The sequence below is a fragment of the Notechis scutatus genome, chromosome 16 (assembly GCF_049901735.1).
Source record: "Notechis scutatus isolate UNSWTSFEM ecotype Mainland chromosome 16, rNotScu1.2, whole genome shotgun sequence".
In the NCBI taxonomy this organism is placed as follows: Eukaryota; Metazoa; Chordata; class Lepidosauria; order Squamata; family Elapidae; genus Notechis; species Notechis scutatus.
In genome coordinates, this window is record NC_142024.1 from 4,409,407 (window position 1) to 4,653,199 (window position 243,793).

At 45.7% G+C, this 243,793-nt stretch overlaps 5 protein-coding genes and 3 long non-coding RNA genes across 12 annotated transcripts; 5 read left to right on the forward strand and 3 right to left on the reverse strand.

Moving 5' to 3' along the window:
- The first annotated feature begins 10,249 nt into the window (after positions 1 to 10,249).
- Positions 10,250 to 25,970, forward strand: LOC148129398 (uncharacterized). Its single transcript, XR_015745501.1, has 4 exons — positions 10,250 to 10,332; positions 13,751 to 13,808; positions 16,608 to 16,684; positions 25,807 to 25,970. It is a non-coding gene; the product is annotated as an uncharacterized LOC148129398 (long non-coding RNA).
- A 2,354-nt stretch (positions 25,971 to 28,324) lies between these two features.
- Positions 28,325 to 38,060, forward strand: PERM1 (PPARGC1 and ESRR induced regulator, muscle 1). The gene is made up of 5 exons (XM_026681578.2): positions 28,325 to 28,621; positions 30,306 to 30,729; positions 31,573 to 32,940; positions 35,269 to 35,382; positions 36,724 to 38,060. The coding sequence occupies exons 2-5, from the start codon at positions 30,306 to 30,308 to the stop codon at positions 36,804 to 36,806; spliced, it is 1,989 nt and encodes a 662-aa protein (XP_026537363.2). The 5' UTR covers positions 28,325 to 28,621; the 3' UTR covers positions 36,807 to 38,060.
- A 5,220-nt stretch (positions 38,061 to 43,280) lies between these two features.
- On the reverse strand, positions 43,281 to 86,909 carry PLEKHN1 (pleckstrin homology domain containing N1). Its single transcript, XM_026681576.2, has 16 exons — positions 86,632 to 86,909; positions 81,736 to 81,835; positions 67,508 to 67,654; positions 67,239 to 67,319; positions 65,992 to 66,079; positions 61,378 to 61,502; positions 60,043 to 60,192; positions 58,838 to 58,918; positions 53,097 to 53,166; positions 52,240 to 52,394; positions 51,090 to 51,275; positions 49,418 to 49,678; positions 48,495 to 48,647; positions 47,811 to 48,032; positions 46,993 to 47,041; positions 43,281 to 45,774 (listed from the first exon to the last, which is right to left on the reverse strand). Exons 1-16 carry the CDS (start codon positions 86,862 to 86,864, stop codon positions 45,599 to 45,601), a joined length of 2,277 nt encoding a protein of 758 aa, XP_026537361.2. The 5' UTR covers positions 86,865 to 86,909; the 3' UTR covers positions 43,281 to 45,598.
- LOC148129399 (uncharacterized) lies at positions 47,077 to 205,200 on the forward strand. Its single transcript, XR_015745469.1, has 2 exons — positions 47,077 to 47,142; positions 205,084 to 205,200. It is a non-coding gene; the product is annotated as an uncharacterized LOC148129399 (long non-coding RNA).
- KLHL17 (kelch like family member 17) lies at positions 92,622 to 114,485 on the reverse strand. The gene is made up of 12 exons (XM_087944425.1): positions 114,362 to 114,485; positions 107,124 to 107,383; positions 105,389 to 105,510; positions 103,928 to 104,149; positions 102,954 to 103,070; positions 101,492 to 101,705; positions 100,426 to 100,570; positions 98,063 to 98,230; positions 97,296 to 97,384; positions 96,912 to 96,985; positions 95,955 to 96,136; positions 92,622 to 95,550 (listed from the first exon to the last, which is right to left on the reverse strand). Exons 2-12 carry the CDS (start codon positions 107,332 to 107,334, stop codon positions 95,322 to 95,324), a joined length of 1,773 nt encoding a protein of 590 aa, XP_087800551.1. The 5' UTR covers positions 107,335 to 107,383; positions 114,362 to 114,485; the 3' UTR covers positions 92,622 to 95,321.
- On the forward strand, positions 108,404 to 110,713 carry LOC148129400 (uncharacterized). Of its 2 annotated transcripts, XR_015745468.1 has the most exons (4): positions 108,404 to 108,701; positions 108,919 to 109,027; positions 109,135 to 109,401; positions 110,562 to 110,713. It is a non-coding gene; the product is annotated as an uncharacterized LOC148129400 (long non-coding RNA). The 2 variants fall into 2 exon arrangements; XR_015745467.1 differs by having other exon boundaries at positions 108,404 to 109,027.
- NOC2L (NOC2 like nucleolar associated transcriptional repressor) lies at positions 116,963 to 159,923 on the forward strand. The gene is made up of 19 exons (XM_087944704.1): positions 116,963 to 117,058; positions 119,438 to 119,614; positions 120,908 to 121,082; positions 121,281 to 121,406; positions 122,049 to 122,169; positions 123,331 to 123,421; positions 125,581 to 125,659; positions 127,286 to 127,396; positions 128,125 to 128,238; positions 129,355 to 129,543; positions 130,256 to 130,395; positions 132,259 to 132,370; positions 135,977 to 136,090; positions 136,502 to 136,603; positions 138,764 to 138,907; positions 140,858 to 140,971; positions 143,173 to 143,311; positions 154,822 to 154,971; positions 157,049 to 159,923. The coding sequence occupies exons 1-19, from the start codon at positions 117,036 to 117,038 to the stop codon at positions 157,174 to 157,176; spliced, it is 2,349 nt and encodes a 782-aa protein (XP_087800830.1). The 5' UTR covers positions 116,963 to 117,035; the 3' UTR covers positions 157,177 to 159,923.
- Positions 161,733 to 241,268, reverse strand: SAMD11 (sterile alpha motif domain containing 11). Of its 4 annotated transcripts, none has more exons than XM_026681572.2 (13): positions 240,609 to 241,268; positions 238,461 to 238,501; positions 215,552 to 215,730; positions 206,527 to 206,651; positions 193,760 to 193,852; positions 186,948 to 187,118; positions 185,782 to 185,920; positions 178,601 to 178,716; positions 177,103 to 177,181; positions 174,117 to 174,808; positions 172,484 to 172,617; positions 167,558 to 167,668; positions 161,733 to 163,552 (listed from the first exon to the last, which is right to left on the reverse strand). In XM_026681572.2, exons 1-13 carry the CDS (start codon positions 241,150 to 241,152, stop codon positions 163,310 to 163,312), a joined length of 2,667 nt encoding a protein of 888 aa, XP_026537357.2. In that variant the 5' UTR covers positions 241,153 to 241,268; the 3' UTR covers positions 161,733 to 163,309. The 4 variants fall into 4 exon arrangements, with proteins under 4 accessions (XP_026537357.2, XP_026537356.2, XP_087800550.1 ...); XM_026681571.2 differs by having other exon boundaries at positions 238,410 to 238,501; positions 240,609 to 241,261; XM_087944424.1 differs by having other exon boundaries at positions 206,527 to 206,618; positions 240,609 to 241,255.
- Positions 241,269 to 243,793: the final 2,525 nt, after the last annotated feature.

Here is a 243,793-nt window from a genome sequence, read left to right on the forward strand (position 1 = left end):
CAGGACTTCAGAGCTTGGAAGGAAAGAGAAGGGAGGCTGTGTGTCAACTCACAGGAAGGGAGGGAAGTATTTGGGAGGCGGCGTGTGGGTGGGGGGGACAGCTGGGAGGAGAAGAAGGGACACAGGGTTGGCAGGAAGGGATGGAGAAAGCTTGGGAAAAGCCAGCCACCCTCGGAAGCAGCCAGGTCTCAAGGCTTGGCTTTAAGCAACCAATCCCTCTAAACCCTTTTGGGCATCTCTCTGCCAGTAGGGACCTGGCAAAACAAATAATAATAATAATAATAATAATAATAATAATAATAATAATAATAATAATAATAATAATAATAATAATAATAATAATAATAATAAATAACAACAACAACAACTCTTTGCCATTTACTATCTCCAAAAGAACAACATGGATGTCTTAAGCAACTGACCCACAGAAAACCACCCCTTTGAAATGTTTAACTGGCTTTTCCTTCCAGAAAAAGTCCAGTTTCCCCCCTCCCCAAAGAAGACCCTCCTGGGCACAGCAGTGGCGGCAGGGGAAAGGTCACCCCCTACTTCTCTAAAATTCCTGAATTTACTTTTGGGGAGACTGGAGCTGAAAAACAGGCGAGGGTCTGGAAGCACCCCCCCCTCAAACTCTCTTGGGAGCCAGAATTACTCCCTGGGAGCCCGCTGGGGGGGGGGTGGAATCCCTATCCCCCCCCGCACACCCCCACCCCTCGCAACCCCTCCCTCCCCTCTTTCAGCATTGCCAACTTGGGACTTTCAGATCCTCTGTCTGTTCTGCCTTACCCCCCTGCCCCCGTTTCCAAAAAGTGTATTTAAAAGCTTTGCAAACACGGCACCAGAGGCTGCAAAAGTTGGCCATGCGGCCGCCCAAGACAACCGGGAGAGTGGGGGGAAGAAGGAAGAAGAAGAAGAAGAAGAAGAAGAAGGAAGAAGAAGAAGAAGAAGAAGAAGAAGAAGAAGAAGAAGAAGAAGAAGAAGAAGAAGAAGAAGAAGAAGAAGAAGAAGAAGTGAGAAGGAGAAAAAGGAGGAGGAGGAAAGAAAGAGAAAAAGAGAAAAGAAGGAATGGGGAGGAACAGAAGGGAAGTAGAAGGAGAAGAGGAAGAGGAGGAGGAAGAAGAAGAAGAAGAAGAAGGGGAAGGGGAAGGAGGAAGGAGGAGAAGAAGCCCAGCTGGCCGCCCTCCCCTCCCCTCCTTTCCCTTCCCTCCCCTACCCGCCCGCCTTCCGCTTCCCCTCCCTTCCTCTGCCGCGAGTCAACCACCCGTCAGCCTTCCAGCCGCCGCCCGGTCGCGTGGCCCTCAGAGGCACGTGCAGACAGCGCTCTGCCACCCCCCCCCAGCCCCACAGCTGGCTCCGGCTGCTGGTGGCTATGTGGGGAGAGGGGGGGGTCTCAAATAAAGGGGAAAGAGGAGGAGGAGGAGATGCCTTATTAGAGCATATGGAGGGTGGGCTGGTGCCCCTCATTCTCCGCAGACTAAATGAGCCACAGCTTGTTTCTGCTGCTTAAAAAAAGGGGTGTGTGGTGTGAGAGTGTGCCTGAGCATGCACAGAGTGCTATCTTTGAATAGCTTGACCCCTTACTCCTCTCTGTGGCAGCCCCTCAAATATTGGAAGATTGCTATCCTGTCTCCCTTGGTCCTTCTCTTCCCTAGACTAGCCAGGCCCAGTTCCTGCAACTGTTCTTCGTATGTTTTAGCCTCCAGTCCCGTCATCATCCTGGTTGCTCTTCTCTGCACTCTTTCCAGATTCTCAACATCTTTTTTTATAGTGGTGACCAAAACTGGATGCAGGACTCTAGGTGTGGCCTTACTAAGGCTTTACAGAGTGGCATTAGTACCTCCCTTGATCTCGATTGTATCCCTCTGTTAATGCAGTGTGGGATTGTGTTGGCTTTTTTGGCGGCTGCTGCACGCGGCTGGCTCCTATTTAGCTGGTTGTCCACTAAGACTCCAAGATCCTTCACACAGTGACTGCTGTTAAGCCTGGTTTCACCCAGGCTGTTTGTGCACTTTTGGTTTTTCTTGCCTAAGACTTTACTTCCCTCTACGTTGAATTCCATTTAAACAGGCCAGCTTGGTGGGTGGGTGGGTGGGAGGCGATGCCAAGGATAGCATCCTCTTGAAATGCTCTTACGTCCCTTTTTATTTTGGAAAAAAAAGGTTTCCCCCCACCCACCGGACAGCGACGTGTTTCCTTCCACATCTGTGATTGTTATTTTTAAGCGCCCCCACAGGGAAGAGGCATGCCTGGCCTCTGCAAACCCCTCACCCCTCCTGTCCCTCTTACAACCCAAGTACTGATTCCACCAGGCTGCGATGGGGCGAGCCGTATCTCCTCATCTCCTCCTGAGCTGTTAAGATGCTGACCTCCGGTTTCCCCTTCCTTTCAAGGCTCATGGCAGGAACAGCCTCCTTTCATTCTGGGAACCTATCCAGCTTCAACTCAGTGGAGGTCAAACATCTCCTGGCAAGGAAATCAGGCTCCACAGGAAGCTGGGAGGAGGGGGAGGGAGGAGGCTGGAGGGAGAGGGAGGGGTGTTTTTTTTGTTGCGGTTGTCAAGGGACCTCCAAAGTTTTATGTTTCTTAAAGTCTCAGCAGGCCTCTAGCTTTCTGCTCTGTTAATCCTTTTCCAAGTTCTCTCCTCGCTCCTTAAGTCGTGGGTTCTTATGAAACCAGGAGATTTCATCAGGGCCTCAAACCCTGAGCCTCATCTCTCTGTGACAGCGGTCCTCCAATATTTGAGGGGCTGTCACAGAAAAGAGGAGGTCAACCCATTCTCCAATTGCCTCCAGAAACAAACAAAAAAACCTCACTGGAGGTTTTAAAGAAGAGATTGGACAGCCACGTGTCCAGGATCTCCTGCTTGAGTAGGGGGTTGGACTAGACGACCTCTAAGGTCCCTTCCAATTCTCCTATTCTGTTACCAAACAACATTCCCCATATTCTGCATTCTACATTGTGTCTTTATGCTCTTTCAAACAACCAGGATCAGCAAACTCTCACCAGGAGCAAAGCAAACTATGCAGGTAATCCTCGGATTACGATCCCAATGGGAGCCACAATTCCCTTTGCTGTGAACGAGGAAGCTCTTAAACGAGTTGCGCCCGGTTACTTTTTTTTCCTCTGACACCTTTTCTCGGTCATATAATCTATATATATATATAAGGTGAAACTCCACTCACGCATCATCACAAAATCTCCAGGACGGTAAAGCCTACAAACTTGGAAATTTGGCATATATATTCCTCTTGCCTTCTAGGTGCTCACTACGAAAGGATTTTTCGACATAACCATCACAGCATTTATATCACGTATATTATTATTAACACGCTCTGATGCTAAGGAGTTCTACTCCCCCTCCCCACCGGAAAAAAAAAACTCTTCCAAATGCAAAACACAAGCAACGGGGAGGAGTTTCGGTTTCAGTTTCACACCACCAAGCAGCTTTAGTATAGAACAGTTGAGCTAAGCCACACCCAGGCTCCTTGCTGTCTCCTTCTTGCTGACACAGCAAATACTGTTTCCGTTTCCAAACAGGCCTCAACTCTAGCCAGAATATGAATATGATGGATGCTGGTAGGCAGAGGCAGAATTTTTTTATCTCTTATTTTCCTCCCCCAAAAACTAAGGCCGACACATAGTTTCATAGCGAAGCACGGGTATCGAGCTAGTTCTCTATAAAACTCCTGAATTGTTTTCTTTTGATTCTCCTTTTGATACCGGGAAGCTCCCTTCTCATCTTGCAATTTGCTTTATCGGTTTTCTTTTCTTTCTCCCTTTTTCAGTTTGTGAGCTAGCCATCTTCCCAGTTTATTGCCATTTTCAAAAAAAAAAAAAAAAAAAGTTTTGTTTCGTTCTTTTTAAACTCGTTGCTCCTTGAGCAGGGCTGGGTTCCTGGGCCTCTCTCGGTTCTTCCGGCTAGTTGCTTTCCCCCCAAAACACCGAAATATTGCGACGGTAGCTGCCGGTGCAGAGTGCAAATCCTGCCCCAGGCCAGGCGTTTTTTTGTTTTGTTTTTTCTTTCCTTTCCACCTTCCTATCTCAGTGCCCACTCCTCCCCCCCCCTCCGCCCAGGACCCTTCCCCTTCATTGGGGAGCATCGAAACGTGCTGCTGTTTCTTTCCCCATTTGGCCTGCTTCCTGCATGTGTGGCCCAGACAACGCTGTGTCGAAATTCTCCAAAAGCTCCCACCGCTTCTCTCTTCTTGTTCCAGCTTCTAACCAGGAGCCTGGCTGCCTTGGCAGGCTCCACGCCTGTCTGCGTCAAAGGAAGGCTTGGAAGTCATGTGGGATTTCTCAAAGGGTAATTCAGATTTCCAGCCAGCGATTCTTGTAATGGTGAAGGAGGAGAAGGAGGAGGAGGGAGAGGCAGGGGAAAAAAAAAAAAAACCTTTTCCCTACAGAAGCTACAGATTATTATTATTATTATTATTTTTAAAAAGAGAAGGAAGATAGCAGTGTTCCAATATTTGAGGGGTTGCCCCAAAGAAGAGGGAGTCAAGCTATTCTCCAAAGCAGTGGTCACCAACTGGTGGTCCACAAGAAAATTTTGGGGGTCCGCAGAGAAATGTCACCCCCAAAGCACTCCCCCCCCAAAGCAATTAATCCATGGCCCACAGGAACACAAGGCTTGTGTCACTTGCATTGCGAATAACACAAGGGGAGGGGGGAAAGGGTGGAGCGGGGAAACTTGCCCCATTCGCCCTACACACCTGGCCTGGCCACCTGGCTGCTTCTTTCCGCTTCTTTCTTCTTCTGCTTTTGGCTGCATGCAAGGAAAGCAGCAGAAGTCTTTCTTTCTCTCTCCCAAACTCCGCCAGAAATGAGTCTTTGGGACCCTGCAAGGCCTCCTGCTCCAAGAGGCTGTGCCAGCAAAGACTCATTTCTGGTGGAATTTGGGGGAGAGAAAGAAAGACTTCTGCTGCTTCTGCTGCTTTCCTTTCATAAAGCCAAAAGTCTCTCTCTTTCTCTCTCTCTCCAAGGAAGATGGATATGAGACTTTATGAGAGAGAACTTTCCCTCCAGGCTTTCTAAATTTCTCTTATCTTCCAGCAAGGACTTCTCTCTATGGAGACTTCCTACCTATTGTGTGGTTGAGAATAGCCCCCGAGGCCTGAAGCAAACAGGAGGGTGAAGATTTGTGGATTTAAAAAAAAAAAAAATCCCACAAATTTTTGATCAAGAAAGGGGAGAAATAGACTCCTTTTTAAAAAAATTATTCCCAACCCAGCCATTGTTAAATGAATAAAAGGCTGAATTGCACCTAATCTTTTCTTACCCGCAGCCTTGATGCAGAGAGAAGAAAATTTCACCAGTTTTTACAGGCAGCCCTCGAGTTATGACCGCTGTTGCTAAGCAAGACGGTTGTTCAGTGAGTTTCGGGCCCCCATTTTGTGACCTTCCTTGCCACCGTCGCTAAGCCGAACACTGCCGTTATGAAGATAGGAAACCCCCCCCCACCATGGATTGAAGGCTGCAAAAGGGTATCACGTGACCCTTTGACAGGGACCTAAATATGAGCCAGTTGCCAAGCTGCAAGGGTCATAAGTGTGAGAAACGGCCATAAGTCACTTTTTTTTTCAGTAGCTTTGAACTGTCCCAAAATAAATGGTGGTTTAAGGAGAGAAGCAACCCTGGAACTAAGGAGAAATTTCCTGACATTTAGAAAAATTAACCAGATAAAAAAACTTGATCGCTCCAAAAAAAAAAAAGAAAGAAAAATTAACCCGTGGAACGACTTGCCACCAGAAGTTGTGGGAGCTTCATCATTGGAGGCTTTTAAGAAGAGATTGGACAACCATTGGTCTGAAATGGAATAGGGGTTGGACTAGAAGATCTCCAGGGTCCCTTTCCAGCTCTATTCCGATTGGGGGAAAAAGCCGAGAATTATCGAGCAGGTAGTGCAAAGGGCAGAGTTTGGGGGAGGGGGTGGGAGATGGAGGAAGAGGATCTTTCTCCCAGGTGTCTTTGCAAGACCTTCAGGGTGGCCCACTCCCCACCCCTTTCAACCCCCCCCCCCCCCACCAAAAAAGACAAGCCAGAGTGGGTGACTTGCCCTGCACAGGTTGATGGTGGTAGCTGTGGACCAGTTAAGAGGGGTGAGGGGGAAAGCGTGTGTGTTGGGTGGGGGGTCCCACTTCCTGCAGGCCTGGCTCTGAAGAGCGAGCAGTGGAAGGTGTGCTGTTTGCTCTACGCTATCTAAACATTTGCGAAAGGTCTGGCAGCGCCCGGGAATGTGCCGAGGCGGTGTGTCTTAGGCGTGGGAAAATGCTGCTCTCTTCAACCTTTGCTGGCCTCCTTCCCCCTCCTCCACCTCCCCGCCCTCCGGGCAAGCCAGCAGTTCAATTAAAAAAAAAAACAGAGAGAGAGAGAGAGAAAGAAAGGAAGATCTCTGTGCCAAGAGATTTATTGAGCTGATAATGACAGCTTCAGTCAGCACCCAGCAGACATCAGGGGAAGAGAGAGAGAGAGAGAGAGATGGAGGGAGGGAGGGAGGGAGGGAGGGAGGGAGGGAAGGAGAGAAAGAGAGAAAGAGAGGGAGGGAAGGAAGGAGAGAAGAGAGAGAGGAAGGGAGAGAAAAGAGAGGGAGGGAGACAGAGAGGGAGGGAGGGAGAGAGAAAGAAAGAGACGAGAGAGAGAGAGAGAGAGAGAGAGAGAGAGAGAGAGAGAGAGAGAGGAAGGCAGAGAGGGAGATGAAGGGAGGGAGAAAGAGAGGAAGGGAGGGAGAGAGGGAGAGAGAGAGAGAGAGAAAGCTCAGAGGAGGCAGGCAGGGAAAGAGGAGAAGCTCCAGATTATAGAAGTGGGGGGAGAGGAAACGGAGGTATATTTCAGCCAGGAACGATTCGGGTGTCAGGGGAAGGTTGAGAAAACGGAGATGCAGACATGCTGTTCGCTGATTTAGGTGTGCTAAATCTCCAAGATGAAAAATGGGCAGGCCTGTGATTTTGGCTGCCCCCACTTCATTCCTCGCTCATGTTTTCCGGATTAGGTTTATTCCAGCGAGGGATGTGTCCCTCTTCTGGCTATTGAAATGATTTGCGTTGTGTCAAATGAAATTCGTACTGGGTTTTGTGGAGGAGGAGGAGGAGGAGGAGGAGGAGGAGGAGGAGGAGAGGAGGAGGAGGAGGAGGAGGAGGAGGAGGAGGAGGAGGAGGAGAGGAGGAGGAGGAGGAGGAAAAGAAGAGAGAGGACAACAAGAAGAGGAGGAGAAGGAGGAAGAAAAAGTAGGAAGAAGAGGAGGAAAGAAGAGGAGGAGGAGAGGAAGAGGACAAGGATGAGGAGGAAAAGAAGGAAGAAGAGGAGGAAAGAAGACAAGAGGAGGAGGAAAAGAAGAGGAGGAGGAGGAGGAGGAAAAGAAGGAAGAAGAGGAGGAGGAGGAAAAGAGGGGAAGGAGGAGAAGAAGAGGAGGAGGAGGAGAGGAGGAATAGAAGGAAGAAGAGGAAGAGGAGGAAAAGAGGGGAAGGAGGAGGAGAAGAGGAGCAGGAGGAAAAGAAGAAGAGGAGGAAGAAGAATTCTGTTCTGTTACAGAACAGAAGCTGAAGGGAAGAGGCCAACCTTGAACAGTGACTCATACAGAAGCTCAGCCGGCCTTGGGCTGCAAAGGCGCTGGAAACCCTGCCAATGGGGAGCGACTGGTGCTCTCCCCTCTGATTTATAGCCCAGTCACCTACCCAGTTTCTTACTGGAGGCTGATTCTGGAAGGGTGACCCAGGACGCTGACTCACGCAGAGGCATACCCTTCCTTTATCCAAGGAGTGGCTGATGCTCCTTTCGAAGGCAGGATAGAATCTAAACCAGGTCAAGGAGAGAAAACAACCTCCTAGAACGAAGCTGGTGTGTGTGTGTGTGTGTGTGGAATATTCCTAACCATGAGAACCACCTTCATTCCAAGTCAGTGTTTTTCAACCTCAGTGGATGGGTGGGCTTCCCCCACTTGGCTGGCTGGGGAACTCTGGGAGTTGAAGTCCACTCATCTTAAAGGTGTTGAAACACCTCTCTAGGCAAGGGGTACTTGTATCCTCTATTTGCAGCCTCATGAAATAACCTCAGGTTATTTTAGCTCTTGGATTTAGGTAAGAAAATTGGCCCAGGTTGCTTAGTTCTCCCTAGGATAGAGTTTTAGCCGCTAAAAACTGAACCCTCCTCTCTTTTACTCTGCTTTGTGCCTAGTCAGTTTCTCCAAAACTTTATTTCCAAATTACCGGCCCCTCTTTGCCCAAACATTACGCAGCACTGTGACCACAACGGAGCCCAAACTTTCTGTTGAGTTGTATAAGGGAGTTTGGGCTTTTGTTGTTAAGTTAGTTAAGTTAGTTAAGTTGAGTTAATCTGGTTTACCCCGTGGAGTTCGCTTGTCAGAAGGTCTCAAAAAGGAGATCACGTGAAACCCACCCCGACCATCATAAATACGAACGCTACCAGGCAGGAGCAGATCAACCCTCGGATTGAAATCCATTTTCAACTGCTAGCCTCCCAGTATCAATCCAGGCGTAGATAAATATTTACCGAGTGTGCTTAATATATAGTATTTGGCATTGTTGCCTTTTGTTTCTGCAGTTCTTTTGACAATGCCTTGTAACTTTATCTTTATTTTACGGTAAATAAATGTGCTATATATCTTATGGACAATGTAAACTTAATTAAGGGAATAGCATGAGGATGTGACAGAGGTGTGTGTGTGTGTGTATGATATATATGTGGGAAGATATTACGGTATATTCTCCAGGGGGGGCATGTGGAGGGAGGAATTAAATTTGTTTTCCTTGCACTGCCTCTCTTTGTCTATCTGCCTGCCTGCCTGCCTGCCTACCTACCTACCTACTTACCTATCTATCTTCCTTTATTCACTATTCTTCCTTCCTTCCTTCCTTCCTTCCTTCCTTCCTTCCTTCCTTCCCACATCTCTATTTTTTTTATAAATAACTCAATGCAGTGAACATATTTAACACCCCTTACTCCTCCTATTTCCCTCACAACAACCCTGTGAGGTGGGTTGGGCTGAGAGAGCGATTGGCCCAAAGTCACCCAACCAGATTTCATGCCTAAGGCAGGACTAGAACTCCCAGTCTCCTGGTGATTGGCCCCAAATCGCCCAACCAGAATTCATGCCTTAGGTGGGACTAGAACTCCCAGTCTCCTGGTGATTGGCCCAAAGTCGCCCAACCAGAATTCATGCCTTAGGTGGGACTAGAACTCCCAGTCTCCTGGTGATTGGCCCCAAATCGCCCAACCAGAATTCATGCCTTAGGTGGGACTAGAACTCCCAGTCTCCTGGTGATTGGCCCCAAATCGCCCAACCAGAATTCATGCCTTAGGTGGGACTAGAACTCCCAGTCTCCTGGTGATTGGCCCCAAATCGCCCAACCAGAATTCATGCCTTAGGTGGGACTAGAACTCCCAGTCTCCTGGTGATTGGCCCAAAATCACCCAGCCGGCTTTCATGCCTAAGGTGGGGCTAGAACTCCCAGTCTCCTGGTTCCAAGCCTGATGCCTTAACCATTAGACCAAACTGGCTCTCCTATAATCATTATTTTAGAAGAATTACAAATTATAAAAGCCGAAGAAGGGAAGGACAAGGGAATAACAGACAGAAGGATGTTAGTAATAACGCAGCCACTTCACCAGTTTACCCCATCTCCAGGAGAAAGCTGGTTTTGGGGGGGAGGGAATCCATTTTCCTTTACATCTGGGTTATTTCCTCCTGTTCATTTTTGAACACAGGCATTCTGATTCTTAAATGCAAGGGATGGCGTTGGAAACATCCGTACATATGCAAACGCCTTTTCTTGAAAAGGAACCCACAGATGCCTCCCTGTTTATGGAATGGAGAGAGAGAGAACTTTCTGTCCTCTGGAACATTCCCAATTTCAGAAAAAAAGCACGCTCTTAAAGAGGAGTGTGCAGAGGCTGTCACCTCTGTAAAAGAAGTTAAAACCCAGCCTTGTACTCTGTGGGAGATAAAAAAAAAAAAAAGATATAGGCCAATAAAGGGGATTATTTGTTGCTCAGGGTTGAAATGAGGGGTCTGTGGTGTTCTCTGAGCTTGATCGTTTTCTTGCAGGCACTTAAACCTCTGCAAGAAAATATCCCAAAGGATGTTTGGTTGTTTTTTTTCCAGAACTGAAGAAGCTTCTTGGATGAGAAGCGAAACGTCTTCAAAGAAAATCCAGAAATCCAGTTGCCTCTGGAGGACTGAGAATCTCCATCGTCACTCTTCAAGAAAATAACCAAGGATTCTCTCAGAGATAGGCCAAGATCCAAACATACCTGTCCCCAGGTCTATTGCTGGAGAATCTTACGATACATTATTCAGAATTTAAGCCTGGACTTAAGGTATGTGTGTGTGTGTATATGTGTGCTGTTTAATGTCTATGTGTTTTTACCCATACAGCATGGCTGTAGAATTATTACTGTGTTTCCCTGAAAATAAGACCAGGTTTTATGTTAATTTTTACTACAAAAGATGCATTAGGGCTTATTTTCCAGCTGGGTCTTATTTTTGGGGAAACAGGATAGAACATACAATGACTGAGTCGGAAGGGGCCTTGGAGTCGTCTAGTCCAACCCACTGCTCGAGCAAGAAAGTCTATATACCATTTCAATTATTATCCTCCTCCTTCTTTTCTTTACTCCCCCTCCAGTACGATCCAGTGTGGCAGAAAAAGGAGGTTTTCGAAGGCTTTGAACCTCCCCCGCCTAGCCTCAATTTTGCAGCTTTGGAGAAAGATCCCTTTCCAAAGTTAATTTTGCCCTGGTTTTTTGCCCGGAGGCTTTTTCTGTGGATGCCCCAGGGAACGTTTCAACCTTGGCCCGAAATGAAACTCATCGATAAATTAAATAAAACCAGAGAAGTCAATGGGGGTCTATTCTTGATGACGCAAGAGATCCTGTCTGGACATTTGCTAATCATTTAGCAAACACAGCTGCACTGATTGGGCCTCCCAAGGTCTCCATGACCCGATCATCATTTGTGTGTTTGTGTGACCCGACTTCCCCTAAAGTGCAGGCAGGTCCAAATCCTATCGCCTTCTCACAGCAGCCTCTGTTTGGCGCCACAACCCTTGGAGACCTCCAAAAGTAAGGCCTCTCTGACGTCCAGGTCTCGAAAAGCATATTCCTATCGCCCTCCACGCCACGATCCACGTTGGAGGTCTTAGACCCAGTTCCTTTATAAGAGAAAGTCACACTTAAAAAACAAAACAGGACACGTTTCTCCAGCAAGTGAGGGTTAAGGGAAGGACACAGAGGGGTCTTAGTGCCAACTGGAGGGGGGCCCCACTGGAGAAGGACTGGTCAGCCCACCTTCTTGGAAAACAGCAAAAGCTATTCCAGCATTGTGCTGGGTTTTGTAAAGAAGGAGGAAGGAGAAAGAAGGAGAAAGAAGGAGGAGGAGGAGGAGGAGGAGAAAAGAAGAAAGAAGAAGAAGAAGAAGAAGAAGAAGAAGAAGAAGAAGAAGAAGAAGAAGAAGAAGAAGAAGAAAGAAGAGAAGAGAAGGAGGAGGAGGAGGAGGAGGAGGAGGAGGAGGAGGAGGAGGAGGAGGAGGAGGAGGAGGAGGAGGAGGAATGGGGAAGAGGAAGAGGAAGAGGAAAGGGGAAGGAGGAGGAGGAAGGAGAAAGAAGGAGAAGGAGGAGGAGAAGAAAAAGAAGAAGAAGAAGAAGAAGAAGAAGAAGAAGAAGAAGAAGAAGAAGAAGAAGAAGAAGAAGAAGAAGAAGAAGAAGAAGAAGAAGAAGAAGAAGAAGAAGAAGAAGAAGAAGAAGAAGAAGAAGAAGAAGAAGAAGGTCTTTGTGTCTTTTTTCCTTTTTTCATGGAGCTTATAAACAGTTGGTTTCTCTGAAGAAGGAAGCCATTCATTGGTCAACCCTACCAGATTTACAGGCTGAGAAGTTTTGTGAGAGATAGTCGGGTGTTTTATCTATGTATATTTGTTATTTCTCTCTCACACACTGCTCCATGGGCATGTAGAGTTTTTCTTCCTTTTTGTTTCTCTTTGCTTTCAGTGTGTAAACTGTTAGAGCCAGACAAACAGTGTTTGTCCCACGCTTAAAGTTTAAACACCCCACTTCAGGCTGGGAAAGTTGATAGATTTATTTACAGTAAGCAGATCGCCAAGTTGCAGAGCCTGCGTGTGCTTGCTGGGAATACGGCTTAGGTATGTGCAGCCTTAAGAACCAGCACATGCTCTGGGAGCACATTCCCACAGATAGTTCCCTTCCTCTTGAAGCAAAATGGCCTTTTGTTTGATATTGTCTCAAATATTGGGATTCAAATGGAGAAAGATCTATATCGACCTAGCCTTCATCGCCTGGTGGTCTTCTTTCCAATCCAACCACTTACAATAACCTATAAACTGGGTGCAACATTTGGCTTGCCTCCTTGTGGGCTGGCTCCCCTTTGAATCTGAAATCAGCCGGTGAACTCTTCCACACAAATGGGCTTCCACAACGGGCTATCACTCCAATTTTCAGGTGGCAACTTTAGAGAATTGCCTGACTCCTTGCCAGCTTAGCCCTTGACTTAATACCAATTGCACGTCATTAAGCAGGTCACCATGTGACCATATCTATCTATCTATCTATCTATCTATCTATCTATCTATCTATCTATCTATCTATCTATCCATCCATCCATCCATCCATCCACCCATATCTATGTATGTATGTATCTATGTATGTATGTATGTATGTATGTATGTATGTATGTATGTATCTATCTATCTATCTATCTATCTATCTATCTATCTATCTATCTATCTATCTATCTATCTATCTATCTATCTATCTATACATCTATACATCTATACATCTACCTACTTATCTATGTATCTTTTCTATCTATCTATCTAGCTATCCCTGCATATCTATCTATCTATCTATCTATCTATCTATCTATCTATCTATCTATCTATCTATCTTTCTATCTATCTACATCTATCTATCTATCCATATCTATGTATCTATGTATCTATCTATGTATCTATCTATCTGTTTCTATCTATGTATCTATCTATCTATCTATCTATCTATCTATCTATCTATCTATCTATCTATCTATCTATCTATCTATCTAATAATCTAGCATCTCTGTGTCATTGTCTATCATCTCTATCTACCTACCTATCATTTCTCTCTCTCTCATCTATGTATTTGTTATTCTCTCTCTCATCTCTCATCTCTATCTTCATCTCTCTCTCACACTTTATCATCTGTCTTCTCTATATACTGTATATCTACCCACCTATCTACCTATCATTTCTTTCTCATCTCATCTCTCTCGCTCATTCTATCATCTCTCTCTTTCCACCTACCTACTTACCTATAATTTCTCTCTCTCATGGCCTATCTACTATGTATCTACGTGTCGGATCTACTTGGGCAGGGGGTTGGACTAAATGACCTACAAGTTCCCTTCCAACTCTTGTTAATCTGTATCTACCTACCTACCTACCTACCTATCTTTTTCCATAAGCTATGTAGCCCTCGAAGAACCAGCAAGCGAAGCTGAACTAAGGAGAAGAGTCTTTGATATCTTTGCAGCCGGAATCAATAGTTCCATTTACAACGTGCCCAGAAGAACCTGTTCTGTCTAGAAAACCACTGCAATTCATGGGAATTTCTTAGACAGAAGGGGGGAATGTGGGGAGGGAGAACACCGTGTGTGTGTGTGTGTGTGTGTGTGTGTGTGTGTGTGTGTGTGTGTACTTTCATGGCAGGTAACCAGGTGAACAAAGTCCCTTTTTTTCTTTTTCCAACAGGGAGACGGAAGGGAACAAAGACTTGAAAGAAGTTGAGAAATTGGCCAGTGAACAGGAGGTTGGTGGTTTCTGTGGGTCACACCTGATGGCTTAAACCCCCCCCCCTTCCTTCCCTCCCTCCCTCCCTCCCTCTGGCTGCTTAAGGACTTGCTTTGTGGTGCTGTGGAATGCGTTGAGCTTGCCAACCACCGAGGAGGCACAGTGTGGGAATTCTCCACCCTCTTTGACTCAAAGCCATAGGTTATGTATGCCCCGGGGCATAGCGCAAGCACTTGGGTTAATGAATTACGCAGAAGTGTGTGTGCATATAGGAGAGAGGGAGAGAGAGATCTGACAGGCAGGCAGGCACACACTCCAACACACACACACACACACACACACACACACACACACACACGGGCAGGGTGAGGTTGAGCTTCAGGAATCAAGTATGTGGGGCCTTTGACAAATTTTATGGCATGCGGTTTATCAGCCATCCGCCTGTCTCAGAAAGTCTTGCTCAACTGGGTATTTAGAAGTGTGGAGCTGAAAGAAGAAAAAAAATATAGAGATATTTCAAGGAGAAATTTAACTCTCTCCTGTCTGCCCCAGTTTGGTATTTTCCAAAGAGCTCCTGGTGATTTTTTTTTTTTAAAAGAAAGAAATAACTTATTATGAATTATACTTCCCCCCACTTCCCTTTGGCCCATAATGTTGCCAAGTTTTTCCAGAGTCCAACCTAGAATTTATTTATGTATTTATTTTGTCAAGCATGTATTAGATCACATGCATAAGTATAAACATGATTATGATTATGAGTACATGAAATGGATACGAATAAAAAAGGAACATTAGGACAGGGACGGTAGGCACGCTGGTGCGCTTATGCACGCCCCCTTACAGGCCTCTTAGGAATGGGGTGAGGTCAACAGTAGACAGTCTGAGGTTAAAGTTTTTGGGGGGTTTGGGGAAGAAACCACAGAGTCAGGTACTGCATTCCAGACCTTGACCACTTTGTTGCTGAATTCGTATTTCCTGCAGTCGAGTTTGGTGCGGTTTACCTCGAGTTTGTATCTATTGTGTGCTCTTGTACGGTTGTGGTTGAAGCTGAAGTAGTCATTGACGGGTAGGACATTGCAATAGATAATTTTATGTACTACGCTTAGATCGGACTGAATGCAGCGTAGTTCTAGGTTGTCTAAGCCTAAAATTTCAGGTCTGGTGGCATAAGGTATTCTGTTGCGAGTAGAGGAGTGGAGGACTCTTCTCCCTCGTGAATTAAATTAAAAGAGAAATTTCCCCGAGGGTGAAAAAGCCACACCCACTTAGTCACATGGCCACGCCCCCTAGCCACACCACAGAACCAGTAGTAAAAAAAAATTGAATCCCACCACTGAGCCAAAATGCATCTTGGTTTGACCACGAAAGGAAACCAGCATTCTCTACGCAGCCTGTGGCCTCTGTACACCATGGGTCTTTGCTCCACGGATTGACCTCACTCCTTTCCCACACTTATTTAACGCAGTAGTAGGGAATCGCAGCACATGGTTAAGTTAGTAACATGGTTGTTAAGTGAGTCTGGCTTCCCTAATGACTTTGCTTATCAGAGGGTCACAAAAGGGCCCAGGACATTGAGATTTGGGGCAATTTCATTCCCCAGACAGAGCCAGGTGTTCTTCCCAAGATGTCTTGGGAAGGTAAATTAATGTGGCATGCCTCAATCTCTTCCCCCACCCAAAAATATTCCACCCAAGACTAGACTCTTGCCTGGGTCATCACCCACAAGAAGGCATAGCTCATTATATTCTTAATTGCTGCTCTGGCTGGGGGCCAGAATGGTAGCTTCAAGCAAAGACAAGACATTGTCATAGGTTCTGGTGCAATGAGTTGTAATTGCGTGTTTCAGTGTACTGAGATTATGGCTTGGTTGATGACTGGAGTAGAGTTTCCCAAGCAGAACCCTCCTCCTTTTTCTTGCATAAGAAACTTATTGTTTTTTCCGGAATGGATCCTAAATTAAGCTGCAAAAATCCAGAGCATCTCTAGAGGGCAGCAAATAACCAGCTTTCTGAATCCCTTGGCTGCCCTCTAGTGGCCATTGGATTCTTTGCCGCCCAAATCCTGTCACCTTCGCTGAGTTAAGCACTAAATGCTCTGGGACTGGAATAAGAAGTGGAAAACGTCCAGCTCTCTACCTTTCCCCACCCTGAGATATCCAACGCTGACTACAGCACCCATAATTCCTGGCCAGATTTTTGACGTAGGAAAATGAAGGTGAAGGTGTGGGCAACATCCCTTCTAGCCACATCTTTCTGCTCTGGAGGACTTATTTTCTATGCTTTTCGCGGAGTCTCCTTATTTGCTTTTCTCTTCTATGCATCTGTTGTGGCCACAAGGAAAGAGCTGTCCAATCTCTCCGGGGAACTCCAGAGAGAAATTTTTCTCCCGAAACTTTTTGATTCAGGCTATGACTAACAGTGCTCTGTAATGCTGGCCTGTACTTCCTGCTTCCTTAAAGCATCTTCGTCACATCTGGTTGACCCATTGCAGGAAATGTGGGTTTTGGATAGTGGTGGGATTCAAAAAATTTTTTATTACTGGTTCTGTGCCTGGCTTGGTGGGCACTGGGCATGGCTTGGTGGGTGTGGTAGGGGAAGGTTATTGCAAAATCTCCATTCCCTCCCCACCCCACTAACCTGCTTTCCAGCTCCGTTCTCCTGTGCAGGACAACCAAAGAAGACCCAGCCAATCAGCTGGGACTCAATGGGAGGCAGAGAATAGATGGGGGCGGAGCCAGTCAGAGGTGGGATTTGCTGGTTCTCCAAACTACTCAAAATCTCTGCTACTGGTTCTCCGTTAACTTTTTTATTCTTTGCAGCTCATCGGAGATTGATCAAGTCGTTTGCAATTTATGGGATGCTTCCGTCTGGAAAGGCCACTCCGTCAAAGAACATGGTGAGCGTTTGACGGTTTTGCACCACCTTTTAAAACTCAACCTTTCTTGGGCTCTCAGGCACAATAGCAACCCCATTGTCTGTTGCTTTTTTTTAAGGGGTTAGTTTATGATGAGAGATTTTCAATCTGTGGAAAACTGGTACAAACTCACCGCTGGGAGAAATTAATGGACACTGAACCTCATCATGGCAGTCGCAAATGGAGGAGGAAAATTTTTCAATACTTGTTTTTGGTTGGGAAATTTAAACTAACGGGCCTTTCTTGGGCCTATCCTGCCATGAAAACGGAGAGCTTCAGACTCCCAGACACCTCTGGCATTTTCAGCCCTCTTGACATCAAAACCTGCCCCAACCACCTCTGACTGGCCCCCATCTATTCTCTGCCTCCCATTGAGTCCCAGTTGATCGGCTGGGCCTTCTTTGGTTGCTCTGCACAGGAGAACGGAGCTGGAAAGCAGGTTAGTGGGGTGGGGAGGGAAGAGGGATTTTGCAGTATCCTTCCCCTGCCATGCCCAACAAGCCACACCCACCAAGCCACGCCACGCCCACTAAGCCACATCCACAGAACTGGTAGTAAAAAAATTTGAATCCCACCATTGTGGTTTCCAGCATCTCCAAAATTGCCAGGAGACCCTTTAAAAAAAAAACAGATTTCAGAAGGACACCAAAAAGAAAACCACAACATCACAGATGTCGGATCGATCAACCCCAAATGACTCTCTTTGTTTACAAAAATCCTGGTTGCCTTAAACCAAGGGACTTCAAACTTGGCAACTTTGAAGACTTGTGAACTTCAAACTCCCAGAATCCCTGGACTAACATGACTGGAGGAAGGATTCTGGGAGTTGAAGTCCACAAGCCTTAAAGCTGTCGATTGCTCAAAGCAATTTATCCATCAATTACTCTGATAAATGGATTCGGGGTGTGCCTGCTTCCAAGCGCCTATAAGCTCAGAGAGAATCCGTGGGCACATGGCAGCCTTGGAAATGAATGAGCCGCCTTCAGTCTGGATGATTAACTGAAGTGCCAATTAACACGTCCTCAACTCCCAGCCTCTAATCTTCCTAGCATTATTCCAAAAAGCAAAAGACTTCCAGTGTATTTGCAAAGCTACTGGAAGGCCTGATGGGTTGGGAGGTGCATGGGTATAGAATGGGGGCACCTCAAGATTTATAGCTGGGAGTTTGTCTGAATGGACACTGGCTCCTAGATGAGGTGGGAAATGGGGACGTGGCTTCATTCATTGCATGTTGAGATCTAAATTTGAAGACAGGTTGACAGCCCGCATCGAAAAGTTTCCAGGAACTAGGGCTGGCTGTGCCAAAGTTGCCCAATCAATGAATCAGGCACCTCTGATTCACACAATATGCAATGTCTTGTTTTCATTAACTAGGATTAGGGTATGCAGCTGTTAGGCAAGCCACAGTAATTTCGCCCATGTCTGATTCAAATCAGGCTTATTGTTGAGTGTTTAAGTGTGGTCCGTGGTCCCTCATTAGGGGCCGAATGCTTAAACTGCATGAAGCCATGTTTGTTTTAACCAGGTTTCATGTTGGCTGGGTTCCAACAGCGTGTTCACCCCAAAACAGCTGAAACTTTTTTTGACTTACTGCGTTCTATGAATTCCCCAGAGTATTTTTCAAGGTAACTAGTAGATTAATAGAATAGAATAGAATTCTTCATTGGCCAAGTGTGATTGAACACACAAGGAATTTGCCTTGGTGCTCTCAGTGTAAATAGAATAGAATAGAATAGAATAGAATAGAATAGAATAGAATAGAATAGAATAGAATAGGAATAGGAATAGGAATAGGAATAGGAATAGGAATAGGAATAGAATGCAGAATAGAATAGAAAGAATAGAATGGAATGGAATGGAATGGAATGGAATAGAATAGAATAGAATAGAATAGAATAGAATAGAATTCTTTATTGGCCAAGTGTGATTAGACACACAAGGAATTTGTCTTTGGTGCAAATGCTCTCAGTGTACATAAAAGATACATTCATCAAGAACCAAGAATCATTAGGTACAACACTTAATAATAGTCGTAGGGTACCATAAGCAATCAAAAAATTATGTTAGAATTATGTTAAATTATGTTAACCAACATAATTGCCCCCTAAGAAATATTGGTAGCCTTCACACAACGGGCTTAGATAGCACTTAGACTTATATACTGCTTATATACTGCTTTACAGCCCTCTCTAAGTTTACAAATGTCAGCATATTGCCCCCAACAATCTGGATTCTTCATTTTACCGGCTTCAGAAGGACGGAAGGCTGAGACGGTCAGGATCGAACTCAGTGGGCAGTTAGCCTGCAGTACCACATTCCAACCACTGCGCCACCACGGCTCTCTAATGTGGATCCCGCTCTTCATTTTTGAACTGAACCAGCATATATCGACAGTCAGTTGCAGCCTTCTGAGGTCATGTGACTGTCCCAGTCAGCTTCCAACTTAACCAGCCTGGCCAAAAGGTTTATAAAACCAACCCTCATTCTCTTAACAAACAAGCAGCTTGCTTAACGATGGAAATTCTGGTCTCAATGGTGGACATAAGTCAAGGACTACTTGTAATTTATGGAAGAACCCCCAAAATCATGTTTCTACCCCACCTCCCCTAGTTCCCCATGGCCCCCAACACCGGCCTCCCCAACGTCACAGCTACAACCTTCACTCTTTCAAACTTTTCAACGGAAATCTTAGTATGCCTGACTTTTCTCCATGCCCCCACTCCTGCATCCCCACCCCTCCCCCTTATTTTGGAGCACTTAAAGGACCCCCCCCCGTGGCTTTTTTCCATTTATGGCCCCACTTTAATCTCGGTTAGAGCGGGTTTTAGTCTCCTTCCTCCCCCCTGAGCTCTTAAGACAAAAGAAGCGTTTAACTCTCGGAGCACCTGGGCCAGAGAGATGCCAAGGCAGGCGGCTTTGGAGAGAGAGAGAGAGAGAGAGAGAGAGAGAGAGAGCCGAGGTGGAGGTTGTCGTCCACCCCCCCTCCTCTGCCCAAACTCATATTGATCCGGAGACCCCTGCATGGGCAGCTTTTAGCCAGAAACTTCAACACACCACAAATAAATAAATAAACCCTGAACCTTGCAAAGCTTTGGCATGGTTTGGGTGGTGAGGGGGGAAGGTAGGTGAAAGCACCTTTTCTTGATGGAAATATCCCAGAAGACAGAAAATGAAGCACCTTCATTTTCTCAAGAAGCAAAAAAAAAGCTGCTTCTTCTTCTCCTTCTCCTTCTCCTTCTTCTTCTTCTCCTTCTCCTTCTTCTCCTTCTCCTTCTCCTCCTCCTCCTTCTCCTTTTTCTCCTTCTCCTTCTCCTTTTCCTTCTTCTTCTTTCCTTCTTCCTCCTCCTCCTCCTTCTTCCACTTCCTCCTCCCCACTCCTCTCCTCCTCCTCCTCTCCTCCTCCTCCTCCTTCCACTTTCTCTTCTTCTTCCCCTTCCTCCTCCTCCTCCTCCTCATAAAAATGAGACCCGCCCAGTTTATCCAGGAACGATAAGAAGAAGAATAGTTTATCCTTAAACCAGTGGTCAACGTAACCCCTTTCCCCGAGTTTAGGCAGCTTTAAGCTAAAAACCTTTCCATGAACAAACCAGGCTATCTTCCCAAATAAACTTTTCTTTTCTTTCCCCCCCCCCCTTTTTTTTTAAAACCAGAAGGAAAAGCCGCAGCACACTGAGATTACCACCAACTCAACATGCTTTTCCCAGCTGGTTGAGTGTGCTTCCATGTCTCCTCTGGAGCAGGCCCTCAACATAGAAAAGGGGGAGGGGGTTTAAAATTAGAGGGGTGTGTTTTTTTGTGTGTTTTTTTTTAAAGTGCAGGGGATTATGTTCAATTAAGAAGCACCACTTGGTCCAGTGGAGAGGAGGGTCACGGGGGAACAATGGCTTGTTGACATCCCTGCAAGAAGCGATTCATGAAGTGGGGAACCTCGGGGAATGGGAGGTGGGGTGGGGGGGGTGGGCTTTGCGCTGAAAGAGTTCCCCTTATCAAAGGAGCCTTCTGAACTCTTCTTGGGCCTTCCTTCCTTCCTCCTCCTCTGCTTTCGCCAAGCGCATCCTTAGAAACTTTGCCCCTTTTGTCGAGCCGGGAAGAAGAAGAAGAAGAAGAAGAAGAAGAAGAAGAAGAAGAGGAAGAGGAAGAGGAAGAGGAAGAGGAAGAGGAAGAAGAAGAAGAAGAAGAAGAAGAAGAAGAAGAAGAAGAAGAAGAAGAAGAAGAAGAAGAAGAAGAAGAAGAAGAAGAAGAAGAAGAAGAAGAAGAAGAAGAAGAAGAAGAAGAAGAAGAAGCCGTGAGAGATGAGGAGTGGGCTTATAAAGAGTTGGGGGAGCAGAAGGCGGCTGTTTTCTGGGGTTGGGGGGCAGCGGGATTGCATTAATCCTCCTCATTAGTTCTCACCTGACATCATTATCTCACATTAGCCACCCACTTGCTACAGTAATTGGGAAGTCCTGAATGACCCTTTAATTATCTTTGGATGGGGGGCTCTTTCGCCTTCTTTCACGGCCACTGGCCTTTCTTCCTTCTCCTCCCCCCCCCCCCGCCTTCTTCGCTTCGGTTCCAGGCCTTGTTAAGATGCCAACATGGTGGGCGGAGGGGGGGGAGAGAGAGAGAAGGGCCAAGCCCTTGCCGTGGGGCTCCCAAGAGGTGGGGTGGAAAAGAGAGAAAGGAGGGGAAAGCCTCTCCCAGAACCAGGCTTGAACCTTTGGCCACGAGGGGTTCCTGGCGGCTCTGCTCTTCGGGGGCCACTGACAGATTTTGGGGATCCCCTGCTGGACTTAATGGGGGGGAAGGGACGAAGGTGCTAGCTGAACTCTCTCTCCATAAAAGTGATGAGATACAGAGCATAAGGACTCTTGTATTCTTTCTTTCTTTCTTTCTTTCTTTCTTTCTTCTTTCTTTCTTTCTTTCTTTCTTTCTTTCTTTCTTTCTTTCTTTCTCTGTCTCTTTCCTTCCTTCCCTTCCTTTTTCATCTTCTTTTCTTCTCTCTCTTTCTTTCTTATGCTTTTTCTTTCTTTCTCATCTTCTTTTCTTCCTCTCTCTCTCTTTCTTATGTTCCTTCCTTCCCTCCTTTCCTCCCTCCATCTTTCTTTCTTTCTTTCTTTCTTTCTTTTTTCTTTCTTTCTTTCTTTCTTTCTTTGTCTCTTTCCTTCCTTCCCTTCCTTTTTCATCTTCTTTTCTTTCTCTCTCTTTTTTTTCTTATGTTCTTTTCTTTTTCTTTCTTTCTCTCTGTCTCCCTACCTTCCTCCTTCCTTCTTTCCTATATATTTTTTCTGTCTTTCTTTTTCTTTCTGTCTCTCTCTCTCTCTCCCTTTCTTCCTCCTTCCTTCCTTTTCTTTCTTTCTCATCTTCTTTTCTTTCCCTCTCTCTTTTTCTTTCTTGTTCTTTTCTTTCTTTCTCATCTTTTCTTCCTCTCTCTTTTTCTTTCTTATGTTCTTTTATTTATTTATTTCTCATCTTCTTTTCTGCCTCTCTTTCTTTCTTATGCTTTTTTCTTTCTTTCTTTCTCATCTTCTTTTCTTCCTCTCTCTCTCTTTCTTATGTTCCTTCCTTCCCTCCTTTCCTCCCTCTTTCTTTCTTTCTTTCTTTCTTTCTTTCTTTCTTTCTTTCTTTCTTTCTTCTTTCTTTCTTTCTTTCTTTCTTTCTTTCTTTCTTTCTTTCTTTCTTTCTTTCTTCTCTCCCTCCCTCCCCCGCCTTCCCCTTCCTCTTATTTAATGGAGTTACAGGGAATCATGGCAGATATTAAGTTAGTCAACACGATTGTTAAGTGAATCTGGCTTCTCCCATTGACTCGGTTTGTCCGAAGCTCGCCAAAGGGGATCACATGACCCCCTTTGGACACTGCAACCGTCATAAGTATATGCCAGTTGCCAAGCGTCCGAATTTTGATCACGTGATCATGGGGACACAGCAACAGATGACAGATAACAGATAATCAGAGTTGGAAGGGACCTAATAGGTCATCTAGTCCAACCCCCCACACAAGCAGGAGACCCTACACCATTTTTGACAAAGGGCAGTCCAATCTCTTCTTGGAAGCCTCCAGGGATGAAGCTCCCACAACTTCTGGATACGAGCTGGTTGATTGCTCTCCCTGTCAGAAAATTCCTCCTTATTTTCAGATTAAATCTCTCCTTGACCCGTTTCCATCCATTATTCCTTGTCTGGCCTTCGGTGCTTTGGAGAATAGCTTGATCCCTTCCTCCTGTCTGGGGCAGCCCCTCAAATATTGGAAGACTGCTCTCCTGTCTCCCCTGGTCCTTCTCTTCACTAGACTAGCCAGGCCCAGTTCCTGCAACTGTCCATCGTACGTTTCAGCCTCCAGTCCCCTCATCATCCTGCTTGCTCTTCTCTGCACTCTTTCCAGATTCTCAACCTCTTTTGTTATAGCGCGGTGACCAAAACTGGGTGCAGTACAACAAGGGGTCGAGGCGGGCTCTGGGAGTTGGTGTTGCAGGCACCAAAGCTCCCTTGTGGCAGCTAACACAATTTTGACATGCCCTTGTGCCAACCAGCTTTTCCAGGGTTGTCCCTGCCTGCCTGTCTCTGTGTGTCTGCTCCTCCTTTGCAAATGGCTGCTCTAATTCAGTCCAGATTGAGTGGGGAAGCCAGACCCTCCCTCCCTCCTCCTGCCCACAGGAGTGCAATATGTGGGGGTGATGGTGAGCAGCCCTCTCTTCCTTCTCTCCTTCCTCCGTCGCTCTTAGAAGCCGGGGTGGGCGAAAGAGGGGAAAAAAAACCAGCACTAGTCCCTCTGAGGCCCAGAAGGCCACTTGGGTGGGTGGGAGGAAGGGAGGGAGAAGAGAGGGAAGAGTGGGGGCGCGTGGGAGGAAGACAAATTGAAAGCCACAGACCTCAAGCCTGGCTTTGACGTTTTGCTCCCGGTGGAACCAGGCAGGGGATGTTGGTCTGCTGCCAGCACAATTTTCCATCGCCCCTGGAGGCTTCCAAGAAGAGGCTGGACAGTTATTTGTCTGGAGCGGCCTGGGATCTCCTGCTTGAGCGGGGGGGGGGTGGGGGGTGGACTAGAAGACCTCCAAAGGTCCCTCCCGTCCCTGTTATTCTGTGTTCTTCAACTAAAAGCTCAGCTGTTTGCAGGAGGAAGATGCAAGAAGAATGTCTGCCTCTCGTCTGTCTGTCTGTCCAATCTATCTGTCTTCTATCTTTATCTATCTATCTATCTATCTATCTATCTATCTATCTATCTATCTATCTATCTATCTATCTATCTATCTATCTCGGGGGCGCGCCTATCTCATCATCATATATCTATCTATCTATCTATCTATCTATCTATCTATCTTATTGTCTGTCTATCATTATCTCCCTCCCTCTCTCTCCCTGCCTGCCTGCCTATCTGTATGCCTGTCTGTCTGTCTATCTTCTATCATGTAGCTATCTATCATTTTCCATCATCTACTCTCTGTCTATCATTATCTCTCTCTCCCTATTTCCTATCTATCTATCTACCTACCTATCATCTATTGTCTATCTGTCTATCTAACATTCTCTCTCTTCGTCTGTCTGTCTGTCTATCATCTCTCTCTCTCTCTCCCCCTGTCTGTCTGTCTATCATTTATCTATCTATCTATCTATCTATCTATCTATCTATCTATCTATCTATCTATCTATCTATCTATCTATCTATCTATCTATCTCATTCCCTAACTGTCCATCTCTCTCTTCTTCCAACTCCAAATGGAAAAGAGATCTCAGGGCTCCCTGTGTGAGGAGAGATGATAAGAGACGGACTTGGTTGCTAATTCCAGAGACCTTCTGCTCATTTTGGATCGAGAAGAACCAGTTTGCTGAAAAGCTTTGCCTCTAACACCTGATCTTGTGGGAGAGGTCAAATGGCTTTTAGCCCAGAGAATAATAACATTTGCCCTTAATGGATTATCCTGAATTTTACTTCAGTCAGGTTCTCTGTCCTTGAGTGACATCTAGTGATAGAAAGAATCATTGTTCAAAGAAAACAGAGGCTTGTACATTATAATGCCTTGGTAAGGCCACACTTGAAGTACTGCATCCAGTTTTGGTTGCCACGACATAAAAAAGATGTGGAGACTCTAGAAAGAGTGCAGAGAAGAGCAACAAAGAGGATTAGGGGACTGGAGGCTAAAACATACAGAACAATTGCTGGAATTGGGTATGTCTAGTAACTAGACTCTAATTTAATGAAAAGAAGGACTGGGAAGGGAGGTGATATGATAGCAGTGTTCCAATATCTCAGGGGCTGCCCCAAAGAAGAGGGAGTCAAGACATTCTCCAAAGCACCTGAGGGCAGGACAAGAAGCAACGGGTGGAAACTAACCAAGGAGAGAAGCAACTTAGAACTACGGAGGAATTTCCTGACAGTTAGAACAATGAATCAGAGGAACAACTTGATTCCAGAAGTTGTAAATGCTCCAACACTGGACATTTTAAAGAAGAGATTGGATAACCATTTGTCTGAAGTGGTGTAGGGTTTCCTGCCTGAGCAAGGGGTTGGACTAGAAGACCTCCAAGGTCCCTTCCAACTCTGTTATTCTGTTAAGGGAGGTGATAAATCCCATATTATAACAATATCTTTCCTAGGTCAAAATAGTGTGCAAACTTTTGAGATCACAGCACTCTGTCAAAAAGGAAGGAAAAGAAAGAGAGAGAAAAGAGGAAAATGTTAGAAAAAAACCAAGCACTTTCCACTGTAAAGTTTCTGTCCTTTTTCGTTTTTTTTCAGTAGTTTCAAATCAGTGGCAATGGGGATTGTTGCTTTTCTGCTTTTTGGCCAGCAGGTGGCAGACCTCAGCCAAAATTGTTATTTCTCCTGTCTTGATCAAGTTTGACATTGTGCTATATTTAAAAATCGATCAATCGGTCAGTCAGTCAATCATGTCACAGCTTTCCAAATGCATGGATTTTCTTGAAAAAGATGGTTTTGTTTCAAAAGGAGCCAGAGCCCCAGAAATATTTCCAAGATTAGAAAAGTCACTTCATTCGCAGCTCTTAAATAAGATGCACACTTTTGGGGGTGATGTACTTTTAGCTCAAGACAAATGGACAGAGCCAGTCCCTTTGCAAAGAATACCCAATGGCTGTAAAAAAAAATGAAAACGTTTGTTTCTCTCCAGATTGCAACTTGGATGGCCAAATCTAAACAAAGGGGGAAAGATTACGAGGAGATAATCTGAAGTACTAAATATTTGAAAATGCATCATTTGGGTAAGATGAGAATGAAGAAGTGGAAAAGCAAATATTTTGTGTAAAAGATGACTTAGGTGACCTTGGCATGCTGTTATGTTTAAAAGGAGGCTGGTGAGAATCAGATAAAATTTCTGTCCTGAGCAAGGGGTTGATCTGGATGACCTCTAAGGATCCCTTTCAGATCTTGGTTCAAAACTCCCTCCTCGTTTTTCAGCCAGGACCAGCTCCTCTGCCATCAACACTGCGGCTCCCTCATTGCCTCACCTTTGTTCTACATAGGAAAAGTATCCACATTTGGTTTATTCTGTTTTCTTTCCAGCCGTTCATTTCCACAAGGCATAAAACCGCTCTCAGATAAACATACCAGGTCAGCCCAGGAACCTCAGACCTGAAAAAATAAATATTTGTCACCAACCCAGTTTTGAGATATTAACGGGACCTAAATAGAGGGTGTTGAAATCCTGTGTGATACGAAGCCTTGCGGCTTTTACTTGCAACCAAATTAATAGCTGTTCCCACTTTTAACTTCTGCATCAGCCTGTCTGGGAGATTTGTCTTTTGTCTGCCTCTGGTGTCCCAGATTTGTGGGTTGTCTGACTCAGCCTTTCTGGCTCAGCTTTCCATAAGAAGGAGGGGGAGGGGGAAGGAAGCGGATTAGAGGAACAAAGGACATTGGGCATCTTGGCATCTTGTGAAGGAGAGAGGAGAAATTTGTAACTCAGGGTTGACCTGTGGGGTCCTTGGTGCTCTTTCAGCTTGGTGGTTGTCTTGAAGACGTTTCATGACCCAACTAGGTAACCTCATCAGTGCCAGAAGGGATTGGGATTTGCAGGGAAGAGGAGGAGGAGGAGGAGAAGAGGAAGAGGAGGAGAATGACGACTTTGAGGTCCTTAGGGCTCTCTGAGCTTGATTGTTTTCTTGCAGACGTTTCACGACCCAACTAGGCAGCTTCATCAGTGCCAGAAGGGATTGGGATTTGCAGAGTGGAGGAGAAGGAGAAGTGGAAGAAGGAAGAGGAGGACTGTGGGGTCCTTCTTTGTCCTCCTCCTTCTCCTTTTCCTCTTCCTCCTCCTCCTTCTTTGTCCTCCTCCTCTTTCCTCTTCCTCTCTGAGCTTGGTTGTTTTCTTGCAGACATTTCATGACCCAACTAGGGAACATCACCAAGGCAGGGATGTGAGGCTACCAGGAAAACCAGAGGCTAGACTGGGAAGTCCTGAAAACATCTGGAAGGAAGGCTATTGAAAATCACCCCTGTGCAATAAAACTCCACCCCCCACCCCCCCGTCCATTAAGTCCCCAGGAGCCAAGTCTTTACGTAGGACAAAAAGTAATATTTTAAAACAGAGCCGAAGAAGCTTCCTGGATGAGAAGCGAAACATCTTCAAGGGAAAACCAAGAAAGTCCAGTTGCCTCTTGATAAAAGGCCCCTTTGGGACAACCATGCCTGGAAGACTGAGAATCTCCACAAGCATTTAGTAATATTTGAAAAGCGAATATTTAATCTCACACTGTGGCCCTCTCTCCCAGAGCCTGGCTATTATTATTATTATTATTATTATTATTATTATTATTGTTTAATTCCTATCACGGAGCACTCCAGCTGGCATCTGGACATTCGATCCCAGCTTCCACGCTCAAGGGCACCTCATCCCACACCCAGTCTGGAAGGCTACTGCACCCCTTTAACTCTCCAAGACAGAGCTTGGAAACAGTGTGAGAAGGAGAACACAAATAGATGGAATTCTTTATTGGCCAAGTGTGATTGGACATACAAGGAATTGGTCTTGGTGCAAATGCTCTCAGTGTCCCTAAGAGAAAAGAGACATTCATCAAGAGTCAAGAATCATCAGGTCCAACACTTAATAATAGTCATAGGGTACAATAAGCAATCCAATCATACTAGGAAACAGACGATATAAATAGTAAGGATACAAGCGACAAAGTTACAGTCATACAGTCACAGGTGGGAGGGGATGGGTGATAAGGAGTGATGAGAAGTTTAATAGTAGTGCAGACTTTGTAACTAGTTGGACAGTGTTGAGGGAATTATTTGTTTAGCAGAGTGATGGCATGGAGGAAAAAAATGTCCTTGTGTCTAGTTGTTCTGGTGTGCAGGGCTCCATAGTGTCATTTTGAGGGAAGAAGTTGAAACAGTTTATGTCCAGGATGTGAGGGGTCTGTAGATATTTTCACATCCCTCTTTTTGACTCATGCAGTATATAGGTTCCCCATGGAAGGCAGGTTGGTAGCCACTGGTTTTTCTGCAGTCCTAATTCTCCTCTGAAGTCTGTGTCTGTCCTGTTGGGTTGCACAACCAAACCAGACAGTTACAGAGGTGCAGAGGAGCACACATACACACACATGTTGTGTATCAACTACCACCACCCTGCTGCAAACCCGCATGCTGTTTTTCCCCTTGGCAGCAAATTAGCCAGCTGAGGCCAAGTTCTGAAAAAGAAACCGTCTTCCTGGTAAGCTGGGAGGAGTGGCATGACCGCATCGGAGCATCTTACTTGCTATTTTAGATCGGCCTTTTTCGCCTTTGCAGAGTTTCACGTGACTGGTCAGAGAGAGAGAGAGAGAAAGAGAACTATTTTGGGCCTGCAAAGCTGGCCTCTTCCGGGCAGGCGTTACCCCTGTTCCCAGTCTGAAGGGCACCGGGCACTGCATCATGCCTCCCTGGGAGAGACTTCATGGGCACTTCCCAGCATGGCCCCATCCCTGGCATAAGCTGTTTGCAAGGTAGGATCTACAAAATCTTTCCCTCTCTAAGGTGGTTTTTTTCCCCCCTTGGCACCTTTATTTGCTGTGGGAAGATACAAACAAAACTTCTTCAGACGCTGAAGGAACAATAGCGTTAAAACAGCCCTGTTGGATTGGGACACCCCAAGGACTTTTGAATCAGCCTGGAAGGTCAGAACAGAATAACAGAGTTGGAAGGGACCTTGGAGGTCTTCTAGTCCAACCCCCCGCTCTGCTCAAACAGGAGGCCCTACATTATTGTAGACAAATGGCTGTCCGGTCTCTTCTTAAAAGCCTCCAGTGATGGAAGCACACACAACTTTTGTTCCACCAGTTGATTGCTCTCACTGTCAGGGAATTTCTCCTAAGTTCTAAGTTGCTTTTCTCCTTGATTCACCTATTGAGGGGAATGACAGGACACTAGCCAGAATAATACCAATGGATGCTGGTAGGCAGAGGCACATTCCCCCCCTCCCCCGTTTATTTTCCTCTCCAAAAACTAAGCCCGAGAGTTGAGGGCTGTTTGAAAACTGAAACAGTATTTGCAGGGCGAGCAAGAAGGAGACAGCGAGGAGCCTAGGCGTGGCTTAGCTCAACTGTTCTGTACTAAAGCTGCTTGGTGCCCTGAAACTGAAACTGAAACTCCTCTCCTCTGCTTGTAGTTTTGCATTTGGAAGAGATTTCTTTTTTTTTCAGGTGGAGAGGGGGCATAAGACTCCTGAGCATCAGAGCGTTTTAATAATAATAATATAGGAAATACAAATGCTCTGAGGGTCATTTTGAAAAATCCTCTCTTGGTGAGCATCTATGAGCTAAGAGGAACATATGTACCAAATTTCAAGTTTGTAGGCTTTACAGTTCTGGAGATTTTGTGATGATGCGTGAGTGGTATTTCGCTTTTTAGATGATGATAGATAGATAGATAGATAGATAGATAGATAGATAGATAGATAGATAGATAGATAGATAGATAGATAGATAGATAGACAGATCAATAGATAGATAGATAGATAGATAGATAGATAGATAGATAGATAGATAGAGATAGATAGATAGATAGATAGATAGATAGATAGATATAGATATAGATATAGATATAGATACAAATACATAGATAGATAGATAGATAGATAGATAGATAGATAGATAGATACAGAGATACAGAGATACAGAGATACAGAGATACAGAGATACAGAGATAGATATAGATATAGAGATAGATACAGATAGATAGATAGATAGATAGATAGAGAGAGAGAGAGAGAGAGATAGAAGAATAGATAGATAGATAGATAGATAGATAGATACAGAGATACAGAGATAGATAGATACAGAGATATAGATAGATACAGATAGATAGATAGATACAGAGATAGATAGATAGAGAGATAGATACAGAGATACAGAGATACAGAGATAGATACAGAGATAGATATAGATACAGATACAGAGATAGATAGATAGATAGATAGATAGATAGATAGATAGATAGATAGATAGATAGATAGATAGATAGATAGATTGTCTGCCCTCCAGAGTTATGTTTTTATGACGGGTAGCCCTATATACATAAACACGTATTAAGATCTTCCGCTACCAAAAGGACCTTCCTTTTCTGTTCTCACTCTCCACCCCGTCCTTTCCCTCTTCCCCTCCAAACTCCACCAAACATTTGTCTCTCTAGATGGAAAATTTTGAATACAGCATCCAGCTGAACGACCGCGATTGGGCTGAATTTTATTTCGTCTCCGAAGAGTGCCGTTTGATCCCCCCAGCTTTGGCCACTGCTGAAGACCAGCTCCTGGGTGATCTCGAGGAAGGGGAGGCCGAAGGCAAGGAGGGCTCAGCAGCCCACCCCAAAGCTAGCCGTCTCCCCTGCGATGTCCCAGGTGGGCACCTGCTTGCGGAAGATGCTTTCTCTGGCAGTGAAGATGAAAGCGATTTAGGCTCCGTCAGTAGGTTTCTCTGCAGAAGTCAGCAAGCCTTCCGGCCTTCCCAGGCCTTCCCAAGCCCGCTCTCCAGCCTCCCTTTGAACCCTCATCTGCCAAGGCCGGCCACCAGCTCTATCCCTCTCCCTGTTGCCAACGAAGACAGCGCAGGAACAATAGGTAAGTTAGGTAACATCAGATACAGAAGGATCTTGACAGACTTGAACCTTGGGCGCTATCTAACGAAACGAAATTCAAGGGTGAAAAAAGTAAGGTTCTACATTCAGGCAAGAAAAACCAAATGCACAGGGACAATATAGGTGCTACCTTGCTCAATAGTAATTGTGAGAGGGATCTTGGGGTCCTAGTGGACAAATCACATCAATAGGAGCCAGCCGTGTGCTGCAGCAGCCAAAAAAGCCAACCCAGTTCTAGGCTGCATAAACAAAGGGATACAATCAAGATCACGTGAAGTGTTGATACCACTTTATAATGCCTTGGTAAGACCACACTTGGAATGCTGCATCCAGTTTTGGTCACCACGATGTAAAAAAAGATGTTGAGACTCTGGAAAGAGTGCAGAGAAGAGCCACAAAGAGGATTAGGGGACTGGAGGCTAAATCATAGGAAGTAAAGTTGCAGGAACTGAGTATGTCTAATGAAAAGAAGGACTAGGGGAGACATGATAGCAGTCTTCTAATATCTCAGGGGCTGCCCCAAAGAAGAGGGAGTCAAGCTATTCTCCAAAGCACCTGAGGGCAGGACAAGAAGAAATGGGTAGAAACTAACCAAGGAGAGAAGCACCTTAGAACTAAGGAGAAATTCCCTGACAGTTAGAACAATTAGTCAGTGGAACAACCTGCCTCCAGAAGTTGTGAATGCTGCAACACTGGATGTTTTAAAAAAGAGATTGGATAACTATTTGTCTGAAGTGGTGTAGGGTTTCCTGCCTAGGCAGGGGGTTGGACTAGAAGACCTCCAAGGTCCCTTCCAACTCTGTTGTTTTATTCTATTCTATTCTAGGTTGGCTCATGGATCCCAAAACTAAGACAGAAGCCCACATCACCCAAGAGAAAGATTCACAGGAACCACATCCGAGGCCAGAGACGGGAGAAAAATCTTTGGTGGTGCTGCCCCTCACTTCGACAACGGAGAGTCCAGAGGGAGCAAATGGCTTGAAAGTAAAGTATCCCCAAGACCATACTTCCCTGACTGCTTCTCCAGGGTCAACGAGCCACACCGCCGTTTCTGAAAAACTTGGATTTCCCAAGCTGAGAGACGTAGCTCTAGATCCCAGTTCTTTCGGGGTTTCTTCCGTTCTTTCTCCAACCTCTGGAGAAGCTGAGGATCCAGAGAAGGAAGTCAAGTGCCTCCAGGTTGCCTTGAGGGTCTCCTTCCAGGAAACACATTCCCCTTCTTCTCAAGAACATTCGGTCCAGCTAAGACCACTGTTGGTCAGCAGTAGGGCAAGGACTTCTGGGAAGAAAGAAGAGGATGTCCTGGAGACAGAGAAGGGAGCAGAAGACCACAGCAGGAACTTAATCCCTAAGACCTCTCAAGAGGGAGACCAAGCCAAGGACAACGGGGTAAAAGGATGCCCAGAAGCCCTGGAAGAAGATGGGTCTCCAGACGCATCTTTGGAGGTTGACCACAGAGGGCCTGCCGCTTCGTCAGGAAAGATGGAAAGGCAGAATAATGGAGAACCTTGTCTCCCTCTTGGCCTGGCCATCCCACCTGAAGGAGAGTCCCCAACTAGGACTCCAGAAAACCCGAGACTCGTTCCCTACCACCTGAAATCCCATGACTGTCCAGAAGAAGTTTCAACCAACGTGACGTGGCCCGAGGTGTACGACTACTTCTTCTTGGATGATCTCCACGAAGTAGAGAGGCCGCCGTTGCAGGGGGGAACTCCGCGGAAGACCAGCCACGGCCATCCATCAGAGCTACCAGCCATGTCAGGTCCTGAAATGTACGAATATTTCTTCCAGGATGTAGGTGAGCCTATGATTGAAGAGGAGACTCGGAGCAAATCTGGTCCTTCAGAGACAACCTTCAGCTCTGCCCATGGTTTGGTTCCATCCACTGACTTGGAAGAGCCACCATCCAACATGAGCACCGACCCCATGGGATTCCCAGAGGTGTATGAGCACTTCTTTGTGCACCAGCCACAAGTCAAGAGCCACCATAGGCCTAACCTCTTGGCTGTGCCAGCTTCAGAGTTAAAGAAGGCCGTGAGAACTTTAACATCCCTTGTAAGCAGGCCAGTTCGCTTTCTCAGATCGCGGCCAAAGAGGAGAGGATCTCAACCAAGAGTGATGCTCATATCTCCAACGCTTCTGGACAGAACATCCCCAAGACCAGAAAACCTTGGGGTAGCTGTCTTTAAACCAGGTATTCATTCTTTCCTATCCTTTTTAAAAAAAATAGTTTTTTAAAATTTTTTGCTATATAAAGAAAGAGCAACTGCTTCAATATCTATATCAACCAAGGGTCTTCAAACTTGGCAACTTTAGGACTTGTGGGCTTCAACTCCCAGAATTCCTGAGCTAACCTGACTGCAGGAGGAATTCTGGGAGTTGAAGTCCACAAGTCTTAAAGCTGTCAAGTTTGAAGACCCCTGATTATAAACAGTGTGTTGTCTGGTTACAGTTAATTTGAGCCATGGTCATCATCCTAACAGCGATAATGTTCATCAGTAGTGGTCATATAATAACAGTATTTTCTCGACATAATAGTAAGACTTATTAATTGTTAATACTAAATCATGTTAATAATAAACATACCAACATAAGCCCTCGTAGTAAAATGAATCCTCTTTTATCATTTTAAGTATTCTAACTTCTGTTTCTGTTAGTTAACCATTAATAAAACAAATCCCATATTTCAAAATATTCCTTATCTTCCTTCTCTTTAATTTCAAATGTTAATCTATCCATTTCTGCACATTCTACTATTTTTTTCTTATTATTTTCTCTTCTGTAGGGATCTCCACACCTTTCCAATGTTGTGCAAATTCAATTCTAGCTACTGTTAACACATGTAGTATTAGATACATAGTCCCTTTATTATATTTTTCGGGTATGATACCCAACAGAAATATTTCTGGTTTTAAATCTATATGTTCCTTTATCATTTTTTCCTACCCAAGTATGTATTTTTCTCCAGTATGCCCTGACCCTAACCCATCCTTAATTGAGGTTCTGCCTTAACCTGCATTCTCTGTTAATAACATTCCTAAGTATCATTGCTAAATCAGGCTTCGGAAATCTGTGGACTATCTTTCCTAGGGAACTTATAAATGCTGAAACGATGCCGTTTTTGTAGATATCTGAGAGGTTTTTCTGCTTCGTAACCCATTAAGAAGAAACGCGTCTGCTGTGGGGCTGAATGAATACACAGCTCTAGCAATCTTTTGTTTTTCGTTTTTGCAACCCCCAGTTGAAGGCTAAACACCCTTTTGCAGATTTGGCCAAGAGGTGTTGAGTTAGAGAACGTCTCCCTCTTTTTCTCTCTCTCTCCCCCTTTGAGTTATTTCCAACTCTAAATTGGGCTCCTGACCTTGGATAGAAAAGAGATCTGGGACACCAAAGGAAAATTTTGTACTTCAGGGGCACTTGAGACACACAAACAAACCCAGCAGATGAAAAGGGGCCTCTCTCTCTCTCTCTCTGGAACTTAAGCCAAGAATGACCTTTGAATGTTTTTTTTTTTAAACCCACGATGGTGGTTTATCTATCGCAGCCTCGACCTCTCGGCCAAGTGGAGATTAAGATTGAGGTCTTTGAGAAAAGGGGATTTTTATTTGGCTGGCTGTGATCATGAGGTCTGAAGATGGGCTGTGTTTTTCTTATTGTGGCAACAACATGGGGTTTTTTATCGCTAGGTGAAAAAGAAAAAAGAAAAATAGTCACAATTTCTCCAGCAGGCAGAATAAGTCCCAGAGCCCTGTTCCACAAATACATTGCACAAATTAAATAATGGAATGTTGGAATAGAATAGAATAGAATAGAATAGAATAGAATAGAATAGAATAGAATAGAATAGAATAGAATAGAATAGAATAGAATAGAATAGAATAGAATAGAATAGAATAGAATAGAATTCTTTATTGGCCAAGTGTGATTGGACACACAAGGAATTGGTCTTAGTGCAGATGCTCTCAGTGTCCATAAAAGAAAAGATACATTCATCAAGAGTCAAGAATCATAAGGTACAATACTTAATAATAGCCATAGGGTTATATAGTCATAGGGTATATAGTAAATAGAATATAGTCATAGGATACAGTAAGCAATCGAATCATACTAGGAAACAGTCGATATAAATCGTGAGGATGCAAACGACAAAGTTAGTCCTACAGTCACAAGTGGGAGGGGATGGGTAATAAGGAGTGATGAGAAGATTCATAGTAATAGTAGTGCAGACTTTGTAAATAGTTGGATAGTGTTGAGGGAATCCAGCTAGGACTTCCTTTCAAGGTAGGTCATATTTTTGGGGAAATAGGATATTATTTTTCAACCTAGGCTGGCAAATAATTTTGATTCCTGAACCCCTGTGGAGGGTTTTGAGGGAGATCGAAGGGTCCTAGGACCATACTTTTGGATGCCCGGATCCTGCGCTAAGGGAGGGGGGGGTCAGGCTAGATGTCCTCTGAGCACCACTGATTCCAAAGCTCCTCCTTTCTTAACCACCTTGGTTCTTCTTCTTCTTTTAATTCAGAGAGGCCTCTTCAGCTGGTCCTCACGCCCAGAGATCTGTGTCTGGGATTTGTGGCGTTGGCTTCTTGGGCTGTGAAAACCTCCGACCTCCACTCTCCGGATGCTTGGAAGATTGGTAATGCTTCCCAGGGCTCCTGTGTGGGGAGAAATGAGATTTGGGGTGGGGGGTGGGAGGGCCAAAGCTGAAAAGATTACCCAGGAATGCTGACCAACTCGTTCCCCTTGTCTGAAATGAGGCAGGAAGAGAGGCGCTTTTGATTTTCTCACCCTAGTTCATGCTCTCTCTTAACTTCCTTATCTTTTCTTTATTCCATTTTTCTTTTTCAAAGCAACATTTTGCGTGTTTCAAACCAGCAGCAGAGAGGGAGGCCTGTTTCTCCCTTTAGATCTTAAAAGAAAGTTTATTTTTAAAGAATGTAAGAACATAACTCCTAGGCCTGCCCACCCACTCCCATTTCTCCCATTCCTTCCTACTTTTTGAGAAAGAAGCAAATTTAGAGAGGCAATTCATACAAAGAGAAAATGGTCTTTCCTTTCCTTTCTTCCATTCATTTCCTCCTCTCTCTCTCTTTTCTTCCTTTCCTTTCTTCTTCCTTTCCTTTCCTCCTCTCTCTTTTCTTCCTTTCCTTTCCTCCTCTCTTTTTCTTCCTTTCCTTTTCCTCCTTTCTTTTCTTTTCTTCCTTTCCTTTCCTCCTCTTTCTTTTCTTCCTTTTCTTTCTTCCTTTCCTTTCCTCCTCTTTTCTTCCTTTCTTCCTCTCTCTTTTCTTCCTTTCCTTTCCTCCTCTTTTCTTCCTTTCCTTTCCTCCTCTTTCTTTTCTTCCTTTTCTTTCTTTCCTTTCCTTTCCTCCTCTCTTTTCTTCCTTTCTTCCTCTCTTTTCTTCCTTTCCTTTCCTCCTCTCTTTTCTTCCTTTCCTTTCCTCCTCTTTCTTTTCTTCCTTTTCTTTCTTCCTTTCCTTTCCTCCTCCTCCTTTCCTCCTCTCTTTCTTCTTCCTTTCCTTTCTTCCTTTCTTCCTTTCCTTTCCTTTCCTCTTCCTCCTTTCCTTCTTCTTTTATCTCCTTCCCTCCCCTCCCTCCCCGCCCTTCCCTATCTGTCCCCTCCCCTGTTTCAAAAATCCAACAGATTCCCAAGTGTGCCAGGAAGACGGTTTTAAACAGAATTCACTTTCCTTTTGTTTTTGTAAAACTCCTTGTCCTCATGGTTGGGATGCAGCGATGCTTGGGGAAACCTAGAAGGTTTAAAAAAAGTGGAAAGAAAAGACTTTGTTTTCTCCTCCCCTCCTTTAGCTAAAAACATAGTAAAAGACAGCAGAAAGCAGTTGCAGAAAGGAAGAACTTGGTGCAAATTGCAGGAAAGATTGGAATATTGAAAAGGGGCAAAGACACTGTGCAAAAAATGCTTCATCCTGGCTTGATCACATTCATTTATCTGGACATATTGTTTTTTCTTTTTCTCCAGTGCTGCTGGCAAATTTTGGTACCCTCTCGGCCATCCGTTGCTTCAGGAGGCAGGTTGTCATGGAAAGCTATCATGGCTCTTAAGGAGATGCAAGTCAGTCCCATTCACTTCCTGAAGGTTGTGCTTTCAAGATCGTTTCCTGCAGAGCAAGAAAGCAAGATTTGGGGCCTCTTGAATTGTCAAACTTTACTGGCAGGGAATGAGGTGAGAAAGATGATTAAACCGTCCCTAAAAATCAGTTTTAGTTACCATGCCTGTTGGGATCTACCCAACTCAAGCCTCAAATCCTTCCTTCCTTCCTTCTTTCTCTCTTTCTTTCACCCTCTCTCTTTCTTCCCCCACCCCTCTCTGTGTCTTTCTGTCTCTGTCTCTCTTTCTTTCTTTCACTCTCTTTCTTTCTCTCTTTCTCTCTCTGTCTTTCTGTCTGTCTCTGTCTCTCTTTCTTTCTTTCTTTCTTTCTTCTTTCACCCTCTCTCTTTCTCTCTTTCTCTCTCTCTCTTTCTCTCTCTCTCTCTCTGTCTTTCTGTCTCTGTCTCTTTCTTTCTTTCTTTCTTTCTTTTTTCACTCTCTCTTTCTCTCTCTCTCTTTCTTTCTTTATCTCCCAGTTGGGAATTTATCTTAAACTTACAAGGGGTGGTAAGCTATAAAATGAATTACTCAGCAGACACAGCAACCAAAGCACGCTTGAAGAAAGTTATCAGAAGAATTTAGAGAGGACTTTCACAGAGGAATCAATAAAAGGAACAAAAAGGCTCGTGTTTTTTTAAAAAACAAAAACAGCTAGGTTTAAGAAAAGGAATAACTGAAAGACAAGATCCTTCTATAAGGATGTTTAGACCTTTCAACTACAGAACGTGGGAGGAGAATTTGATATTTTAGGGTACAGGCAATCCTCAATTTAAAACATGATGAACTGATTTTGGGAAGTTGGCAGGAGGGTGTGTTCAGTGGGGAAATTTTCTAGGAACTGCTTCTATATCGAAGCCCATAAATCTTTGCTGATGAGAATCAAGTAATGAGTTTGTAGGATGCTGCAAACATTACAAAGCTATCCAGTGAGTCTTTCTATGTACTTTAGAAAGTTGTGTCAATTCTTACCCAACAGGTTGATTGCAAACACACACAAATACTTGACTTGTTTTTGTGCTTTTTCAACCCAGCCACCCATGGCTTAGAAAGAAACGTTACTCAACTCAGTCTTTTGGGCACAGGCATCTATCTATCTATCTATCATATCATATATTACTTTGCTGTGATGTTTATATTGTATACATAGATCAGTTTAACTTCCCCAACACTGGAAAACTCAGCCTGAAATTAAATGGAGATTCACATGACAGATTTTTCTTTTCTATTTTCTCATTCTTGTAGCCTCTGAACTAAACCAGCACTTTGACTTCATCTGTTGCTTCAAATCTCTTTTCCACTCCTGCTCTCTGTCTCCCTGATTCTCCAACATTCATTAGGAGAGTAGAAAATACTATTTCAGGCAAATGGGTAAAATAGAATAAAATACAGTAGAATAGAATAGAATAGGAATAGGAATAAGAATAGAGTAGAGTAAAATAGAATAGAATAGGAGAAAGAGAAGAGAAGAAAAGACAAGATAACAGAATAGAATAGGAATAGGAATAAGAATAGAGTAGAGTAAAATAGAATAGAATAGGAGAAAGAGAAGAGAAGAAAAGACAAGATAACAGAATAGAATAGGAATAGGAATAAGAATAGAATAGAACAGAACACAGAAAAGAATACAGAATAGAATAGAATAAACTAGGAATAGAATAGAATAAATGAAGAATAGAATAAAATTAGGAATGGAATGGAATAGAATAGAATAAATGAAGAATAGAATAGAATAACTTAGGAATAGAATAGAATAAATGTAGAATAGAATAAATTTGGAATGGAACGGAACGGAACAGAATAGAATAGAATAGCAGAGTTGGAAAGGACCTTGGAGGTCTTCTAGTCCAACCCCCTGCCTAGGCAGGAAAACCTGCCCTATACCAAATAGTTGTCCAATCTCTTCTTAAAATTTTCCAGTATTGGAGCATCCACAACTTCTGTAGGCAAATATAATTGCAATAAGTTAACAAAAGAATGTTTTCAGGCACTCAGAGGCACACGATCCTTGTAATTGCCTTTACAGTGCAGGAAACCCAGCAAAGAGACTCAATCCAGCTTCAAAAAAAAAACACCCCAACCAGATCTAAAGCTGGTTAAACCTGGATGCAGCACCGCTCGGAAATGCCTCTTTGAAGATTAAGCTACGAAGCTAAAATAAACTTTCCCAACAAGGCGGGGCAACGGCTTGCATAAAAGCTGCTGAAAACATGATCTAGATGTGTCCATCAAGTCACCGGAAATCTATTTCATCTTGAGAGATTTAGGGTTTTAGTGACAGGGCTTGCTTCTGTCTTTAAACTGCTTGGGCAGGGGGTTGGACTAGATGACCTACAAGGTCCCTTCCGACCCTGTTAATCTAAATTAAATTAAACATCTTGGAATAAGGGTTGGAAGTATGGTCCACACGGCCTCCCCTGATCTGAAGAAGGCGATGGAGGTATTTTAATGGACATCTTAGCAGGCCTGTCTCCTGTTTGCACAGCTGCTTTGCTCTCGAAAGGGGATGGCAGGCAGGTGAAATAAAACTCTATTAGGGACAACATGAGAGACCCAGGCAAACGGAGAGGAGGGGGACAAGGGGAGGGGAATTTCAGAAGCCACCACTAAGCTGTTTTTTAAGATAAACCTTCCTAGAGTTTCTACTGGCACAGTCCAAATCCATTTCTGACTTTCTTGGAAACAGTTGGTCTCTTGCCTTGACCTTTTGTGGCTGAGTCTGGACTTGATGCAGAATTGATGGGTCTTTGGCTCTGGGAAGGACCTGAAACACAAGCCAGAAAGTTAGCAGGAGGTTTTGTACAAATGCCCTCCGCTCTCTCCACTTTGGCCTGTGGGATTTAACTCCTTTTTTTTTTTTTTTTTTTTTTTTGCCTCTCTTCAAGGAAGAATAGAATGGAATTCTTTATTGGCCTAGTGTGATTGGACACACAAGGAATTTGTCTTGGTGCAAATGCTCTCAGTGTACATAGAATAGAATAGAAATAGAAATAGACTAGAAGAGGATAGAATAGGATAGGATAGGATAGAGGAATGAAGAACAGAATAGAAGAAAGAGAAGAGAAGGAAGAGAAGAATAGAATAGAATTCTTTATTGGCCGAGTGGGATTGGACACACAAGGAATGTGTCTTGGTGCATAACCTCTCAGTGTACATAGAATAGAATAGAAATAGAAATAGACTAGAAGAGGATAGAATAGGATAGGATAGGATAGAGGAATGAAGAACAGAATAGAAGAAAGAGAAGAGAAGGAAGAGAAGAGAACAGCATAGAATCGAATCAAATAGAAATAGAAATAGAACAGAACAGAACAGAATAGAATAGAATAGAATAGAATAGAATAGAATAGAATAGAATAGAATAGAATAGAATAGAATAGAATAGAATAGAATAGAATTCTTTATTGGCCAAGTGTGATTGGACACACAAGGAATTTGTCTTCAGTGCAGATGCTCTCGGTGTTTCTCCCTTTCTCTTCCTGCTCAGCTCCCCCTCGGCGAGGGCAGTTGGCTGGCCTTTTGGAAGACTGTCTCCCCCAGCTATTCCTTGCCGAGCGAGTGAAAAAGTCAGACAGGTGTCCCTTCTGTCCATTTACGCTCTCTCTAGGAACCTGGCGTTGAAAATGCCCCGCTTAGAAAACCAAATGTCAGGAGAACGTTTGCAGCCTCCTAACCCTTTCCATCTGCACCAGTCCTCTGACCAGCTAAAAGCAGGTAGAATCCAAATGTTTTCTTTAGTGACCAGCACTGGGGGGAAAAAAGGGGATATGTGACTATAACAGGTTAAGTTGCAACGGCACTGGAAAAAAAAAATTGGACTTTGGAACGTTTCCCCCCCGCTTACTGACTGTTGTAACATTCCCTGTGGTCACATGATGAACGTTCAGATGCTCGGCCACTGGCTTCATATTTATGACGGTCGCAGTGTCATTTCATACAGGTAGCCCTCCAGCGGTGGGGTTCGAAACTTTTTACCGCCGGTTCTGTGGGCGTGGATTGGTGGGCGTGGCAGGGTAAGAATACTGCAAAATCCCCCTTCCCTTCCCTGCCCCCCTAACCTGCTTTCCAGCTCCGTTCTCCTGTGCAGGGCAACCCAAGAAGAGCCAGCCAATCAGCTGGGACTCAGGAGGCGGAGAATAGATGGGGGTGGGGCCAGTCAGAGGCGGTATTTGCTGGTTCTCCGAACGACCCAAAATTTCCGCTACCGGTTCTCCAGAACTGGTCAGGACCGACTGAATACCACGTCTATAGCCCTTGGCTTTACAGTAATTTCTTTAGTGATGGTTTTAAAGTTACGACGACCCTGAAAAAAGTGGCCTATTGATGACCCTTCTTCACACTTATGAACAACTTCAGCATCCCATGGTCCCATGATCAAAACAGTTGGCAACTGGCGTGTACTCATGCCAGTTGTGATTCCCCTTTTGTGACCGTCGGACAAGCCAATTCAAACGGGGAGGCCCAATTCACTTAACAACCGTGGGACTTCACGATCGCAGGGATGCGCTTAACAAATGCGGCGAGAAAGGTCGGAAAAACGGGGGCCAAAATTCACTTAACAGCTGCCTCGCTTAGCAACAGAAATTTATTGGCCCGGTTGTGGTGGTAAGTTGAGGACCTCCTGCAGAAGAATTAATTCATTGGCCATTTTAAAATGGCTGATGAATTAAATCTAAAAGATACATGGAGAGAAAGAAATGCCAAAACTAAACAATACACCTTTTATTCAAATAGACATTTATCATGGTCCAGAATAGAAATGATATGGATGTCAACAGAATTACTATCTAATATTCAAGAAATAAATATTGAAACAAGAATTAATTCATTGGCAGCCTGAAGGGGACTCGTTCCAAAAAAATAAATGAAACAATCAGGATATTCCAGGAAAGGTGGAGAACACCTGTTATGGTTACACACACCCCTGTTCCCACCGCCACCTCCTTCGCCTAAGGAATTGTGTGCATAAAAAAAAGAACACAAGCGTGTGACTCAAAGAGGGGTGCACCTGACTAAGCAGAGCTCCCCAGTTGTCTTCACAACAGCAAAAAGAGAGAGAGAGACAGAAATTCAGGGTTCTCTTGGGTACGTGGATGTGTAAGTCGCCGCAAATTAAGTTGGACCCGAGGCAATTTTGCTGTCTTAGAGTGTCGCTTTTTTGCAGTTGCTCCAATGCAGTCCAGCTGCGACTTGTTATGCGTTCATGTATTTGCCATGCACTAAATAAATAAAACCAGTTGCTCCAGAGTGTTAACAAAACATTAGGAGCAGACTTGTAATTCATATTAGTGCTCATTTAAAGGCTTCCCTCCTTGTGCAATCATATTTAAAAGGGGAACCTTGTTTCCAAACAATTTGCTAGCTGCCTGTTATCCTTTCTTGCCCCTCCATTTACGGATCTGTTGCATCTGGTTGAAGAAGGACTGCACAATGGATTCCCCCCCCCCAAAAAAATAGGGGGTGTCTTTGCATGGGGATCACCACCTCCTGCCTTTGAAGGCTAAAGGGGATGGTTGCTCTGAAAAATTATTCATTACAGTCAATTTCTGAATTCCCTCCCTCTGTTTTCACAAGGTTCATTTCACAAAAGGGATGTGTTTGAATGAGGAGATTTTTTTGGGGGGGGGATCTCCCATAAGCTTTCCCCCCAAGATCCTGCCTATTTTTATTTTCTGCACCTTTGAAACTCGGAGGCCTCACCTGCTCACAGGTGGTCAGGAGTTCCTCACTGCAAATTTAGGAATCAGCTGCAAAAAAAAAAAAAAGCTGGGATACTCAACCTCGTTTGAAATGCTCCCCCACTCCGTCAGAACCAAGTTGACAAGATCCTGGCTTCTTCTAACAGCAAACCCTAATTTATCTTTCTCTGCTGTGTCCTTGGAGCTCTCTGAGCTTGGCAGATGTTGCATGATCAAACTAAGCAACATCTTCAGTGAAAACCTACTTCCTACTAGCACTGATGATGTTACTTAGTAGGGTAATGAAACGTCTGCAAGAAAACCACCAAGCTCGGAGGGCACCAAGGACCCCACAGTCCTCCTCCTCCTTTTCCTCTTCCTCCTCTTCTCCACACACACCACTCCTTTCTAGCACTGATTCTGTTAGCTAGTTGGGTAATGAAACGTCTGCAAGAAAACCACCAAGCTGTGGTTGGAAATTGCACATCTGTACACCTTTCTAGAGATGTACACTCCAAGGAAGGAGAAGCAGTAGCGCAAATGAGTGGAACTTTTATAACTTGGAAACCTTTTTCATACTAGCAGATCAGGAATCCTGAGAACATCTGGCTTAGAGCCCCCTTCCCCAGCTGCCTCTTCCTCAATTTGCTTCTTGTTTGAGTTCAGCTGACTTAGCTAGCCTGGGAAAAAAATAAAGTTTTGTTTTTCATTAAAGACAGACATATCTCTGTTAGAAAGCAAAAACAAGGCACACGTAATTATATTAACTTTATTAGAGGTCTTCCAAGAAATAGCCAAAGGAACAGTGTCAGTGCTGTACAACTCCCCCGCCACACTTACACACCGACCCACACTCCCATGCACACAAAATTTGCATCAAGTATCCTCTAGCATTGCTACAACACAATCGCAACCTGAACTGCAAGATTTGAGATCCAATATCACTTTACAGTTTGCACTCACATTAAAGCCAACAACACACCGACTCGGACACAAACACACACCTCAAAAGTACAAAAACAAACAACTGGAATTGAAATTACAGTCATAACCAACCAACCCCCCCTTTACTTCAACAGCCATCCAGAAGCAGCTGATGTCAAACAGTTGGGATCGTTTACTAAATTAAATAATTTCTTTAGAAAAATTACCTCTCCCCTTGCTGCAAGCAAACACATTTAATTGCTTATTAAATAGAATATCAGACAAGCCAACAAAGACCCTCCTGTAAACTTTACTAAACGTTGGCGGTTGAACAGTATATATTTTTATATTTTAAATTCAAGTAACAAAAGTAGACCATGGGTTATCCCGGCCCATAGCAACACCGAAAGTGTGAACTAGAATTGTGTCTGCTGCCATCCCATTGCCTGACTGACCAGATGAGTTTATTCGGAAGAGAAAAGGAAAGGAGGGAGGGAGGGAGGAAAGAAAGAAGGAAAAGAAAGAAAGAAAGAGAAAGAAAAAGAGAAAGAAAGAAAGAAAGAAAGAAAGAAAGAAAGAAAGAAAGAAAGAAAGAAAGAAAGAAAGAAAGAAAGAAAGAAAGAAAGAAAGAAAGAAAGAAAAGAAAGAAAGAAAGAAAGAAAGAAAGAAAGAAAGAAAGAAAGAAAGAAAGAAAGAAAGAAAGAAAGAAAGAAAGATAGAGGGAGGGAAAGAGGGAGGGAGGAAAGAAAGAAGGAAGGAAGGAAGATGAGGAAGGAAGGGAGATGGGGAAAGAAGGAAGGAAGGAAGGAAGGAAGGAAGGAAGGACGGGAAGGAAGGAGATGGAAGATGCTATCCAATTGGTTTCTTCAAAGAACAATGGGCTATAAAAGCGAAGAAGAATAAATAACAACAAACACAACATAATGCATATATACAACATAATGTGGGTCTTAGGGAATCTTCCCTTTGCAACATTCCCGATTCTTGAAACGATCTACCAGTTCTTCACTTCTCCTCTGTTCTTCTTACAGTCTTCTCTTCTAGCCCATGTGCCCAACAGGAAGCATTCTACTGCTGCCCCAAATAGTTTGCAAGCAGCTTTATTATTATTATTATTATTATTTAAATGGTAATCAACAAAGCAGCGTGTTTCAAAAAAAAAGGATAACTATCAACCGAGGAGAACACAACTGTCCCCAAGAGCAAGCAACAAGGTTGTGTTAGGCCCTGGGAATATCAGTTGCACACAGGAAGTAGCCCTAGCCAGCTTTCACAAAGCAAAATATTTCTACATCTGAGGGAGTGCAAAAAAAAGGTCCTTCTTTATGACATACACCAAAAGGCAGAGGATTAGCTGGGAAAAAATAAGTTCCTTTGAAACAGTGTACTGGGCGTAAAAACTGGCCGTCCTTCCTGTGCACATTTATGCGCACGCAATCACACTCTGTGTATTGATCGAGCCGTTTATTATATACTTGACTAAGGATACCCTCATTTTATCCCGGGGTCAGAATTGCCAGCAATGCTGTCTCTTTGCAAACCTTCATAACAGCTGTGCCTTTTTTTTGTTGTTGTTGTTGTTGTTGTTTTTACAGCCAGGGAAATATGTCTTATACTTGTTTGCTTTGGGGAGTGGGGTTGGTTTGTTGCTACAAGCCACCTCAAAATTCCTAATCCTGCAGGAGCGTCAAATCTATTTTTACAGCCCAGGTCTTCAACCGATTGAATGGCGACTTTGAAAAAAACCAGCGTTGCATTTGTTCCTTGGCGTAACGGTTAGCAGATAGGGTGTGGGTTTTTTTTTTGGTTTTTTTTGCTGTTTGGGGGTGAATTGCAAGATCTATCAATGGCACACAAAAATCCGGACTGGTTCTAACCCCACAGACACAGCTTTCTTCATAACAACCATCTAACCAGGGTCCACTGCTGTGTTGGTACCCAATGGATTAGTGGATGGGAAGAATTCCACATCCTTTTCTCAGAAGTTTTTTTTTTTTTTTCATAGCACCACAAGCCAAAGTAGAGGAACAGGAATGGGGCAAAGGGGTCCAAACGGAGCCAGAAGAATCCTGGCCTCCAGACGTCCACCATCCAATTTTGGCATTCCTCCCTTCCGTTCTTCCTGCTTCAGTGGATGGACGCCTCCCTTAGCAATCGTAGATCTCATGGTCGGAGGGGAGCGGCTTCTTCGCCTCTGTCTCCCAGATGTTGTCGTAACTATAGTCCTCGTGGAAGCTTTGCAGCTCAGCGTAGTCGTGATATGTTGTCGAGTCGAGCGATTCCCCTCCTGTTTCAGGCTGGTTGTAAGCCTGAAGGTTTTCGTCTAGAAGAGATCAAGGCAGAGAAGAGCAACCAAGAGGATTAGTGGGCTAGAAGACAAAACATACGAAGAATAATTACAGGAATTGTTATAGTCTAGTGAAAAGAAGGACCAGAGGTGACATGATAGCAGTGTCCCAATATCTCAGGGGCTGCTCCAAAGAAGAGGGAGTCAAGCTATTCTCCAAAGCACCAGAAGTGTTGTGGTTCACCAACAGCAGGTGCGGACGGCTGAGGTCTTGGAGAGCGAGGGCCTGCATGTGATGCAGGGATGGGGCCAGGACCATCAGGGAGTGGAGTGCTGCCTTCGGAGATTGTGGAGGCTGGCAGCAGCGATGAAGAGGTCCCCGAGGAGCCTGGGCCCAGTGCACATGTGTGCAGGGCTGCTTGAAGGAAAGAGCAGCTGCAGCAGCACAGGCGACTCAGGAGTAAGGCTGCAAGGTAATGGCCCCTCCCTTAAGAGATAAAAGCCAGCTGAGAAACCGGAGTTCTTTGCAGGAAGCAAAGATGCTTTTGAAACAGCCTTTTAACCGGGAAGGAACGGAATTCGTAAAGAATCATGAAAAGGTTTTGCTGTTACCTCTGTTTCGTATTTATTTCCTTGGAACAAGGTTTGGGTCAGAACAAGAAGGCAGGAGAAGAAGCAATGGATGGAAACTAATCAAGGAGAGAAGCAACCTAGAACTAAGGATGAATTTCCTGACAGGGAGGACAATTAATCAGTGGAAGCAAAGTTGTGAATGCTCCAACACTGGAGGCTCTTATGGAGAGATTGGACAGTCATTTGTCTGGAATGGCATAGGTTCCCTGCTTGAGAAGGGGGTTGGACTAGAAGACCTCCAAGGTCCCTTCCAACTCTGCTATTCTTTAAATTAAGGATTTGAAGCCTGGGGCAGCCAACCAGGCCACAATCCCTTCCCCGGTAAGGACCATTCCTTGAACGCTCCTTCTGGAGTTGCGTTGCTCATGATTCAATGAGTGCAATCATTGCAACCTGATAGTTGCTTTCGTTTGGATCCCCTCTGAATTGTCCAGTCTTCTTTATTTACTTGATTTTGTCAGTCGCTTGCAAGGAAATAGGTATAAGTAAGCCTGGAGGCTTAAGCTTTCCCAGTTAATAAGGGATGGTCCATATATTTGGCTGTTCTTCTCCTACGTGACTGTGAGTTCTAATCCAGAAGACTCATTCAAAGCCAAGAATCAAGGTTTCCCAAGCACTCACCTGAAGTCGGCAAGGAACGCATCCGAAGGCCATCTCCGGACGAGGTGCTCTGTTTGCAGGTGAGGAAAGACAAAAAAAAAAAGGAGTTGAGAGCTGTGAAGCCCACTGCGATGACCAAGGGCGTGGCACAAAAACAACAAAGTCACAAAAGTAGATAAATTCCCTTTAATGCCTCCAACTTGTCCCCTAACGTCCAGTTATCCTCGGCAGGAGATCAAACTCCTCCAAAAACAGTCTACAAAGGGAAGAAGTGCAATCCGAACCCAAAGTACAGATAAAGTAGAAATAAAAAAAAACCAACACAAACCACGCTGAGGTAATTAACACGACAGACCAGGATAATAAATTGCAAACTTCCAAAAGATAACGAGGCACACACAGTTGGGAGGACGCCAAAACCCAGATAAGCCTGACAAAGATAATGCATGCTTTGCTTCCAGCAATGTGCTGTGTGCAAACGCCGCACTTATATCCTGTTCTCCCAGCTGCAACTAATGAAAGGGATCAGGGCCCTTTTCTCTCCCATAAGCCATGTTGCTCCCTTCTCCATTTCTCCATGCGTGCCCTAGGATGAAGAGGGGATGGCCCTGGGTCTTCCTCTGAATGCCCAGCCAGACTGTGCCCTTCCCCCATTTTCCCCACAGCCACCGGATCTACACTCCCACTCCCTGTCAGTTGCTCAATCTCCCCCTCGGAATCAGACTCCAACAAGGGCATGACACCCACAGGACAGTTTTGTCTCCCGATTCCACCCCTACCCCACCCAGAAGTGGGTAAGGAGGATCAAATCTCTTCAGGAAATGTTGCACAGCACTTACCGTGGTCAAGTAATGGACATCTGGTGCAGGTTCTGTGGCAAAATGGAAGGCCGGGACCGAGGCATTGCCTCTCTGTGCAAGGCTGGGTTCTCGCCAGGGGTTTCCGCAGGAAGGTTGAAAACTCCTCCAGCCAAGAGGATGGTGGCAGATGGGAACCGACACTGGCATGGCCGGGTAGCCATTCTGGTGCTCCACAGTGGATGGCCCGTGACACCTCCCAAGCTGTGAAGGAGACGAAGAAGGAAGCGGGGAGGAAGAAGGAAGGAAGGAGAAAGAAGAAGAGGGAGAGAGAGTGGGAGAAGAAGAAGGAGGGAGGAGGGAAGAGGAGGAGAAAGGAGGAGAAAGAAGAGGAGAAATGGAGGGGGAAGAAGGAGGAGGAAGAGGAGGAGAAAGAAGAAGAAGAGAAAAGAGGAAGAGGGAGAGAAGAGGAAGAAGAAGAAAGGAGAAAGGAAGCGGAGGAGGAGAAAGAAGAGGAGGGAGAGAGGGAAGAAGAAGAGAAGCAAGAAGAGGAAGAGAAAGATGGAGAGAAAGGGGGAGAAGGAGGAGGAGGAGGAAGTGGAGGAAGAGAAAGAAGAGGAGGGAGAGAGAGGGGAAGAAGGAGAAGAAACTATTGTAAGTTGAAGACTACCTGTACAATCATTTTGAGATCCTCCTTGCACCCTCTGCTTACTTGGCCCCACTCACCTCGTCGAGGAAGTACGAGCCTGTGGCCCCGTGCGAGGAGGGGGAATTGGGCGTGTAGGGATCCGCATACATGGGGGAAGACGACAGAGAGATATTTTCCAAGGTTTGGGGAGCTGGGCAGGTCTGACTTCGTGGCACGTTCCACTGTTTCAGCTGCAGAGGAGACAAAAAAAAAGGCTCATTGCATGAGAAATCCAGATGCAGAGGGACGTTTGCAGGGCCATTCCAGATCCTCGTCCTCCCAAGCCCACAAAGGAGGGCTTTGATCCCTGTTGTGGCCCACTAGTGGCCAGCAGAGCTGGCGGCAGACTCGGACAGTGAGGAGGTTGTGGAGGAACATGGGCCAGTCCTGGAGTCTGGGGAAGGCTCGGACGAGGGCTCTGCATTGGAGGCAGAGACAGGGCCAGGGCCGTCTGACAGTTATCAGCTGCCTTCGAAGTCAGAGATCAGTAGGGAAGAAGAGCAGCTGGAGCCTGTCCCCGATATGTGCATGCACAGAGCTGCCAGGGGAAGGGAACAGCTAAGGAACAAGGGTCGACTCGGGAGTAAAGCCGCAGGTGAACGGTGAATGGCTCCTCCCACAGGGAATAAAGAGGAATGAAAGGGGAGTGGAGTTTGCAGGAGACAATTAGTTCCATTCATTAGAGTGAAGATCTGTTCCTGACTTCTTGCCAAGTAATTGCTGCTACAGCATGGCGTTTGGAAGATATCGGCCTGGCAACTCTCCAAGCCTGATAAAGGTCTGTGAAATCTTATGAAAGACTGTTGGCCCGGGACTTTGCTGGAGAGGAATTCACTTTAACCTAAATAAAAGGGGTTTTATCAGGACGAGGAGTCTGCTTCATGATCTTGGGAAGCCTAGGTCAGAACAATCCCAGAGCTCTGCCCCCTCCCTAAATTCTCTGATTATCGTCAACCCGTACATGGTTTAAGTCCAGGTGCAGCGGGCGGACATCAGGATGCTCCTGTTGGGCCAGGGCTGAGTACGGCTCATTGTACACAGCAGAGACGCCTTCTCCATGGGGATGCTTCGAGATGAGCGGGAAGGGGCTTTTCTTTTCGGAGTCCTCCCGGTGGCCCTGGGGGGGCTGAGGTGGCGGGACCCCCTTCCCTTTGGACTTTCGAGAACTCCCTTTTCTTTTCAGCTCGGCTTTCGGCATTCCTGCCCCTTGCTTTCCTGAGCACTGCAACAAGAGGAGACACCATTTATGTCTCTACACCATCCCTGAGCAGAAAAATTACATGGTGTGATATGTAAAATTATACCTGTGGAAATATGAAGCAATGGTAATGCCATTTTTAACTTCGGTGTTAACCTAAGATAATTTACTGGAATATTATGTAAGAATTCTCTATTGTTTTGTATGAAGGTCATATATTTGGCGGGTCACACTGTCCAGTAACATGTTAATGATGGAGATTACTGGAAATGGAAATGGGTAAACAGGTTAAGGAAACTGATGTTACACTACAATAATAGGGGTGTTGCATAAAGTGATGTGTAGCTGGATAGATTGTGAACCCGGAAAGGGGCAGAGACTGTATATTTGAAACGGTATATAAACCCCAGCCTTCCTAGGGGAAATGTCTTCTGTGTCTCCACCCGTGAGCACAGAATTCCCTTTTGCAAAAGCTCCATAATAAAGCTCCTATTTATTGTTAAAATAAATGCAAAAAAGGGAGACGGAGGCCCTGATGATGTTACCTAGTGTGGTCATGAAACGCCTGGAAGAAGAGCACCGAACTCAAGAGAGCACAAAGGACCACACAGTTCAACCCCAAGCTACAAATATTGTCTTCTAAGGAACATTCGTTCAAAAGTTTATGGAGATTCTCAGTCCTCCAGGTAATGGTTGTCCCAAAGGTGCTTTTTAAAATATTAAATATTTTTTATTGTTTTTTCAGCTTTAAAAACAAATCATATATATAGTTTTTGCAGTGAGTTGTGGCATCGACTTTTCCATTTTCATTTACATACACACACACACACACACACCATTTACATTTACATTTTGCATTATCTTTTATTCCTGTTATCTAACCAAACATACCATTTTTCCCAGACCGTATAATATTCTTTTTTTTTCTTTCTCCTGCGATTCCATTGTAAGTTTATTCATTTCTGCCCAATCCATAATTTTCTTTATAATCATATTATCTGTGGGGCTACTCTCTAAATTCCAATTTGGGGCATACATTATTCTAGCTGCTGTTAGTATATGTATTATTACTGTATATATTCAATGTCTTTCTTATATTCACCTCTGATTATCCCTAGTAAGAACATTTCAGGCTTAAGTTCTGTTTTTGAACCAATTACTTCTTGCAACCAGATCCTTATTTTATTCCAAAATTTCTTTGCTTTTAGGTGCTTTTTTTCTTTTTCCAAGAGGCAACTGGACTGTCTGGTTTTTCTTTGAAGGCTTTTCGTTTCTCCCAGAAGCTTCTTCAGCCCATAAAATCCTTCCGTTCTTTGCCACCCAGTCAGAGCTGAAGAAAAACCAGAAAGTCCAGTTGCCTCTTGGGGAAAAAAAAAAAAAACACCTTTGGGACATTCAAAAAACAAACCCAATGATTTTTGAACCTCCAACTTACGCAGACTGGTGGCGGCACAGAGTTTTCAGCTAACCAATTCTGGGGCAACGCGTCGACCGATGGTCTCTCGGACAGAGAGGCTGTGCTAGTTTGGGAGTGATGGGTGGACGTAGGCCCCTTCCCAGCAGAAGCCCAGGAATTCGTTCTGCCCTCCGAGGTGAGTGACCCTCTTCCGCTTCCTGAAAACTAAACCAAGCGAGAAATTAAAATGCATGGAATTTGGGCCGCGGGCAAAGAAGCTGATCGAATACACTTGAACGATTGGCATGGCGAAAGAAATGCAACCCTGGCCTTCAAAGAATGGGGAAGAAGAGTGAGACGTTAAGGGGGTAGTTCGTGAAGAGATTACAGTGGTCCTTGATTTACAACCATTCCTTTACTGACCAAAGTTACCATGGCATAGAAAAAAGTGAGTTATGACCAGAAGTGGTATCCAGCAGGTTCTGACCAGTTCTGGAGAACCGGTAGCAGAAATTTTGAATAGTTGGGAGAACCGGCAAATCCCACCTCTGACTGGCCCTGCCCCCATCTCTTCTCTGCCTCCCATTGAGTCCCAGCTGATCGGCTGGGTCTCCTTTGGTTGCCCTGCACAGGAGAATGGAGCTGGAAAGCAGGTTGGGGGGGATGGAGAGGGAATGGGGATTTTGTAGGAGCCTTCCCCTGCCACGCCCAACAAGCCACATCCAACGAGCCACGCCCAGCAATCCATGCCACTCCCATAAGGGAATAAATAGGAGTGAAAGTGGAGGGGTGTTTGCAGGAGACAATTCGTTCGTTTAATTAGTGTGAAGTTTTGTTCGTGACTCACAGAGACTCCTTGCCAAGTATTTTCTGGTACAGTGTTGCGCTTGGAAGCTATCGGCCTGGCAACTCTCCAAGCCTGATAAGATCTGTGGCTGCAATTCACCCTTGAAAGACTTTTTTTGCAGGGACTTTGCTGGATGTGAATGAGAGGAATTCACACCAGCCTAATAACAAGGGGGTTTTGTCGGGAGAAAGAGTCTGCTTTGTGATTTTGGGAAGCCTAGGTCAGAACAATTGGGCAGAGTTATGCCAGGAAGAGGATTTAAGCAAGGAAACAAAGAGCCGTTCTCCTGGTACGCATAATGCAGAATTGTGTTAATAAACCAGGCAGGAAACAGTGCCTTACCTGTGTCAGGTGAGAAGGCTTCAACCCGGAGAAACTCTCCGATCCAGAGAGGGAGGAATCTGCATGGCGGAACTGAGCGGTTTTAAGGCAATATAACCACTCTTGGTAATCTTCGTAGCTGGAGCAAATCACCCGGATGGAGTTGATTAGCCGACCTAGAAATAAATAGAGATCATGTCTAGTTCCTAACCAAACGGAGGTTTGTTTGTTTTTGATCCTGATCTTTGAACAGGAAGAGATCCTTCAGAGAATCTTCCCCACCCCTCGTCTCTTTTTAAGGGAGGAGATGTCCGTGGCTGGATTCTCTGTGACAGGACATGTTAAGGTAATGAAGATTTAAGAGCTGACCAGCTGCTGTAGGGGTGTAAGCCAAGATGATGAACTGGGGAATGAATCAGCTGGATACTGCCGCTTTAAGAAGCTGTGTATATAGGGGTGGCCATGAGAGGGCTTCTCTCTCTCTCTCTCTCCTCCTGTTCTATCTCCATTGTTCTCCATGTAGAGGAAAGAAGATTGATTGCTTGTCAGCTATTTGCCTGCCACTTATATGTATGTATACAACCACTGTTAAAAGACAACACCTGTTTGCTGTGTTTGGCGGCCTTCCCAGCTGGCTTCCGACAAGAAAAGTCAATAAGGGATTTGCTTTAATGACCCTGTGATTCACTTAGTGATTGCAACAACCATGGCGAAAAAAAGGGTAGTAAAACTGTGCCTTATTTTTAACCATCTCCTTGGTTAGCCATGGAAAGTGTGGTCCCAAATGTCCTGTAGTCTTTTCTTCTTGATAACACACACACACACACACACACACACACAAACAAGCCCCAAAGTTTACACGTAAGTAAGGGACCTACCTTCTATTAAAAATGCAGTCTTCTGGTTTTCCTCAAATTGTACTTGGATGGCATTCAAAGGCAATTCACCCTGTTTGTAGAGGGGGGAAAAAAATTCAGACATCATTTAAAATACCTAAAACCCACCCAGATGGATTTTACACGATTCTTCCTTGTCCAAGTGTAAACAAACACACTCAACTTTTCAAGCTAATATCAAATCCCATTTTGCAGCCTGATTAAGCAAGTATTGGACTTATCATATTAACAATAGTTGGAAGCAAAGGTAGTCTTCAGATGGTTCTGACCGGGTAGCGGAAATTTTGAGTCGTTCAGAGAACCGGCCAATCCCACCTCTGACTGGCCCTGCCAACCCCATCTCTTCTCTGCCTCCCAGTTGATCGGCTGGTTCTTCTTTGGTTGCCCTGCCCAGGAGAACGGAGCTGGAAAGCAGGTTAGTGGGGTGGGGAGGGAATGGGAATTGCGAGGTATCCTTCCCCTGCCACGCCCACCAAGCCATGTCCACCAAGCCACGCCCACAGAACCGGTACTAAAACATTTGAATTCCACCACTGATCGGAAGGGACCTTGTAGGTCATCTAGTCCAACCCCCTTGCCCAAGCAGGAGAACCTACACTATTTTTGACAGATGGCAGTTCAATCTCTTCTTGAAAGCCTCCAGGGATGAAGCTCCCACAACTTCCAAAGGCAACCTCTGTTCCATCGGTTGATTGTTCTCCCTGTCAGAAAATTTCTCCTTATTTCTAGGTTGAATCTCTCCTTGATCAGTTTCCATCCATTATTCCTTCTCTGACCTTCAGGTGCCTTGAAAATAGCTTGACCCCTTCCTCCTCTCTGTGGCAGCCCCTCAAATGTTGGAAGGCTGCTCTCCTGTCTCCCCTGGTCCTTCTCTTCCCTAGTCTAGCCAAGCCCAGTTCCTGCAACCGTTCATCGTATGTTTTAGCCTCCAATCCCCTTATTATCCTGGTTGCTCTTCTCTGTACTTTTTCTAGACTCTCAACTCTCAACATTTCTAAGTTGAATCTCTCCTTGTTCAGTTTCCATCCATTATTCCTTGCTTGGCCTTCAGGGGCTTTGGAAAATAGCTTGACCCCTTCCTCCTCTCTGTGGCAGCCCCTCAAATATTGGAAGGCTGCTCTCCTGTCTCCCCTGGTCCTTCTCTTCCCTAGACTAGCCAGGCCAATCAGTTCTAGACTGCAAAAGTGATTAAAAAAAAAAAGTTGGCCTGACAAACTTCCTAACTTAACAGAAGCCAGATGGCGAACATACAGATAGTTCTCAGCTTACAAGCATTTGTTTAATGACGTTCAACGGTGCTGAAAAAAGTGATGTGGGACCGTTTTTCTCACTTATGGCCCAGCATTGCCTCCCCCTTAGGGTCACGTGATCAAAATTTGGATGCTTGGCCACTGGCATGTACCGTACTTACGACACCCGCCGTGTCCCGGGGATCCCCTTTTGCGACCGTCTGACCAATGGTGGGGGGGGGGGGAAGCCTCATTCACTTAACAACCACATTACTAACTCAACGACCATGGTCATAAAGGTCATAAAAGGGGGGCAAAAGTCGCCTAGCTTGCTTAGCAATGGGAATTGCTAACGGCTAAATTTTAGGTCGTAGGTTGAGGATCACCTGTTTAGCGACTGTTCAGAATTACAACTGCACTTAAAAAAAAGAGATAGAGAAGTTGCTCCCAATCAGCCCTCATGTTTACAAATATTACAACATCCCCATGAGTTACACAATCAAAATTCGGGTGCTTAGTAGCCAGCATTTGTTATTTACAACTGGTTGTAGGTTTCTGGGTTCGTGTGATCCCCATATCGCTTTGCTTAGCAGTGGGAATTCTGTCCCCAGATGTGGCCGTAAGCTGAGGACTCAATAAAATGGTGCATCTACCGGAGGGATTGGGCAGGATCTAAAGAAAAAACTCATGTTGTGACGTTTTCTTCCACGACCCTCTTTTGTTTTTAAGTTAAAAACTGGTTACTCTCAAAAAATGCTCTGCAGAGATTCTTGTTTTTTTTTCTTTTTCTTTTTTTTTGATGATTGTTGGCTTAAAATCCTTGTGCCTGAAGTCAACCCTTTTAGAGTGAAGGCTCCGGTTTGAAAAAATTTCCATGACTTAAAGGACTTTATACCTGCAGGAGTTTACCAACCACAAAATCCTTTCAAAAGTCTGTTTTCCCCTTCTCCAGCAATTTGCAGAGGGGTTGAGGCTGATTTTCAGGTGTGTGTGTGTGTGTGTGTGAGAGAGAGAGAGAGAGAGAGATTTTCAGTTGGAAGGAGCAAAGTTCTCTTCCGCTCCCCCCAAAACTGAACAAATTATGTATGTGCAGAAGGGTGAAGAAGGGTTAATACAAGGGAAGAATCTAAAGCAGAGGGGCCCAACCTTGGCAACTTTAAGGAATAGAATAGAATAGAATAGAATAGAATAGAATAGAATAGAATAGAATATAGAATATAGAATATAGAATATAGAATATAGAATATAGAATAGAATAGAATAGAAAAAAGAAGAGAAATAGAAGAGAATATAGAATAGAAAATAGAATAGAATAGAATAGAATAGAATAGAATAGAATATAGAATAGAATAGAATATAGAATATAGAATATAGAATATAGAATATAGAATAGAATAGAATAGAAAAAAGAAGAGAAATAGAAGAGAATATAGAATAGAAAATAGAATAGAATAGAATAGAATAGAATAGAATAGAATAGAATAGAAAAAAGAAGAGAAATAGAAGAGAATATAGAATAGAAAATAGAATAGAATAGAATAGAATAGAATAGAATAGAGGAATGAAGAATAGAATAGGAATAGCAATAGCACTTAGACTTATATACCGCTTTACAATGTTTTTACAGCCCCCTCTAAGAGATTTACAGAGTCAGCCTCTTGCCCCCCCAACAATCTGGGTCCTTGTTTCACTGACCTCAGAAGGATGGAAGGCCGGGTCAACCTTGAGCCAGTCGGTCAGGATCGAACTGCTGGCAGTGGGCGGAGTTAGCCTGCAATACTGCATTCTAACCACTGGGTGGGAGGGAGGGAGGGAGGGACGATTCATTTGACCTGCCTCGGAAGGACAGAAGGCTGAGTTCAACTTTGAGCCTGGGTGAGATTTGAACCGCCAAATGGCAGTCAGCCGAAGTGGCCTGCAGGACCGCACTCTAACCACTGCGCCACCGCGGCTACCAGAGGCCAAATGTCCTTTGAAAAAGCCCCTATTCAGCCAGCTCTTGTCAACAGCTGGGTCCTAGCGCATACTCCCCAACCCCCTGCCAAAGCCACAGGCAGTTTCTGCAACACATGTTCGCCGACCCACACTCCTGTGCCTATTTTTAAAAGGCATCCCAAAACCGTCGCAGGGCAGAGTTGCTTCTGTGTCCTTGGCAGAATCAGAGCAATGGGGCTGGTCGGGAGAAAGAAACCCACAGGTTCGGGGGGGGGCGTTCTGATTGTCAGATCCAAAGCCCCCCCCCTCCCTTTGGGGAATTTTAAAACGTTCCTGAGCTATTTCTAACCAGGCACGGCTTCCCAACCTTCGGGGTGGCTTGATAGCAAACTCACAAAAGCTAGCAGAGGAGTACATTCATTTTGAGTCCCCAAAGGTGCTTTTCTGGGAGGCAGCTGGACTTTCTTGTTTGTTGTTGTTTTTTTTCTTTTGGAAGAAAAATGACCAGCACTCTGCAAGGAATATCAATCCTTCCGTTCCCAGCTCTCCTGTCAGAGCTGAAGAAGCTTCTTGGGTGAGAAGTGAAATGTCTTCAAAAGGAAAAAAAAACCCAGAAAGAAAGTCCAGTTGATTTTTGAAAACCCTCTTTGGGACACCTGGTATGACCGATAATCTCTCTACAGACTTTTTAGTCATACAATTTGGGATGAACACCCTTGGGAGTGTGGGAGTAAGGATGGATTTGCAGAGGGAAAAAATAAATTGCAGGCTACAGGAACCATTTACAACACTCAGGTGACCCCCGAGGACACAGAAAAACCTCCAAGTGGCCTCAAGGACCCTCTAAAAGGATGCAAATGACTAGTAGCCTGCAAGGAGTATCAATCCTTCCATTTCCCCCACCGTTCGGTCAGAGTTAAGAAGCTTCTTGGATGAGAAGCAAAACATCTTCAAAAGAAAAGAAAAAACACCACCAGAAAAAGAAAAAAAAAGCCCCTTTGGTTCAACCGTAACCCTGGATGACGGAGAATCTCTACAGACATCCATTTAAATGACAAGCATTGGATTGCTTCTAGTTTAGACAACAAGAGCTCACCTCCCACATCTGGGATGAGTCCAAATAGCACCAACGAAGCAGCAGGGAAGAAAAGCAAAACTGGCCCACTTTTTGGCCAAAACTGGCTGAGGAAGTAGCCATGTTTCCTCCCCACACACACAATTATCCATTGCTTCCTCAGAGATGCCTGCCTCGGTTCTGCCAGGACGCTGGGGGTTGGGGGGTGGGTGGGCTGCTGAGTCACCCAAAGGCCCCACTTGCAACCTTGCAACCTTGCAACTCTTTAAAATAGGTTGGCTGGCTCCGTGAGAACTCGGCTACCGTTCGGGCTTGGCCGTCTTGCGCCACCGCTCAAGGAATGTGGCTGCACCACCCTTGCTGACGGCGGCCGTAACCACAACTATTCAGACACCCGTCGGCTTTCTTAGGAGAAGGAAAGCCAAGCCGGGTGCTTCTTTTATTTTTCTCTTCTCCCCCCCCCTCCACCTTTTTTTTTCTTTTTAAAGGGACAGGGTGCCTCCTGCATCCCTTGGAGATCCTTTGTACCCCCTTGCCAGGGCACCCCGTGCCCGCTGGAGGAAGTGGCTGAGATGGGATCAGTGCAACAACGCTCCTGAAATTACGCTAGGCGAGGCAGAAAATGAAATAAGCCAGAACAAGCCGGTTTAGATTTCATCGCTTGTTATAGACTACAAAAGTCCAAGTGAACTTTTGAAGATTTATCTCTGTAACGTGCAATCTCATCTGCTTTTTGTCTTATATGAGGGGGTAAAGCTGCAAAAACCTCCATAGGGGTAGGACGAGAAGCGATGGGGTGGAAACTCATGAGGGAGAAAAGCAACTTAGAAACTAAGGAGGAATTTCCTGACAGTGAGAACAATGTCTAGTTTGATGAAAAGAAGAACTAGGGGAGACATGATAGCAGTCTTCCAATATTTGAGGGGCTGCCCCAAAGAAGAGGGAGTCAAGCTATTCTCCAAAGCACCTGAGGGCAGGACAAGAAGCAATAAATGGATGGAAACTAATCAAGGAGAGAAGCAACTTAGAACTAAGGAGGAATTTCCTGACAGTGAGAACAATTAACCAGTGGAACAAGTTGCCTCCAGAGGTTATAAATGCTCCAACCCTGGAAGTTTTTAAGCAGAGATTGGATAACCCTTTGTCTGAAATGATGTAGGGTTTCCTGCCTAAGCAGGGGGGAGGGGGCTATTCTATTCTATTCTATTCTATTCTATTCTATTCTATTCTATTCTATTCTATTCTATTCTATTCTTCTACTTCCTCTTCTTCTTCCTATTCTATACCATTCTATTCTATTTTGTTTTCTTCTTCTTCTTCTTCTTCTTCTTCTTCTTCTTCTTCTTCTTCTTCTTCTTCTTCTTCTTCTTCTTCTTTCTATTCTATTCTATTCTATTCTATTCTATTCTGAATTCTATATATACTTTTATCAACCCAAATGACCTCACGAGAAAAAGAAAACACCAGCAAGGAATTTGTCTTACCTTGAAGTAGAGGCCGTTACGTTCTTCAGATACAATAACCAGAGTGGAAGGATAAAGCACCAACAGACGATGATGTTGTTCCTGTTGGTACCCAAGAAGACCGTATTACATATAAATAAGAGATACACCATCTGCATACCTATTACTTGGTGAAACTTTATGCAAAAAGAAGCAAAAAAAGGGATTATTTACAGTTGGGTACACATAGCACTAGCCAGATTTTTAGACTCGGTTTGGCATTTTTGTCTAGCTATCGTGTCCTTCCAAAGGTCCTGGGATAGGCAGATGTTGATTAAATAAGAATATTATTATTACTATTGGCTGCACAATCATCTAGATTAGAAGATGTTTTGACTGGATTTGTTTATTTATGGATTTATGATTGTTATTATTTTCTTGTTCAGTGAAAACTTCAGAAATATTAGACTACTAGCTCGATACCCGTGCTCTACTATGAAACTATGTGGTCGGGCTTAGTTTTTGGGGAGGAAATATATATATATATATATATATATATATATATATATATATATATATATAGATATAGATAGATAGATAGATAGATAGATAGATAGATAGATAGATAGATAGATAGATATAGATATAGATATAGATATAGATATAGATATAGATATATAGATATAGATATAGATATAGATATAGATATAGATATAGATATAGATATAGATAGATAGATAGAATTGAATGGGATGGGATAGGATAGGATAGGATAGGATAGGATAGGATAGGATAGGATAGGATAGGATAGAATGCAAAATAAAATTAGCATAGGATAGAAATCAGAATAGAATAGAATAGAATAGAAATAGGAATAGAATGCAAAATAAAATTAGCATAGGATAGAAATCAGAATAGACTAGACTATAGACTAGACTAGAATAGGAATAGGAAAAGAATAGGAATAGAAATAGAATAAAATAGAATGCAAAATAAAATTAGGTTACGATAGGATAGGATAGAATAGAAATCAGAGTAGAATAGAATGCAAAATAAAATTAGGATAGGATATGATAGGATAGAAATCAGAATAGAAACAGAACAGAGCTATAGATACCTCAACTATTGTTTTTGTCCCAAAAGAAAATGGCATTTCTGTTCCTCCCCCTTGAGATTCATTCACTCCCTCCCAGGATGAGCCCCACCCATCCTCACTCCCCACCCTCCTCCTATCAAGGGTGCTGCACCTGGAAAGGTAAATGCTGCAACTTGACTTTGGAGACACAAAGGATGTCGCCCAGTGACTTGCGCTGGGTGCCCTTCCATTCCTGCACGTGGGCGTTTTGCATCGACCACCGCAGCTGCTCCTTGCCCAGCAGGCCCTGCGTCCAGGCTCTCTAAAAAAAAGCAGGTGGGGGGGGGGGAGAGCAAACCTCGTTCATCAGAGCATCCGTCCCACCACTTCCCTCCTCCGCTTAGACTTAGACTAACTTTACCGTCACTTTGGACGGACCGTACACTCATCGGCCAACAAGAAAACCGAAATTTCCGTGGCACGCAGCTCTCCAAGGGCCTCTACCCAGAGTGCCCGCCGGTGGATAAAGGCTGCCGGAAAAACCGGCCGTGCCAGTTTCCACCTCCAGCTGAACTTTTGGCAAAGGGATAGATGGGCCTTCCCTTGCATGGCATCCACTGAGCTCTCTCTCTCTCTCTCTCTCTCTCTCTCTCTCTCTCTAGCTGTCTCTAGCTCTCTTCCTCAACCCAGCAAAATGACTCATGCTGGGAGGCCTCAAGCCATAAAGGGGAGAGAGATCCCCATTGGCCTCTATGCGCTTTGACATGCTGTTCAACTTTCCCATCGATTCCTTCCCTCCTTCCTCTCCTTTCCTTCTATCCCCCTTCCCTCCCTTCCTTCTTCCCTTCCTTCCTCCCTCCCCATCCTTCTTTTATTTCTTCTTCTTCCTCCCTCCCTAACTCCTTCCTTCTTTCTGTCCTCCTTCCTCCCTCTCTTCCTCTCTCCTCCTTCTTCCCTTCCCTCCTTTCCCCTTTCCCCTTTCCATCTTTTCTTTCTTCTTCCTCCCTCCCTCTCTCCCTAACGCCTTCCTTCTTTCTGCCTTCCTTCCCTCCCTCTCTTCTCCTTCCCTTCCTTCCTTCCCGCTTTCCATCTTTTCTTTCTTCTTCCTCCCTCCCTCCCTCCCTCTCTCCCTCTCTTCCTCTCTCCCTAACTCCTTCCTTCTTTCTGCCCTCCTTCCCTCCCTCTCTTCACCTTCTTCCCTTCCTCATTTCCTCCCTCTTTCCCTTCCTTCTTCTCTCCCTTCTCATTCTTCCTCCCTCTCTCTCTCCCTTCTTCCCTTATATCCTTCTTCCCCCTCCCTCCTTCCCTCCCTCCCTCTCTTCTCCTTTTTCCCTTCCTCCCTCTTTCTCTTCCTTTTCCTTCCCTTCTCACTCTTCCTTCCTCCCTCCCTCCCTCTTTAACCTAGATTGAAGGCACACTGCATGGCCCAACCATCCCATCTTTTGCAGAGCTCTGGCATCGGCGCCACCATTTGGGCTGGTCTCCCATTCCCCTTCTAGATCTTCACCTGAGTCTCCAGAGTCACATCTGGCCATCCTCCACTCAAATTGATCTGTTTGTCCAGGTAGTAGAGCCAGTGCTTCAGTTCTGCTTGGCTAGGGCAGTAGAAGGTCAGCGGGGAGAGCAGGGGACCTTGGAGAGCAAGAGAGAGGCGTTGAGTTTATTTGCACCGGTGAGTTTTTACACAGTTGGTTTTTGGTTTTTTTTGCAAAGGAACAAACTGACTAGGAGCACATCCCGATAGCTGGAAAAGAAAATGAATTATCCTTAGGAAAGTCACAGAAAGGGAGTCCTTGTCCGTGCAACTGGAAGGCAAACACGACCAAAACTTTTCATCTTATCAATTTACTCGATACCCGTGCTTCGATATGAAACTATGTAATTGGGTTTAGTTTGGGGGGAGGAAAATATGGGGGGAAAAATTCTGCCTCTGCCTACCAGCATCCGTCGGTATCCATCTGGCTAGTGTCCTGTCAGTGTGTGAGAGAGTGGAGGGCTGTTTGAAAACTGAAAGAGTATTTGCTGCGTGAGCAAGAAGGAGACAGCAAGGAGCCTGGGTGTGGCTTAGCTCAACTCTTCTGTGCTAAAGCTGTTTGGTGCTCTGAAACTGAAACTGAAACTCCTCTGCTTGTGTTTTCAATTTGGAAGAGATTTCTTTTCAGGTGGGGAGCAGGAGTAGAACTCCTTAACATCAGAGCGTAATAATAATAATAATAATAATAATAATAATAATAATAATAATAATAATAATAATAATAATGCTCTGATGGTCATTTCAAAGAATCCTTTCTTAGTGAGCACCTAGAAGCCAAGAGGAATATACATGCCCAATTTCAAGTTTGTAGGCTTTACAGTTCTGGAGATTTTGTGATGATGCGTGAGTGGTATTTCGCTTTTATATGTATAGATTTCCCTGCATATAGAAAACTAGCCCCTCAGGACAAAATGGAATCGCTTTTCCAATTGAAATGCTATCCTTTTGTTTTCTTTTTTTAAGAGAAGGTCCTTTTTAAAGCTTCAGTGGACACGGTTTGAGAAAGACTCAACTTGAGATCAAAAGAATTTAGCAACGTTAAACAGACCTGTTATTCTATCACCCCTGAAATTGTTTCCCCTCCCAATCTCCAGCCTCTATGTGTTGACACAACTTTACCTTGTCTGAAACTCCATTTATTTTACTCACAGAGCCCAAAAGCCCTTTGGGCTCTGCTTGGTTCCTGTTATCCAGCAACTCAAACAAAGCTGAACATTTCTCATCCTATTCTGCATTTTTATTTCTTCCTCTGGGGTGCAGCTTAGCATTCCTTCCTAACCGTAAACAAGTCACCCAAGAGGAAAACAGGAATAAAAGCCCAGCATAGTGGGGGCGGTCCAAATTTATAGCCAATTTCTCTTCTCTACCTCCTGGCTGAATGATTAACCAATATGCAGAGATCCTTCCATACACTTACAAACCACAATCGAGCCCAAAATTGTTAAAAGGGAGATATTTGGTGTGTTGTGAGTTAATTTTGTGAGTTTGCTTGCTAGCAAGTCAATTTTATGTGACAGACTCAGGCAGCAGATTGCAGAAAGGTAGATCTGTGAATGACTCTGTGATTCTGTGAGCAACTCAATCTGCCTCCCTGCTTTGCCTGATCTGGGGTAAAAGTTGCTATTTTTTTTAATAAAAACATTCAATCTTTACATAAATATTTATAATATTTACATACAAGCCACGCCCAGCCAGTCACATGACCACCAAGCCACACCCACAAATTAGGCCACACCCACAGAACCAGTTGTTAAGAAATTTGAACCCCACCCCTGGTTAAACGGGGGTTTCGCTCCATTTTACAAGCTTTCTTGCCACTGTTGTTAAGTGAATCACTGCAGTCGTTAAGTGGGTCACACGGTTGTTAAGTGACTCTGGCTTTCTCCATGGACTTGGCTGGTCAGACGGTCGCAAAAGGGGAGCATGTGATCCCCGGGATGCTACAACCGTCGTAAGTCCGTGCCAGTGGCCAAGGCCCTAAATTTTGATCCTGTGACTATATAGAGATGCTACAACGGTCATATAAAGTCGTAACTCACATTTTTCAGTGCCGTCGTAACTTTGAACTGTTGCATGTCAAGGACTATCTGTATTTGAGTTTTCTTTCTTTCTTTCTTTTTTTTTTTTTGAGCTGCTGTTGGGGAAAGCTAGCGTTCTCCTTCAGGATTGAATCCTGGGCATCATCTCAAGGAGCCAGGTTGCCTATCAGTTCTGAATGGATGAAACAGCGTCAGCTTTTTTTCCTCCCCCAGCTGGATCACCTCTTGGTCCCCTTACCCGGCTCCGATGGTAAACAGAGAAACTCTGCTTAGTTGCGCGCACGCCAATTCCCGTCCAAACCTCAGCTCAGACCTGAATCATTTCCTGCCTTGCCTTCTTAATCAAACAAATTACGGGCCATAACTGGTGCTGCTTGGACTGCCAAGATAAGCCCAGACCCGCCACAAGCCGTCATAACAAGCCATTATCGGCAGAATGAGTACTTTGGCCTGGCATTGCCCCTTGGTGTTTGAAGACAAACGAGAGAATAATTAAACGCCTTCCCTGTTCTGCAACTTTTCCCCCCACACACATATTGTGCCAATTTGGGGAAACTGAGGCAGAGAACAGGGGGGAGGGTGAGATATATTTCCCACTCACTGACCGTTAGAGGCACCCACGCATAACAGGACAACATAGCATCCTGCTGTTCATTTTTCTGGCGAAGCTGTCAGGCTCTTTCCTTAGCAACCCCATTCAGTCCGTCTTTAATTTCCAGAAGAAAAAAAAACACCCTTATCAAACTACACCCTGATAAATATCATAGTAGTCATTCAGTTTATAAAGGAGGAAGAGGACTAGTAAAGACCAGAGCAGTCTGCCTGTGTTAGCACAACAACGGATTCAGTCTTACCAGGGAACAAATTGCATTTCAAAGTTATAGTACTAGCTATTTTATTCATTATAATACTATTAAGGGAAAGTGTTGGTTCAGTTTGTGCAGCCCTAACTCTGCTGTCTTTTAGACTTAAAAAACTGGAGGGAAAACGTTTAAAAACTTTGAAAGATTGTCGATTTGCAGTTTTACTATTGCCTTTTTGGTGTAGGTTTTCAACCCTCTTTGGAAGCTGTTTTGAGTTTACTTGTGAATGGGCAATGCTAATAGAATTTATAAAATCCACCAGGTGGAAAAAAAAAATACAGGTAAATCAAGCCAGGTCGTGGGTTGTTTTTTTTTTACCAGTTCTAGAAGGAATTTTGAAATTGACAAGCCCCAATGTGAAATTGACTAGAGAATGAGCAGATCTAAGGAAGGAAAAAAGATGCTTTGCATCTTTCCATCTTCTTCCCATCTAAATAAAGTGCAGAGCCAATTCAGAATTTAGTTACCTTTTTTCCATAAAAAGTTTCTCCCACAAGTCTGAGACTTGTTTCCAAACATGCTATTTATATGACAACTGAATTCAAGACCTCCATTCTTCTTTCCAAGAAAGAGTTCTGGACCCAATACATCTTTGAGCTATTGCTTGCAACTCAGCAGTTATTTTAGTCTGTCAAATTCCCCTCTTTTTTCTCTCTGTTCTGTGCTTCCCCTTGTTCTGAATCATGATCCTTAGCAGAAACTGTTTCCTGGGAGAATAAGACTGGTTCCTTAGTCATGCTGAGAGCAGTGTTTCTTATGGCGCTATGAATAATAGTTTAAAGGGCGTGACGTAGAAAAAGATTGTGGATTCTCTTGAACACCTATGAATGTGCTCGCCTATGCGCTCAGCCTACGTGCTTCTGGACCAGGTGAAAACTAAAACAACAGATTACACTCAAATATTTTGGGACCAACATGGAAACCAAGTCCTATGAGGAGTGGGTTGAAAGACCCAGGCGAGGTTAGAAGCAGAAGAGAAGGTTGCAAGAGGCATGATAGCTGTCTTCAAATATCAGTGGGCTGGTTGTGGCTCACCAGCGGCCAGCGAAGCTGGCAGGAGATTCGGACAGTGAGGAGGTTGGGGAGGAACCTGGGCCAGTTTTGTAGTCTGGGGAAAGCTCTAATGAATGCTCTGCGTCGGAGGCAGAGATGGAGCCAGGGCTGTCTGACAGTTAGCTGCCTTCGGAGTCGGACATCAGTGGGGCAGAAGAGCAGCTGGAGCCTGTTCCCAGTGTGCGCATACGCAGAGCTGCCAGAAGAAGGGAACAGCTAAGAAACAAGGGTCGACTCAGGAGTAAAGCCACAGGTAGACGGTGAATAGCCCTTTCCAAAGGGAATAAAAGAGGAGCGAAAGGGGAGTGGGGTTTTGCAGGAGACTATTAGTTCACTTGGGTGAAGATCTGTTCCTGCATTCTTGCCAAATATTGTCTGCTACACTGTGGCATCTGAAAGATATCGGCCTGGCAACTCTCCAAGCCTGATAAAGGTCTGCAATTGTGGAAAATCTTGAAAGACTGTTGACCAGGACTTTGCTGGAGAGGAATTTACTGTAAACTAAATAAAAGGGGTTTATCGGGACGAGGGGTCGGCTTCGTTCTGTTGGGGAAAGCCTAGGCCAGAACAGGCTGTGGAGGGCTTTCAAAGGATTCAGACTTATTCTGTCCTGACCTGTAATTTGTCCTCACCTGCAATCTGAAAAGCGTGGAGATCTTCCTGAATTCCGTTTTCGTTTTCAAGTTTGGTCAGCTGCAGTTCGGTCAGGGGTAGCAAACCCTGCAGGAGGATAAAAAGTCAGTAGTTGACCTCATCTCCATTGTCAAATTGTCTTTTATCAAGTTGATGAAGGCACTTTTCATGTCTGGATAGCAAAAGTGTAGTTTGTTGGCAACGAAAAGACCTCAGACTATAATCTCTAAGGATGGATCTGACTTTTGCCAAGAAGGTGTCCCAGAGGGGGACATTATTCAAAGCCAGGTCTATTTGGTCTAAAATTGGTGGATTGGGAACCCACTCCCTACATGGAACAGACACAGCAAAGAGGCTATGGAAGTGTTCAATTCTGACTTTCAAAAATACCCTTAAAATGCATCAACAAACAGAAGCATTTCGTTCTGCAGCCTGTGTCACTGAAATGAATCACAAATGTGAAACTTCAGTCAGTTTCCTGAAAGGTAGAGGCCAAAAAGAGGGGATGGATGAACCCTAAACCTATGGAAAAACAGGGTTGCTTTAAAGCATCAGAGATTGTCTCACAAAGGTTTGGGATGGCTTGTTTGAGCAACTTATGGTCCACCCTGACTGGCTTTGGGGCAGTGGTGGCTAACCTTTTTGGGCTCTTGTGCTAAAAATTGGGCGCGTGCTTGCACGCTCTTGCTCACGTGCCAGCACCCAGAAGGCAATGCGCGCCCCATCCCCCCTACGCATGCGCGCAATTCCCACCCACCCACTCCCCGTTACCTGCACTGCTCCTCACAGCTGATTTTCAGCCAGTTTGAGGCCTTTTTCAGCCTCCCAGAGGCTTGAGGAAGGCTTCTGCAGGCTTCTGCAGGTTTGCAGGCCAAAAACTAGGCCCGTTTCGTCACTTCCGGTATTTTTGGAAAAACAGGAAGTGATGAAACGGGGCTAGTTTTCGGCCTGAAAAGCCTGCAGAAGCCTTCCTCAAGCCTCTGGGAGGCTGAAAAAGGCCTCAAACCAGCCGAAAATCAGCTTTGAGGCGCGGTCATGCGCAGTGAGGTAAGTTTGCCTGCAGCTTGCGTGCCGGCACAAATGGCTTTGCGTGCCACCTGTGGCACATGTGCCATAGGTTCGCCATCATGGCTTTGGGGTTTTCTAATGGGAAGCTTCCCATGCTGTGCTCAGAAACGCTAAGAATGGAAGCAGGAACCAGAGGTAGTGGTTGTTTCTAATTATGGGTAACCAAATCCTCATTTACCTGATACTTGTGTCCGTTGGGGCCGAGTGCCTGAAAATAGAGGAACTCTTGAAAAAGCTCCAAATAGCAGTCATTGGCTTCCTGCCGAAGAAAAAAAGACATGGAGATCTTTTTTATTCATTTCAGTCAGTCTTCGGGATGCTGGCGCGCCGAATAAAGATGAAGAATTGAACGCTATGAAAAGCAGAAGAAACCAATGGGTCGCAAACGCACCGACCCAGAGGCCTTCCGAAGCTTCGAGCATCTGACATGGCATGGGGGAATCTCACCTGGCAGTGCTGAAACTTAAATTTGAGTTTGGAATAGTGGATTATTTTTCCCAGATTCCGCACCACCGTCTTCCTCCGTCCTTTCTTGAATAGGCTGGAGAAGCGCTGGTCAAAGTTTTCCTTTTCGTTCTCCTGGCTGGCAAAGTTCTGTACCAAAAATGAAAAACGCTCTTAGAAAAAGGAAAGGAAGGAAGGAAGGAATGGATGAATGGATGGATCAATGGATAGGAGAGATGTCAGGAAGGAAGGAGGGAAGGAAAGAGGGAGGGAGGAAAGAAAGATAGAAAGGAGGAAGGGAGAGAGGGATAAATGGAAGGAATGAATAGAGGGATAGATGATGGATGGGTGGAAGGGAGAGATGACAGAGAGGAAGGAAGCAAGGAACGAAGGAGGATGGGAGGGAAGGAGGAAAGAAAGAAATGAATGATAATGGAAGAAAGGGAAGAATAGATGATGGAAGGAAGAGATAAGAGGGAGGAAGGGAGGGAGGAAGGAAGGAGATGGAGGTAAGGAAGGGATAGATGGATGGAAGGAAGGAAGGTAGAAAGAAGCGATGGAGGGAGGGAAGGGAGAAATGAAATGAAGGAAGATATAGATAGATAGATAGATAGATAGATAGATAGATAGATAGATAGATAGATAGATAGACAGACACCCTCCCCTCTCCTCCCTCCTTCCCTCCCTCCCTCTCTCTCTGTCTCTCTCTCTCTCTAAATATAATGTACTTCTTATCATCAGCATTACCAAGATAACCAAAGGTAAATAAAACCCATCTTTACACAATTCCCATGGCTAAAAACACCATTTCTTTATCAAAAGACCAAAAGACAGAGATGCCTTCCCCCAAAACCAGAAGCTCTGGCAAAACTCTTTCTGGCAGAAACTCCCTCTGTGGCTCTTCTCATCCTGCCCACATTCACCGCCCCGAGGCAATTTTTCCCCAGATCAAAAAGTTGGCAACTCTAAATTCAGCCGAGATGCTGTTCCCCGAAGGTCAAATGCCATGGGAAAAGCATTTGTTGATGGATCGCTGTGCCAGCTGACGATTTTAAAGATTTTTTTTTAAAATAACGGCATCTTTACCATTTGCCCAACCGTTCAGTTGTTGACTTCTCAATAATAGCCTTAATCTCTTCTATATGGGGATTAATCGGTCTCGCTCTCTTAATTTCACCCAAAATGAAAAGTTACCAGTCCAGGAAGAGTCAAAATCAGAACCTTCAAATGCCCACTGGCCAATTTTCCAAATTCGGCTGCTTTTAATAGTGGACAGTTTTGATTCCCCCTCCATAAACATCATTACAAGCCTATAAACTTCACCTATTTATTTATACTTCTGTATCTCTGCAAAGACATTTTCTTCCAAACCTCTGTTGTTTTAATTTCCTCCCAATGCTTAATTCCTACAGCAATTTTACGCTCCAGATCAACATCGCTTGATATGAGCGAATTCTTTCTGAGCCTAAATTCTTTATTTCCTCATTAAGGTGTATCCTAATGTCCTGGGGCAAAGAAAAAAAAAACACTTTTTATTTTTATTTTCGGAGATAAGATAGGCTGAAGGGAGGTTGACTAAAACATCAAGCCTGCTACATTCTTGGCCAAAAGTTTTTAAACCTCAGCCTTCCCGATTAAACGGTGAAGCCCTCCAACCCACGCAGGTCTTATCTCAGCTGGGAAAGTTGAAATCCCACGAAAAATGAAAAAATGTAATGATATCACTTGGGACACTGAGTTCAGTTAATGGACTCTGGATCGCTGCCTATCTTGTTAAGCCTTTCCATTGATCTGAGGCCCAGCACAAATGAACCAAGAGCAACAAAGAGGATTAAGAGACTGGAGGCCAAAACATATGAAGAACGGTTGCTGGAACTGGATACGTCTAGTCGTATGAAGACACGATAGCACTGTTCCAATATCTCAGGGGCTCCCCCGAAGAAGAGGGAGTCAAGCTATTCTCCAAAGCACCTGAGGGCAGGACAAGAAGCAACGGGTGGAAACTAATCAAGGGGAGAAGCAACCTGGAACTAAGGAGAAATTTGACAGTGAGAACAATTAATCAGTGGAACAGCTTGCCACCAGAAGTTGTGGATGCTCCATCACTGGAGGTTTTTAAGAAGAGATTGGACAGCCATTTGTCTGAAATGGTACAGAGTTTCCTGCTTGAGCAGGGGGTGGACTAGAAGACCTCCAAGGGCCCTTCTAAGTCTTATTTTGTTAAGATACTTGTCCGCTCTTCCCCAGCTGCAACCCATGTATTTAGTAAGATTCAGTCAATTTCTCTCTTTTTTTTAAATGCAGGCACAACTTGCATAGCCCTCAAGTCCAGAGTCCCCCAAAACAGCTGACCATTACTGCGTGAAAACACACATTGCCAAACAGAAATGATGCCTCCAGCAAAAGCGTGGGTTTTAATTCGGTTTGGCACACAATGCTGCATATTAATCAGAGGTGGTAATTCAGCCGGTTCTGACCGGTTCTGGAGAACCGGTAGCGGAAATTTTGAGTAGTTCAGAGGACCGGCAGATGCCACCTCTGACTGGCCCCGCCAACCCCATCTCTTTTCTGCCCCCCCATTGAGTCCCAGCGGATTGGCTGGGTCTCCTTGGGTTGCCCTGCCCAGGAGAACGGAGCTGGAAAGCAGGTTCGTGGGGTGGGGAGGGAAGGGGGATTTTGCACTATATCCTTCCCCTGCCACGCCCACCAAGCCATGCCACGCCCACTAAGCCACTCCCACAGAACCGGTAGTAAAAAGTTTTGAATTCCACCACTGATATTAACTTTAAAAAAAAAAAAAGAAAGAAAGAAAATCCCTGCTTATAGAAATGCAGGCGTCAAGGGACATTCTAGCTAATCTGCTTTTTTTTTTTTTTTAATAAAATAATATGGGGGCGTGATAAGGAAACTCAGCCATTCTTTACAAAGTCCTACGCAGCTGAGAGTTTTATCTTCTGGAAAAAAAAATGTTTGCAGTGGTTTGCTTATGCTTGTGCAAGGGCAGAGATGATACAATTCACAGCTGTTCTATGATTTTCAACAGTTCATTTAGTGACCCTCTGAAGTTTACAGTGCGCGCTGGGAAAAGCGACTTCCGGCCGTTGTTCACACTTACGACCGTTGGCAGCATCCCCATAGTCACATGATCAAAATCCAGGCAACTGGCATGTACTTATGACGGTTGCAGTGATTCCCCTTTTGCAACCATCTGACAAACAGCCTCAATTGGGGAAGGTGCAACTAACTCAACAGCTGCAGTGATTCACTTCACAAATGTGGCAAGGAAGGTCATAAAACGGGGCAAAATGCACCTAACCGCTTTAGTCTCGCTTAGCAACAAGAGGTTTTGGGCTCAATTGTGGTTGTAATTCTTTTTTATTTGTACATATAGATATTTTGAAGACGGTGTATTGTCCAGGCACTTCATGTTACAAAAGAAAAAAAACCCAGATATACTGATAGTAATAATGATAATACACATAATAATCTTCTTGACGAATATATCTTTTCTTTTTATGTACACTGAGAGCATTTGCACCAAAGACAAATTCCTTGTGTGTCCAGTCACACTTGGCCAATAAAGAATTCTATTCTATTCTATTCTATTCTATTCTATTCTATTCTATTCTATTCTATTCTATTCTATTCTATTCTAATTCTTTTCCTTCTATTCTGTTCTCTTTTCTTTATTCTATTCTATTCTTTTTCTTCTACTCTTCTCTTCTCTTCTATCCTATCCTATCCCATTCTATTCTGTTCTGTTCTATTCTATTATTTCTCTTTTCTTCTCTTCTCTTCTCTTCTCTCTTCTCTTCTCTTCTCTTCTCTTTCTCTTCTCTTCTCTTCTCTTTTCTCTTTTCTCTTCTCTTCTCGCCAATAAAGAATTCTATCTATCTTGCTTTCACGCAGGTCCGCCACATATGATGATAAGTACCTGGGGTAATTGTGATCGTAATTCGAGGACTATCTGTACAGATCTATTTTTTGTCACTCATGTCTCATTGTCCTCTCCCCCACTCCTCCTCCTGCCCCCCCCCCCACTTTGATTCCAGGGAAACAGCCGTACCCAAAATAACCGAAAACAAAACCTCCCGTAATTAGCAAGGGAAGTGCCTCTCCCAGCTGTCTTCGCTCTTTTCCCATCACAAGGCCGACTAGTCCCAGGCGGGGGACTAAACAGGATCAGGTGGCAGGCTGAAAAAAAAACACCACCATCTGGGCAGCATCCACAGGTCCAAATTCATACAAGCCCGTTTTGAGACATGGCAGATATTCAGGAGATTAGTCATTCCCCACCAGTGAAATGGGTTTTATTCAGCAAAGCTGATTTCTTATTTTTTTCTCTCTCACTTCCCCTGGATTCATTCCACTAACCAGCCTTAAAAAAAGAGAGGGATCTTGGAGTCCTAGCGCACGACCATGTGCTGCAGCTGCCAAAAAAGCCAACGCAATCCTAGGCGGCATAAACGGAGGGAGAGAATCACGATGACGAGAAGTGTTAATGCCGCTTTAAAAGGCCACCCTTGGAAGACTGCATCCAATTGTGGTCATCACAATACAAAAAAGATGTTGAGACTCTAGAAAGAGTGCAGAGAAGAGCAACAAAGAGGATTAGGGAACTGGAGGATAAAGCATACGAAAAACGGTTGCAGGAACTGGGTATGTCTAGTCTGATGAAAAGAAGGACTAGGGGAGACATGATAGCAGTCTTCCAATATTTGAGGGGCTGCCCCAAAGAAGAGGGAGTCAAGCTATTCTCCAAACACCTGAAGGCAGGACAAGAAGCAACGGGTGGAAACTAATCAAGGAGAGAAGCAACCTGGAATTAAGGAGGAATTTCTTGACAGTTAGAACAATGAATCAGTGGAACAACCTGCCTCCAGAAGTTGTGAAGGCTCCAACACTGGAAGTTTTTAAAAAGATGTTGGATAACCCTTTGCCTGAAGTGGTGTAGGGTTTCCTGCCTAAGCAGGAGGTTGGACTAGAAGACCTCCAAGGTCCCTTCCGACTCGGTTATTCTATTCTATTCTAAATAGCATTTCATTAAACCGCAGGAAAAAGAGAGAAAGAGAGAAAAAAAAAGGAAGAAAACCACACAAATGACAGGGTTGTTTTAAAAGCGCAGCCTGGCATACAGGAAACATGTTGGCAAAGTGTGTCTGGCTACTGAACCTTAACCAAAATCTGAATACCACAAGGACACGTTTTCAGGACGCAATTAGATTTTTAGATGGCTGAAAGGAAGCAGATTTTGGAGCATGACAGAGTTCCTCATCTCTTCTGCAACGCCGGAACTCGAATGCAAGTGGTTAAATGCAGACTGATTTCATTGAAGAAGTTAAGTGTGAGAACCTGGCTGGTTTTGGGAAGCTAAGCCGGCTGGATCCTGGTGGGGGACCACCCAGGAATGCATTCCAAAAATTATTATTTACAGTTCAGGCTGTCTTCAACTCGCCACCTTTCATTTAATGATTGTTCGAAGTTACTGAAAAAAGTGACTTATGGCCAATTTTTCACACTTATGACCGTTGCATGGCCACCTGATCAAAACTCAGGTGCTTGGCAACTGACTCCTATTTACGTTGGCTACCGTATCCTGCAGTCACGTGATTTCCCCCTTTGCAACCTTCTGACAAGCAGAGACAAACAGTGCATTTGTGATTTAGTCCTATTATTATTATTATTTTAATTTTTAAATACTCTGTAGTGTGGTTGTGATGTGGTGTTTGGGGCACTGTGCTGGAGTTGCTTTCAAGTTTCATTGTATTCGTGGAATGCAATGACAATAAAGGTATTCTGTCCTATTCTATTTCCCTTAACAACTATGGCCAGACAGGCCATAAAAGGGGGCAAAACTCACTTAACGTCTTGCTCGGCGATAACCATTTTTAGGCTCCGTTGTGGTCTTAACTTGAGGACTGTTTCCTGGCAAGAAATAGCCAGGAGCGGAGTGAGATTGGACGGTGTCTTCCTGGCGAATTTTCCTCCCCCCTCACACACACAATTCAAAGGGGTGATTGAAGTCGGTTCATGTTGTGCATAAAGGAACAGAGATGCTCTCGAGGAAAAAGCCCTCTGCGCGTGCTCAGAGGTTATTTTATTATTGCCTCTGATCAGAGGGGGGGGGTTGGGCTGCTACCGGTTCACCCTGGTTGGGGCGAACTGGTTGCTAGTTTTATAGCCGGTTTGGTGAACTGGCAAATCCCACCGCCTGGCTGGCCATGCCCACCTGTCCCCTCCCGTCCCCGGAGTTTCCACGTGGCCCGTTTTGGATGCAGGTAAATGCCGGGCGCTTGTGGAGGCTCACGGAGGGCGAAAAACGGGCCTCCCAGAGGCTCCAGAGCCCAAGGGAGGCCGTTTTCACCCTCCCGGAGGCTCAAGGAAAGCCTCCGGAGCCCGGGGAAAAGGGTGAAACTGCCCCTCCATGGCGCAGGAGGCCGACTAGGTCACGCCCACCATGGCCATGCCCACCCCGCAACTGGGCACAGAACCGGTTGCACCCCTGCCTCTGATGCTTCGAGACCCGTTGCAAACTCCGCTCCTTCCCTTCTCCAGCGCTCAATTTAGCACAGCAGGCTGTCTGCCGCTGAAACAGGATACGGTAGCGGAGGGAAGGTTTCAATATTGAAAACTGCAAAAGGAGCGTCTGTTTTTAGCCGCGGGGCCGGTCCCCGCAAAAGCTGTGCAAAGTTTTCGAATGGCACAAAACGCGTCGTCGAGTTTCTCCCGTCTCCAGCCGGCCACTCAAAGCCTCAGCCCGCAGCCACCTTCCCTTTTTTTGGTCCACTGAATCTGTTGCACCGGGCAAGCGGTCATCTTTCCCACGACATCGGTAAATTCCCATCTCGGTGGAGATAGACGCTGCCAAAGCAGCCATTAAGCTGTTCCCCCCAAAAGGATAATTAAACTGCAATCCAAGAGCAGAGATTAAGTGGAGTTCTACTGATCAGCTGCCACTGTTGGGGAAGATAAAGTGAAATTACAGCCGGCAAGTCACAACACAACGTGGGGAAAATATTGGGTCTTTCTCCAGATCGGGTAAAAAGAAATCCCTGAATGCCGAAAACCAGCCTGTGTGGCACAAAGGCAACACAGTCACATAAGTAAGAAGAGTCCCTTTAATACCCCCAACTTTGCCCCCAATGTCCAGATTACCTTCGGCTGGAGAAAAAAAACTCTCCCAAGAACAGTCTTTAAGTGGAAGAAATTCAGTCCGAAAACAAAGTACGTACAAACTGTAAATAAAAATCCACACAAACCAAACTGCGGCAATTAACTGGACAGGGCAGGAGAAGGAATTGCAGACTTGAAAGGCCAGCAAAACACACACAGTTGGGAAGACACCAGGAACGCAGATAAGCCTCGACAATAACAGATAACTCACGGCTTGCTTCCAACAAGTTGCTGTGCGCAACCTCCCTTTTTAAACACTGTGTTTAAACACAGCTGCGGCTAATGAAGGGAATCAGGGCCCTTTCCTCCCCCGTAAGCCAGGCAACTCACGTTGCTCCCTTCTTCGTTCCTCCCTGCGTGGCCTAGGATGAAGAGGGGGTGGGCCTGGGTCTTCCTCCGAATTCCCTCTGCCTTGCTCTACCTCTCCCCTGCTCTGCCCAGCCGGACTTTGCCCTTCCCCAGTTTCTTCCACAGCCAACGGAGCCACACTCCCACTCCCTGTCAGCTACTCGGCCTCCCCCTCAGAATCAGATTCCGACAGGGTGAAAAAGGAACTAGCTTTCTACCTGCAGAGAATGGAAGAGACATCCTGTATAAGAGCAATTCCTGCTTGCATTTTGGAATATTAGAGCGTAGTTTTGTCAACCCAGGGTGACCGTGATCACAATTTATTGCCGTTCCTAATATTACAATCTCGGATAAAAATTCCAGAGGGGGAAAAATTTATTTCCGTCCTGCCCTCTTGTCTGATTTTCCTTGCGCTTTCAAAAGCATTCCCACCCCACCCCTGCAAAGACCGGCAGGTGCCTCGACTTACGACCACAATTGAGCCACAATGTTGCTAAGTGAAACACCATTGAATTTTGCTCCGTTTTACAACCTTTCTTGCCACTGTTGTGAAGTGAATCACTTGCAGTTGCTAAGTGAGTAACCTGGTCGTTAAACAAGTCTGGCTTCCCCCCCCATCTGATTTTGTTTGCTGGAAGGTCACAAAAGGGGATCACATAATTCTGGGACAACGGTCATAAATATAAGTCAGTGACCAAGCGCCTTGATTTTTGCTCATGTGACCGTGGGGATGCTGCAATGGTCATAAGTGTGAGAAATGGCCATAAGTCACTTTTTCCAGTGCCATTTGCAACTTCAAATGGTCACTAAATGAGCTAATAATTTGAGGACGACCTACACAGGCCCAGCTTATCTCCATGACAGCAAATTCACAAAAGTGTGGCAATAATATATTCCAATGCCTGGTGCTGTGTTCCTAGAATCCAAGGGTTGGAAGGTAACCTAGAGGTCATCAAGCCCAACCCCCTGGCTCAGTTCCGGCATCCAAATTAAAAGCGCGATGCGAGACCTGTGGACTTGCAAGGGAAGTCCTGATTGAAAGATCCCTGGGCTGACTTTCATCAATCAAAAATGCTTAGGATAGGGTGAGGATTACGCGCGACACTAAGCCAAGATTCATTTAGTGTCTGAAGCCAAACATTTCATTTTAGTTTTGGAGTCGTTTTAATGTGCTTTTTATATTACTTTTTAATTTTGGGGTTGGGAGCCGTCCCAAGTTTGTTATAAGATGGGCAGCGATATAAGTGCTTTAAAATAACCAAATACCAATTTTGGCTTCAGCCAGGGCTTTCCAAACTTTTAAAACAATCCTTTTTTACTTCGCTGCACAAGAAAAACATATGCCTTTGTGTGTCATGATGGAAAGAAAAACCACTTTTATACAATTTGGGGAGGCGGGATTTTACCCAGATTTGGAAGGAAGGCATGGGTTGAAATACTTGGCGGCTTAGCATGATAGGGGGAACCCAGCTGTTATTTGCACTTAGCAAATTGCTAAAAATAAGATTTTTCTTGACACCCCCCCCCCAAGATACTCAAGCAGTGGGAAATTGCTGTTCGTGGAACCTATTCCGTAGGCTAGCCACAGACACTAGAAACATTTCACCTTTTAAAAAGGGTTTTATTTTCTAATTAAGGAGGATAAGGCATTAATTATAACAGCAAGTGGCACTTTCTCCCGCTTGGTCTCCCGCTTGGGCAGGGGGTTGGACTAGATGACCTACAAGGTCCCTTCCAATTCTGAATATCTGTTATCCTCTCCCTCTTTAAGCCTTGCATCGACCAATCAATGCCATACCAAGACACCATAGCAGTCTTCCAATATCTGAGGGGCTACCCCAGAGAGGAAGAAGGGGTCAAGCTATTTTCTAAAGCACCCGAAGGCCAGACAAGAAACAATGGATGGAAACTGAACAAGGAGAGATTCAGATATGGAAAATAAGGAAGAATTTCCTGACAGTGAGAACAATCAACCAGCTTGTATTCAGAAGTTGTGGGAGCTCCATCATTGGAGGCTTTCAAGAAGAGACTGGGCTGCCATCTGTCAGAAACGGTGTAGGGTCTACTCGGGCGGGGGGGGTTGGACTAGATGACCTACAAGGTCCCTTTCCAACTCTGTTCATCTTCTCCATTCAATGTGGCATTTAGCAAGCTGCGTAATGCATTCGTGCCTCGTTCTGCGAATAACTCCAGATTTTGCTAGCTTGAAGGACCGTGGAAAGGAAGGCCTGGGAACTCTTTATTATTGTTATTTTTCCTCCTTTCCACTTTCTCTCACACCGCCCTTTTATACATCATCAAGGACAGCCGCATCTCCACCTCTAATTAGAGACACCCTTCCTTCTTTGAATGGCAACCAGGTTCCCAGGCTCTCGAGCAGGTAAAATTCAGCACAGACCTGCTTTGACTTAATCCATGAAGCCACGTCATCTCATTAGCTCATTAAACCTGGTTGGGCAGGATTGAAACGCAATGGATTATATCTGCCCCGATCCAAAAATCCAAGAATCCAATTAAGGAAGTGCCAAGGGAATGCTCGGTTTTGCATTTTGCGGTCGCCTACAAGTTTGAGGGTTTGCTGGAAAGAAATGGATTTTTTTTAAAAAATAATAATAATAATAATAATAACAAGCATCCCTTGGAGGTGTCTTTCGCCTTTAAACAATAGGCCTGCCCAAAAATTGAGCAGGGGCATGATACCCACACCCCAGCCGTCTTTCCATAGGATCATGAAGTCAGCATGACTCATTCTGGAAACTCAAAAAAAAACAAAAACCAAAAAACCCCTCACGTGTCGTGAGCTGAAACATTATTTTAGCCTGGAGTTTTATACGCCCGCAGAAGGGGAGGGAAACTTCTGACTCCTAGACAAACAGCAGCCCTGCGAGGTATGCCCTGGGGTACCTCAAAGGCCGTTTTTTTTTTCAACAGTAATTTAACGCTATTAAAGATTTCCTGAGAGAGAGAGGGAGGGAGGGAGAGACAGAGAGAGAGGGAGGAAGTGAGAGAGACACAGAGAGAGAGGGAGAGAGGAAGAGAGAGAGAGAGACAGAGACAGACTGGATGGAGAGGAAGACAGGGAGAGAGAGGGGGAGGGAGAAAAAGAGAGAGAGAAAGAAAGAGAGACAGACAGACAGACAGACAGACAGACAGACTCATCAACCTCTGGAAGATGAAAGAACAGAGAGAAATATTGCAAGTTTTCCTTCCAATCAAAACTGACTCCGGGCAATTCCCACCCCAATATAGGAGATTAGGAAAGTGGGGGTTTTTTGCCCCATTTTCCTTGCTTTTTTTAATCAATGCAGAGAGCCAAGAACAAAAGAGGGATTTTCCGGTATCGGTTCGGTCCATTTATCCACTCGGCTCGCTGAAAGTTTTAATGATGGCAAATCATTCACACACTATAGTGGTATCTTACTCAGGAATTCACATCTATGACCTCACCTGCGGCTAAGAGGGGAGGAGTGTGTTGAAGCAGGCACCCCACGCTCTCGATACAGCAATGCACCCCTGCAACTACAAATCCCATCCTCCCTCCCTGCTAAGGGGAATTGCGGCCCCCAAATTCCTGGCCTCTCTCTACCTGGGGTGGGGGTGGGGGCTCAAACTTTGCAAACAATCCTCCCTCCCTGCACCAAAAGCAAGAAGAAACAGAGAATAACAGACTGTTGGTTTTTACAACCACATTTAACCGGGATTTGTAGTGAAGTCAGCTCATCCTATTTGTACACTGCTAGGCCTTTTTCTTTCGAACACATCCCCCCCCCCCTTCTCAATATAAACGTTTTCCTTTTAAGTATGTTTATTTTACTATAAAAGGTAAAACACAAAACGAAACAAAAACAGCTTTATAAAAGACTGGAAACCGTTTGTGGACTTTCTACAAGCAAAATACAATAACAGATGCTTAACAGAGGGATTTGGTTACGATAATGTTTAGCTTAACCTGTTGACTGCTCTTTCTTCTATCTATCTATCTATCTATCTATCTATCTATCTATCTATCTATCTATCTATCTATCTATCTATCTAATCTATTTATCTATCTGTCTATCATATATATCTCTATCATCTATCTATCATCTCCCTACCTACCTACCATCTCTCTCTCTTCTCTCTCTATCATCTATCATCTCCCTACCTACCATATCTATTTATCATCTTGCTCTTCTATCTCTATCTATCTATCATCTATCTATTATCTACCTACCTACTTTATCTATTTATCTATCTATCATATATATCTCTCTATCATCTCCCTACCTACCTACCATCTCTCTCTCTTCTCTCTCTATCATCTATCATCTCCCTACCTACCATATCTATTTATCATCTCGCTCTTCTATCTATCTATCTATCTATCTATATCTATCTATCATCTATCTATTATCTACCTACCTACTTTATCTATTTATCTATCATATATATCTCTCTATCATCTCCCTACCTACCTACCATCTCTCTCTCTCTTCTCTCTCTCTCTATCATCTACCTACCTACCTACCTATTTATCATTTCTCTCTCTCCTGTCTGTCTCTGTGTGTGTTTGTGTGTGTAAAAGGCAAGGAGAATTTCTTGATTTTTCTTTTCTTTTTTTCCAGCATCCAGTCGGGGGTGGATTCTATACGTTAAATTTATTCGGTATTTGGATCAATGGACACACTTTTCGCGTGCTTTTAGTTTGGTTTCCCTTCCGAAATCTGCTCTCTTGGCTGGGGCTGACCAGATGCGGTTTGCAGAGACATGTTTGGCTTCGTTCAAAGGAAGAAAGGTGAGGCAAGTTAAAAGTTAAACTCCAGGAAAGGAATGAGATGGCTTTGGAGTGACTGAGGGCTTAATCACTGGGAATTGGCGCCAGGCGAGGATGTCACCTTTGGACGGGCCGTTGCATCATAAATGAAGATGACGGGGAAAATAATAATAATAATAACCAAAGGATAGGAAGGTGCTGTTTGTTGGGTGCTTTCCCTGATTATTTCTGATTCAGGGTGTGTGCAAGGCGGGATGGGATTGTGAAAAGAAATCGACTTTCTTTTCTTTTTTGAAATCCTCTCCAAGCTCTATGGCAATTTGAGAGAGCATAGTAAATTATATTCATATGAACGACTCAAAATTTCCACTACCGGTTCTGTAGAACCTGTCCAAACCAGCTGAATACCACCTCTGAAATGAGTGTGTGTGTGTTTGTATTTGTGGGTGCATGTGGGTGCGTTGCTTTACAGCAGTGTTTTTTAACCTTTGCCACTTTAAGAGGGGTGGACTTATAGCTGGCTGGGGAATTCTGGGAGTTGAAGTCCACCCCTCTTAAAGGGACCAAGTTTGAAAAACACTGCTTGAAAATAACAGCATTTATGGCTTCTTCTAACAAGGTGGAGAAAAGGCCTCGTCTGACTGCAGCCCTGCATTAAATGAGACAAACTAATCCCTGAAATATTTTTTTGGTGTGGCTTTGGCAAAGAACTCCGGTTCTACGGATCAGGGACGAGGTATTTTGTGTCGCCACCCAGGAAAAAGCCTGGCGTGAGAACCAGGAAGAAGAGTGCTGGTCTCTAGTCTGAATTTTTGTTATAAGAGGCGGATTGTGGGCTGGCTCATTTGTATAAGTATAGTTTCAGGATAAGAGCTGAGGTTGTGCATCTGCAACACCTTGTGTGGGCAGCAATTGGGTTGCACTTTCCCTGGGAAATTACAGTAAATAGGAGAGAGAGAAAATTGTCCACGGGTGTGCATTTATCTTTCTTTCTTTCTCTCTCTCTCTCTCTCTTTCTTTCTTTCTTTTTCTGTCTCTACCTCTGTTTTTCTCTCTTTCTCTGTCTCTACCTCTTTCTTTTTTCTCTCTGTTTCTGTTTTTCCTCTGTGTGTGTCTCTCTCTCTTTTTCTTTCTTTTTTTTTCTTTTCTCTCTCTCTCTCTTTCTTTCTTTCTTTCTTTCTTTCTTTCTTTCTTTCTTTCTTTCTTTCTTTCTTTCTTTCTCTCTGTTTCTGTTTCTTTCTCTGTCTCTCTCTCTTTCATTTTTTCTTTTCTCTCTGTCTCTCTCTTTCTCTTTCTTTCTCTCTCTGTTCCTCTGTCTCTCTTTTTCTTTCTTTTTCCTTTCGTTCTTTCTTTTTTCTCTGTCTCTCTCTTTCCTTCTCTCTGTCTCTGTTTCTTTCTCTCTCTGTGTGCTTCTCTTTTTTTTCTTTTTCTTTCATTCTTTCTTTTTTCTCTGTATGTCTGTTGGTTCCTTCCTTCCTTCCTTCCTTCCTTCCTTCCTTCCTTCCTTCCTTCCTTCCTTCCTTCCTTCTTTCCTTCCTTCCTTCCTTTTTCTTTCTTCCTTCCTTCTTTCCTCTTTCTTTCTCTCTCTCTCTCTCTTTCTCTCTCTCTCTGTGTATGTTTCTTTCTTTTCCTTTCCCAACATTTCAAAAACAAAAGGAGACTGGAGATTAGAACAGGTTTTTTTTGTGGGGAGGTAATCAAGAAGCAAAAATGATCAAGTTTTCCAGGGTTTATATCTCTGGGGACCAAGCAAAAGTTTTTCCCCCCCATTCTGTAACCTCCATATGGTGAGGAATGCAGGTTCCATTATCCTCTGCCACACATTGTCTGGAAATGGCGGGTGCTGAATCCTAAAGCCTCCCACCTTGCCTTAGCACCACATTGTGCAGGGATTCACACACTGCAGACGAAGGAGGAGGTGGAGAATTACACATCTGCCCCACAAAAAATGACTTACTTTGGCAGGAATATATTGGAGTATTTTGTCTGAAGTCACATCTCTCTCATGCTCTGCTTCAAAACCAAAGAGCGCGGCCAGTTTTTTCTTGCTTTCTTGTCTGAAAGGCAATAAAACAGGGCCACAAAAAAAACATCAAGGAGAGCAAACAAAGGGAACTGGGAAGGCATGGGGGGAGGGGGAAAAAAAGGGAAGGAGCAATTTATTTTATCACTAGGCTCATCAATGTTTGCAACCTCACCAACCGTCAAAAATGCGAAAAGGAATGAGGGACATCGCCCCAGCTTTGCTTTACTGTCTTGTTCAGGTTGAACTATAGAGAGTCTATCCAGTTTGAGGGAAAGGGGGAGAGGAGAAGGAGAAGAAGAGGAGAGGGGAAGGGCAGAGAGGGGGGAAGGGAGGAGGAGAGGAAGGGAGGGAAGGAAATAACAGAATAACATAGTTGGACAAGACCTTGGAGACCCCTTCTAGTCCAACCCTTTACTCAAGCAAGAGATCCTATACCACCCCAGACCAATGGGCCAACGTTCGTGGTGCTGGGCGGTCTTTGAAAAGCAATTTCAAGTGGCGGCGGGCTTTGGGGGAGCCTCCCCGAAGGGCAGCGGGGGCGCGCAGCGATCGGTGCACGTAAGGTGGGCGCCAGCTGAGGACCGAAGGGCGGTGCGCCGGAACCGGGCGTGGGGGGGGCCTGTCTCACCCCAGACCATGAGGTCAATCTTCTTAAATACTTCCAATCATGGAACATCCACAACTTTGAAGGCAAGTCATTCCATTAATTAATTGTTCTGTCCGAAAACAACTTCATGTTTCTAGTTCTAAAAGTAAAAGAAGAAATGAGAAGGAAGGGGGGGAAGAAAGAAGGAAGGAAGGAAGGAAGGAAGGAAGAAGAAAGGAATGTAGGAAGGTAGGTAGGAAGGAAGGAAGGGAAGAAAGGAAAGAAAGAAGGAAGGAAGGAAGGAAAGAAAGGAAGGAAAGAAGGAAGGAGAGAAGGAAGGAAAGAAGGAAGGAAGGAAGAAGGAAGGTTATGGAAGAGGAAGGAAGGAAGGAAGGAAGGAAGGAAGGAAGGAAGGAAGGAAGGAAGGAAAGAAGGAAGGAAAGAAGGAAAGAAGGAAGGAAGGAAAGTCTAAAGACAAAGTTGTGACATTGGCCTCAGGGAAGAACAATAGCTTAATTATTGCATACATGCTAATAGGCATTGCATAATATACGTTTCCTTATTACCAAATTAACCTACATTCTGGATTTGTAGTAACTCACTCAATCATAAAACCCAACTAGGCCAACATACATACCTCAATTAAAGTGAAAACTAACCAGCTTTAAGCATATACTGTGCTTTGAGCCAACCTAGATATGGGCCTGATGCAAATCGATGTCTAATATATATTTTTTTTTTTTTTTTTTTTTTTTTTTTTTTTTTTTTTTTTTTTTTTTTTTTTTTTTTTGTTTTTTTTTTTTTTTTTTTTTTTTTTTTTTTTTTATTATTTTTTTGTTCTCCCCACCTCTTCCAAGTAGTTCCTGACCCAGGTTAGTTCCTGAATCCAGACCAGGGAGGCTGATAACTAATAAGCAGCAAAATAAAAAGGCACTTCACCCCATATTCTAACCACCACCACTGAAATCAGTGTAATGGCAAACTTCATGTGGTACATGAAGCTGTCGCTAAAATGCAATGTTTAAAAATGTGACAGCATGGGAAAAGCAAAGAACACAACACCACATGTCATAAATTGACAGTGATCAGATCCAGGTTGCCTAAATCCCATCGACCACTAGGGGGCAGGGTTTTTTTCCCTCTCTAAGTTGCCCCCAAGTGGCCATTGAGATTTTGGCAACCCAGATCTGAGAATCTTAATAAATCACAACTATCAAAAATGATATAGGGCAATGGGCTTTCTCTTGATATTAGGAATAATTATTAAACATTCCTCTTTGTTCTTAGGAGGAGTCAATTTTAGGTGATCGTGGCAGGATTAAAAGAATATTATCTCCCACTCATTTGAGATCAGGGGAAGATTTTAAACCTTGAAATTCGAGAAACTGAACCACACCTAAAAGCCATCAAGCTTCTGATTGATTCCTATCAGTCTGTGTCAATCTTTCCTAGCCCATCAGAAAGAATAAGAACTCAAACTACACAACCAAAAACATTAACAAAGCAAACAAAATGAGCCAACTTTCGGTATGACGTCATCTCATTTCCCTATCCAGTTTACCAGAGAACACAGGAAGCGATAGATAATATTGACAAACAAAAGTAAGATAAATGCAACCATCTAATTGGAAAAGGGACCCATGGATTGGGAAAGGAAGACTGAAACACATACACGCACAATTGTCCATGTTCCCTGCGCCTGCAATTTTAGCAATTCCTTTCTGAGATGGTTTTGGGGAGCAAGTCCCACCCCAGGTTGGCAAAACAGCTATCCTCATTTTAATCCCGTTTTGCAAAGAGGGAATTGAAAGCGTGCCACTTTCCTTCAAACCCAGTTGCACAATTCCTTGTAGCCCTGTCACATAAAATAAACACACACGGTCCCCATGCCTTGCAACTGAGCAGGGTACAATTTAAACCAGGTCTTCTATTCGACCTGTGTTTTTAAAAGCACATCCACCTGGCCTGAGGAGTGCACAATTTTTTGCAATCAGGAACATGTGGGAAACTGGGCTTTCCATAGAGATGGTGAAATATTTTCCAGTGCCCATAGCCAATTCTAGTTCATGTTGTCCTTTAAAAGCAGTTGCATGCCTACACACACACACACACACACACACACACACACACACACCAGAGTGATAGAGAGCCCAAGTGTCTGGTTACTTAGGCAGTCTAACAATTTGAAGCTGACACCTGGTTCCCTTCACACAAGCTGAGAGGGATTCGGCCACCCATAATTTTCAAACCGGGTGAGAGAAAAAAAAAAAAACCATCCTATTTTTATATGACTAAGCCATGCCATGAGTTGTGCTAGCTGGGAATGATGAAATTTGTAGTCTGACCTCTGGGGTGGTGGAGCAAAATAACAAGAAGGCCCAACGACAACTGACAGGTTTTTGTGGGGTTTTAGTGGAGTTTTGTAAAAGGAAAAAAGAAAATGGACAACACTGCTCTTTGTAACACTGCCCTGCTGTTTGCTAAAACAGAACAGGGTCCTCCAGTGGAAATGGACAAGCTTCAGAACTGCAAGAGGCTTCCCCGTTTCACTCAGTCCCCTGTGCAATTAAATTAGTCAGGTATGGCAAGGAATATGCAGGTCGAGGTGTGTGTGTTTTCCCACGCTGTGCAAAAGCAGGCAAATAAAAAAACACACACTATGAAATAATAATTAGGTATTACATTTACAAGCCACCCAACTTTGGGCGGTGAGCATAACTTTGTAGATATGCGCGTATGTGCATATGCACACACACACACACACACACACACACACACACAGAGAGAGGGAAAAAAAACCCCAAGTCTGTTTAAAAGGGAAGAGAAAAGCCAAACACTTTTCAAGATTTCTAGAAAGCCTTTTCTTCTACAAATTTTCTTTTGTAAGCCTCCGCCCCCTCCTCTAATGCAATTCTGAATCTTCTCGCAATTGCAGGAAATATTTGGGATTATAAATAACTTAGAAGGATCTGGGGAAGAAAGCCGTGTATTTTTAGCCAGTCTCTATAAGCCAAGAGAAGCACTTGGACCACAAAACTTTGCATTCTAGGTTCACTTGAACCTTGTTGGTTTTTTTTCCCCCTAAGGAAAAAAGCACGATTACAATAGAACCGAACATCGTAGGCAACAGTTAAAGCCCTGAAGAAGGAATAAACCCCCACAGATCGGTATGGTCCATTATGAATGAGTTGGGGCTCCAATTTCCCAGTGGGGCAGCCTTTGGAAACGACTAAAAGGGACGTAGTCTAAAAAGGGCCAATGCCCACAGAAGTGACAGAAACAAAAAGACAACTTAAAATAAAACTCTCCCCCCCCGCCCCCCCCCCCACGCGCGTGCCTTCTTCTCTCTGCGGAAGAAAACTTTTTTTTTTTTTTTCAAAGTAAAGAATTTGCAGTCAAACGACGTTCCTCCCGATCCGATGGGGTCATATTCAGCGAACATTTGGGAGATATAACTCATTTGGGAGGAAATGACACGGGCAGCCGAAACCCTTTGAAAGGGGGAGAGAGAGAGAGAGAGGGAGAGAGAGAGAAAGAAAGGAAAGAGAGAAAGAGAAGGAGGGAGAAAGGGGGAGAGAAAGGGGAGAGAAGAGAGAAAGGGAGAAAAGAGAGAGAAAGAAAGAGAAAAAGAGAGAGAAAGAGAAAGGGGGAGAGAGAAAGAGAGAGAGAGAGAGAAGAGACGGAGTGAGAGACAGAGAGAGAAAGAGAAAGAGAAGGGGGGGAGAGAGAAAGGGGGACAGAGAAAGAGAGAGAAAGAAGCAGAGAAAGGGGAGAGAGAGAGAGAGAAAGAGAGAAAGGGGGAGAGAGAAAGGGAAAGAGAGAGAAAGAAGCAGAGAAAGGGAGAGAGAAAGAGAAAGAGAGAGAAAGACAGAGAAAGGGAGAGAGAGAAAGAGAGAGAAAGAGAGAAATGGGGAGAGAGAAAGAGAGAAAGGGAGAAAGAGAGAGAAAGAAGCAGAGAAAAAGGGAGAGAGAAAGAGAAAGGGGAGAGAGAAAGAGAGAGAAAGGGAGAGAGAGAGACAGACAGACAGACAGAGAGAGAGAAAGAGAAAGAGAAGGGGAGGGAGAGAGAAAGGGGGACAGAGAAAGAGAGAGAAAGAAGCAGAGAAAGGGGGAGAGAGAAAGAGAAAAAGGGAAAGGAGAGAGAGAGAGAGAGAGACAGAAAGTGGGGAGAGAGAGAGAGAGAGAGAGAGAGACTTTCCGAGGAGAAAGGCGGAAAGAAAGAGGTTGAAGGGGGGACTCACTCTTTCTTGAAGGAATGCTTCCTAGAGAAGGAATATCGGAATCGGCCGGGCGCTTGGGGAACGCAAGCCATGTTCCCCATCTCCAAGTTCGGGGCGAAGAGTCCCAGGGCGCAGGAAGAAGCAGCGAGAGAGGCGGGCCGTGTGGGAGCCCCTGGGCTCCCGTGTGCGAAACCGAGAAGGTGTCTGCTTTGTTGGTGTGCGTGTGTGTGTGTGTGTGTGTGTGTGTGTGTCATGCGAGGCTTCCTCACTTCCGTCTCCGAGAGAATGATCCTCTGGGGCGTGTGTGCTTGGGGAAGAAACCTTCAGCCGTTTTGGCCGAGGGATCCTTTCGGGCGCTGCCTTCCTGAGAACTGATAACAGGCGCACACAGGAGCACAAATGAGCGTGCCAACACACACACACACACACACACACACACACACACACACACACACACGTGAGCAGGTTTGCTGTTTGTGGCCAGGGAACTAGAGGGGATTCTCGCTCCAGGCCCCCAATTTTTTGCTTGCAAGAGGGACAAATGGAAACCTGAGGGAAAGACCACATCTCTGTTTTCTCCGAGGCTGGTTGAACGCATTAGCAGAGTTGGAAGGGACCTTGGAGGTCTTCTAGTCCAACCCCCTGCCCACGCAGGAAGCCCTATAGTACCATTTCGGACAAATGGCTGTCCGGTCTCTTCTTAGAAACCTCCAGTGATGGAGCACCCACAACTTCTGGTGGCAAGTCTGTTCCACTGTTCTCACTGTTTCTCACTGTTAGGAAATTTCTCCTTAGTTCTAAGTTGCTTCTTGTCCTGCCTTCAGGGGCTTTGGAGAATAGTTTGACTCCCTCTTCTTTGGGGCAGTCCCTGAGATATCGGAACACTGCTAACATGTCTCCCCGGTTCTTCTTTTAGTTAAATTAAACGTACCCAGTTCCTGCAAACGTTCTTCTTTGTATGTTTTAGCCTCTGGTCCCTTCATCCTCTTTGGGGGTCTTCTCTGCACTCTTCCCAGAGTCTCAACCCCTTTTTTATATCATGGCAATCAAAACTGGATGCAGTACTCCAAGGGTGGCCTTAGGTTTGGCATCTATGCAGAGCCAATGTTAAGTTGTGTCCATCATCGTGCCTAATTTTGTTTTTTTTAATGATTCCCACTTAGGGCGGTGGTGGGATTCAACATTTTGTTTACTTCTGGTTCTGTGGGCGTGATTTGGTGGGCGTGGCATGGCTTGGTGGGTGTGGCTTGGTGGGCGTGGCTTGGTGGGTGTGGCAGGGGAAGGATACTGCAAAATCCCCATTCCCTCCCCAGTCTCCACCCCACTAACCTGCTTTCCAGCTCCGTTCCCCTGTGCAGGGCAACCCAAGGAGAGCCAGCCGATCAGCTGGGACTCAGTGGGAGGCAGAGAAGAGATGGGGTTGGCGGGGCCAGTCAGAGGCGGGATTGGCCGGTTCTCCAAACTACTCAAAATTCCCGCTACCGGTTCTTCAGAACCACTTGGAATTGGCTGAATTACCACCTTTTTATCCTGAGAGCATTGAGTTATTGGGCTGCGAGATGGGCAACTCATCCATTTTACCAATATATTAGTAAGTCGATAAATGGGCTCTGCTCCTTGACAGGCAGGGTTGGGCCTGTGTCGCCTTTCAAAAGGAGACCATCAGGAGATCCTAGCCATAAAGCTGGAAAAATAGCACCAGCAGAAAGGAATTTCAGAACCCCCTTTTATGCCAAGAAAAGCGACATGGATGGGTTGGTGGAGTCTGCTGGTGGTGTCTTTTGCACACTCAGCACCCTGCTTTTCAGAATACTTCTTTAAGGACAGGAAGAAGCCCATTGGAAAGGGAAGGGAAGAGAGATAAAAAGGAAAGGAAAGGAAAGGAAAGGAGGAAGAGGAAGAGGGAAGGGAAAGGAAGGAAAGGAAAGAGAAGGAAAAGGAAAGGAAGGAGAGGAAAGGAGGAAGAGGAAGGGAAGGGAAAGGAAAGGAAAGGAGGAAGAGGAAAGGAAAGGAAAGGAAAGGAGGAAGAGGGAAGGGAAGGGAAAGCAAAGAGAAGGAAGAGGAAAGGAAAGGAGGAAGAGGAAGGAAAGGAAAGGAAAGGAGGAAGAGGGAAGGGAAAGGAAGGCAAAGAGAAGGAAGGAAAAGGAAAGGAAAGGAAAGGAGGAAGAGAGAAGGGAAGGGAAAGGGAAGGAAAGGAAAGGAGGAAGGAGGAAGAGGGAAGGGAAGGGAAGGAAAGGAAAGAAAGAAGAGGGAAGGGAAGGGAAGGAAAGGAAGAAAGAAAGAGGGAGGAAACAGAGAGAAGGAAGGAAAATTGATAATAGAGTAAAGGAAAAGGGAAAGGAAAATGCAGAATAATGATGATAATCCTTCTGGAATTAAAAAATCCAGTCCCAGAGAATAAATCCATTCCTTCCTTGATCGAATAACTTGCAGATAAATGAAAACTTCATCCTTTCTCCCAACAGATGCTTCCTCTCAGACTACACTGATCCCAAGCACGCTTTGTTGGAGGATTCTGGGAGTTTATGGCCACCTGTCTTAAAATCACCAAAGTTGAGGAACACGGCTCTACTTCCAACCATTTTACGGTAAGAAGCCTTTTTAATTTTAAGAACCATGAAAGTTTCTCTTCCCTCTCTTTTCCAAATCCAAGATGGTTATTTATACTGCCTGGGAGGGGGCAGGAAAATGAGCTCATGTCCATCACTCTCAGGCTGCATTCCAAATTTCAGGTTCATCTCCCTTTCTCTCTCTCTCTCTCTTCCTAAAATTAGTGCCAACATGGGCATTGCCCACCTGAATTTCCTTTCCTTTCCATTGGGAAGAATGTGCTTCCAAAGGGTTTTAACAGAAGGAACCAACAAAGAGCAAGTGTGTTTGACTGACCCATAAATGTTAAGGAAGACACTATATCTACTTATATGAATTCACCGCTAACACTGTTATAATGTACTAAACCAGAGGTCTCCAAACTCAGCAACTTTAAGACTTGTGGACTTCAACTCCCAGAATATCTATTTATCTATCTAATCTACCTATCAAATGTATCAGTTGTGTATCTACCTAATCTATATTAAATTTATTGGCTGCATATCTATTTATCTACTTACCTACCTACCTATCTAATCCATCCATCCATCCATCTATCGTCCTCCACCCAGCAAACATGATTTTTTAAGTGAAGGGGAGGAAGGATGCCAAAGTCATTACGACACTTTCTCACACCGTTTCATGGTTTGCTTTGAACTTTTTTTGCAAACGGCATCAAAATGCGTGCCAGAGCTCTGGCTTTGAAACTGGAATGTTCTGGATTCCTTTGTGGGGGGGGGGGAGAAGGGGGGTAAATCGTGCTACCTGTTTCCTGCATTTTCCCACGGTGGAAACTGCACGGTCCACGAGAAAGTTACCCCTGGCCATCTTCTGCAACCCACTTTCTCTTTCCTGGGTCTGTTTAAAGAGGGCTCCGTTAGCCAGCCAGCTTCTCTCTGCACACGGATGATTATTTATAGCCGTTTTTGAGTCTGGAGCGATGCAGAGCAGGTGGAAAAAGAATTCTGTTAACCGATCCCCAATAGATTTTCCAGCGTGATTTGCATCAACATTTTCCCCTCCGCATGCGAATCTTCCAGCAGAAACTGGAATGCAAATGTCTGAGTCACACAGAGCTCTTCCTCATCTTGCTTTGAAAAAAAAACGAAACCACCCCAAATTAACAAAAATGATTGGCCTTAGTGCAGGGGTCCCCAAACTTGGCATCTTGTGGACTTCAACCAGAGGTGGTAATTCAGCCAATTCTGACCAGTTTTGGAGAACCGGTAGCGGAAATTTTGAGTAGTTTGGAGAACCAGCCAATCCAACCTCTGACTGGCCCCGCCAACCCCATCTCTTCTCTGCCTCCCATTGAGTCCCAGCTGATCGGCTGGGTCTCCTTGGGTTGCCCTGCCCAGGAGAACGGAGCTGGAAAGCAGGTTAGGGAGGTGGGGAGGGAATGGGGATTTTGCAGTATCCGTCCCCTGCCACACCCACCAAGCCATGCAACGCCCACCAAGCCACACCCACAGCAGTGGTGGGATTCAATTTTTTTACTATCAGTCTTGTGGGCGTGGCATGGAGGGCGTGGCAGGGAAAGGATACTGCAAAATCTCTATTCCCTTCCCACCCCACTAACCTGCTTTCCAGCTCTGTTCTCCTGTGCAGGGCAACCAAAGAAGAGTCAGCCAATCAGCTGGGACTTGGGAGGTGGAGAATAGATGGGGCGGGGCCAGCCAGAGGCGGTATTTGCCGGTTCTCCAAACGACTCAAAATTTCCACTACCAGTTCTCCAGAACCGATCAGAACCGGCTGAATACCACCTCTGGCCCACAGTACCGGTAGTAAAAAAAAAATTGAATCCCACCACTGACTTCAACTCCCAGAATTTTTCCAGCCAGCTGGCTGGAGAATTCTGGGAGTTGAAGTCCCCAAGCCTGTCTGCAAGGAATTTTGACACACAACCAGCCAGGGTCACCAATCCATGCTTACCATTCCGAACAGACAGACAGACATACCTGGCGTAGATGTTTGGAAAGTCATCCGTGCCTCTAATCCTGTTTTGGACCGAGTTCCCTTGGCTGGAAGCTGTTACCTTTATAGCAAACCTCTAGGGTCAAACTTAGGGCAGGTTTAAAAAAAATAAAAAAATAAATAAAACGGAGAATGAGTCAGAGAGTCAAGAAAAATCTTTTTTTATTTTTTATTTTATACACTGGCTTGTATTGCTCCTATTCCCCTCCCACCTTTGTTATAGTGCAAAAATTGAGAAACACAAAATAAAGTGGACATTTTAATGGCACATAAATAAATCTGACACACATATACAGATAAATTAACACATAAACCCCTCCTCAAGGCATCTCCAATCCAGGGTGAATAAGCTGAGGATTTGCACCATGGATAAGAGTTTGTATTTCAATTGAGACAAGGACGATGGGATTCCTTTCTTCCTTCCCTTCCTTATCCATCCATCCATCCTGCTTGACAACTGGTTCACATTTATGGCCGTTTGCAGCATCCCACGCTCACAAAATGACCCATCATTTTAAGTTTCCAATCTTTCCTTCTGACTTCCAGCCAAAAAAATACCCCAAAACACCCACGGGTGAAAATGGGACAGCTGCCAAAAAAAGCGCGACCTGTTTTACGACCGTAATTCGGGGCTCAATTGTGGTCATTAAATGAAGGACTACCTGTAATGCAATTCAGGTGGGAAGTTGAAAGCTAGTTTTGAATTAAACTGGGGGGAGGAAGCAAGGAAGTGAGTGAAAGGATAACCACTGCCAATTCCTTCGTGGTTAAGGCTACCTTATCCTCCATCGTTGCAAAACCCAGCATCTTTGCTTGCTTTCCAATCTCACATTGAGAGTTGTAGTGTATCTCTTCCAAAGATGCCGCCGAAACTGTGTAGCAAAAAGGATGACACCTTTAAGACTTGTGGACTTCAACTCCCAGAATTCAGAAGCTGCTTGGGGAAAAAGCAGGTATTTAAGGATAAATTACAGAAGGGCAAAAATCCCTGGCTAGGGATTTGTAATGAGGATAAATTGGGAATATCTGATCCGTGGACCAGAAAGATTTTTAAAATGAATATTGCTTGGAGAAAGTCCTAGCTTTTCAGCTGCATCATCTTTTGGCTGAGCATATCTCAAGCTTAGCCACTTTGAGACGTGTGGACTTCAACTCCCAGAATTCTCCAGCCAGCTATGAATTCTGGGAGTTGAAGTCCACGCGTCTTAAAGTGACCAAACACCGCTGTAACAGCACGAAAAGGAATTTTATCGACATCTTCCGATGCAAACGTTTTCTACCCCACTCCGGCACAAACGGATGAGAAGGCCCCCGTGGAGAACCTGCCCCACTGAAGGACCCCAAAAAGCAAAGTGGAGGCACTTATAAAACAAAACCAAACCAAACAAACAAACACTATGAAAACAAATTTCCCAAAATGAATGCAGCGGGTTGAACCCTGTTCCCACCCCGTTACAGCACACAGGATTTGCAAAATGATGTTTCTGGGTAGGAAGGCCGAGCACAATGCCAGATGAGCGAAGAAATACAGATTTACAGAAAACGTCTGTTGGAAACGTCCTTTTTTTTGCGAAAACGCCTTCGAAGCGAAGCCACGATGCCTATATAAATCTAAATCATGGATACAGAGGAGCCCAGCAAAGTTGCCTTTTGGATTCATCCTTGGTAGCAAGCAGGCCACGGTTTGTTTTCATTTTTCGCTTTATTTTTTCAAATCATGGCTTACGAACGGTAGGATGTATTGGGAATTCAACGCCCAGAATTCCCAGCCGCGGACATACGGGCTGGAGTATCGAAGAAGTGGACCCATAACTGTGGTTTGCTGAACAAAATGTGGCACCAAGCATTGGAGAGTCTGTTTGATTGTGGCTTATCCAGCTAGGGAAGTTAGTTCCCCAATTGCAGTTCGTAAAGCAGATCCATAGAAGGCCATGTTTTAATCGTGGCTTGATACCTAAACCCCACTTCTGACCCCCCAAACCTGGGGCCAATTTGAAGCAGATTCATATGAGGACTCTCTGAAGCTTGCGAGTTGGGACGATCAATTCAACCTGCCCCAACCTCATCCCGCGTTGTTGCAAACTGGCCAGTGAGCGTCACAGTGAAACAGTGACAAAATAAATAAACCAACACACAAACAAAGAAAATAAAACAGAAAACAGGAGCAGCAAAGTGGTAACTGGTAGAATAAAACCAACGAGAAGCGTTGGCTGACTTACAAGAGCCTTCATGTCGTAGCCTCTCCCACAGAATTCTCATTTTTTTTTTTGCACCCAAAATGGCAAAGACAAAGAGATCAGCCATACTTCCTTTCCTCTCTCTCTCTCTCCCCCACAACCAATATTTGTTTGCTGCAGAGTAGCTGGCATCCAAGCTGGGTTTTGTAGTCCAAACCCCATCCAAAGGGAGAGAACAGTACAACAGCTAGAAGCTTTTCAAGGCAAGTCCCTCAAACGTAGTGCATTTTTTTGCTTTCAAAATAATCCTTCCCCGTTGAAGTGCCGCTGTGTGACTCTCCACGAGAATTATTTCTTTTCGACTGCCTTCTTAGTGCTTTGAGAACAAAATCCAACATAATGCAGTTAATATTATATAAGTTTCACACTCCCTTCCGAGGAACGGGCTTGGCAGGATAATACTCTGAAATCAGACAATACTCTTGAATTTTTTTTTTTTTTTTTAGACAGGAATTGTTGGGACAAGGAACAAAAGTCTGGCCCGTAGCGTTGCCAAAAAGACGAGATGCCAAGTTGGTCCATTCAATAGGAAGGCTGTGATTAGGCCACTCTTGGTTAATCCACCAGGGTAGTTTTTTTCCCCCCACAAAAGTTTTCCTTCCGTAGATTGCAGCCACGGTTTTGGCTCACCGTAGATTAAACAAAGCTCCGCCCTGCCGTTTTCTGTCCTGAAAACCCTCCGATTTAAATAATAATAAGTAAGGGAAATAAATAGGGAGAAGGCAGGCTGGAAGGGAGCAGATTGGCTGGCAAAATAAATTATTAAAGCCCCCACCCACCCATCATCAGAACTCTTTAACAACTCAAACAGGGGAAAGCAGTGAAGGAAATGCTACTGGCGCACCCCGAACTATAAAAATCTGTAGGCCAGACAAGGAACAATGGATGGAAACTGAACAAGGAGAGATTCAACCTGGAAATAAGGAGAAACTTTCTGACAGTCAGAACAATCAACCCATGGAACAGAAGTTGCCTTCGGAAGTGGTGGGAGCTTCATCCCTGGAAGCTTTCAAGAAGAGACTGGACTGCCATCTGTCAGAAATGGTGCCGTGTCTCCTGCTTGGGTGGGGGGTTGGACTAGATGACCTACAAGGTCCTTTCCAACTCGGATTAATCTGTTAAAATCAACTCCACGGAGTCTACAGTAGACCCCCCCACTTTTCCCAAATCACCAAACAACTTTGACCGAATTCTTCCTGGTTCAGACGAAGAGCTAAGCCACCCCGTGGAGACAGCTCCAGACACATGCCGGGAAAGATACTAGGAGAATGTCTGAATGGGTGGCCTACAGATGTGGAGAACATGGGAGAGGCCCTGTGGAACATCTCAGCCCTGTTTTGGCGTTATAAGGCATCCTTTCGCGAGACACCAAGGTGAGAGGCCTGCTTCCGCCCCACACGCCTTCAACCGTGTACTGTTAGTTTTGGTAAGAAGTTTTGGGCTAATTGTGATGTTCACCGCTTAAGGTTCTGCAAGTTGGCACGCACCGCCTACGTGAAGAACTCCAGGGGTTGGCGTCGTTGGCTGAGCTCGTGGTGGCACCTTGATTTTTGCCCGTAACCAATCTCACGGTCCTTTGCATGAGGTGGATCCGGCGATCCGACGTCCAGTTGTGGAACTCTAAGGTTGTGGAGTCTGGCCTACGAGAAACCAGGCAGCATTGGTCTAGTTGGGATGAGATCAACAATGGACGCGCAGAGTATCGCTCGTCTTCTTCTCCAGTAGGTCTTTTTTTAAGGAGACTCCCCTCTTGGAGCTGAGCTGGAGGTGGGCCCTCCCCCCGGGGAAAGTCTCTGGGTGCAGCCACGCCTCCTTCAGAGAGATCGGCTTCCGGAGGGGCCGGACCAAGCCGGCTTCGCGCTCCGACAGACGCTGCAGTCCAGGCGAGGCGGGGAACGGCAGGGTCCTTCGTCAAAGACTCGTCGAGGACACTGACAGGGTGGGCGAGGACGGGGGTGGGAAGTTGAGGAGTTCCAGCACGGCCACCCCCACGCTGCTGCGCCGGGTGAACATGCACGAGGCTGCCACCCACTTGTTGGTCCGCGGGTTGTACTTCTCGATGGAGTTGAGGCTGGAGCTGCCGTCGTTCCCGCCCACGGCGTAGAGCCAGCCTTCCATGGCCACCAGATCATGGGTGCTTCTATAAAAAGAAGAAAAAAGAACGGAGTTAGGAGGGACTGCAGAGTTCCCGGAAGCAGGAGAACGCCTGGCTACGGCAGTGGGCTCAGTGGCTAAGACGCGGAGCTTGTTGATCAGAAAGGTCGGCAGTTCGGCGGTTCGAATCCCTAGCGCCGCATAACAGAGTGAGCTCCCGTTCCTTGTCTCAGCTTCTGCCAACCGAGCAGTTCGAAAGCATGTAAAAAAAAATGCAAGTGGAAAAATAGGGACCTTTTTGGTGGGAAGGGAACAACAAATTCTATTTGTTTCATGACTCCCTTCTGCTAAAGTGGTTGGGCTTCAGCGCTGAAAGAAGGCCCGATCTGGTGGGAAGTAGAGAGGACCCGACGGTTGGGATGCCACGATCTTTGGGGCGTTGCTCCCTACCTACGGATGTTCATGGGGGCCACGCTTTCCCACGTGTTGGTTTTGGGATTGTAGCGCTCCACCGAGTTAAGGCAGCTGGTCCCATCGTTCCCTCCGGCCACGTACAGCATCCCTTCCAGGACGGCCACCCCTGCGCTACTCCGGCGGCTCAGCATGTTGGCAATCGGGGTCCAGGTGTTGATCTGGCAGAGGAGAGAGAAAGGAGAATTAAGAGAGAAAAAAACCTCTCAGCTTCCAAAAAAAAGAAAGAAAAATCAGCTTCCAAAAAATCCTCTCCTCCTTTTTCAGAGTTGTAAGAGATACATCTGAGGATCCTGAGTTTCTTCAGACCTTTCTTTTTCTTTTCTTTCTTTTTCTTTTCTTTTCTTTTTCTTTCTTTTTTCTTTTCTTTTTTCTTTCTTCCTTTCTTTCTTTTTCTTTTTTTCTTTTTTCTTTTTTCCTTTTTCCCTCCCTCCCTGTGTTTCTTTCCTTCCTTCTTTCCTCCCTCCCTCCCTCCCTCCCTTTCTTTCTTTCTTTCTTCCTTTCTTTTTTTTCTGTTTTATTGATTCATTCCTTTCTTTCTTTTTCTTTCTTTTCATTTTCTTTCCTTTTTTTCTTTTTCCTCCCTCCCTCCCTGTTTCCTTCCTTCCTTCCTTCTTTCCTCCCTCCCTCCTTCTTTCTTTCTTTCTTTGTTTCATTGATTCATACATTCTTTTTCTTTCTTTTTTTCTTTTCTTTTTCTTTCCTTTTTGTTTTCCTCCTTCCTTCCTTCCTTCCTTCCTTCCTTCCTTCCTTCCTTCCTTCCTTCCTTCCTTCCTTCCTTCCTTCCTTCCTTCCTTCCTTCCTTCCTTCCTTCCTGTGCCTCCTTTTCTAGTCTAAACTCTCCACCTCTCCCTTGGGGCTCATGCCATCGGAGCAGGAGAGAAGGTGTGAGAATCCTGGCCCACGTTTTGCCTTCCCCCCACCCCCCCCATTTACCTGCGGTTCATACTTCTCCACCGTTGCCAAGTGGGAGGAACTGTCATATCCTCCCACAGCATAGAGGTTACCATCTGTGATGGAGAAGAAGTGGGGGAAAGCAACTTGTAATAGATCACCCAGTGGCCCCCCCAGCTGCAGCTAATGAAGGGAATCAGGGCCTTTTTCTCCCCCGTAACCCACGTTGCTCCCTTATCCATTCTTCCCTGCGTGCCCTAGGATGAAGAGGGGGTGGGCCTGGGTCTTCCTCTGGATGCCCAGCTGGACTGTGCCCTTCTCCAGTTTCCTCCACAATCTCCAGAGCCGCACTACCACTCCGTGTCAGCTGTTCCACCTCTCCCTCGGAATCAGATTCCAACGGGGGCATGACAGAGCTGGACTTACCTAAGGTTGCTATGCGGACGTATCTCCTTCTGGTGCTCATAGCCGTGATACTCGTCCAGGTGCCAGTTAGGGGGTCATATCTTTCAGCACTGGGACGTATGAAAAGAAAGCAGCAGAATCAGTATGTTGTGACCTGGCCTTCACAAAATCAAGAAACAGATTCCCCACAAAGAAAAACCCAGGAGTAGGATTCTACCGGTTTGGACCGGTTCAGGCGAACCGGTTGCTCTGGCAATCTTTTGGCCCCACCCACCTGCCCGCCCTTGCCCTAGTCCAGGGGTCACCAGCCTTTTGGACTAAAAGCATATATATGTATGTATGTATATGTATATGTATATGTATATATATATGTATATATATGGATCTTTGGTTATTCGGGTTTTCTCCTGCATAAGATTGGAAGTATCTAGGCAATGTTTCAATGAAGTCTCATTCATCATCTTCAGGCTTGTGTCTTCGGCTCTGTGCTTCTCAGAGTGAATACATACAAATACCCGCGAGAACCTCCTCACAGACGGACACAATACAGAAGCCTGATGATGGCAGATGAGATTCTGCCAAAACGTTGCTACAACTTTAAAAGCACAACTACAATGACGTGGGAAAATACCCAAACAAAGCTGAATGCCATACATGTAAGTACCCGCGAAAACTTGAGAAAACACACACACATATATATATAAAAGTAAAAGCATTCCAAATGTCTAAGAGCTTCCTTGGGATGGGGAAACCTGGTAGACCTTCTTGAACTCTGAAGGACCCTTTACCTGTTCAGACACGAAGCTCCGTCGTAGCCCCCAGCAGCATAGAGGAGGCCGTGCAGGGCTGCCACCCCAAGGCAGCTCCGTCTGGTGCCCATGGAGACCTCCGTCTGCCATGAGTTGGTGACGGGGTCGTAGGATTCAACGGTGGCCAAGTCAGACGTTCCGTCATAGCTAGAGGAGAGAAAGAGAGGGAGGGAGGGAGAGGGAGAAAAAGGGAGAGGGAGGGAGGGAGAGGGCGTGAAAAGGGAGGGAAAGAGTGGAGGGAGAGTGGAGGAAGAGGGAGAGAGTGGAGGGAGGGAGAGAGGGAGAGAAGGAGAAGAGGGAGGGAGAGGAGGGAGAGAGGAAGAGAAGGAGGGAGGGAGGGAGAGGGAGGGAGAGAGGAAGAGAAGGAGGGAGGGAGAGGGAGGGAGAGAGAAAGAGTGGAGGGAGAGCGGAGGGAGAGGGAGAGAGTGGAGGGAGGGAGAGAGGGAAATGGAGGGAGGGAGAGAGGGAGGGAGAGAAAGAGAGAGTTCAATTTTTTAAAAAGAGTAAGAATGGCCACACCAAAGCAAACCTTGGGAAGAGAATTAGGAAAAGTGAATGAAAATTAGACAGTCAGCTGGAACGTGACCACCGGAGTAAAGACATAAAGGATGGAGAAAGCTGGAACAGCATTCTTCAAAACGAAAAAGGTCTTCTGCAGTCATGACCTAAGCCTTAAGATTGAAAATTAGGCTTGTCTACGGAGTGGAGAGTTGGTCTCGGATCGAAAGTCACTCGAAGAGACGAGGGAAGCATTTGAAATGTGGATTTACAGGCGGCTGTGATGTATAAGTCGGGTTGACAAAGTCCGAAATGAGAAGCCGCCTGGGAAAGCCAAGGGAAATCATCAACACCATCAAAAAAAGGCGAAAATTAGAATATTTCAGACATGGGATGCGACACCGGGGAAAATACGGCATCCGTCCCTTAATCCTTCAGGCCGAAGAAGGACATCGTGGCTTCAAAATCGAAGGGATCGTTTGGGACAAAACTCAGTGGCCCTTTTTTCGTGCGGCTGTGGATAAAAATCAGATGGCCAACGTCCGATGACGGATACGGCCCAAGAAGAAGAGGAAGAATGAAAATGTAGACGCTGGAAATGTTTCCCTCCAAGAAAAACGGAAGGGCCCTAGCAAGCCACAGCCAACTCTTGGTGGCATCTCCACCCGGTTCATTTGGTTTCCTTTGGCCTGGGGCCTGCTTCCACTTCCGCTCCGGTTTTGGCTTCTGCTTTGGTTGACTTTCCAATTTATCCCATGCTTGGCTGGCTCTTCTCAGCGCTTGAGCCTCCAACGAGACTGGGCAAGCCGGTGCTGCCATCTGCTGTGGAAAGATTCTCTCCCCTTTTTTCTTAGTGGGGAAGGGGAAGTACATCCTTTCCACAGCAGTTCAAAGGTTTGGTGGAACTCATTGCCACAATGCAATGCATGTTTCTATCTGCCTGCCTGCCTATTCATCTATCATCTATTTTTCCTTCCTTCCTTCCCTCCCTCCTTTTTCTCTCCATGTATTTTTCCTTTACCTTCCCCTCCTTTCTCCTTCCTTCCTTCCCTCCCTCACCTTCCTTTTCTCCATTTATCTTTCCTTTCCTTCTCTCTTTCCTTTCCTTCCCTTCCCTTCTCTCTTTCTTTTCCTTTCCTTCTCTCCTTTCCTTCTCTTTCCTTTCCTTTCCTTCTCTTTCCTTTCCTTCTTTCCCTTCCCTTTCCTTCTCTCTTTCTTTTCCTTTCCTTCTCTCCTTTCCTTCTCTTTCCTTTCCTTTCCTTCTTTCTTTCCCTTCCCTTTCCTTCTGTCTTTCTTTTCCTTTCCTTTCCTTCTCTCTTTCCTTTCCTTTATTGTTCCCTTCCTCATCTTCCTTTTCTCCATTTATCGTTCCTTTCCTTTCCCTTTCCCTTCCTTCCTTCCTTCCTTCCTTCCTTCCTTCCTTCCTTCCTTCCTTCCTTCCTTCCTTCCTTCCTTCCTTCTTACTACCTACCTACCCACCCCACCATAACAACAATATTAAATCTGCAACTCTGTGAATTCTGTACAATGATCCTTCACTGGCCCATATCCCATGCTCTTCCAAGAAGACCTCTAGCTAGATGATCTCTTAGATACCCGGAAGACCTTTTGCATTCCTCCTCCCAAACCCATCGCTGAGCGCTTTCCATTTCCGTAGCTCGGTGCCCCTTTTTCCTTTTTCAATCTTGACTGCTGCCTTCATCTTCCTCCTTTCCTCACTCCCCTTCTGTCGTTCCTCCCCCCCCCCACAAGCTATTCCATCCAAATATCAAATAGGAGCCACTCAAGGAGTATGGCGGCCCATTATTCTTTGGCAGGGGTGGGTGGGTGGGAGTCCTCCTTACCCTCCCACAGCATACAGCTTGTTCCCGATTGCCGCAACTCCCACCCTGGCCCGGCGGGTGGACATGGAAGCGACCATGTGCCAGCGGTCAGTCCGCGTGTCGTAGGCTTCGCAATCCCCATGGATGGCAAAAAGGCTCCCTCCACCTGCAGGAGAGGGGGGGGAGAGGGAGAGAGAGAGGGAGGGGGAGGGAGAGAAAACGTGAGAACAATTTTTCTTAAAATTGGGCCGGATTCATTCAGGTTCAGCTACGTTGGGGAAAATTTGCTGGAAGTACATCACACGCTGGAAATGTTTTCCTACAATGCACACAACCAGCTTAGTCTTTTTCAAGCTTAGCAACTTTAAGAGGTGTGGACCGGGGAATTCTGGGACTACAACTCCCAGAATTCCGCAGCCAAAAATGGCAGAGAAGATACTTTTTAAGAAATATCAGGGCTACCTTTCCTTTCCTTCCTTCCTTGCATCCTTCCCTCCAGCTACCTTTTTTCTTTTCCTTCTTATACTTTTACTCTTCCTCCTCTCCTTCCTTCCTCCTCTCCCTCTACCTCCTTTCCTTCCTTCCTTCCCACTCCCTCCTTCTCCCTCTTTTCCTTTCCTTCCTACCCTCTCTTCCTCCTCTCCTTCTGTCCCTCCACCTCCTTTCCTTCCTTCCTCCCTCCCCTTTCCTTCCTTCCATCCTTCCCTCCCTCTCCCTCTTTTCTTTTCCTTCCTACCCTCTCTTCCTCCTTCCTTCCTTCCTTCCATCCCTCTACCTCCTTCCCTTCCTTCCCCACTCCCTCCCTCTGCCTCTTTTCTTTCCTACCCCTTCTTCCTCCTCTCCTTCTGTCCTTTCCTTCCTTCCTTCCTTCCTTCCTTCCTTCCTTCCTTCCTTCCTTCCTTCCTTCCTTCCTTCCTTCCTTCCTTCCTCCCTCCCCTCCCTCCCTCCCTCCCTCCCTCCCTCCTCCTTCCTTCCTTCCTTCCTTCCTTCCTTCCTTCCTTCCTTCCTTCCTTCCTCCCTTTTCCTTCCTCCCTTTTCCTTCCTTCCATCCCTCCTTTCCTGCTCTGCTCCTTCCTCCAGGCCTTACCCACAGCGAAGAGCACCATGCTGGCTCCCTCGCAGCGCCGTGGACGGGTCCGGCTGTTGCTCAGGACTGCTCTCTGCTCGGGCATCAAGTGGTACTTGAGAGCTTCGATAAGCAGGTCTTTGCACTCCGAATGATGCCGGACGAGCAGTTCAGTGTCGACGTTGCTCATCAAGAAATCCCGGCTGAGTAAGGGAAGACGGACGCACTTCATCAGCTGGGAAAAAAAAAAGGGGGGGGAAGAATTAAAACCCAGAAAGGGGCTCAATCAGGCCTCCCACGCCAGGGGTCAGATCGCCTTGGTTGCTCTCTGGGGAGAAACCATCTACGGAGGAGAAACAGCAGCTCTAACTTCAGAAGCTTCCGTCACTCATTCTCCGTGAGAGATAGAGACGCCCCTCTAGGGAGGGTTAGGGTTTGTCTGGGTTAGTGGTCATCCAACCAGCGGGCGGGGACCACTGGTGGTCCGCGAGAAAATTTTGGTGGTCTGCAGAGAAATGTCACCCCCAAAAGCAATTAATCCAGGCTGCGCGGGAACACAAGGCTTGCGCCGCTTGCATTGCAAACAACACGAGGTAGTGAGGGGGAGTGGGAAAGGGTAGAGCGGGGAACTCGCCCCACACACCTCACCTGGCCACCGGGTTGCTTCTTTCCGCTTCTTTCTTCTTCTGCTTTATATAGATATATAGATATAGATATAGATAGATATAGATATAGATATAGATATAGATATAGATACGGATGGATGGAGAGAGAGAGAGAGAAAGAGAGAGAGAGAGATACAGGTACAGGTACAGGTGTAGATAGATAGATAGATAGATAGATAGATAGATAGATGATAGATAGATAGATAGATAGATAGATAGATAGATGATAGATAGATAGATTAGATAGATAGATAGATAGATAGATAGATAGATAGATAGATAGATAGATAGATGATAGATAGATAGATAGATAGATAGATAGATAGATAGATAGATAGATAGATAGATAGATGATAGATAGATAGATGATAGATAGATAGAAAGATAGATAGATAGATAGATAGATAGATAGATAGAATAGATAGATAGATAGATAGATAGATAGATAGATAGATAGATAGATAGATAGATAGATGATAGATAGATAGAATAGATAGATAGATAGATAGATAGATAGATAGATAGATAGATAGATAGATAGATAGATAGATAGGTAGGTAGGTAGATAGATAGATAGATAGATAGATAGATAGATAGATAGATAGATAGATAGATAGATAGATAGATAGATAGATAGATAGATACAATATTTGGGGAATGGCAATGGTGGGTCATTCTTCAAGAAACATGGCACGTATTTGTAAGCCTTAAGGAAAGACTATCTGTCGTAACTGAGGAGCACACGAAGCTCAGCTGGGAATTCCAGGGAATCCACCTTTTCATCAAATGCTTACAGTTTATCTTGGAAAGCAACGTACTCGGGGAATATTCTGCTTCCGGCTGTCCACATCGTGCTTCACCCAGCTCAAGACGGCTCGGTAAACTTCCTCTTCCGAAGGCACGTTGAGGCTGTCGCTGGAGATGAGATCTAACACCTGCCCGCAGGAGGGAAGGAAAGGAATATTTGGGAGTTCGGGTCTGGGAGGGTGGAATTGGCTTGGATAAAGACACTTCTGAAGAACAGGTCAAACCTGGATCCGAGAAAATGGAACTGGCTTGGATAAAGACAATTATAGGCAATGGGTCAACCTGGAACCGAGAGGAGAGAATTGGCTTGGGTAAAGAAAATTGACAGCAATGGTTCAACCTGGATCCAAGGGGATGGAATTGGCTTGGACCAAGACAGTTCTGAGTAGTGGGTTTCCCTGTATCCAAGAAGATGGAGTTGGCCTCAACAAGGACAATGGTGAGCAATGGATCTCCCTGGATTAAAGAATGGAACTGAGTTGAATAAAGACAATTCTGAGCAATGGTTCAACCTGGATCTAAGAGGATGGAACTGGCTTGTACAAAGACAATTCACAACAACTGGTCCACCTGGATCCAAGAGGATGGAATTGACCTCAACAATTCTGAGCAATGAGTCTTCTTGGATCCAAGGATGGCATTGATTTGAATAAAGACAGGATCCAAGAGGATGGAATTGCCTCGGACAAAGACAATTCCAAGCAATGGCTCTCTCTCTCTTTCAACCTGGAATGCTAAGAGGGAATTCCACTCCTTCAGACTGGGAATTTTTTCTCATAGGGACAGAGCACAGAAACCCAACTCTCACCCCAGAATCTACTATAAGTCCTCTGGGTTCCTGGCAGTGTAAATACATAGTAAATACACCCACACCTCTGTGGGTACCTCCTGTCTCACGCTAAAATATAATATCATGACTGTGCTGGGTTCTTCGGTATTCTTTTACCTCCACCTCGATGCCACACACCCCCCACCCCAATCTCACCTGTTTGAGAGGCAGCAACATAAACTCCTCCGTCTTGGAGACATCCACAAAGTGCTGCAAGACGTACTTGTGTGCCGATTTCAAGAGATCGCTGCAGGAGTGGGTGTCTGCAAAACCCCTGATGCCCAGACAGTTGGAGGGGTCCAATTGACTCAAGAGAAACTTGCAGCAGGCATCCCGTACCCCGTTCAGCTGCAGGAGGCTGGCTGCAGGAAGCAATGTCTGGGGGGGGGGGGGAGGAGAGGGAGAGGGAGAGGGAGAGGGGAGGAGAGAGAGAGAGAGACTGAGACTCTTGGTTGCATTCTTGTGGCCAGGAGTTCCACAGACAATCCACAATGTAGATCTCACACTGGGCAAGGACCAAAACTATATGGCTGATTAGGTGGTTACAATATGCCTGTTTCTTCCTTCTATCTTTGTAGCTTTAAAGCATTCTGTTTGCTATATGTATAATTCTCTCTCTCTCTGTCTCTCTCTCTGTCTCTCTCTCTGTCTCTATGTGTGTGTGTGTGTGTGTGTGTGTGTGTGTATGTATATATGTATATGTATATGTATATGTATATATGTACATATATGTATATATATTTTCTTAAGTTTTAGGTACTTACATGTATGGCATTCAGCTTTGTTCGGGTATTTTCCCACGTCATTGTAGTTGTGCTTTTAAAGTTGTAGCAATGTTTCGGCAGAATCTCATCTGCCATCATCAGGCTTCTGATGAACCGTCTTGGAGACATCCACAGACAAACACAATACAGAAGCCTGATGATGGCAGATGAGATTCTGCCGAAACATTGCTACAACTTTAAAAGCACAACTACAATGACGGGAAAATACCCGAACAAAGCTGAATACAATAGATAGATAGATAGATAGATAGATAGATAGATAGATAGATAGATAGATAGATAGATGATTCTATCATCTATCTATCTATCTATCTATCTATCTATCTATCTATCTATCTATCTATCTATCTATCTATCTAGATGGATAGCAAATTATATATATAAAATTTTCAAAAAGCTGTACCTTCTATCTAAGCTCAGTGGTAAAGCCTCTAATTTTTGAAGATACCTGTGATAAAGAGGAGAGAAGCTTGGAATCGGTTTGTACCAGAAACCAAGGCCAGGCACCCTGAGAAAGAATGTGAAATACCACACACCCACACCCAACACCTCAGTGTTCTCAAAACACTTCGGCGAGTTCCGATTGGCTGAAGACAATCATGGGGTGGAGGGCTGGGACGAGGGGAAATCTTTCTGTAACTTTTGAGCTAGATCTAGCCTGACTTTACTGCAACCAACCTCTTTTTTAGTAAAAGAACCTTTCGCTTCAACCAAATGGGAGTCGAGGGTCTCTCTTTCCTAAGGGATCCTACTGGAGCAGGCCTGACAGTGCTCTTCTGCCAAAAGCATTGTTGGCCCACTTTGAATTCTTGCTGGATGGATCCGTTCTTACCTGGACGTTCCCTTCTCCCACCACGATCTCAGCAGTGTAGGCATACTGGACCAGCTGCTCCAGAGCCTGTGGATCAATATCGTGGAGCGTGACGTGCGTCTGACGGCTCTCACTCATCTCATCTGTGCCAATAGATTAAAAAAACAAAACCTATATAGATTTCATGAGAGCTGCATAGACCCTCCTTAAACATATGAAGAACGGTTTCAGGAACTGGGTTTGTTTAGTTTAATGAAAAGAAGGACTAGGGGTGACATGATTGCTATATTCTTCCGATATTCTCCAAAGCACCCGAAGGTAGGACAGGAAGCAACGGATGGAAACTCATCAAGGAGAGAAGCAATCTAGAACTAGGAAGAAAGTTCCTGACTGTGAGAACAATAAAACAAGAAATGACTTTCCTCCATCACTGGAGGCTTTTAAGAACAGATTGGACAATTATTTATTGTGTTCAGCAAAGAGTGCCGAAATGGGAGCGCGTGCGCAAGGGGGAAACCGGAAGAGCAGCCCCCCGGCGTGCACACATGGGAGCGCCAAAAAACGGAAGAGCAGCTCCCCGGTGCGCGCATGTGTGCTGGCCGCCTGGTCTTCCAGTTTCTTGTGTGCATGCTTCCGCGAAAACCAGCTGGCCAGCGTGCATGCACGCGCCGGAAACCAGAAGCTCAGTTTTCCAGGGTGCACATGCGCACTAAGGAGCTGCTCTTCTGGTTCCCCGCACTCCCACGTGCATGAAGACCAGCTGGCTGGCATGCATGTGTGCACTGGAATGCGGAAGAGCGACGGGCGATGGCTGGAGTGCCTGGAGAGATGGCTCTGCATGCCACTTCTGGCACATGTGCCTTAGGTTCTCCATCACGGGTATGGAGTCTCCTGCTTTCTGGCACGGTTCTGGAGTAGAAGATGGTCCAAATCTGTTATTCTGTTATTCAATCACCCCCAGTTAGATGGCCATTCACCCAAGATTGAGGAAGGCTTCTCCACATCCCGATTCTAGCAATTTCTAGAACAGTGGTCGCCAACCACTGGTGGTCCACGAGAAAATTTTGGTGGTCCGCAGAGAAATGTCACCCCCAAAACAATTAATCCAGGCTGCGTGGGAACACAAGGCTGCGCTGCCCACATGGCCCGCGGGAACACAAGGCTCGCGTCGCTTGCATTGCAAACAACACAAGGTAGTGAAGGGAGGGGGGAAAGGGCAGAGGGGGGAACTTGCCCCACTCACCCCAAGCGCCTGGCCTGGGCATCGGGCTACTTCTTTCCGCTTCTTTCTTCTTCTGCTTTTGGCTGCACGCAAGGAAAGCAGCAAAAGTCTTCCTTTCTCTCCCCCAAACTCCGCCAGAAATGAGTCTTTGGGACCCTGCAAGGCCTCCTGCTCCAAGAGGCTGCGCTGGCGGGACAAGTCTCACAAAGACTCATTTCTGGCGGAGTTTGGTGGAGAGAAAGAAAGACTTCTGCTGCTTCTGCTGCTTTCCTTGCATGAAGCAAAAAGTCTCTCCCTCCCCCCGCCGAGAATGGAGCTGGAGACGGTATCCTGCGATCCCAAATAAAGAATGATCGATCGGTAGGAAAACGGGGTGGGGGATTTTCCTGCAGACTTTTTGAGGGATTTTTCCAGGGTCTCTGGTCCGCGGGATTTAACATTATGAGTTTGGTGGTCCCTGGGGTCCAAAAGGTTGGCAACCCCTGCTCTAGAAGGAGATTCCCCACCACTCCCATCCCTACCCGAGATACTTGCTTGTGAACATGGCGTGGAAGTAGGGACTGCAGGAGGCCAGCACCACCTTGTGCGCCTTGATTTCCTTGGCGGCCACGTGCAACACAATGTCGCACAGGAGGCCCCGTTGCCGCATGCGGTTCATGCAGACGAAGGCGTCGTGGTAGTGCCGCTTGGAGTTGTGGGAGATGCTGTGGCCGTCCCGGTTGAGCAGCTGCATCCCGTTCTCCATGGCGGCCGCCGGCTCACTCCTGGCTCGCGGCAACGCCCTTTCGGCCTCTCTGCAGAAATTAAGATTCCAGTCAAGTCCTCGACCGATGACCATCCTGGGTCGAGGGTCACGAAGCATTTCACAGAATGACCCACAATCATCAGGAGTGGGATTCAGCTGGTACGGACCGGTTCGGGCAAACCGGTAGTTCCGACAATGAGTTGGCCCCGCCCGCCCGCCCTGAACTAGTCTGTCCTCTGTTTCCTTTTGTCAGGGCTCCGACAATCCACCCCCATTTGAATCACGAGTCTCTAGTCGCATCTCTCAAGAGTTTTTAAAAAATCATTTATTAGGAATGAACATGCCGGCATTACCTGGGTGCAGCCGACTCTGAGACACATCATTCATCTCAACCTTGACCCAATTCTCCAATGGGACACATCCATAGCCAAGAGTCATCAATCATGCTCTCCAGTAATAATCTTGCGTGCCAGGAGCTTCGCCTGCCTAGCAATTATCTAAGGTATGTATTACTTCCCCCCCACTCCCTTTCTATTCACAACTCTAAAAGACAAGAGAAATATTTTTGAGTTGACACCTTTGTTTGAAGCCCAGCTGATAGGCGCGGCAGAGCGGATCTTCTATTCTATTCTATTCTATTCTATTCTATTCTATTCTATTCTATTCTATTCTATTCTATTCTATTCTATTCTATTCTACTCTACTCTACTCTACTCTACATTTTTTCCTATCTCTTCTCTTCTCTTTTCTCTTTAGATGTATTCAATTGAAAAAATACAAGTGTGCATGAAACAAGATGCTCCGATAAGAGAAATTATGACAAAGTACCCCAGCAAGTTTGCTTTAGATCTACCTATGCTTGCATCCTGGCACCAAGTCAGGTGCACAAGGACGAGACCCCTTCCCAAATCCCTATGCCCCATTGACTGCAAGGGGCACCGTGCAGCTAAAAATAAAACACTCAGGGAGACGAATCTCTTTTTTGCTTATTCTGGCAAAAAAAAAAAAAAAGCAACACGTGAATTTGCTCAAGAGCATCCCTCGCATCATAGGGGGAAGGAAAGAAGCATCATCACCCCTCCACCCCACCCATGGCCTGTCTCCCTTCCCTGCCTCTGATTGACAGGCGGATGCCAGGCCATTGCAGAATGTAAGCCTCCTGGCAAATGCCCAGAGAAGCAGAGGTGGGAGCTTCCTGCCAGGCAGGAGTGGAGTGGGGACTCCTATCTGGAAGGAGGGGTGGGGGGAAGAGCGTGCGAAAGAGCGGAAACAGCTTCGGAGAGCTACCTACGCAACTGTCAATGAATCGTGCAAATGTGTCTGCATCCTTCAGGATGGCGCGGGAGGCCCAACATGCAGCCGGCTGGGTAATGAATGCTTGCGAAGGACTGTGGTGGGAGAAAACTGGAGGGTAATGATTCCTGGGGGAGGGGGAGGCCAGGCTGAAGCTCTCCCCCCATCCTCCTCGCAACTGTTTGAGTGCAAGGACACAATAATTGGGTCTCCCATGGCCTGGTGCAATCCGCTCTTAAGCTAGGAGAAGAATTGCAGGCTGGCCTTTGTTTAAGCGTCTTTGTCTCCTAGGCTTCATTCTAGGAAGAAGGCCCCGAATGTCTCAGTGATCATCTTGGGCTCCTGGTTGAACCTCAAGGCCAGCGAGAATCATTCGGGTCACACGCAACTATGCCAGAAGGTAACAACGCCAGTTAAAAACAGGGAATGGAAGAATTCATTCAGGAGAGCAACATCTCTGTCTCTGGGAGCTCTCCAAGGTGCTGAACTCATTTCTTTACCGTACAGGTATTCCTCGGCTTATAACCATCCGTTTAGCAACTGTTCCAAGTTACAACAGCACTGAAAAAAAGGACTTACACTGGTCCTCACCCTTACAACTACTGCTGTACCTCATGGTCACATGATTGAATCGCTCGTGGCTGGCCGTTTCGGGGCCAGAAATTCCAGCGCTTGGTAACCAACATGAATTTACGATGGTTGTACCATCCCTGGGGTCATGGGATCACCATTTGTGACTATCCCAGCCAGCTTCTGACAAACCGAATCAATAAGGTAAGCCAGATTCACTTAATGACTTCATCATTCACTTAACAACTGCAGTCTGTTTGTTTAAGAACCGTGGCAAAAAAAAAGGTGATAAAATCAAGCGCGATTCACTTAAGAAACACCTTGTTTAGTAACCCGGCCCAAATTGTGTCCATTAAGTCGCAGACTGCCTATTCTTAAATACCATGGTCTTATCTGCATATAACATTAAGGTTCTTTTCCTCTCCTTTGAAGTATGGCAAAACAGAAAAGAGTGGAAAACTTAAAATGATATTAGAATCCTCCTCCTCCCACTCCTCCATCTCCTCTTCCTCCTCTTCTTCCTTCTCCTCCTCCTCCTCTTCCTTCTTCTTCTCCTCTTCCTCTTCCTTCTCCTTTTCTGCCTTCTCTTCTCTTCCTTTTCTTCCTCCTTTTCCTCCTCCTCTTCCTCCTTCTCCACTTCTCTTCCTCCTCCTCTCACTTCTCTTTCTCGTTCTCTTTCTCCTTCTCCTTCCCCTCCTTTTCTTTTCTTCTTCCTTCTCCTCCTCCTCTTCCAACTCCTTACCTCTCCTCCTCCCCTCCCTCCTTTCCTTTGTAGCCCTCCAGCTCCCCTAAAAATAGCTCCAGTTGAGAAAAAGAACATGACGCAAAGACCAAGATTAATCTGGTTGCTAATACAGGAAGCTTCCGAAAACAGCTGAAAAAAGTTCCAACCAACATTTCAAAGGGCTGCGAAGCCAGCCTCAAATCCACATGGGCCAGAGATCGTGGCATTTTGGCAAAGCACAAATGCAGGAATTGCAGGCCTGACCTGGCAGGGGTTCCTCACAGCTAGAATTTAACCAGATGCCCCTTCCACAATATTCTGCATTCTACTCCCCAAAAATAATAATAACACTTGACGTGCATGTGTTTTTCGGCCCTCGCAGCAAACTGCTTCTATAGTCAAGCAGGGACTGTGTAGGACTGGACAGATTCCGGTTGAAGTCATAAACATGAAGCAAACTTAGTACAAAAATAAAACAGAAGGCATTCCAAGCAAAGAGGGAATTGGTGAATAAATATTGGAATACAGGTCGTCCCCAACTTACAACAGTTCATTCAGTGTGAAGTGTGTGTTCAAAGTAACTCAGGTGACGCTGAAAAGAGTGACTTATGACCATTTTTCACGTTTATGACTGTTGCAGCATCCCTACAATCAAAATTCGGAGACTCGGCAACTGGTTCACATTTACGACGGTTGCTGTATCCTGGGGTCACATGATTTCCCCTTTTGCAAGACTTCTGACCAGCAAAGTGAATGGGGAAGCCAGATTCGCTTAACAACCATGTTACCCTGTTTCCTTGAAAATACGACCTACCCTGAAAGTAAGTCCTAGCTTGGTTTTTACACATGCACCCAATATAAGGCCTACCCCCCCAAAATAAGCTCCAATTAAGATCCACTCCAGAGTGCACAGGTAAAAATTAGGCCAGGGTGGAGATTGGGGGGTGGGGGTGGAGCTGCCCTACTGCTTACCTTTGGACAGTTGTAGCCAGGCCTTGCACACCTCGACACCTGCCTCACTGGCCCATTTCTTCTGCAGCCGGCAAGGCTGGCAAGGCTTTCCTGAAGGCCTCTGTAGCTGAGAACAAAGCTCAGGATCGATCCAGAGATCTTATTATCAGCTGCAGAGGCCTTCAGGAAAGCCTTGCTGGCTGTAGAAGTTGTTCCCGAAGGCCTCTGACAGCAAAAAGGAGTCCGAGGGGTGACGTGTTCAAGTGAGATTAGTCAATGGATGACGTCCCCTGAAAATAAGACCTGGTGCCCTTTTTGGTGGCAAAAAAATTATAAGACAGGGTCTTATTTTCCCCAAACACGGTACTAATTCAACAACTGCAGTGATTCACTTAACAATTGTGGCAAAGAAAGGTTGCAACGTGAGGCAAATCAAATGTTTCACTTAGCAACGTAAGTTTGGGGGTTCAGTTTATGGCCGTAACTCGAAGTCTACCTGTATTGGTGAATCAACACCCCTTCTGAATGTAACTGGCTACAGCCCTGAACATTTTCCAACAGCCTCTTATTTTACTGGGTTTCTTTCTTTCCCTTGAAGACGACCAATCGGTTCCGTCAAATCTTTTAGGGATAGTGAAGGAGTGGGGGTGGACTAGACGACCTCCCGGGTGGAATTCTGAACGGAGCCTCTGCCTGAACCTGCTGCATTGCTGAAGTTTATCGTTTAGATTCCCTTTCTGGGAATCTGCCAGCAGAAACATTTCCAGAAATGTGCCATTACAGTGCACCAGTTATGCTAGCAAAAACTGGAGGGAGGGGGGGGGATACTACAAAATCAGTCTAAATCTCGCTTAGAAGACCCCACAGATTCTTCCCAGTTGTCCAGAACCAAGGTGGATTTCCAGAGATTAAGCTTAACATCTTTGTCCTGGGCATAACTGGTCGATCGATACTTGAAATATGTGATATTTTAAATTTAAATGCAGGCCGGGCAGAAAAGCTAGCTGAGAACCAGGATATCTGTGAACGCTCCATCAGCAAATTCTTCCAAGTAATTTCCCTGCATTACTTGGAGATATGACAGGAGGAAAAGATGCCCTGGGAAAAGGCCATCAGATGAATGAGCAGCAACTCATTCAGGTGCCCAGCGGAAACCCTCCTCTCTGGTCCTAAACTCATGCAACAGGGAGGTTGCAATCTCTCTCCTTCACATCAACGCTAGGAAGTCAGGATTCTGCCCTCTTAACCTTTGCCAAATTTCTTTTCTCTGGGTGAAAAAAAATCAGGGTTGAGGGCCTTAAAACCCAGCAAGGAGCAATTTCCAAAAAGAATTTGGAACAAAGCAGAAGATGTTGCTGCATTAAATAGCCAGGGGTGATGCTGCCTCCTTTCCTGCAACCAAGAGGCTTTCAAAGACAAGCTCAAAAAGACCCAGGATATTAGCCAAGACCAGCTGAGCTTCCCTTCACTTCCTGCCAGGAGCTGCGGCTATAAAAATCCAGGTCAAACCCCAAATGCATAAAGCGCCATTATTTATTTACAAGCACTTCTCTCCTTCCCCTGTTCATTTCCCCTTCCTCTCCCCGCTTCCTAGCTTGGCCTATCAAAAATGGACTCAAGGTAACACATACGCTCCATCCCGATTCAAGCTGATCTAAAAAGCGTCACATTTTGTCACCCTATGACTATTATTAAGAGTTGTACCTGATGATTCTTGACTCTTGACAAATGTATCTTTTCTTTTGTGTACACTGAGAGAATTTGCACCAAGACAAATTCCTTGTGTGTCCAATCACACTTGGCCAATAAATAAATCTATTCTATTCTATTCTATTCTATTCTATTCTATTCTATTCTATTCTATTCTATTCTATTCTATTCTATTCTATTCTATTCTATTCTACATTCCAATATCTATTCTATTCTATTCTATTCTATTCTATTCTATTCTATTCTTTTCTATTCTATTCCATTCTATTCCATTCTGTTCTATTCCATTCTATCTTATCCTACCCTATCCTACCCTATCCTATCCTATCCTATCCTATCCTATCCTATCCTATCCTATCCTATCCTATCCTATCCTATCCTATCCTATCCTATCCTATTTACACTGAGAGCATTTGCACCAAGACAAATTCCTTCCTGTCCAATCACACTTGGCCAATAAAGAATTCTATTCTATTCTATTCTATTCTATTCTATTCTATTCTATTCTATTCTATTCTATTCTATTCTATTCTATTCCTATTTCTATTCTATTCCTATTTCTATTTCTATTTCTATTTTATGCTATTTTATTCTATTCTATTCTATTCCATTTCTTTTCTATTCTTTTCTATTTCTATTCTATATTTTGATGTCCCCTTTTTTTGGACAGAGAGATGGCACGGTTGTGTGTCTGTTTGTGGTTTTTTTTTTTGTGGGGGGGGAGAAGAGGAGGGACAAACTCTCCATGCCCACAGATTTAAGGAAGGGCAGGAAACGTACGTGTGTGTGTGTGTGTGTGTGTGTGTGTGTGTGTGTGCCATCTCTAAGCATCCTAATGATGGTCATATTAACAAAGGGATGCTTTTTGCTAGCATGGCCCCCATTGCTTCCATCCTGGGGAAAGCAGGAGGATGAGTTGGGGAGGAGAAGGGAGCAAGGGGAGGGGAAGGACATTACCTGCCTTTGCTCTTTGTACTCTCCTAGGATGACATCCGCGCGCGCTCACACACACACAGAGTCTCCATCCCAGGCTATCTGGCCAATTGGCACTATCAGCAAAGGTGCATGGCGCTGTTTGGGGGCGGGTGTGGAAGGGAGGGGGACGTCGTGCAGGCAGCAGACGGGGACTGCGCTTGTCTGGCGCTGAGCAGTCACCTTAAACAACCCCCTCCCCCGCCCCCCCGACACACAAACACACCGTCCCTACTCAGCCGGGAGGGAAACCGGTGCGCCTCTCCGCTCCCAGCCGCAACGCGCAAGCGAGCCCCCACCCCACCCCGCCTTTGCCTCCCTTCCTCTCCTCTCCTCCCCACACCCCACAGCCCCAACAGTGGGGCAGGTACTTCAGCAACGCCCCCCTCAATGCGGTGCTTTTCCTCCCCTCCCCAGGGCTCCAGGTGATGGATGGCTGCAGACGGCAGCTTTTGGCTCCGCTCTTCCCCCTTGGTGCAACGCCGGGGAGCCCCCTCCCCAGGTCTGGGGTGGGGGGTGGGGATCAAGCTCAGGCTGGAGGGGATGGCCTTGATCGCCCTCCTCCCGAAGGAAGGGGGCTCTGTCTGTGTGTGTGTGTGTGTGTTGAGGAGGGAGACCCCGCAGCCTGCAACAAAGCCGCTTGCCTTGCAAAGGGCGCTTGTGCATCATCCCCCCCCAATCCATCCAACGCGCGACCCCCTCCTCACCCCAGTGCAGACTAGCCAGAAGGGGCTGACTGTTCAAACCCCCCACCACAGACACACACACAAGCATTGTCTTCTCCCCGCCCCCTGCAAAAAGACTCACCCAGCGGGACCCTCCAGGGCTAAGCAGCAAAGCTGGCCTCCCTGCTCGGGCACTTTGTTCTCCAGATTGATGGGTTGGGTTGCAAAAGTTCGCCCGGGTAAATAATAATAACAATAATAATTTTTAAAAATCCGATCCGTTTCCCCAGCTCGGCGGTTCCAGGAGGTTGGAGAGGGGTGGAAATTTCTCTCCTGCACCTTCCCAACGACGCCGGGCGCTTTCCCTGCTCCGAAAAAGACAAAATCACTTTTGCTTTCTCTCTCTCTCTCTTTCTGACCCCCCCCCTCCGTTTACACAGCAGTAATAGAGGGGAGGTTGGGAGGATTGCTGTGTGTCCAGTCGCCGCCCGCACCGCAATTCGCAACCTGGTGGCCGGCTGGGCTCTCTCTCTCTCTCTCTCTCGTCCGCTTCGGCCGTGATGTCAGTCCCTCCGCATAGGAGGAGGCTGTCGCTCAAACCCTCCATAGGGGAAGCAGCGGGCTCCCTCACGCCTTAGAGCAAGCCCGGTCGCGAATCGGGGGAAAAAAGAAAGAAGAAAGGAAGGGAAGGAGAGCTTTGGATGGCAAAGACTGGATTGCCTTTTATTGATTTATTTTTTCATTGTTGCTGAAGGAGGAGGAGGAGGAGGAAGAGGGGGGAGGGGGTCCATTTTTTGCACGAAACTGCGAAGATGCACACACCAAGATTGGGATGCTACAGGTGTGTGTGTGTGTGTGTCTTTGCAAGCCCGTGCCAAAAATCCTGCTTTCCCAACAAGCCCCATTTGCGAGTCTCCGCCTGGGTGAGTTGCGATTGACAGCTGGCCAGGTGGTGCAAACCCGGGCCCCGTCGTGGCTTAACTTAGATAACAGATGATCAGAGTTGGAAGGGACCTTGTAGGTCATCTAGTCCACCCACCCACCCCAAGCAGGAAACCCTTCGCCATTTCTGACAGATTGGAGTCCAATCTCTTCTTGAAAGCCTCCAGAGATGAAACTCCCACAACTTCCCAGGGCAACTTCTGTTCCATAGGTTGATTGTTCTCACTGTCAGGAAATTCCAGGTTGAATATCTGGGAGCTGAAATCCACAAGTCTTAAACTTGCCAAGTTTGAAGGTCCCTGTGTGTAGAGATTCTCAGTCACCTTTGGGTCGTGGCTGCCCCAAAGGTGCTTTTTCAGGAGGCAACTGGACTTTTCTTGCTTTTTTTTTCTTTTTCTTGGAAGACATTTCTGGCTGACTGAGAATCTCTACAGACTTTTAGCTGTGCAATTTGGGACGAACACCCTTGGAATGGGGTGGGAGTAGGAACAGATTTCCAGAAAAAATGCACACTACAGGAACCATTTGCACCACTCAGGTGACCCTTGAGGACACAGATAAATCTCCAAGTGGCCTCAAGAACCCTCTAAAAAGATGCAAATGACCAGCTGTCTGCAAGGAAGATAAACCCTTCCATTCCCCAGTTAGAGCTGAGGAAGCTTCTTGGATGAGAAGCAAAACATCTTCAAAAGAAAAAACTAGAAAGTCCAGTTGCCTCTAGAAAAAGCACCTTTGGGACATTTAAATGCTATTGCTATTTTATACACACACACACACACAGAACTATTTTATATATAAAATGTGTGTGTTTGTATATACACACACATATACACACATACATATACACACACATATCAATATGTATATCAATATCTATCTATCTATCTATCTATCTATCTATCTATCTATCTATCTATCTATCTATCTATCTATCTATCTATCTATCTATCTATCTATCTATCTATCTCAATATATAGATATTGACCTGTCTGTCTATACACACACACACACACACACACACATATCAATATATATATTGAGATCTCTCTCTCTATATATATACAGGTACATATACTCACACACATATGTATATTGATGTACATCTATTAAGATATATATATATATATATATATATTGATCTCTCTGCACATGTGTATATGTATATATATATGTATATGTATATGTATATTATATATATATATATATATATATATATATATATATATATATATATATATATATATATATATATATATATATATATATATATATATGAAAGTATCTGACTCACATGATGTACACAATATTGTATATGTAAAATTTAATGAATACACACACACACACACAAACAAACAAACAAACAAACAATATGTGCTTAGTGGACAGCTTACTGTCTGGGTCAATTCGTTTACATAGTAATAACTTCTTAAGTTCCTAATTTCTACCCCTTTTATCCAACCATTGACAAAACAAGTCCCGAGTTCCAAAATATTCTGTGCCTTTCTTTTTCTTTTATCTTCCGTGTAAGAAGTGCTATTATTTGGGGGCTGGACTAAATGACTTCAAAGGTCCCCTTAAAAACAACAACAATCAAAAAACAAAAACCTCTTGTTCATTCTGTTTAACTGTTAACCGGGCGCCCGCGGGCCCCGTCTTAAGGGGCAGGAAAGCGACGCCTCCGCGGCGTCGTTTCTCCAGTCACGCCGGTGAACCTGAAAGCCAATCCGGCCCGCTGGGCTGGGAACTTCCCTCCTGCCTTTCTTCTCTCTCTCTCTCTCTCTCTCTCTCGCTGCTCAGTTGCATTGTGGGAGAGGAAGTGCCTGGTTTTCCCACGTTGTTGCTGCTGCGGAGGGGGAAAAAGCTACTCCGCCAGCATGGCCACCGCCGCCACGAAAAGGTCAGGGCGCTTGCAAAGCCAGTCCCAGGGCATCCTCGCGGGTCCGGCCCTTGCAAGAGGGGGGACGGGAGGTGGGGTAGAAGCCCTTGTGGGATTGGCGGGAGGGGCTGGGAATCGGTGTCATGACTGGGCAGCCCCGCAAACACGTGGGAATAGGGAATTGGGTTCGTTTCCTGCATTGGTTTGCGCGCATTCGGTTGCAAAGCGAAGGAAGAGTCGCATTGGGTTGCATGGCGTTTTGCGTTGGGTGCCAGCCTTCAGGAACACGTGGCAATGCCATGTCCCATCATTTTAGAAGCCCTGAGTTCAAGTCCTGCCTTAGCTATGAAAGCCCCCCTGGGTGTCTTTAGGCCAGTCACTCACTCTCTAAACCCAACCCATCACACAGGGTTGTTGTAGTAGTAGGTAAAACAGGAGGTGGAAGGTGTGTGTTGGTTGTGTCAAATACCCTTGAGGTATTTGTCAAAATAATAAAGGGGGCGGGATATAAATAAGGCAATAAAAATAAGGCAAATAAAATAAGGCAATAAAAAATAATTTTAGAAGTATTGCAAACGTGCCCCATTCATATGGTCCAAATACAAAACATTTGCTAGATACTATTTTCATCTTTTGATTAAAAAGCCAAGGCCTGCATTAAAGTAAAAATCTCTCTCTCTCTCTCTCTCTCTCTCTCTCTCTATATATATATATATATATATATATATATATATACACACACACACACACATACATACACACACACACACACACACACACACACACAGGTATGATATACCAATTTTGTTTTAAAGAATGCTACAGCTGTTTGTTTTCTCTTAACAATTTTGCAGCTTAACTCCCTTTTTTAATGTAAAAAAAAATAGAAAATATGTATTCCCAACAATCTGCTAACTAGAAATAAATTGCAAACACATTGTTTTGTTTATTGCATGTCAACAGCTGTGAAATGAGGCTTTGTGTATGTTAAAAACAACAAAACCACCTTGGGGGCCTTTTAAAATGGTTCCATTAAAGGCAGGTTTAAAAAAAACACCCTTTTAAATTGTAATGCTAAGGTCTCAACCTAATTTATCTCATCCTAACTTGCTGGCTTGGGAGGAACAATTAGATAATGAGCAACACCTGGAGATTTTACCCTGAAGGTGCTTAATTGGGAGCAGGTAGCTTTGCAGCAGTTTCTGAGGCAACTTAATTTTTATTTTTCTAAAAAATGGATTTTAAAAAAATGTAAAATGTAGGCTGGCTTCTGAGGCAACTTAATTTTTATTTTCCTAAAAAATGGATTTAAAAAAAATTAAAATGTAGGCTGGCTTCTGAGGCAACTTAATTTTTATTTTTTCTAAAAAATGTAAAATGTAGGCTGGCTTCTGAGGCAACTTAATTTTTATTTTTCTAAAAAATGGATTTTTAAAAAATGTAAAATGTAGGCTGGCTTCTGAGGCAATTTAATTTTTATTTTTCTAAAAAATGGATTTTTAAAAAATGTAAAATGTAGGCTGGCTTCTGAGGCAACTTAATTTTTATTTTTAAATGGATTTTTTAAAAAAAGTGTAAAATTTAGGCTGGCAGACTTAAAATATTGGGAAACAATTCTAAGTAAACCAGAAAGATAATATTTTAATGTCATTAATATTTTAATGTCATTTTTGGCTGTAGAGACCTATCACCTACCATGTCACTATTGATAAACTGTGGACTAAAAGGCCATTTTTTATATTTTCCCTCTTTTCCTGTTCAGTTTTGAAAGCCCCTGGTTTAAAAATGCAGAAATACCATTTTTTAAACCTGTTTTTGTAATTTGTGGGCCCAAGAATTTTGAGGCACTTTTGGTGAATTCAATTTGGGGAACAGAATGATTTCAGGGAGACACTTGAGAGTGATAGGTGTAAATGTGTAGGTTTATTTCATTTATTTTTATTTATTTAGTCACCACAGTGGCTCTGGGCAGTTAAATGGGATTCAGAACTCAGGAGAAGCAAGTGGGTAAAAATAACCCCTAATAATGAATTGTTATAAATAAATTATAAATCATAGGTGATTACTTAATACATTATAAAGTAATTCAGGATATTTGTTGATAGTGTTTTGCCTTCAATTTATTTTCTTGCATTTATCAAACCACTATAGCTACCCATCTCACGGATCTGACTTTGGGTGGTATACAGTTAAAGCAAGTGTGAAAAACAGCCTTAAATTTTCATTGTGTATTGGGAGTATTGGTGTTTGCATAGTCTTAAGATTTTCTCATGTGCAAATGGTGTCACTAGTGTGAAATTAACTTGGAAATGGGGCGAAGCATTTATAACATGCATTGGCCTTTCTAAACAAAAATGTATTTATTTATTTATTTTTGAATTGTCTCTCTCTCCTTTTCAGAAGCAAAAAACTGGCTGACTTGAGTGTGGATGAGTTTTTAACTTCAGGATTTGATTCTGACTTGGAAGATGATTTGATAGAAGATATTCCAAATTCTGGGGAAGATGAGAAAGGAAAGTTACCTTCAAAACTTGACAGCAAAAAGAAAGCAGGATGTAGTTTGATACCAGGGGAAAGGTGAGTGGGTGGATGGGTGGATGGATGGATGGATAGATAGATAGATAGATAGATAGATAGATAGATAGATAGATAGATAGATAGATAGATAGATAGATAGATAGATATGACTGCTGGATGGGTGGATGGATGGAGATAGATACCACTGGATGCATGGATGGATGGAGGAACAGAGGATGGATGGATAGATAGATAGATGATAGATAATGATGATGGATGGATGGATGAAGGGGTGAGAGGGAAGGAGGATGGATGAAGGATGGATGGTTGGATGGATGGAGGTAGCTAGATATTGTGGATGGAGGGATGGATATATAGACAGATAGACAGATATGATGGTGGATGGATGCATGAAGAGGTGAAAGGGAAGGATGGATGGATGGATAGATGATAGATATGGGTAGCTAGATATTATGGATAGAGGGATGGATAGACAGACAGATGATGGTGGATGGATGGATGGGTGAAGGGGTGAAAGGGAAGGAGGATAGAAGGGTGGATAGATGACGGATATAGGTAGCTAGATATGGATGGAGGGATGGATAGATAGATATGATAGATCGATAGCTTTTAAACTATGTACCTAGGAATCTCAATTTGGAAGCTGACTAGATGAGAGGATGGAAGACCAGACCAAATTTGCCTTGTCTCCATTGTCTTTCCTGGTAGAAAATGAGAAAGGGTTTCCTCTAACACAAGGATCTTCAAACTTGACAAGTTTAAGACTTGTGGACTTCAACTCCCAGAATTCCTGAGCTAACTTGGACTGGAGGAGGAATTCTGGGGCTTGAAGTCCACAAGTCTTAAAAGCTGTCAAGTTTGAAGGCCCCCTGCTCCCCCAAAAAAACATGCTTCTCAACCTTGCCAGTTTTAAGATAGGTGGACTTCAACTCCCAGAATGCCCCATCCAGCCCTTTGGCTTTCAAGATAGACTCAAAAAGGACACCCACACACAGAACGAAAGCCGTTCCCTTGAAGGGAAGATGAAAACGCAAGCCAACCATACTCTTGGGAGCCTAGTGGGTGGGGAATTCTGGGAGTTGAAGTCCACGCTTCTTAAAATCGGCAAGGCTGAGAAACGCTGCTTCCTATTAAAATTTTTGAAAATAAGGATTTTTTATTCATGCTTTCTAGGAAGCAAAAACCCCTGATCTTTCTCTTCTAAGCACATGCCACCATATAGCACTAGGGAATATGTAGGATTGGTTAGCTTTTTTTTAAAAAAAAAAATCTTCCTGGCTGGATATATAGATATATAAGCTTAAATTCCTTAAATCCTTCTGTGTTGTGCAGGAAAGTAAAGAAAGGTAATGCTTCAGTACATAAAGACCAGCTCTCTCGACTAAAGGAACGAGATCCTGAATTTTACAAGTTCCTGGAAGAAAACGACAAGACTTTGCTTAATTTTGATGAATCTGACAGCTCTGATGAAGAGGAAGATCATCACGTGTTGCCTGAAAAATTAGAGGTAATTAATTATATGTATAAATATACATACATACATACATATATATGCACACATACACATACATACAACATACACTCACACGCACATTCTCTTCTCTCTGATCAGAGAAACCAATTTCTTTTTATTCCCAAGAAAACTTCATGACTGTATCCCTGTGTCACTCATTTCAGGCTAAATGCTTTTTTTTAACTTTGATAGGAAGCAACTGATGAAGAAGATGATGAAGATGATGATGATGAAGAAGAAAAAACAGCTAAACGGAAAAAAATGGATTTCATCACCGTGTCATTGAAAATGGTGGAACACTGGAAGGAAGCTGCAGAGGTAAGAGAGAGATTTTTTTTTTAAAAAAGCAACAATTCTTTAGGAGCTGCAAATAAGGCTGATTAAATATGGAAAGTCTTGCCCAAAATAAAGTTAAACTTGATTTTCTCTGTCTCTTTCTAACCATAGTATTTAGAATAGAATAGAATGGAATGGAATGGAATGGAATGGATGGAATGGAATAGAATAGAATAGAATAGAATAGAATAGAATAGAATAGATAGAATAGAATAGAATAGAATAGAATGAATAGAATAGAATAGAATAGAATAAGAAATTATGGAATGGAATGAAGAATAGAGTAGAATAGAATAGAGAATATTGATTAGTGGGGGGGGTTTGGGGTTGGGGTTAACATTTTTCTTTTTTTTATCCATAAAAATGTGAGGGGAGACCGCCTTCTCGGTTGATGTGGTATTCAATTCTATTCTCTATTCTATCTTGCATTCTATCCTATCCTGTCCTATCCTACAGTATATTTTCTACTCTATACTCTCTATTCTACTCTATTTCTACTCTATTCTATCTTGCATTCTATCCTGTTCTGTCCTATCGTATCCTACTCTCTCCTCTGTATACTGTATTCTGTATTCTTTTATTTTAAAATTAATTCTATTAACTTTTTTTTTTCATTCCACACAGAAGAAACTCACTCCTAGGGTCTTCCATGAAATTACTCAAGCTTTCAAAGCCTGCGTGGTCACTGCCAAGGGGGAATCGGCAGGGCCGGATTCCGGCAAGTTCAAAGTCACGGACAGCACAGGTAAATCTTCCCAGAACCGAGCTAGCTTCGCAAATAAATAATAATAATAATAATAATAATAATAATAATAATAATAATAATAATAATAATAATAGATTAAAAAAACACATTCCATCTTCGTTGATACTTTGCCCTAAGTCGTTGGTTTGCTATAGCTGGCCTTTATTAAATGGTGAGTGTGGGCACGTTGATTTGTTTAGATTTGAGACCCCTTATTGATTATAGATGACTAGATTGAGTCTGTCATCTGCACCTCTATAACGGTCTGGTTTGGTTCTGCAACCCAACAAGACAGACACAGACTTCAGAGAGTAATTAGGACTGCAGAAAAAACAATGGCTACCAACCTGCCTTCCATTGAGGACCTGTAAACTGCACGAGTCAAAAAGAGGGCAGGGAATATATCTACAGACCCCTCACATCCTGAACATAAAACTGTTTCAACTGCTACCCTCAAAACAACACTACAGAGCAAATGATATGTTATAATTGATTATTATAGAATGAATTATAATATGAATTAAAATTAGTAAAAATTGAGAGTTGCTCTAAAGGATAATGCGGATTTGAAATTAAAGTAATGATGATGTAATAATAATATAAAACAACATGGAAAGTTTAATGTAATATGAATGTAAATTTAAATCTAAGAGGAAAAGACTATAGATTTTGTGCACAAGAAATATAAACCAACAAACACACTGTATAATTGAAAGAAGGTTTTAGTTGTTGTTTTATGTTTATGTTTGTCTATGTTGTTAAAAATAAAAAAAATCACTTTAAAAAAAGGGACTACCTGTATACCAGTATTTCTCAATCTTGAAAACTTTATTTATTGCTTATTTGATTGCTTATTGTACCCTATGACTACCATTAAGTGTCATACCTTATGATTCTCGACTCTTGACGAATGTATCTTCTTTTATGTATACCGAGAGTATTTACACCAAGACAAATTCCTTGTGTGTCCAATCACACTTGGCCAATGAAGTATTCTATCTATCTTTAAGATGGGTGGACTTCCAACTCCCAGAATTCCCCAGCCACCTCTTAAAAGTTGCTGGCATTGAGACAGGCAGTTGTATATAAAAGAGTTCTCTCTCACAACTGCTAAATTCATTGATGAAATGTCTCTATTTTTTTTCCCCATCTCCTGTTTAGTCTTCAACACGATTGTCTCCTTCTGTGTCCGCGACCTCTTCGTTCTTGTGCAAAAACTGCTTCAGGTGAAGCCTGCAAAAAATAAATCAAAGTAAGTTAACTTTTTGTTTTTGTTTTATTCACATTTATTTGTTCTTTATTCTTTCTATCTAGGAATTTGCCCACCATGCAAAATTGACTATTCCTTCAATTCCCAATGTCCCTTTTTAATCCATCCTGAGCAGAATCATTTTTTAAACTATGAATTTAGAAAACTATACATCCCTGTGGGCATGTGATCAAAATTCGAATCTTGGCAATTGACTCAATTAACAACTCCAGTGATTCACGTAACAATTCTGGCAATAAATGTTATAAAACGGGGAAAAATTCACTTAACAACTATCTTGCTTGCTGGTGGAAATTTGGGGCTTAATTGTCATATATCAAGAAGTACCTGCAGTTTATTTAAAGCTGCAGCAGCTTTATTAACCCTGCCTGTTGAATTGGCTAATTCGAGTTCTTTTATGGCCTGGTTTGTAGATTGTTAACTCGGTTTACCATTCAGTATCCTGGCAGAGGCATAGAAATAGAATGAATGAGTTGGAAAGGACCTTGGAGGTCTTCTAGTCCAGCCCCCTGCTCAAACAGGAGATCCTATAATATTTCAGATAGGTGGCTGTCTAGACTTTTCTTAAAAGCCTCCAGTGATGGAGCGCCCAAAATTTCTGCAGGCAAAGCTGTTCCACTGGTTAATTGTCCTGACTGTTAGGAAGTTTCTCCTTAATTCTAGGTTGCTTCTCTTCTTGATGAGTTTCCATCCATTGTTTCTTGTCTTATCCTCTGGTGTTTTGGAGAATAATTGAGCCCCTCTCTTCTTTGTGGCAGCCTCTCAAATATTAGAATACTGCTATCATATTCCCCCCTAATTCTTCTTTTCTTTAGACTAGCCAAACCCAAATCCTGCAGCCATAAAATAAGTTAATCTTATTCCCAGGACGAGGAATTGATTTTCGGTGTCAAAACCAAAGGCCTAAATGCATCTTGTGGTGCTACCACTGTTGCTAACCCCCCCCCCAAATAATTTGTAAAACAACTAAACCTTAGAACATTGGATAGCCGACAGGGCCAGGGTTGAATTTTCCATTCGGACAGCAAAGGCTCGCAGTTGGTTAGAGGACAATTAATCCCTTTCAAGCTGGCATGTGGGTAATAATTTGCAGCTATCCGATCCACAGAGCATCGTGGGAACTCAGAGGTCTGGATAATGATACATCTCTATATATGGCTTGCTTTGCATGTGACCTTAGCTGACCGGTACTTTTGGCTGAGTTTCTGAGCTGGGTCCACATGATAGTTGGGGACACTACACATCGTTTTCAGGACCGGTTTTCCTCGTTACCTTTTGGGAGGGGGCTTCGTGATACCCGAAGCGGACTATCCAGATTCAGTTTTGTTTGATAGAGCATCAACCTTGTGAACTCCTCAAGTTTCTCTTTTCCGCTATGTATTCAAAATGGACAGTGATTAATAGATACAAGTGTATATAACCTGTTTCCCTGAAAATATGACCTACCCTGAAAGTAAGCCCTAGCTTGATTTTTTTTACACATGCGCCCAATTTAAGCCCTACCTCCTAAAATAAGCCCTAATTAAGATCCTGCCCACTCCAGGGTGGGGATGGTAGTAGTGGAGCTGCCCTACTACTTATCTTTGGACAGTTGTAGCCAGGCCTCGCACCCTCCGACACCTGCCTTGCCGGCCCATTTCTTCTGCAGCCGGCAAGCCTGGCCAGGCTTTCCTGAAGGCCTCTGTCGCTGATAAGAAAGCTCTGGATCGATCCAGAGCTCTTATCGGCTGCAGAGGCCTTCAGGAAAGCCTCGCCAGGCACAGAAGAAGTTCCTGAAGGCCTCTGACAGTGAAAAGGAGGCCAGGGGTGATGCACGCAAGTGAGGTTAGTCAGTGGATCCCCTGAAAATAAGACCTGGTGCCTTTTTTGGTGGGTCTTATTTTGGGGGAAACACGATATATATGTATGGGTGCAGGTATATATTTATTTTCTACCTTGAATTTTAAATGCATCACAGGCAAGAACCTTTCCTGGTTGAACAGCAACTAGCCCAGTTGAAATTCAGTCATCTCAGTCATCTCAGTCATATCAGAGAAATGACTTCCTCTGATATGACTATCAATTCAGTCATATCAGAGAAATGACAGCTTTTAAATTCACATATTTGCTGTACTAAATCTTATCTTCATTCATTGATTTAGATTAGTCTTGCCTTCCTCCAGTCCATTGTGGAGCAAGTTACGATTGGACATCAAAATGCACTTGGGCTGTACCATTCAGGTGAGTTTAAGTGAGGGTCAAATTTGGTCTTTTTTTTATATATTGGGCATATCTCCCTGTTTTTGGAAGATTTTTTTATACCTATAGAAGAAAATATTTGTAAGTCAGGTGTGATTTGCAGGTTCCTATTTGAGCTTGGTGGTTTTCTTGCAGATGTTTCAACTACCAAACTAGGTGATGTCATCAGTGCACTGAGGCAGGAGCTGGGGTGGCAGAGTGGTTGGAATGCAGCATTGCAGATTTACTCTGCCCACTGCCAGCAGTTCGATCCTGATTGGCTCAGGGTTGACTCAGCTTTCCATCCTTCCAAGATCAGAGAAATGAGGATGCCAGATTGTTTGGGGGCATATGCTGATATTTGTAAAGCACTCATTGTTGTAAAGAACAAAGGAGCAGTATGTAAGTCTAAGTGCTATTGCTATTGGTCATAAAACGTCTGCAAGAAAACCACCAAGCTCAGAGAATAACATGGACTCCACTGGTTTTTTCTTCTTCTTCCCTGTTTCTAATGAAAGAGAATTGGACAGAGAGAAAATCCCCAGCGAGTCCATAGTTTGACTTTCAACTGGTAGGAATCACAGAAATGCAACATTTAAAAAACCATAGTTAAACAGGGCAGAAGGGATGCCTATGCAGATTCTCAGTCATCCAGGCCATGGTTGTTCCAAAGGTGCTTTTTCAACAGGTAACTGAACTTCCTTTGTTTTTCCTTGAAGACATTTTGCTTCTCATCCCAGAAGCTTCTTCCTGTCATGCTCCCGTCGGAGTCTGAATCCAAAGAGGAAGACGAAGAGCTGACAGGGAACGGGAAAGTGGCTTTGTTGGCTATGGAGGAAATTGGGGAAGGGCAAAGTCAGGCTGGACAGAGCAGGGGAGAGGTAGAACAAGGGAGAGGGGGGTCAGAGGAAGACCAAGGCTTACCCCCTCCTCATCCTAGGGCACGCAGGAAAGAACAGAGAAGAGCAATGTGGGTTGTGTGGCTTACGGGGGAGGAAAGGGCCCTGATTCCCTTCACAAGGCATACCTGGGGATGGAGTTTAAAGGAGAGGCAGTTGGGAGTGGCGTTCGTCGGGAACAAACACTGAATTCATCTAGTATGGTGAGCTTTAGCCTGTGTTCCTGGTACTCCTCCTGTCTGTGAATTATAGCCGTGCTTCTGTTTGCTTATCTGCCATGATGGAATTATTGGACTCATTATTTTGCCCTGCTGGAGTGATTGATTGCAGTCATTCTGCTTACAGCGTTTGGGACTGGAGTATCTGCAGCCAGAGGCTGTTGCAGGTTCGTGGGAGAGCTTTTCTTCAGGCCGGAGAGTAACCGGGACGTTGGGAGCAAAGTTGGAGCAAATAAAGGGACTCATACCTATTATCTGGCTGTCTTTGCCTTTATGCCATACCCCGGTTTATCACATTTCTGTTCTGACTGAATTCTTCCATTCGCCAGTGTTCAGGCAGAACGGAAGAAGCTTCTTGGATGAGAAGTGAAACGTCTTCAAGGAAAAAGCCCAGTTGCCTCTTGAAAAAGCACCTTTGGGACAGGGGCAGGGGGAAGCGTAGGCAATTTGAAATTGCTCAGCCTTTCAGCCATATTGATGAAAATTTTGTCTTTTTTTCTTTCTTTCTGCAGCTTCTGTCGTGTTTAACCCGGACCTCAGTAACAATAGCTGTTCTTCAGCACATCAGTGCCATTGTGCCTTATTATTTAAGCTTCCCCAAACAGTCTCGCATGCTACTTAAGGTAAGGTCCATAGCAGGGCTGGCCAGAAAGTGCAGGAATAAGATTTAAAGTTGGATTCCCCCTTATTCAAATTGGGTTCCCTGGCTTTCAGTCCTAGACAATGGGTTCCACAGCAAACTTTTTTTGGCTTGGGTTTTTATTTAAAATTAATTAATTAGATCTTTATTAGTTATTAGTTTAATCAATATCTCAAGGTAATAAGTGTATTCATATTCTCCAATGGGACACATCCATAGCCAAGAGTCATCAGTCGTGCTCTCCAGTTAGAATTTTGCCCAGCAGAAACTTCAGTCACCTAGTTACTATCTTTGAAAACATTTATGGAATGCACTTCTGGTTTTGCAAGCTCTAAAAAGACCAGAGAAATATTTTATGAGTTGACATTAAGATTACCTGGTCATTTGCTAAAGCAAATCTATACAATGAAGATGACGTTCTTTTAAGTTTTCAATCTTGGCAACTTATAAACTTCAACTCCCAGAATTCCCCAGCCAGCATGCTTTAAGATGTATGTACTACTGGGAAATTCTTGGAATTGAACTCCACACGTTTTATAGTTGCCAGGGTTGAGAAATGCTGTTTCAGGCCATAAAAAGGGTTGAAATTTAGTGGCATTGCCTTGATTGGCACTTGGGGGGGGAAAAATGCAGTTTCTAACCCTAGAGGCGTCTCCTTCTGAAAGCAAAACAAAAATTGAAAATAACTTTTTTTCTTCTTCTTTCATTAAGCAAATTATTCGACTCTGGAGCACAGGCGATGAAGTTGTAAGAGTTCTAGCTTTTTTGATAATCAACAAAATCTGCCGGTATAAACAGGACGCTTATTTACCTTCTGTTCTAAAGGTAAGGTTAATAGATTAATGGATGGGACCTTGTAGGTCATCTAGTCCAACCCCCTGCCCAGGAGACCCTTACACCATTTCTGACAAAGGGCGACTGAAAACGCATACATAGACTATACATTCATTTTTAGGCTAGGTCAGTATTTCCCCCCTTACAAAATTAAAAACTTCAGGCAAAATTTTGCACAATGGTGTCCTCATTTATTACTTTTTTGATTTGACGAATGAAAGTCATAGCTGTTACGAAGGCATTTTTCCAAGTTTTGTTGGTTTTTTTGAAAAGAAGCATTGTGCTTTCAACACAAGATGTTTTGCTGGCAGTCCAGTTTTGCTGTTGTGTACTTGGAAGCTCAGTTGTTGGCTTTCGTTCTCAGCTATACATACTTAACGACTGTCTCGCTTAGTGACATAAAGTTTGGGCTCTATTGTAGTCATAAATTTAGGACTACCTGTATATCTCAGAATAATGGAGTTTTTCATATTCACTTACCGAAGTGAATCGAAACATGGCGTGGTTTATGTCATAACTGCGCCTTCGTCTTTCGTAAAAAGATACCCCTTGAAATAACAGCTAGCCCTCATCATCAAACTACAAAACCTTCAGCTCAAAATTTCTGTTGCTAAATGAGACATTGGTTTAGTGCAAGGGTCTTCAAATTTGGCAAGTTTAAGACTGGTGGACCTCAACTCCCAGAATTCCTGAGCTAACATGACTGGAGGAGGAATTCTGGGAGTTGAAGCCCACAAGTCTTAAAGCTGTCAAGTTTGAAGACCCCCAGTTTAGTGAATTTGGAGTTAAGTGAATATGAAAAACTCCATTATTTTGGAGTTAATCTTCAATTTATAACTACAAAAGAGCCCAAAATTTATGTCACTAAGCAAAAGAGTCGTTAAGTGAGGATAGTCAATGGATGACATCCCCCCAAAATAAGGCCTGGTGTCTTTTTTGGTGGCCAAAAAGCCATAAGACAGGGTCCTATTTTCGGGGAAGCACAGTAGTTGGATGAAATCATTTATGAATTCAGCTTCTGCAGCTGCCCACCTTAAAACAAGTGACTGGCCAGCCACCGTCAGCATCACCCAAATTCTCTGCCTTTGTCTTCCTTTTCCCCGTTAGCAAATGTACATTTCCTATGTCAAGAATTCGAGATTCACCTCTCCTAATGTCCTCCCGCTCATCAACTTCATGCAACGGACGCTGATCGAGATGTACGCTCTGGACCCCGCTGTGTCTTACCAGCAGGCCTTCATATACATCCGTCAGCTGGCCATCCACCTGCGTGGGGCTATGACCATCAAGAAGAAGGTAGGTTTATCTGAAGGTGTGATGAACATGGCGTGAAAGCAACGCAGCCAGAGAATAATAGGTCTTAACTCCCCTAAATATTTTTAATCGTATTCTTCATCCAGAAAGATTTGTAGTATGCAGTTTACAGCAACACTTTGTCATCTAACAAGTTGGAGCGCAAAAGGAAAAGTGGAGGAGGAAAAAGGAAAGCAGAAGTATCTAACCATCATAATAAACCGCTTCAGTGTCAGGATTCCAGCCATCGCCCTAAATTAAATCATGATTCTCAAGCCAAACTTCAAAAAACTTCAAAGGATTCATTAGAGGAGACATACTTGCACTGTCCTGTAATGAAGCCAACTCTGGCCTACGTCATTTACAGTCCCCCTGTGACCCTGTTTCCCTCCACCCCCTCTGGGTGTGTCATAAATCAGATTCTCCAATTGAGCAGCTTCACAGGCTGGGTGTCATCAATCACGTTCTCCAATTAAATATATTTGAGGGCAAAAGCTCTGGTAGTTTAGTTACAACCTTTTAAAGAGAAGAGTTGGAATGTACTTTCGCTTCCAAACGGCTGCACTGCTCTTCCAGATTTCCTTCCCCCCCATTTTTTAAGGCAACTACTAAAACAGGCATAGGAATGTTTTATGAATTGACATTCGGATTTTGCAGCTTGCTTCATTCCATTTTCCAGCATTACTTCCTGCTTTTCTCTGTTTTTTTAAACTAGGAAAACTATCAGTCCGTTTATAACTGGCAATACGTGCATTGCTTATACTTTTGGTGCCGGGCTTTGAGTACGATGCATCCGAATGACGTCATGCAACCCCTGATTTACCCGTTGACCCAAGTCATCATTGGCTGCATTAAGTAAGTAGCTACACAATGCTTAAACCTTTGGGGTCTGTAAAGATTCTCCGTCCTCCATGTCATGGTTGCCCCAAAGATGCTTTTTCAGGAGGCAACTGAAAATTCTACAGGAAAATTCCTCACCCCATTTTCCTACTGATCAACCGTTCTTTATTTGGGATCGCAGGATGCCGTCTCCAGCTCCGTTCTTGGGGGGGACAGAAGAGACTTTTGGCTTCATGCAAGGAAAGCAGCAGAAGCAGCAGAAGTCTTTCTTTCTCTCCCCTAAATTCTACCAGAAATGAGTCTTTGTGAGACTTGTCGCGCCAGCACAGCCTCTTGGAGCAGGAGGCCTTGCAGGGTCCCATTTCTGTCGGAGTTTGGGGGAGAGAAAGGAAGACTTTTGCTGCTTTCCTTGCGTGCAGCCAAAAGCAGAAGAAGAAAGAAGCTGAAAGAAGCAGCCCGGTGGCCAGGCCAGGCGCATGGGGCAAGTTCCTCCCCTCTGCCCTTTCCCCCCTCCCCTCACTACCTCATGTTGTTCGCAATGAAGGGATGTAAGCCTTGTGTTCCCACGGGGCATGTGGGCGGCGCAGCTTGTGTTCCCACGTAGCATTCTACTCTGCTCTACTCTACTCTACTCTGCATTCTGTTCTGTTCTGTTCTATTCTTCACTAATCTATTAGCTATTTCTAGCTTTCATATTTTTTTTTCTAGCCTTAATTTATCCCCACCACAAATTGAGTGACTGAGCTTTAATTTATCCCCCGCTGATGCTTTCTCCAACCTGACTCTCTTTGAGAGGGCAAGGAAAAACCCCGACCTGTAATTCTGCTTTCTTTCTGCTTTCTTTGAAATGCTTTCTTTTAATCCCCACCCCCATGCTACGCTGGTTAATTTCCTTTAAAAAAAGAAAAAAAAGAAACTGTTCTTCCTCTATCCAGAAGATGGTGCTAGTCCCTAGTGAGCTGAACTAGAGCAGCTGAAAAAAAAACCAGGGATGCGGGGAGCAAAGGGAATTGGGGAGCTATGACAGAAGGGAAAGCGGAGTTGCCATCTGCGACAGCTTCCTTGCTCCAGGCAGAGTCCAGGGTAGAATTTTAAATGTGCTTCAAAACAATAGCCAGGATAACTAGCAGCGTGAGGCTTGCAGGGCTGGTTTGCTTTGTGGCGGTTTCCAGAACCTGCTTCTCTCCGTGCCTTGGGGCATAGCGGTGGGTGGGCTGACTATTGTGAATTCCCCTTGTGTTGGCAGAGATGAAGGGGGGGAGGGGGCCAGCCTGAATGGTGGGGAAGGGTGCTTAACCTAAGGGGTGGGAGAGGGGAAGGAAAGCCTGCCTCGACTTGAATGTTGGAAGGCAAAGTTAAAAACGTCATCTTGGTTTTTAGCTTTTCTATCAGGGTGGCTAAAAATCGATTTTATATATATATATCTGTGTATCCGAGTGTGTGTATGTGTGTATATATATATATGTGTGTGTGTGTGTATGTGTATATGTATATGTATATGTATATATATACACATCTACATATACACATACATACATAATAAACTGGGTGTTTTTTTTTAATTTAAATCGGGTTTTTTTTTTACTTTTATCTGATTTATTTTAATAAATTGCTTTTGGAATAAAGAAAACCTATCTAAAGAATAGAATAGAATAGTGTGGGACTTGCCTAAGTGTGGGACTTTACTTTTCTCTACACTGAATTTTATTTTGTTACATAGGGCCAATTCTGGGCTCCATCGCAGCCATAAATTGAGGACTACCTGAGTACAAACTTGTCATCACTTCCCCCCCCTTTAAAATGGCATACTAAGTCCTCTGTTTGGACTGCCCATGGTTTTCAACCCTCTTGTTTTTTTTTACCCCTTTCCTTTGCCAGGCTGGTACCAACAGCTCGTTTCTACCCTCTGCGTATGCACTGCGTCCGGGCGCTGACGCTGCTGTCGGAAAGCACACAGACCTTCATCCCTGTCCTGCCCTTCATTCTGGAGGTGAGTGTCAGTCAAAATAGAATAGAATAGAATAGAATAGAATAGAATAGAATAGAATAGAATAGAATAGAATAGAATAGAATAGAATAGAATAGAATAGAATAATAGAATAGAACAGAACAGAACAGAACAGAACAGAATAGAATAGAATAGAATAGAATAGAATTTTTTATTGGCCAAGTCTGACTGGACACACAAGGAATTTGTCTTTGGTGCAAATGCTCTCAGTGTACATAAAAAGAAAAGATACATTCGTCAAGAGTCAGGAATCATAAGGTACAACACTTAATACCACAAGTGTCATCACAAGTGGGTGGCAGATGGTGCAATCTGTGGGAGGGTGTGTGTGTTGGTGTTTTGGGGGACTTAACCAAGCCGCCTCGGTTCGTTGCTAATTGCCAGGAAGCGAAAAAATAAGACGGTTGTGGGTTTCCCACCGCCAGTGTTGCTGCAGATGTCTGTTCATTCACCACATCCTTTTCGCTTCCTGCGTCCCCAGGACCGCTTGTGGCTTCTGCACGCCGGCCTCTCCCCTCTTTCGACCACCTCCTTCCTCTCTGCTGAGGTTCTGCCAAAAAAAGCCCCTTAACACACCACCCCTGCTTTCCTCTCTGTGTGTGTCTTTGTGTGTACAAAAGCAGCAGCCTTCTCTCCAGGCGAGCCAAAGAGGCCAAAGCCCAGACGTTTGGCAGTTTGCGCTGGTTTGGCCTCTCTGCCCTCCGTCACATGTCTCTTTCGCAGCGTCTCCTGGGTGGGAGCGGGAAGGAAACGGGGCCGTTGAAGCTGGCAGCCTTTTGGAAGAAACATCGAGGGTGCGTGCACACCCCCAACACAACCTGAGATTGCTGCAATAGAGAAACAAAAACCTCTCTCTTTTTTTTTTTTTGCACCTCTATAACTGCCTGGTTTGGCTCTGCAACCCAACAGGACAGACACAGACTCCAGAGAGGAATTAGGACTGCAGAAAATAGCAATTGCTACCAACCTGCCTTCCATGGAGGACCTGTGTCCTGCATGAGACAAAAAGAGGGCAGGGAATATATCTAGAGACCCCTCACATCCCAGACATAAACTGTTTCAACTCCTTCCCTCAAAGCAATGCTATAGAGCAGCCCTGCACACCAGAACAACTAGACACAAGGACAGTTTTTTTCCTCCATGCCATCACTCTGCTAAACAAATAATTCCCTCAACACTGTCCAACTATTCACAAAGTCTGCACTACTATTACTATTAATCTTCTCATCACTCCTTATCACCCCTCCCCTCCCACTTGTGACTGTATGACTGTAACTTTGTCGCTTGTATCCTTACGATTTATATTGACTGTTTCCTAGGATAATTTGATTGCTTATTGTACCCTATGGCTATTATTAAGTATTGTACCTGAGGATTCTTGACTCTTGACGAATGTCTCTTCTTTTATGTACACTGAGGGCATTTGCACCTTGTGTGTCCAACACACTTGGCCAATAAAGAACTATCCTATCCCTATCCTTTCCTATCCTATCCTATCCTATCCTATCCTATCTTATCCCTATCCTATCCCTATCCTTTCCTATCCTATCCTATCCTATCCTATCCTATCCTATCCTATCCTATCCTATCCTATCCTATCCTATCCTATCCTATCCTATGTACACCGAGAGCATTTGCACCAAGACAAATTCCTTGTGTGTCCAATCACACTTGGCCAATAAAGAATTCTATTCTATCCTAATCTGCAAAAACCTTTGGCTGGGATTGCGGTTCTTCTCATCCGGAGCAACCTAATGCAATCCTCCCTTCTTCTGATATCCTCCCCCTCCCCAACCCCCTTGGCTTGGCTTCCTCCCCTCCTCGCTTTGTCACCGGCACTCTGACAGCTCCGGCGTCTTGTGAGGTCCCTCGGAGGACTGCCGAATATTCCCCAAGCTGCTGTCACTGGAAATGAGCAGGAAATCGGTGATGTGCCTTGACAGTTTGTGCTTCTCTTGGCACAGAGAAGCGGGGGCGGCCCCCTCCCTCCCTCCCTCCCTGCTTCCCCGCGGCATCGCCGCCCTGCTCTCTGGCAAAGACCGAGCTGTGTGAAGAGAGAGAGAGAGAGGGGAGAAGGTGCAGGGAAAAAAGGACTTGCCCAAACAGGGAGGGATATAACGATCGTTCGCCTTTTATTTTTTAATATCTCGATCGATGGGTCCACAGCCTTATATTGATGTGGGGGGGGGGGAAGAGCTGATATTTGGATGAGAATAAATTTGGGGCGGGGGGGGCATGGAGCAGCATTAATAGCGAAGGAGGGAGGGAGGAAATTTAGCATAGCAATAGAATATAGACTAACAGAGTTGGAAGGGACCTTGGAGGTCTTCTAGTCCAACCCCCTGCCCAGGCAGGAAACCCTAACACCACTTCTGACCAGCAGTTGTCCAATCTCTTCTTAAAACTCCCAGTGTTGGAGCATCCACAACTTCTGGGGGCCAGTTGTTCCACTGGTTAATTGTTCTAACTGTCAGGAAATTTCTCCTTAGTTCTAGGTTGCTTCTCTCCTTGATTAGTTTCCACCCGTTGCTTCTTGTTTTATCATCAGGTGCTTTGGAGAATAGCTTGACTCCCTCTTCTTCGGGGGAGCCCCTCAAATATTGGTACATTGCTATCATGTCGCCCCTAGTCCTTCTTTTCGTTAAACTAGACGTAGCGTTAATTCAGCACCAGAAAAATAAACACAGTTGGCTGATGCTTCATTTAATGTCTTTATAAACATAATAAGTAGATTTCACAAACCAGTTGTAGATTTCTCCAACATGGAGCAAACTCAGATAGAAGCAAGTAACTTCAGTAGCAAATTAGCTCAGAAAACAGACATCGGTTTCACTTTAGTTCAGCAGGCAACCATTATACACAGCAGAGGAGAGAAGCAGTTTCCTTTTCAATAGACTCAGAGTTCAACCCTTGTTACCATGCTCTATTCCAGTTCATGAATATACTCTTGACAGGTTGTATGGCAGGAGTGAATGCAATCCAAGAGAAACCGTAGAGACTGTCATCCAGGTCATGGTTATCCCAAAGGTGCTTTTTCAGGAGGCAACTGGACTTCCTTTGTTTTTCTTTTGAAGACAATTTGGGATGGACGCCCTTGGAATGGTGTGGGGAGTAGGGCTGGATTTCCAGAGGGGAAAAATTGCAGGCTACAGGAGCCATTTGCACCGTTCAGCTGACCCCGAGGACACAGATAAGCCTCCAAGTGGCCTCAATGACCCTCTTAAAAGGATGCAAATGACCAGCTGTCTGCAAGGAAGATAAATCCTTCCATTCCTCACCATTGAATCAGAGCTGAAGAAGCTTCTTGGATGAGAAGCGAAACGTCTTCAAAAGAAAAACAAGAAAGACCAGTGGCTTCTTGGGGAAAAAAGCACCTTTGGGACAATCCAAGAGAGAACTATTTAAAAAAAAAAACCCAACCTACATCAAGTTCACTTCTGCAGGCTGGATAAAATCAAAGTGGCCATATAAGACAGCCAGCCTGGACTTGACAAAATCCAAAATTTGCTAGCTGTATCTTCCCACACCTCCTTTCCCCTGGATGCCCGGCTGACCTTTCCGTTCTGTTTGCTTTTTGTTCCTCCACAGATTTTCCAACAGGTAGATTTCAACAAGAAACCGGGGCGAATGAGCGCCAAGCCAATAAACTTTGCCGTCATCTTGAAGCTGTCCAACGCCAACCTGCAGGAGAAAGCTTTCCGGGTAAGATGACGGAAGACGAAGTGGGCAGCTTTTTTTATATTTTAAGGGAGATCCATCCAAACTTGGTAACTGTCATGCCCCTGTCGGAATCTGATTCGGAGGGGGAGGCCAAGCAGCTGAGGGAGGGAGCGGTTGGCTGTGGAAGAAACTGGGGAAGGCTACAGTCCAGCTGGGCAGAGCAGGGGAGAGGTAGAACAAGGGAGAGGGAATGTGTGGACTTCAATGCCCGGGAATTCCCCAGGCAGCTGCTTAAAGTAGCCAAGTTGGGGGGGAAAAACATCGATTTAACTCTATTTTGGGTTATGAATGCTTATTGGTTGCACCCGTCCTGAGGTGGGAAGTTGGCCTTCGAGATCCCTTTTCAAATTTTGAGTGGTTTATTTTATTTTTTTTCCTTCTTCTTCTTCCCAGGACGGCCTCCTCGAACAGCTGTATGATCTGACTTTAGAATATCTCCACAGCCAGGCCTACACGATTGGTTTCCCAGAACTGGCTTTGCCTGCCATCCTTCAGGTAAATACAGATACAGATAATCAGAGTTGGAAGAGACCTTGTAGGTCATCTAGTCCAACCCCCCCCACCCAAACAGGAGACCCCCCACCATTCCTGACAAATGGCAGTCCAATCTCTTCTTGAAAGCCTCCAGTGATGAAAGCCTTCGAGAAGAGATTGGACTGCCATTTATCAGAAATGGGGTAGGGTCTCCTGCTTGGGGAGGGGGTTGGACTAGATGAGCTACAAGGTCCCTTCCAACTTGGTTCATCTGTTATCTCTGTCACTGAGGAGTCTTTGGTGCTCTCAAACCATGGTAATTTGCTTGCAGACGTCTCATTACCCTAGTAGGGTATGCCATCAGTTTCCTTTCTGCACAATAGGGGCTTTTGTTTAGCTAAATAATTGAAAGCCGGGGGGTTAAGGAAAGCATGTTTCCTTCTTTCCTTTAAGCCTGCTAAAGCATTTTAAGGCTCTCTGATTTCCATCCTGTTAGACTTGCAAAGGTGGTGCTTCCAAAGGCCTGTCGGGAAAATGTGGCTTTCTTTTCACAGTCAGGCGGTCTCTGGGCATACCCCTCACACCTGCCTCCCTCAGCTCAGCCCTGCCTGTCTTCTCAGCCTCGGGGTGGGCTCTCCCCCCCTCTGGCTAGGGATGGACCACCCTGAAGAAGAGGTCAGCAGGGGGCTTAGATCCAGGACCCAGCCCTTCCCAAGATTTGCAGGGGGGGGGGCACCCAGAAGGAGGCTTCAAATCTATGTGTTGTTTGATCATTTTCTCCAACCATGTGTGTATTTTACTCCCATACCTTTTAGCCTCTGTGCAAGTCCACCACATATGTTCCTGGTATTTGATGACATTTCCAACATTTAATTGATTTATCTTTAAACATTTTCGCTAATTTTGCTGGCTCCGTTTTATTTTGGACGGAAGGAAGCTGATTGTGTGAATTGGGGGGTTCTTCTCCCAGGCCTTTTAGAGAGGGGGGATTATACTTAGTTTGGCATGTAATTGACAAGGGTTGTCTTTGCGCAATATTGGAAAAATGAGAACACCCCATCCAATGAGGACGTAATTCAGAAGATACTAGACTGTGCAGAGATGGATAGATTGACGTTTAAAATAAAGGACAAAGAAGATTCAGAATGTTACTTAACATGGAACAGATTTTAGGAGTGGTTAGAGAGAAGAGGTAGAAATTAGGTGAAGAAAGATTATTGCTATGTTTGAATTAAATATAAAGAGGGTTGATAATCGTAAACGTGTTGATATAATTAACAGAATTACAAATAAGCAAACCAAAAGAGAAATCCAGTTAAAATTACTCTGTTGCACTATTACTATTGTATTCCTTCCTTCCCTTTCTCTTCTTCCCTCCTTCCTATCTCTTTTCTTCTCTCCTCCTTTCTCCTTCCTTCCTTTTCTCTCTTCTCTCTCCCTTTCTCCTTCCTCCTTCCTCTTTTCTTCTCTCCTTTCTCCTTCCTTTTCTCTCCCCTTCCCTCCTTCCTCTTTTCTTCTCTCCTTCTTTCTCCCTTCCTTCCTTTGTCCTTCCTCCTTTCCTGCCTGCCCATATATTCTCTCTCTCTTTTTTTTCTTGGACAGATTAAAGCGTTTAACCAGATTAAAATAACCCAGCTGGATTTCCAACCAAGCAATTTGGCCTGCCTCAGCCCATCAGTTCCTTTGGGGGGTTAGGCTAAGATATAAAACGGGGGTCTTTGATGGTCAGGAACAGCTATTGCTAGCCTCAAAGCCAGAAGTCAGTAAGGGCCGCAGGAAGATCTGTCTCGATCAGCCAGGCCTCCCGCCTCCACTGTGGCCAGTGGTTTTGCCAAAACTCCCATCAACAGCTTGTGACTCTAGAGGCTGTTTTTCCTTCTCCCTCCTGCTGTTTTTTTCCCCATACTTGGCAAGGCCTTAAGAATGTTTTTGTGTATATATGTATATATATTCCATCTTTAAATCAGAGCCAAGGATTGGAGGAGGATGACCTCTCACCCATCTTGGGTTGTGTTTTGTTTTTTTGTTGCATGTTTGCCAGCTAGATCTAAACACGGGGGATAGAAAACTGTATGCAAGTCAGACTTTTTTAAAAAAACACAACGAGAGCCATTCATGGAAAAAAATTTTTTTGCTGTCTTGTTTCTTTCCGGTCCTCCTCCTCCTCCTCCTCCTCTCCAGCTGAAGTCCTTTCTGAAGGATTGCAAAATCGCCAACTATTGCAAAACCATCCGCCAGCTCTTGGAAAAACTGCAGGAGAACTCCGCCTTCATCACGGCCAAGCGCCAGAGAGCTTCCTTCGGCGTCTCCGATCGAGAGGCAGTGGTGAGTCACCTCTTTTCTCCCTTTTGTCCAGCTGGGAAGAGTTTCACGCTCAGGAGAAACACCTGTTCTTATTTCACGCCTCGAAAAAGGAATACCCAAAGCCGTTTCATTCTTGATTTCTTTAACAAATAAATAGAAATAGCACTTAAGACTTTATATACCAGCCCTCTCTTGTCAGCCTCTTGCCCCCCCCAACAATCTGGGTCCTCCTTTTACCTACTTTAGAAGGATGGAAAGCTGAGTCAACCTTGAGCCACTCGGTCAGGATCGAACTCTTGGCAGTGGGCAGAATTAGCTTGCAATACTGCATTCTAACCACTGGGAAGGAAGGAGGGAGGGAGGAAGCAATAGTACTTAGACTTATATACCACTTCACAGTGCTTTCCAGCCCTCTCTAAGCGGTTTAGGCTGAGTCAACCTTGAGCCAGTCGGTCAGGATCGAACTGCTGGCAGTGGGCAGAGTTAGCCTGGAGTAGTGCATTCTAACCACTGGGAAGGAAGGAAGGAAGGAAGGAAGGAAGGAAGGAAGGAAGGAAGGAAGGAAGGAAAGAAAGAAAGAAAAAAGAGGGAGAGAAAGAGGGAGAGAAAAAGGAAGGAAGGAAGGAAGGAAGGAAGGAAGGAAGGAAGGAACGAAGGAAGGAAGGAAGGAAGGAATAATACTTAAGACTTATATACCACTTCACAGTGCTTTCCAGCCCTCTCTAAGCAGTTGACAGAATCAGCCTCTTGCCCCCAACAATCTGGGTCCTCATTTTACCCACCTCAGAAGGACGGAAGGCTCCCATTTTTCAGGTGGAGAATTGAGGCCCACTTCAGATCAGAGATTATGCCTTAAAGGAAGCACTTTTAAGAGGTCGGCAGTATGGAATGAGAACTTTCTGTTCTTTAATTATTATTTTTTTCCTCTTCTCTTTGCTTAGAAATGTGAGGTTTTGGGGTTGCAATGAGTGTAACAGGACCTAATACAGATGCTCACCCCCTCTAGCCATGGTTTTTACAAGACTTTTAGCATGGATGCTAAAGTGAGAGAAAATGCTAGCACAAGACAGGACGGAAATTAAAAACAGTGCAGTAAACAAACACGAAGAGAGAAAACATACTTTTCTACCACTGGAAAAAAACTGCTGTTAGTCATAAGAATATTTGTTCAGTTTATCATACGACTCCTTATTACAACCAGACATCCAAAGAATAAAATTCTCTCATCCCTGGAGAATTTCTTGTGGAAGCCAACACAGAGTGCTCCATCCTAGCTTGTTTAATCATGGTTTAACAAACCACATTGTCAGGATTCCAGCAGTTACCCCAATTAAATCATGAATCTCGAGCCAAACTTCCAAAACTTAAAAAGGATTTATTGGGAGTTAACATGCCAGCACTGCCTGGGTGTAGCCGACTCTGAGACACATCATTCACTGTCATTCATTGAAAAAAAAGTGACTTAGAACTGTTTTTCACACTTAATGACAGTTGCCACATCCTCGTGACCAAAATTGGGATGCTTGGCAATTGATTCATATTTATGACGGTTCTCGGGGAACGGCCATCGGGGAAGCCTGATCGTTTCACTAACCTCAACAAACTTAACGAATGTCTCACTTAGTGCAAGAGGACTGGCTGTAAAAGCCTTCAAATAGCTCCTCGGCGCTGCCCCTCTGCGTTAGATCAAATTTGTGTTATTAGATTGTGGTTTTGCTCTGAAAAAAGCTCCACGAGTGGATTTTTTTTTCCCACTCCGAAAAACTGTTTTGAACACACAACTCTTGTTTTTTGTTGTTGTTGTTTTTTTGCAGTTTGACTTCAATCTTCAGAACTGGAATAAGAAAATCTGGAGAGACTCCTCCTACCCCCCTTGCACCCAAAGTGGAAAATGCGGGTGGTTTTATGAATGTTGTTATAGGAAATGCTTGGTTGATACCTTTCTTACGCGTCTGGCCAATTTTTTGACAGGAGCGATGGGAAAAAACTATCAAAGCAGAAGGAACTCCACTAAGGACGTACTACGTGACTTGGAAGAAGCTGAGAGAGAAGGAAATTCAGCTTGAAATTACTGGCAAAGAACGGGTAGGACAGTATAGACAATACAGATAATCAGAGTTGGAAGGGGCTCTTGTAGGTCATCTAGTCCAACCCCCTGCCCAAGCAGGAGACCCCTATGCCATTTCTGAAAGATGGGAGTCCAATCTCTTCTTGAAAGTCTCAAGTGATGAAGTTCCCACAACCTCTGGGGGCAACTTCTGTTCCATGGGTTGATTGTTCTCCCTGTCAGAAAATTCCTCCTTATTTCCAGGTTGAATCTCTCCTTGATCAGTTTCCATCCATTGTTCCTTGTCTGGCCTTCAGGTGCCTTGGAAAATAGTTTTCCTTTTTCTTCCTTCCTTCCTTCCTTCCTTCCTTCCTTCCTTCCTTCCTTCCTTCCTTCCTTCCTTCCTTCCTTCCTTCCTTCCTTCCTTCCTTCCTTCCTTCCTTCCTTCCTTCCTTCCTTTTTCTCTCACTCTCTCCCTCTTTTTTCTTTCCTTCCTTCCTTCCTTCCTTCCTTCCTTCCTTCCTTCCTTCCTTCCTTCCTTCCTTCCTTCCTTCCTTCCTTCCTTCCTTCCTTCCTTCCTTCCTTCCTTCCTTCCTTCCTTCTTTTCTCTTTCTCTTTCTCTTTCTCTTTTTCGTTCCTTTTCTTTCTGTCCCTCTCCCTTCAAATATTGGAAGGCTGCTCTCCTGTCTCCCTTGGTCCTTCTCTTCTCTAGACTGGCCAAGCCCAGTTCCTGAAACTGTTCATCGTATGTTTTAGCCTCCAGTCCCCTCATCATCCTGGTTGCTCTTCTCTGCACTTTTTCTACAGTCTCAAAATCTTTTTTTATATAGTTGGTGACTCCAACTCCTTCCATTTTAAGCCATCTTGAGATCCTGGCACACAGCGGGCGACCAATTAATGCAATTGCTACTTTCTGCTTCATTTGACTTTTCTCAGGGTTTTAATCACACATAACCCGCCCATTGTATTGGGGCAGGTTTGGCCACACAATTGCAATCGAAGGAGTATTTTCCTCCTTATTTTGAGATCCCCAACATTTTCTTTTGGCTATATAATTTCAGAGATCTTGAAACTCGTCAGAAATTCCAAAAGAGGGATTTTCTGCATTCTTTTGTGAAGGCTGCATTGGCTGGAAAGGATTAGAAAACAAAAAGACAGTCTTGGCATTTTTACAATTCTCCCATAGTTGAAAATTCAAGATTTCTCTGTAGGATATTTCTTTTTTCCACCCTTCAATATTTCAGACTCTATTCGGGAAGTGGGAATATGATATAGGGCTTCCTGCCTGAGAAGGGGGGTGGACTAGAAGACCTCCAAGGTCTCTTCCAACTCTGTTATTCTGTTAATATTTTACTTCAGTGATTATGTGTAACACTTGCTCATGCGGGAGCCTTGCTATATTCCCTTCTTTCCAACCTGTATGTATGTAGTTTTGTGGGGTTTTAAAACATGCTTTAAAACAGCCCCCTAGTTCCAAATATGATACCCAAATATGGGAGATGCAATCATAACCAGGGAACATACTTCCATATGTGGTGGATGTGCCCCCACGCACGGAGATACTGGCAAAAAATTAGATCATGGTTAGAGGAAATAGTGAAACAGAGTGAAATTTAAACCAGAAATCTTTTTATTAGGGATGATAGACCCTAACATGCACAGAAAATATTAATATTTGATGCTCCATATCATAACGGTGGCCAGAATTTCTTTCGGCCAAAATTGGAAGCAGGCTATGACACACACACCCCCGAAGCCACAATTATTAATAAGGTATATCCATGTGCAGAGATGGATAGATTAACAAAATTATTGAAGGATAAAGAAGAAGGAGAATATTATAAAATATGGGGTGTTTGGAACAAATAAGAATAAGACGCAAAGGCGTCAAATGATCTATGTAATACTATAAAACTACAAAACAAGGTTTTTGTGTAAATAGAGGTAAATAAAAATGTATATGTGTATAAAATGCCTAGAATGACGACGAATGAAAAACAGAGATGCATAACACGTTAATAGAAGATGTCTACAGCGTAAACACTGCTATAGTAACGTTGTAAAGTGTGGAAATTTGTTTTTAAATGTTAAAACGGTTGAATAAATAAATTTATTTTAAAAACAAAACAAAGAACAGCCACCTAGCTGCCTTCTGCATTGGGGCTCATTGGAGACTGGAGGAAATAACGTTTTTAATGTCTTTTTCTTCTGTCCTCCTTCCTTTGTTGTCTGGCTGTAGCTGGAAGACCTGAACTTCCCCGAAATTAAACGTAAGAAGCCGAATGAAAAGAAAGAGGAGGACAAGAGGGAATTTAAGGACCTCTTCGAAACGGAGAGCAGTTCCGAAGAAGAGACCTCAGGTGTCTTCTCCTGTAAAGGTAGGAGGAAGTGTTCGGTGCGAGGAAGTCTCACAAATTGTGCTGCCCTTAACTCACTGCCTCAAATTTCCTACCTGTGTTTTCCCCAAAACAAGACTTTGTCTTATATTTTTTTGCCACCAAAAAAGAGGCACTAGGTCTTATTTTCGGGGGATGTCATCCACTGACTAACCTCACTTGCGCGCGTCACTCCTGGCCTCCTTTTTGCTGTCAAAGGCCTTCAGGAACTTATTCTGCGGCCGACAAAGCTTTCCCGAAGGCCTCTGCAGGCAATAATAGCTCTGGATCGATCCAGAGCTTTGTTATCGGCTACAAAGGCCTTCAGGAAAGCCTTGCCAGCTGCAGAAGAAATGGGCCAGCAAGGAAGGTGTAGGGGTATGTGAGGCTTGGCTACAACTGTCCGAAGGTAAGCAGTAGGGCAGCTCCTCCCGTCCATCCCCACCCTGGCTTAATTTTTACTTGTGTACTCTGGAGTGGGCGGGATCTTAATTAGGGCTTATTTTGGGGGTAGGGCTTATATTGGGCGCATGTGTAAAAAATCAAGCTAGGGCTTACTTTCAGGGTAGGTTGTATTTTGGGGGGAAACAGTGTAGCTTCAAGCTAAAACAGAGGACTCCAAACTTGGAAACTTGTGGACTTCAACTCCCAGAATTCCCCAGCCAATCATGAATTCTGGGAGTTGAAATCCACAAGTCTGGAGACCGCTGAGGTAGAATTTAAAATAGGTTAAAAGTGGAGGAAATACTTTTAAACAGAGTAACAGACTTGGCAGTCTTCTAGTCTTTTCTCTGTCTCCCACCCATCCTTTCCATTTCAAAACAGTTTCCCAGGAAAAAATTCCTTTTTTCAAACCTAACTCAGGGATCGGCATATCTGCCTCACGAGTATTTTCAGAATCAGTTTTAAGCCCAAGGAAAAAGTTTTTTTAAAAAAAGCTTTTAAGCACAAATTTATAAAGCCCACCAAGAAAATTGGACGTGAGATCTTTTGAGTCGATAGCACTGCTGAGATTTTATTCACTCACTCATTTATTCAGCCGGCTGGGTTCCCTGCTGTTAACGCTAAATAATACAAATCATACTTATTGTTATCATTTACACCCACTCTAAATAAACGATGGCAACGTTCACGGTAAGAAACCGATTAAGAAAAGAATAATAACCGAATTAAGTAATCACTTTTTGGGACATAAGTAGCCTCAAAGTCAACCAGCCATCAAGCTGGAGAGATTATTTTAGTCAACACACTTGGAAGAGCTTCGTTTTTAATCTTGTCTGAAACTTGACTTTTCTCAAGCTTGGCAAATTTATCGTAACATGCAGAGGCGCCATTTGGAAACAACGAGTGTAATAAATTTGATGGATTGTTGGGGCAGTTTTATACAATCACTGCATTGCAGGTCTCAATCAATTTTTTAAAATGTCCTTTTTCAGTCTGTCTGGGTGCGCATCAAAATAAAATAATAATAATGGCAATATATAAGAATTAAAATGCATACAATCTGAGAAAATATCATATCCCATAACATGATGCATAGACTACCATCGTAGTTGATTGCTAAGGTAAATGTTTGAAACAGAGAGAGACAGATACATAAGTAGATGATAGATATAGACACAGATAGATATGACAGAGAAATAGATGATAGGTAAATAAATGATAGGTAGGTAGCTAGATAGATTAGAGACAGATAGATAAATAGATGATAAAGATTAGATAGATAGATAGATAGATAGATAGATGATAGATAGATAGATAGATAGATAGATAGATAGATAGATAGATAGATAGATAGATGACAGATAAATAGACGATAGAGATAGATAGGAGACAGATAGATAAATAGGTGATAGAGATAGATTAGATAGATAGATAGATGATAGATAGATAGATAGATGATAGATAGATAGATAGATAGATAGATAGATAGATAGATAGATAGATAAGAAACAGATAAATAGATGATAGAGAGACAGATCTGAAAGATAAATAGATGATAGGTAAATAAAAAGATAGATAGATAGATAGATAGATAGATAGATAGATAGATAGATGAGAGACAGATAAATAGATGATAGAGAGACATAGATCTGAAAGATAGATAAATAGATGATAGGTAAATGATAGATAGATAGATAGATAGATAGATAGATAGATAGATAGAGACAGACAGACAGACAGACAGACAGACAGACAGACAGACAGACAGACAGACAGATGATAGACAGATAAATAGATGATAGTAAAGGATGAATGTATGCATGCATGATAGGGAAAGAAAGAGAAATGACAGATATGACAGGATAGATAGATAGACGGATGGATGGATTAAGCTTTGCTGCAGCCAATTCCACACCCTTTCCCACATATTTTTTTGAAGGATTAATTGAGGTGTTATCTATCCCTGGTTGATTTGCTGTCTTTCTTGTCCTGAGGTGAGTGTGTGTGTGTGAGAGAGAGAGGGAGGGAGGGAGAGAGACAGAGAGAGAAAGAGACTATCTCTGTCCAAAACCAAAATCCTGCTGGGTTTTTCTCTTGCTTTGACTTCTGTGCAGGGCAGCAATGTGCTACGCATGTTGTTCCCGTATTCTTCCAACAGGCAACCTAGATGTGCCTCGGTGCACCGCTGATGTTGTTGGCCTTTTCCTTTTCTTCTTTTTTTCAAAGGAAGCTATCAACTCAGCCAAGACGGGGTTTTCCCAGGAGGGGAGATGTCTAGGTAGATGTTGAAACTTCTGGAGCGGATCCTTGGTGGAGGAAAAAAAGCTGCTGTCACATGTGGAAATCTTCCTTCCTCCACCTAGCAGCCCTCCATCCATGGGGTGGTTGGAGCCAAATTGGGAGGGCAGACAGGGAATTGGGAGATGGGTCATAATTTAAATCTCTTATTTATTTATTTTTAATCAATGTTCCTGGTGGGTGCAGCTTCCTTGAATTTCCCAAAGTTTAAAGATTAATGAGGTATAGAAACTTGACTTCTGTTTTAAGGTCCTTAAGGCTAGTCAGGGTTACAAATCTAATTTGGAATTTACCTTCTTTGTCCCAAAGGTGCTCTTTCAATTGTATTTTGAAAATCAAAGTCCAGTTGCCTTTTGATAGAGCACCTTTGGCACAACCACGGCCTGGATGACGGAGCTGTTCTGACCCAAACCCTTTTCCAATAAAACAAACATGAACTAAAGGGAACAGAAACCTTTTAATGTTTCTTACAATCCCCGGTTAAAAGGCTGCTGCAAACTATTCAACTTTGATAAGCACAAGCCTTGCCAAAACTGTGCGAGGCTGCCAAGAATAACAGATAAGGTTACCTAGAAATATATTACAACACAAGAGTCTTCAAATACCAACTAAGATACTGAAATGTCCATGAGGCTGGAGTTTCAAAACGTCTTTGCTTCCTGCAAAGAACGTCCGATTCACAGCTGGCTTTTATCTTATTGAAGGAGGGGCCATTACTTTGCAGCCTTACTCCCGAGTCGCCCGTGCTGCTGTAACTGCTCTTTTCTGTGAGCAGCCCTCAGGAACATCCTCATCACTGCTGCCAGCCCCCACAATCTCTGAAGGCAGCAGTCCACTCCCTAATGGTCCTGGGGACTCATTTGAGTCCTCGCTCTCCTCAGCCGTCCGCACCTGCTGCCGGCTAACTACAACAGGCGCATCTCCGGAGATGTTCATCTTCTTTTCATCCAACCTTCCTAATAATTATGTTATTTATGTTTTTACTTGTGAACTGCTCTGGGTCGTTGGGAGTGAGTTGGCATAGAAATTTAATGAATTTGGTTGTGGCCTGCCAGCGGGCCAGCAAAGCTGGCGGCAGACTCTGACAGCGAGGAGGTTGGGGAGGAACATGGGCCACTCCTGGAGTCTGGGGAAGGCTCTGACGAGGGCTTTGCGTCCGACAGTTATCAGCTGCCTTCGGAGTTGGAGATCAGTGGGGAAGAAGAACAGCTGGAGCCTATTCCCAATGTGCGCGTGCACAGAGCTGCCAGGAGAAGGAACAAGGCTCGACTTGGGAGTAAAGACAGGTGGACAGTGAATGGCCCTCCCATAGGGAATAAAAGAGGAGAGAAAGGAGAGGGAGGGAGAGAGAGAGAGAGCAGGCCTGTTTCTGTTCTGTTCTATTCTGTTCTATTCTATTCTATTCTATTCTATTCTATTCTATTCTATTCTATTCTATTCTGCATTCTATTGATTCATTGTTATCTACCCCATAGGCCGTTAATGCAAAAGAAGGTCACAGGCTTCCCCCAATTTTGCAAACAGCGTGTGTGTGCGCCTGTCGATAAAGCCAGATTGTGTTCAACCCATTTATGCCATCACTGTGCTTCCTTGCCTGTGTTCAGATGAGTGGAAAATAAGCCGTTAATAGCTAGGAAATTACCAATTTTCTGTTAATTAGCAGCAGCTCACAGCCCCCTCTTCTCCTTCTTCTTTTTTAATTAAATATTGCCATAGTTAAGCGCTCATTAGCGTTTTATAGCAGCTCTAATCTCAGTGGAATCGGTTGGTCTGGAAAAGGCATGGTGGTAGGATCCAAATTGGGTAGCATCCGGCTTTCCCTCGAGATAAAGTCAAATATCCTCGAAAACAGATTTGTTCACCTTCAGCTGCTGAACCCCAGTCAAAAAAAAATCCGGGTGCTGTGCAGATGTCTGAGAGCTAAACATCACTAGCAGAACAGAGTAGCTTTTAGTAGAAAGGGGTGAGAGAGAAAAAAACATCGTTGTATGTACAACTAGTCCTCATTTAGTGACTATTTGTGCTACAATGGGGATGTAAAAGTAACTTTATGGCCACATCTGCAACCTTTGCAGGTCCATAAAGCAAAAGAAAGCCGATGGAAGATCTTAAGTGCATCACGTTTCATTTTGCAATCTCTGCGCTTAACAATCAAGTTGCTAGTCCCAATTGTTGCTAAATAAGGACTATCTGTCTATCTCCCATATCCACGAAACTTCAAGCTCATACAGAGCTTTTCTTCTTAGGATCTCACCCAAGTCCTTTGGATAAGTGCTATGTTGCATTTCTTTAGACTTTTAGAATAACTTTATTGTCACTCTGAATATAAAAACATAAAAAATGCCATATCTATCTGAACAGCGTGTTTGTCTGGGCACAATTTTAAGTAAAGATACAACCATATTCATGTTAGTAATCCTAATAAACAGATCAATATTAATCAAATAATAATAATACAATGAGTTGCTCCACCTTGCAAAAATTTCAGTGCAAACGTTTTTATTATCTTTTTAGATTTATTTATTTATTTTTAGTTTCTAACCTCACTTTCTGTTAGTTAGCCATCGGTAAAAATAAATCCCCTGTTAAAAAGCACACTCTCTTTCTCCCTTTCCTTTTCTTTTTAACGTCCATCTGTCCATCTCGGCACATTCTAATATTTTTTTATTTATTTATTGACACTTCCATCTGTAGAGACCTCCTCATTTTATCCCCGTTGTCGTGCAAACACAATGCTTGCTGCCTTTTACGATGTGCCAAATTGTGTTGTCAAGCTTTGAATGGGCATCCATGGAAATGAAATTTCCCCCCATTTTTCTGGTCCTTCCGGCTGGCCAACTACGGCTGTTGGCTGTTCCATTGCAAAAGCCAAATTCCACAGAGGCATGCTTGAAATAAATCACAGCTTTAAGCAGGGTGGGAGCTTAATCGTCTTCTAAAACACATTGGCTTTCTTTCTTTTTCTTTTTTTAATAATAATTTTTATTGTTCTTTTTCACCTTTAATACACATTAATCTTGTTTTTAACAGTGCTGTGTCATTATTACACAAATTATTCTACACATCAATCTCATATAAGTATCTACATTTATACATCTTTATATACATTCATTTACTTTTATCTGTAATTTTATTTCCTTTATCCTTATTTCTATTATTCAACCAAATATACCAAATTTTACTTTTCTTTCTCTTTTAGTTTTAATGTCCATTTGTCCATTTCAGCACAGTCTAGAATTATTTTTGAATTATTAATTCCTCAGTAGGCATGTTATTTTGCTTCCAACATTGTGCGTATATTATTCTTGATGCTGTCAGAATATGTAATAGGATAGATTTAATCTTTTTTCTACAATTCCCCTTAATTATTCCCAATAGAAACAACTCCGGTTCAAATTCTATTCGCTCTTCCACTCTCTCTTGTAGCCAACTCCATATTTTAATTCAATATTTTTGGGCTTCCGGGCATGACCACCACATATGGTAGAAGGTGCCTTGGTTCTGTCTGCATTTCCAGCAAACACATCGGCTTTCTTTTGCCTCCGATCTATGACTAAAAACCCAAGTGCACCTCTGCTGGGCTTGGTTGCTTTGGGAGAAAGAGAGCAAGGACCTCAACCCCCCCTGTCCCCTCCATCCCAGACCCCCTCCCCACCCTTGGTTCCCAGAAGGGTGGGGTCCATCCTCCCGCCTGCCAGATTTGATCAATGGCTCGTCTGCAGGGGAGAGGCGACACCACACATTGCTCTCATTTACCAGCTGATGAGGTTGCTGGCTGTGGGGGGGGGGGGGAGATGTGGCTGCCTGTGGTTATTAATGGGGCTGTTGGGAGGATGGGATGGTGGATGGCCGTGTCAGGAGGCAATTAAAGCTGCGGAGGGAGGGGGAAACGGCTCGGCTGGCACGCCTGTCTTCCCCGGACCCTGGCTCGTAATGAGCGATCTGTCCACATTAAAACCACGGCGGCAAGTCTAATGAACGTTAGCGGCTTTCCAAGCCCGTAATCACATTACCCCCCCCCATGGAAGAGGGGTGGGTGGATGGGAAGGGGGGTTTCAGTGACCAGAGTGGTGGGGAGGGGGGAGAGAGAAGGAACCTCAAAGGGGCTCCGTTGTTGTGATCCCAGCTGGGGGCTGCGGGCTGGCAGATTGGGGTCTGCTCCTTTTGTAGAGTTAATTCACCAGCAACCCCCTCCCCGAAATGTTTGCAGGGAGGGGAGGATAATAGATAATGGTGCAATCAGCCTAGGATCCTCTCCAAACTTCCCTTAGGGGCTTGTAACTTAGAATACAATAGCAGAGTTGAGAGGGACCTTGGAGGTCATCTGGTCCAACCCCTTGTTCAAGCAGGAGACCTAGAATAGAATAGAATAGAATAGAATAGAATAGAATAGAATAGAATAGAATAGAATAGAATAGAATAGAATAGGAGGAGTTGGAAGGGACCTTGGAGGTCTTCTAGTCCAACCCCCTGCTTAGTCAGGATACCCTACACCACTTCAGACAAATGGTTATCCAATCTCTTTTTGAAAACTTCCAGTGTGGGAGCCTTCACAACTTCTGGAGGCAGGTTGTTCCTCTGATTAATTGTCCGCCTTGTCAGGAAATTCCTCCGTAGTTCTAAGTTGCTTCTCTCCTTGATTAGTTTCCACCCGTTGCTTCTTGTCCTGCCTTCTCAGGTGCTTTGGGGAATAGCTTGACTCCCTCTTCTTTGGGGCAGCCCCTGAGATATTGAAACACTGCTATCGTGTCTCCCTTAGTCCTTCTTTTCATGAGAATTCCCCAGCCAGTAAGCTAATGAACTTTTAAGACGGGTGGACTTCAATTCCCACAATCCCATGGCTGGGGAATTCTGGAAGTTCACCCATCTTAAATTACCCAAGCTTGAAAAACATTGCCTTAGCATCACAGCTACATCCAGTGGCAGTGAGTTCCCAAAGCTAGGCCCGCATTGAGCAAAAGTTGGGCTTGGGGTAGCTCCACATCCCCGGTGTGCATAATTCTGGCCAGATTAGGGGCAGAGCTTGGAGGGCCTGTGACCAAAAGAGTGGAAATCAATTATTTTTCGAGAGTTGGGTTTTTTTGCAGTGCCTCTTAGACATTCTTTGTTGTTTTATTTCGCCATTAAGATTCTTTGTTGTTTTATTCCGCCATTAACAACAACATATGGGCCTCCTAAGCTCCTCTCACCCCCAAATCATTTGGGGTGTTTGGGAGTGAAGACCCTGTGGGTGCCAGGCTGAAGGTAGAGGAGGAGGGAGGGAAGCAGGGGGAATTTCCCATCCCTTCCCTCCCGCTTTCCCTGCTTTGCTGCCCCCTGTTATTCTGTAATAGCTCCCTGGTTAAAGTGATTAATAAATTCTTCGGGGTGCTCTTATTTCCTGTCTAAATTGGATTAAAACTCAGAGATCTGCGACTCCAGGAAGGAGCAGCTGGCAGCTCAGACAATGCATTCGCTCTCTCCCTCTCCTCCAGTTTGTGGGTTTGTGTCTTCAGTGCACACACTCAGACCGGAGCTGAAAAGAAACGGGCACCCTCGTTCTGTGCCCTGTGGCAGAGAGGGTTGGTGCCAAGCAGCAAACACAACTCACACTAGAAGGGGGAGGACAATAAAGGTTTTTGTTCTGCTTCTCCTGAGCTTCCGCTCAAGAGTTTTTCCACTCCGTTCATCTTGGGGGTACCTGGAAAAAAGCAGGTTTGGGGCCCAGCCAGCAGGAAGTTGAAGGGACGCGGTGGCTCAGGGGCTAAGACGCTGAGCTTGTCGATCGGGAAGGTCGGCAGTTCGAATCCCTAGCGTTGCCGCGTCACGGAGTGAGCTCCCGTTCCTGGTCCCAGCTTCTGTCAACCTAGCAGTTTTTGAAAGCAAGTAGAAAAATAGGGACCCCTTTGGTGGGAAGGGAACAGCATTTTGTGCACCTTCGGCATTTAGTCCTGCCAGCCACATGACCACGGAGACGTTTTTGGACGGCGCTGGCTCTTCGGCCTTGTGACGGAGATGAGCAATGGCGCCCCCTAGAGTCAGAAATGACTAGCATGGATGTGCAACGGGAACCTTTACCGTTACCTTACAGCAGGAAATTGGAGCCCCTGGAAACCTGAGCGCTGCCTAAGCCAGGCAAGATATTTTAATCTGCAAGAATTCCCTGAACCCCCAGAATCGGAGGAGCCGAGAGAGGGAAGGGTCACTTCCAACAAGATATTTCCTAGTGTTTCCCATGGCGGCCGTCACCTTGTGGGAAAGGCGGGAAACGATGGCCCTTTTAGGATTTCTGGACTTCAACTCCCAGAATTCCTGAATATTCTGGGAGTTGAAGTCCACAAACACTTGGGAATTCTGGGAGTTGAAGTCCACAAACACTTGGGAATTCTGGGAGTTGAAGCTCACAAACACTCAAGAGTCCACCGTTCACCACCTCTGTCCTACGGGAAGGAATGCTAGAGGTTTATTTATTAAATTGATTTATATAGCTGCCCGTCTCAGTTTATGACTCCAGGCAGCTCAGAACAACAATACATTCAAATGCAAAATAAAACGAGGCATAAAACACCCAGCAGCCAGAGAATCATAAAACAAAAACCTCCAGCACAGCCAGGAAACCAGAGAGTTACGTTTATTTTTTAAATAGTAGCATTTATTGCATTTTGATTTTTCCAGTTCCTTCTACGATTTCTCCTGCTTTGGGAGAATTGCTAGGTTGGATATAAAGGAAAGCAGAGAATAAATGCACACATCTTAATGGTTTTTATTTTTCTGTTTTTATTTATTTTGGCTTGAGTTTATTTTTATTTCATATTGCCTGGAACGCCTCCATCTAGGGTAGAAAGGGGGTGTATAAATTGCAATGAGAAAATGAAACTTGTATTGCTTTAAATTGTTATTAAAAAAGACTCGTAGTTTTTGTTTTTTTTTAAAAAAAACCTGCCTCTCTAGATCCAGTATCAAAAATATCTGAAAAATACTTAGCATATTTTTATATAAGTGGTGCAAAAACCCCAGCTTCCTCCTGTGGTTTGCACTGGAGCAAGAAACCGATCCTTTCATCTGAATTAGTGAACGTGTGAAGAGAAGGAATGAGGAGCAGATTAACTTGGTTTTATTGATTCCTTGTGCACCCCCTTATATTTTTCCTTAAAGGCAAAGATAAATGCAGCTGGGGGACTTGCTGTGTCACATCCTCTCATAAACTATTATCGAGTTAACTTCTGCAAAAGGAAGGGAACTCCGAAATTGTCGTAAATAAATCGAAATAAGTAGTTTATGTTCAAGAGGCTGATGGCAGATGAATTGAATGGGAGAAAAGCAGAAAAGTTTAATAAATATTCTGCAGGACTATTTACCTGATCCAAGAGGCTGTTTTCCCCCCTAGTTTTTTTTTAAAAAATACCGCAAAATAAGCCTCTAGTCCGTAAGAAGTTCAGAAATTTGGTTACCAGATTTATCGGCGTATAACACGCACTTTTTCCCCTGAAAATAGGGGGCAAATGATGTATGCGTGTTATACGCCGATATAATGTTAAGAAGCCTTCGGTGAATGCTGCTGGGATCGGGGATCAAGGACACAAATGAAAGAAGGGGAGGGAGGAAGCAACTGAAGCCTGTCCTTCTCTCTGGGTCAGCTCTGTCAGTCGCCTCTCGCTCCTCCACCAGCACAGGAAGAAACTGCTTCAAAGAAGCGGGGCTTCCGAAGCGCCCGTTTCTCCCCCCACCCCACCCCGCCCGCCCGCCCGCCCGCCCGCAGTGCTCCGTTCTGCCTGCCTGCCTGCCTTCGTTAATGGTTGAATCGGAACAGCTTCGGCTGAGTAAAAGAGGCGAATAGTTATTATTCTCAGCCGAAGCTGCTCCCAAACAACCAGAAACTAAGGCAGGCAGGCAGGCAGAATGGGACACTGTGGATTGAAGCGCGCGGGGGTGGGAGTGGGGGGTGAAACGGGCGCTTTCCTGAAATTTCCTCTTAAAATGAAGATGCGTGTTATACGCCTGTGCGTGTTATACGCCGATAAATACGGTACGTATTCTTAGAACTTTTATTTCTCAAGTATTGGGGCATTTTATTACTTGCACATAACTTTTTTTCGGAAATCTTTTCTAATCTCCCTTTCCTTGCTGTCCATCTCCTAAAAGTCTGGAAACTTGCTTTTTCTCCGTTTTTAAACAAAACCAACACCAACTCCGAGAACTAATATTAGGATCTGTCTCCATACAGCCTTACTTTTGCAATTTCTCTTGTTTCCAACCTTGTAGCCCCATTTGATGTTTGGGGTTGAATTTCCTGCCTTTTCTAGCTGAGAAAAGCTAGGAAAATATTTGAAATAAAAATCTGTTTGGGGAGCCACATCTCCTTTCATTCCTTCTCCCCAATTTGGACATTGTTTTCTAAGCAAGCTTCAGGTTGCAATAAATCTCTCCTCTCACTTCTTTTTTTTAAAGCTGTTGCAGACACTAACATTGTTTTCTCTTGATTAAAAAAAAAATCAGGAATAAAAAGGCTTGTTTTCGTCCCTTAAACCAGGAGCCTCCGACCTTGGTAACTTTAAGCCTGGAGGACTTCAACCCCCAGAATTCCCTAGCCAGCAGGGCTGAATTCTGGGAGTTGAAGTCCTCCAGGCTTAAAGTTGCTAAGGTTGGAGAGCCCTGCCTTAAACGACTTGAGTGGTGCAAATATTTGCTGCTGTTTTTTAAATTTCTTCTTTGCAGAAGAACTGTTTTACATCCCCCGTGGAGCGCATAGACTGTATATCACATCTGTTCCCGTTTTTGTTTTCTGGGTGTAGAGAAAGGCAAGAAGAGGGCTGCAGACCGTGTTTCCATGAGCAGCAGTGAGGAAGAGGAGGAGGAGGAGGAGGAGGAGGAGGAGGAAGGAGAATATGAAGTGGACGATGAGGAAGAGGAAGGAGATGAAGACAACCTGAGCGACTCAGATGGTAAAGAAACGAAGAATGAAAAGAGATTTCCTTGCAGCTTTCCACGTGCAAAAGGAGACCAGGCCATCCCTTACCGGAGTCCCTGAACCCCGTCCCTTAACGGTTGAGGGGTTCAGATTTTGCCCTGCCGCAGGAGAGGCACCTCCAAGCCAAACCCCCCTCCCTCCAGCCTCCCTTTGCTCCCCTCCCCTCCGTTTCCTCCCCCCCACCGCATGCTCTGCGGCTAAAAGAGCTGGGCACAGTGCCCAATTCTCAGGAGCAGATGGCAGAGGCTTGGCATGCCAGCCTCGGTGTCAGTGCCCAGAATAGACCGACGCCAGAGGCCAGAGTGGACAACGGCTGGCACCCTTCGGCATTTCCACGTGCCAACTCTCACACCGCTTTCTCTCTCTCTCTCTCCGGGATTTGTTTCCCTCCTCATCTCGTTTATCCCCTTCCCTTTTCGGTCGGCTGCTCCAGTTTCCTCTTTCCCTGCGTTTGTTTTCCGGTTGGCCCAAACCTTCCCTTCGCTGGGGGCAAAATCCTGACCCCGGAGGGACCAGTTATCCGGTTCAAACCCTCGGCGAAACCGTTCTGCCTGAAATGAGGTCGAAGGAGAGCCAGGGGGAGCTGCTCTGGTGTGGGGTTCCCCCCCCTCCACAGCCCTCGCTCCCCAGGGGGCAGGGGGTCCGGGCTGTTTGCCTCACCCTGAGGCGGCTGTGTTCACACTGGATGGGGAGGGAGAATTTATGTTCCTGTCCATCAGAATCCTAGTGGACAATTGCTTAAATATGAACCAGACGTGTGCTGCAGCTGCCAAAAAAGCCAACCCAGTTCTAGGCTGCATCAACAGAGGGATAGAATCAAGATCACGTGAAGTGTTGATACCACTTTATAATGCCTTGGTAAGGCCACACTTGGAATCCTGCATTCGGTTTTGGTCCCCACACTGTAAAAAAAGATGTTGAGACTCTAGAAAGAGTGCAGAGAAGAGTCACAAAGAGGATTAGGGGACCGGAGGATAAAACATATAAAGAATAATTGCTAGAACTGGGTATGTCTAGTCTGATGAAAGGAAGGACTAGGGGAGACAGGATAGCAGTGTTCCAATATTTGAGGGGCTGCTCCAAAGAAGAGGGAGTCCAGCTATTCCCAAAGCACCTGAAGGCAATTTCCATTTCCATTTCTATTCCTATTCTATTCCATTCCTATTCCTATTCCTATTCCTATTCTATTCTATTCTATTCTATTCTATTCTATTCTATTCTATTCTATTCTATTCTATTCTCGGATGTAAAGTGGCTTCCAGCCCAACCTGTGACATGGATGGGTGCACATGTATGTTTCTCCTTCATTCTGGTGCTCATCAGCCATTCCCAAGGCCCTTTGGCTTCTCCCCTGCTCCTTCTCTCCCTCTTTCCCCCCCCTCTCTCGGGTGGGCAGGTTGATAAACCCCCATAGTTCTAGGTCACCCAACTTAGTTTTCTAGACCATCATGAGACGATCTGCAGGTCCAGCTCTTTGGGGCAGATGGGAAGGTGGAAAAGTTGGTTTGGCAGAGTGGGTCTCCCACAGAAGAATGCAGAGGCAGACCAGAGGGTTTGGGGGGAGGGTCCCAACCCCAAAAGGACCCCCCCCCTTCCATATGCTCAAGAAGTAACACCCTAGCCCATTTTAAGAGGGAAGAGCATGCTTCTAAATTCACCTCCGTAGATTGTTCATCCAGAAACATTTGGAGAGGAGCCCAATTCCCCCCTTATTTCTAGCATGTGGGTTTTGGAAGCCTCTCCCTTTACAGGGTTGTTCCTCCCCCCCCCCCAAAAAAAATAAAATAAAATGGGGGGAGGGAAATAAAGATTTTTCTTCTCTTTGATCCTCCATCCCCATTTGAAACACCCAGGTGCTTTGGTTTATTTATTGCTTTACTTATTATTAAACTTGTATCCTGCCCATTTCCATCTCGCCCCCTCCTGCGCCCTGCAGATGATCCATTAATTAGCACCGATGATTAATTAGCACCCAGCTGCCTTTTTGTGCCCCTTCCTCTCTCCGTTGAGGTTGGATTGACACCCCCTGTCTTCCTTCCTTCCTTCTCCAGGAGGCGAGAGGGCCGTGCCCCAACGGAGCCACCACCGTCGGAAACCGCTGTCTCGGGCAGAGTTGCAACAGCTGGCAAGAGGAGAAGAGGACGTGGTGGAAGACTTGGATTTTTCCGATGGAGACTGATGGATGGACAGATTTTGGGGGGGTGTAACTGGACAGCTGTTGCCACTTGTGGAGGGCCGAGGAAGGGGCTGCATTGTTCCAGCTGGCCCTGAAGCCGAGTTGATGCACTGAAGGGAAATGCCAGAAAATTTTGTCATCCAGCAGGGAAGTCTAAAAAGACCACAATGGCTGCAAAAAAAACCCTGCCTCTTTAGAATAATAATAATGTGGGTTCTGAAAACCATCTCAAAATAATACCTACTTTAAAAATTAAAAAGAAACAGGCCAGCCTTCAATGCTGCCCCTTCCTCTTCTGGAGGCCAATCCCACCCACCCAGCGCTGGAGACGCAGAGATGGAAGACCAACCTGCCACCACATTTTGTGGCTTGGCTCTTTTCCTGCCAAGTGACAGTATTTACAAATTTTTGGGAATCAAACAACAGCAGGAAGAGTTGGACTGGCAGCACAATGCATGCTTTGAATCCCCCACTGCCCCCAATTCCTCTTATTTTTATCTCTGTATGGGAAGGGATCGTGTGTGTCGGTTCTTGGCTTGTAAAAACAGCCTCTTGTGCATTTCTTTCGGAGGCCTGGATCACTCTGCACCGAAACCGCAGCGGGCAAAACGGCCAGATCCCAATGGAGAAACGTTTTTCCCTGCGGCTTTTACTGCATTGTGACCCACGCACGCCTTTCTTCGCTGCCTGTGTGGTGCCCACCAGGAACTGAGACCCCCCAACACACACACACTTGTTGCTTGAGGTCACCGGACAGATCAGGTCTAGAATAAGGAATTATAGCAAGTCTTATTGTTGGTTGTGAGTGGATCCCCAATGTAGACAGGAACTCTCTGTAATTTGCAAGTTAGGGGAAGGGAGTCTTAAGTCTTCAGCTTGGCTAAAGAACCATGTTTGGTGGTTTATGGAGATATGCTTGAGGCCCAAGAGCCCTTAAGTGGTAAATTTGGTTGCCATACATTTGAAATGATGGTGGTTCAGCTAGCTTTAAGCTGTGAATGGTAGGGTCAAGGAATCATGGCCTTTGCCTTGGGTAAGGACCAAGAGTGTTTATCTGGTAGGATTGTGTAGACCAAGGGTCCCCAAACTTGGCAACTTTTAGACTTGTGGACTTAACTCCCAGAATTCTGAGAGTTGGAAGTCCAAAGTCTTAAAGTTGCCAAGTTTGGAGACCTCTTGTGTAGACCAAGTTCAGATGTTGAGATGTCAGAAGAAATTACATCAGGTTTCTCAACCTTAACAACTTGAAGATGTGTGGAGTTCAAATCCCAAAATCCCCAGTTCGTTTGGGGAATTCTGGGTTTTGAAATCCACACATCTTGCTAAGGGGTGAGAAATCCCGATCTAAGAGGGTCATGTATACCCACCAAGTCTTGAATTCTTTCTTTCAGAAAGCCAATTGGCCTTTAGAAGGGTGGACTTCAACTCTCAGAATTAGGGAATTGGAGTCCTCCAGAGTGGAAGGCACTCAATGTCTCCCACTCAACTCCCAGAATTCTGCAGGAGGAGTTAAGAGTTATGGGAGCTGAAAGGTGCAACTTTCAAAGGGAGGGTTTTTAGCTCCCAGAATCCTTAGCAATGGTGGCTTGAGAAGCTTAAGATGTCCCCTTTTCCCCCATGACACCAGATGACTGCAATTCAATTTCCATCTTTCTCCATCCCACGGCTTGGAGACTTCTGGAAGCTGAAGTGCACCATTCTTTGGAGACCAGAGAGCTCCATGCCTTCGCTTGGTGGTGGCCCCCAATTCTCCTCAGTTCTGTGTTCAGAAATCTGGGACTTGGCAATAGAGGCGGTGGGCCTCCAACTCTGAATTCTATTAGGAATTCTGAGGTTTGGAATCCAATCCAGAAGGCAGGTCCATGTCCTGTAGATGGTAGGTCTCCAATTCTTCTGAATTATATGTTCCCCACAGAAGGCATAATCCTCCCTCAATAGGATGCCCTATATAGTAGGGTAGTTTGGAAAACCCTAGAAATTGAGGTCCCCCCCCCTGGCTCCCAAGCATCAGATTGGCTGCCATTCAATCTCTGGTGTTCTCCAGCATATGGACTGGAGAATTCTGGGAATTGAAGATGGAAGACCCATGTTCTCAAGGTGGGTTTGGTGTTAAAATTATCAAGCATTCTGCTCCTGAATGGGAGAACTTCAATTCCCAGAGTTCAGCAACAGGGTTGTAGCATTAAGGCAATCAAGGTTCCCCCCAAATCCAGATGGAAAGTCAACAGATGCGCTCCAGACTTCTCCAGCTTATTTTCTATATTCTGGGAACTTAAATCCAAGTTTTTTGTTTGAACTTAAGCCCCCAGAATGCTTAGCAAAGTCACTGGAGAATTGTGGGAAATGGAGTCCATCCATTTGGGGGTCTTGGGTGATCTGGGGATGTCTTTTTTCTCCCAGAGCTTAGGGGGCTGAGATCCACATAACTCGGATGCACAGAATTGGGGCTTCCCAGGATTCAGAGGGCTAAGGCTACAGAATTCTGGGAATTGAGGTTTCTTGACTTAATCTTTCCCCTTCCCCAATGGGCGCACTTGAGATCTTCCCTTGTTTTACTCCAGGGGTTCTCGGCCTTGGCAAACTTAAGGCGGGTGGACTTTGGCTCTAGTTAGAAGCCTGCACAACTTAATCTTGCCAAAGTTGAAAACTCTTTATGATGCAGGGTCTTAGTTCTGATTCATTGGGTGTCATGCATGCTCCCTCCCCCAATCTCCCCAGCACCTAGGCAGGTGAGCCAGAAAACCCAGGTGTGTCTTGAGGCAAGTCTGCAGTTCCTCCCCTTGTTCTAAGCAGGTGTGCACAATTTATTCCAAATCTTGGAGTTAATTTCAAATAATATACATTTGTGCATGCCTACTTATAACAATGGGTGCACAGAGAAAATCTCTGTGCACGGTGGGTCACACTCAGGAGGGGGGAGAAAGGCCGGGAGCCAGCCATGGCATCAGGGAGGCTGGCAGGGCAGCCCTGGTCACCCCCAGAGCCTCTCTTGCCAGCGTCTCTTGTGCCACGGTTGAAGCTGAGGGTTGGCGGGGACTGGGGGAGGCTGAGAGATGGGGCTGGGGTGCAGGTGGGCTGGGCAGAGAGCGGCCGCCCAATGTCCTTGGCTCTCAGGGTGGCAGTTTGGCCACTCCAAGCCGAGGGACCAATTGGGCAACCATTCTCTGGCCCATCACACCCACCCCATGTCCCATGGGCCTCCCTCAGCCCCCATCAATGCCTTTGGCTTCAGTCCTGGCCTAAAAGGGGTTTGGGGAGGGGGGGCCTGGGAGGAGGGGGAAGAAACCCCTCTTCCTAGAACCTCCTTCCCCTGGGCCCCTTTAAGCCAGGACTGAAGCCAAAGGTGGAGGGTGGGGGGGGCAGGTGGGGGGCTGGGGAAGGAGGGGCAGTGGGGGTGGAAATCAGAGGGTGTATTGCTTGTTTTTTTGAATTCTAATAAAGATTGTCTCTTCTCCCACCCTGAGTGTTGTTTTTTTCCCCTAACCCTCTTCCCCCCATCCCTCGCTACACCCCCTCCCCTGCCTCCCCCCACCCCACCCATTTCCCTCCCTCCTCTGGCCCCTCCCATCTGTGGCCCCAAGGGGGAGACCAGGGAGGGGAAAACCCTGGGTGCCCCCCAGGTCTACTGGGCTGAGGCCCCTCCCCATCTTCCCAGGGCTTTCCTCTTCTCTCCCCCCCAAGGAGGCTGCTGGAGGAGGTGGGCAAGGCAGGCCCTGGAAGGAGGTCAGAGGCAGGCTGGGGAGGGGCTCCTTGCCCACCTCCTCTCCTCTTCCCAGCCCCCTTGGTGCCATGCTGGCAGAGACTCAGCAGGGAAAGGGAGGCCCAGAGAGGGGGGATTGGCAGGCTCTCCTGGCTTTTCAAGGGAGGCCTTTGCCCCTGGCCTGCCAATCTCCCCACCCTCCAGCCCAGGACCTCCCATTCCCCCATTGCCTGGCACCAGGGGAGCTGGGAAGGGAAGAGGAGGGGCGTTGCCAAGGAGCCCCTCCCCAGCCAGCCTCTAACATCCTCCCAAGTGCCTTCCTCTCCCCACCTCCACTCAGCCCCCAGCAGCCCTCCTGGGGCAGAGGGGGGGGGGGAGGAAGAGGTGATGGCCCTGGGAAGATGGCAGGGGCCACCCCAACCCTGCAGACCTGGAGGGGGGGGCACCCAGGGCCTGCCCCTCCCTACCTCGGTCCCCCCTTGAGGCCAAAGATGAGGGAGGGAAATGCAGGCGCTGGGAAGATGGGGCTGCAGGCAGGCCAGCTCTTGGGGGGCTCTTGCCAACCCACTCTGGCTCTCTAAGGCCTGCCTGCCCTCCCCCATCTTCCCAGCACCTGTGCCCTCCACTTACCTGTTCTCACCTGTCCTCATTGCCATCTGGTGTGGTTCCCACAACGTAACAATATTTCATACTTACCCTTTGCTCTAAGCTGACTCATTAAGCCAGGATTTCCTGGGCTATGTTTACCCCCCCCCCCCAATACTTTCATGTTCACCTCTCCCCCACCCAAAAAAGGAATTCTAAGTTCTGAAGGACACACCCCGACACCGTACCTGTTTTATAAACGAAGTGAATTCTCTTTTGTTTTTGTTTTTTTTAATTGTTATTTCAACTGCTTTGCTGGAAAGCCTTCAAGTGGATGGGATGCTTTTAACAAGAAGCTAAAGTACCAACTGAGCTATCTTGGGTTCAGTGTGGCTGCTGTTGAAAACGAACCAGGGGAGGGGGAAAAAACAGACACAGCAGGGGTGTGTCTTCAAAGTTTGGCCCTTCATTCTTTTCCCCCCTCCCCACAAACTGGGCAGACAAACACACACACACACATATACTGGTTGAAAGCAGGCAAGGGCTCCAAGTGGGTTGCCTGGGTGTGGATACCAGGGAAAATGTGCAATTCCGTATCCTCACCCAGGCTGCCCTGCCTTAAGGGGAAAAAAAAACTGCATCCTTTGGGCACAAAAGCCAATTAAAATGGAGCATACCTGTGTGTTGTATGCACACATGCACACACACACACACACACACACACACATAGGAGAATACAGCTCAGGGTTGAACTGTGGGGTCTTTGGTGCTCTCTGAGCTTGGTTTTTTTTTTTTTTTACAGGCGTTTCATCACCCAGCTTGGTAACGTCATCAGTGCCCTGATCATGCCAATCCTCACTGCACTGATGACGTTACCTAATTGGATAATGAGATGTCTGCAAGAAACCAAGCTCGGAGAGGACCAAGGACCCCTCACACACATACAAAGAGACTTCCAGAAGGGAAACAATGGGTTACCCCCATTCCCCCAAGCACAATATCCTTCCTGCTTCCTTCCTGCCTCCTTCCCAACAATTCCCAGGCAGCCAAACCCGCGGCTGATGGGCCTCCCTGCAGCCTCTAAACTGCAATAGCACTTTTAAGACTTCTATGCCGCTTCACGGGGCTTTTACGGCCGTCTCTAAGCGGTTTGCAGAGTCAACAGGGCATTGCCCCTCCCAACAATCCGGGTCCTCATTTAACCGACCTCAGAAGGACAGGAGTCCCGAGTCAACCAAATGCCCAGAAAGGCCAGGATGGAAACAAACAAACAAGCGAGCGAGCAAACCAACCAACCGATGCCCATCAAAGAGAGAGAGACACACAAAGTCAAAGGAGAGAGAGAGAGAAAAAAGGAAGAAGATAGCCCCACACAGGACTGGCTGTGCTGTACCATCCAAATAAAAATAATAAAAAATAATAATTAAAAAAAATATCATGGAGTGGAGTTTGGACACTGGATCACTTTGTCTGTCTTTGGTATTAATTCAAAAGCTGCTAGCGATGCATAGACCTCCCCGCCCCTCCCCCCCCAAGAAAGGGGCGCTGTACTGGTTCCAGCCAGGGATGAGATTCCACACTCCCCTCTGCAAAAAAGGCAGAGGGGAGGAGGGGGGTTTCCTTGCCCCTCCATGGCCAGTTTGCAGAGCCATTTTTCCTTCTCCAGGTGTGTCTTCCTTCCAAGGTTTCTTTGGAGCAGTTTCCCCACCCTAATTAAAAAAACAAAAAAAACCATCCCGCCGAGTCTTTATTTCCCCCCATACGAATATTTTAGCAGATTTCCACACGGCCTCTTGGTGGGGGAGAAACTTCCTTCTTCAGTGAGATGTCCGATGGCGGAGAATCCAGGCGTTACGAAGGGGGCTTGGGGGCATCGCCCAGCGCCAAGAGAGAAGTCCCATTTTCCTGCTTGGGGGAGACCCGGCTGGGGAGAAGCGTCCCTCCGTAGGGGGACGAGGCCACGCTTCCAGTGGAGGGTGGGCGAAGCTCCGCGGGAGGAAGGTTGCAATCGGCGGGTCGCAGGCCGGGTGGCTGCAATGGGAAAGCCACCGGGAAACTGGCCATATACAACACCCGGCCCACCCTCTTGGCTACCTGGAGGAAAAAACAGCAAGAAAAGCAAATGAAGCACCTGGGAGGTGTTGTGGCACGCCAGCGACCCGGTGAGGAGGTTGGGGAGGAACCTGGGCCAGTCCTGGAGTCTGGGGAAGGCTCTGACGAGGGCTGTGCGTCGGAGGCAGAGAGAGGGCCAGGGCCGTCCGACAGTTATCAGCTGCCTTTGGAGTCGGACATCAGTGGAGAAGAAGAGCAGCTGGAGCCTGCTCCCAGTGTGTGCATGTGCAAAGCTGCCAGAAGAAGGGAACACACCTAAGGAACAAGAGTCGACTCCGGGATAAGGGCACAGGATAGATGGTGAATGGCCCCTCCCATAGGGAATAAAAGAGGAGCGAAAGGGGAGTGGGGTTTTGCAGGAGACACTTAGTTCAATTCATGAGGGTCAAGATCTTGACTCCTTGCCAAGTATTGTCTGCCACAGAGTGACGTTTGGAAGCTATCGGCTTGGCAGCTCTCCAAGCCTGATAAAGGTCTGTAGTTGTGCAATCTCTTGAAAGATTGTTTGAAAGGGATTTTGCTGGAGAGGAATTCCCTTTCACCTAAATAAAAGAGATTTTTATCAGAATGAGGAATTGGCTTCGTGAACTTGGGAAGCCTAGGCCAGGATTCGGGCAGGGCCGAGAACCAGGGATTTGGGGAACCGACATCCAAAACCAAGCTGAGAGTGCAAACATTTCAAAAATAAATCCTGAAATTCAACACTGTCTACCTTTCTTCCAGAGCACAGAGGAGTAACAGCCCTGGCACTAAGCAGGAGCCCATATGTGGTTCAGTTACTACACAGCCTTTAAAGTCCCACTGATGTGCTCTGCAGGATGGAGAAGCTTAATGGAAAGAAGAGTAAGGAGCAAAAGGCAGAGGGAATGTTAAAGGGCTCAACCTCCAAGTGAAAAATGAGAGAAGATATCGACAGAGCCGAAGAAGCTTCTTGGATGGCAAGTGAAACGTCTTCAAAGAAAAACCAGAAAGTCCTTTTGCCTCTTGGGATATCGATAAGAGTATCTGTAGCTCAGGGCTGAATTCAGGGCTTGGTGGTTTTCTTGTAGACGTTTCAAAACCAAACTAAGTAATAATATCGTTAGTGTTGGAAGGAAGTGGGTTTGTGGAGAAGATTCTGACAGATTAACAGAGTTGGAAGGGACCTTGTAGGCCATCTAGTCCAACCCCAGGAAGAGGAGGAGGAGGAGAAGGAGAAGGAAGGAAGAAGAAGGAGGAGGACGAATAAGAAGAGGAAGAGGAAGGAGGAGGAGAAGAGGAGGAAGAAGAAAAAGAGGTGGAAGAAGTAGAAGAGGAGGAGGAGGAGGATTGTGAGGTCCTTGGTGCTCTCTGTGAGCTTGGTGGTTTTCTTGCAGACATTTCATGACCCAACTAGGTAATATCATCAGCGCACTGATGATGTTACTTACTTGGGTCACGAAACGTCTGCAAGAAAAACACCAAGCTTACAAATCCAATTTGGACATGATGGTGTGTCTAAGCAACCAAACCGAAGGTTGCAACATGGAAATTCAACGTGTGTGTTTGTGCGTGCATAGTGTGTGTGTGTGTGTGCCTCTGAAAAGAGCCCCAAAGTCTGGGCTGCAGATCCAGGCATGCCTCTTGGGCCAAAAGGAGAATCTCCAGAAATTTGGGACTCAGAAGGTTCACATGGCCACAACCATCGCTCTTCACCCCAAACTCCCAAAGCATCCTTTTGTGTTCCCGCCCGAGTCCTGCTGTGCCTTCTTGGGTCTTATACCTGAACAGGTGAAGGGGCCCTGGGAAGTGCCACCCTTCAACGCTTGTAGGTGAGGGGGGGCCTTCCAGGTGATGTCATACTGCTTGTACCTCAAACGGTGCCTTTTTCTGGCCTGCTCTAAATGGTTGCAAACTACACACAGAGCAATAAACACTGTTTACCAATGCAGACCCCCCCTTCTTCTCCTGCCCACCCAATTTCCCCTCCCCCAATCCTACACATTTGTTTTATTATGTTAAAACGATAAAGGGCAGCATTATTACTTTCCCCCCAAGCCTGGGCTCTTTACGAGGGATCTCATAAAAAGGTTCTTTGGGCAATGGTTCCCTGCGGAACGATTTGTGCTGGAAATAACCCCGATTCAGAGAAAGGAGGGAGAACCAGTGCAATCCTGTGAGAGATCTACAGGATCTAAAACAAGCCGAAAAGGGAATCTCTGTCTGGTTTTGTTGGGGGGAGAGGAACACACAAAGGGATGGGGGTGGGATTTGGAACCAGAGCATTTAAAGAGAGAAATAAAGAGGTCAAAAAAAATCAGGAAGCCCTTTTTATTGGCATGCAGAGATTGGCTCAAAGCACCTGCACAGGTGTGGTTTTTAACAGCACACAAGGAGAAATTGGTATTGTGGGGCACTGGGCACAGGCCTTGAAGGTTTTGGGGGGCACCTTAAGATATAAAGGGAGGCCCTTCCAAGGTTTAAACCCAAATGCCTTATCCCCCTGGGCAGCAACTCCAGACTGGATCCATGCATTTCACAAAGCTGTGGTTGGTTAAAGCCAGGATGGACTGATTAAACCACGATGAAGTAGACATCAGCAGCCTGCTAAAGCCAGCAGAAACAATTTAGGTGTGGCAAGCACCGAAGTAAGCAAGCCACCTTGGCTATGGGTTCACACAATACCCTTAACCTGGGTTACTATTTAATGGTCAGCCTTTAGCTCAAGGGTCTTCAAACTTGGCAAGTTCAAGACTGGTGGGCTTCAACTCCCAGAATCCCTCCTCCAGTCATGTTTGGACTCCAGGAATTCTGGGAGTTGAAGTCCACAAGTCTTCAACTCCCAGAATTCCTGAGCTAACATGACTGGAGGAAGGATTCTGGGAGTTGAAGTCCACCAAGTCTTAAAGTTGTCGAGTTTGAAGACCTTTTTAGCTCAACAGAGTAGGAGATCTCCAACCTTGGCCACTTTTAAGACTTGTGGACTTCAACTTATGGACTTCAAGTCCCAGAATTCCCCAGCTGAAGAATTCTGGGGGTTGAAGTCCACAAGTCTTAAAAGTGAACAAGGTTGGAGACCCCTGCAACAGAGGATGGTACAATCCAACTGGCGGGGATCAGATTAATCTCCAATGTTTTCCCACTTCGGGTTTCAAAGAGAAATAACTCAACTTGTGTGCCATAAGAGAAGCTTGAATCATGCCTAGCCCTTCCATCAGCCACCTTTCTGTTTTCAGAGAATTTGCGGTCCTTTTTGTTAGAGCAGCATTGCAAAATGTAATTTCTCAAAATGTAATTTCTCCCATTTTTTAACCAGGCCAGCTAAAAACTTGGAAGCCAGATTTTCCGGGCTTAAGGATCTTGCAAAGTTTGCAAACTCAGAGAAGAGATTCTCGCTCCTAAACTGGGTTAAGTCACCTTGATTGTTGCTCAGGGTTTTAAATTTCAATTTTAAACTGGGCCCTGTTCTAATTTTTTTAATGACCTCCTTTGCTTGCTTCCTAGTTTTTGCATTCTGTTGGGATTTTATTTGGGATCACTGCATTTTATTAGGCACTGCCCAGAGTGCTTGGGCTATACTGGGCAGCTTAAAAATAAAAGAGTCAAAAAGAATGTATATTAAACTACAAGGATAAATATAAAAAATTAAAAAACAACACATCCTAAACTTAGTTGATGCCTTGGCTGGAGATATCGTGCCAACTCAACCGCTGTGGGTTTATGAACCGTGGTTTACGGCTCAGCACATGGGTAACAACAAACCAGTGGTTCTTCAACCTTGGCAAAATGCCAAGGTTGAAGAACTGCAGAGTTAAGCCATGATTTAAGCCCGGGCGTACATCTTAAACCTTTGCATTTTGAAGAGATCCTCCCCCAGAAGAATGAGCCACTGCTGATAAACCAGGGAGCAACCGTGGTTTTGCATTTTTCCCCCAAACAGAAACAATTAGCCATGTTATGTATGTAGTATGAGAGTTTAGCTGATTTTTTTCCCCATAGGCTTCCATTTAAATTTTATTTCGAACTTACCTGTGACCTTATTTTCAATGCTGGGCCTAGTTTTAAGCCCATGTGGTTGAGTAAATGCTCTTCGGTCAAGAGTGGCAGGGTCTCGCCATCGATGGCCTGTTCCCGGAAGACCTGCCAAGAAGCAAAACGGGGCTGCAACTTTGCTAGAAATGGACAAACGCAATTTTTTCCCCTCCCAAACACGGCGTTGTTCTAATCTATATACTCCAGAGAGTTGCAATGGTGAGATGGGATTGCATATAAATCAGTGTTAAATCACTTAAAGATGGGTGGACTCCAACTCCCAGAATTCCCCAGCCAGCAGGCTTTAAGATGGATGGACTCTGATTCCCAGAATTTAACTGTTATTAAATGACAGTACACTGCTATGATATCACTGTAAAATGTGGGAACTTGTTTCTATTTTTTAAACTATTGAAACTTTGAATAAATAATTTTTTTAAAAAAAAGACTCAAATCCTTTTTAATTTGCTTGCACAGCAAATGCAACACTGTGAGTGCCACCGTTGCTCTAAATCTTTGCCACTGTCTTCTCTAAATTTTCCTGCAGATGCATCCGGGTTTGATGGATGTTTGTGGGCCAGGATCGATGGCTTTTCGCCCTCCAAAAGGACCCTGTTTTTATTTCCCTGCACCCCAAAGATCTGGGGCAGCAGAGGGACCAGAGCAAGGAGGCGCGCGCGCACACACACACACACACACACACACACAGACACACAAACACAAAACCTCAATTTGCACAGCCTGCAATTTTGCACGAGCAACACGCTGGGTTGAAATGGCACATTCTCTGCGTGAACTTGTGGCAAATGCCACGGGTGTTATTCCAAGGGAAATGGCCCAAGGAGGTTTGTGCCAGAAGGATTATAATGATGGATTGACCGTCATTCAGAACGTGCAGTGAGGTTTTCTTTGAAAAAGAAAAGAAAAGAAAAGAAAAACCAAACTGCCCAGAATACTATTCTCTGGCTGACTGGATATGAATGAACATAATAAGGATTAAGGGCTCCTTGGGAAACTCCAAAGTAACTTTCTCACCGAGTTCTCAAAACTTGGGATGTCAAATAAGAATATTTGTATAATCTTAACATCGCCTGCTGCAGGATCGTTCAGGGAAGGAAAGTCTGGAGTGAGGAGACATAGAATAACAGGCCTTTTTTTTTTTTTCTCACCAAGGAACATAAAATTTGCTAAAGTCTCCCTGATTTCCAGAGTTTTATAAGCAGTAATTTGCAAATCTAAACCAGGCTGCCCTCTTTTTCGGAGAGCCTGGCCAACCCTGCAGGGGTGTTAAGAAGGCCACGTCGAAAACAAGCAATAGTAAATCTGGTAGTCTTTGACTTACAATCATTTGCTTAGTCACCTTTATCATTATCTTCTTTTAATGACCCCATAATCCCTTGCGAGATGCAGTCTGGGCAACTGAATGGAGCTGAGTGTTTTACTGGCTGGATGCCTTTCCTGTAGCCAATGCGGAGTTTTTGTTCGGCCAAAATATTCTCATTGTGCCCAGAGAGAGAAAAATCTACCTCTAGCTAGGATCGAACTCACAGCCTCCCGATTGTGAGGCAATCAATCCTAATCATTTGCTTAGTGGTCTGTTCAAATTTACAACGGCACTGGAAAAAAAATCCTCACACTTGGAACCGTTGCAGCATCCCTTATGGACACACCATCCAAATTCAGACTCCTTATTTATGACGGTTGTGGTGTCCCAGGGTTACGGCATCACCTTTTCGTCCTCCCGATAGTGGGGAAGCCAGATTTACTTAACAACCGTGTTGCCAGCTTAACAACTGGGGTGATTCACTTAACAACGGTGGCACGAAAGGCCGTAAAAACGGGACAAACCTCCACAACTTAGTCTTGTGCTTAGTCACAGGGGCTCAATTCTGGCCTACAGTGCCAGAAGCATCACAGAATCTTAACGGTGTGGTTTTAATGGACAGAGATGAAGGGGAAGGTGGGATGTGGGGATTGTTCAGTTGGGATAATAAACTAAGATGAACTTTTAAAACAGCCTTTATTTTTCACAAGACTTCCCCAGTTCAGACTAGCTTTGGCAATTCACGCCCCCCCTTAAATTATTTTTGGCCAAAGAAGTCGCCAGCTGCCTCGTTTCACACATCCTTGGCTTACAAACCAGGATTTGCTGGCTTCCGAGCTAAAAGCAAGTCACGAGAAGTCTCGCCACCCTGCATGAATCCAGGTCTTACGGGATTCATGTAGGTAGCTGGAGGTTGGACTAGAGCAGTGGTCTCCAACCAGTGGGCCAGTGGTGGTCCTTGAGAAAGTTTTGGTGGTCTGCAGAGAATTGTCTCCCCCCAAGCAATTAATCCAGGCTGCGCGGGAACATAAGGCTGCAACGCCCACATAGCCCGTGGGAACACAAGGCTTGCGTCGCTTGCACTGCGAACAACACGAGGTGGTGAGGGGAGGGGGAAAGGGCAGAGGGGGGAACTTGCCCCACTCACCCCACACACCTGGCCTGGCCACCGAGCTGCTTCTTTCCGCTTCTTTCTTCTTCTGCTTTTGGCTGCATGCAAGGAAAATAGCAAAAGTCTTTCTTCCCCCAAACTCCACCAGAAATGAGTCTTTGGGACCCTGCAAGCAAGGCATCCCTGCTCCAAGAGGCTTCTCCAGCAAAGACTCATTTCCGGCGGAGTTTGGGGGACAGAAGGAAAGACTTCTGCTGCTTCCCTTGCATGAAGCCAAAAGTCTCTCTCTCCCCCCCCCTGAGAAAGGAGCTGGAGATGGTATCCTGCAATCCCAAATAAAGAACAATCGATCGGTAGGTAAATGGGGCGGGGAATTTTCCTGCAGACTTTTTGGGGGGATTTTCCCAGGGTCTCTGGTCCGTGGGAGGTTGGCGAACCCCTGGACTAGATGACCTCTGAGGTCCCTTCCAACTCTAGTCATTCTTAACACTTAGGAAAACGGGGAAAAGCGGCCCATAAAACTGCCAGCAGACAGTTGAATTCCCATCTCAGTTGGGGAACCTTTTAAAAAAAAAAAAAAACAAGGGAAGAGAAATAAATCTTGTTTCCTTGGCGTTATGCTCCTTCCTTCCCAGCTCTCTCCTTCCCTACAGACCTGAAGAATCCAGATGTTTCCAGACTCCCCCTCTGCAGCTGGAGTACTCCAAAGGGCATTTATATATATATAAGCCACAATGTGCTAACTGGGAAGCCAAATTAACAAGCCCTTTATCGTCCAGCTGGCAGCCTCCACTTTCCCACCCACTCAACCGCGGGAGTGATGGATGGGTTTTGGTGGCATTCCTGTCCCTCCCCTGTCTGCTCTGGGGGGCAGGGGGAATTGGACTTCCATCAGCGCCGCTTTCCTGCAAGCTATTAGGCGAGCTAAGCCAACATGGGGGGGTTGCTTGATCCTTCGTCTGGAAATATTATTTTTCCATTTTCTTTTTTTAAAAAAAATTCCTGTCAAGCTCTAGAACCAAATCAGGAAATTCCATCCTGGTGAAAAGCCTGTGCAGATGAATCGTTTTAGGTTAGGTGGCTTCAGGGTATTAACTCCCCTCCCCGTCCTTTTAAAATTATTCTAAACTTTGTTTTTTAATCTGTGTGTCTTTTTTATGTGGCTGGATTTTAATCTTTTGTTCCTGGCTCTGCAAACCGCTTAGAGAGGGGCTGAAGCGGTATATAAGTTCTAAGGGCTACTGGTATCTCAAACCTCCCAGGGGGGCTTAGATGAAGTGGGCAGGGTATATAAATTGGATAAATAGAATGAGATGCTCAAAAGAGTGGTCTTTTTAAGGTAGAGTAGCCAAGTTTCTAGCCCCTGTGATTAAAAAAATTGGATAAATAAAATAGGAGCCTCAAGAGAGTGGTCTTTTTAAGGTAGACTAGCCCAGTTTCTAGCCCCTGTGATTAAAAAGTGAGTGCAAGGCCGGACAAAAAAACCTCAGAAGCTTTGGATTCACTTGTCTGAAATGACATAGGGAGTTGCTGCTTGAGCAGGGGGTTGGACTAGAAGACCTCAAGGTGTCTTCCAGCTCTGTTATTCTGATGGGTTGATTGACTGGATCTGATTTCAAAATGCTCAGGGAGACATTCTGGATCCCAGAAAAGGCTTAGTGTGTCATTAACAGTGTGTAAAGTGTGTGTAAAAAGAGCAACCGGGATGATGAGGCAACCTGTATGTCCAAGGCTTGGACTCAGGAAAAACAGGCTAAACATATGCAGCCATATTATGACAATCAGGGAAAGGATAAGAAACGATGTAAATACTGATATCTATATTCATATCTATCTATATTTATTTATATAATAAGTTGACATTGTATAATGAAAGAAATGGGTATATGGAAAGATGATGAGGAAATGTAAAAGATGCCTTGACGTTGATATAACGATGTATAAAGTTTGGTTTTATGATTTTAAATTTTGAAAATTAAATAAAATTTAATAAACAAAAAAATAAATAAACATGCAGCCATAAATAAACAACTTTGGGAGCCTTTGACTCCTGCTGCTCATTGTATACGTGTGCAAGGGGGGGGTGTTGTGTTGTGCAATATTAGGGAGCCTTGTGGCACCACACCATTCAGCACCACCAAAGAGGCAGCTCACAAAACCTAACAGCTTAACACTTAACAGCTTGCCGAGAAAGGTCATAAACAGAGGCAAAACTCAACTGTCTCGTTTAGCAATGGAAATTTAGAGTTCAATTGTGGTTGCAAGTCGAGGAGTACCGTACCTGTATGGATCAAATGGAGAGGCTTGGACTCGGGGGGGGGGGGGCGGGGGGGAGGAAACAGGCTAAACATGCATCCATCAACAACTCTGGGAGCCTTTGACTCCTGAAACTCTGTTGTCCTCTGTGGCCCGTTGTATATGTGCAACGGGGTGTGTTGTGTTGAGTGGTGTTGCCCCCTTTTTTTTCTGCAAATATTAGGGAACGTACCTGGCTGTATTCAGCACAACCGGAGAGGCAGCTCACAAAACTGCACACGTCATCTATGCTCCATTTACTGACGTCTTGCAACGCCGTAGCGGCGGGACCCTCTTCCCCATCCAGAAAGAGACCTCCCATTGTGCCTGGAAGGAGCGGAAAAAAGGGGAGGGGTGGTGGATTTTTTTGTTTTTTGTTTTGCACAGATGGGGAAACAGGGGTGAGCGGAGGCGAGACGGAAAAGAGGAAACATAAATCACCAAAGCTTTCCCTCCCCACTCACACACACACCCCCACATCTCCCTCCCCGGGGGACACACAGCCTGACTCTCCGCTGTTCCTGCGTTTCCCTCCAGCCACGCATCCATCTTTAATGAACTGTCAATTAAAAATACCAGGCAAGGGTCAATTGGGAGGCGAACTCCTCCAGAGGGGTTTTTCCTAGCCTGGAGGTGGGGAAGGCAGGAGGAAGGCCTTCGAGGAAGGGGGGCTGGAGCAGAAGGGGGAGGGGAGACTCAAAGGCACTAATGATTTCAGCATGTTGGGAGCGCTTTTCAGGAGGAAGGAGGGGAGGCGGTTCCGAGGACGAATCCAGCCAGGGTTGTAAGAACTAGCAGAAAGGGGCGCAGAGGGGGTGGAAATCAGCCAGGTTGCTGAATTATGGGGTAGATAAGCAAGGACTCTGTTGCATTAACAGAGGGATACAATCAGGATCAAGGGAGGCACTAATACCACTCCAGAAAGTGGGGGGTGGGATCTGTTTTGTGGCCAGGAAAACTGCAAGGATGTATCTAGGAAGTTATCGGAAATTAGCCGAATTCTCTCTTTAAACAAAGCAAAATTTCAGAAACGTTTTTCCAACTAACTTCTTGGCTTGGGAATGTGATGCACAACATTTTAATGAGTTGCCCAGATGGGGGGGGGGGGAATGTTGAAATTGTGTGTGCGTGTGTGTGGACGGAGGGAATAAATCTCTGGGGGAAAAAATGACAAATTATTTTGGACAAAGTCTCAGGGTTTTAACCATGACTTCTCCACCCCGTCTCAGTAAAAACTGCAAATGAAAGAAGAAGAAGAAGAAAAAGTGCATTTAACTCTTGGATGTGGTAGCTAACTCAAACCGGTCAGTTTAAAACTCTGCGGCAGGAGATCCAACCTCGGACAAAAGACCTGGAGGGATTTTTGCAAACTTTTTGGAATAAGAGAGATTTCCAGCTCTGGGGTTGGTGAGTCTTTGTCTAATTTTTTAAATATATATATATATTTAGTAGCCAAGAGGAACCTATGTGCCAAATTTCAAGTTTGTAGGCTTTATGGTTCTGGAGATTTTGTGATGATGTGTGAGGGGTACTTCAATTTTATATATATAGATTGTGTACCTTCTTAAGCCCAACGAACTCTGGGTGATGTTTCAGTAAGCTGGGGATGATGGCTTTTGGTTCCCCTCTCCAGAAACAGGGCCCTACACTTGATCTTAGCCAAATGGCCAAGATTGGGCCCTAAAATTTGACCCAATCTTTGCACCACGATTGCCAGATTCCTCTTGGGAATTCTTCACATTTTGCTCTTTCTCCATCCCCCCCACAACCCAAAAAAGGTGTGTTCTCCCCCATCCAAGAGCGCCAATAGTTCCCCACTGACTCACCTGCATGGAAATACGGACTCATCGTATACGGGAAACCAAATGGCAGCGGCTGGGGTGGTGGGAGGGAAGCCGTGGGGAGTAGCTTGGCCTCCGCTTTGCCAACGGTCGGGCCCAGGAGATAGCTAGGCAACTCCGGATTGGAGGAACTGCAGGGCTGGTTCTGCCCAGCTGGCACCTCGCCCAGTTCTTTGGCGCCCTCGCCAATCTTTGCCACCGCCTCTTTGCACTCCTTAACCTCGCCAGCCGCTCCGCTGTTCTCGGGCTTCAGCGCCTCCGGTTTCTCGTCGCTCGCTTCGGCGTCGCTATCCGAGTCCTTCATTTCCTCCGGCGGACGGCTGTCCAACAAGTCTTTGGATTCGCTCTGGCCCAGAGCCTCGGAGCGGGAGTGCGCGGCCTTCCGGGTGCCCCTCCGCGTGCCCTGCTCCTTGGGAGGGGTGGTGGAGACGGCGGGGACCCCTTGAGGGTTGAGCGAGAGCAGAGGGGCGTTGTTGTGCCGGAGGACCAGCATGGCGTTCCTCCGGGAGAGCTCGTCCCGAAGCGGGTGCCCTTCCGGGATGTCGTGGAGGCTCCGTAAAGCGGGGTGGTCTGGGGGAAGGCCTGGGTGCAAAGCCATGGGGTCGGTCGCCAGGAGCCGCTGGCGGTGAAGGTTTTCCAGTTCTTTCTGCCGGATAATTTCTGCGGACATCTCCAGCCTAGGCGGGTAGAGAATTGGGTTTGGGAGAGGAGGGATGTCATTGAAATCCCATGTCAGAGTGTTTGCTATTACTCAGGAGTAAAACACAGCACACAGAGGCTTTGCCTTTTAACAGAGTTTTATATATAAGACTGCTATATACGTACATATACATGGCAGGCAAGTAATCTATCTTCTTTACTCTGCACGGAGAACTACAATGGCGACAGAACTCAAGGAGAGAGAGATACGCCCTCTCATGGCCGCCTTTTATATAGACAGTTTGTTAAAGCGGCAGTTTGTTAAAAGCCCTGTGGGACCCACCCTCAGTCTTAAAACAGCAATAACTCTGCTGACTCACCCTCATTGCATCAGCATAAAACTCACTTGACCCCTGTCTTGGTTAGTGACAGAAATTTTGGGTTTCTATTGTAGTCGTAAGTCGAGACTGCCTGTATACACTTTCCGTCTCGGACTCAGTTTCCCTGTCTCTAAAATGGGATCAAGTCAGCTGCCTCAGTGGGTGGTTGTGAGGGGTGCATTTAAAAGAAAATCTGAAACAATCAAAAAAAGTCTATTTCGGGGATCTTCAAACTGGACAGCTTTAAGACTTGTGGACTTCAGCTCCCAGAATTCCTCCTCCAGTGATGTTAGCTCAGGAATTCTGGGGGTTGAAGTCCACAAGTCTTAAACGTGCCAAGTTTGAAGAGCCTTGGGTCTATTTAGATCTGGCAAACTTGTCACCCCTTGTTGAGGATTAAGGACATCTGGAAGGATGAGATTCTCTCCCCCCCCCTTTCCAACATCAGGCAACCCAGTGAAGTAATCCTTGCCTTTTAATAATTTTCCAATCTCTTCTACTTCAATTTCACAATATTCTGTCTGGGCTTAAAGTTAAGCATGCTTTATTAGTACTTGAAAAAGAGACCACATGTCAACTCATAAAACATTCCTGTGCCTGTTTTAGTAGTTGCCATTTAAAAAAAAGGGGGGGGGGGAGGAAATCTGGAAGAGCAGGGCAGCAGTTTGAAAGTGAAAGTACATGTCATGCCCCTGGTGGAGACTCTGACTCTGAGGGAGAGGAGGAACAGCCAACAGGGAGTGGAAGTATGGCTCCAGAGGTTGCGGAGGAGGCTGGGGAAGGGCAAAGGCCGGCTGGGCAGACAGAGGAGGACCCAGGCCCGTCCCCTCTCCCTCCTAGGGCATGCAGGTAGAAACGGAGAAGGCAACAACTTGCCTTACGAGAGAGGAAGCGGCCTTGATCCCTTACGTGGGCTGCAGCTGTGACAACTGAATATGGACCTGCGTACTGGCAAACGCTGAAAACAAAGCATGCAAATATCTCTAGTTTATGGTTCCTCTCTGAGTTTGGTGTCCTTCCCAGTGTGTGTTATCTGTGGACATCCTCCAGCCCTTATCTTGCCTGGTTTGTCTTGCTTTATTCCTTCTTTGTGTAATTGTGTGGGAGTTTTTTTGTCTTCCGTCAAATATATTCGGAGCTTGGAAGCAAACTGAAGGAATAAAAGGGGCTTCACCTGTTTTCTGTGACGGTGTTTGTTTTGTATCCCACCCTGGGTCATCACAATACGTTCCAACTCTTATCTTTAAAAGGTTGTAACTAAAATACCGGAGCTTTTGCCCACTAAGATATCTAATTGGAGAACGTGAATGATGACACCCAGCCTATGAACGTGCTCAATTGGGAGAATCTGGTTTATGAGACACCCGGGGGGAGGGGGGAAACAGGGTTACAGGTAAATGATGTGTGCCAGAGTTGGCTTCATACAGGGCAGTGCCAGGATGTCGCCTCTAATGGATCCTTCAAAGTTTTTTGAAGTTTGGCTCGAGAATCATGATTTATTTAGGGCGATTGCTGGAATCCTGACACTACAAGAAAATCACAGACGGGGATATTTGGGGTGAGAAAAACCTAGCCTCCTAAAATGAAGGCCAGTGGGAAATGACTTCCATATAAAGAGACTTTCATGAAGTGGCCAAGCTCAGCTTTGCTTTTAATTCTTCCTCTGGCCCCTCCCGGTCAGCGAGGGGGCTAAGCAGAGCCCAACGTGGGAGGCACCGTGGGCACTGCCAGGCCCAACCAATTCAAATCCACACCTCCCATTTTCTCGTGTTCTCCAAACAAAGCCGGCTGGCCAGAAAAATCCAGGATTAAAAAAAGAATGCCCCATTTCTCTGGCTCGGCCAAGTCTACCCGGTAATTGCTGGTCATCCAGGGACAAATGTGGGGGCGGGCGGGCGGGCGGGCAGGGGTGCCAAGCCCTGAGTGTATTTGACTTGTGTTGCAACTCTCACCTGGCAAGATTCTGTTTCCTGAGCATCTCTTGCTGGCGGGCAAAGATCTCCGCTTGGGCTGGCTGGAGGAAACCGTAGCCTTGAAAAGGGAAGAAGAAGCAGCGTGAATTCGGGATACAAGAGAAGGGCAGAGGGCAAAAGGTGGGGATGTGCTTTGCTAGCTCGAGGTTCAATTCGTGGCATGTCCTGGCTAGAGATGGAACAACATCAGGCCTGGAAATTGAGACTCTGTGTGTGTGTGTGTGTGTGTGTGTGTGTGAGAGAGAGAGAGAGAGAGAGAGAGAGAGAGAGAGAGAGAGAGAGAGAGAGAGAGAGAGAGAGAGAGAGAGAAGGAGGCTGTAGACTCAGGGAGAAAGGAGAGATGAATTAACCAGGGGGAGGGATGGAATTGCAGCCGGAAGGAGGGAAGGAGGTAGACAAAAAAAGAGGAAAACGGAAAGAATGGGAAAGGAGGTGGACAAAAAGAAGGGAGGGAGAGAGGGACGGAGGCAGGAAGGAAGGACTGAAAGAGGAAGGAAGAATAGAGACGAGGGAGGGAGCGGAAGGAAAGGAAGGAGGTGAAGGAATGAAAGAAGGGCACTGAAAGAGGAAGGAAGAAGAGAGACAAGGGAGGGAGGACACTGAAGAAGGAAGGAAGGAAGGAAGGAAGGAAGGAAGGAAGGAAGGAAGGAAGGAAGGAAGGAAGGAAGGAAGGAAGGAAGGAAGGGAAGGAAGGAAGGAAGGAAGGAAGGACACTGAAAGAGGAAGAAGGAAGAGAGACAAAAGAGGGAGGGAGAACACTGAAAAGGAAGGAAGGAAGGAAGGGCCCTGAAAGAGGAAGGAAGAGGGCAGAAGAGAGACAAGGGAGGGAGGACACTGAAGAAGGAAGAAAGGAAGGAAGGAAGGAAGGAAGGAAGGAAGGAAGGAAGGAAGGAAGGAAGGAAGGAAGGAAGGAAGGAAGAACATTGAAAGAGGAAGAAGGAAGAGAGACAAGGGAGAGAGGACACTGAAGGAAGGAAGGAAGGAAAGGAAGGAAGGAAGGAAGGAAGGAAGGAAGGAAGGAAGGAAGGAAGGAAGGAAGGAAGGAAGGAAGGGCACTGAAAGAGGAAGCAGGAAGAGAGACGAGGAAGGGAGGGAGAAGGAAGGAAGGAAGACACCAGGGGAAAAGAGAGAAACAAAAACGAAGGACACAGAATGAGAATGAGCAAACCCATTAATTAATCAATTAATGGACTGCATTAACGGGAGGGGGAAGGAGAGGGCTTACACCGAGAGAAGAAATTCATAAAAGAAGAAGCTGCAGAGTGAAGGATGAGAAGAGACCCCCATTCTTAGCCTCCCTTATCCAGCCTTGCTCCCCACCCAATCCACTCCTTCCTACCTATTCCCCCCACTCCCCTCAGGGTTGAAGGAAAAAAGAAAAGAAAATAAATGTCACCCCCTCCCCGTCCCTGTTTCAAGCCCTCTGTTCTCCCCCACCAAGCCCCCTTCTCCCGAGGCCCCTTCACAGCCCTCTTACCTGGTGTCTGGCACAAAGCTGAAGGCACCCCCAGAAACGGGGGTCTCAAGTGAGGCCCTAAAGCGATGTGGGGAGCATTCTGGGGCGACAGGAGAGGTGGAGGGTGGGACATCTCCCTGTAGAGGGGAAACGTAAAAGGGGAATGTGGTGACCCAAAGAGGCGTGGCACAAAAGCATCCAAGTCACAAAAGTAGGTAAAGTCCCTTTAATTCCTCCAACTTGGCCTCCAATGTCCAGTTATCATCATCAGCTGGATGAAAAAACTCTCCCACGAACAGTTTTTAAAGGGAAGAAATTCTGTCCGAACCCAAAGCACATATAAAGTATAAATAAAAACCACTTGCTGCAGCAATTAACGAGACAGGGCAGGATAAGGGATTGCAGACTTCCAAAAGATAACGAAACACACACAGTTGGGAGGACGCCAGAACCCAAGTAAGACATGACAAACAAAGATAATTTCACGCTTTGCTTCCAGCAACTTTGCTGTGTGTGGTTTGCCTTTTTAAACAGTTTTCCCAACTGCAGCTAATGAAGGGGATCAGGGCCCTTTCCTCCCCCCGTAAGCCATGCAATTCACGTTGCTCCCGTCTCCGTTCCTGGGCCTGGGTCTTCCTCTGAATGCCTAGCTGGACTGTGCCCTTCCCCAGTTTCCTCCGCAGCCACCGGAGCCACACTCCCACTCCCTGTCAGCTGTTCCACCTCTCCCTTGGAATCAGAGTCAAACAGGGGCATGACAGGGAAAAGGAACGAAATGGAAGGTATAGAAACATCGATATTCAGCCTTGTGTCTTCTTACTTTTTCCTTGGGTTGAGCTTTCTAACCATTGGGAGGGAGGGAGGGAGGGAGGGAGGGAGGGAGGGAAGGAAGGAAGGAAGGAAGGAAGGAAGGAAGGAAATAGTAATAGTACTTAAGACTTATATACCGCTTCACAGTGCTTCACAGCCCTCTCTAAACGGTTTACAGAGTCAGCCTCTTTGCCCCGAACAATTTTGGGTCTTCGATGGATGCCAGCAGCTAGCAGGGTGTTTCTGAAGACAATTGGGGGGAGGCAAGTTGGCACAAGACCACAAACACCCCCAAACATTTGTCCGCTCGCAACCCTTCTGAGAATTGCAAAACGGATGCTCCCCACGGTTGAAAAGAAACCTTTCCAGCCGAGAAATCTGCCAAGATGGATTTAAAAAAAACAACCCCCCCCTCCTCTTTGGTTCTCGACCCATCTGTCTTTCCCCCTCCAGCCCTTCCCTTCTGTCTGCCTCTGCGGGGAGGGGAGGGGGCTCCCCTCTTTTCCCACCCTCCCTTCTTTCCTTCCTCCTAAACTAATTGCAGGGCTCCCGGTGCGTCTGGAGGACAGCCGCAGGCCTGGCAGGGCCGGGGCGCAGGCAAAGCCGAGGGAGGTGGGGGGTGGGAATCGATCGGCTGGCTGTTGAAATGTTAATGCTAATCGCGTCACGGCTCCGCCAGAGCCTCTCGCGCTTGGCTGGCAGCGCCAATTAATCTCAGGTAACTGCAGCCGTGTGTGACCTTCGGGGGCGCTTAAATGCCGGGCGCCGCAGCCACGGCCGAGCGATGCTGATGTAATTACAGCATGAAAGGGGGGGTGGGGTTAATCACCGGACTTAATCCCTCCGGCTTTGCAATTAGCTGGGGCCTCTCCTTGGTGGTGGTGGTGTGTGTGTGTGTGTGTGTGTGTGTGTGTGTCTGCCCACAACCCACACTCTGGACAGACAGCTGAGCCGATGAATAACGGACAATTAAAGCTGCCAAAGGAGGGGAGGGGGGGTCCAGGGGGGGGAGGGCAGAGGGAGAAGCTGGTCCTGAACTTAATTAGCTGCAATCATCACGGGGAGATGAAAGCAAAGGGGGACTTGCCACCTGCTGGATAAGGACCAATTTGGGAAATCAAGTGGCCGTTTAACCGATCACCCCCCCACCCCCGTTAAGCAGGCCCAGTGGCCCTTGGCTGACCTCTTGAGCCAGCCAGGAAGGGGTGGGGGTGGAAGGGACCACAGAGGGGCATCGAAGGGGAGAAGGCTTGGTTAGCCCCCCCCCCCCAACCACCCCTCTTTCGTGGCTCCGTCCCAATTTCCACCCCTCTTGCCATCGCCGTCTTCCAATCCTTCCGCAGTGATGGCCGTATATCTAAGGTTCGCCTCCTTTTCTGCCTCCTGACCGGCTCAGGGCAGGCTCGGACTTCTGTCCTTCTGCGAGTCGGTAAGAGGAGGACCCAGATGGTTGTGGGGGGCAAGAGGCTGACATTAAATTTTGTAAACTGCTTAGAGAGGGCTGTCAAGCACCACAAAGTGGTATACAAGTCTAAGGGCTACTGAGTTAGGTAGTTAGTAGATAGATAGATAGATAGATAGATAGATAGATAGATAGATAGATAGGTAGGTAGGTAGGTAGGTAGGTAGGTAGATAGATGATAGATACAGACAGACAGAGATAGACAGAGATGTAGAAGCGGTATACAAGTCTAAGGGCTACTGAGTTAGGCAGTTAGATAGACAGACACATGTAGAGATAGATAGATAGATAGATAGATAGATAGATAGATAGATAGATAGATAGATAGATAGATAGATAGATAGATAGATAGATAGATAGATAGATAGATAGATAGATAGATAGATAGATAGATAGATAGATAGATAGATAGATAGATAGATAGATAGATAGATAGATAGATAGATAGATAGATAGATAGATAGATAGATAATAGATAGATAGATAGATAGATAGATAGATAGATAGATAGATAGATAGATAGATAGATAGATAGATAGATAGATAGATAGATAGATAGATAGATAGATAGATAGATGATAGATACAGACAGACAGAGATAGACAGAGATGTAGAAGCGGTATACAAGTCTAAGGGCTACTGAGTTAGGCAGTTAGATAGACAGACACATGTAGAGATAGATAGATAGATAGATAGATAGATAGATAGATAGATAGATAGGCAGGCGAGACATAGATATACAGTAGATAGACAGATAGATGGGTAGATAGATGATAGATACAGACGGACAGAGATAGACAGAGATGTAGATGATACAGATAACAGATAGATGATAGACAGATGAGAAAGATAGATGATAGACAGATGAGATAGACTGATAGACACAGATGTACATAACAGATACAGATAGATGATAGACAGATGAGATAGACAAACAGATAGACAGATGATATAGACAGATAGATAGATGATAGACAGATGAGATAGACACAGATGTAGATGATAAGAGATACAGACAGATACAGAGAGATGATAGACAGACAGATGAGATAAACAGATGATAGAGAGATAGACAGATAGATGACAGATAAGACAAATGACAGACAGATGAGATAGACAGACCCAGATGTAGATGATAGATACAGATAGATATAGACAGATGATAGATGATAGACAGATGAGATAGATAAACAGACAGATGTAGATAGATGATAGATACAGACAGACAGATGATAGATGATGATAGACAGACAGAAGAAGAGGGGGGAGAGGGAGAGAGAGAGAGAGACAAGAGGGTTTTATGACCCTCTCTCTCTGTGGCAAGAGGGTCATAAAATGGGACAGAACTCACTTAACAACGGTTTCACTCAGCGATGGAGATTTGGGTCTCCATTGTGGTTTACCTGCATTTTACTACCGCAATTGGCACCGAGGTCCTTCTCAGATACAGAAACAGAAGTCCTTGGGGAGGGGGGTTTGGAAACTTTTTTTTTTTTTTAAAGCATCTGAAAGGGATGTGGAATATGGGTCATTTCTCCCACCCGCCCCCACCTCCCGGCCGCCCTAAGCAAGGATTTCCCTCCCAGGGAGAGGCGAGAAAAACGGGTTAATTCGGACTTGGCAAAGGCCTCTTGTGAATCCGGTGTCACCCAGGCCAATCGGCTTACGGGCAGCTGACGTTACTTGGTGAGGATTAAAGTGGGGGGAGAGATTTGCTGTCACACTACAGGTATTAATCTGGTCCTTTTTGCAATGGGGGGGTGTCACACACCCCGTCACTCTAACAGCCACCGACTATATAGCAAAACAGATGGACCTCTATTATTATTATTATTATTATTATTATTATTATTATTATTATTATTATTATTATTATTATTATTATTATTTTCGCCTTTCCGTCGGGCAAGCAAAACAGACATTCTGGCTTTTGGAAGGAGCCCCCCAACTTAAAAATACCCTCAAACTCCTACACTTTTCAGCCAGAAGGGCTTCTTTGCTCTCCCTGCCATGAGTTCTAACCCTGCCCTCGCAGCCCAACGCGCTTGGGAGCCAATGCCAAACCAGCCTTCCAAAAATTTAAAAAAATAAAAATAACAAATTCAACTTTTAAAAAGAAAAGGGTGTCCACTCATAAAATATCTCTATGGTCATTTTTTTAGAGTTGCCAACAGAAAGGGAGAGGGGGAAAGAGGTTTGGAAAGAGCAGTGTGGCAGCTTGGGAAGCGAAAGCGCATTCCACAAATAGTTTTTCAAAGATAGCAGCTAGGTGACTAAAGTTTCTGCCGTGCAAATATCTGTTCTGACCCAAACCTTGTTCCAAGTAAACAAACACCAGGGAGATAAAAGCAAAACCTTTTCATGCTTCTCTGCAAATTCTGTTCATTCCCGGTTAAAAGGCTGTTTCAAACTAATGGTCTCTGATAAGAACGAGCCTTGCCAAGGTGGTGCAAGGCTGCCAAGAACACTAGATAAAAGTTGCCAAGAAATATTCCAAGCAAAAAGTGTTCCAACACAAACCAAGATAGTCCGAACTTCCACAAGGCTTGAAATGCTAGAACTTCTTTGCTTCCTGCAAAGAATCCTGGTCTCTCAGGCTGGCTTTTATCCCTTAAGGGAGGGGCCTTTACTTTGCAGCCTTATTCCTGAATTGCCTGTGCTGCTTAAGCTGCTCTTTGAGCAGCCCTGCGCGCACATGCACTGGGCACAGGCTCCTCAGGGTCCTCTTCATCACTGCTGCCAGCCTCCACAATCTCCAAAGGCAGCCTTCCACTCCCTGATGGTCCTGGCCCCATCCCTGCATCCCACGCAGGCCCCTCATCTGAGTCCTCGCTCCCGGAGACCTCAGCCGTCCTCAACTGCTGCCGGCGAACCACAACAATATCTAACTGGAGAGCCTGATTGATGACTCTTGGCTATGGATGTGTCCCATTGGGGAATATGAATTACGATACACCCAGGGGGTATGGGGGGAAAACCAGGGTCAAGGGTGACAATGAATGATGTGTCTCAGAGTCGGCTACCCAGGCAGTGCCGGACATATTAACTCCCATATTAAATCCTTTTGAAGTTTTGGAAGTTTGGTTCGAGACTCATGATTTAATTGGGGTTAAGCGCCGGAGTCCTGACAAAGGTCATCAATACGGGGCACGTGTTTGCATGCTGGTAAATACTGCCCCCCCACCCCCCCAAAAAAAACCTGCCTGCAAAGATATGAAAAGGATCTTAACTCCTGCGCGGCTAAATTTGATATGTACTTTTAAGAGGAGACAAATGGTTTGGCTAAGTTTTAAAAGTATTGGCTGTTCTTTCACAATAAGCACTAATGGCCTTCAAACAATCGATGTCTCTAAGTCATTAAGCAGGGCTCACCCGTGCGCTGCATTTTAACCCCGTCGTCGTGGCTCCCCACCGAGCAACACAGCCCCCCCCAAGCAGGCTATCCAGAGCTGACCTTGGACACCAAAGGTCAAGGGTCAATAACAACAACCCCCATAAACACCCACCCTCCCAACCACGATGGGAATTGTAGTCTCGGCCAAGTAGAAAAGCACAGGTTGAGACAGCTGGCATTTCCCCCCTTTTCTTAAAGCAGAATAGAGCTGGAAGGGACCTTAGAGGTCTTCTAGTCCAGCCCCCTGCTCAAGCAGGAGAACCCTATGCAATCTCAGACAAGCGGCTGTCCAGTCTCTTCTTAAAAAGCCTCCAGTGATGGGAGCACCCACGATTATTTGTCCTCCCTGTCAGAAAGTTTCTCCTTCATTCCAGGTTGCTTCAACTCCTTGGTTAGTTTCCGTCCGTTGTTTCTTCTCCTGCTTTCTGGGGCTCTGGAGAATAATTTGACCCCCCTCCTCTTTGGGGCAGCCCCCCCAAAATATTGGAAGACTGATATCATGTCTCCATATCTGCAATTGTTCTTCGTATGTTTTAGCCTCCCAATCATCTCTGTTGCGCTTCTCTCCCAGAGTCACGAGACACGTGGACCTCAACCCCCAGAATCCCCCGTCCTCCCACCGTTGAGCCTGGGCCATTTTTCTGCCTGCTTCCTCGAGCCAATTTTGAATTGAACCCCTTTTCTCAGCTAGGATTCCCCAAGGCTGCAAAAACCAGGGACCGATCTCCCTCACCCACCCACCCACCCCTGAACCCCTCCTGCCTTCTCCTCTCTCCTCTCTCTGGCTGCCTCCAGCAACCGGCTGAATTTTTCAACAGCTAATTATTCTTCCTGCCACAATGGCTTCCCTTGTGCAGATCGAATCCCTGCGGAGTCCGACAGGAAGCTGAAATGGAATTTTAGCACCACGCCAAGCGGCTTCCAGCCCCCCACAAGCTCCCCTCCCAATGTGCATTACCGCCCACCTCCCGGAGAAAGGGAGACGCCATAAATCTCCCTGCCATTGGCTTTTGTTCCAGCCACAGATCTTGGCACGGCTTTTCCAGTTTTGCAAAAGAGCTATAAAGACAGTCCTCGGCTTACGACTATCGCTAGCAACCGGAAAACTTAGGGCTCAGTCAGTGTGGTCAGGAAAGGCAGGCCTCCTTTGACCATGCTTGGTTTTAACCAGCCTTTTGTTTTTCCCGATGCGGTGGCTCAGCGAGACATCACAAGGCAGCCTTTTTCCCACCGGCTTCCCCAATGGCAGCCTTTTTCCCGCCGGCTTCCCCAGTGGCAGCCTTTTTCCCGCAGGCTTCCCCAGTGGCAGCCTTTTTCCCGCAGGGTTCCCCAGAGGCAGCCTTTTTCCTGCAGGCTTCCCCAATGACTTGCCGAAGCCGGCAGGGTCACCAACAGGGATCACGGTTCTAAGCGCGAGGACCGACTGTAAAACACTTTCCTCAGCGCTGTCGTTAACTCAGAACGGTCGCTTAAACAAGCCGTAAGCCAAGGACTACCTGTACAAAAGGTAGGAGTGGGCCCGATGTGGAGATATACCTCTCGCTGAAGTGCGAATCCCGGTGCTGTGGAAGCCCCTGCTTTCTGCGCTGGCTGGCCGAGTTGCTGGCCGAGGGAAGGTGAGGCTCTAGGCTGCTGGGGTTTCGCGAGGCGACCTCTTGACGCGCCCGGAGGATATCTGTGCCAAGAGGAATAAATCCAGTATAAGTCGACGCAACCCCTCGTGGAATCAAATTAAAACCAAGATTAGGCTCGCCGGCGATTTCAGCTCATCCTTTTGCGCGTGGTGTCAAGAGCGCCTCTGAGCTCGTGGAAAGTTCCATTTACTGATGCGAGGCTCCCGCTGGGAAATCTCACATGGGGGGAGCCGAAATTTGGGCCTTCGAAAGGGACAAGAGAAGTTTTGGCTGGCCTTTGGGGATGTGAACTAGCTGAACTAAAAGCTCTGCCCTCTGAATGAATGTATAGAAGGTTTTCTGCGCTTTCATTTTGATGCAAGCTTAATTAAATATACAGGAGAGGGGGGGGAAACCCCTCTTATAAACCTATTTACAAGGAGGGGAATGCGGAATTAGAGTGGGGATGGAGAGTTGGGGAGAAAAGGAAGAAGAAGGCGCTGTAATTTAAGCCACAAATAAATAAAGCAAAAGATAATAATAATAATCCTAAATAATTAAAGATGAGTTGGTGCCATTGGGGATGTCTGCATATCATCAAGAGTTTCGCCTGGCAGAAATACCATTTATAATTGAGCCTTGTTCCCCCAGCAGGCACCCTCTTGAGCACCTAGGGTGAATTAAAACATTTCCCAGGCAAAAAAACTTCACACTGATCAGAAGTGGCCATCCTGGATTTACAATCAGACCCCTCCAAATCATCATCATCATTTAACGACCCCATAATCCCTTGCAGGGTGGAGTCTAAGGCAACTGAATAGAGCCGAATGTTTTACTGGCCAGATGCCCTTCCTGTCACCAGGGCAGAGTTTTTGTTCGGCAGATATATTCTCAGGGTGCCCAGAGAGACAATTATCTGCCTCTACCTAGGATTGAACTATCATCGAACTAGTCCTTCTTATCACTAAACTAGGTATATCCAATTCCGGCAACCATCCTTCGTTATGTTTTAGCCCCACCCAAATCATCTTTCCCTGCACTCTTCAAGACGTGCAGGACTTCCAACTCCCAGAATTCCCCCATCCTCACCGCTGTGACTCGGGACGGATATCCCGCCGGCCAACTGGTAGAGACGCTGCTGTTGTTGCTGCTGCTCTTCGAAAGTGCTGTGTTCGTTGAGTGCGGACATCAACCGCCGGTAATCTTCTTCCGGAGTCATCTGTGTCACCGAGCCCTCCAACAAAGGCGTGTGGGAGTTTTCTGTGGGGCGGAAAGGCAAAAAGAAAAAAAGCAAAAAAAAAAAAAGCAAAGATGAGTCGTGAGAAAGAAGTGGGAGTCTTGGCAAACCTAACGCAATTTTGCATGGTGGCGTTTCCTTTGCCGAGTTAAGCATCTAGTCCTCATGATGTCTGTCCCTATGAGCCCAGGAGACAATTTGGCGCCCAATGAGTCTTCAATTTTATGGAGTGTCCAATCCCTTACTGGCTTGGGCCTAGCACATTTTAGCATGCAAAGCAGCAGAATTGAACTATTTCTGAAATTTTTTGGGAGGGGGGGGGCGAAGATTTTTATCCAGGGTTCTGCATCTCCCGCCCCCTCCACCTCTCTTTAAAAAATAAAATTAAGTCTCGCCAAATTTAAGTGCTCAAGGGAACATATCTCACTGTTGAGACTTGTGCGACATCATTGCCTTTTCTTTATCAACAAATCTGATTAAAGAAAACTTCGTTCTTGGTTAACAAAAAGTGGACATCAAAAACAGGGCCGGTTTAAACGTCTCTTTACTTTTTAGCTGCAAAGCAAAGACTAAAATGCTTCATGGGAGTTGGAAGAAGCCTCGCCGAATTTTCTCTGTCTCTTTTTTTTTTAATTCACGCTATTTATACATCACTTTTGTATGAAACATTTCAACGACATTTTGGGGCCAGAGAAAGCTGCCACCTGATGGAAAAATCCAGGCTGCAGAAGGGGAAGAGCAATTTATTTACTGCCACAAACTACCGTTGTCAAGGATTCGAAGGCTGTTTGGAAGCACAACCGTCTTACAAGCATCTTACGATCATAATCTTACGCATTATGGCAAGCATCTTATACGACCATAATCGGCACCTGAAATGTCCGTTGCTAAACAAGGCAGGACCGAGCTGACAGCTCCTGGTTTTCTAAAAACCAAGAAAATCCTTGTTCGTCAATGGATGGGAGGCCACAAGGAGATTCCGCGCGAAAGGATGGGAAGAAGGAAGACTGGGAAGGCGGTCACCCCAGCACTGTGGTGAGGGGCACACTTCCAAGACCCAAGCCTGATTTTAAGCCAATCTGTTCTCTTTAAAACTGTTGTGGCCTGTCACCGGCCAGTGGCGCTGGCAGCAAACTCGGCCAGTGAGGAGGTTGGGGAGGAACCTGGGCCAGTCCTGGAGTCTGGGGAAGGATCTGATGAGGGCTCTGCGTCGGAGGCAGAGATGGACCTAGGGCTGTCCGACAGTTACCAGCTGCCTTCAGAGTTGGAGATCAGTGGGGAAGAAGAGCAGCTGGAGCCTGTTTCCAGTGTGTGCATGCACAGAGCTGCCAAGAGAAGGGAACAGTAAAGGAACAAGGATTGACTCGGGAGTAAAGGCACAGGTAGACGGTGAATGGCCCCTCCCAGAGGGAATAAAAGAGGACCGAAAGGGGAGTGGGGTTTTGCAGGAAACAATTAGTTCCATTCATTACGGTGAAGATCTGTTCCTCACTCCTTGCCAAACATTGTCTGCTACAGTGTGGCGTTTGGAAGCTACCGGCCTGGCAGCTCTCCAAACCTGATCAAAGTCTGTGGTCGTAATTTTACCCTTGAAAAGGACCGTTTGCTGGATGTGAATGATAGAAATTCACATTTAGCCTAATAACAAAGGGCTTTGTCAGGATGAGGAGTCTGGTGATTTTTGCGGTCAGGACAAAATTCACTTTTCTTGCCTAGTGCCAAGAACTGGAAATTCCCCTTTTTCCAGCCCAGGAAGCCCACCTGCTTTCCGGCATGGAGACCCGTTTATTGGGGGCGGGGGAGGGGTTAACGAAGCAGAGAAGAGACTGGACTCAGGTCCTGCAAACCCCCCACCCCAGGGAAGGAGGCAACCTTGTCTAGACTTTCAAACTCCCCCGACCCCCTCCTGCAACCTTCCCTCTGCCAATACCCCCCTTGCCACTGACTGACAAGCCCACCCAAGTTCAGCAGCCGAACGACCCCCAACCTCCCAGGAGAGAATGCCCCGTTGCACCCACTGTCTGTCATCCCCTTCCCCGATCCGTGTGTGTGTGTGCGCGCGCGCATGTGTGTGTGTGCTTCAAGTCTGCCGGAGAGGAAGGAAAACAAAATCCCTCCAGTTTCAAGAGCACCATCATTTCTCTCTCTCCCCCCTCCGGTAATAAGCTAGAGGTTGCAGGAAATGGGAACGAGAAAGACAGAGAGAGAGAGAGAGAGAGAAAGAGAGTGTGGCATTTTTAATTACTGTCAACACATCGAGAGGGGAAAGGCTTCAGGTGCAAAGCGGAGGGGGAAGGAGAGAAGCTTTCCTGCCCCCCCCACTCCTTCCCATCAAGGCGGACACCTTGGCAATTTCCCTTCCGTTCTCACTTTGACAGCTGGGGAGGGGCAAGCCTGAGGCCCCCTTTTTTTTTACAAATTCTCAGCTGCTGAGATGCTGCGGAAGGGACAGGCTGGAAAACTGACCGAGCAGCAAACCCGCAATCTTTATTTGGGGAGGAGGGTGGAATTTCTACCCTTGTCTGTTCTGCTGAGTTTGACGCCTTTGGCTCCTAACACCCTGTTGTGGCCCGCCAGCGGCCAGTGGAGCTGGCGGCAGACTCGGACAGTGAGGAGGTTGGGGAGGAACATGGGCCAGTCCTGGAGTCTGGGGAAGGCTCAGACGAGGGCTCTGCATCGGAGGCAGAGATGGGGCCGGGGCCATCTGACAGTTATCAGCTGCCTTCGGAGTAGGACATCAGTGGGGAAGAAGAGCAGCTGGAGCCTGTTCTCAGTGTGCTCATGCACAGAGCTGCCAGAAGAAGGGAACAGCCAAGGAACAAGGGTCGACTCGGGAGTAAAGCCACAGGTGGACAGTGAATGGCCCCTCCCATAGGGAATAAAAGAGGATCGAAAAGGGGTGGGTTGTTTGCAGGGAACAATTAGTTCGTTTAATTAGTGTGAAGATCTGTTCCTGACTTCTTGCCAAGTAATTTCTGCTGCAGTGTGGCGTTTGGAAGCTATCGGCCTGGCAACTCTTCAAGCCTGATAAAAGGTCTGTAGAAAAGACTGTTGGCCTGGACTTTGCTGGAAAGGAATTCACTTTAACCTAAATAAAAGGGGTTTTACCGGGACGAGGAGTCTGCTTCATGATATTGGGAAGCCTAGGTTGGAACAGATCCCAAAGACGCAGCAGAAGAGAGGAGAGAGAAGTCGATTGTGGGAGGTAGGAAACTCCGCACATGGGCAGGAAACGCTGTGTGGCACCCTCTCTTGACATCACTGCCTCCCCCCCCTCCCCGAGAAGCTAGAAACAGCTGAAGCAAAAATATCCAGATGTTTTTAAAGCCTGAGAGAGACTTGGTTAAAGTGGGTCAGCCCAGTGGCATGTTGGTGGTCCATAGCATTGGACCGAGATGGATTTTGAACGTGGATCCCTCAACCGGAAAAGCATCCGATGGCTGAATCGATTCAAAACTATTTGGATCGTCCAATGCTTCTGGCGGTTTTAAACTACGCGCCTGTTTTTTAGAGACATTTCCCCCCACAAAAAAACAATCGAATCAGGCCGGATTGGGAGATTCGAATTGATCCAAATGCGCAAAACAAATGGGATTGATTTCTCACAATTGATTCAAGGGCAGAATCTGGCTGAATTCACCTACTTCCAGCAAAAATGTTCAATTTTTTTTTAAAAAAAGAAATTGAGTGCAATAAGGACATTGCTGCAGAGGGAAGGGATTAAAGTAAAATAAAATCTTTATGAGCCACTATTTATGGAAGGCAAGATAAGGTTCTTCCAAGCCATAGTTAACAGAGGTGATGGTATGTGGTGGAACTTCTCCGTTCAGGGGCAGTGTATCACGGTGTTATCAGATGGGAACAGGAAAAGGTTAGGGCTTCAGAAACACAAAGCAGCTCATAGTGACCCCCAAAATGTGAGAATGGCCCCATCCCTGCCTCTGATGCAGAGCCCTCGTCCGAGCCCTCCTCAGCCTCCAAGACTGGCCCAGGTTCTTCCCCAACCTCCTCACTACTGTCTCTGCTGCCAGCTCCCTCCGCTGCCGACGGGCCACAACAGGCTCAGACCCCACAAACCAGAGAGCCATCCTGACTCTTGATTCTCGACTCTTGACGAATGTCTCTTGTCTTTTATGTACACTGAGAGTATTTGCACCAAGACAAATTCCTTCTTGGCCAATAAACACTTGGCCAATAAAGAATTCAATTCTATTCTATTCTTTCTCATTCTATTCTATTCTTTCTTATTCTATTCTTTCTCATTCTATTCTATCTTATTCTATTCTTATTCTATTCTCTTTCTCCTATTCTATTCTGTTCTTTCTCATTCTATTCTATTCTTTCTTATTCTATTCTTTCTCATTCTATTCTCTTTCTCCTATTCTATTCTGTTCTTTCTCATTCTATTCTATTCTTTCCTATTCTATTCTTTCTCATTCTATTCTATTCTTTCCTATTCTATTCTTTCTCATTCTATTCTATTCTCTTATTCTATTCTTATTCTATTCTATTCTATTCTATTCTCTTTCTCCTATTCTATTCCATTCTATTCTATTCCATTCCATTCCATTCCTATTCCTATACCTATTCCAATTCTTTGTTCTATTCTATTCTATTCTATTCTATTCTATTCTATTCTATTCTATTCTATTCTATCCTATCCTATCCTATCCTATCCTATCCTATTCTATCCAAGAAAAACTCCCCAAATCTTTTTCTCTTAAACTGCAAATCCAGCTAAGGGCAGCGTGAGTTATCCAGGGTGTGTGTGTGTGTGTGTGTGTGTGTGTGTGTGTCCCCTTTGGTTTTTTATCCTTGTATTAATTTATAGTTCTGTGTGTTTCATTTGCGAAAGCTCGCTCCCCAAGTTGGGAGGCGTAAACATTTAATCAACCGATCGATTAAAAATAAAATAATTAAGCTGGCCGTGGGGGGGGAGGGGGGGAGAGAGGACGGGGGTGGGGGGGACAGCCAAGGTGATTGATCACAACTCCAATTGGGAAGTTGAGGAAGGGGAAGGGGCTGGAATGACTCCAGTTTGAGGAGGGGAGGAGGGACGATGGGACGCGGCGTGGCATTGATCCCCAAGCGATAGATGGCTGGGTTTCGCCCAAGCCTGATTAAAGCTCAGCGTCTCCGCGAGATAGATTAAACCGCTATCACCTTGATTAATTTTTCAGAGGATGCAGCGGGAGCCTGGAGCGTGTGTGTGTGTGTGTGTGTGTGTGTGTGTTGCATTTGTGTGTGTGCACGGAAAGGAGGAGGAAGGGTGAAAAAGGAGAATTAGCAAAGAAAATATCCAAGGGTTGCCGTCCAAGAGCAGATCAAAAAAAATGGTAGAAAACAGCCTTTGAAAGAGGCTTAAGGACCCCTTGGATATTAGCATGCTGGGAGCGAGCCCCCCGATTTGGCCTTATTGACAGCTGCCTATTTACCAGTGGAAAGAGGGAAAGGAAAGAGGGGGTTTGAAAAGGGGAGGGTGTTTCAGGCCCCCTACTCGTTTGGAAAAGGCGTTTAGAAGTTCAAAGAGAAGGGGGCCACTTTGCAAACTGTAGGTTGCATTTAACCAATTAAAACAAAACACAAACAAAGCCAAAACGCCGATTTGGATCCTTCTGGGATTTTCCAGTATGATTTTTAATCAGTAAGGGAGGGTAAGTTTCCACACACGCACCCCAAATCTAGGGAGTTTAAGAGAGAGGTGGGCTTCCTCTCCATCCTTCGGTGTTTCTCAGTGTCTCTCGCCAATCCAAGTGGACTTGCAGCTGGACTCACTGACGAGAGCATTCTCCCTACGCAAGGTTCAAATTTCCCTCTTGGGACTTGACACCCCCCCTCTCAAATAAAATGGAAGTAGGATAATAAAAACAGGAAAGTTTTGCTTACTTTTGCTAATGTCACGAAGAAGCCTGTGCCATCTGGAAGTCTACACCCACAAGGGGCACTACTACCTTCATTATATTATTGGTGTGGCTTGAGTTTCCAACTATTTTTATGACGGTTGCAAAGCAAATCCTATGGTCTTTAAGCAACTCCAGTGGTTGTTAAACAAATCCAGCACACCCAATGGGTTTTATTTTTAGTTTTGCTGCAAATGCGAGGCAGTTGCCAAGCCCACCCACAAAATCATCTGACTGGGCATGTTTTGCGATGGTCGAAAGTCCTTTGCAGACCCACAAAAGCACCCTTTCTGAGGCTGTCCTAACTTCGGACTGTCGTTAAGCGAGGACCACCCGTAACTTTGCTGATTGGGGGCAGAGGGCTTAAGAGGCAGGAAGGGGAGGAGAAAACAAGGAGAAGAATTCAGGGCACCACATTTTTAGCAAACCTTCAGGAGGAAGGGAAGGATGACCTATCTGGAAAATACCCCAAAAAGATTGTTAACTGGTAATAAATTTGAATAAAGAGGGGAAGTAGGCTAGACAGACTTGATTAAAGTTCAAAATAATTTTGAAAATAAATCTTCTCAAAGACAGGAGCCTGGAAATGAATCCTTCCTTCTTTCCTTTCCTTTCCTTTTCTTCCTTCCTTCCCTTTCTGTCTCCTTCCTTCCTTCCTTCCTTCCTTCCTTCCTTCCTTCCTTCCTTCCTTCCTTCCTTCCTTTCAAAAAGAAAGCAGATGCAACTCCACTACCAAATCATAAGAGAGACTTTCCTTTTCTCACCTTTTGGGGATTCGCTTCGAGATTTTTTGCTCTCCAAAAGACAGTCTCCGTTGCTACCTGGCACACAGATTTTCCTTTTGCCTAAAACTTCATCTAGAAAGGGGAGGGAAGGAAGGAAAAAGAAAGGAGGGAAGGAAGGAGAGAAGAGAGAGGAAGAGAGGTGAGAGAAGGGAAGGGAAAGGAGGAGAAGGGAAGGGGAGGAAGGTAAAAGAAAGGAGGGAGGGAGGAAGCAAGGAAGGAAGGGAAGAGAAAGGTGAGAGAAAGAAGGAAGGAAGAAAAAGTGAGGGAAGGGAAAGGAGGAGAAGGGGAGGGGAGGAAAAGAGAGGAAGAGAAGGGAAAAAAAACGTCAGCTGGAAATGCACAATTAGGCACACTGTCCTCTCCCCCACCACCATGTCTCCTCTCCCACAATCTGTGAGCCTTTTGAGGCTTGCAAACACACACTCACACAACACACAGCCCCCCCCCACACAAATACAGATTACACCCCCCCTCCCCAATGCAGCTGAGGAAAAGAAAGGGAGGGAGACGCGTGGCTGGGAGCATTCGCCTCCTTTTCCCTAACCCGGCTCCCAGCCTTCCTTGAGTGGGCAGCCGCTGATCGATGCCGAAGGCTCCCAGCCATAAATTTGCAAAAAAATAAATAAAAAAATAATAATAATCTACTTTTATTTCCTTACTTAACTGCATCATTTGATGGTCTCCCTTGCATTTCCCCAGAGGCTTCCTGAGCCTTGAGGTAAAACATGGGAGGGGGGGGGTGTTCTGGGGAGGGGGAGGAATTCACTCTAATGTACAGCCCCTGATCTTCCTCCATCGTCTCTGCAGGTTCAATTCCCCCCCTCCCACCTTTTGAGGAAGGGTCAAACTCCTCCCTCCCGACAGCCAGTGCAAAATATATAATCCACAATTACAGAAGGCCCTCACTCCCACCCCACCTCGCCCTTCTTTTCCCATGCACATAAAAAAAGAAAAAAAATCAATATTCTTTCATAATAAGGCTGGGGTGGGAATTGAAAACCCGTGGAATAGGGGCCAGCGAAAAGAATTCATCCTTGTTAGGCTTCTAAGCTTCTTCTCATCTAATTTTTTTTTCTCTCTCCCCCCCCAATTATTCTCCAGCAAAAAAAACTTGTGCAAAACAAGCCACAGATGTGCAAGCCAGGATCCTTTCTGTTTTAAGGAGAAGCCAAGATTCGAGGTTGAATGAGCGTGCGGATTTTGAAAAGAGCTGGGAATGTTTCCTCGCCTCACCAACACCACAACTGCAAGAAACTGCGTGCACGACGAAAGGGGATTTTTTTTAAAAAATATGCAAATTGGGTTATTTAAATGGTGGGTGGGTGGGGGGGTTTCCCCTCCCCATCTGCCTTGTTTAATCAGCATGCAAAGTTAGAGGTTATGGAATTTAACGGGGCCTCGACGTGGATTTTATTCATTTTAATTCGGCGTTGATTTCGCCATGGGATTTTTAAATAGAAGCCCACCGATGGGGTTTGTCTATAAACCCGGTGGCACCCGTCATAATTTAAAGTTTTTTTTTGGGGGGGGCGCCCAAAAACAGAGGGGAAAGAGCCCCTTACCAAACTTGCCAAGGAGAATGGGCGGTGTAGTCTGAGGCATTGTGTGATGACCCAGGGCGTGACACAAAAATAACAAAGTCACAAAAATAGAATAAATTTCCTTTAATGCCTCCAACTTGGCCCCCCAGTGTCCAATTATCCCCGGCTGGAGATCAAACTCTTCAAAAAAACAGTCTACAAAGGGAAGAAATGCAGTCCGAACCCAAAGTAAAGATAATTAGAAATAAAAAAAAAAACCAACACAAACCACACTGAAGTAATTAACACAACAGGCCAGGATGATAAATTGCAGACTTCCAAAGGATAACGCAGCAACCACAGTTGGGAGGACGCCAAAACCCAGATAAGCCTTGACCAAGATAATGCATGCTTTGCTTCCAGCAACTTTGCCATGTGCAGTTTGCCCTTTTAAACAGTCTTTCCAGCTGCAGCCCATGAAGGGGATCAAGGCCCTTTCTTCTCCTGTAAGCCACGTTGCTCCCTTCTCCGTTCCTTCTTGTGTGCCTTAGGATGAAGAGGGGGTGGGCCTGGGTCGTCCTCCAAATTCCTCTCCCTTGCTCTACCTCTCCCCTGCTCTGCCCAGCCAGACTGTGCCCTTCCCCAGTTTCTTCCACAGCTACCCAGAGCCACACTCCCACTCCCTGTCAGCTGCTCGGCCTCCCCCTCCGAATCAGATTCTGACAGGGGCATGACAGAGAGGTTTAGTTTACCTACAGTTTATTAGGTAAACCATCTAGGATGGCAATGACAGTGGGTTAAGTTTTTACAGGTCGTTTTTAATCCTGGCACGGGGATTTTAATATCTTGGTTTCGTTTTTGAATTCACGGTGCCCAGTCAAGAGTCTATTTCAACCAGAGTGGGCTATAAATATCGGAAAATAAACCCTCACGAACACAGGTGATGAACAAAAGTGCAGATTCGGTAATTAGGATGAATGAGAGCTTGAATAAACATTTTCAAAAGCAGGTTTTTCTGTGCAATGCTCAACCAGGTTTTTTTTTTTCTTCCCTGAAAAGAAAAAATATGGTCTGAAAGAAATCTAACATATGTTTGGGCTCTGAAAACCAGGGTTTCTCTGAAAACCAGTCAGAATCTTAATTATCTCCAGGACTGCTAATCTAAGCCTGGATGCGCAAAGCTGCATGTTTGATTCTTGATGCTTAAGTTTTGTTTTGGTTTTTTTTCCCGTGTGGGCTGCCAAGAGCCGAACGTAATAAATAAAAAGAAAACAGTAAATAGAAAGAGAAGCCAAGCTAATAATGACAAGAGAAGACGCCTACGGTAGTCAAATCTGGGCTTTCATGATCAAAGATTCAGAAATAAATCCCAACTCTCACATCTGCTCGCCACACATTCACAGACCATAAACCCTGAGCGCAAATGTGTACAAATGAGTTTTCCCCGTCGTCCCCCATGAGTTTTCCCCCGTTGGGAATGGTCTGCTTTTAAATCTCATTTGAAGCGAAGAACTTTCTTCTTTCCAAAGAAGGGCCAAATTAGCTTTCCCATCAGAAGTGTGGACGCCACAAGTTCTCAGGAAAACATCCACACACCAGCTATCCTTCCAAGCATAGGTAGTCCTCGACTTACAACAGTTCTGTTCCAGCTCACCAAACACGACAAACCCCCTGAAAGTTAACTCAAAAGATTCCTTCATTAGGAGCACCAGCAGCTCCGGCAAAAAAGTTTTGTCTCTCACCGCAGACTAACTAAGTTTCAGCCGGCCAGGAGATGAATGTCAACTCATAACATATTTTTAGAGTCTTTTTAGAATTGCCAACAGAAAGGGAGGGGGGGAGAAGGGGTTTGAAAGAGCAGTGCGGCAGCTTGGAAATCGAAAGTGCATTTGATAAATGTTTTCAAAGATAGTAACTAGGTGACTGAAGTTTCTGCCGGGCAAAATTCTCACTGGAGAGCCTGATTGATGACTCTGGGCTAGGGATGTGTCCCATTGGAGAATATATGAATTATGATACGCCCAGAGGGGTGGGGGAAAACTAGGGTCAAGGGTGACGATGAATTATGTGTCTCGGAGTCGGCTATACCCAGGCAATGCCAGACATGTTAACTCCCAATAAATCCTTTTTAAGTTTTGGAAGTTTGACTCGAGACTCAAGATTTAATTGGGGGTAACTAGCCGGAATCCTGACAATGATTAGTTGTTTGCCACATCTATCCATCTCTGCCCCCTGCCTTTTATCCCCAGAACTAGGGTGGGATGTCACTAGCAGTGATGGCTCTTCCGTCCCAAGGACTGGCCCATAGATTTCCACTGCTCTCCTCTCCTCTGCCTTCTGTGCATCTGTGTGTCAGGCACTGGACCCAGCTGTTCCTCCTCTTCCTCATCAGCCACCTCCAGACCTGGAGGCTGTGGACTCTCCATCTGAAGGCTGACAGATGCCCCAGGCTCTGCCTGCCTGTCTGTCTCTCTCTCTTTCTCTGTCTGTCTGTCTGCCAACTCCATTCCCTCTTCCCCCTCGCAGCTCTAAGGTTGCCTTAAAAAAAAGACAAACCTCAGAATCCATCTTTTAAGAAGATGAAGAATTTAAGACTTAGATTCATCTTTTTAAAATAAAAAGTAGCACCCTTTTCTCTCCCCTCACCCCCAACCCTGTCTAACAAAAATGCTTAAGGCTTAGAATCCTTCAACTCTACCCGAGATGGAGAACGACGGCCCTTTCAGGACCTGTGGACTTCAACTCCCAGAATCCCTGGCTCAGGAATTCTGGGAGTTGAAGTCCACAAGTCATAAAGGGGGAGGGGGGCATCCTTCCCCATCTCTGAACTACACCTTTTCCATGCTGCCCTTCCATAAAACCTGCAAAAACTGTCTACTGAAAGGAGCCATTCAACCTGCGGGGTGCCAGCTGTCTCCTGGTCTCGCCCGCAGGGTGCCAGCTCTCCATATATTCTCCACCTTGCCCACTTTATCTCCTCTGTTGGGCAACGGGCCAATCCTATGCCAGGCGTAGGATCGGCACCGCGTCACTTTCTCACACCTCGCGGCCCAGAGATGCCATCTTGGCTCGCAGATGCCCAGGGGTGGCAACCTCGTTGTCCCTGAAATGTCCCCCGTCAATCACGGGGCTGCCCACACCCTGCCCCCACAGCCCCTGCCGGCCTTTGACAGCTAAAGTTAATTCTCCCCCCCCCCTCTCTTTTTTTTTTATCCCCTTAATCTGTCATCTTTATCAGGCAGGGGAAGTGCCAAGCGGCGTGCTGGTAGCTCCCCAGTCCCGATCAATCTCCACATTACAGCTGACAGAATGGTGCTAATAACTTATTGATCTGGTGTTTGCCGAGCCCTGCCGGGCCGAAGAGGCTGCCATTGATTGGCTGCGGGGGGAGGAAAGAGCCACGCGGAGAGGAAAGGCTCCAAATAGTGTCTTCCCTGGGTGCGACGGGGATTATTGGGTGGGGCGCGCGTGTCGGAGAAGAAAACGCACGACGAATGACTGTGAAGGGCGACCACAGGGAGGGAAGAGAGACAGAGGGGAAAGAAAGCATAAATGCGTTGGATGCGTGGGAAAAGCAGATCTTGGAGGAGGAGGAGGTGGTGGGAAAAGCACCACAAGGTGACCTTCTCCTGCTTTTTCTTTGAGGCGGTGGGGAGGAGAAAATCTTGCAATTTTCTTTTGGGGGTCCCTAGAGATTTGTATTGACACGGGTCTCCTGTCGGAAGATCCAAGGGGGTCTCTCTCTTACCTTTTAGGCTTCCAGAGGGGTGTATAGATCTGGCGCTCCCCGCCAAGCAATTGAGCTAACACTTGGGGGTTAAGCTGGGAGGGTTGGGTGGGTGGGAAGGGCGGACTGTGTTTCAATGTATCCTTGGATTGGCGGCTACAAGGTGTCTAGCATCGCACAATTTTGGATGGACGGTCACATTAAGGCCTGCAAGTGGCTGGGAGTACAGGCAAGATAGAAAAATGGAGGAGGGATGGAATGGAGGGAGGGATGGAGGGATGGGCAGACGGATAGATGGAAGGATAGAGGGATGGATGGAGGAATGGGAGGACTGAGGAATGAAAGGATAGAGGGATGCATGGGCAGATGGATAGATGGAGGGAGGGATGGGAGGATGGAGGGATGAAAGGATGGAGGGATGTATGGGCAGATAGATAGATGGATGGAGGGAGGGATGAAGGGATGGAAGGACGGAGGGATGAACGGATGAAAGGAAGTCTGGGCAGGTAGATGGATGGAGGGATGAACGGATGGAAGGATGGAGGGATGAACGGAGGGATGGACAGAGGGACAAACAGATGGGTGGATGAATATATGGGCAGACGGATAGATGGAAGGTGTCACCTTTGGAAGCCATATTGAGATTCGAGGCTTCCATTGCTGCCACAGTTGAGCCTGAGAAAGTGGGAGGGAGGAATTCATTGGAGTAGAGGCAAAATAAAATCCTTTTCTTTGGTTCAAGGTCATGGAGTGTGGCACAGAATGAAATGGGAATCTTACTTTTAGGACGGATGGGAATTGGACCATGTGATGTGATGATGTCTAAGAGGCGGGATGGATTTGTAGTTCTGACTTTTGCAAGGAAGCCCGAAACTTTCAGATTCAGGATTCCACCGATGTGCCAGTTTACTATCCAAATAAAAGGAACTTTTGAAAGGCGTCTGTCTCGGAGTTATTGATTGGATTGGAGGGTTGCTGGAACGCTGACATTAGGGTGGAGGGATAGATGGAGGGATGGGAGGATGGAGGGACGAACGGATGGAAGGATGGATGGGCAAATACTGTCCCCCCCCTCTCCCATTGTAGTCATAAGTTGAGGACTGTTATTTGCTGGGCGGGGGGAAGAATGTCTATTTTTACTTTTTTCAAAAACTATTTAACTAAACTTTCCCGAGTCTCCTTTTGCAGTTTGAAACAATTCAGATATTCTGCTGGTTTGGAAAAAAAAACTCTTTAAAGAAAAAAAATCAAAATGTAATGGAAAAAATTCAGATATTCTGTGGGTTCGGAAAACTTCCATTCAAAAAAAATCAGAATGGAGGTGCTTTTCCCAGAAAAGGAGGTGGGAAAAGACATTTAAAAAAAACCTGGACTGCCATTGTCAGGAATGGTCTCCTGCTTGGGTGGCGGAGGGTTGGACTAGATGACCCACAAGGTCCCTTCCAACTCCGTCAATCTGTTAAAAAGTGCTCTGGGAACAGAAGAGGAAAATAGAAGAATATGGAGGGAGGGGGAATGAAGAGCGAGACGTGCAGGGAAGGGATGCAGGCTGCCCAGCGGTCGCCATGCCAAGTTCTTTAATTGGCGGGGCATTTTCTGACCCCCCGCCCAAAATTCAGGATGCTCAATTAGTTCCCCAGGGAGAGGAAGAGGCCAGCTTGATGGGCCCTGGCCGACCCAATTATTGGGGGAACCAGCAGGGACCCCGGTTAATTTATATAAGCTGCAGAGCTGCATGACGAGGTTTTAACTCCTGCACCCTGGTTCCCCTTGAGTCGCGTCTCATTGCAAAGCCTCACAAACACACACACACACTGCCCCCCAAAAAAATGGGGAAATGGAAATGAAAAGAGGGGGTGGTGGAAATTTGTGAGATTTGGGTATACTCCTCCGGTGCTTCCATTCCAAGCCATTCTCCTTTTTTAATCCTTCAGTTTAAATCAGCACCCAAAGCAGGCGTGAGAAGGAAGGTCTGGCACTCCGAACACACAGACACACACACACAAGGAACACACAAATCTATAACGTATCGATCCCCTTACATTTGCACAAGGCCTAAAACAGGGGAGGCAAACCATGGGCTGACATAGACAGTGCACGTTCCTGCCTTTTAAAATGAAAAAAATAAGAAAATTTTAAAAAGGAAGCATTTAGCTTTGAAAAAGGCCGGTGTGAGAAGAGGCCCATCAGAGCAGGCAAGGTATACATACCCCCTTGGGGGGAGCTTTTTGATAGTTGTATAATTAAATAAAATAAAACAGAGGAGCTAAGACTCACAGGGGGCCCTTGGCCTAATTAATATGCTTTTTTTAAAAAAAAATGAAATTGCATGGTTGAATTTCAGGGTTTGAATTATAGCGGGGTGGGGCTCTGAGAATTGCAGACAGGAAATAAAAGATGGATCTTTAAAAAAAAATATACAGAAATTTAGAAGATAAAATAACGGGATTGGAAGGGTCCTTGGTGGTCTTCTAGTCTGACCCCTGTTCAAGCAGGGAAACCTAGCCGTGGACTTACAAACAGTCCATTTAGTGACTGTCCGGAAACTACAAAGGCGCTGAAAAAAAGTGACTTCTGACCATTTTTCACACTTATGATCTTTGCAGCAACCGCCGCAGTCACGTGATCAAAATTCGGACAGAATAGAATAACAAGAGTTAGAAGGGACCTTAGAGGTCTTCTAGTCCAGCCCCCGTCCTTCTTTTCATCAGACTAGACACACCCAATTCCTGCAACTGTTCTTTTAGCCTCCAGTCCCCTAATCATCTTTGTGGCTCTTCTCTGCACTCTTTCGAGATCAGAGGTCTCCAAACTTGGCAACTTTAAGACTTGTGGACTTCCAACTCCCGGGAGTTGGAAGTCCACAAGTCTTAATAGTTGCCAAGTTTGGAGACCTCTGTCCTAGATGCTTGGCAGCAGGTTCCTATTTATGACGGTCGAGGACTAACTGCAAAGCTAGCAACAGAACGGAAAAATCCAAGTTAGCAACTTTAGCACAGGTGCTCAATTCGGGGGTTCCCTTCCCTGTACCCCACAAGTCACTGCCACTATCTTGCTTTCTAAGCAAATTTACCTAACCGGATAGAAAAAATAGGATTTGTTGACCTCCCCAGACGCGCCAAATCCTCTCAGGTGCCTCTCTGGCGTTCATCCCTTTGTGTGCTGCTATCAATTAAGATTAACAACAGCCTTTATCCCTGCCTGCCAAGAATATTGCCGTACATCCCATCATCTTGCATGGGAATTTTACCACGAGAAGCCACGGAGGCGGTCAGGTTAAGAAGAAAAGGTTCTACTTAGTTCACCTGGAACAGCAAGGGAAGAAAAAAACAAAAACCACCACAAATCCTGCAACAAATGGGGAATCTATCTATCTATCATCTGCAAAAGACCCCTCATGCATCATCACAAAATCTCCAGAACCATAAAGCCTACAAACTTGAAATTTGGCACGTATGTTCCTCTTGGCTTCTAGGGGCTCACTAAGAAAGGATTTTTCAGAACGACCATCAGAGCATTTAGAATATTCCTATATTATTATTATTATTATTATTATTATTATTATTATTATTATTATTATTATTATTATTATTATTAACACGCTCTGATGCTAAGAAGTTTTACTCCCCCTCCCCACCTGAAAATAAATCTCTTCCAAATGCAAAACAAAAGCAGAGGAGTTTCAGTTTCAGCTTTCAGTTTCAGAGCACCAAGCAGCTTTAGGACAGAACAGTTGAGCTAAGCCACGTCCAGGCTCCTAGCTGTCTCCTTCTTGCTCACACAGGAAATACTGCTTCAGTTTCCAAACAGCCCTCAACTCTCTCACACGCTGACAGGATGCTAGCCATGGTGAATATCGATGGATGGTGGTAGGCAGAGGCACAATTTTTCCCCCTTATTTTCCTCCCCCAAAACTAAGCCCAACCACATAGTTTCGTAGCGAAGCAGGGGTATCCAGCTAGTAAATCATAAAAAACGTGAACGGTTTTATTTTCAGACGGAATTCTGCTTTTCGCATCTCCCTGATACGAAGCAAAAGACCGCAAAGTTTCAAAATTCCCACTGCTATCACTACACTTCCCTTCCTCCTTCTCCTCTGCTGAGAGACCCATAATTCTGTTCCACTTCTCTGTTTCCCAGCTGGGCATTTGAACAAATTATAGACCCAGAGGATGGTGGGGTGGGGGCGTTTTTGAGGAGGGGGGATTTCCCCTCGTTTCCCTATGCTTCCCTTCCGTGCGTTGCCAATTTCGGGACAAATTACTGGAGCGGAGACTGCATTAAGGTCTCTTTCCTTTTACTCTGGAGTAGGAGGAGGAAGGCTTGAAGGGGCGAACCAACATCTGGATGCGCGAAGGATTACAGAAGTCGGTTCTACTTGCGGAAGCAGAAGCCAGCCGGACGAGCGAAAATATTGAATCACTGGACTGGAAGGACAGAGTGGATAATTCAATTGAGCCTCCCTGCTCACCCCTCGCCCCCGAGCAGATTTTTTTTTATTACCCAGTCAATGCTGGGGGACCGTTTTTAACTCTGCACCTCCCTCCTCTCTGGAAATTTGTTGCGATCTTTGACACAAACTGTCCTGCCACCCCAAAAAATAATAACAACAACAACTGTGGTCTACAAGAGGGCTAAAAAATTAGGCTGCGAGAATCCCACCAACCACCAGCAGAGGGCAGCTGAGAGGTGGCATTTCCTGTGCCTTTGTCTCTCTCTCTCTCTCCTGCCCTCTAATGGTGACGTAGGTTTTCACAACACGAGAGAAAAAGCAAATCCCTTCCTACTGGGTGGGTAAGGGTGATCTTAACCACACACTGCCTTACTCCATGATTAAGAGATGTCGGTAATACCTCCCGGGTCCCTGGTGGGCCAAGGCTGAGTGAGAAGCAGCTAAGTGTTGCATCAGAGATCTTAAGAACACCTCAATCATTGACAGCCGCTCTGAGAGAGCAAAATCGATGCAGCAATTAGATTTTATCAGCATCCTCTCTCTCACCCTCTCTCTCTCTCTCTCTGTCTCTCTCTCACTCTCTCTCTCTCTCAAATCTCTCTCCAGCCCCTTCCTCTTTTCCATGAGCTCACGAGGCCACATTATAACTGGGCTGGGGGTACATTCTGGCCTCAAGGAGACCATTTTCCATTTGCAGGCTGGGGTTTCTTTTGGGGCGGGCGGGGGGTAGGTGGAGTGAGGTTAAACGATGCCAAAAGCCACCAGAGTCCTTGGCAAGCTGGATGTTTGTGCAATTAGCAGGATGCGCTTTAAAAAACAAAACACGGAGTGCAAAGATAATCCAGGACTGTGGCAAAGAAGGCAGCTTGGCTCGATTCCTGAAGACTTAAGACGGCATCTTGCCTCACGCTGAACCATTATCGAGTGCTGCAGAGGTGGGGAGGCCACCCAATCTCCAGGGTTTCCTCCCACTTTCTTTTTAAAGTGATGGGTACCTTTTAGCCTCCTTCCCAATCCCAGAAGAATCTCGGGGGAGGAAGAGGCAGGAAGGGTGCAGGCTCCTCAAAAAACAGATGGTTAAAAATTTCGGCAGCAAAGGGACAGAACAGAGGCTGCAAACTCCAAACAGCGGTGGTCTCTCCAGTGGTGGGATTCACCGGTTCGCACCAATTCGGGAGAACCGGTTGTTAACTTTTCCCGTTTGGAGAACCGGTTGTTGGAAGAAATCATTAGGGCAGAGAACTGTTGGTTCAATTCTTTGAATCCCACCCCTGGGCTCTCTGGATTGAACCCCTGTCCCTCTGCCCAATAATTAAAAACTAAAATGAGTAGAGGACGGACGCCACGCCTCTGTATGCGTTTCGGGGTTTGGTAAAGTTTGCCGACAGGCACCCAAGGAAACCAAACAGACCTTGATTCAGCTTTGAGCATATGAGCAGAATGCGATTGGGTTAAAAAATGGGTTCCCCTTACACAATTTGGGAAAGGGGGGAAAGCGGGGGGAAGAGGGCAGTGGGTGGGATTCAAAAAAATTTAACAACCGGTTCTCTGCCCTTGCGATGACCCAAAGGGGCGTGGCAGAAAAGCAACAAAGTCACAAAAGTAGGTAAAGTCCCTTTAATTCCTCCAACCTGGCCCCCAATGTCCAGTTATCATCGGCTGGAGAAAAAAAACTCTCCCAAGAACAGTGTTTAAAGGGCAGAAATTCAGTCCGAACCCAAAGTACGTGTAGATTGATTATAAATAAAAACCAACACAAACCACTTGCTGCAGCAATTAACCAGACAGGGCAGGATAAGGGATTGCAGACTTCCAAAAGATAACAAAACACACACAGTTGGGAGGACGCCAGAACCCAGATAAGACGCTTTGCTTCCAGCAACTTTGCTGTGTGCGGTTTGCCTTTTTAAACAGTTTTCCCAGCTGCAGCTAATGAAGGGGATCAGGGCCCTTTCCTCCCCCATAAGCCACGCAACTCACATTGCTCCCTTCTCCGTTCCTCCCTGTGTGCCCTAAGATGAAGAAGGGGTGGGCCTGGGTCTTCCTCTGAATGCCCAGCCGGACTGTGCCCTTCCCCAGTTTCTTCCACAGCCACCGGAGCCACACTCCCACTCCCTGTCAGCTGATCCTCCTCTCCCTCGGAGTCAGATTCCAACAGGGGCATGACAGCCCTTCATGATTTCTTCCAACAACCAGTTTGCCGAACTGTGCAGAAAGTTAATGACCGGTTCTCCCAAACTGGTGCGAACCAGCTGAACCCCACAACTGGGAGAGGGTCTTCCCTTCTAGATCATGCCTTTCTTTCGAAGTTTTAAATGCCTTCTGAACCCCTCTTCCCTCCCAAGCCAATCGACTCCCCCGTTCCTTCCTTACAGGGAGCTGGGAAAATATAACCATGTTTTCCAAAACAACAAGATACCCGTATCCTCTATTTTCTGGGCTTATCTCTGGGTCTCAAGCACAGCTGAGTTTATGTGATGCTGTCCAGCTTTGGGGGGGACTTCTGGGGTGAACGACAGCTGAAGGGTCACCTTCGCTCGTCTGCCACCCACCCGCCCCATTTCTCCACTGGGGAGGAGGGAGAAAGAGATTGACCTTTCCCTCTCCCCCTAATTCTCCCCTAATTCTGAGGGCAGACAAGCCGCTCCGCTCTCTGTTGACGCTCCGAAAAGGTCAACCGGCAGCAGAAGGTGCAAATAAGGGGAGGGGGAGAAGGGAGGGAGTGGGGGAGCCCTCACACACACACACACACACACACACACACACACACACACGATCCGCTTTTGATTAATGAAATTACACAACCCACCACACAACCTCGTTTTGCACCGCTGCCTGCCAAACTCCCCTGGAGGCTTGTTCAGCTTCCTGGGCTCGAAAACACACACAGGTGGCTGAATCCAGGAGCGGATTTCAACACCCTCCCATCCATGCAATTCTCTCTCTCTCTCTCTCACACACACACACACACACACACACACACACCCCTACGTGCAAACGCACACGCCCAAAGCAGACTCCCTCTGTGTTCCTGTGTGCCACTTACCTGCTGCTCCCAAGCCAACCTCCAGGCTGCTTCGTTTGAACTCACAGCGGTTCTGGGTCTCGGGCATGCCGAGCTGCCGGCTCTGGTTAAGACTGGAGAGGAAAGAGGTGAGATCACCGTTTTGGCTGTGAAGGAGAGAGAGAGAGAGAGGGGAGAAAAGGGCTCACATCAGCATCTCCGGGAAGACTTCTCTCCGCTGCACCCCTCCAGGATTTAGCCAAGCCCCTCTGTCGTCTACAAGTTTTCCTTCCCGCTTCTCATCTGCTTTTTGTGTACGTCCCTTCTTTTCGCGCACAAGCCTGTTTTTAATTTCATCGCACAAACCGAATCGTGCATTTAAAAAAGCGAGCTGGGATTTTTTTTTCTTTCTTTTGGCTTCTTAGCTGCCATGTGGATTGGAGATGGAGAGGTTTGGGCTTTCTGGGCCAATTTTTAGGAAGTGGGGAATTGTGCGAAGGTTCCTTTTTTTTTTCTTTCTTTCTTTTCTTCCAGCACTCCTCTCTCGTCAAGGAAAATCCACTTGCTGCAAACAAGGGATTGATCTAAAGGCAGCAGAGGAATTGTGGAGGGTGTGTGTGTGTGTGTGTGTGTGTGGATCTGGAGAAGGACGTTCCCCTGTCCAAAAGATTCAATCAATCACCCGATTCTCAGAGAGACATCGACAGAAAAAGGAAGAGGAGAAGACATTTCCAAATTGGTTCCCATCCAGCACTCCACAGAACCATCCACCACGCCGCTTGAGGATGATGGGAACCGTAGTCTAATGGTTCCACCCCTTTTGGATCAACAGAACAATTCACAGGGGGAGGGGGGAAACATGTGACTCACTTGGACAGGTAGGGGGAAATTGTCGCAGGCTTTTATTTATTTATTTGTTAAACTGATTTGCCACCCAACTGCCCAAAATTCTGGGCAGTTTCACATGTAAACCAAAAACATATTTTTAAAAAAACTCTGCGTTTTTAACTATCCACACAGGACGTTTATCCAAATTGTTTTTCCAAGAGCAAAGGTACTTGCAAAGCACAGCCGCAGTTTAATAACTGGGACCCTGGATTTAAGAGGAATTTGCACCGGTCTTTGCATTTTCACAAACCGTGCACAAGATCTGGTTGTTTAAAGGGAATCGACAATAATAAAAAGAAAGAGAAAAACAACATGCACAAGAGCAGACATTCATGGAAATGGTCAGCGCTTAAAATACACACACACACATCACATTCCTCAGTGCTGTCACTCAAATGGCATTCCATGCTCCTGAATACATCGACACTTATTACGATGTTGATTCATCATTTCAGAATCAAGCAGCGTTTTGCTAAAGACCGTCTAAAAACAAAAGAAGTGCAAACTTCCAGGATAAAGGAAGAAGAAAAAAGAAGAAGAAAACCAGGAAGGGAGACTTTTCTGAAGAGGTTAAGGCTTAAGGTTGCACCTTAAAAGTTCCCAAACTTGACAAATCTGAATTAAGACCAGCCCAAATCCGTAGACTGTGAAGTTTTCCAGAACCCCTTCAAGCAGACAAGAAGAGTTGGGGAGGGGGAAAAAGGCAAGGATTTGTAAATTGCAAACCTGTTGCATCCCCAAAATCCAGCCCACAGGCAATTTTACTCACCTGATCCAGAGACAGATGAAAAAGGATACTATCTGGAATAGTACCCTTGGCTGAATACTTTGCAAGTCCTCCTTTCCAAACAGCACATGCACACACACACAACGATAACCCACAATGCTTGTGAGTTACAACACACCCACAAACACACTACGTCCTGACCACAGTTTAAGAGAAAGGGCACTTCACCCTGCATAATCTGTCATCCCCGTACATAGGGACATCTCAACATTCAGCAGGCAAAAATGTGATTTTCCCCCTCCCCAAAAAGGCCCAACGCACCTGAAGAAGTCACCTGCAGATTCCCACAGGTGTTATTTCCCTCCTTAGCCTCTTCCTTCCCCAACTATCCCAACCACACCACCCCTTTTTCGAACCCAGTGTTAAGGTTGGAAAGCTTACTACGCCCAGCCAGACTAATTCGCAGGTGAGAAGGCAGCTGGCTTATGGATTGATCTGCGTCCCAGAAGGCCAGTAATTCTTAAAGCTTATCGTAGCCTTAGAAGCACCTCGGAGGTGCATTAGGCAAAAAAAAAAAAATGTCTGCAAAGGAGTTTAGAGGATTAATTCGAGGCGATTATCGGTTCCTATTCATCATGCAAATCGATACACCTCTGCGTGCAGGACAGTGAAAAGCTGCCATCAACGTAATAGGCCAAGTAGAAGGAGGGAGGGGGATACGTCCATGCATGTGGCTATCCAGCTTAAACTCCCATCCTGGTTGAAAATACTCAAGTGGGTTGAAGACAAGAAGGGGTCAAGCTATTGTCCAAAGCACCAAGGCTGGAGAAGAAGCAACAGATGGAAACTAATCAAGGAGAGAAGCAACCTGGAATGAAGGAGAAACTTCGTAATGGAAGACAATTAACCATTAATATTAATAACATTAATAACAATTAATATTCAAAATATTTCTTATTATTTCATAGTCACTTTTTTTTCAGTGCTTGTTGTAACTTTGAACGGTCGCTAAATGAACTGTCGTAAGTCAAGGACTACCAACAGTACCTCTTATAACATATACACCTGCAGGATATTTGGGGGGGGGGGGAAACCAACCTGTGCAAATGGGTTTAACATCTGTACTGATTATCCCAATTAATGGGAATGGCTACCTTTATAGGTAAGACGTAAGGGTATGACGATTCGTTTAATGACCGTTCCAAGTTACAGTGGCACTGAAACAAAGTGATGTCAGCTTTGGAAGCCATATTGGCACCAGACGCTTCCACGCTGCCGCATTCTTGAGCCTGGGAAAATGGGAGGGGGTAATTTCTTGGAGCTATATGTTTAGACATAATAGCATTCTTTTTCTAAGTCAAGGTCATGTTATTTCTGCACCTGGGTGAGGGGACGACTCAAGCTGGAATGGATGGTGATTGGAGCATGTGATGCGATGATGGGTACAGGGGGTGCATTTGTAGTTTTTTTTACTTATTGCAAGGAAACTCAGAACTTTCAGAATCGGGATTTCCCAGATGGGCCAGTTTACTACCCAAATAAAAAAAGAACTTTTGAAAGAATGTCTGTCTCGGAGTTATTGGTTGGGGTGGAGGTTTTCTGGAACACTGACATGTGACGCGCTTACAAAACCTTTCAGTCGTGTGAAACCCCGAGAAGAAGAAGAAGAAGAAGAAAAAAACTAGGACTAAAACAGCTTTTAACAAACATCTCCAGTTTGGAAGGGGCCCCAGAGGTCCAGTAGTGTGGGAAGCGGTGGGGGCCACGATTGACCAGATGCCCTTGGTGGAGTGGGGTGGGGAGTGAAACCCCCGTGCCTTCCTTCCCCTCTTGGCCACCAACATCTGTGCCTAGCCAACAGCTGGATGAGACTTAATAGGGTCTGTTTCTGGTTTTCCTTCCAGGATGCCCTGCAAAGTTTGGGCCAACTTTTGATTGTTGTAAACCTTGGCTGTTTTTCCTACGCTGTTTATGTTTTATTCCCCCCGGGCACCCGCCCAATGGGAACGGGTCCAAGGGTTCTTGAACTTTCCCGGCAAGGGGAGTTTGGAGTCCTTTCATCCCCGCCAAAGAAGGAACACCCCCCCCCCCCCCTTCCATCCTCCCCCTTGTGTGAATCCCAGTAATTCAAAGCAGAGCTTGGAGGACAGGACTCCACAGAAAAACCCTGTAAGAGACGCAGTGCAAGGTCAGCGTCTCTGCCGGGGAGGTAAGACCACGGCTTCTGAGTCAGCCAAAAGCAAGGAAGGAGATCCGACAGACAGCAGCTGACAGCTCCTTGATCCGAGCCCCCTCCTTCCCTCCCTCCTCCTCCGAGCCCCCACACCTACCCCTCAGCACAACAAATGCTTTGCCTTCCTCTTCCCGTGATTGGCAAGTCAGTGGCAGGCAAAACAGGCCAGAGAGGATGAATTGTTCTGATCAAGGCTTCCCGAGACCATAATTAAGTGCATGCTTAGTTAAAACAACTTTGGTTTTATTTCAACGCTGGGAATTATGTGCATTCCCAGCCTGTAATGAGTCCCAAACAGTCCCCTGAGATAAGCACCCACCTTTCTTCTCATTTGAATTGCTACCAACAACTAAAGTGCCAAATAAACTGTAAAAAGCAACCGGAATACAAAGTCCACACAGAGCTTCAAGATTGAGTTCGAACAGAGTGAACGACTTTGCTTCCCGCAAATGACTTAATGACCAAGTTGCCAGGCCCAGTTCTCGTCGCTAAATGAGGACTACCTCTATCAGCTCACATTATAGGAAACGGCGAGGTGGCCTAGTGGTGAAGATGCTCACCTCCCATTCAGAAGGTTGAGAGTTCAATCCTAGGTAGCAATCCTAGAGAGAGAAGAGAAAATATCTGCTGTGAACTCCGGATAGGCGTCGGGAAGAGCAGCTGGCCAGTGAATACTCAGCTCCATCCAGTCACTCTGACTGTGCCCTGAATTAAGGGATTCCAGGGTCGACTGGAATGGTAGAAGGACTCATGCTTGAACAGGGGGTTGGACTAGAAGACCTCCAAAGTTCCTTCCAGGTCTGTTATTCTATATTTTGAGGTGGTTTTTTTTAATATACTGTGTATTGTTTTTGAGCAAGTGAGGATTTCCTTCCTTCCACAAGAGGCAATGGAGCGTTTTTACAAGAGAACACCACTCATCGCTTAAAAAGAAGAGGCATGCTTTGAGTTACACTAACACAACAGCCATGTGTGTTAACTTCAAAGCCCTGGGAAAGGAAAGAAGGAAGAATTGCGGCAACAGACCTAAAAAGATAACAATCTTTTCTTCTTTCAGGAAACAGAGGAGGAGGGGGGAGAAATAGAAGCCATTTCACTTGTTACTAAGATTTGATGCCAAGCGGAGGAAGAAACCAGCTCGTTCCTAATTAAGATTTTATTTTTCATCAAGGACGGCAGAGATAGGGACCCCAAGGAGGGGGTTAGACGGCACAAGGACAACAAACAAAGGAAATTAAGAGAGGCAGATCAAAGAAAAAATAAAGGGAAGAAGGCAGATTTTAAAATCACACACACACACACCCTTCAAAAGGTGCCTGTTGTGGACTGCTGGCAACCTGCGAAGACAGCAGCAGAGTCAGACAGTGGGGAGGGACATGGGCTAGTCCGGGAATCGGATGAGGGTCCTGCATCCGATGCAGTGATGGGGCCAGGGCCATCTGCTGACTCCGGAGCCTCCAGAATCTGACAGCAGCGAGGCAGAGGAACAAGGGGAGCCTGTTCCCACTGTGCGTATGCACAGAGCTGCCAGAAGGCAAAAACAGTTAAGACAAAAGGGGCGACTCGCGAGTAAGGCTTGGAGGTGATTGGCACTCCCATAAGACATAAAGGAGGAGCAAAGGGACAGGAATCTTTGCAGGAAGCAACTTTGTTTGTACTCCCAGAACCTCCCAGAAATCTGGATATTTCAGCCCATTTTGGAAATGATTGTCAGATGTACCGTCGGGATTTCACTTCACCTTTCTTCATGACCGAGTTGCCATTGTGGACGCTAAATGAGGACTATCTGTATTCCTACTCTAGGGGCCCCCAATCTCTTTGTCGGGTTCCTCGTGACTTCTAAACAACATTCACACCTAAGCTGGTCACAAACGAGGATGGGAAGCGATCGTGGTTTGGCAGGCAGGATTCAAAACCAAGTTAAATTGCACGACAATGAGATGGAGCCAGCTTGATGCCAGGGAAAACGCAATCCTTTTCTCTTTGAAGAGGTCTACCTTGTGCCAACCTATCTGCAGAAAACTCTACACACACAAACTCACACACACAAACACATCCACGAGAAAGAAAAGATTCAGAAAAGATTCCAAGCTTGACTGAGGACGGTTGCTCCTATTTAAGGCATGAAATATTAAATACTAGCTCGATACCCAGCCGATGATAACTGGACATTGGGGACCAAGTTGGAGGAATTAAAGGGACTTTACCTACTTTTGTGACTTTATTTGCTTTTGTGCCACGCCCCTTTGGTTCATCACAACCAAGGTCTTGCCGATGGTGGAAATTTTCCGCTCACTTTTGGTCGTAAAGAGGACTGCCTGGAAAGTGGGGGGGAGAAATCCCATGATTTACACACACACACACACACACACACACACACACACACAGCACACACTTTCAAAGCGCCCTGTCAGCTGCATGTAAAACCAGTTTCACGATCAAGATTCGACATCAAAGCCTTGGAGGTTGTCATCCAACACATTTTTATGTCTTTTTATATATATATATATTTTTTTTTGCCCGCTGGGAAAACCCACACGCCCATTCATCCCCGTGGCAATCATTCCCATCCACCGCGCCGGATAATTAAACACCCATCTTTATACAAATGAATAGGTAAGAAATGAAATTAAATCCCAATTATCTTCCATCTCTTTTCTCCCCCTCCCGTAGGCAGCAGCTTTGCATATTCCTTCCCACCCCCCCATTCCCCTGGCCCTGCAAAGCTCAACCAACCAACCAACCAAACCCCTCCTCTATGCATTTTTCAAGTTTCTATGGTGTTATCTCCAATTAGATTTCCGAGACAAAACCCGTGCCTCGCTGCAGCGGGGTTATTCATTCAATTGAAATCAAATTACTAATAATTTGCAAGCTATCGGGGCTGCCTGGTGGAGGTGGGGTAGACAGGGGGCAAAAGAGGTCTCCTTTATAAATTACTAATAATTAAAAGAGAGAAAGAGGCAGGCAGGGGACGTTCCAAGCAAGCGGACGTGGCATCGTCTTCCATTTTAACCTTCTCAGCTGCTCGTCCACTTAACGCACCATCCGAGGGCGAAGAGTTTAATAAGGTGACCCAGATGGGTCCTTCAACCTCACAGCTGAGCTCTTCCTCCTCCAAGCTCAGGGAGAGACAGAGGAGGAGACAAAGATGGGGGGGGGGACACCAAGATCTGCTAAGAAAACAGGCTGGCTTGGAATGACATCATCATCACCAACCCTACATTTTGGGGGAGGGGGGGAACTGTTATGACCTAGGTTTTCCCAAAAGCATGAAGCCAACTCCTCGTCCCGATAAAACCCCTTTTATTTAGTTTCCAGTGAATTCTCTCCAGCAAAGCCCTGGACAACAACAATCTTTCAAGAGATTTCACTACTACAGAACTTTATCAGGCTTGGAGAGTTGCCAGGCCGATGTCTTCCAAACGCCACTCTGTGACAGACAATACTGGCCAAGAATGCAGAAACAGACCCTGATACAAAGTGCCCCACCAACACTGAGGTAAACATCCAAGCCGTCGCCGCCCGCCTGCCCGAAGATGCAAGGGGGGAGGAATTAAGTCACCCCCAAAAAGACGGCCTAGCCATTTTTGGGGGGGGCTCAAAAAAAAAAAAAAAAGACCCGGCCTTATTATATGAGAAACATGGTACATAGGTAGATAGGTAAGTAGGTAGGTAAGTAGATAGACAGATGGTAGATAGAGTAGGGAGATAGATATAGATAGATGGATGGATAGATGCAGTAGATAGATAGAAAGATACAGTACATAGAGAGATACAGTAGATAGATACAGTAGATAAATAGAAAGAAAAATAGATACAGTAGATAGCTAGATAGATGATAGATAGATAGATAGATAGATAGATAGATAGATAGATGATAAATAGATAGATACCGGTAGGTAGGTAGGTTGGTAGGTAGAGATAAAAGATGGATAGATTAGATAGAGATAGGTAGAGATAGATAGATATACATATATACACGCATATATACCTGTTTTTCTATATTTTTGCTCTTTTTTTCCTCCTCTCCCCCCCCTTTGTTCACTTTTAATGAAACACACACACACACACACACACACACACCAACAAAAGAGGCCAGACTGACTGACTCAGGAGTAAAGAGAATTGGAAACAAGGCGTTGTCACTTCATCAAAAACCTGGAGAAAACAGGACCTCACAAACTCAGTGGAAATCCGTCCTGAACAAGATGGGACTGAGGCAGATGGGGCTGTGTGTGTGTGTGTGTGTGTGTGTGTGTGTTGAAACACAATCAATTAAAGAGGCGAACAGCCACAACTCTCTGAGGGACATCAAAACCAGTTCAGGGTTGTGAAATGCTAATTTGGACAGGATGACAATTCCCTAACCCTTGAAGCTTTCGTGCAAAGCCGGCAATTTTGCTATTAGAAAATTGGACCCCACGCCTTCCCCGCATCCCCAGGCCAAACAGCAAGAAAACGTGGGGGCGGGCTAAAAAATGCAGAGGTCCTACCCTTCCCCTCCTCAAAATAACACACCCATCCAAGGAGAGAGGGTGCCAAAATATCTCAGATGCACCCTTGAATCTTCTTTTAACCTTAGCCATCAAAACGGTGCTGTATCTTTCACCCCCATCTTCTCACATCTATTTATTAAATGTATACACCCGCAAAAATAAAAGTGACCAGCATGGCATTTCCTAGCAGAGCAGAAAGAGAGGAAGGAAAAAAATAAAACTGTTCACCAGGATCTTCAAATGTATGTTTCTTGTTTGGTTTTAATTCCGCTTCTACGCTGGAGGAGCGTGCGGGAATAGAGGACACGCCAGTGGCACCATGCCACCTGTGGCTCCATCCAGATCTCAGGCCGGGAAATTTCAGCAAACATCAGGTACTGATTGTTGCCAGAGACCCAAAAGAGCTGGCAACCTCTCGTTTTTATCTACCCCCCCCCTTTTTTTTTGGCTTGGGGCAGACGGTGCCACTCCAATCCGCCTTCAATGCTCCCTTTCATGTTGCTGGCCTCAGTCTCTTTTGGCGGTTTCTACCCACATCGCATCGGTGGCAAACCTGGCCAAGCCTTCCGATTAGCCTATGCAACATCTCCCAGGTTTATAGCAAAATGGGTTGTTACAGCAAAACGGTAGCACAAATGGTCATTACGATGAGGATTGCCTACACAATTGTGATTTTTTTTAGGGGGGGGAGGGAAAAAAGAAGAAAGAACACCCGCCTACCTTCTTTTCATGATACTAATATGCAAGTCCTCTTCCTGTTTGACATGAGGGTGATGCCCGTTGATTTTTTCCACCTCCTTGTGGTTGTCGCTGTGTGAGAAAAGAGCAGGGGGCTCCTTTTTTGGAGTTCGAGAGGGAGGCAGGGGGATTGTCCTCTTCTCCGCCAAACGCCCCCGATTCTGGAAAAGCGGAAGGAAAAAGAGAGAAGATAAATAAAAATGTTGGGACAGCAACACGAAAATGTATGCATTTCTTTAAAAGATGCAACATTGAAGCGTCCGCTAATCCAAAAATTATTTTCAGAGCTCCGAAGAGGGAGAGAGCAGTAGAGGAAGAATAAAGCAGGCACAGAAGGAATAAGCAACGGCATTACCCGTTGACTTTTAAAGATGCCACCCCGGGAAATATTTTGCACCATCTTGCACTGGATGTTTTGCTACACGTGTCTGTGATCTTGTTCTGACTTACGCTTCCCCAAGATCATGAAGCCGACTCCTCGTCCCGATAAAACCCCTTTTATTTAGGTTAAAGTGAATTCCTCTCCAGCAAAGTCCCGGCCAACAGTCTTTCAAGAAAGTTCACAACTACAGACCTTTATCAGGCTTGGAGAGCTGCCAGGCCGGTATCTTCCAAACTCCACTCTGTAGCAGCAATTACTTGGCAAGGAGTCAGGAACCTTCACCCTAATGAATGGAACTAATTGTCTCCTGCAAACACCGCTCCCCTTTCACTCCTCTTTATTCCCTATGGGAGGGGCCATTCACCGTCCACCTGAGCCTTTACTCCCGAGTCGGCCCTTGTTCCTTAACTGTTTCCTTCTTCTGGCAGCTCTGTGCATGCGCACACTGGGAACAGGCTCCAGCTGCTCTTCTTCCCCACTGATCTCCAACTCTGAAGGCAGCTGATAACTGTCAGATGGCCTTGGCCCCATCTCTGCCTCCGACACAGAGCCCTTGTCAGAGCCTTCCCCAGACTCCAGGAATGGCCCATGCGCCTCCCCAACCTTTTCACTGGCCAAGTCCGCCACCAGCTCTGCTGGCCCCTGACGGGCCACAACAGGTATCTCAGAATCTCATTTCTGCTGTTTCAGGTGAGAAGTTTGAATGCCTATCCCCGCAGCTCCAGAGATAAAGTGCATGCTATCTTACAAACTGCCATTTATTACTGCAACTAGAGACAATCACATGCCAGCTGCCAACGTCCGACAACTGAGAGACTTGACCGGCTCATAAAAAGCATTTCATTGTTCCCTTCTCTTTCTCCCTTTTTGGCAGAAAAATAAGGAAGTCAAAAAGCCAACAACGGTAGCTGTATCGTATCTTGACCTTGAAAAGTCTATCCACAGTCCGCCTACCTCTGTCTCTCTCCAATGCGTTTGCACAAATCATGGTGTGTTTTTTCCCGCAACAGGGAAAGAAAACAACAATTTCTCTCTTGAAATTCCATCAAATTGAAGGCAAATGATAGGAGACGAAAACACTATACGTGAACAATTAAACCCCTCCAACGAAGCTCCCACCCGCTCCCTAAAATCTGATTATTTTGCAGTGCACAATTTGGGTGGGGGAAATAGAAAGGAGGCCTTGAGATGGGAAAACGAGAGGGGGGGGGAAAAACCTGAAGCAGGTTCTCGAAGGAGGTTGAGGGATATCTACGGTCTGGTTGGGAGATAGAACAAGTGCCAGAAAATGCAGACTAATCCCTCCCAGTAGAACCATGACGAGCGTTTAATTGATCCCAGAGACAGGGCAGCCTTGGAAGAAGCCGAATCTGCAACGTGTGTGGGGCAGAAGGAAGCAGAGAGGAAAACCTCACGGAGCTGAAGAGATGGAAAGGATGCGGATGTTTAACTCTGCAGGGACACCACCACCCGTCAATATTTGATAAGAAAGGAAGGAAAGAAAGGAGGAGAATCAGGGAGGGAGGGAAGGAAAGAAGGAAGGAAGGAAGGAACATTTAAAGAAGATGGGTGGATAGATGGATGCGTGGGTGGGAGGGAGGGAGGAGGGAAGATTCAAAGAAAATGGAAGGAAGGAAGGAAGGAAGGAAGGAAGGAAGGAAGGAAGGAAGGAAGGAAGGAAGGAAGGAAGGAAGGAAGGAAGGAAGGAAGGGATAAAATGGAGGGTGGGAGGAACATTCAAAGATTGATGGATTGATGAATGGAAGGATGGATGAGGGAGGGATGGAAGATCCAAAGAAAATGGATGGATGGATAGAAGGAGGAGGGAGGGAGGGAGGGAGGAAGGAAGGAAGGAAGGAAGGAAGGAAGGAAGGAAGGAAGGAAGGAAGGAAGGAAGGAAGGAAGGAAGGAAGGAAGGAAGGAAGGAAGGATAAAATGGAGTGGGAGGAAGGAATATTCAAAGATTGATGGATTGGATGGGTGGATGGAAGGAATATTCAAAGAAGATGGATGGAAGGAAGGAAGGAAGATTAAAAGAAGATGGATAGATGAGTAGATGGATGGATGGAAGGAAGGATGGACAGGCAGAAAGAAGGAAAGAAGGAATAAAATGGAGGAAGGGAGGGAGGAATATTCAAAGATTGATGAATTGGGTGGGTGAGTGGATGGATGGATGGAAGGAAGATTCAAAGATTCAAAGAAGATGGATGGAAGGAAGGAAGGAAGGAAGGAAGATTAAAAGAAGATGGATAAATGGTAGATGGATAGATGGATGGAAGGAAGGACGGAAAGAAGGAAAGGAGGAAAGAAGGGATAAAAGGGAGGAATATTCAAAGATCGATGGATTGGGTGGGTGGATGAAAGGAAGATTCAAAGAAGATGGATGGAAAGAAGGAAGAAACATTCAAAGAGGGAGGGAGGGAAAATGGAGACAGAAAAGAAGGAAGCTCCATTATTATAACTCTTAATTTAGTAATCATTGATAATTACAGTGGCATTGAAAACAATGGCTTACAACCCGTCCTCACACTTATGGCTGCCATAAAAACCCCATGGCCATGTGGTCAACATTCAACAAAGCCATTGGCCAGCTGTTTTAAGGCCCTTTTCTGAATGGTCTGAGATGAAGTTAAACAAACTCTTTGAAAAACATTTAAAGCCCACAAACACAGAGGCCCGTCCAACTTAAAAAAACTCGGTCCGTGCATCAAAATCCACATGCTCGCAGGCGGATAGACACACACAGGAAAAGCAACACTAAAAATATCCTCCATCTGCAAGTTTCCCATTTTGCAGCCGAGGGGGGAGGAAAAACACAGCTATTTTCTTCTGCTGTTCATGCATTTCACTCCTTTTGCAGTCTCTCTCTCTCTCTCTCACACACACACACACACACAGGCCTGGCCATGAGCTCCTGGTTATTTTATTTTTTTCAAATTAACAAAACAGAGTTTCAAAACTCTGGCTTTTTTTTTTTTTAAATGCAGGAATCAAAAGAACCCTGCTATAAAACCCTCTAACAACCATTGCAAAATTTGAAAGGAAGAACTGACTAAGCATGGATGGAAGACAATGCAAAGCTCAAAAATTCAAACAAAACTTGAGAATTCTCCTGAACGAACCTCACGGAGATTAAAATATCCCTTTCACAGATCTGGTCCCTTCTCAGAAAAGCCCCCTCAAAGGTTGGAGCCGGGGAGCCAAAGACAACTGCGGCACTAAATAAAGCCACCAAAATAGCAGCGCTGTTTGAAAGTTACTTAGGGAGATCTAATCCAGAGATCCTGTAGAACTTCCAGATGTTTCTCGGTTTCGGTTCCCAACATCTCTTGTCGCTGTTTTGCAATGTGACACACACAACATGACACATTCTTTAAGGGGCAACGTAGGTGGCACTGCAAGACAAGCCTAGAGAAGATGCTTGGAAGATACCAGCTGGCATTTTGGGGGGGTGTTGTGGTTCGTCGGCAGTCGGTGCAGACGGCACCAGAGTCGGACAGTGGGGAAGAACGGGGACCAGTCCGGGAGTCTGAAGAGGACTCGGACGAGGGTCCTGCATCCGATGCAGAGATGAGGCCAGGACCATCTGGGATAGGGGTGCTGCCTTTGGAGCCTTGGGAGTCTGGCAGCAGCAAGGCAGAGGAACGAGGGGAGACTGTTCCCAGTGTGCGTGTGCGCGGAGCTGCTAGAAGGCAAGAACAGCTGAAGCAGAAGGGGCGACTCGGGAATAAAGGCTGGGAGGTGATTGCCCCTCCCATAAGGGATAAAAGTCAGGCCAAGAAGACGAAACCTTTGCAGGAAGCAAGGTCATTCGATCGGTTCCAAGTCATCCTTGAAGCTCTGTGTACTTTGGTTGGTTTTTCTTGTAGTTTAGCTGATTTCTTTTCTAGTTACTTTGATATTTCTGTTTTGACAGCACTTCACAGAACCCCTAAACACGAGTTGGATTAGCAACTGAACTGCCACTCAATGCAGTGAGGAGGGTATAATTCAGAAAAGGATGCCCAATATAATTCTGGCATACAATAGAAGGAAACGATCTGCAGGCTCTGGAACAGCAGCCAACGAACTACAGCCATCCTTGACTCACAATAATTCCTGGTTCCAACAGCACCGAAAAAGGTCATTTATGAGCAGTTCTCGAACTCACGACCTTCACAGTATCCCCACATTCAAGTGATCAAAAATTTGGGCACTTGGCAACTGGTGTGTACTTATGACGGTTGCAGAATCCAAGGGTCACGCTATCACCTTTACCACCAGCTTTGGACCAGCAGAATCAATGGTGGAAGCCCGTTTTGCTTAATGACCGCATGATTCACTCTGCAACTGCAGTGATTGTCTCAACGACTGTGGCAAATCAGGTCATAAAATCAGTGACTCACTTAACTGCCTTATTCATCTTCATTTAATGACCCCCATAATCCTTTGCATTGGAGTGGAGTCTGGGCAACTGAATGAAGCCGAGTGTTTATTGGCCGGATGCCCTCCCTGTTGCCAATGCGGAATTCTATTCAGCATCGTTCCCAGAGAGACTTAACTGCCTTGATCAGCACAATGGAAATTCTAGCCCTGATTGTGGACTTAAGTCAAGGATTACTTCTTAGTAAGTTATTAAGCTGAGCTAGAGAGGCAGTGCAGAATAGACCCTCTTATCTGCAGCTTTCCTACTATCAGTTAGCGGTGGCTGATTGTTTACATTGTCAGAATTCCTGTCCACCTTTCAGAAGAGTTGACCAAGTCAACTTGGGTTCTTTTTCAGGTATGCAACGTGTTGCTCATCCCTTGACCAAAGGAGCACATAATAACACCTATGGCGCATGAGAACATCCATCCGTAATCAAACCAACCAATGGCAACTCATGAAATCTGTCAGGACTTCAAGCAGCCACTGAATATACTACATCTTAAAACATAGAATAACAGAGTTAGAAGGGACCTTGGAAGGTCTTCTAGTCCAACCTCTGCTCAAGCAGGAGACCCTATACCGTTCCAGATAAGGGGCTGCCCAGTCTCTTCTTATAAACCTCCAGTGATTGAGCACCAAACACCCAAAACTTCTGGTGGCAAGCTGTTCCACTGATTAATTGTTCTCACTGTCAAATTTCTCCTTAGTTCCAGGTTGCTTCTCCCCTTGATTAGTTTCCACCCATTGCTTCTTGTCCTGCCCTCGGGTGCTTTGGAGAATAGCTTGACTCCCTCTTCTTTGGGGCAGCCCCTGAGATATTGGAGCATAGCTATCATGTCTCCCCCAAGTCCTTTTTTCACTAGCCTAGCCATAATACCCAATTCCAGAAACCATTCTTTATATATGTTTTAGCCTCCAGGCCCCCAATCATCCTTGCTTCTCTTCTCTACAATCTTTCCAAGAATCTCGACATTCTCCAATAAATCTTCAGGGTTTATTCATTAGAAGGGCTACTCTGGGAAAGGTCTTTGGAGAGAGAGAAAAAAAATCCTCTAGCGGTTTTTCAACAAGCACAACACTTTTAACCGCTGAACTTACATGCACAAAAATTAGCCTAAGAGTTATGCACAAAAAAACTAATATGCGGGAAATCAATCGTGTGCCTAAAATTAAATCTTGAGTAATTTCAGATTGCTGGGATTGGGGTAGAATTCGGAACTCCAAAGGGCCAAATTTGGGAAGTAAGGTTTGAAAACCTACTTTCAAAGTTTCCAAACTCTGCAGCCAGACAACTGCTTAAGAGGAAACCATAGTTTTCAGAAAGCTAAATCTAGGGCATGGTGTGCAGAACAGGAAACAGTATTTGGAAGTTGGTGCCTTTAGAAACCCAACCAGCGGCAAAAATTTGGGTTAAGAAAATATTTCTTCTCAACATGGAACAAGGACATTCACAAAAAGCAGAATGGCCTTGAGTTTCCTCAACCCAGTTTCTGACAGCAAGGGTTGATTTAAAAGCAGGAGGATACCGGATTTAATTTTCAGGACTTTTATTCTCAAACCAGACACTCAGCAGCTCAAACTGTGTGGCTGCTTTGCGGCTTTTCAATATCAGTCGCGCAAAAGACTAACTTGACCTGCTGTTTAAGCTAATACCACTCTATAAAGCCCTAGTAAGACCACACCTAGAGTCCTGCATCCAGTTTTGGTCACCACGCTATCAAAAAGATGTTGAGACTCTAGAAAAACTACAGAGAAGAGCAACCAGGATGATTAGGGAGGCTAAAACATATGAAGAACACAGGAACTGGGCTTGGCTAGTCTGGTGAAGAGAAGGACCAGGGGAGACAGGATAGCAGCCTTCCAATATTTGACGGGCTGCCACAGAGAGGAGGAGGGGGTCAAGCAGGAAACCCCATATACCATTTCAGACAGGTGGCTGTCTAACCTCTTCTTAAAATCCTCCAGGGATGAAGCACCCACATCTTCTGGAGGCAAAGCTGTTCCACTGGTTAATTGTCCCCACTGTTAGGAAATTTCTCCTTAATTCCAGATTGCTTCTTTCCTGAATTAGTTTCCATCCATTGTTTCTTGTCCTGCCTTCTGGTGCTGTTTAGAGAATATTGTGACCCTCTCTTCTTTCTGGCAGACTTTCAAATATTGGAAGACTGCTATCATATCTCTCCTGATCCTTCTTATTTCTATACTTGCCATACCCAATTCCTGCAACCATTCTTCTTCATACGTTGTAGTCTCCAGCCCCACTTTAATCATCTCGGTTGCTTCTTCTCATGCACTGTTTCCAGAGTTTCCACATCTTTTTTTATAATGTGGTGAGCAAAACCGTAGTAATAAAGGCTAGTTTTGACATTTTTGGAATGACTTTTGAACACCAGACTGTTATAGTTAACACAGTCACTTCCATTCTCTGTTGGTCAAAGTAATCAAAACTTTTTGAGCAAGAACGAGATTTGTATTTTGCATCTTATGCACTGAGTTTGCAGGAACAGGGTTTACTAGCTTGAAAGTTAGAAAAAGGAAAGTTGGTTGAAACAATTCTTATTTAAAGATAATCTACTAGTTCTTCCTAAAAGTAGGAGCAAGTTTGACATTCTCAAAGTCTTTGATTTATAGCCAGATGCCTTATTTCTAAAGACTGAGGCAATCCCTTACAGAAAACTGAGAAATAGTTTTGGTGACTGCTAAGATTAGTTTGAAGGTGGGAACTCAGCCCATGTAAAGCTGTGAGGAATAAGAAGGATCAAAGTTAGAACAGGCCCTGTTCTCATGCAAAACTCCACATCTGGAGCACACACGTGGCTTGGCTTTGCAAAATATCCTCCAAACAGAATATTACATTTATATATCTCTTGTCTGTATCTCAGAAAGGCTTACTCAATTGTACACCCACTTTTCTCTCCTTCCAACAGAGAAACACCAGAATGAGTGGAAGTAGTAAAATTATAACCCAGCAAACTTGAATTCAAGTCCACATTTGTTCTGGAACTTCAGGGAGAAAACTAGCTTTCCAGACTGCCAGAAGTCACAAGTTTCTCCCATGGTTTATTGTCACGTTGGATGCATTCACACCACACAAAAGCCATACTTTCTGGCTTAGAAATAGTTTCTTCCGTGGTTTATTGAACCAATCACATGGGATGCATTCATACAACACGTAATGGTTTCCTCCATGGTTTATTATTGAATCAATCACATTCATACAACACTCATACATTCTGGTTTAAACCACAGTTTCCCGCATGGTTTATTTAATCATATTGGATACATTCACACAGCATGCAAAGCCATGCCTTCTGGCTTAGCAATAGTTTCCTCCGTGGTTTATTATTGAATCGATCACATGGAATTACATTCACACAACACTTATACAATTCTGGTTTAACCACCGTTTTTCCCTCTGTGGTTTATTTAATCATATTGGATGCCTTCACACAAATGCACATTAGAAAACCCATCCAAGAGGGAGGAGGGTTTTGGTGCAAAGCATGCTAAGACAGAGGCACAATTCAATTTTTCAATGTTCAAAAGCAGAGAATAGCAGCTGCAGCGAAGATAAGGCAGAATTTCTTAGGATGCTGCTCCGAAAAGTCCTTAATTCCGTAGCTAATTTCACTTCTCACGCTATGCCCACTGCTGAATTGCAAAAGGACGAGGCTTCAACAGCGTCCAAGCTTCTTCCAAGAAGAAAAGAAGGTCTAAAATGACACACACACACCCAAAAAAATAACTCTTGCCCCCAAATTAAAATCTCACTACAGATAGTCCTTGATTTACACTCATTTAGCCATGATCCGGAATCCTAACCTTGCCAAAAAATAAGAAGTGGCTGATCATCCATCCTCCAAGTAACAACCATTGCACCACCGTGTGTGTGTGTGTGTGTGTGTGTGTGTGTGTGTGTGTGTGTGTGTGTGACATAATCACCATAGAGGACCATTCCAGCGAGTTTCTGACCAGCAAACTCAAATGGCAAAAGCCAGCTTTGTTTAATGGCTGTGTGTCCATTTCACAAGCGTGGCAAAAATGGTTCTAAAAAACAAACTCCGATCCCGTGATGACTCATTTAACAGCTGCCTCACTTAGCGACCAAAATGCCGATTGTGGCTGTAAGTCGAGCAGCACACAAGTCTCAGCAACCAGTCCCTTCGTGCTACGCAGTCCACCTCAACCACCAAACTAACTGCAAAAAAGGTGCATTCGCACAAACCGTCGCAAAAATGAAACCAAGGTAAACCCTGATCTAATTTCACACTCCTGGGGTGGGGGGGCTTTAACCCACCCCATTTGGCCTCTACAGTCAACACAGCTGTTCCCATTTCTGCCCTGCAAATCATTTGCAAAGCAGCTCCTTGGAGGAGTCTCACTTCCTACACCGAAAACGGAGACAGGAACAAGCCAGCCCAATTCGCTCAAGTGTCTTAACAGGTGCAGGAAGCCACTTTCCATATTTAGGAGAGATTAACGGCGTCTGGACCTTCAAAATTTGGCACAACCCCCCTCCGGCAAGGCTGCGAAGGAAGGAGAAAAGGCAGAAGGAATTTGGGTGAAGCCAGACCAGCTGGATAAGGGACAAAGCCCGAGAGAGACACCGATTATACAGATCTCATACAGATTAAAAGAGTGGGAAGGGACCTTACAGGTCATCTAGTCCAACCCCCTGCCCAAGCGGGAGACCCTACACCATTTCTGACAGATGGCAGTCCAGTCTCTTCTTGAAAGCCTCCAGTGATGAAGCTCCCACAACTTCTGAAGGCAATTTCTGTCCCATGGGTTGACTGCTCTCACTGTCAGAAAGTTCCTCCTTATTTCCAGGTTGAATCTCTCCTTGTTCAGTTTCCATCCATTATTCCTTGTCTGGCCTTTGGGTGCTTTGGAGAATAGCTTGACCCTCTCCTCCTCTCTGGGGCAGCCCCTCTTCCTTCCTACCCAGCCCATGTCCCCGAGAACCGTGCGCTGTTCAACATGCAACCCCCTACTCTTCGCCGCCGTGCAGCAGATCGATAGGCAAGTCGTTTCCCTTCCCCACGGAGTCACTCACGCGGTGTAGGAATTGATTGTCGGAACAAAAGCAATGAATAGAGGGTGAATCCAGGCAGAGGGTGATGGCATATAAGCTAGATTTCGGGGGCAGGGGGTAGGAAGGAAGAACAAGCAGGCATTTTCTTAACAGTCTGTGACAAATGACACATTCAAGGGTTTGTCCTTCCTATAGAAGTGGCTTCACACCCTTGTGGGTAGATAGGACACCCATACAGGGAGCTAACCTTTGGGTTAGCTCACTACAGAACTATAGGTCGTCCTCATCTTACAACAGTACAACAGACGCTTGGCAACTGGCTCCTATTTACGACAGTTGCCGTATCCCGGGGTCACATGATCCCCTTTTGCGACCTTCTGACAAGCAAAGACGAGAGGTAAGCCAGATTCACTCAACAACCATGGGACTAATTTAATTGCACTGATTCACTTAACGACCGTAGCAAGGTAAAATGGGGTAAGCTCACTTAAAATGTTTTGCTTTGGGGCTGGTCGTAAGTCAAGGATTACCTGTGTAAAACCAATCCTCTACCCACCTTTGCAGATCTGCAAAGCAAAGGAAAGCTGACCATTGTAAGCACAGGTGCAATGCACCGAGGGCAAATCCAGGAACCTAAAATCCACCTTACAAGATGCCAAGTTCAGCTGAACTGGGTGTGAGCCTCTAAGAATTTCCTCCTCTAGTGTCATTGCACCTCGTACAACGAAATCAAGCACCATCTTCAGTGCACGTCATGACCATGAACATAAACACAAGCACACATCCTTCACCCTCTACACATTGAACCGAAAACCTGCCAACACTGCACCAACACTGCACTACACAGTAAAATCCAACAGAGCTCCTACCCTGGGATAGAAGCTGTTTTTCAACCTATTTGTCCCTGTTTTTATTGTCCTGTACCGTCTCCCACATGGTAATAGTTAAAAAAAAAAAAAAAAAAAAGGGTGCCCAGGATGAGATGGATCTATGAGGATGTTTTGAACTTTCTTAAGGCAGTGAGAGCTATACAGCTCTTCCAAAGTGGGGAGAGGGCAACCCATGGTCCTCTAGGCAATGACTATTTCTATGAACACACACACAAAAAATATGCATGCAAACTTGCTAAATAAGGGCTGTTGAATTTTTCCAGCCTGTTAATTGAAAAAAAAAAGAAAAAGAAAGAAAGAATCCAAAACAGAGATCAAGAAGCAAACAGATAGAAAATTGGCTGAATTCAAGAATACGTCTGTTTTTGTTTGTTTCTTCTTTTGGCTCTGAATCTCTTTACAAAACCCATTTCACCCCAAAACCCGTTCCACATCACTCAAAATCAATGCCTTCCCTCTCCAAACGGCTGTGTGATTTCATGTGCTCGGTTGCTCCAGCCCAATTTTTCATGGCACCCTGTCAAGAAACCGCCACAGTCGGGGAAGAAAACAAGCAAGAAACGAGATGAAGCGGAATCTATCCGAAAACCTCAAAAGCTCTTTTGTTCCAGTCGGCTGCCAAAAAAAAATAAAAAATGAAAGGGAGGAGGTGGGGGTGGGGGCCTAGTGGGTGGGTGGGTGGGCTTAATGCTTCACTCACCCCATTGGAGCCGAGTAAATGGCTTTAAGAATGTCCCACTTCTCTTCTTTAAACGTGGAGCCCCAGAAAGTAACTTGAAAAAACACCAGGGACCTTGGAGGTCTTCTAGTCCAAAACCATGCAACAGGTTCAAATCTCTTACTGCTTTGCCCCCATTTCTGAACAGGCCGAGCATCCCCGAACAAGCCGCCATGCTGGTGGGAATTGTGAGGGCCCCTTTCCCCACTTTCCAGCAGGAAGTATATACCCTTTGTCAGGATTCTGGCAGTTACCCCAATTAAATCATGAGTCTCAAGCCAAACTTCCAAAACTTAAAGAAGGATTTATTGGGAGTTAACATGTCGGCACGGCCTGGGTGCAGCTGACTCTGAGGCACATAATTCATTGTCACCCTTGACCCTGCTTTTCCCCCCACACCCCCTGGGTGTATCGTAATTCATATTCTCCAATGGGACACATCCATAGCTCAGAGTCATAAATCATATTCTCCAATGGGACACATCCATAGCCAAGAGTCATCAATCATGCTCTCCAATTAGGATTGTGCACGGCAGAAACTTCCGTCACCTAGTTGCTATCTTTGAAAAAGTATGTATGGAATGCACTTTCGATTTCCAAGCTGCCACACTGCTCTTTCAAACCCTTTCCCCCCCTCCCTTTCTATTGGCAACTGTAGAAAGACCATAGAAATATGTTATGAGGTGACACCCTTGCTTAATCAAGGCTACCATTTTGAATTAGCATCGAGTTGCAGGGTTATCTAATTCTTCTATCGCATTTGCTCCCTGATGCCCGTTGCCTTAGCAACGGACCAAAAAGTCATCTTTACAGATCCAGAGTATCTCCCTTCCGGATACGTGTCCAGATTTTGCATTTTTTTTTTTTTTTAAAAAAAGGAGATCATGTCAGTCAGAAATGCTAAATGAGTACAGGGTCACACCGAAAGCTGAAATCAACCACGATTCAGAATCTCTCCGGACGGAGACGAATTGCCACAAACATTTTTGCTATTAAAAGTAAAACTCCAGTTTTTACTGAATAATAGTTTCCTGTAAGGTGTTCATTAGGATGTTAATTTTTTTTTAAAGAGAAGAACCAGATCTAAAAAAAAAAAAAAAACCAGACAATTATTGCTCAGTGTTGATATTAAAGTTGGCCTGAGACCAACTCAGGTAGTCCTTGACTTACAATGATTTATTTAGTGACCGTTCAAAGTTGCAACGGCACTGAAAAAAGCAACTTACGACCATTTTTTACAGTTACGACTCTTTGCAACAATCCCGCGATCCAAATTCAAACACTTGGCCACTTATGACAGTTGTACCGCTCCAGGGGTAACGTGATTCCTTTTTGCGACCGTCTGTTGAGCAAACTTTAAGGGCTTCGATTCATTTAACAACCGGGTGATACTCACTTATTAACTGCACTGATTCTCTTTACGGCTGAGGCAAATAAAGTTTGCAAAACAGAGCAAAAACCAAATGTCACTTCACAGAATGTCTCATTTAACAACATAACTTTGGGGTTTCGTTGTGGTTGTATGTTAAGGACTACCTAATCAAATGTGGTCCTAAGGAATATCCCCCCCAGAACAGGCCAGCCTGCTCACACACAAGATGGGCATCGGATGGATCGAATAAAAGGTCCAAAAAAACAGGAGAGGAATCGCATTTCCGTCCCAGAAAAATAAAAATAAAAAACTAAAAACAATTCTGGCATCTGTTGGGTAGCTAAAAGCGCTTGCCAAGTTGGGAAAAAGGGGAGAGGACAAATTTACACACAGCAGCTGCACCACCATCACAAAACGAAGTAACAGGACCGGGGTGGGATTCAAAATTATTGCAACGGGTTCTGTGGGTGTGGCTCGGTGGGCATCGGCAGGGGAAGGTTACTGCAAAATCTCCCTTCCCTCCCCACCCCACTAAACCTGCTTTCCAGCTCCGTTCTCCTGTGCCGGGCAACCAAAGGAGACCCAGTTGATCAGCTGGGACTCAATGGGAGGCAGAGAAGAGATGCGGTTGGCGGGGCCAGTCGGAGGCCGTTTCTCCCAACGACTCCAAATTTCCACTCCCGGTTCTCCAGAACCGGTCAGAACCGGCTGAATTGTAAGTTTGTAAGGTTTTCCTGCTTGAGCAGGGGTCAGACTAGAAGACCTCCAAGGTCCCTCCCAACCCCGTTACTTTATCTTCTAAATTTCTGTCTTTCCCCCCCCCTTTTTTTTTTTTTTTAAAAAAGATGCATCTTTATTTCCTTTCTGCAATTTGCACGGCCTTCCTCTGGCCACACCATCAAAATTTCCGCTACCGGTTCTCCAGAACCGCTCAGAACCGGCTGAATACACCACCAACTGCACAGAACCCCCAAAATAATTTGCAAACCTCCCCCCTCCCCCCCCCAAAAAAACCCAACCCAACCTCCCTGCATGCATATAGACATACATAGTTGGGATGGATGAGACATCCTCTCAATTGGGGTGAATTCTAGGCTAAGGACACTAAGAACACAACTAACCTTTCAGGTGTCCCACTGCACTGCACAAACGGACACACACACACACACACAGAGGAGTCCTCCCCTTAAGCGGCTGTCACCAATTAAAAACCCTCCTTCATGGCCTGAAGCGCTTGGGAGACAGCTCCTGGCGGTTTTAATGACATTTCTAAATAATTTTTGACAGCAAAATTACTTATCTCCGCTCACCCTTACTCTGCCCTTGACACATCGCTAACAAGACTGACGCCAGCTTCCTGGCCCCTTCTTCCCCGGGTATTAATTTATTTCCCCTATCACTTACACTCACACTCACACACACCACACACACACACACCACTATCTTGAGCAAAAGGACCCAAATTGTTGGGTTTTTGTTTCCAGCTGGGCAACGGTGTGGCCCCATTTCTCAGGCTGGGCAAAACAGAACAGGCCAGGAGAATTAAAAAGAGAAAAAGACAGAAAAATGGGCTTTGTTTTTTTTAAAAATGCAGTTAGTCCTCGGCTTACAACAGTTCTTCTATAGTGACCGCTCGAAGCAACGACGGCACTGGGAAAAGTGGCTTTATGGCCATTTTTTTCCACACTTACGATGGGTCACGTGGTCGATATTCGGAGCCTTGGCAACTGACTCGTATTGATGACGGGGGTTGCATCGTAATTCTACTTTTTGTGACTTTCTGGCAAGCGAAGTCAACGGGGAAGCCAGGTTCACTTTAATAACCGTTTTGCTAATGTTAACAACGGGCAGTGATTTGTTTAACAACGGTCGCAAGGAAGGACCTAAAACAGAGCAAAATTCACTTTAACAACTTTCTCACTCAGCAGCAGAAATTCTGGGCTCCCATTATGGACTGAATCACCTGCATTCTGATTCCCAGGAGATCTATATGCCGGCTTTTTGCACTAACGTATAAACCACGATTGCTGGGTTGTTATCCCCTAAGCCACGGTTGAACAATGATGGATTGGAAGCATACCCAATCAAGGGGGACCAAGCCGCTTTATTGCTTACTGTGCCTAACTTGGGATAGGTCCAAGTTTTAATGGGGAAATAACAAAAGGGCTGGTATGCAAACTACACACGTATAAATTTTGATTTAACCCATGTGATCGAACCTAATATTGTATTGCAAATGGACACAACTGGATCGAGAGCATATTAATAGTGTGCAACAACCCCCCCACTCTGCATCACTGAAAATGACAAAGTGCATGTGTTACTTATTTCTCCCACAAAATCGTTACAACCAACCAGTTAAGGTAGGCCAGCATGGTTATTCTCAATACTGCAGACAGGGGGAGCCCAAGAGCAAGTCAATTCCTGGTAGAAATGCTGGTTTATCCAACAGTTGTACTGTTTATTATTTGGGGTATTTTTTAATGCTTGTAATAAACAAGAGAATTGAGGGGTCCTTCATGTCAACTCTTGAGCTACAAATTTCCTTCCTTCCTTCCCTCTCTTTGGAACCTAGCACTGATGATGTCACCTAGTTGGGTAATGAAACGTCTGCAAGAAAACAATCAACCTCAGAGAGCACCAAGGACTCCTCATGTCAACCCTGAGCTACAAATATTCCATTTTCTTTTCTTTCTTTCTTTCTTTCTTTCTTTCTTTCTTTCTTTCTTTCTTTCTTTCTTTCTTTCTTTCTTTCTTTCTTTCTTTCTTCTCTCTCTCTCTCTCTCTTCCTTCCTTCCCTCTCTCCTTCCCTCCCTCCTTCCTTCCCTTCCCTTTGGAACTAGTACTGTTGATGTTACCTAGTTAGGGCCCTGAAACGTTTGCAAGAAAACAAGCCAGCTTGGAGAGCACCGAGGACCCCTCATGTCAACCCTGAGCTACAAATATTCCCCTTTTATTGGCAAACCAGCATTGCGGCTCGTCTTTAGACGAAGAGAAGAACAACAAAGAGTCGGGGAGCCGCCAACTTTTCCCCCTTACTCACTCACTCGCTCCCTCCTCCGGGCGCCGTCCCTCCTGAGCCCCGGGCGGAGGGAGGCTCTCTCCCTCGCCACGTTCTCGGGGCCAGAGTGTCGTGCGAAGCCGCGCACGTGCGCCCCGGAGCCCGGCCCCGCTCGCGGCTCCCGCAGCCGGAATGCGGGCTTAGGAAAGCGGCGCTCTCGGTGGGGCGCGCCTGCGTCGCTTCCTCCTGCGGCTGCAAAACCGGCCGGACCGCCTCGCCTCGCCTCGCCTCGCCAGCTGGCAAACCGCGCTCTGACCTCGCCGGCTGAGTCGGGAGGGGAGGGGGAAGGGAGGGGTGGGAGAGAGGGAGGGAGGGAAGGAGGAAGGGATAGAGGGAGGGATGAAGAATGGAGGGAGGGAAGGACGAAGGAAGGAGGGAGGGAGAGTGGGAAGGAAGGAGGGAAGGAATAGAGGGAGGGATGAAGAATGGAAGGAGGAAGGAATGGGGGAGGGAGGGAGGAGTGGAGGGAGGGAAGGAGGAAGGAATGGAGGGAAGGATGAATGGAGGAGGGAGGGATAAAAGGGAGGGAAAGGAGTAAGGAGGAATGGGGGATGGAGGGAGGGGAGGGAAGGAGGAAAGGATGAAGAGAGGGAGGGAGGGGTAAATAATGGAGGGAAGAAAGAAGGAATGGGGGAGGGATAGGTGAAGGAATGGAAGGATAGAGGGAGGGAAGGAGGGACAGATGAATGCAGGGAGGGAGAGGTCGGGTGGAGACAAGGATGAAGAATGGAGGGAAGAAAGAAGGAATGGAGGGAGGGAGGGAGAGATGAAGAAATGGATGGATGTAGGAAAGGAAGGAGGAGAGAGGGAGGGATAAAATTGATGGAAAGAATGGATAGATGGAGGGAGAGATGGACAGAGGGGATGAAGGAAAGGAGGGAGAGGTATGGAGGAACGGATGGAGGGTGATGGAGGGATGAAGGGAAGGATGGAGAAATGGGGGAGGGATGGAGGGATAGATGAAGGATGGATGGAGGGGAAGAGGCGCCAGCCTCTAATTCCAGAGGGAGCTGAAACAAGAGGCTATTCCCCCAATTTCAACAAACAGGAAATCCAAGCTGACAAGGAGGGCCTCCTTCACACAGCCTGCTGACCCAATCCCTGAATCAACCGGTGTTGACCCAAGGATCCTGGGGAATCCCACAAGCCATCACAGGGACAAACCTTGGCCCGGCCCAGCACACCCTGGACAACACAAATGAGCAATCTAGAGGTTGTGGGAACACTTGTCTCCCTATTTCAAAGAGACAAACCTTCGGGTGGGTTTATCAAATTCAGGAGGTTGTGTGAACCCGGAACAGCAAACAAGTTAATGAACACAGGCTAAACTGTTTGGCGCGCACACACACACACACACACACACACCCCAGGTACTGTTGTCATTTCAGCAGATCTTAAAGAAGCCGTTTTCCAGCTGTCAACAGGCTGGCGGTTGTTTAAACACACACTAATCCAGTCGGGGCATCCGGACTCAAGCCAAACCAAATCTGCAATCTGTCACATTCTCTGACATATGGAAGCCAAGAGCTGATTCTTTTACAGCAGAGGTCTCCAAACTTGGCCACTTTTAAGACTTGTGGACTTCAACTCCCAGAATTCTCCAGCCAGCCGTGTCTGTCTCTCTCTTTTTTCTCTTAACCTCCTAAAGTGGAGAGAGATTGTAGAGGAAGAGATTACAAGAGAGCAAGCTATGCCGGCTGGGGAATTCTGGGAGTTGGGAGTCCACCCATCTTAATGCCTGCTGGGTGGGGAATTCTGGGAGTTGGAGTCCACAAGTCTTAAAGTTGCCGTGTTTGGGGACCCCTGTTTTAGAGGGTGGGCCCATGTTTGGGGATTTTTCCTCTTGTGAGCAAAGAGTCAGGATCCAGTCCCCTCATCATCCTGGTTGCTCTTCTCTGTACTTTTTCTAGAGTCTCAACATCTTTTTTTTCAACTGCACAGGCAAAACTTGAGCCCAGTTGTTCAGTGAATCGGTGCGGTTGTTAAGTGAATCACACAGTCGTTAAGCAAATCAGGCTTCCCACCCTCCACTTCCCATTGAATGGGCTTGCTGGATGCCAGCTGGGAAAGAGGCAGATGGCAATCACACAAATTGGGGACACTACAACTGTTGTCAATGCATGCCCGTTGCCAAGTGCCCCGTTGGTGCTCTGGTGATGCTGCGACGGTCAGAAGCGCGAGGACTGGTTGTAAGTCACTCTTTTCAGTGATTTTGGACAGTTGCTAAATGAGTCGTAAGACAAGGACTACCTGTGCATCCCTCTAACTAAAAACCTCTCTTTTTTTTCTTTTGCTTAAAAGGGAGACTTTAGATTAACAGATTAACAAAGTTGGAAGAGACCTTGTAGGTCATCTAGTCCAACCCGCTGCCCAAGCAGGAGACCCTACACCATTTCGACAGATGGGAGTCCAAACTCTTCTTGAAAGGTTCCAAAGGATGAAGCTCCCACAACTTCCAAAGGCAACTTCTCTTCCATGGGTTGATTGTTCTCACTGTCAGAAAGTTTCTCCTTATTTCCAGGTTGAATCTCTCCTTGGTCAGTTTCCATCCATTATTATTCCTTGCCTGGCCTTCACGTGCTTTAGAAAATAGCTTGACCCCCTCCTCCTCTCTGGGGCAGCCCCTCAACTATTGCAACACTGCTATCGTGTCTCCCCTGGTCCTTCTGTGAAACCTACCGTCCTTTCCTTTCGAAAAACCCTCCTGCCAAAAAACCCCACCCAAGTAGTTAAAACAGCCACGAACGAAAGAGATCTCACCCAAAACCGAAAATGTGCCAACCACCCCTAGCAAATTGGCGGAAGAGTTGTGTTCAAACTGAAACGGAGGGGGAACATTTATGGGAAAGCCCCTTCCTACGCACACTTCTGGGTTTGGGGCTGGAGTTCCTACATGTATGCACATGCCAGCCCAGCCTAAAATCATGCACTCATCTAGTCACCTGTGGGGGAGTCAAGATTTGGCAACCAGGCAAGGAAGCGATAGGGAGGGCCTGTTTTCTTTAAATAGATTTAGCTTTCCTTTAGGCCTAAGATGATTAATGGGGAAGATATTTATAGATTGCTGGGTTAGTCCCACAGGAAAGTTAAAGGGTGTTTTTGTGATTATTCCTGCTAGGTTCTATCTGGGATTAAGAAGTGCATGGAGGGGAAAAACGGAACGCAATTCAGCGATGCTTATTTTAAAGGGGGAAAAGGGGTTAGTTTGCAAAAATTATATAGAAATATAGCCAGGTCTCCCATATTGCCACGTAAAGTTAGCCTTAGCTTGGTCTTCAACTGCTCGGGCTTTAGGCATAGCGTGCCTGCTTTTTAAGTTATTCTTGGCTAATAATTTAAACTAATTATCTCCGTGGAAAACAGCTTTCCAGTCCTCTGCCTGCGGTGAAACGAAAGCCCAAACACCCCGAAGAGTTCGGCGGGCCAGCAAATCCTTGGTAAATTTCTCTTTTTAATTAGAGATGGCACCACTCCTCTGTTTGATCTTCCAACTTGAAGAGGTATCGCTTCCAATTTCTCGTTTTTCGAGGCGTGTTCGTACACACCGTGGCTAATGAGGCAAAATGTGTCTCTACCCAATGTTAAGGGATGTGCAATTTTTTTGCCCCCATCCCAAACAGAAGTCCCACAACGGCTACATTTCTCTTTGCCCCAAACCTTGTGACAACTTGGCAGGTCCACACAAAATACGCACATCGAATTCACTTTTGGCTGAACGGAGGAACCGCAGTTTTAAAGTTAAGAGATCTTCTATACCGTACATACTCATGGATAAGCCTTGAATTTTAAACCGAGATACTATGAAAAATGTGCCACTTGCCAATGTTCAGAATAACAGAGATGGAAGGGACCTTAAGAGGTCTTCTAGTCCAACCCCCTGCTCAAGCAGGAGACGCTCTTCCATTTCAGATAGGTGGCTGTCCGATCTTTTCTTAAAAGCCTCCAGTGATGGAGCATCCACAACTTCTGATAAATAGATAAAAGGTAAAGATAATATGTAAAGGAGTCCCTGCGGATTGTACACCACTAAGCAAACCCATGTTTTCCTTGCTATTTTGGATAAAAATTGTGGATATACTTACCCACATATGGGCTTAATCCAGGAAGAAATATAAATATCTAAGTTATCTATCTATCTATCTATCTATCTATCTATCTATCTATCTATCTATCTATCTATCCATCCATCTATCTTATCATCTATCTATCTATCTATCTATCTATCTATCTATCTATCTATCTATCTATCTATCTATCTATCTATCTATCTATCTCCATCTATCTTATCATCTATCCATCTATCTATCCATCATCTATCTATCTATCTATCTATCTATCTATCTATCTATCTATCTATCTATCTATCTATCTATCTATCTATATCTCTCTCTCTATATATATATATATACACACACACATACACATACACACACATATATATATATATACGTACATACACATATACACATACATATATACATACATACATACATATATATATGAGAGATACAGATATGTTTTTTTTTAAAAAATTACCATATAAGCACATCCATGGAAATGCCAAACTCAAATTTTGGGGGACATTTTAGCACCTAAAATTCATGGCTGATCTGCAAGTATATATGGTATAGATTTGGTGGCCCTCTCTGATCCACCTAACAACTAAAGCATAGAAATACCCACTGAAGATGCTTGTTAAGGTTCACACAGCACTTTGCTATCTCGTGTTTTATTAACACCCCACATTCACACATTATAACCGGCATGGCTGGAGTCACACCGGACTTTTAAACCCACACAAAAAACAACAACAAAAAAAACCCCTCAAGCCATGGCTTGGTTCCATATGTGATAAGATTCCAGCTACTGGCTAGAGACTCATCTACTTGGACTAGAGAAAGTAGAAACATAAAGAATCCAGATTTTTATTTAACTTAAAATCTTGACATCTGGCACGAAAGGCCAGCACTCAGAACTGAACAAACCTTCGACCCAGGACTATGTTTTGAGCATAGGAACTGCGGAGAATTCAGATCTCTGCTTCTCTCCAAGCTTCCTTTATTTCAGTTAGAAACAATCTATTAGGAAAGGGAGGTCTACTTTCTACTCATCATCTCTGCTAAGAATTTAATCCAGAATGAAATTGGTTCAAATGTCATTAACCAGTTCTTTGCAGACACATGTGCCAATCTGTGACAAATCTCTCTTTAGGAGTTCACCCCCCCACCAAAACAGCTTCGTGGTTTTTTTTTTTTTTTAAATCTGTTCCTTGTTTCTTTTCCCAGATGTGCTTTAAAAATAAGCAATGCTAGACATCTGTTTTTCACCAGCCTTACAAGTTATGTACGCAATTCGGATCCCATGGGGTTTTCTCAAAGCCAAATTCTTCTCTTCCTCCCACCCCCCTTCAAACAAACACACGCATTTGACTTTAATCACAAAACCGGCGAGGCTGTGCGAAACCGAATGGCAAAACTTGCCATGCTATGGATGTCCCCATCAGAAAGTGGTGAGTCCAATCTGTCTGTAGCCACACACACACACACCATGCAAACCTTACCATCTGCACACCACACCAGACACCTGAGTGGCAATCCATCAAACCCCATTTCCCCTCCGCTTCCTTAGTCACCAGCCAGCTATTCCTCCTGCTCCAAAATACGACATCCTTATGAAATTTATAAAAAGTCAATAAACCTTCAGTGGCATCCGCAGCCTCGCAGTCCAAACCTTCTTCCCTAGGGCACCTCCTGGCAGATCTGAATTTTGCTCAACACCAGTTGCAAAATTTGCATTTCCGAAAACATGCGAAACTCAAAAAGGGAAAACAAAAAAAACAAAACCGGAAGAAAGGCAGCAGTGGCTTGTTTCCTAGACAAAAGATGCCTCCAAACACGCCTGTGTGAACGCAACTGCTCTCAACGACATGATCTTTAAAAAAAAAAAAAAAAAAGATTATAAAATCTGGAGAGCTTTAAAAAGCAGACAAAACATCTCCCTAGTCAATTCTTCTGAAGCAGTGGAGATGATCCTCTGAAGGCCCCAAAGCCAGTCTTTTCTTTCTGATCCCAAAGAAGAGAGGCCAGTCCGGTAGGGTTGGCTTTATTCCTCAAAGAGTGGGTAAGAAATAAGAGGGTGGATGGATGGAAGAAAGGAAGGAAGGAGGGAGGGAGGGAGGGAGGGAATTGAGAGGATGGAGAAAGGTGTATGATAGATTAGATAGATTGATAATTAGATAGATAGAGATGGATGGATGGATGGAAAGAGAGATGAAGGAGGATGGAGAAAGACGGATGATAGATTGATGGATGATTAGATAGATAGATAGATAGATAGATAGATAGATAGATAGATAGATAGATAGATAGATAGATATGGATGGATGGAGAGATGAGAGGATGGAGAAAGATGGATGATAGATTGGTAGATGATTAGATAGATAGGTAAGTTGTTCGGTCATTCAGTAGATAGATAGATAGATAGATAGATAGATAGATAGATAGATAGATAGATAGATAGATAGATAGATAGATAGATAGATAGATAGATAGATAGTTCCTTTCTCCCAGCCACTTCTTTTAAATCAGACCCAGCTCCCACAGCTGGAGATGAGTGGCTGGCCAGCCAGCTAAACCGAAACCATCCCCCCCTCCCCTGAAAAATTGTCTTCCACTAAACAAGTTGCTGTTTTAAATGGCAGACGTAATCCAGAAGGGTAAAAAAAAACACAGAAGCATCCAAAGTGTGCCATAAAGAGGAGAGAGAGAGAGAGAGAGAGAGAGAGAGAGAGAGAGAGAGAAAGAAAGAAAGAAAGAAAGAAAGAAAGAAAGAAAGAAAGAAAGAAAGAAAGAAAGAAAGAAAGAAAGAAAGAAAGAAAGAAAGAAAGAAAGAAAGAAAGAAAGAAAGAAAGAAAGAAAAGAAAATCCGGATTCATTTTGGTGGGTTTGTTGTTTTGTTCCTCACGATCATCTTACCACTGGAGACGAAATTCGACACCCAGGGCAATCACAGATTGGTGGATGTACCTGTAAAATTCCTTTGGACATAAGCGTCTTCAAACTTTTCCCTGGGTGCAGGAAGACAAGGGGAAGGAGGAAAAGGGGGGGGGGGCAGAGAAAGAGAAAGTGCTTAGGTTGGTTTGGAAGAGAGGGAAGGCTGGCCACAAAAGACGTCAGCCTCGCTTCTACCCCCCACCCCGTACCCTCCCCCAGCCCCCCCCCCAGCTCGTTCCTTAATTGAACTCTCTCTCCCGTGGAAAGGAAGGATGCGTGCCCCCCCCCCCACCCTCATTAGCCCTTAACTAATCCTCTTAGAAAGAAAAGGGGAAAAAAACCTTGGCCAGACTGAAAAGGTGACTAATGGGGAGCTAGGAGGGGTTGGAAGGAGGAGGAGGGGGGCCGGGCTGCCTCCCCTTCCCCCATTCTGGATGCAGTTTAGAAGGGCTATATAACACACACGCACGCACGCACACACCCTCTCTCTCTCTCTCTCTCTCCTCCGACCAGCAGACCACGAAGGCTGCGGAGGATGGAGGGGCGGACAGGCTCTCTCTCCCCCGAGGCGGAGACGGGGGGGGCTGAGGCTTCATTAGAGTGGCGGTGGGAAACGGGGGGGGGGAGACAGCTCCCTCTTTTTCTCCTCCTCCCTCCACCCCGCTTTCTCCCTCCAGGCAATCAATAAACAAGGCGAGGTGTCAATCAACCGCCTGAAAACGACCTTTCGTCGGGCTCTCCCCCCCATCCAGCCGCCCCAGTCTCTGCTCGCCGCATCCCGCTAATGATATGTCAAAGCCTCTCTCTCACACACACACTCACACACACACAGAGCCAGCGGGAGAAAAGACCAAAGTCCCAGCCCTGCGACAGGGCGCCCACGCCAACACACACACACACACACACAGCCTGCGGGGCTCTTTCCGCGGTTGGGGAAAAAAAAAAGAGGATCGAGCCGCGTCGGGGAGCCGGGGAGGGGAGGAAGGGGAAGGGGAGAAACCCCCAGCCCTGCCGCCCACCTGCCCTCCTCCGTGGGGTTCTCCCCCGCAACCCGAGGGACCGGTCCCTCCTCCCCCCAAAGCGGCTTGCGATTCAACCCAAGCCAAGAGAGGCAGGATCGGTTCCCGGGTGGGCGATGGTGGCTCCTTTCCCGCAGCGGGGCTCCAGCTACGAGCCCCCAAAGAAGAAACTGGGGGTCGCCTTAGCGCTCTCCCCGCCGCCGGGAAGCGCGCCTTCGACGTAAAACAGCCGCTGGTCGCCCTTCCCTTCGGCTCCGGGGCGCATAAGCGAGTCTCACCGACCGAGCGCGCGGCTTTCCGGAGCCCCGCAAGTTCCCCGTCTCCCCCTCCACCCCTCCTCCTCCGAGCAGCCACCCACCCGCTTCCAGGCGCCAAAGAAGAAGCCGCCGCCGCCGTCTCGGAGCGTTCCGGCTTCAGAAGGTCGCCGCGGCGGCTCCATGGGCGGCCAGCGAAGAGCGGGTTGGGCGGCTCCGAGCCAGGCGGCCGGGGGTGTTTGGAAAGGGGACGCGCGCGGCTCCAGCCTCCCGTCTGCCTCCCCCGGTGGACGGGGAAGGAAGGCTCCCTCTTTCTCTCCCTCCCTCCCTCCTTCCCTCCTTCCTTCCTTCCCTCCCTCCCCCGCCTGCCCGCCCCTCCCTCCGCTCCTCTTCGCCCGCCCCGAGCGGGGAGGAGGGGGCGGCAGAGAAGACGCACCTCCGGAGTCTCTCGCGCGCCTCTGCGCAACTTTCCAACCACGCGGAGGGGAAACTCCGACACGCGCTCCCGCTTGCCGCCCCCCTCCGCCGCTTGCGCGCGCCCCCAGCCCCAAACCGGCGGGCGAGGGGTATTTTTGCAAAGCCTCCCAACACCCCCATCCTCTCCCGCCTGCCCCCAAAACCGGGTTGCGCGCAATCCAAGACGCCCGCAATCCCCGTCCCCCACCCCCAGCAACCCAAGGCATCAAGAGTGGAGTTAAAAACAGAAGAAAAAAAACCTCTCCTTCCTTGGGGCTCCCCCGGCATCCTATAGTCGGTCCCACCGGGTTGAAGGGGCCAGGTCTACTCCATCCCGGAGGAAGGGGGGGCGAGAGTGCCTCTGCCCAGGAGCAGAGCGCGCTCGCTCTGCCAGCCTGGCCCACGGCTGGTTCCCCCGGGGGTGGTGATGGGTGGGTGGTCGCCGGGGGTACCTTTGTGTCGGATGCTCCGCTTCCAGTCCTTGGCGGTCTCCCGGCCGCTGACGAACTGGAACTCGTTGGGGGTGAGCCACTCGCCCCGGTAGCGGATGGAGGGCCCTTTGCTGCCCTGGCAGAGTTTGCGGATGTAGAGCAGGGCTCGGTTGTCGCCGCACTCCACCTCCAGGCAGGGCTCGCCCCGGTCGAAGAAGGGCTGGAAGTCCGGCGCGGAGGCGGAGGCGGCGGAGGCGGAGGAGAAGCGCTCCAGCACCAGCTCCTCGGGCGGCGGCGGCGGCGGGGCGGCGGCGTGGAAGTCCAAGTAGGCGCGTTGCTGCTGCTGCTGCTGGTGGTGGTGGTGGTGGTGGGCGACGGCGGCGGCGAAGAGCTGCTCGTAAGCCGGCGGCAGCGGCGGCGGCAGGTGCGGGGTCACCACCGGGATGGAAGCGGCGGCGGCGGCGGCTAAGGGCACCAGGTACCCGGGCAGCGCCTCCATGGGTTGGTGGAAGGCGGCCAGCGCCAGCTCCTCGCCATCCGGGCGCTCCCTTTTGATGGCCGGCATGCTGGCGGCGGCGGCGGCGGCCTCGGCTGCTTCCAGCGAGCGGCGAGGAGGAGGAGGAGGAGGAGGCGGCAACAGCAGCTACACCTTGCAGGCGCCGCCGCCGCCGCCGCCGCCGGAGGAGGAGGCGGCTGGCGAGGCGGAGGCGGAGGAGGCAGCCACGGGGCGCCGGACTCCCGCACAGCAGCCGGCGACGGCCGTTTTAATACGCCCGGGAGTAGCAGCAGCAGCTCGACGCGCCTGCTGGAGCGCTGCCCCTCCGGCGGTCGGCTTGACATTTCGGCCAGCGAGGGGCCGCCGCCATCTCGGTCGCCAAAGAGTTATTGATCGGCGGCGGCGGAGGCTGCGGAGGCCGGAGAACCTCCCTCTCGCCCCGAGCTTGACCTGCTGGCCCGGCCGCTTTCGGCTCTCTTGAATCCCGCCCTTGGAGGAAAGTTGGGGGCTTTCTCTTTTCAACGCCTTTCAATCAAGCCATCAGAGTTGGGAAAGGGGGCCTTGGAGGTCGTCTAGCCGGGTCTTATCCACCCCTCCCCGACGCCTGGCTTTTCTTGCCCCGCCTCCGAGCATAAAACTTCCAAAACTTGCCAAACGTTCCCGCGTAACTTGGAAGCGGCTCGCCCGGCTCTCGCCGTCTCTTTTTAAAAAAATAAGTTTTTTTTTTAAATAAAAACTTGAACGTATCCTCTTCCATTAAACAGTGTGTAAATCTGGGTACAAGATGTCTCTGTGCAATTGCAACCCCAGTTTACAACGTTCGTTACATGGGTGATAATTCTCTAATCTTACAATGTTCATATTCACTTCTCCCTCTTGACGGATCTTCTAATGAAAATATTATTATATTGAGTAGGTCATCTTAACAATCATCTACTGTAAACCACTGCGTCACCCGGGCTCTCAGTAGGTTTTCCTGCCTAAGGGGGTGTGGGGGTTGGACTAGAAGACCTTCAAAGGTCCCTTCCAACTTTCCGATTCCATAATTCTATCATAGTCATCGTATTGTTCACGTCTCTAAACACATTGTTGCACTAATATCCATTTATTTCTCACTTCTAGCTCACTGCTTCTTTGGAACAACTTATCAACTTTGGAGTCTCTAACCCCCACCTCCCCATCCCGCCCTGAGGTCCCGAGGTGGGGGGAGGACAGGCACCTGCTTGAAGGGTCCAAATTGCCCATGCCATCCTGTCTCCCCCACCCCTGCACCCCTAAAAGGCAGCCCCCACCTGGATGATTGTTGGTAAAGAGCAGGCTGGCAATGCCAAGCAGATTCGGATGGATGCCAACTCCAGGGCCCGAAAGATGGAGGGACACCCCCCCCCAAGCATTATTCTTGTAGCAACAGGCATCAGGAAGGAGGAGGGGGAGGGGGCTTTAGGAGCTAGACTTCCTTCCCCCACCAATGTGAGAAGACTGGGAGTATCTCCCTCCCCCCAAAAACGCGCCTACCGCCGGGTGTCCAAAGTGAGGAAGAGTGGAAGGGAAGGGGAGAAGTGGATTTTAAATGGGTTGGGGGAGATGGAGTGGGATAACACAGTCACACTTCTAGCCTGGCCCCTCAACCTGCCACCCTACACCCCAAAATCTGTTTCGAGAAAGAGGAAGACGATGCTAAACAGTTTGCAAACCATGATTTATGGGTTCACAGAACCACCCAATGAGGGCTTGTTCAGTTAAATGCTGAGCATGCAAATTATATATTTCTTAATTTATACTTCTTGGAGACTGGCCAGCAGCAGTGCCACAGAAGCGAAGTGCAGCAAACAACACCTTAAAAACCGCCACCGATACCCATCTCACAGGCGGGGGACATAGGAGCAGAACTAGCGACAGGCCGTTAAGTGAAGCGGTCAGTCAATAAGTGAAACTGGCCGCCGTGCTTACGACCTGACTCCAGCTTTGGTTTGCGATGGTTGTGAATGCAAGGAGGGTCACACGTTGTCCCATTTTACCATCACTGTATGAGGCAGTTGCTAAGTGAGGACTACCCGTCGGAAACACAGCCTTCCTTCTCATTCTCACGCTCCACCTGCCTATCCCAAACAACATTTTATTGTCAACATTAAAATCTCTATTTCTGTTCTGACCCAAACCTTGTTCCAAGGAAACAAACAGCAAACAGAGATAAAAGCAAAACCTTTTAATGATTCTCAACGAATTCCATTCATTCCCGGTTAAAAGCCTGTTTCAAACTAATTGTCTCTGATAAGAACGAGCCTTGTCAAGGTGGTGCAAGGCTGCCAAGAACACTAGATAAACTTACTAAGAAATGTTCCAAACGCAAAAAGTTTCCAAACACAAACTAAGAGAATCCGAACGTCCACAATGCTTGAGCGCAAAACCTTCTTTGCTTCCTGCAAAGAACTCCGGTTTCTCAGCTGGCTTTTATCCCTTAAGGGAGGGGCCATTACCTTGCAGCCTTACTCCCGAGTCGCCTGTGATGCTGCAGCTGCTCTTTCCTTCAAGCAGCCCTGCATGCACGCACACTGGGCCCAGGCTCCTCGGGGTCCTCTTCATCGCTGCTGCCAGCCTCCACAAGCTCCGAAGGCAGCACTCCACTCCCTGATGGTCCTGGCCCCATCCCTGCATCCCACGCAGGCCCCTCATCTGAGTCCTCGCTCTCCGAGACCTCAGCCAGCCACAC

Coding starts and splice junctions, on each gene's coding strand:
- KLHL17 (XM_087944425.1), bottom strand. CDS start 107,334: ATGGAGAACGGGATGCAGCTGCTCAACCGGGACGGCCACAGCATCTCC. Junction 101,706..102,953: donor GGAAGCAGAATATTCCCCGA/GTACGTTGCTTT, acceptor TTTTTTTCCCAG/CTGATGAAGTGCGTCCGTCT. Junction 96,137..96,911: donor TGGAGAAGTATGAACCGCAG/GTAAATGGGGGG, acceptor CTCCTCTGCCAG/ATCAACACCTGGACCCCGAT.
- PLEKHN1 (XM_026681576.2), bottom strand. CDS start 86,864: ATGACACACACACACACACACACACACACACACGCACACCAACAAAGC. Junction 66,080..67,238: donor CCAACGGACACAAGTATCAG/GTAAATGAGGAT, acceptor ATCCTCCTGCAG/GGTTTGCTACCCCTGACCGA. Junction 53,167..58,837: donor GTAACGGCCTCTACTTCAAG/GTAAGACAAATT, acceptor CTCTACAAACAG/GGTGAATTGCCTTTGAATGC.
- NOC2L (XM_087944704.1), top strand. CDS start 117,036: ATGGCCACCGCCGCCACGAAAAG. Junction 127,397..128,124: donor AGTCTCGCATGCTACTTAAG/GTAAGGTCCATA, acceptor TCTTTCATTAAG/CAAATTATTCGACTCTGGAG. Junction 129,544..130,255: donor CTATGACCATCAAGAAGAAG/GTAGGTTTATCT, acceptor TTTTTAAACTAG/GAAAACTATCAGTCCGTTTA.
- SAMD11 (XM_026681571.2), bottom strand. CDS start 241,152: ATGCCGGCCATCAAAAGGGAGCGCCCGGATGGCGAGGAGCTGGCGCTG. Junction 206,652..215,551: donor ATTAGTATCATGAAAAGAAG/GTAGGCGGGTGT, acceptor TCTCCTTCACAG/CCAAAACGGTGATCTCACCT. Junction 163,553..167,557: donor CATTGAAAATAAGGTCACAG/GTAAGTTCGAAA, acceptor TTTTTCCTCCAG/GTAGCCAAGAGGGTGGGCCG.
- PERM1 (XM_026681578.2), top strand. CDS start 30,306: ATGGAAAATTTTGAATACAGCATCCAGCTGAACGACCGCGATTGGGCT. Junction 32,941..35,268: donor GGTAGCTGTCTTTAAACCAG/GTATTCATTCTT, acceptor CTTTTAATTCAG/AGAGGCCTCTTCAGCTGGTC. Junction 35,383..36,723: donor TCCGGATGCTTGGAAGATTG/GTAATGCTTCCC, acceptor CTTTTTCTCCAG/TGCTGCTGGCAAATTTTGGT.